The sequence below is a fragment of the Pinus tabuliformis genome, chromosome 7 (genome assembly GCF_031772625.1).
Source record: "Pinus tabuliformis cultivar Carrire ecotype Pingquan chromosome 7, CPIR1, whole genome shotgun sequence".
NCBI lineage: Eukaryota > Viridiplantae > Streptophyta > Pinopsida > Pinales > Pinaceae > Pinus > Pinus tabuliformis.
The window spans coordinates 1,667,577,665-1,667,866,022 of NC_142293.1; the positions used below are offsets into that span (position 1 = coordinate 1,667,577,665).

General features: G+C 39.8%; 1 protein-coding gene and 1 pseudogene across 5 annotated transcripts; both read left to right on the top strand.

Moving 5' to 3' along the window:
* The first annotated feature begins 14,938 nt into the window (after nt 1–14,938).
* On the top strand, nt 14,939–217,873 carry SRS (Seryl-tRNA synthetase). 5 transcript variants are annotated; one of them, XM_089460239.1, is made up of 10 exons: nt 14,941–15,326; nt 15,465–15,634; nt 56,357–56,450; nt 56,588–56,736; nt 56,816–56,908; nt 167,660–167,839; nt 168,052–168,218; nt 217,100–217,234; nt 217,330–217,423; nt 217,539–217,873. In XM_089460239.1, the coding sequence occupies exons 1-10, from the start codon at nt 15,047–15,049 to the stop codon at nt 217,818–217,820; spliced, it is 1,644 nt and encodes a 547-aa protein (XP_089316365.1). In that variant the 5' UTR covers nt 14,941–15,046; the 3' UTR covers nt 217,821–217,873. The 5 variants fall into 5 exon arrangements, with proteins under 5 accessions (XP_089316367.1, XP_089316365.1, XP_089316366.1 ...); XM_089460240.1 differs by having other exon boundaries at nt 15,477–15,634; XM_089460242.1 differs by lacking the exon at nt 14,941–15,326 and having other exon boundaries at nt 15,480–15,634; nt 56,344–56,450.
* Nucleotides 217,874–281,950: 64,077 nt separating this feature from the next.
* LOC149254855 (putative histone-arginine methyltransferase CARM1) overlaps nt 281,951–288,358 on the top strand; it is a 10,058-nt pseudogene continuing 3,650 nt past the window's right edge.

Here is a 288,358-nt window from a genome sequence, read left to right on the forward strand (position 1 = left end):
TTGATGATTAGGGTTATTGCAACTAAGATCTTGATGTTATATGTATCATGCTAAATTGGATTGGCCTATGCAGATGGTTAGGGTTATGACATTCAGGTATAAGTCGACTTATTTGTGACATTGTGTTGTACTAATCTAGACTGATCGTACATATGTGATTTTTAGGCATGAAAGACAAATGTTAACGAGCTTATGATGTGAACATGTTAGTTAGTTATTGTTATGGGTATCATGATCTTATTTGTGTTTGAGTTGATGTGTTGTGAAGTTATATTGTGCTAACTAGATTAATTGTGTAGACAAGATAGCCTCCCCTGAGATACATTAAGGTATGAGCTTGCTTATGTCATCTACTTTGTGCTTGACTGTTTGATTATGTTGTCTATTTTGTGTTTATGTGTTTGTGTCTATTATGTCGTCTATATGTTGTTGAATTTTTTATTAATCGCGTTGATATGAGTATGTGTCTATAATATTGCATCAAGAAATTATATTGTTTTAAGATGGTATTACTCACACCTATGTGTTGAGATAGATGACATGTACTTGAGTGTAATAGGTGACAATTGTAGCATTATGTCTAATGACTATGAGTTGACTATGGATTATGACATGATTGTTAGTCTTAGTAAAGGTTGATTTCAAATTGATAGATATGATTGTCTTGATATTTGGAACATGTGGTTGACATGTGTGAGCAGTTGCAGGGTAACATGCTTGGCATTAGTATGACAAGGTAAGGTAACTAGTATGTTGTTATGTTTGCTTATGCACTGTCAGTTATGTGTTTATGGCACTACGTTGCAGGGGATTGCATGGCAAAAGATATTTCCATGAAATATTAAAGAAGCCTCAAGTTGAGTTTTCACTTGCAGGCACTGGGAACCCATGGGGAATGGAGTGATGGTGTTTGTTTCCACTCTTGTATTTTTGGTATTTTGTGATTTGTTGAGCTTGATTTGCAGTTTTGTTTATGTTTGGTGCAAGGCCTTGCGATTTTGATGTGGTGTCGTGTTGTTATTGGTTTTCATGGTCTTCTTCTTATTTGTTTCTTGTGCTTTCCTTTTAAGTTTTGAGTCTTGGGAATTGGCTGGGAAAGGGGAAAGTTAATGGAGCTCGGGAGAAGCTGAATGAAACCCATCAAGTAATATGGGACTTAGATGAAGCTCAGTGCATGAGTAAAGGGCAATTGAAAGAAAGAATATGAAAATGAGTCGAATTGGTTTGGTCCATTGGGATAATGGACAGTGGCAGGACAGTCATGAGAAAGGTAACAAGAAAGGTAGAGTAAATGGGCTTAAGGTAACATATGCCTTGCCTATCTTGGGAATTGTTGTTCTCAATGTTGTGCATGTTGTGCATGAATGAAGGAAGTTATCTTAACCTTGACCTTGAGATTTAGTAATTACGTTGTGATCATGATTGCTTAATGCTAATATTCATACGTATGTATGTATGTTGTTGTCTGACAGGGTCATTAGGGATAATTCTTATGGAGGAATGATTGCTTATGCATGTGAATGGCATGAAGAGGTTCATGGTTTATGATGAATCAAGTGGGAAGAGTAATCCTGGAAAATCTACGAGGTCAATATCATTTGGATATGAATTGATATTGTATGCTTGTATTATGCCTATGTTTATGTTATGACAAGTAACATTGAAGGATACATCAGCGGAATGAAAACAATGTGCTTTGCGACATGCTAGGATAAGCATGGATGGTAGAGAGACACTGGAAGCAAGGTTGCTTGGTAGAGGTAGTATGGTTTTGGATGTGCAGTGCTATTGTTGTGTATATGTTGTGCATGTTGTATATTCAATGATTGTACCTATGGTGATGTGTAATGTTGTATATGTAGTATTGTGTACATATGATGTTGTATGCATGTTGTATATATGGCGTTGTGTGTATATTGCATATACAATGCTGGGTATAGATGGTGTTATGTACATGTTGGATATACGGTGTTGTGTACATATCATACTGTGTGCATGTTGGATATGTGGTGTTGTGTGCATACAGTGTTGTGCGCATGTTGGATAGGCGGTGTTGTGTACACGTTGTATATGCAATGTTATGTACATATGGTGTTGTGTGCATGTTGTACATATGGTAATATGTACATATGGTGTTGTGTGCGTGATTGTACATGTGGTTCTGTGTGCACGTGGTGCTATGTACATGTTGTACATGTGGTGTTGTGTTCAGATGGTGCTGTGTGCATGTCGTACATGTGGCGTTGTGTACATGTGGTGTCATGTACATGTTGTGCATGTGGTGTTGTGTACGTGTGGTATTGTGTACACATTGTACAGGTGGTATGATGTACATATGGCGTTGTGTACACGTGGTGTTATGTATATGTGATGTTGTGCACATATTGTGGAGGTGATGTGGTGTACAAGCGATATTGTGTACATGTTGCACATATGGTACTGGTGTACATGTGGTATTGTGTGCATGTCATACATGTTGTGTTGTGGGTGTGTGGTACTATGTATGTTCATTGTGTAGTCATAGTATCGTGACATGTGTATTCGTTGTGTTTTACTCTGTGTACATATATGTATTGTGTTGTACATCGGGTGTAGGTGTATTTATTGTGTTATGGTGTGCACCAGATGTAGGTGTATGTATTGTGTTGTGTTGTACACTGGGTAGGTGTATGTGTTGTATGTCAGGTGTAGGTGCATGTATTGCATGGCGTTGTATGTCGTATGTGGTTATATGTGTGTGATTTACACTATGTGTATGTGTACATGGTTGAAGAGAAGGAACTGGGTGTTTGTCGGGTGTGGAAACCAATATAGAGTGCGTATGAAATAAGGACAAAGGTAGAAGCTAAGGACTGATTAAAGGATAAGTATCAATATTTTATTTCAGTTTTATTATTCATGTGATTTATGATTCTGGTCTATGATGGTTTTATGTGATCTATGATTCTGGTTTATGATGATTGCATGTGATTCATGATTTTGATCTATGATGGTTGTGTTTTGAGCTAACCTGATGTGATATGTTTATACATGATGATTTGGTCATAGATGCTAGTTTGACTTCTTGTGACAAAAAGCAAACAAGATTGCAAGCTTACCTTATTAACGAGATATCGATGAGGTATGATGTTAATTTATTTCAATCTATTTTAAATCTAATGGAAGTTATGTGCTTGGTACAGGAAAGCATGGGAAATGCCCGGTTGGGTGGTCGAAATTGACGAAAATCATTAGCAACAACAATGAAAGAAATTGGAACATGTAGCAGTATGTTGGTAAAGCACTTCAGGAGCAGGGTCATTGTGGGACACTGGTGCCCAATAGTGTCCATTAATTAACATGAGCATGTTATGATTGTATGATGGTTTGAGGCAGGTATATGCCTTGGTTGTTTGACCTTACGATGCGAGGAAGCCTTGCCAAGGGATGGACCACCCAGGATAGGGGATTACGGGGAACTTGGAAGGTGAGTGACTGCACGGAAGGGGTGGCCATATTTCCCAAGGGACTGTGTAGCAGAGAAGGGAAGGCCGAGGATGGATTTGTTTTAGTCATTAACATTGCCAGATGGAATCATATTCACATTGGGAGTGTGCCATAGAAAAATGAGTCGATAACTGTTCATTGAGGAGACATGTAGTGCAGGATTGTAGCGCTAGACGTTGGATGCAACTTTGACTTTGACAGTGGATTTTGGACTTCCTGGGAAGGAGGTGAATCCTAGTACTACTTTTGAGGGTGGTGGTATGAGCCTTTGATTTCCCTTGTTGATTGATGCGGGCATCATATCCTTTTATTTGTTGGTTGAGAAAATGTGTATAAGTGTATATGTGGTTATTATTGTAAATACTGTAACAAGTTGTGTTATAAAGCTCTAGTAAATGGTATGATTTTCATGTTTCCAGTAGTGGTTATTGTAAATACTGCAATGAGTTGTGTTATAAAGCTCCATGGGCAGGATGTTTTTTGTTCATTGTTCCTATTGGTTATAAGTGTCATTAAACACCGAGGACGGTGTTCCCCCAAGGGGGAGGGTTTTGTAGCAACGCTGGTTAAAAATTCATGTAAAAAAATATAAGACCATGGTCATGGGACACATATTCCAAGCTGAATGGTGGGCAAAAACATCCTAGTGGGGTGTCACTTCGGTTTATTATGGCTAAAGGAAAATGTCAAAGGCAATGGCAAAGGATTTGAAAAGGCAAAAGGTATTTTTGGCACAATTATTTATGAAAATAAAGGAAAATAGGAGAAAAGGAAGGTGAAAGGTCACAGGTTGCATGTGAGGAGGAAATTAAAGGAAAATAATGGAAAATAAAGAAAATAGAGGCCTCATTGATAAAAAGGCTTCTGAGGATCAATTGGCAATCTTTTGCTCAACTTTGGAGCAAGGAAGGGAAGAGAAAGCAAAGGAAGGACAAGGAAAAGGAAGGAAAACAAAGATCAAGCAAGAAAGAGCAAGATCAAGCATCTTCAACAGGAATACTTGTAGGTAACATATTGCATGTGTGATTTCCTAGTTGGTTTTGACATGCAGGGCTTTTCATGTTGGTATATGGTTCTCTTGCTATCGGTGGCATGGTTTTGTCGAGTTATGACAATGGTTTTCAAACTTGCCTTGCCTTTTTCTGAATAGCCATGGTGTGATGGGATTGTTTTCTTGGTTTTGAGCTTTGGAATTTCTAGATGGTTTCGCAATCTGAGGTGGAGGTGGTCTCAGGAAAATTCCCAAAGGCTTGCGAATCCCTTGACCAGTTTTGGTGGGACACACAGTAAAGCTTGAGGGTGAAGTCTTGGTTTAGGGCTAGTGGTCCGATGTGGATTGCGGTAAAGCCTAAGAGACAAGGAGACAAAAAAATCCTCAAGGATAGTGATGGAGTCAGGAGGCATTCCAAGCTCGATTTGGTTTTATGATCTCAGTGACGATTTTGGTGAGATCACGACTTGGTGAGGGTGGAGGTGGTTTAACCTCTAGATTCCCTTGGTTGGTTTTGGATTGGTTTATCCATGAGATCCCACATTCATGCTTGGAATATGGCACGGGGGTGAATAGCTGAAAGAAAGATTTGGTTTAGCCATGTCTATGGTCGGGTGGTACATGGAAGTCTTGAACCTGGTTGGCTCTTACCTATGTTTAATAAAAGCTAAGTTCTCTTGCATCTTTTGTACTTGTTAATATGTGGTTTTAATGGTTGTTGTTTCATTGTTATTTACATGGTTTAATGTTGGTTATAAGCATGGTTATGTGACTCGTTATAGTCATGGTTATTTCATGTTACTTGTAACTGAAAGGATAATGGATGCAAGATCTAATTGATGTAAAAATAGTTAAGGGAAGAGGGAGGTGATCCTTCTTGTCAAGTCTCATATGAGTTATCAGTAATTTATGCTATGTCTTGTATTAATTTCCTGTAGATTGCATTGATGCTAAGTGTTTAATAGAATGTTAGTCCCGGTTGGGGATGGTCACACCTAGTCCTAGAGTCAGTTTTTGGTTTGTAATTCTTGTGGTAATGTAATTTATGGATTCTGAAAGCTACAAGGGTTTCTGGGCAATGACCTGGATTATGGGCTTGAAAAGTGGCACAAATCCCAGAGTTGCAGGCACAGGTATGAGGAGAAAAGTCCCCAGACGCATGCATACCCATGTTGTGTGTGTGTCTGGAGGTCTTCAAACGGACCCTTGTCCATATCAAGGGAGTGTTTGGGGTTTTAGTGGTCTCAAAGCTCAGTGGGACCCAGGGGCTGGTTAGGGTAACGACTGAGATGCATTATGGGAGCCTTATATCAGGTGCAAAAGGTTTGGTATGGTGTGTTTCCGTCGATTTCACTTCCTTAATTGACACATAGGGATTCAAATCATATCATAGTAACTTCTCGTCACATGTTTACCCTGGTTGGCCGGTTACTTGGGTAGATGTGGGAGGAGGGCGTTATAGAAGCTTTTCTCCCATCTGACTTATCCATCGCCCAAATCGTGTTATGAACTCTACATCCTTTTGCAAAGTTTTGGAAAAACTTTTTGTTTTCATCATTTCTCTTTAGCCGTATTGCTCTACTTTTTTGTTTTCACATCTCCTCCTTTTCTTCTATAATTCTTTGTTTTGTGGATTTGAGATGTATAATCCTTTTTTGGGAGTCCTCATTCAAGTATCCACCCCCCTCTGAGGCTTCCCATCTTTCCAACTCTTCTTCCACAGATTTTAGTTGAGCCTCCTCCTGCTACCTTTTTTAGTTAGATGATTGAATCGTGGCTTTCTTAACCCTTTTTTAGATTCTCGACAAAATGGATCGCAATAGGCGTCTCTTCAGTAGGATTGTAAGGAATCCATGTATTAGAGACAAGGTTCTGGAATGATGCATCTTTGAGCCACACCACATAAATTTGAAAGGGTTGTCAGGTTTGTTGGTATTCCTTCTCATCTCGAGAAAAATAGGGTGGTGATCATAATCACCCCTGACTTGATCCATTGCTTGAAAAGTGGTGTACTTTCCATCAATGCCTCAACCATCAGGAAACTATTAATTCTCCATGCCACCTTTGCATCCCCAATTCTTATGTTCCTCCAGTAGGCTCCGACTTAATTAAGTCCACATCACAGAGTTTATGATCCATCCACAAGTGGTTGAAATATTTAGAAAGAGAATGCATGTGTGCATGAGGACCCTAAATTTCAGAAACGCCAATGGATAAATTGAGATCACCTCCCACCACCAGGTTTTTTGCATCCATAAAAGATTTGTGAATTAGTAAGTCCCATAAAAACCTTCTGTCCTGACATGGGCCATAAATTTTAATAGCCTTGAGTTCCTTTCCCAACTCAACGGAGAAAATATCAACCCCCAAAGTCATCTTTGGTCCCCAAGAGCTAATGGGTTTAATGGATTTTGATTGAAACCAATGGCTAGGACCCCAAAGTGGCCTCTATCATTTGATGCCACAAAACTCCAACAGGGGAAAAGAGACTCCAACACACCAACTACCTTATCACCATCCCCCAAGGTTTCTTGAAGAAAAATAATGTCAACAAGGGAAAAAGAGACCAATCTCTTTAAAGCTAGTTTTTTAGACAAATTAGTTAAACCCTCGTCAATTAAAAGATAAGAAAATCATTTAGAAACTGTGCCAGGGGTTTTCACTGCTCTAAACATCCCAATAATGGATTTTCTTCTACCTATTGCCATGTTCGTACTAGACATCAATTTTGCATTTGAGATATGAGATTTTCCACCTCTCCCACAACCACCAAGGGTGCTAGGATACAAGGTCCAAGACCCCCATTATATGGCATGGAATCCCCCTTCTTACTGGAGGAATGAAGGTTATAACAAGGGTTAGGATTAGAGGACGAGTCTAAAGCCAAAGAAGGTATAGATAACCAAGAAGGACATCAAAAAGAGTAGGGGGAATATAGCAGGTAATCAAAGCCAACACAAAGGAATGAGAGATGCATCCATACCCTCATATAAAGAAAAAAAGGTTTTGATTAAGCATGATACAAGAATATAGGGAGAGAAATTGCTTGACATATAAGCGCTAGAGGAAGAGGGAACACCAATAGGAGGCTTGTGCATCTTTTGCGTTGTCGACAACTCACCTGTAGCTCCATAAACCCCATCCACTTGCAATGGCTCCCTAAGATTCTCCAACGTCTCTTATACATAGTTCTCTTCCCCTTGGCGACCATTAATCCCCCTCTAACCTCTCTCATGGCTTCTAGAGTGTGAAACCCTTCTCCATTTCTTAACAGTAAATGACAAAGAGCATTCCTTCACTATATGGCCATATGTGTGGCATCTATGACAACTAAAATGGATTCCTTCATAATTAAGGGCTAGGATATGGGCATAGCCTTAATAGTAGATGTTAAAATCAACAAACAAACCTTCACGCAGTCCAAATTAAGTGGGATCCTCGCCATATACATCTTCCCAAACTCCTAAAATGAAATATCAACGTCCAAAAAGGACCCAAGATTGTTCCTGATGGCTCTAAAAGTATCCTTCGTCGACAACTAAGTAGGTGATCCCAAGACCTGAACCCATACAGGGGAAAACTCCAATTTTTCCTGCTTTGCATCAAACAAAGGGTTTCAACGCTTCATCATCACTACAGAGGAATCAATAATCCAAGTTTTCAGGTACCCAACTAGTTGCTTAATTTGAATCAAATTTAAACATAAACCAACCCCTTGATAGTGTACTCACCTTTGGAAGATGATTTAACTCTCTTTTCCATTCCATCTCCACTCGATTCCTCAGGAGCTTCGTTGAAAAATCCCTCCCTCTGGCCCAACCTACTATCACTTTTTCTACCATCTCAATAACCTCTCATAGTTGTATATCTTCTCTCAATACCAAATTATGATCATCCTTCTTGGCATTGGCACACTTGCTAGTTTTCTTATTCTTCCATGGGTGTTGTAAACCCTTTGATACTTCTAGAAACTCTAGGGTTTCTGTGACTGATGAAATCCTTTGTTTGAACCCCCAGTTATACTTTTTCCCCATCTGAGGCTCGCTCTTTGTTGAGAAATTCCTTTACCACATCCTTCCCAGACCTGGAGGGGGGACTAAATCCCAAGTTCTAGTTCAATCCATGCTTCAGAAAGGCATTAAAACCTTCATTGAAAAACTAGACAGAAAACCTTCTGTTTGCGAACCGATTAAATCTTCCCAAAAAGTCTCAACCTATTGTTGCTTCCCTCCATAAAAAGTACCATTAGAAAGACCCCATGAATGAGAATTATGCTCTCCTTGCTGTGTTGTGCAAAGACTCTGTTCGCCGACACATTTTGTGACTCTGTTACTGATGGAGGGTTCCGACTTAGTTCACATGCAAACCTAGTGACGTGTCAAAAATCCTGAAGGACGTGTCTGTCTTCTGAGACTGCAAAGGAGGGAAATTATCTGAGCTCCCAAGGCAAACTATACTCCTACCTGCCAACTCACCCTCCTTAGGTGGCATCTCGATCCAGATAGGTCGAAAATCAGTTGAATCATACTCGAAGTCAACTAGGTCCGTCGTATTCTGTCTCCCATTATCCATGTTTGTTAACCTCCACCCTAGCCACCCTACAACCAAAAGAATAACCATGCCAAAACTTCGACCTTCTTCTGACAAGGCTTAGGGAAAAAGCAACAATATTCCCGTCTTGAGGTGAAATCCTTGCCTACATCTCCTTGGATAGCCCCTAGTTGTGAAACCATCATAATTAATAATTATATTTAAATAAAAAGATATAATAAAATAATAAATTTTTTAATAGATAAATGGATAAGATTTTTATCAAAATAAAAACTAATGTCTTTCTAAATATTTAAAAACTAATAAATAATGTAGAATAGTTTATGGAGATAACTGTGTTTTGAAGAGTTAAAACATCTGATTCAAGTGAACACTTCACCCATCACCCTCACCATCTATATTTTGGCTTCTAGTCCCGATGATGGGTGAAGTGTTTCAACTCTTCATAACACAATTATCTCCAAAAACTATTTTACCACAACTTTGAAAATCTACATTTAAAAAAATAATAATTAAAAATAACATTTACATAATAAATAAATAAATAAATATAATAAAATAATAAACCTTTTATCTCTCAAAATAAGATTTATTGAATGCAAGATAACTTAAATAAAGCACAAACTCCTTCAATGCTAATTGACACTTCACACATAAAACTAAAAAGGTTATGGGTCATGGCTTTGTGGGCTATCTTGGAACTCCCAACAAATAATTATTATCTTTAGTTTTATCAATTTTTTTTATTTTTACTTTCATCTTTTCAATAATATACTTAACTCTAGAAAATAATAATTATTTTTCTTTTGATTTTTTATATTTTCAATAATGATATACTTTATTAAAAAAACCAACAAAATCAAATAAATATCATAACTCTATTAATATTAAAAATAAATTAATAAATATGTTAATGTCATATAAAGTAAATTAATTAAAACGAAATTATTTGGAAACTTTTTTTAGTTGCAAATGTATTCCAATTAAATCAAAATTCAAGATAAGTATGTTCACATAAAAATAATGGAACGACAAAATTTATTAAATTTAATCAACACAATAATGGGGACACAAAAAAAATGGGGAGACAAAATTTACGAAGTTCATTCAATATTAATAAAAAATAACTTTTCCCTATCTTTATCATTATAAAAATAATATTTGTTATTGTAATGTGTTTAAAAATTAAAATTAAAATGTTTATGTTTTACTTTATAACAAAAATATGAAATTAGAAGTCCCACTTAAGCATATGGAAAGGAGAAATCAATCATGTACAAGAAGAGTAAGAAGGTTTATCACTTGGGGCCTTACCCCTTTGCATGTTTTGAGGCTGAGTGAAGACTTTAGGATGAATGCTTTCAAATGAAAATTCAATTCTCATTTCTGGCTATAAGAGCTTGATTATGTGGTACCAAGGACAATAATATGTTGCATCCTCATTTTTGTTCCTATCTAGATAAGTAGTAGGATTTCGAATAATACTATCATTTACAAAAAGACCATGAGAGTAGTCAAAGGTAAATCAATAGTGACAACAAATTTTAGGACTTTATTAAACGTAGTTGAATGAATCACATCTTGTGGGGTAATCCTATCTAGAGTAGTATTGTTAGTATGAGGAGGTGCAAGGAAAATATCAACAAAATGAGGAGAGATAACAACATCTTTAGGTCTAGGTATTGCAATATTTGGAATGTCAATTCTCAAGATTTCATCCCAACCAAGCATGCCTTGAAGATGAGAGTTAGGTAGGAGGGGCTCCCACCCATCATTACTTGCAATAGGGTAAGTAGGATGGTGTTCTTTCCAACCAAGGCTAACATTTTGCACTGTAATCTTCCTTAGTACTAGACATGAAAACAACATGTTTCCTCGCACTCCTCCAACTTTTGCTCCTCCAAACACGTAAAAACAAAGAAACTAGTACTTTTTTTTTTTTTTTTTAATCTTGACATTGCTTGCCAATTTACATCAACATGTCCATTTTGAAGCTTTTATTTGATTACATTTCTATCCTTATAACATAGCCCAAAATCCATGGCACCACATAGATATCTCATTGTTCTCTTTACATTAATCGAATGTTGTTTCCTATGATTAGCCATAAACCTACTCATCACTCCCACTACTTGTGTAATGTATGGTCGACTAGTGCATACCATGGTATACCTAAGTGATCCCCCTTCACTAGAAAATGGGTTCTTTTCCATCTCTTCCTCCTTTTTGGTTGTCTTAGAAAACATATATTTTGAAAACTTGTAATGTACTTAATTAATAAATATGATGATTATTGAGTAATTATTCAAGAAATATAAATTGTAGAAAAGTAAATAAGAGAGACATTGATATAGAACATACTAAATGTAACCCTTATATTAATAATCTAGAAAAGGGAGAATAATGTCCACAAACCTATTTGAGAGGGGAAACCTCCTTTGAGTAAAGCTTCAATACAATATCAACACTTGATAAAACACTTCATAACCTACTAGCTATATCAATAATTTATCTCTAGAAAAACCCTAACTATTTGTGCTCCCATTAGTAATGAGTACTAAACAATTAATGTGCCTTATTTAATAAATATGAGCCTTTTACATTGAGTAACTACCAGCTGATTACCTAATGGGCCCTATTCAAAGAATATGGCCTCGTACATTAATTACTAACTCCTAAGTAATCCAAATTAGGGAGGTTAGGCTAGGGCCATGTTGTGGCATCATCCAACTATGTATCCTTCTACTAGATTAGAACCTCTCAAATTGTGCAAGGACACAAGTAGTTGTCTTGTGGCCAATACTACCTTAGATTGTAACAAAATGGAACCCTCTTCATCAAGTTCTAGGTTGTTGGTTTGAACTTGACAATTTAACCCCACGACTTTGTTTAAACATGACACATGAAAGGTTGGGTTGAATCTTCGTGTGGGTTGGAAGAGTGAATCACTAGATAATTGGTCCAATTCATTGGAATGTTTGATAGAGTCCATAGAATTTCAGTCCTAGCTTATAGAGTCCTTGTCAATGAGAGAGGAATGCTTATCACACTAGAGATGAAGAAACATATAATCCTCTTCTTTTAAAGAACACTTGGAGTGATGTTGATCGACATATTGTTTCAATGAATTTCAAGCTAAAACGAGATTACCCTTAAGTGCACGGAGAGTGGTTCTTTTGGTGTTGAATGTGCAATTTACCATATATAAAATAAGCTAGCATATTTCCATCTAAATTCGATTTTTTTAAACAATTACTTGGAATATATATATTTAAAATAAATAAATATTAATATGGAATACAATGGCAATGATCATAAAATATAATAAGTATTCCATGATGAGTAGACTATAAAATTATAACTAAAAACATTTTAAAATGTAATTAGACTGGGGCCATGCTATGCCTTCCACCCTCAAGAGAAGCATTATCCTCAAGGCTAAAGGTTTGGAAAATGTTAAGAAATCATCACTAGTTCCCAGGTGGCATCATCCAACTATGTATCCTTCTAGTGGATTTGAACCTCTCAAATTATGTAAGGACACAAGTAGTTGTCTTGTGGCCAATACTACCTTTGATTGTAACAAAATGGAACCCTCTTCATCAAGTTCTAGGTTGTTAATTTGAACTTGACAATTTAGCCCCACGATTTTGTTTAAACATGACACATGAAAAGATGGGTGAATCTTGGTGTGGGTTGGAAGAGTGAATCACTAGATAATTGGTCCAATTCATTGGAATGTTTGCTAGAGTCCATAGAATTTTGGTCCTAGCTTATAGAGCCCTTGTCAATGAGAGAGGAATGCTTATCAAACTAGAGATGAAGAAACATATAATCCTCTTCTTTTAAAGAACACTTGGAGTGATGTTGATTGACATATTGTTTCAATGAATTTCACGCTAAAACGAGATTACCCTTAAGTGCATGCAGAGTGGTTCTTTTGGTGTTGAATGCGCAATTTACCATATATAAAATAAGCTAGCATAACTCCATCTTAATTCGATTTTTTTAAACAACTACTTGAAAAAATATATATTTAACATAAATAAATAAATATGAATATAATATTAATATGGAATACAATGACATTGATCATAAAATATAATCAATATTCCATCATGAGTAGAGTATAAAATTGTAATTAAAAACATTTTAAAATGTAATTAATAATTTTTTTTCGCAAGGAAAAAATCGTAATTTCCATTATATAGTATATTGAAAATTACATGCTGTAGCTATTGCATATGAAGCATATGTCAAAAAGGTGGTCATATCCACCCGAGAGTATAATGTCATAACATAAATGTTCATAAAGTAATTAATAATATATAATGAAAATATTCTTTTTTTATTATTATTGTAAGTTTGGCATTTGCGAGACTATATCATGGTCATGTCCAATGACCTAATATTTAGGAATGCCTTAACAATGCACCCATCACCATTTATCCAAGACCCTATGGATATATGATAAAAATGTTAAATTAATATTTTGTTTTATTTTTAATAATAAATTGATGTTTATATATAATTATGTCCATAAGCATGTCTATTTTAGACAGAGCTTTCAAATTTTTAATTTAATTATCAATAACCTCCATAAAATATTCTAAAATATTTTTAATGGTATACACAAATCAATGGCTAAGATTTATTTCCAAATTAATTATATCTTATTTACCTTTTTAATTAAATTCATTAATAAAAATAAATATCATATAAACAAATATCACATGAAATTGATTAGTTAATTTATAATAAAGAAAATAAATAACTATATTTATAATAACATTTAAAAAAAATCAATTAAATTTTTTAAAATATATATATTTTTATCATTCAATATAAATAAATTAATATACCTAACGTCAACTTAAATGAAAATTTTCTTTTAAGAAAAAACATGATATATTCATAAAAGAAGATTACATATTGCAAATGCAAGAAGCATTATGCAGAAATGTGGATCGAGCCACATACAAAAATACTCCAAAAGGAGTATCCAGAAAAGCCCTCAGACAAGGCAGCAGATAAAGGAATAAACCCCAGAAAATCTGCTTTAACAGATCCCAAATAAAGCCCCAAAAGGCCAATATTGCGCCCCAAAAACAAGGCATCCCATCGATAAGGTGTAGAGGTGGCACCAATGCACCAAGCAGACAAGCATCTGAAGATAGGAAAAGAGAGCAACCAGCGTTAGATCTGTCCGCCCAATACGAAAGGAGAGGCACGAAATGAGGAAGAGAGCAGCAAAAGTAGCCACTCCTTCCCTGCCCCCTCAAACTCTCCTCCCGAATCAGACGAGAAACATAGGAAGAAACACTGCCTCAATCATCCACATCTGCCTGCAGAAAAGGACCATCGAAATCATCCATAGAAGCGGCACGAAACATAGCAGAGCGCCGCTGTTCCCTCAACGCTCCAGAGGATATGCCGCGGCCAGAACAATCCAAACTGCCGCCGAGAAGGAGAAGACCCACCGGAGCAAAGGCTTCTTTTAATTCCTTTAATACTTAATAATTTTAGTATAGCCTATACTAATGTGTTTATTTACAATTTAACAACCTTAAACTAAATAATTTTAATCAATTTATCCAAAAAAATATAATAAAATAGCAATTAGAGCATTTACATAATTGTTGGAAAATTGACCGAGCTCATTATCAATTTGAACAAGAAAAAGATTATCAATTTAGGAAAAAAGAAAAATTGAATTGTAAAAGACTAAAAATAGGGAACTAATAGTCCAATAAACTATTTTTAGTGTTGTAAACGTTATTTTTAGTGTTGTAAACGTTAAAATATTTTGTACTATTTTGTAGTTTGCAAATCAGTAAAGATAAAGGAAAAAGGGTAAAAAATAAGGCTAGGCAAGACGGAGCCTAATTTGCTCCGCAACCTTTTAACGTACTTTCACGAAATGACTTACAAAGAAAAGGATGAGGTCCATGTTAAAACTGAAGGATATAGGAACTGTTGGTAGATTTACATAGACAGCCAGTGCAGTAGAGAAGCATTATGATAATGGCTTCCTCGGGAGGAGGAGCCCTTCAAGGAGCTATTCCTACTTCCACATCTTTTACACCTTTTACACAATTATTAGCCAGCAGGCCTCTTCCATTCTGTTCATCGTCTGTGTTAAATTGTAGGACTTGGGTTCCATGCAGAGGTTGGAATGGTACCACCCAATTGGTTAAAATTAGACATAGTTCGCCAAAGAGAAGGTTGTTCATTTCCCGTGCTGTAGCTTCTGTAGAAACCCAACAGGATCCAACTCCTGCCAAGGAAGAAATCAAAGGTATGTGTGTTTATGGTTGTATTGGGCTTGGGTTACCTGTGGAGAATATGCATTGTAGTTACATGGTTTTCAATGAAAAGTCAGATTGGTAGATGTTATAAGTTGTATTTTTGGAGGAATCAACTTATTGGGTCTAAGCCATTGTGACAGATATTGGTCAGAGTAGGCCTCTGTGGAAAGCAAGCATAGACTTTAAATGGATTCGTGATAACAAAGAAGCAGTTGCTTTGAATGCTCGGAACAGAAAGTCTGCTGCCAATGTGGAACTGGTAGTTGAGCTCTATGAGCGGTTATGCAATCTGCAAACTGTAAGACGAATCTCTTCCCTTTTTTTTGTAATGATTTTGTTCTTTTGTTTTTCTCTGTAGCTAAAGAGCAGGCAACGAAAAGAGACTGTAATTTCATAACTCTAAAATTCGGTTCCTAAGATTTGAAGCCTATTCTCATAACTGGTAATTTTGTCCTTTGGTATGGGGTGGGTATAGTGACGCAACCCCATGACCGTCATCTTGCAAGAATATTGCCAAAACCACTTGGACATCCTTATTTTGCCAAAGTGTTTTGACTTTTGTTTTTTTATTTTGAGGCGACCAAGCATGGGCTAAAATGTAACTTCATGCTTATTAGCCATCCATGTTCTCAAGCCTTTGTGGCTGGGGAGGTTTTGATTGGCCAGGTATAGTCATATTAATGTGGAACTGAATTCTTAGCCAGGGATATGCATTTTGAATTTTGGTAATTCTCCCAATCAATAAGGCATCGCAAAGACAACAATCATAAGAAAAGGGATCCACAAAGCACACCGATACCTCTAAGCGACACAACATTAGTACCAGAGTAAAGGAGGATGCTATCACTTCAATCGAGGGACTTGCAATCGAAAGCTAGATTCCAGTTTGGCAAAACTTTTGGTGTATGTAGTACTTCAAATCTCCAAATTTTAGTTATGATCTACTTCAGATTTCACTTATAGTGGTCTTGGTGATCTGGGGGCACTCTTTGAATCACCTTGCCTAAAAAAATTAGACAAAATCAATGTGTTTTGGGAGCATACAAAATCACCTAAGACTAGTAGACCAAGTCCATTTCATTTACTGTCTTAAAGATGAGAAATATAATAGTATTTACAGATGCCAGATGCCCACACAATAATTAGGACTTGGGGCATAGCTGAAGCATCTCAAGCCTAGAATCATAGAGAATTGTTCACACTCACTAGAAAAATGAAAAAGATGACATCAACCCTCCAAGGGGAAATTTTACCATGAAAAAGGCTAGATTTTGTGTTAAAAACGATTCCCAAGATAAAACATAGGTTTTTATACCACAAACACTCATCCAAAAATGCCCTTTGGCCCTAGAAAAAACCTTAGTGGCTTGCCTTAAAAGACATAGAAAAATAGAAAGGAAGAAAGATATTTAGTTTTTCAAGGTTTTTGAACAACACAATGCTTGCCAGTGCCTAATCCTACTGGGTGATGGAGATTTTAGGGCAATTTTAGGATATAAAAGACAAATGATGGAGATTTTAGGGCAATTTTAGGATATAAAAGACAAATGCTGGGAGTAAGGGTGGAAAAACTCTTGTTTCCACTTGAATAAACCCTAAATATCTTTTTTGTGAGGGGAGAAATAAAATAGGAGATGCACACTAGGAGTTCTCCTATGGATTTCAAGGAAGAAATGTTCAATATGCAAAAATTAACCAAGATTCCCCATAAATATATTGCATTTAGACATTGATCATAGAAAAACTTTAGCAATAATTCAATTACAAGCAAAACAATGAAAAATATGCAATAAACTTACAATTTTTCCATGAAAAGACCTTCTTTCAATCCCAAAAAGACACTTCCAAGACACGAGTCAATCTCCAATAGCAAAAAGTTCCAAAAAAAATCACATCTCCACAAGTAGTGAGTTACACAAAGGCTAAGTTGACCTCTAGAAAAGAGGTCAAAACTCAAGTGTGATGATAAAAAATGTCAAGTGAGTGATCTTCAATATATATGAGGTATATCACTCAATAATATTAGCTGAGAAGTTCTATAACAAGTTTAATTTTGAGTATGAATCAAGATAATGTATTATAAATTGTTAAATTTTATGGTATGTTCTATGCTTGCAACAATTACTTCAATGTCTTATTAGCCCAATAACAACTTTACTTCAAATTCCAATAGAAATCACATTAAAACTTCAGTAGCATTCACTTTAGATCATCATTGACAATAATTGTAGATAGAACATCAACAATAAGTACAAGAAGATATGAGATGATAAGTGAATTGTGTAAAATGAAAAGTTTCAAGTGAATTTTATACTCAAGATACCCAAGAGACATGTCTCTTTGTAAATTGGATCATGTATCTTTGTAAATTAAATTCTAGTAAGTTTGCACATTTACATTTTTACCCATATTTGTTAAAGTGTTGAAGAACTCATAAATAATGGTGGGCAGTAACTCCTAGTAAGTATATTTATTTACATCTTTTTCCTTATCCCATCTTTTACGCAAATACTTGCTTAAATTATGGTGGGTAGTAACTTATGGTAAATATGTTATTTACGTGAGTATGAGCTATTTTCAATGAATGGTCATGTCCTTAGAGACATGACTCTTCAACACTAATTATTAGTTAATTATTCATTATTTATGATTGTTATTATTTATAGTTATTTATATTATATATATATATTTTATTCATAAAAGGCTTCTAGGAAGGGGAATTAGCCCCTAGTTACACTCTTTAACACTCCCTCTCAACTAGGGAGGAATTCCACTTGTCAACATTCATCCATGGCTATGCTATCGTGTCCATCATGTGCCATCTCTGCAACTTGTCTCGTCTCTGCTGAAGATTGATATCATAGTCCAATAAGAAAGGATTGAAAGAGGGTGGGTCACAAGACCCTGCCACTCTTGCCAAAATGACAGAGGCAAGTCCTCATGTCCAGGGATAGAACCCCTACCAGGCTTGATCCTTAGTGATCAAGCTGTTGAACATCATGCATCCTAGTCATAGGGAATATAGTAGTACTTGACGTGTCCGTCGGTAGTACTAATTAATCCTAACCACTTTTCCATGTGAACAACAATTGGATATAAACTGGACTTCCTGCTGCTCACCCATGGACCCTACCCATCTTGGTCTCTGAAGCATCATGCTCCTCCTCCATCTGGAGGTATCGCTGCTATCAATGCGAATTCCTCCAATCTAGAGGTTAACTCATCTATCTTTGCCAAAGCTATTGTCTATTGCTGCCCCTTCTTGTCCTTCTTCCTCTTTGGACACTGGGTGACGTAGTGACCAAATTCACCACATCCGAAGCATTTGACCTTTGACAGGTCCTTTTTCTTCTTCTCACCTCCTTTTGAGTTTTGTCCTTGATTGGGACCCTTCTTCGCCTTCCCTTTACCTGCAAGGACAATGCTTTCTTTGTCCTCCTCAACTTTCGGTCCCTTGTTGCTGTTGCTTATAGTACCTTCAGTGAGATTGAGTCTCAACTCCTCCTGAGTGAAGTCACTCCACAAGCTTTCCCATCTCGGTAGCTGATCTTGTCCAGTGATCCCTTGAACAAAGGTCCGATATTCTTTGGTAAACCCATTTAGAGCTGTTCGCACCAGTTCACCATCTTCTAGTTTTTCTCCTACAACTGCAAGTTCATCTCAGAATCCTTGAATTTTGGTGAGATAGGAAGTCACGCTGTCACCTTTCTGCATCTTTGTTGTCCTCAACTTCTTCTTGAGAATCATTTTACGATTCTCAGACGGATCTTGGTATAGCTTCACAATGGAATCCCACATGTCCTTTGCCATATTCTTGTCTGCAATATGCGAGACAATGTGATTCCGAACCCCGTCCAGGACTATCCTCTTGGTCTTGGCCATCTATTTTTTTAAGGCTTCCAACTGTTGTGGATCTGTCGGCTCTGTGATGACATTTGTCACAAACTCCCTCAAGCCATGCTCATCCAGTAGGAATTGCATTTTGGCTTTCCAAATGCCAAAATTAAAGGCTTCGTCAAGTCTATCCTAAACTTTGAGTCCTGTTGTGGCCATCTATGCGAAACTCAAACTGGAGACTGGTGCTGGAAATCTCCTCCTTACTCAACCTTCCTTTTGCTACTTGCACTCCCTTCTGGTGTGCGCAGATCTGCTCTTACTTGCCTTCGGAAATCCTTCTCTTGTACTTGCACTGCTTGCTACTCCACTGGGCAACTCGCTCTACCTTCTAGAAGTCCTTCTTCAGAATATGGCAGACGTACTGCTGCTCTTGAAGCATGCACTAGTTGAACTGGCAAGTCTGCTACGACCTTCTGCTACTGAAAATGACATATCTCCTCCTGAACACTTGAAACTAGAAACCCTATGAGAAATTCCAGAAATCTCCTCTGTGTGCTTTTCTCTTCCTATCTTGCACAGATCTGCAACTGCAAACCTTGCTGCAAATCCTCTGTGCCTAGATCTACTTTGTGAATCAACTGATTTGCTCACCGAAACTGCTTCTCGGCGACTATCCTGCCTGCAAACTCTGCTTCTGAGGCAATTCACACTTTTCCTCCAAACTGGATTTGGAAATCGAATTTCCTACCTCTGCAATTCACACCCCTGGCTTGGCCTACGTAGATTTGAACCCTGTGCTTCAGATCTCCCTCTGAAAGTGAACGATCTCTCCATCTTCTCGCCTCTGAGCCTCCAATCTGATCAATGATGCTCTGATACCATGTGAAATTTCCTTAAATGCACCAATTGGAAATTATTCTCCTAACTGAATGCATTATTTGTTTACGACAAATAGTAAATAACTCGGTAATGCTTCACAAATAAAATACATTGTGGAAGTAAAATAAGGAACTTAGAAATAAATGCACACACATAAAATTTGACACAATTATTTTGGATTAAAAGTCCCCGAAAAAACCTGAAGGGGAAAATTAGTGCAGTAGATGAGTGTTTATTTTATTATTTTTCAGCAAAATTAGAGAGTACAATAATCTACTTTCCAAACATTGTTAAAGCTCTTGAATTTTTTCTCCACTACCCCAACTGGCAGATCGACCTGGAAACTCATTGTTTCCACTGCAAAACCCAACTCAACCTCCTCCATTAATTCACACTTTTCCTTCTACTCTGTGCATTGGCTATTGGAAATGCACACTGGCTATTTGGATCTTGAGCTGAGTAATCCTGCACTCCTTTGGTGATCCTGCACTTGCATTAGACAAGCTCGCTCTTCCTTCCGAAACTGATTCCTGGCAACTGGAAAATGATCTACTGCCCAGATCTGCGCACTGGAGAATTCGTACCAACTGGTACGACCTTCCTGTAGATGAATTCGACCCTCTCTCTGACTCTGGAAGTCTCTGTGGAAATCTCCCTTGGAAATCCTCTCTTCGTCTTTTGCTGAAACCCTTTCACTGATTCTTTCCTGGCTCAAACTCTACCCTCGCTGAATACTGTGCACTGGGTAATTTACACTGCCTTGCTCCCTTGCTTTCCCAACTGTGTCTATCTCCATCCCATCGACTTGCTCTTATAATCTTTCGCTGGAGCATCAATGACTGAGATCTAATCGTGATCAATGGCTAATATTAATTTGACTCCATCAATACACTTTCCACAAGTCTCTAGAGAAAAAGTCGATTTCCTTAATTAATACCTATTAATAAATCAATTTTCCTAAGTTAGACAAACTTTTTAATTATCGATCAATTAATTTAATTGAGGGGTTTCTAAGTGTCTTCTCTTGAAACTTTTTCTTGGTTTTGGAAATCTCATGTTCCTTAGCCTCTTTGACACCTTAGAGACTAGAACACTTGTCTGATGCTACCCCAAATCCATAAACGAACATAACTCGCACTCCACTTCTGCAAATAAAAACAATCTCCCTTTGCCACTGAGAAACTGGAAATCTCTGTGAAAAAAATCCTCCGACAATCACTGTCCACCATGCTATCACTGCGCTACTCTGATTCTCTTGCTACATGTTGTAGCTGAACCAATCTATGCTTCCACTGTGTTACACTGATCTCGCACTGCTGATGCCCCCACGCTGCTGCTATCACTGCAATAGTGAGTCTCGATCTCCCATTGAAAAATAACTGGGAATCACTTTTCCTTCTAGCAAATCAACTTTGCTTGCTCTTGACTACTCACACTCTTGCCTGCAACTCGCATTGGCTAATTGGACTACGCAACACTGCCCTAGAAAATTCTATCTGCCTCTAGAAACCCTTTTCGGCAGTCACTCTGCCTCCTGTTGCTCATTGAAGCTACTTGCTCTTCCTTCGGATCACCTTTTGGTATTGGCACATGATTTGTAGCCTCTACAACTCGCATTGGCTGACTGTCTAACTAGACTGCCTACTTCGACATCTTCTGCTGGAAATCTCGACCTCCCTTCCTGACACTGGAATACTGGAAACTTTGCTGACTAGCACTGCGCTTTGATCTTTGCAACTAACCAATTCACACTGCCTCCCTGCTACTTTAATACTTGGGCTCTTGTAGCAAAGGTAATAATCTAATTGAGGAATCAAACACACAACAATTGGATTTGATCTACTAATCAAGCCCCCCTTGGCTATGATCTAGATCTCTTTGCTGCTCCTTCCTTGGACCCTACTCGATCTAGCATACTAGAGTGTTATACTCCTCCTCCTTCTAAGTCTAGTGTCGCAATAAGTGCGAATTCATCCTCCAACTTGGAAGATAAATCCTTGATCTCAGCTGAAGTAACTGTCTGCTTCCCCTTCTTGTCCTTCTTCCTCTTAGGACATTGGTTGACATAGTGACCAAGTTCACCATAGCCAAAACACTTGACCTTCGATAGGTCCTTCTTCTTCTTTTCTCCTTTCGAGTCTTGTGCTTTACTGGGACCCTTCACTTTGCTTTTTACTACAAGAGTGACATTCTCTTGTTCCTCCCTCACCTTCTGTCCCTTGCCACTGCTACTGGTAGTGCCTTTGACCAAGTTGAGCTTCAACTCCTCCTGAGTGAAATCACTCTATAGGCGCTCCCATCCTGGAAGTGTGTCTTGCCCAAAGATCACCCGGACGAATGTATGCCATTCCGTGGTAAACTCGTTGAGTGCTATTTGCACTAGCTCGTCATCATCTGGCTTCTCTCCAACTGTTGCAAGTTCATCTTTGACAAACTGAATCCTGGTGAGATGGTTAAATCTTCGCCCTTGTTCATCTTGACGGTCCTCAACTTTTCTTTGAGGATCATTTTCGTGTTCCCTGATGGATCTTGGTACAGCTTGATGATGGGATCCCACATCTCCTTTGTTGTTCCCTTCTCTGCGATATGTGGAACTATGTGATCCCTGACTCCATCAAGGATCATCCTCTTGGCTTTGCTGTTATCCCTCCTGTACTCATGAAACTGGATGGGATCTGTTGGTACAACAATAACTACTATAGCAAACTCTTTTAGGCCATGCTCGTCCAATAGAAACAACACCCTGGTCTTCTAGATGCCAAAGTTGGAGGGTCCATCCAACCTGTCCTGATCTCTCAATCCTGCCGTGACCATCTCTGGAAAATTTGCGAACTCAAATACACTGGAGAAATTAATAAATTGGGTTATGAAACCCTCGTGCTTTCTCTTCTAGGGCCTGCGCTGATTTACTCTGCAAAACATTTTTGTTGCAAACCCTCTGTGCTAGATCTGCTCTACAAAATTCGATTTGCCTTCGGAAATCCTTTCTAGCAACCTCATTGCCTGCTACTGCTCACTGAGACAACTCGCACTTGCTCCAGATCACCTCCCTACACTGGAAATCAAACTGCTGCCTCTGAACCACGCACTGGCTGACTGCCCTGCGTAGATTAACTCTTTAGTGCACTAATCTCTCTCATCTACTCCAACCTTGCTTTAGATCTTATCCGAAATTATCCACTCTGATACCAGGTGAAGTTTCCACGAACTGTAGCAATGGAAATTATTCTCCTAACTTATGCAGTTTATTTGTCTTCTGTTAATTATTAATGACAAATATTGAATAACTCACACTACAATTCTTCACAAATAAATAATACATTGCGGAATATAAAATATTGGAACTGAGAAAATAATGCACTCACACAATAATTTTGATACTGTTATTTCTGGACAATCGTCCCTGGAAAACCCCCGAAGGGAAAAGCAGTGTAGCAGATGAGGGTTTTATTATTATTAATCTTCAACACGTTAGGAGTACAATGATCTACTTGCCTCTCACTGGCATAACTCCGACAAATATTGATCTCCATTGATAAAATAAACTGGAGATTCAAAATCTTCCACTGCAACTCGATTTGGCCTCTCCCAGCCAACTTGCACTCTCTTTGGCTACTCGCACTACCTATTAGAATGTGCACTGTCGGCTTCCAGAAATTCGCACAGCCTCTGGTACTCCTTCCCTACATGTCAAACTAGCTCCAGTAGCTGCTACACCCACTCGCTCTGCCTCCGGGAAATAGTTTTGGCACTGGCACACTGAAACAATGTCTCTCCTGCAACTCGCATTGGGTAAACTGGCTACTCGCACTAGCTGAATTGACCTCCTTCTCTGCAGATAAATCAACCTCCTTCCTGCGTCTAGAAATTGGAAATCAATGTAGAATTTTTCTATGGAAAATTTCCTCCCAAATCTCTGCTGAAACCCCGCTGCTCAGTGTCTCCCTAGCTTCAACAACACCCTTGCTGAATCACTGGAACTGGGTAGTCAAATTGTTCAACTCTCTTCGATGTCTTCTCCAAACCCCCTCGACTTGCTCTTATAATCTTCTGTTGGGAAACCAACGACCATGATCACATTTCAATCGATGGCTATATCATCTTGATTCCATCAACTTACTTTTTCTGAAAGTCTAGAGCAAAATCGATTTCCCTTAATTAATCTGATTTAATTATCCAATTTTCCTAAGTTAGACTTAGGGAAATATTTAATTATGGTCAATTAATCTAATTGAGGTGTTTCTAAGGCTTTTCTTGTGAAACCTTTTCTGGGTTTTGGAGATCTCGTGTTCCTTAGCCTCTTAGACACCATAGAGACTGGAACACATGTCTGTTGCTATAAAAAAACTAACTCATGGGATGCATATTGGTCTTGGCCTTGCTAGGAGTTTTGGGGAAAGGGAAAGGTTGTATGTCTTCTACATGTTTAGGATGTGGGTTCTTTATATAGAATGAATGGTTTCCCCTCCACGGTGGGTATGGAGACATATGATAAATCCCATCTACAACTGCCCACCTATAGATGCACGCCATTTCCTAGACAAGAGCATACCCCAAGCGTCTGGCACATCAATGACTCCAATATTCATCAACACCAAAATATCCTGATTAGTAGCCAATGACACTTTAACATCCTTCATCAGACCATGCACAGGGATAGACTTTGAGTCAAAGCCACATACATTCCTATATGGTCTAGTGGTTTGCATTTCCAATTGCTTCATGACTCTCATTTGTCGAGGCACTAGAGTCAAGCATACAATTGTGTAAGATTAGATTAGAGACAATAGGTTAGGTGCATTCTCTCCATTTCTCTGATCATTATACATGTTTTGAAGGATCATAGGGGGGGTTTTCAGACTCCTTTTCAAGGTTGAATGCCTTTTTAACTTGCCCTCTTTGGTGTTTAAGTTTAGCCAACTCTAAAAGAGGCACTTGCGCATTCATCTTTGCTAAAACACTTCCTAAGTCAACATTCAGGGACATGTTAGGACTAGGTGCATTCGGTTTCCAGGTGTTCTTAGGAGGTGGAGATGACCTAGCACTCTTTTGAGGGATACTATTGTTGCTAGTAATTGCTTGAGGGTGGTTTAGCTCATTATTTCTCCTAGAGTAATGTAGCCCTTTGAACCTTCCTCCCTCTTCAACACCCATGATTGGCTCATTACTATCATTGCTAGGTTCTTCAATGGTTTCTTCAAGTTGTTGCTAAGAAGAGAAGAAAGACTCACCAAGCGAAGTATTGAAAGGAGCATTGTCATTTATCATATTAAGATGCTTTGGGATTTCTTCTTCCTCCACTTGACTATATGCACACTCCTCTTGACTACGGAGTTCATTACATTTTTGACATGTAGAGGATCCTTCTTGGCTAACCACATTAAGTAGGGCAAGAGTATTAGGCACATTTTGTTGTGAGACATTATTTCCATTGTAAGGGTTTCTTTTGGGAGACCTTTCCTTATTAAATTGTGGTTTAGGACGATTTTTTTTGTTGAAAATTGTAGCGTGGAAGGTCTTCTTTGGCTTGTGCCTTAGCCAAAAAGACCACGAGTTGTTATTCTTTTAGCATGATGTGAATCATGAGTTAGACTTCAGTTCATGCGTAGTGTTGGAGGATCAGTTCGTGGAGCCTTATTCAGTTAACTACAGGATTGGGTGGTAGTTCGAGTTTAGATAGAATGACTTGGGACTTCAACCATTGATTGAAGAAAGGACAAGTTATGACTCCAGTGATGATCGGAGAGAGAACCAATTTGACTCAGCTAACTTGTCAATCACAACTCGAATTCTAAATTTGTACTTGCCTAATTTAGCATGGATCGAATCTATAGAAGAAGGACGAAGGCACATGTATTTTTCATCATTGTTGAGCGCACGAGTTTGTGTGAGACCTCTTTGCTTGTGGTGTGTGTGTCTTTGAGGAGCTAATGTGCATGTTTTTAGGAGGTTCTTTGTGCTAAATAATAGGGTAGAATTGTGCAAGGAAATATGAGACAATTCTGCACTGGGATTTAGGAGTTGCGTCCTAAAGAATAGGAGGCTCGATGCGCTAGGAAATAAGAGGCCTAATGTGCAAGGAAATAGGGCCAGGTAGAGCGCAAAGGATTAGGAACAAGAATCACAAGATTTGTAGGGTGAGTCCAAGCTAGTTCAACAAGAGAACAAGTGTGTTCTCTAGAAGACAAATTGCCTTGTAATCAATCTATTTGCTCAATCAATAAAATACCACAATAAAGAAGGTAGGTTTTCCCTTTCGGGTTTCCTGGGTGTGGTTGTGTTTTTATCTATGTTTATATTCCGCTGATTATCAGTTAAGAAACTCTGTATCTTGGTGAAAGTAAATATGGTTTTAGTATTGGTTGACTTGTTTTCAGTTATTCACTAAGTAGTTGCAAAGTTTCGTGAAAATTTAACATGCTATCAGAGCAGAGATCAACATTAAGATCAACACCAAGCTGATCAATTAGCGAAGAGCGCAAATCAGTCAGGAAGGCTAGCGCTAGAGTTTGAAGGGCAGTTCTTTGGATAAGCATTATGGCATTCTAAGGAATGAGGGCAGATCACTGTTTAGAGGGAGCCTCTAACTTTTTCTCTTGGAATGAGCGAATATCAGTGGTGTTGGAGGATAATAGTGCCACCTCAAGATCCCCAACAGTTGGCCCAATATAACAAGAATGGTACCAAGGCGACGAGGATCATTCTAGAAGGGGTGACAGACCATATTATCCCTCATCTCCATGGGAAGAAGACAACCGTTGAGATGTTTAAAGCCATCTTAGATTTGTATCAGGGTTCTAGTGATGTTAGGAAGCTAGTTCTCAAGGAGAAGCTAAGCAGTATCCGAATGAACAAAGGAGAGCCCATCGTCACATATCTTTCAAAGTTCACTCAAGTTCGAGACCAATCAGAAGGGTGAGAAGAAGATTTAGGATCTAAGTAAGATCAAGTGCTTCCATTGCCACGAGTTCGGGCACTATGCTACAAAGTGTCTTAATAGGAAGAAGGGGTCCAGTAAGGATCATGTGGTTGCGTCAACTGAGGTAGATGGGTTTGCTTCTCAGTGCGAGAAAGATTTCTCATTGATAGCTTGCATGACAAGCTCAGTAAGAAGCAACACGTGGTATATTGAGTTCGGAGCGTCCTTCCACATGACCGGGAAAAAGGATTATTTTAGCCAATTGGAGGAGAAGGACATGTAGGTTCATATTGAGCTAGGAGACAATGGAAAGTACACAACTAGGGGAGTTGGTACTGTCATCTTTGAGAGGGATTCTAAGAGATCTCTCCATTTCAGAGATGTCCTCTATGTTCCAGGCCTGAAGAAGAACCTTGTTTCTGTGGAAACCCTAGAGGACAAGGGTTATGATGTCATCTTCAACATAGGTAAGGCTTACCTCAAGCATCTAGGTTATGGATCAATGAAGCAGATATGTGTGAGGATGAAGAATCTCTTCAGGTTACAAGTTGAGGCATGCACAACAAGGCAACAAGTGGGCAGCGCAGAGATGTAGGAGAATTTTGGCACAGGCTCATGGGACACTTGCATCATGGGGTGCTGAAGATCCTACAACAGATAGCCACAGGGCTACCACAATATAGTCTTGACAAGAATGGAGTGTGCAAGGGGTGCACACTTGGCAAGTATGCCAAGTCATCTTTCCAAGGCTGAGATAGCAGAGCCAAAGGGATTTTGGAGCTAATGCATTCAGATGTATGCAGGCACTTCTTCTCCATCACTTATGAGACACATGTATTATGTTACTTCCATTGATGATTATTCCTGGAAGACATGGATTTTCTTCATGAGGAAGGATGAGGTCTTCTCCAAGTTCATGGAGTTTAAGGCCTTGTTACCCACCATTTTGTGGGTGATATCCCTAGGAGATTTTTTTTTCTCCAAGATGGTCCTCAGTTGATAGCCAACAGCCTCTTGCAACCACCAACTAACTCATTGTGCCATTTCTCTACCACTTGAGCTAGCCATGTGGTCTCTCGCCCATCTGCCATGATTGTATGTTTGCCTCCCAAACCTAAAGGTATGCCTTTTCATTTGGTAGTTGAGTATTGTAGTTTGCTTATCATGGACACTTATGGGCATGGATTAATGGGGGTATTCAGCGGAAAGAATGGGTTAGGTCCGTGCCCTTGTCCCTCAGACCCCTTTTGGATATTAACCTTGCATTCTAGTCTCGTTGGATCTCTTTTACTGACCATTTGGCTTTAGGGATGATATTTCATGGGAAACCTCGATTTTGGTTGTGTGGTCCTACTCTCTTATCCGCTTATATTACCCTCTTTCTGCTCATTTTTACCCCATTCATCATTTCTCCTACCTGGGTCCACATTCTCCCATTGGGTCCACATAGGGCTAGCTTGCCCCTTCCCCTTGCCCGCACCTTGGGTTAGGATTGGAATGATACCCCATAGGTTGATGAAGCTAAAAAGAAAGATAAAAGCATATTTGGCCACATTCAATAGGAAATGTACCGCAAAATGCAAAAGATGGCTGGGACAAACACATTTAGCACGTTGGCAAAAGCCAATACATGAGCTCTACCCCATGATCATGGCCATCATCCTGGTTCCTATAGGTTCTATGAGCCTCCTTCATCATATAGGAACCCATGATTGTCCCAACCCCTGGTGGGCAATGAATCGCCCTACCTTAAAAGGGGGTATTCACTGCTATATCTTATGCATCATGCTCTTACCCCTTAAGCCTCGAGTAGTTAATCGAAGAAAAACATAAAAAGACAAAATGCACGTAAAGAAGGGCGGAAAAATCAAGGCCAGGGCACCTCATGTACCACGATTGCTCCCTCTTATACATTATAAACCCAAGTGTGGCTTCCCTTTTATTAGCTACCCCTGTACCCCAAAATGTGGCCCAGGGCTGCCCCTTCTCATCCCTTACTTCATTCACCTATTTGTCACATGCCACCACCTTTTGAAGGGTGTACCTTGGACATATTATCCCCTTTAGAAGTAGAAACCATCTAATAGGATACTTAGTTAACCCCATTTGAAGTTTAGGAGAGATTGGCACATCTTGAGGCCCATTATGGAAGTGCAGGCCATTATGAAGTCCATGGTTGGTAAGCTCACTGATTCAATTTCCCTAATGACTTGTTGTACTGGAAGGCTAGGGGATGCATTGGATCTTATGCAGGATTGCAGATGGTCTCCATCTTGGGTTTGGTCTCCCTATACGGGGTCCTAATCCTCAAGAGGGCTACATTGGCACATGTAGGGTGTGTGTTGAGAGCCATGGGCCTCCACAACAGTAGAAAACACTCAATGGATCCCCGAGGATGATCAGAGATGCTCAAGATACTCCCATTGGACGAGGATGATGCACTTGGTTCACCTTTGCCCAGCCGGCCCCATAGATGTACCATGCGCTTGGCAGCTGATCGAGGACTTGTACGATGATGTGGCATCCCCTACACCATCATCAGAGCCCTTATAGCCGATCTGCAGGCGTCCTCGACTCATTTGGGGACCCATGATGTTATTATTGTGCCCCCATACCCATTGGGAGCACCATAGGTTTATTGTTTGGAGAACAAGGGGCCAACCCCTTGTCCATCACTTTTGAGTGTCCTACTTTTCACTATGGTACCCATGGACCTCATTAGGCCTCTTAGAGGGCCCTACGACATGGATAGATTATTATTTGACCTCTTGAGAGGCTTATTCTTTCATTTATGAGCTAGTTTGGTGGGCTTGTCACCAAAAGTTAGATTATTAAAACATTATTTTATTTTTGGGGCTTATGTAGGCCAAGGAGGCTAATTCGAACTCCTCATTAGTGTATAAATACAAGTGAGATGAGTTCATTATCTCATCATCACTTTGGATTGGATCTCTTCTCTCTCTTGAGAATTTCACACTTTTTCTTAGTGGATGAATTGGAGCTTTATGGATGAATTTTGATGTGTGGATTTGGTCTATCTTATCTTGGAGCTTCTCTCTTGTCAAATTGTGGATGGTTGGATATGCTCTATTACATGTAAGTATATGCTTTTAATGTTATTCTTGTTTTACTTTGTCATATACATTGGACTGGGATTTTCGCTATTCTTAGGGCTAATTGCTGCATGCATTTACTACTTTAAATTGTGGAATTTTGTCTCTATTATAGCATCTCTCAATGTATGGGCCATGTAATGTGAACGAAATCTCTTAGTGGTAATTCTATCAAAGAATTGACCTTGATAAGCCATCACCTCTTGCACATCAAAGTATAAAAGTGTAGGATTTGCCTCTCTTTGACTTAGAAGGCTAGCGAAGTGGTCTTGTGGCCTCCTTGACCAAGAACCAAAGATCTTCACTCATATTTATCATAGACTCCATTCTCCCAAGACTAAGGCATTGATCTACAAAGACGTGGTCACCTAAAATCATACCTTTTTCACCTTTTCCTAGGTTTAGCCAAGTTGGGTCACCTAGGGCGTCATTTTCCCGACAAACTATCCCTCCAAAAAGTTTGATCTCCTAGCCCCTCTTGCGTTGGTGTCTCCTCAATACCTCCTCCAAATTTGAGGCCATTCCGATGGTGGAGTTGTGAGAAAAGCCAAGCCCTAGCTCCGAGATCAAACTTTGCCCTAACATCCCCAAGGCTAGTGCCTCATAGGATCAATTCAACACCTTTAAGTGAAAATTTTTTCTCTGATCCTTTCCCCCACCTTGTTTAGGGTAAGAACGTCATTGGTTGCCATATTCTTTCCTCTTATCCTAGTCTGGGTCCGCTTGGTTCGTGTGGTTCTGTTCCTTTGAAAAGACAATTCTTCAAGAACCATCTGGGATACCAATTCCAATAAGGATTTTAGGGATTGGGAAACTTTTCACGAATCATATCCCTTAAACCTAACCCTTAAATCCTCTCATTCCTCTCCTAGAAGTCATTGTACCTTGCTTAAAAAGCAAGCAAGCTCTATCCTTCAACCTCTTCTGGAAAGGAATCATTTGGGTCACAACACATCCATTCATTGATTTATCTTTCATTGGTGACTCCATAACATACTGGGTCTCCTCCCATTGGAGAAAGTCCGTAAATAGTAGGGAGCCTTAGCTAAGGTGACAGTGGGCTAAGTCTCCATTTGTTGCCCTTGGTCTAGCATTTGCCCTTTAGGGATCCTCTCTAGGTCCCTTGCTAGTTTGAGTAGTAACAGGCCTTAGTAAAAAAGTAGATCGGGAAGAAGATTAATGCAGTGAGGAGTGACAATGGCAGGGAATATATCTCCAATATCTTGAAGGTCTTGTGTGCCAAGGAGGGCATTAGGAGAGAGCTGACAACACCCCATAACCCTTAGCAGAATGGGGTCGCTAAGAGGAAGAACTACGGTATAGTTGGAGTGGCTAAAGCCATGTTGCATGATCAGGCACTGCCTATTTTTTTATGGGTAGAGGCATGCAACAGTGCAAAACAGGAGTCCACACAGGGTGCTTGGACGAGTTACACAAGAGGAGGCTTTCATAGGCAAGAAGCCTAATGCTCGACACCTCCGTCTCTTTGGCACAAAAATTTACAACCATGTGTCCAAATATAGCAGGAAGAAGCTAGAGCCCACAATTGAAAAGGGTTTTTTCGTTGGTTATAGTGACAACTCAAGGTGTACAAGGTGTATATTCCATCACTTAAGAAGATAGTTATTAGGCGAGATATGAGGTTTGAGGAGGACAGAGCTCTGAGGGAGTCCTTAGAGCGAGAGCAGGTTGGAGTACCTTGGGAGGAGCTACTTGCTCCCAATGAGGAGCCTCAACTAGGATCAATTTGAGTCTCATCCAGGTGGCAAGAGGGCCGCACAACAGGATGACCAACAAGATGATGAGAAGGAGAGACCAAGACGAGTTTAGGCAACTACTTAGTTAGAGACTCCTAACACGGGGAGGAAGAGAGCCAAGTGGGCCGACAAGTTGATTCAGGAGGCCTAGGAGCATGTTGAAGATCCTAGCTCTATGTTCAGGTAGAGCAAACAACCACAGAGGTACACGGGGTATATGGCACTGATGACAGAGTTGTTGGACATAGAGCCTTCTTGTTATGAGGAGGCAACCTCTTAGTAGGTTTGGAAAGATGCCATGGAGGCAAGATTCCTCCATCATGAAGACTGATGTTTGGGAGATTATGCCACAACCAGACGAAAAATTAGTAGTAGGCTCGTGCTGGGTGTACAAGGTGAAGCATGGAACAGATGGGAGTGTGGAGAAGTACAAGGCCAGGTTTGTGGCCAAGGGCTTCTCACAGGTTGAGGGTATAGACTATGATGAGACATTTTCTCTCGTAGCACGATATTCATCTATCAGGACAATTCTGGCACTTACAACACAGATGGGGTGGAAGATCCACCAGATGGATGTGAATACAACATTCCTCAACGAAGTGGTTGAGGAGGAGAATTATATGAAGTAGCCAGATTTGTTTGAACAGTTTAGTAGAGACATACATGTGTGCGAGCTGAAGAGAGCTCTTTATGGGCTCAAGCAGGCTCCGAGAGCATGGTACACTCGTAGTGACAACTACCGTAGAGGATTGGGCTTCACTAAGAGTGAGGTGGATCCCAACTTGTACTACATTATTGTTGGAGGGCTTCCACTCATTCTAGTGCTCTATGTTGGCGATCTTATACTGACTGGAGTAGATAGCTTGATTTAAGATTGCAAGGCAGACCTTGCAAGGGAGTTTGAGATGAAGGATATAAGGCTTATGCACTATTTTCTTGGATTGGAGGTTTGGTAGGGTGATGTTGATGTTAGTTTTTGGATAATATGGTAGTATCAGACAATTGTTTTGGTCTTAATTTGTGTCTAAGAGGCTAAGGAACACAAGATCTCCAAAACCCAAAAAAGGTTTTGGGAGAAAACACCTAGAGACCACTCAATTAAATTAATTGATCAATAATTAAAAGTGCTTAAGTCTAACTTAGGAAAATTGATTAATTAATGGGAATTAATTGAGGAGATCGACTTATGCTCTAGAGACTTCCAAAAAATGACTTGGATCAAGTCTAAGATGATCTTAGCCATCGATCATGATTAGATCTTGGTCGTTGATGCTCCAACGAGAGATTATAAGAGTAAGTCGATGGGATGGAGAAAGACACAAGAGGGAGAGTGAGTTAGACAGACAGATCAAGCTACACGATTGCAGTGATTCAACAAGGGAGAAGTTCGAGCTAGAGAAGGAGAGAAACAAGGGTTTGCAACAAGAAGAATTTCCAGAGAAATTCTCTAGTGGTTTTCCAGTTTCTAGCGTCAGGGAAGGGAGGCCAAAATTTTGCAGTAGAGAGGTTAAGTTCTGCAGCGTGAGTTGCCTAGTTGCCAGAGTGAGTTGCCTAGAGAGGTTTGATTCAGTTGCTAGTGCCCGGATCTAGCACCGGGAGGCCTGTCGAATTGATTTTGGAGGCAGAAACAGGCAGGACGACTCACCTGGAGGGGTTTCCAGGGTATATCGATTTATTCCGTGGCAATAATTTGTACTCCCAATCTGGCTATGCGAATTGCCAGGGAAGTGCGAGTTGCCTAATGAGGGCTAGATTGAGTTGGAGAGGAAAAAATAGTTTTCCTAGTTGAGATATAATTTTTGGAGTTGGGCTAGGGAGGCCAGTAGTTGTAATTCTCTATTTTGCTGCATAATAAAATAAACCCTCATCTGCTGCAACGGTTTTCCCTTCGAGGTTTTTCTAGGGACTTTTTAGTCCAAAAATATTGGTGTCATTTTTATTGTGTGTGCATCTATTTCTCAATTCCTTATTTACTTCCACAACATATTTATTTTGTAAAGAATTACAGTGTGATTTATTTGTTAATTGCTGTAACAATTAAATTGCTAATCAGTTAGGAGAATAAATTCTAGTTACTGCAATTGCAAGGAAATTTCACATGGTATTAGAGCATTATTGATAAGATCCGAGGGTTAGAGGCGAAAGATGGATAAATTGTGCAGTTTTAGAGGGAGATCTGAAGCACAAGATTCATATCTACACGGGCCAAGTTAGGAGTTCGAATTGGTGGGCAAAAATCATTTCCAAATGTAGAGTACAGGAAAAGTTCGATTTGCTCAGAAGCAGAGTTTGCAGGCAGTGTAGTTGTCAGATAGAGGGTTTCAGAGAGCAGATCAGTTGATTCGTAGAGCAAATCTGGGCACAAAAGATTTGCAGCAAGGGTTGCAGTAGCAGATTTGCGCTAGGAGGAAGAGAAAAGCACATGAGGAGATTTCGATAATTTCTCACAGGTTTTCCAGTTTCCATTTTTCAGGAGGAGATCTGTGATTTCCAGAAACAGCAGGGCCGTAGCAAGTAAAGGAATTTCCCAGTGCGAGTTTGCTAGAAAAGCTAGTTTGAGTTGCAGAGATTGCAGTTTGTGTGCCTATTCCCAGAGAAGGACATCCAAAAGGTAGAGCGAGTAGTCTTAGGGAGTAGCTAAAGGCAGTACATTCGCCGGAGAAGGATTTTCGGAGGCAGATCTGCGTATTCTTGAAGGAGCGCGAGTAGTAGAAAAGAAGGCCAAGTACGGAAAAGGAGGAGATTTCCAGATCCGGTCTCTAGTTTATTTGAGTTTTGCGAGATGGCTTTAGCAGGATGTTAGTTTTTGGTATCATCGGAAGTGCTCTAGCCTTGAAAATTGGTGGAGAGGCTAAGGTACATGAGCTCTAAAGAACCCAAAAACTGTTTGGTGAAATTCCACCCGGATTGTATTCTATTGAAATAATTATTATTTTTAATGGAGTTCCTAAGTCTAAACTTAGGGAAATTAAAATATTAAAGGGTATTAATCAAAATATGGGTGAGAATGATCTAGAAGGCGGATCAAGTCATGTTTTAATCTTAGCCGTTGATTAGAGACTTAATCTCGACGGTTGAAGACTCAACATGAAAAGTATAAAATGGAGGCTTGGGGTTCATTTGGAAACACACACACACAAAGATTGAGGAAATCGATGTCGGGAACTGCTGAAACAGCCGGGAGAGCTGACACAAAGGGCAGAGAAGGTGACACAGGGCTGACGCAGAGCCAACGCAAAAATAGTCGGGGTTAGCCAGTCTTGTGCCGGATCAGCCGGAATTCTGCTGGGTGAAGTGAGGTAAAACTCACTCAGATTTTCCGCTAGTATTTTTCTCTGTAAAGGATTGCTAGATGAGCATCCTAGATTTGTATTCAGATATTTCTCCTGCATAATAATAAACCCTCAGAACTGCTGCACCGATTTTCCCGCATTGGGTTTTTCTGGGGACTATTGTGTCCAAAAATAAGTGTGTCCTATGTATCTTGTTATTTGCTCTGTTTTTTGTTTCATGAGATCAAATATTTAATTAGTGTGATCTGCAAAAGTAATTTGCTTCAGTATTCAGAAGAATAACTTGATGAATGTAATTTAAAAATCAAGTAGGTGAAGTAGATTCAGATTTGCTGCAGTAGGGGTTCCTTTGAGTCTAGGAATTTTCACATGGTATCAGAGCATTGATTTTGAAACAGGAAGAGTAGATCCAATGCTGAGCAGTGAGGCCGAAAGCTGCACTTGGCAGCAATTTGAATCCCCTTGAAGGGATTGCGCAGTCCTTGCCGGGAAGCAAATCCGAGGAAATCTCTCTCTAAGTGAGACGACAAAGAGGTATGATTTCCAGTTCGTGAGTTTGCAGAGGCAGAGGGAGTGACGCAGAGCCTCAACGCAGTGCTTGAAGGGAACAGTTTTTGTCGGGGCAGAAATCTACTGGAAAAGAACGAAGACACGTAGAAGTTGAATTTGAGATTATTGTTGATGAGCACATTTGGATGTATGAGATCTACCATGATATCTTGTATGAGAGGTCCATAGCATGATCGAGGTTGAACATGATGTTGCTAGCTTGGCTAGCCGTGAGGCAGGATGAAGAAGCTCCTTAGAGAGCTGTCTGAGCATGATCTAGATATGACATGGATACATTGTGACGTCATAAAGTGGGATCTGAATGGCAAAAAGTCCCATATTTATAGTTGGGATCGAGATACTCTCATATATTGAGACAGTGCAGCTGTTCGAAACAAGCTCAAGAAGTAGTTGGTGCCTCCTTGAGAGGGAGGATGATTATGGTATTCTTTTGTGATTTATATGATTATATATATGATCTAACATGTTATTTGATTTGATGTTTTGTATGAACAAGAAACAACTGCTATTGAGACAAGCAGATACCAGATTCAAGTATGATGAGAGCAGCGCTGATCGAGGACACTGAGCCAACTCTTCCCCCCTGTTTAAGTTCCCACGCTGAGGAATTGAGGGAGAAGGGCTCTTGGGGTTGAGGGAACTTTGGACAATAGAGCGTTACCCCTATCTGTTACCCATAGGGTTGGAGAATGTTGCTCCCCTATCTTCATAGGGTCGAAGAATGTTGCTCCCTGTTTGGTCTTTGCAGAGTATACCCCAGTTGGCATCATACCCACAAGCATGCCAACTTGTCGGGAATACCGCTCCTCGTTTGGCCAACGACTTGAGAGTGTACTTGGGGTGTACAACCCAAGTCGATTATGATGCAGGTGTTCTACCACATGACTATTCAGGGTCATCGATGGGAAGATCAGTAGGCAATGGGATGGGTTGAGATAACCTGATATGATTCCGGGTTGAAGGTAAGCTCCTTGATGAAATTCCAGGGTCGAGGGTGTACTGCCTTGTGTGATAAGTTATCCTATTGCTCGGTATGGGTGGAAGCTATTGCTCCCCGATGTGGTTCCAGGTTGGGATGTGCCCCTTGATGATATGTAATATTCCTAATTAGCCATGGCTAATTGGAATATTCGATTTTGCTCAATTTTGCCTTCTATAGCTATTTACAAATAAAAAGGTGAGGAAAGGGGGACATAACTCACTTTATGAATAAAGTCACTCCCTAGTAGCACAACGTTGTAACTTAAAAGGGGAGCCAAAGGGGGCCCAAGGACCACGTAGAGAAGGGGCCCATGTAGACACTTGGAGGGACTACGCAGATGGAGAAGGAACACGTGGCAGGAGAGAGGCTACATTGGAGGAGGTGGGCCTTAGGGTTTTGAGAGAGGCCAATGCTATAAAGGAGAGAGGAGCCTCCTCATTTTGATCATTCGATGATGTTGCATTTGAGCTAGTCACTTCGACTTAGAGTACGCTGGCTGTTTAGCCTGTTTGCAGCATTGTTTAGTGCATTGAGTGTCTCCGTTCGGAGATCTCACCCTTAGCCCTGGGGGACTTCGAGTGCCTGCTCGGGCAAGGTAGTTTCATCAGTATTTTGCAGGAGGAGCGATTTCTGGAGTTGAGGAGGAGCTGAGTATTTTGATGACTGCGTAGTCTTGAGAGGGGAGGACGCAGTTCTTTTGGTAGGAGCTCCGGATTGGGTTTTTGTGGAGGATTTGAGCTTGGAGATTGAGCAAGGGATCAACCCTTGCATATTGGAGGATTTTGGCAGAGTTTCGGGTAGAGTTTTGGAGTATTCTCTTCAAGAGCAGCGCAGAGCCTTGAGGGATAGCGTAGATCCTCAAGGGGGTGATTTTCGGGGGTTAGCTATTTTAGAAAAGCTTTCTGGGCTTTTCTGGGTTTATTGAGTAGAGGCTGATTCCAGAGTTTCAGCATTTTCTGAGGAGGGGAACAGCCCCAAATCCTCATTTGATTCTAGCAGTAGCAGCAGCACAACAATTCTTCGGCAGTTTGGACGCAGTTCAGAGAGAGGCCATTTCCTTACCATTCTGAGTGTATTTTTTCACCTGCCTTGGGCAAGTCGAGGTGCTATCTTTCTGATCACCTCTTGCACTCTTTCCATTACTCAATATAATAAAATGGCTTAGCATTTCTCGAGTTTCTGCTAATATTCCATGTATACATTATTTTATGTTGCATTACTGTTATTTCTCTGGTTGGAGTTTGCTTGTGTTTGAGGGATATCTTTGATAAGGGATATTACAGTGGTATCAGAGCATAGATCTGGCTCAGCCTGTGGAGCTAGCAGTCTATGACACCGAGGGAGAAGCCCTACATCTGTTACAGAGGTAGGAAATACAGAGATATTGAGCGTAGGTTGGAGAACACCTACGGAGAGGGAGACTGTGTTCGGGTGGTGGACACAGAACAGGAGGAGCCTGTGGTGAACACAGAACAGGAGGAGCCTGTGGTGGACGCAAAACAGGAGGATCAGATGGCAGATGAGGACAGGAAGAGATTTGCGGACATGCTCCTCAAATCAGTGCAAGATCTGTCGAGGCAGATAGAGGTGATGGGGTAGAGATTCACGGCGGTGGAGGCTAGACAGCATGAGAACCCATGGGTTTTCCAGGTTGGTGAGGGATCGGGTACATCCCACCATTTGCCAGAGCAGGGTGCCACTCAGCGTGATACTACTCAGCAGATGGCCTCACATGCCCCTACACGTTCTACCATGCCCACTTTCCTAGGAGCAGACACGGGGGCCGGAGCCCAGCAGGAGGTAGAGCCCGGTCATATGGGCGATTATTTTGCAGAGTACCAAGCCTATGGGCAGGAGTTCAGGGATGCTCTCTCATTCAGAGACTTTGTTCAGCTCCAACGGGATAGTAGACCCCGCGACCATCGTAGAGGGTACCGGCATTATCATGATGGAGACACCCACCGCATAGCTAGTAGATTCCACTTGCCTACGTTTGATGGCTCATCAAACAGTTCAGCAAAGTCTTGGGTGGAGAAGTTGGACATCTATTTCCAGCTTAACCAAATGTCGGAGACAGAGGCCATCAAAGTGGTGACATTACATTTGGATGGTGAGGCCCAGGATTGGTGGTTCCATGGGTTGGTTACACTCGGACACTCCACAGTGACGACATATGCCGAGTTCACTAGGAGACTGATAGAGAGGTTTGACCAGAGGGATCCGGAACAACACTTTGTTGAGCTGACGAGGCTCAAACAGATCGGGAACCCAGAGACCTACATTGCAAACTTCTTGAGGGTTTCAGTGATGGTGCCAGATCTATCCGCGGCATGGAGGATCTACATGTTTGTTGAGGGGTTAGTAGAGCCACTTCGGGGTCTAGTCAGATCCACTAGACCAGCCACACTCCAGGATGCTATTAGTAGGACCCGGGACTTACAGGATGCCTTACCCAGGACCCGAACACCTTACCCCTAGAGACAGGCTTTCCAGCCTAAGGGGAAGGATGTGAGGATTCCGCCTCCAAAGGGGAATCCAGGACGAGCACAGATTGATGATGATGCCAGGAGGGAGCTGAAGAAGAAGCAGTTGTGCTTTACCTGTCAGGAGCCGTGGGCACCGGGACATAGATGTGCTACTGGCAAAGCACATTTTATTGAGGTCTTCTTCGAGAGCAGCGGGGAAGAGGATGAGGAGGATGATGTGGAGGTAGGAGATAGTCATGCCGCGTAGGATCCTTTGCCACCTCCACCAGCAGCAGCAGGTGGTGCAGCTTTTGCACCTACCAGAGGGGCCCTTGCAGCATTGCGAGGAGTTCCCAAGTATTTGACGCTGCGCGTACGGGGGACAGTACGTGGCCAGCGAGTATCAGTTTTGGTTGACAGTGGGGCAACCCACAACTTCATTGATGCACAGATGGTTGAGCGGAGAGGTATACAGACAGAGAGCTTCGATGGCTTTTCAGTTTTGGTCCCAGGAGATCAGACCATGGTGTGTGCTCGTTATGTTCCAGAGTTGTCAATGACGATGGGCACTTATACACTGACTGACCACTTTTTTGTGGTCGATATTCCAGACACCAACATGATACTAGGTGGTCAGTGGCTTATCACTCTAGGGAAGGTCACGACAGATTGGAAAGCCCTAAAGATAGAGTGGGATGATGAGAAGACAAGGAGGCATGAGAAGATACAGGGACAGCACACATATCCGCCTCAGACTGTTTCGGCTCATCGGATGGAGGCAGTCTTCTGGAAGGGAGACGTAGAGTGGGCAGTGGAGCTGTGTGCATCAGAGGCAGGGACTACAAGGCAGACGGTGCACCCAGAGATACGGTCCATCCTTGACTAGTATGCCACAGTGTTTGGGGAGATTTTCCGAGACAGCCATCGGACCGAGGGTTTGAGCACACCATTGAGCTTGAGCAGGGCATACAGGCAGTGATTACTACCCCCTATAGGCATCCCAAGGCCTATCGGGATGAGATTGAGCGGGCCATTCAGGAGTTGCTGGCTCTTGGGCACATTCGGCCGAGCACAAGTCCTTTTGCTTCTTCCGTGGTGTTGGTGAAGAAGAAGGACGACACATTGAGGATGTGCATTGACTACAGGGCCCTGAACAAGAAGACCCTGAAGAACAGGTACCCCATACCCAAGATCGATGAGTTGATGGATGAGTTGAGAGGAGCATGGTTCTTCTCAAAGATTGATTTGAGATTTGGGTACCATCAGATTCGCATGAGGGAGCAGGACATTCCCAAGACTGCCTTTAGGTGTCACTATGGGCACTTTGAGTTTTTGGTGATGCCCTTCGGGCTAACCAACGCCCCAGCTACATTCCAGTCCTGCATGAATCACATCTTCCGCAGTCACTTAAGGAAGTTTGTGTTGGTGTTCTTTGATGATATTCTCATTTACAGCAGGACTTGGGAGGAGCATCTCCAGCACATTGAGACAGTGTTGCGCATCTTGGAGGAGCAACAGTTCTATGCCAAGCTCTCCAAGTGTGAGTTTGGGTTGACGGAGATGTTGTACTTGGGACACATCATAGGGGTGGACGGAGTGAGAGTCCACGAGGAGAAGATCAGGGCCATCAGAGATTGGCCGGAGCCGAGGAACGTGACAGAACTTCGGGGATTCATTGGCATTTGTACTTACTACCGGAAGTTTGTCAAGAGTTTCTCACAGCTTGCTGCACCCCTGACAGATCTGATGAGGAAGGGGGCATTCAGTTGGTCGGATACAGCACAACGAGCCTTTGACAGGCTCAAGGAGGTTATGAGCAGCTGCCCAGTGCTTGCATTGTCGGATTTTTCGCAGCCATTTGTTTTGGAGTGTGATGCGTCGGGAGAGGGGATCAGCGCAGTGTTGATGCAGGGAGGTCACCCTATAGCCTTTGAGAGCCGGAAGCTCCTTCCACATGAGAGGTTGTATTCTATATATGACAAGGAGATGCTGGCCATTATGCATGCATTGGCCAAATTCCGGCAGTATTTAGTGGGTAACAGGTTCAGGGTGAGGACTGATCACAACAGCCTCAGGTTCTTTTTGGAGCAGAAACAGCTACAGGAGAGGCAACAAAAGTGGATCAGTAAGATCCAAGCATATGACTTTGACATTGAGTATGTCAAGGGTAAGAACAACGTGGTAGCAGATGCCCTTTCACGTAGACCAGCCACGTTGTCTCTTATGAGCTTGGACACAGACTGGAGGGCTCGACTCTTAGTAGAGTACTCCAAGGACAGATTTGCATGTGAGGTTCTGGATGGGCGGGTGGCGGATAATATTACAGGTTAATCGATGAGATCATCTACTATAGGGACCGGATCTTCTTGACTGAGGGATCTCAGCTCAAGAAGAAGATACTTCAGGCATCACATGATTCACCATTGGTCGGCCATCAGGGGTTTACCAAAACCTACAGGGCCATTAGAGAGAGGTTCTCATGGAAGGGCCTCAAGGAGGACGTACTCCAGCATATCTGGGAGTGCGATATTTGCCAGAGGAACAAGGGGGAGATGAGCCATCCCGCAGGATTATTGCAGCCTCTTCCCATTCCGGAGGGGAAATGGGAGAGTATTTCGATGGACTTCATCACAGGGTTGCCCATGGTGCAAGGCAAGGATTGTATCTTTGTCGTCGTTGATCGATTGACAAAGTACGCACACTTTTTCGCCATATCCGCACACTACACAGCAGCGCAGGTGGCTGAGCTGTTCTTCAAAGAGGTCTTCAGGCTACATGGTCTTCCTAAGACCATCATCAGTGACAGGGACAGCCGTTTCATGGGCGGGTTTTGGCAGGAGCTTTTCCGGTTGGTGGGGACGGAGTTGACACCGAGTACCAGTTATCACCCACAGACGGACGGGCAGACAGAGATAGTTAACAAGTGGCTGGAGGGCTACTTGCGTAACTATGTCAGTGGGCAACAGCGAGCATGGCTGAAGTGGCTGCATCTGGGGGAGTACTGCTACAACACTACACATCACATGTCCATTGGTATGTCACCATTCTATGCTTTGTATGGATATCATCCTTTATCTTTTGCTAACGTGATGTTTGGTGCTAGCAAGGCTTCGAGAGCCAAGATTTGGATCCAAGAGAGTCAGGATATCCTCCGAGCTCTCAAGGATAATATGGCTACAGCGCAGAACCAGCAGAAGCTGTATGCTGACAGGGGTCAGGTGGAGAGATAGTTTGAGGTAGGGGACTTGGTCTACCTATGATTACAGCCATACCGACAGTCGTCACTGAAGCAGAAGGGAGTTGATAAGCTCAAGCCTGCTTTTATGGGCCATACAGGGTGATATGCAGGATTGGACAGGTTGCGTATGAATTGGAGCTGCCCCAAGGCAGCAAGATTCATAACGTTTTTCATGTATCATGCCTGAAGAAGGCATTGGGGCAGCAGGTGACAGTGACAGATGAGCTACCACCCACGGATGATGAGGGGCATTTGGTGTTGCAGCCAGAGGCTATTATTGATACCAGGGAGAGGCAGTGATGGAGTAGGACAGTCCGGGAATTCTTGGTGAGGTGGAAGAATTTACCGGATGAGGATGCCACTTGGGAGAGTGAGAAAATTTTGCAGCATCCATCACTTCAGTTGCTTGAGGACAAGCAACATTTTGCCGGGGGAGACTGTAATATTCCTAATTAGCCATGGCTAATTGGAATATTCGATCAATTTTGCCTTCTATAGTTATTTACAAATAAAAAGGTGAAGAAAGGGGGACATAACTCACTTTATGAATAAAGTCACTCCCTAGTAGCACAACGTTGTAACTTAAAAAGGGAGCCAAGGGGGCCCAAGGACCACGTAGAGAAGGGGCCCACGTAGACACTTGGAGGCACTGCACAGATGGAGAAGGAACACGTGGCAAGAGAGAGGCTACGTTGGAGGAGGTGGGCCTTAGGGTTTTGAGAGAGGCCAACGCTATAAAGGAGAGAGGAGCCTCCTCATTTTGATCATTCGATTATGTTGCATTTGAGCTAGTCACTTCGACTTAGAGCACGCTGGCTGTTTAGCCTATCTGCAACACTGTTTAGTGCATTGAGTGTCTCCGTTCGGAGATCTCACCCTTAGCCCCGGGGGACTTCGAGTGCCTGCTCGGGCAAGGTAGTTTCATCAGTATTTTGCAGGAGGAGCGATTTTTGGAGTTGAGGAGGAGCTGAGTATTTTGATGACTGCGCAGTCTTGAGAGGGGAGGACGCAGTTCTTTTGGTAGGAGCTCCAGATTGGGTTTTTGTGGAGGATTTGAGCTTGGAGATTGAGCAAGGGATTAGCCCTTGCATATTGGAGGATTTTGGCAGAGTTTCGGGTAGAGTTTTGGAGTATTCTCTTCAGGAGTAGCGCAGAGCCTTAAGGGATAACGTAGATCCTCAAGGGGGTGATTTTCGGGGGTCAGCGATTTTAGAAAAGCTTTCTGGGCTTTTCTGGGTTTATTGAGTAGAGGCTGATTCCAGAGTTTCAGCATTTTCTGAGGAGGGGAACAACCCCAAATCCTCATTTGATTCCAGCAGTAGCAACAACACAGCAGTTCTTCAGCAGTTTGGACGTAGTTCAGAGAGAGGCCATTTCCTTACCATTCTGAGTGTATTTCTTCACTTGCCTTGGGCAAGTCGAGGTGCTATCTTTCTGATCACCTCTTGTACTCTTTCCATTACTCAGTATAATAAAATGGCTTAGCATTTCTCTCTGCATTTCTCGAGTTTCTGCTTATATTCCATGTATACATTATTGTATGTTGCATTACTGTTATTTCTCTGGTTGGAGTTTGCTTGTGTTTGAGGGATATCTCTGATAAGGGATATTACATGATATGCTCTCCGATGACGATTGATGATGATATTTCGGGTAGTAGCCCGCTGACTGAGATTCCAGATAGCAGCCTGATGGATAAAGGGTGGTAGCTTAAGCTCCCCTTCAGTATCAAATTCTTCTTATCCTAGATCTGAGAATGTTCAACATACGAGCAGGTACAATCAAGAGATAGATCGAAATGTACAATGATGGTTTGCAATGATGAAACACTTGAAATGGACATGATATGATGACTACATGACAAATATTATCCGTGATGATACATGATGACACTTGAAGATTCCAGAATGGCATATTGATCGATGGACAACTATTGGTAGGCGAAATTCTCCCTAGTTGAGAGGGAATGTTAATTTTTCCAACTGTGGTCAAATTGCACCTTAGACAACTCAAATGACCAAGATGATGATTGCATTAGATTCCTCTTTTCGAGAGGACCAAAATCGACCTAAAGATCACCCAATTTGGTCAAGTGGAAGTTGAGCTATGAATTATTTTATTCATATATGTATTATGGAATGGGTAAGCCCTAACGACATGGGTAACTGCTTAACTTCAGTGGACCCTCATGAAAGCCTATAAAGAGAAGAGACCTCAAGTTCATTTGCACACATTAGATCAAGCCATCTTCTCTTCTTTTATTGTCTTGGTTCGCACAGGTTTGTCAGAGGAAAGTTTGCACAAGGGTCTGCAATCTCAAGGTCGAAGCTCGCACTGATCTAGGGCTTTCTAGCCCTGGATGCTGGCACAAAACTAGGAATTTTAGTCCCTGGACGCTAGCACACAAGCCTATGAGAGCGACCAGATACCCTTGGACGCTAGCACAAAGGCTTATGGGAGTGACTACGGCTTCAGAGGCAGATCTGGAAGTATCGGTCCCCGGTCGCTTGCATAGAGTGGTCCTGAGAGCGACCAGGCTGTCTCGGATGCACGCACAGTAACTTCAAGGGAGCGACCAAGGGTTTTTGTGTAGATCTGATGAGTTGGTCCCCAGACGCACACACAGAATAGTATGGGAGCATGTGGGCTGCCACAATGGCTGGCACACAGTTCTCAGAGAGCGTCCAGAGCTGCTATAGTCGCTCGCACAGTTTCACTTCCTTGTGTTCGAGACTCAAAGATGAGATTTTAGTATTCCGAAGTTTCCACTCAGTGACAACAGTGTTCAGCAATGTTCGGCACAGTGACAAGAGTATACAACAGTTGACATTAGATTGTGGCAGCACATTACAACCATCAGTATGAGGGTTTTGATTTCTAGCATGATTAGATCTGTTTCATAGGTATAATTATTGTTTTGCTGCATAGATAAAGTTATGGATTATTGTACTCTCTTTTGCTGCATCATTTGATGACGATCTAAGAAGAAGAAGATTTGCAAGGGTTTTCCCCATAGTGGGTTTTGCCTTGGTCTCAGACCAATCCCGATGTCTCTATATATGTGCATGCTTTCTTCTACTGTTCCTTTTATGTTCCGCTGCATTGATGATGATGATGATGTTGTTTCTTTCTGTATAATTGTATACGCTGATGTATAATGATGTAGATTTGAATAATGTAATGATAATATGGGGTGAACTTAATGTATTAATGGTGAAATGCAATTATCAAAGTAAAGAACAATGTTGCCCTAAGAAAAATAATAGTACAAAACATCTTCCTCTCTAAGAGGGAGTGTTAATTGAAGTTAGTGTTGCAGTTTCTAAGTCTACTGGTTAGAAACCCTCCATGCACTTTACTGATTTATTCCTACCTACTTGTTCTGTTACTTAACAAGTTATTTACCATGTAAATACTGAAAATAAACACTAGTGCATGCTCAACATATTACAAATCATCGAGTGAAGGAAACAGAAACAAGCACACAAAATGACACTGTTATTTTTGGACCAATGTCCCCGGAAAAACCCAATGCAGGAAAACCGGTGCAGCTATCTGAGGGTTTTCTTATTAAGCAGTTTCCGAATACAATCTGGGTGCCAAATCCGGCTTACCCAACAGAGAATGCCCTTGGTAGGCCGCAGTAGTACCTCTCAGTTTGAGACAGGTGTCTCGGTTGAAACCCCGGATAAACCCTCCGGCAGCTCCTCAGCTCCAATCTGCCCCAGAAACCCCAACATCTGCCTCTTTGGACTGCGTCAGCCTCTCTCTGTCCAGCGCTGGCTCTTCGTCACCCTGAATAGGCCTGCGTCAGCCTTAGTAGGCCCTGCGTCAGCCTTCTGGCCCTCTGTGTCAGCTACGTTGGCCTCTCTGAAGCACGGCGCAACTCCTGGCTGCCTCTGCGTGGCCCTGGCTGCTACTGCGTCACTCTCGCTGGCTCTTGCGCTGATCTCCTGACACTATCTTTGCCTCTCTATCTCTCTATACTCACTGCCCCTCAGCTGCAACTCCGATCACTGATTCTATCTCTCTTAGCAAACCTCACTCTAGAGAATAGAATTACTGGTCATCTGGTGTAATCTCCAAGTGACCCTCAAGCCCCCTCTTATACTTTTCTCGTTGACATATCAACGGCCGAGATTAAGTCCCTAATCAACGGCTAAGATTAGATCTGGCTCAATCCATGACTTTTGGACCATTCTAACATAGTTTTATATTAATTCACATTAATATTTTAATTTCCCTAAGTTTAGACTTAGGGACTCCATTAAAAATATTAATTATTTTAATATCTTTCAAACTGTTTAGAATCTGCCCAAATCCTTTCTGGGTATTGGAGATCTCATGTGCCCCAACCTCTCCACCAAATTTCGTGGCTAGAGCACATCCGATGCTACCCCAAATCAACAGTTAGAGATGGAAGGGTTTTAATAAATTTAGCAGTGCACTATATTTGGAAGAAGAACCCGCATGTGAAGCTAAGGCATAGTCTTACTTTCTCTTAGTGTTGACTTGCGAAAATTCTCTAATTTTCCTGTAGTAAAAGATAGTAAATCAAACTCAGCATGCATGGAGATTTTATCTTAGTTCGACTTCAATTCAGTGAGGCAATTTGACTCGAGTTCAGGAAACCAGTTCGCTTGAGTTCAAGATGTCAGTTAGACTTGAGTTCAGTGAGGTAGTTCGACTTGGGTTTAAGGAGCCAGTTCTCTTGAGTTGAAGAGTAGTTCAATTCTATATAGAGAAGGGTGTAGACTTGGTGAGACATGTGATTATGCACTAATGAGAATTTGTGTGCTTTTTAGCTCAGGAAAATAGTTCCAGATCAGCGCGTGAGGTCAAGGAGAGCCAAAACGCATCACTTGAGGAGGCCAAGATAGCTTGCGCAAGGAAGCAGTGAACACTGTACAATTGGTACAACTTGCAAAAGAGTGAGGCCGAATTTGTCTAGGGTGTGCAGGATATTTTGTTGAGGAACAAAGAGTTGAAAGAGAATTTTTCCAGTTGGGGTTTCCAGGGTATTTCTGGTGTTTTGTTAATTGTGTGCTTATGTTTTCATAAATTTACTTTCCGCTGCAATTTTGTTAGAACACTCAGTATACTTGATCAGTGAATTTCATAGTTCAGTGTCTAGTTCTTGCATCTTAGAATATTGTGCAAATTAGCTGCTGGGTATTAGAAAACTAACAAGAATGAGAAAGCTTAGAAACATAAACAAAATGGAAAAATGAAAATGTATTTTAAATAGTTGGGGAGTGGCGGATAAAAGGGAGACTAGTGCCTTCAATTGCTTAGGTGATGGGATCATGTGAGTGATCTTAGAGGAAGGTTCTAAAGGAATATTAGGTGGTAGCAACTTGCAAGCAATCACTTGATATGCACAACTACATGCTTAACTTGGTTGGATCTACAACTGTGATGGTGGAGAGGGTTGATAAAAGATCCACTTTTCAAAGCAAATTGCAAAGGTGGCCCCTATGAAAGAGTATCACAAACGCACCTAATCAAGTGATATAGAATGTGTAATGTTTTCATCTTAAAGGTAAAAGATAGAAAAGGGAGATAGGAGGGAGGAAACAATTACCCTAGCCATTTCCAAATGTAGCACATATGCCTCTCTATGGCCCTTGGTTTGCTTTTGTTATCCAAACACCTACAAACAAATTTTAGTTTTTCTCCTTTAATTGTTCAAGCAAGTTACAGTTTTCAAGCTAAATCTTTTAATAATTTGCTCCACTCAAGTTAGGGAATTCAAAGTGTTGAAATATTTTAACTTGAGTAATTGATGGTTGACTAAGGTTTAAATTTTCTTAATTTTTGAAGAGGGTCAGCCCATCAAGGGTGCCTGTAGTCATTCTATGGTCTTAATCTCATAATGTATTGGCAGTAAAACAAATCCAACAACTAACTCATGAGATCTAAGGGAAATATGATAAATCTTTGATGATATTGGATAAAAGTTTGAATGTGAATTGATGGTGACGCCTCATGTGAAATTTTATTTTTGCAATATTTGACCTCGTCTTGCTATTGAAACACACTTCAGTGAAATTAATGGTCTATATGGTGAAATAACTCGCGCAATTAGTGAAATCAAATCCTTCTTTTCCATGACATATTTTACTTAAAGTCTGGTTTGAATTTCAGTAATGTGGAAGTTCTGGTGTTTTTTTCCTAAAATTGGTTTTCTTGGAATACCGACAGATGCATTTGCTAAGGGTTAACTTATTACTGCCATTGCATTCTCTGTTTTACACTTGTTATTGGCAACACTTACAACTGAAATTTGTTCTTAAAATAGAGTTTCATGGTGCCTATGTGTGGGTAAATAATTTATCTTCACTGATCTAAATCTGAAGCGCAATTTTACAGTTAACTGAGTTTAATGATTTACTCTTATGAAACTTTGAGACCTGGCACCGTTTACAATCATTCCATTCAGATTTCATTGATAATAAAGGGAACATACAAATTAGTTGATACATTCAGCAGCACTTCATTATGGAACATACAAATCTGTTAATACATTAGGCAGCACTTCATTTACCTTTAACATGCTGTACGTCTTCTATTTCTGGATAACATAACATGGCATATGGGCTGATGGATAATCTTTTATGAGTTTACAAGTCACCATATTGAGGATTTGGTATATGGTTGTAATTTCATACTAAATTTGTGATATCTTGCAGCATCTTTTACATTATAGTACTGAAACAACATACTTAAGCTTCTGTCATCTCAATGGTTTCACGTTTTATTGGCCCTTCTATGTTATGGGTTACATGTGGTATCGATGTAAAATTTGGACACTAAACATATGTGTGAATTCCTATGGTTTCAATGCGTAGCTAGTTCTGTTGATCTAATGACTGAGTTGTTGAACAAACACTTTCAGGCTATGACATATGGTTCATGTGGTTAATCCTACTCACAAGTGTACTTTATTCCTTCTATGTCATAATCTGATCTTCACAGCAACAACTTTCAGGATTTCAGCATAAGCATATTCATTTCAAGCATTTCATGGTTTTCACATTTAACTTGACAAATGCTATGACATATGGTTCATTTGGTTAGTCCTATTCACAAGTGTACTTTCTTCTTTCTATGTCATAATCTGATCTTCACAGCGACAACTTTCAGTGTTTTGGCATAAGCATATTCATTGCAATCATTTCATGGTTTTCACCAATGTTGCACGACTCATATTCGTATAAGACTCATCACGCTATTGACTCGTCATCTCGTATAAGACTCGGAATGACCCTTATAAGACTCGTCCAAATACATAACAACGTTAAAATTGTTGAAATTTCGAAGTATTACCCGTTAGAAATTTTATCTGTATTCTCTGGTTTATTTCGCTTACTTGTTTAATTACTAACAAGTTATTTAACCATATAAACATTGAAATAAGTGCAATACTGTCTCAACCATCTACAGATCAACAACTGAAAGAAATAGACAAACACACAAGGGACACCGTTATTTTTGGGCAATCGTCTGCGAAAAAATCCAACTTGGGAAAACCGGTGCAACAGTTCTGAGGGTTTTATTATTAAGCAGCTTTTCTTGAGTACACTGGGTGCCAAATTGGCTCACTCGACAGAGATAAAAGATTCGACAGTAATACCTCCCTTCGGAGGCAGATATTCTGAAATTCTGCCCCACGAAACCCTCTCCAGCACAATTTGAAGCACTGCGTCAGCCCTCCTAGCCTCTGTGTCAGCTTGAAACCCTTTGCGTCAACCTTCTGAGGCTCTGCGCAGCCTCTTTGGCCCTCTGTGTCACTTCTGTAGCCTCTGCGTGGATGACGTAGGCCCTTCTGGCCTTTGCGTAGTCACTGCTGGCCTCTGCGTGGCTCCCTCTGGCTCTGTGTCTGCCTCTCTGCCTCTGCGCTGGTCTTCCAGCACTATCTCTGCCTCTCTGCCTCGTACTCACTGCCCCTCGCTGCAACTCTGATCACTGGTTCGATTTCTCTTAGCAAACCTCGCTCTAGAAAATCGAATTGACTAATCACTCTGGTGTATCTCCAACTGACCCTCAAGCCTCCTCTTATACTTTTTCTGTTGAGTCTTCAACGGCCGAGATTACATCTCTAATCAACGGCTGAGATTAGATTTGGCTTGATCCATCTCATTTAAAGCCTTCTAACCCAGTTTTCTATTAATACCCATTAATATTTTTATTTTCCTAAGTTTAGACTTAGGAATCCATTAAAAATATTAATTATTTTAATATCTCCTTCATCAGGCAGAATTTCCCCAAACCATTTCTGGGTCTTGGAGATCTCATGTGCTTTAGCCTCTCCACCAATTTTCATGGCTAGAGCACATTCGATGCTACTCCAAATCAACAAAAATATGGTAAATTTTAAGCAAAAAAAAGAAACTAATGACAATTCCAATTCTTATAAGTTATAAAAACCACAATATATGCAATAATTCATAACATCATCTCATATCTATAAAAGTACAACATAACATATTCAATTTGTAAGCAAAACATTTAGATACTGGATAAGAAAAGGACTCATGATTCCATAATTAAAATAAAAAATGATAGCAAGTTCAAAATTCAAATACATATGTCATAAATGGTAAATGATTGTCTCATAACAATCTTGAGTCTCATCACTCATGGACGACTACACCTACAATAAGCTCTCGTGGAGCTAGTGCTAACATCGGAACGCTGAAGCAACTGTGAGGCAGGTGTATTTGGAGTCTCCATTTGAGATGGCAAACTAGAGAGATCCTCAGTCTCTTCATCAAGCCAACTCAAATCAGGGGATTCCTCCTCCACAACCCAATCAAACTCTAAATCAATAGTATCCAATAAAATTGGATCTGTATCCTTTGGTTGCACTTGTTTTGTGAGCATTCGAAGGTTGTAGTAGATGAAAACCAACTTCTCCAACCTCTCATGCTCCAACCTGTTTCTCTTTTTGTTGTGGATGTGCTCAAACACTGACCAATTGCGCTCACAAGAAGAAGCACTGCAGGGTTGACTCAGAACTTTGATGGCGAATTCTTGTAATTGTGGTGCCTCAGTGCCACAATCTATCCACCAATGAGCTATAAAAAAATAACAACAAAGATTATCAGTTTGTAATGCCAAACATATAAAAGAGAACTAGCAAAATTACAAGCTAAGTTCGAACAATTTGCACTTACAAGGCATTTTCTTGTCCTTGAGACGTTGGCTTGAGCTGAATCTAAACATGCCAGATGCTTCTTTGTACATATCTCGTTGTATGTTGATTTTGTCTTGAATATTTTGATCTGGGAACATCTTTTCAATGCATATCATGACATCTCTCATCACCTCGGGATCTCTTTGAATGCTAGACCCCTCATTATAGAATAAGCTTGAATTGAGATATGCTCCTGCTGCATGCAATGGTGAATGTAGTTGCCTGTCCCACTTGGAATCAATAATTTGCCATATAGGGAGATATTTAGATTCATTTCCCTTATAGAAAGTCTTGATGGCTTCTTTGGCCCTGCCCATGACCTCATAAATATATCCCATTGCAGGTTTCTCTCCATCCATCAATCTCTACACTTTCACAAGGGGCTCAGTGAAGTTGACAATCTCAGTGAGTTTGTCCCTTTGTCCCACAAACCATCACCAAAGACAGATGCTTTCATAGACAATACTGTTGGTTTTGTGCTATCTTTCCAAAATACCCATTGTTGGCTACAAAACATTCTTCTCAAAGCTTGGTACTCATACAAAAGGCTTTGGAGGGAAAGAAAGTTTGTAGCAAACTGTGTGACAGTTGGGCGACTAAGCTCACCCTGTGTGAATTTCCTCATAAGGTTCAACACCCAAGCATGATTATAAATATACTTGGTAATTTGCTTGCATTCTTGCACAACATTTTGCTCCCACTCCAACTTCCCAATGCCCTCTAGTATCAAGTATTTGCAATGGGCAGCGCATGGAGTCCAAAAAATGGTGGGATATTCGACACAAAGCAACCTTCTAGCTGCCACATAATTTGCTGCATTGTCCGTGATTACTTGGACAACATTTGCAACCCCAACTTGCTCCACCACATCAGCCAACAATGTAAAAATTAAATGTGCATCTTTTACATTTGCAGATGCATCAATGGATTTTAGGAACATGGTTCCCTTAGGGCAAGCTACAACAAAATATATTATTGTTCTACCCCTCTGATCTGTCCACCCATTAGACATAATTGTACAACCTGTAAATTTCCATGAGCTTTTAATGCAATCCATTTGCTCCTTGACACACTCAAGCTCCTCATCTAGCTATTTCCCCCTAAGTGCATTATAAAATGGGGCTTTGTATCCAAGGCCAACACTTGCAATGGCATCCACCATGCGCTGATAAAAATAAGACTTTGCATGGTTGAATGAAAGATTGTTATGGTATCAAAACCTCCTCACTTCCATATTTGCTTCCTTCCTCTTCTTTTCATTAAAACTATCCAAGGTTGGTTGAGATCCTAGAGTTGTACGAGGACTGAAGAAAGAAGAGGTTATACTCCTGTTTGCCACAACATTTGAAGAGGAGTTACCAATACCTAGACTTTGAATCTGTGTTTCACTCTGAGATGAAGATCTACCCATCCCAACAATCTCATCTTTCCTTTTTTCCCTCTTAGAACTTTCATCTTTAATGGCTTCCAAAGTAGCTGCCATTTCAGTAGTGACTTCATCAGGGCAATTTTGACAACATCCCACACCATTTCCAGGAATTCTAGCTTGTTTATGCCTACATGCATTGTGGCATTGCAATAATTGCACTTGACATGGTGGTTATTACTGACAATGATTCGTTGACCATGTGCCCATGGCGGATCACGAGATTTTCTAGAACCCTTTGGTGGCATGGTGACAGAATTTGGAAGGAAACAAATAAATTTTAATTTTTTTTTGGTTTTGATTTTTTTTTAATTTGCAATTTTTTTTGGGCTTGTGGCTAAGTTTCTCAGCCACACAGCTGTGGATAAGGAGGCAGTTCTCCTCAGCCCATAGGTCAGCCACAGGGCCAAAAATTTGCAAACATAAAAAAAAATTGAAAACAAAAAAATAACTAAATTGAATACAAAAAATTTCAAAAAATTTACATGGAAAACATTCAAACAAGGTTCATGAAGCCTACCTGAAGCTGGGTCTGGACTCTGATCTGATGAAGCCTCCTTTAGCTCCATTAGCTTCCTCTAGGAGCTCCTTCACTGTGCAATGGAGTCACTCAATACTCATAGAAATTAGCCAAACACTAAAATGACAAGTGAATGACAAATGGAAGGGATAGAGGTGCCTATAAAGCATTTTCTTGCCTCCAATTTCCCTTTCCGTCCACCTCATTTCCAAAAAAGAAAAGAAAAATGAAAAAAAAATTGCCTTTTGAGGATCGACGGGTCTTATAAGGGTCCGATGCGGGTTTTATAGCATACCCGTGGGTCTTATACGGGTAGCTGAGTATAATAAAATACCTGCTGAGTCTGGGTCTTAAGCGCGGGTTCTATGCGAGTGACCCGGCTCGCCATAGAACCCACTAAGACCCGCTGGTACTCGTGGGTCTTATACGAGTGGTGCTTCTCTGGTTTTTAGATTTAACTTGACAAATTTCTCTTCTCTTTTGAATGGCACCTTGCAAACACTAATAAACTACTAAACACTAATAGAGGCGTGGAACACTGACAATTTCATCTAAAACATTAAGAGAAATAGCTTGAATGTAGATTGGGCAAATATATTGGTTTTATGTGCACTACTTGAGGTTTTTGTCCCATTATTGTGAGGTGGCAAAGAATGATACAACATGTGACTGGGGACAACAATCTAGGGGAGGCTAATTTGGAGGCTGAAGCCACAATTTTAGAACACATGGAGGTTAAACTTTTGGGCAATCATGCTGGTGATTATATTCATGTAGCAGAGATACCACCCATACCCTTCAGTAGGTTTCTAGATGCAGGACCTTTGTCTTTATCTTTAGAACATCCAATGTTTCGTGGGGGCCATACAGCCTCTAGTTTGTTCCATGACTGCTTCCACCTACTCTTACTCGTCTTTGTAGATCATGGGATAAAAAGCTAGAAGTTTCTCATGCAAAGAGAAAAGCTTAGTAGATACTAGATTTATTTGTCTTTTTCTTGTTTAGAATTTAGTCTCTTGGACTTAGTACTTTGTCTTTATTATGTCATATTTTGTAAACATTATATGAGAGTTTAAGTTTGAACTTTGAACCCACCTTTGAAATGTTCATTGCATCTTACAAATCTTTGGTAATGAATATGATGCTTTGTTTCATTTCATTGTTGATGTTATAACTTATCTGTTACAATTTGTTGATGACAAATGTTATATGTTGAAATTTGAAGATTGATGTTATGGTTGATCATTTGATGGCAATGTTATAAGATATCTTTGCTAGGTGATTAATGTTATGTGTACTAGATGGTTGAATGCTTGGATGATCATCGTTAACCTAGTTGTTAAATCTATATTTTCATTATTTTTGCAGCTAATTTGGCATTCTGTATATATTTTTTGAATATATATGCATCAAAATATATTAAAATATGTATTATATAAGAAATGCTCTAGAAACACTCTGCTCCCACAAGCTTTCTGAAAATTGCACTCCCTGCTGCTGTTCCTTGTTCTTGACAACCTTGGTAGAGCTACATGTCCATTTACTGGGGGCAGCTCTTGGCTTCAGTTTCTAGCCCATACAATGTTCTTACAGGTATTAGAGCCCATGGTTTTGGCTAGGGATTTCTGAGTACTAGGTTGAAATGACTGATGTGTCTCGGGAGGGGTGTTGGAGTGTCAATCCACATCTGAAGTTTGACTGCAGTGCTGCCTGTCATCATGAGTTCATGTAGCTTAGTGGTAGAACAGCCTACCGGTCAGGGTAGGTCCTTTAAATTGCAAGCCAACATTTTCACAATTTATGATGGAATTTCAGACCTAGCTCAATTATTTTTGATAAGATAAGATAATTGTATTAATGTCCAACAAATGACCACAAAAGTAGGTCAATGGAACTAGGAGGTACATTCCACGTGAATACAATGTGGGAGTGCAAAAGCAACTACTATGTCAATGCTGAAAGCAACAGAAAGCAAACAAAAGGAATCATAGCTAAGTGTCTAGCAAGCAGATAGAAAGATCATCTGCTTGCAGACAAATATAGAGGTCCACAATGATTAGGGAGGCCCATATGCCACAGGAAACCAAGCCTTTAGGAAGGGCAAAAGGAATCTGAGATTCCCAAAAGTGGCCTTAACTAGCAACTTGGCTCTCTCTAGAAGACTAGAGTTACATCTCTATTTGCCTTAGCATTATGTCAAATGTAGTGCTATTATGGGAACATATTCATAAATATTGCCATGTAAAATCCCATATATATTTTAAATTATTTGCAACAATATTATCTGGCTTTCATCAAGCAAAATGTATCCATACCATAAACAAACCCCAATTTGTTGACATCTGTAAAAATACATAGTAACACCACAAAATCAGTAGACCTATCATGTTTTATCAATTTATTATGAAAGCTTCGATCAATCCTACTCCCTTCATTCCACCAACAAATATTGACTAGTACAATATGAATAAACTACCAGGCAAGTTCTGCTTTGTTGATGTGTCTCTAATTTATTGGTTGTTAACCATGAACATTATGCCAATATTTTGTCCATGTATCTTTGAGCACTAGTGTTCCACTTGAGACGAATAGATTAACATGACTTTGTCATTGTGCTTTAAATATCTAGAACTTAGAACAGCTAGAGCTTAGCCCTGCTTTATCTGTGTGTTTTTAAGTGCACAAAGTGCTGTATTGGATTACCGAGTCAATATTGTTATAAGAGCATACAGTAGAGCATCTCTAAATGTCTTTAGGTATGCGATTATGTTTTTTCATGAAAGAGAAAACAACAATGCCTTATTGTCAGACACAGATGGCAGGAAGTAGAAAGTCTGCGAGCTGAAAGAAATGTGGTTGCAAATAGGATGAAACGCAAGCTTGATCCTTCAGAGCGGGAGAAATTAATAGCAGAAGGTCAGTGCATCTGTATTTTTATGTGAGTTACATAGATACTAAATTTCTTTCAAGTATTTGCCACAGTGTAATCCTATAGCAATTAAGCGTGAGATAGCTTTGCACTCTTGCTTGACTGAAAGAATGCTTACCTACAGGAAAGCACTTGAAGGACAACCTTGTGACACTAGAAGAAGACCTTACACAGCTTACAGATAAACTACAGCGAGAGGCACAATCCATACCAAATTCAACCCATCCAGATGTTCCAATTGGAGGAGAGGATGCTGCATCACTGAGAAAAATGGTGCAACTGCTTGTCTATATCCATTAATGTCATGAAAATATTTTTATACAATGTGCTAACTTGGTATGTTGTATTGCAGTTTGGGACCAAATGTGAATTTGACTTTCCTGTGAAAGATCACGTGGACTTAGGTCAAGAGCTTGATCTCTTTGATTTTGATGCAGCTGCAGAGGTACAATTTTATAAACTTTAGGTGCATTGTTTTACAACTCCCTATGCTGAACAATGCCAGTATTTTCTCAGTAGGCTTTCTTATCTATACTTAAGTTTGGTGCATGCTTTGGATCAGGTTCCCTCTGTTTGGTATGGAAATTTTCAGCTCCATGTCTATTAGTCAGAAATAGAATAGAGAGAGTGCATTTAAGTTTTAATCCCCCTCGGTTGGGATTTGGCATTATATATAAACCTTTTATGCTTTCCATCTTGTGCATTTGCTGGGTCACTGCCAATCTGCAAGATTGATGTTGTATGTGTGAACATATAGTATGTTAGGACTATACACTAGTGTAGACCCATATTAACTCTGGATCTATTCAGCACACTGAGGGATCAAAAAGAGATTGAGATGCAAATCTCCTGGTGCTTAGAAGATCTTGAGTTAAGATGAATATATGCTGGTATGTGTGAGTATGCATAGTAATTAATGCTTCATATTCTTTTCTTAAATTCCTTTTTCTATGTTATGTTTGTTTGTTTGTTTTTTTCATATATTTTAATTTATAAGCACAGATGTTACACCTCATGTATACTGAGCTGTTATTCTTTTTTAAATATTATATTGGGCCTGTTACCCACCAAAAGTGGGTAACTCCATAGGAGAAATTTCCTCCTAGATATCTCTTCAGTCAGCAGCTAACAACCCTTGATAGCCACCGATGTAGCCGATGTATTGTGCCATTTGATATCCGCTCCCTGAACTAGTCATATGTCCCCTCGCCCATTTGTCGAGAGTATATGTTTGAAGGTGGGAAATCCAATCCTAAAGGTATGTTTTTTATTGTGCAATCGAGTGCTTATGCTTGTTTTTCCTTGGGCATATTGCGCAAGGATTATTGGGTGACTTGGAAAGATGAAGGGATTTGACTATAGTTTTGTTCCCTTGCCTTAACTGGGGGATTAATCCTCAATCCTAGTGCCATGGGATCTCCCCTATTGGCCTATGGTTTCAGGAAGGGCACTACTTGGGAAACCTTGATTTTGGTAGCATGGTCCCGTTTTCCAGTTTCACATTTTTCATTCCCCTCCGCACATTACAAGCCTATTTCCTCATCTTCTCTCTCTGGGTCCACATGACCATCGGGTTCAAAAGGCATTGGTAGCCCCCTCCCCTTGTCCACATGCCTGAGACGGGCTTGGAACTGTTGCCTTGTAGGTTGATGTAGCTAAATGAACATTAAAGGCATATTGTGGCCACAAGAAAGGAACAAAAGAAAAGAATATCATAAAATGCAAAAGATGGTCGGGACATTTAATATAGCACATGGGCAAAAGCCAAACATGAGCTCCACCCCTTTATCATGGCCATCATCCTGGTTCATAGTGCCCTTGAGTGCCCACACATCATTAAGGAACCCATGCACGTGTGAAAATTTAGAAACTTGAATCCTATTGTAGCAACTGGAAATTATTCTCCTAATTGTTAATTAAATTTAACAATTTATTTACTGTTTCCTACAACAAATATTGAACAACTCACACTGCAACCTACACAAATAAAACTGCGGAAGAATAAACGCTGGAACAAATGCTAGAACACACACATAAATTTACACAGTTATTTTTGGACAAATGTCCCTGAAAGAACCCAACTTGGGAAAACCGGTGCAACAGTGAGGGTTGTATTTTATTATGCATCAGATAAATTTGAGTACATCTATGGATGCCCAACTGACAATCCAAACAACAAGAAAATTTGGCAGAGATATTCCCTAAGTAACCTCGGCACTCGTGCTTCCTACACTCGTGTTGCTTGCACCGCGCGTTCCTGCACTCGCGTTTCTACACTCGTGTTCCTACATTGGGAATAACTCAGCCTCTTGCTACTGCCTATCCAGATCTAGAAATCTTCCTCTGGATCACTGTCCCTGCCCCTCACTGACACTGCGTCCCTCTCTGGCTCAAACTCTACTGCTGCTAGCTCGATTTGCACAAGGAACTGTTGCTCAAGTATGTCCTCTCCTAGTGCCCGTTGACTTCTTCTTATAATCCTTTGTTGGCACTCCAACGACCAAGATTAAATCTTAATCAATGGCTAGGATTAACTAGAAGTCGATCTGTGTGAGTTTCTAGAACATTCACACCTTGACTTAATTAATTTTGATTAATTAACCACATTCCCTAAGTTTAGACTTAAGAAATATTAAAAAAACTGGTTAACAATCTAATTAAGTAATTTTTAGGCTGAAATTCGAGAAACAATTTATGGGTTTTGGAGATCTAATGTATTCTAGCCTCTCCATAAAATTTCAAGTCTAGAACACATCCGATGCTACAAAAATAACACTCCCTTTTAGCGAGGAATGTGTTCTGGTGCTCTACTGCACATCCTGTGACAACACCTTGTCTCTGCATCTTCTCCTGTCACGCTGCTGATGTATGACACTATTGCCCGCTAACCACTGCACAACTTTGATATATGCTGCATCTGTGCTGCTGCCTGCTGCTGACTCTGCTGAACTGTTGCCAACACAATATCTGCATTGCAACTCCCTCTCATGTGTTGTTGCTGCAACTGCAACATCTGCAAGTGAAAAACATCCTAAATATTGAATCATCTGTGATCAATATGATGCACCTGTCTCCCGAGTCACTGACTGCTGCTAGTATCTGCGCTGTCACTGAGGAATCTGCGCTGCTGTTGACTCTGCACTGTGCCCCCTGCACTGCTGCCAACTTTGCACTGCGCTCCTCAGCATCTCACTGCTACTAGATTCTGCAACTGTCACTCTGGCATCTGACTGCATCAACTGTCACTGATCCATCTTGCTACCGAATACCGTGGGCCCCTGTAGCGAGGTATTGATCCATGAGGTGGACTACTCAAGGATCTTGCCCATCAAGCACACTGGAGTGTCATACTCCTCCTCCTGGATCTGGTGCCCCACTATCTCCTATCGAGCCTAGTCCCTGGCTGGGACCCTTCCTTTCTTTGCAACTCGCACTAGACAACTCACACTTCCTTCGACGCTTGTCTCCGACAACTGGAAGTCGATCTGCTGCCCAGATCTGCTTTGTGGCTAATTCACATGGTCTCCTCTGGCAATCTCGAACGATCATCCCTACAGAGCTGCAAAAATATGGAGACTCAAAACTGGAGAAAATAAACCTTGAAAATCTCCCTCTTTCCCTCTACTCGGTTGCTGGAATTGCTATTCAAACTCCTCTCTGGAGTGAGAAGATCGACTCGCAACTACTGCTGATCTGCAAGGAAAAACGAACTTCTTGAGACTAGAAATTCCCTGAGGAAAATTTCCCTCTGTGTGTGCTCTTCTCTCTTCCACTTGATGCTAGCTCTGCTCTAGCAAATTGCTGCAAAAACTACTGCGTCTAGCTAGAGATCTGCTTTGCGAAAATACTGGGTTGCTCCCTCTGCCTTTGGAATCCCTCGATTTGGAGAGATCGATTTTTTTGTCCCTCTCTTAGAAAAATCGAATCTCCTCAAGAAATTCAGCCTCTTGGCAAAGTGACTGCGCTGCCCTCTGGGGTTTCGATCTGTTGCCCATACTGAACAATGAAACTCCTTTCTTCATTACTGAGCTCTTCGACTGATCATCTGCACTCTGATACCATGTGAAAATTCGGAAACCCGAATCCTATTGCAGCAACTGGAAATTATTCTCCTAATTGTTAATTAAATTTAACAATTTATTTACTGTTTCCTACAACAAATACTGAACAACTCACACTGCAACCTACACAAATAAAACTGCGGAAGAATAAACGCTGGAAGAAATGCTAGCACACACACATAAATTTACACAATTATTTTTGGACAAATGTCCCTGGAAAAACCCAACTTGGGAAAACCAGTGCAACAGTGAGGGTTTTCTTTTATTATGTGTTGGATTTTCTAAGTCTAACTGTTATTTCTTCCTACTTGTTTTGATTAATTAACAAGTTATTTACCATGTAAATACTGAAAATAAATACAAGTACATGCTCAACGCATTACAGATCATCAACTGAAGGAAACAAAACAAGCACACAAGTCTATCTGTGCGAGTTTTTGATTAATTAACCATATTCCTTAAGTTTAGACGTAGGAAATATTAAAAAAATTGGTTAGTAATCTAATTAAGTCATTTCTAGGCGGAATTTCCAGAAACAATTTCTGGGTTTTGGATATCTCATGTATTCTAGCCTCTCCACAAAATTTCAAGGCTAGAACACATCCACTGCTACAAAAATTAACAGCATGTCCCAACTCCTGGTGGGTGATGAGCTATCCCACCTTAAGGGGTTAATAGTTGCTGCATATCTCTCACAACGTGCGTTTATTTCCTAGAGTCTTGAATAGTAATACAAAGAAAAATCATAAAAAGGCAAAAGACAAATAATGAAGGGTGGAAAAACAAAGGCTGAGGTAACTCATGAATCCACGATTGCTTCCTCATACATCTATACACCCAAATATGTGGACATCCCTCATCATTACCAGCTTTGAACCCATGGCATATGGCTTTGAGACCCCCGTGTCCCCCATCAATCTCATCATTGTTAACATGACCCATATCAATTGAATGATGTACTTTGGACCTGTGTTTCCCCTTGGCGGCTAGGAACACCTAATAGGGTTGTTTATTAGCCACTCCTACCTAGGGAGGTAACACTATTACAAGCTTAAATCCCCAAGTTTGGAAGAGAAGCCCATTATGAAGTCTCAATGTGCCCTTGATTAACAAGCTTGGTTCACTTAGATGTACTAATGAATTATTGTACTTAATGGTGAGGAAGCACATTGGATTTTATATGTAATTGGTAGGTGGTTTCATCATGGGTTGGGCAACTTAACTTGGGCCCAAGACCACCAGACGATCATATTGACACTCTTAGGGCATGTGTTGAGAGCCATTGGACTCCATCATGTGTTAGAGCATCATTTCATGCCATCAACACTTTCAACACCCTCAGTAGTCTGTTCATTGCCCCACATTATTTGCAAGATGATGCACTTGGACCAGTGTGCCCTAATCAACTTAGCATATTATGGCAGCTGATCCAAGGCCCATAGGAGGTTTGTCTTACCCTTGAGGAATGGGAGGGTGGGCACCATCATCAGAGCCATCATTTGGAACATTATACAGGTTATTCTATCATTTGGAGACCCACGAGACCAACATTTGTGCCCCAAACACACTTTGGGGCCCCACATGATGACTTGCATGGAGACTGTTACCGCTCAAATTAGCAGGGGTCTTAGGAGGGGTTCCTATAGAGAAACTACTAGGTCAAGTGGCAACAATGGAGCAATAGCCCACTGTCACCTCAGCTAAAGCTCCCTGCTCTTTACGAAATTTCATCGATGGGAGGAGTCCCATTGTCAGGGAAATCAATATGAGAAGTATATCAATGGGTGAAGGTAGTGATTCCAAGAGCCTATTCAAAGGAGAGACTCTAATGATAGGGATTTCTTGCTTTAGAAGCAAGATGAATGGCTCTCCAAGAAGGGCTAAGAGGAGACCTAGACCTAGGGTTGAGGAGTATTTCTTGATAAGAAGTGCCCTAGACCAAGGAATCCTGAAAGAATAGGGTTTATAAGCAATCCTTGTGAAATTGGAGTGACAAGGTTGCGGGACCACAAAGAAGCACTGGTGGACCCAAATGAGGTCAAGGGTTTGGTTTGGAACTTCAAGCAAATGGACTTGACTGAGTGAGGGAGGAGAAAAGGATCAAAGAGATAGGATTTGGATTTTCAATGCAATGACACTTAATAAAGCCACTAACCAAAGGAAGCCAACGGAGAAACGGTTCTTGAGCTAGGGCTTGGGATAACTTGAGATTCCACCGTCGGAATAGCTTGAAAATAAGAGGACCTCTCAAGGACACACCGACGCAATTCTTGACTAAGTTTCATCAACTTTCGATGGCTACATTGGATTTAGCGTGATGCCCTAGGCAACCTACTAGGGTCAGGGCTTAGAAAAAGAAAAAGAGGTGAAAAAGATGTTTGGTTTGGTGATCACCTAGGACTAGACCAGTGCCTAGCCTATTGGGAGAATGGAGTCAATATGATCCAATGTTTAGAGATGCTTATACCCAATCAAGGAGTTCTCTAGCAACTTCGCATGGCCCTAGAAGCAACTACTAGGTTACTAGGGAAATTTATACTTATTTGATGTTGCAATTGATGACTTATCAAGGCAATTGTGAATAATCACATACCCCTAGGACCTTCATTCACTATACTTTGCATAAACATATGAAAAGGCCCTCACAAAGACAAGATCGAACAAATTCACATTTCATTAAGGTAGCTACACCAGCTTCATGAGCGAAAATTTTCCATACATTATACAAGTGCAAGACATGAAAAAGAAACCATGTAAAAGACACTTACAAGTATAGCGAAATTTTCCAATCACCAATAGAGATAAAAATCGAAGCTCCAAGATAAGAAACAAGTCTTTCCAAACATCGAAATGCATCAAGAATCCAATTCGTCCATCAATAAGGCTAGTGAAATTCTCAAGAAGAGATACAAGTCCAAATCCAAGTGATGATCGAATAAAATGATCATCACATCAATATTTATCATCCCTAAGGGGTTTGATTTACCTAATAAGGCCTAATAACGCCCCAACTAATAAAATAATTTACCAAAACAACATTCCTTGATGACAAGCCCTCTAAGATAGCTCCATAATACAAAAATAAGCCTCCCAAGAGGGAAAAATAATAGATACAATAGGTTGAAGGGCCATTGAAGAGGCCTAATGGAGTCTAATGTGTGCCAAGATGGATGAATGAGCTCCAAACATAGTGATAAAGGGGGTGGTCCCTTGATATCCAAGCAAATGACCTGTGGTGTCCCTAAGTGGCTGTGAGGGCACAAAAACATCCTCACGTGTCTCCAAGTGGATTGAACAAGCCTGTATCCCATTTGTAAGGACTAGAAGGATGATGCAAGCCTTCCCTTTGTCTCCCACGGTGAGACATATCCTCATCTAGGCCCTGGATTAGCTGCCAAGTGTGTGGTGCAAGAGTGTAGTTGGCTGGGCAAGGTGGTCCAGGCGTATCATCATCATCAAGTAAATGGAGCATGAGTAAGCAATGGGTAGAACTGAGGATCCCATGGAGTCGCAATATGCTCTCTTCTATGGTGGAGGCCCATGGCTCTCAATGCTCACCCTACAAACGCCAATATGACCTTCTGGCAGGCTTGGACACCGTATAGGGAGACCAAACTCAAGATGAAGACCCACCTGCAATCCTGCATAAGATCCAATGTGTCCCCTCACCTTCCAGTGCAACCAAACATTAGTACAATTGAGTAAATGAGCTTACAAATCATGGAACCAAGTGGACACTTCATGGTGGCATGTGTTGATTTTTGTAAAATCGGTTGTGTTCTAGCCATGAAATTTGGTGGGAGGCTAGAATACATGTATTCTCCAAAACCCATAAATCGTTTCTGGAAATTCCACCTAGAGACGACTTAATTAAAATAATTAATCTTTTTTTAATGATGCTTAAGTTTAAACTTAGGAAAATTGATTAATTAAAGGGTATTAATTAAGTCATGGTGAAATCTTCTAGAAGAAGACATGGATCGAGTTCTAGTTAATCTCAACCATCGATTATGTTTTAATATTGGCTATTGAAGCCTCAACGAGAGATTATAAGAAGAAATTTGATGGGGGTTGGAAAACACACTTGGAGCCAGCAGGAATTCGATATTGTTGGGAAATCGAACTCCAGAGTAACAACTGTGTGTTGCCGGAGGTGATTCAATAGTTTCGAAGTAGTGAGAGAGGGGTAGGGATAGTAAGGTAGGAATGAAGCTTTTCCAGTCCCGTGAGTGCATAGCAGAGAGACAGCGTACTCCACAGAGAGGCTGACGCAGTGCAGAGAGGCAACACAGAGCTTTAGAGGGAGATTTGTATTTTGCTGAGAAGTTGAGATTCAGTGGTAGGAGCCAGAGTGGGAGCTCGGAGGCTAGAAGATCGAGTTTCCAGGACAACCACTGATCAACAAAGAGAGAGATACTGGTCCAAGCAAGGCTGTCGCAAATCTGCGTAGTGTGACGCAGAGGCAACACAGAGGTAGCTGGGAGCAGCTCATCATGAGCTAAGGTCAGTTTTGGATCACCGGTGGAAGTGAGATTTTTCTCACTAGACGTTTGTCAGTCATTTTCTCTGTATGGAAAACTAGATTTGAGCTTCCATAGATTTGTACTTAGATTTACTACTGCATAATAATAAAACCCTCAGCTGCTGCACCGGTTTTCCCAAGTTGGGTTTTTCCGGAGACATTGGTCCAAAAATAACGATGTTTATTGTGTGTGTGCACCTATTCTTCTAGTGTTTTTATTTCTTCCGCAGTATTGTATTTGTGAAAGCTGTAGTGTATATGTTACGATATTTGCCGTACGAAACTACACGTAATTTGTTTGATAAATTTAACAAATAGAAGAAACATTATCAGTTGCTGCAGTAGGATTTGGGGTCATCGAATTTTCACAGCATGCCTTTGCATAGTGGGCTTTATAACGTACAAGTGTCTCCAAGTTCAAGAAGAAGGTTAATTAAAGACCCTATTAGGTGGTTTCAGCCTCTAAGGGGATGACATGTCATGGTACATCCATCAAGTGGCGGGTGGCACATGATATGATGATGGTATGGAGTGGGGCATCAGGGGAAGGCTCCAAGCCACATGCCACAATACAAGGGTAGCTATAATAAGGGAAGCCCACACTTGGGTATATGAATGTAGGAGGGAGCAATCGTGGTACATGAGTTACCTCGACCTTTGTTTTTCCACCCTTCTTCATATGCCTTTTGCCTTTTATTGGTTTTTCTTTTATAATTGCTCGGGGCTCCAGGGGATGAGAGCATGATGTGTAAGATATAACAGTGGATACCCCTTTAAGGTGGGGTAGTTCATTGCCCACCAGGGGTTGGGACAATCATGGGTTCCTTAATGATGAAAGGGGTCGATATGAGGGACCCTAGGAACCAGGGTGATGGCCATAATGATAGGGGTAAAGCTCATGTTTGGCTTTTGCCCACGTGCTAAATTTGTATGTCCCAACCATCTTTTGCATTTTATGGTACATTTCCTTTTGAGAGTTGCCAAATTATGCTTTTTATTTTATTTCTAGTTGCATCAACCTCTGGGGCATCGTTCTAGGCCTGACCCAAAGTGTGGACAAGGGGAGGGCAAGGTTAACTCTTTGTGGATTTAGTGGACAAATGTGGACTCCGTTATGAAACCAGCTCAAGAAAAGATAGAAAAGATAGATCAACGCCTTAGAATTCAGCCTCTTCGAGGGGGCAACCTCCTTTACATTACATAAATGAGCAATTCTTGGATGATACAAATGAAAAGACCTCCTTTCTATATATAGGAGTCTAAGGGGTCATATGATTTCAGCAGAATGACTTGGGTTTACTTCTTGAAGAACAAGTCAGAAGCATTTGATAAGTTTAAAATTTTTCGCCACCTTGTTGAAAATGAAGTCAAAGAAAAGATAGGTACTCTCAGGACGGATAATGGGGGAGAATTCACTTCAAATGAATTCAAAAATTATTGCAGTGAAAATGGCATAAAACGACATCTTACTAATGTTTACACTCCACAGCAAAATGGAGTAGTCGAAAGAATGAACCGCACTTTGTTAGGAATGGCGAGATCCATGTTAACCTTCAAGAGGTTAAGTCCAACATATTGGGCGGAAGCAATACATACAGCTGTCTACTTAAGAAATAGATCTCCAACTGCTTCTTTAGACGGAATCACACCTTATGAAGCTTGGTTTGGTTTCAAACCTCGAGTTAAACATCTTAGAGTTTTTGGGTCAGTATGTTATGCCTTAGTTCCGAAAGAAAAACGAACTAAGCTTGACTCAAGAAGTTTAAAATGCACAATGATTGGCTATTCTGATGAGAAGAAAGGGTATCGTTTTTTGACCAATGGAAAATTCATTGTGAGCAGGGATGTCATTTTTGATGAAACAGAGAGTAAGAGTGCTGAAGAAATTGAAAATCTTCTTCACAAATTAGAAACTAAGGGAAGTAAAAGAAATGGACAAATGCAAAGTCAACCAACTTCACCGAACATAAAGACCTCTTTGATACTCAGCCAGAATCAAAGAAGGTTGATCTACAGTTAAAATTGTTGCAACAAAAATTAACTGCAGATGGTGATATTCTAGAATATCTCTCCAGACTTAAGAATATTAGGCAGGAAATTATTAATGCTGGTTTTCCCGCAATTGATGATAGCTTTATGGTCACAATTGTAATTGCTGGGCTTCCTTCTTCCTATACGCATTTTTTAGAAACTTTACAAGTAACTGGGAAATTAGAAAAACTAAAGTTTGATGAACTTTGTGAAATGTTAAGTCAGCATGATAAAACTTTTGGGAAGAAGAAGAAAGTTGGTGAAGATGTTTTTCTCACAGAAGCCAGCACAAGTAAGTCTTCAGCAGATAGTTCTCGAGGAAGAGGCCGATGGAATCAGAATCAAGCAAATCGAGGTCGAAGCCAAAGTAGAGGCAACAATTTTAACAGAGGAGGAAGAAATAATTTTCAAGGTAGAGGAAACAACCAAGGAAGAGGCAATTTTCAAGCACAAGGATATAATAGTCAAGGTAGAGGACAATCTCCAAATAGAGGTCAAAGCAGAGGCAGAGGACAATCTTCAGGACGAGGAAGAGACTTAAGTCAAATTGTATGTCGAAGATGTAACAAAGTTGGCCATTATGCTGAAGATTGTCGAACTTCACTTAGTAGAATTCCCAAGTTTCAGCAGCATTCAGCACAATTTGCAAATGATCAAGATGAAGACAGCTCAGAATATGTTTTTACTTCCTCACCAGCATCTCAAATTTCATCTCATCTTAGAAGCGACTATGAAGATGCCTGGATCTTGGATTCCGGGGCAACTCAGCACATGACATGTCGACGTGATTTTTTCTGGAATTTTCAAGAATTCCAACTTAATTCAATTTTTCTTACTGATGATACAAAACATACTCCTTATGGAAAAGGAGTCGTAAAAGTTTTTCTCCCTGACATTGGAGAAAAATTGATTTCCAATGTATGGTATGTACCTAGTTTCAAGAAAAATTTTCTCTCTTTAGTCACGATTCGACAAGCAGGACATCAGGTGATTATGGAAGATGGTTTAGTGAAGATTAATTCAGTGAAACAGAACTTGAAAACAGTTATGACAGGTTATGAAGATGGAAAACTGTTACGGATGAAAGGGACAGTTATTCCAAGGCATTCTGATTTTGCAGGGGCAGTGACTACAGGTATTTCACCTATCAGACTATGGCATGTAAGATATGGACATTTGAATTTTGAGAGTCTTTCTCAATTACAGAAACAAGGAATGGTTAAAGGACTTCCCACATTCAAAAGGGAAAATGCAAAATGTGAGGCTTGCATTTATGGCAAACAAAATCGAGAAAGTTTTCCAACAAGTTCATGGCGTGCAAACAGGCGGCTACAACTAGTTCACAGTGATGTTTGTGGTCCACTACAAACTTCATTTGGTGGTTGCAAATATTTCTTACTATTCATTGATGATTTCAGCAGAATGACTTGGGTTTACTTCTTGAAGAACAAGTCAGAAGCATTTGATAAGTTTAAAATTTTTCGCCAACTTGTTGAAAATGAAGTCAAAGAAAAGATAGGTACTCTCAGGACGGATAATGGGGGAGAATTCACTTCAAATGAATTCAAAAATTATTGCAGTGAAAATGGCATAAGACGACATCTTACTAATGTTTACACTCCACAGCAAAATGGAGTAGTCGAAAGAATGAACCGCACTTTGTTAGGAATGGCGAGATCCATGTTAACCTTCAAGAGGTTAAGTCCAACATATTGGGCGGAAGCAATACATACAGCTGTCTACTTAAGAAACAGATCTCCAACTGCTTCTTTAGACGGAATCACACCTTATGAAGCTTGGTTTGGTTTCAAACCTCGAGTTAAACATCTTAGAGTTTTTGGGTCAGTATGTTATGCCTTAGTTCCGAAAGAAAAACGAACTAAGCTTGACTCAAGAAGTTTAAAATGCACAATGATTGGCTATTCTGATGAGAAGAAAGGGTATCGTCTTTTGACCAATGGAAAATTCATTGTGAGAAGGGATGTCATTTTTGATGAAACAGAGAGTAAGAGTGCTGAAGAAATTGAAAATCTTCTTCACAAATTAGAAACTAAGGGAAGTAAAAGAAATGGACAAATGCAAAGTCAACCAACTTCACCAAATTGGTATGAACTTGATTTTCCTTCCTCTGAAGATGAGTCATCCAGTCCATCTACATCAACAACATCATCCGGGTCTTCTAGCAGTTCATTCGCATCTCCAAGCAGCAGCAGTTCTTCAGACAGTGAGTCTCCACCTTCTTCACCTGAACGACGTACATCAATTTATATTAATCCTCTTTACAATGATGGGGACTTTACAGAAGCACAAACAAGTGAGCACCAACTTCCGAAATGGGCAGTTCAACTTTTGAAAGATGTAAAGCCTGATGAACAGAATAAAACTGGCACCCGAAGGGCACATAGAAGTGAAGGCAATTTTGCCTTGATAGCAAATGATTTTATTGAACCTTCCACATACAAAGAGGTAGTAAAATATAAAGAATGGCAACAGGCTATGGTTGAAGAATATCAAGCAGTAATTGATAACAACACTTGGAAACTTGTTGATTGTCCAACAAATGTTAAACCCATTGGATGTAAATGGGTTTACAGAATTAAGTATAATGAAAAGGGTGAACTTGACAAGTATAAAGCATGACTTGTCGCAAAAGGTTTTGCACAACAGGAAGGCATTGATTATGAAGAAACTTTTGCTCCAACAGCTAAATGGAACACTATCCGATTAACACTTGCATTGGCCGCTCAAAAAGGATGGAAAGTTCATCAAATGGATGTGAAAAGTGCTTTTCTCAACGGGGATTTACAGGAGGACGTGTATATGACCCAACCATCAGGTTTTGAAGTGGAAGGACAAGAACATAAAGTCTGCAAATTGATCAAGGCTTTATATGGGTTAAAACAAGCTCCCCGAGCCTGGTATGCAAAGATGGATGATTACCTTAAGAAAGTTGGTTTTCATCGCAGTGAATCTGATGATACTTTGTATGTGCGACAACAGGGAAAATATTTGGTAATTCTTGTTATGTATGTAGATGATTTGATCATCACTGGCAATCATGATGATCATATTGCACAGGTAAAAAAGGAGTTACATGCAGGTTTTAAGATGACAGATTTGGGATTACTTCACTACTATCTTGGAGTTGAAGTCTTCCAACGTCCACATCATATTTTCATTTCTCAGAGTAAGTATGCCGCAGAGGTTCTTCAGCGATTTGGCATGCAAGATTGCAAGCCCGTTCTCACCCCCATGGAGCAGAATTTGAAACTTTCAAAATTTGAAGGGGGGGAAAAGGTGGACAGTACAACTTACAGACAGTTGATTGGCAGCTTGATTTATTTGACAAATACTCGTCCTGATCTATCTTATGCAGTCAGTATTCTTTCACGTTTTATGCAGGAACCACGAGACAGCCACTGGAATGCAGCCAAAAGAGTTCTTCGATATATCCAAGGAACAACAGATTTTGGTCTTCTTTACACAAAGACTAAATTTTTTGTACTTGGTGGATATTCTGATGCCGACTTTGCTGGGAGTATTGATGATCGAGCATCAACATCAGGTTATTTAATGAATATGGGGTCAGCAGCAGTATCTTGGAGTTGTAACAAACAAGCTACAGTGGCCACTTCTTCAGCAGAAGCAGAGTACATTTCAGCATGGGAAGCAGCATGTGAAATTGTTTGGTTGCGCCGAATTTTGCAGGACTTGGGCATTTCTCAGGGAGAAGCTACATCATTGTTCATTGACAGCCAGTCAGCCATCAAACTTGCCAAGGACCCAGTTTTTCATTCAAAGACAAAGCATGTGGACACCAAGTATCATCATATCAGGTCTCTCATTGCCAAATATGTCCTCAAACCAGTTTATTGTCCTTCCGAAGATCAGATCTCCGACATTTTCACCAAACCGCTTGGCAGAATAAAATTTACTAAGTTCAGGGATGAACTTGCTATCTGTTGTAATGTATCTTTGGATCATAGGGGGGAATGTTAGATGATCCAAAAATACTTTATTATCATAGGTTATAAATTAAAATAAAATAATTAGTAATTTAAGAAATTAAATTAAATTAATAATTATTCTAGAATGATTAATTATTTTAGAGACAATTAGAATTAGTATATTGTTGTAACAAGATATGACTCTCCAAATGAGTCGTATCTTAGGCTCTATTATAGGAGATTAGTTAGCTAGTTGGTTTGAATAGCATTTATTGTAAATGGACACTTGTAAGTGATCCATAATTAGAGGTAGTTAGGACATGGAGCTTATAAATAGCTCATTGCAAGAGTGTTTGGTTGTTCGGGTGTAAGCTCTTGCAAATCAATTATGTAATTGTTTTTTTCTGATTAATAAAATTACGTGTCTGAGGACACTTCTGCCATTAATAATCAGAGCCGACATAACAATAATAATGTAAGGGCACAATAATAACAATAGTGGGCTTCTATGGGGCACAATAGTAACAATATGGGCACTACATGGGTACAACGATATAATAAGTGGGTTGTACTAAAACAATAAGGGGTTACACTAGTAGTATAGGGGCCTAACATGCCCCTCTTCTTCAAAAAGCGTTGTCCTCAACGCTTGAGTAGTTCTTGATGCTTCTGTATAAAATTCTTGTCCTCCCATGTGGAATCTTCAGCGGGTAAGTTCTTCCACTTGATGAAATACTCTGAAATTGGTCGATTTCGTAGCTGTCGGGTTCTTGTTTTTATGACTGCTCCAGGTTCCAGTATGATTTTTCCTTCCTCTTCAATTTCTAGCAATATTGTTTGAATTAGGATCTTTTGCAACTTTTGAATAAGTGACCATACTTCTTCGTCCTTCTTCCATTCATTCCTTGCTTCATTTATCCAATCTGGTTGGATAACAAGAATAGCACAAAACAATGCTTCCACATCCTCATCCTTAAAGAGTCTTCCCATTCGGTAAGGTCGCCATTTTTTAAGTGCATGTAGTGTTGCCAACATTTCCTTCTCATAAATAGCTTGCTTGAGATGTAGTAGTAAAAATACCCAATCACCTACATCAAAACATTTTTCACTGCGATGTTGATCTACCTGTTGTTTCATTTGATTTTGCACTGAAATGGCGTTATCCTTTAAAAGTTGGAGAACTTGTTGCTGATGCTCAATGTGATCTTTCACTGCTTGAATCTTTTTCTCCTTGATATGTCCTTCTATCTTTAGAGTTTGAGGAGTGGTAATTTCTTCCAATCCTTTACAAGATATGGTCGGATTCATTTCGTGATGCTCGATGTGATCTTTCACTTCTTGAACATTTTTCTTCTTGATATGTCCTTTTATCTTGATAGTTTGAGGGGTGGTAATTCCGACCAATGAATTACAAGATATGGTTGGATTCATTTCTTCTTTCTCGATGTGATCTTTCACTTCTTGCACCTTTTTATTCTTGATATGTCCTTCTATCTTGAGAGTTTGAGGAGTGGTAATTCTTGCCAATGCTTTACAAGATATGGCCTGGTTCATTTCTTCTTTCTCTAGGGTTGGGTCCTGGTGTATATCCTCTTCTTTTGACGTTTCTTGATCTTTTTCTTCCTCCTCTTCATACTCTATGTAAAATAATTTCTTCTAAGTACACTTATGACCTTTAGTGCATTTGCTATCACAATTGTAACAAAGCCCTTTTTCTCTTTTTTCTTCCAATTGTTGTGGTGTAACCCTTGTAGGTTGTGGAAGGCTAGGAGAAACAACACTTCCATCTTTATAGTTATGAGGGGTAGACTTCCTTGTTGCCATAATTTTACTTTCCATTATGTAACAAAACCCTTTTACTATTTCCAATTGTTGTGGTGTTGCTCTAAAGAAGGTGTTGCTCTTTGTATCCTCATAATGTGCTATCATTTCCTCCGTGAAAATTGACCACGTAACAAGTTGTTTACGAGAACAAAGCCCTTTATACCATAAAAATGTTCAAATTTGGTACCGGAGGACAGGTGGTTCCCTTAGGCTTTGATCTTTGGCCTAGGGAAAAGTGTCCAAAAGAATTTAATTTTTCTCGTAAAGTGACTTTATAATTTTATAAAGTTAAATCTAATTTAAAAGTGACTTTAAGTGATAAAGTTATTAAGTCTAATTTTAAAGTGACTTTTATAAAGTCAATGAAAAATTAGAAAGGAAAAGTGACTTTGGAAATAAATGACTAAGTGGGTCTTTATTAAAGTGGGGTGAATTAAAAAATAGAAAGTGAAATTTAAATGAGCATTTAATCTCAACCATTGATCTAAATCTATTTCAGCCATTGGATTTAGAGATCACCCAAAAATCACTTGGATCACCCAAAAGTCACTTGGAGTTATATTAAAGGAGGAAAAGGAGGAAAAGGTCTTTCATTTTTTCATGAGCAGATTGGGAGAAGGAGAGCAAGAGAGCAAGAGAGATTTTTGAGCAGGGAGGAGAAGGAGACAACAGCTTGGCACACATTCCAAGGCAGCAGTTGAGCAGATTTGTACAGCTGATTCAGCACATAGTGAAAGGCAGATTTTTGCACAAAAATCGAGGAGCAGTTTGCTGATTTTTCTGCACACAAAACGGAGGCCGTACAACATTTATTGCTGTCCTGTTTGCTGTAATTTCCAGATTGCTGTGAGGCATGGGAAAGGAGATAAGTTGTAAATTTGTTTGCTGATTTTTTGTTGAATAATTCTCACTGTAAAAAGGCAATTTTTAGAAATAAAGAAGAGCTCTCAAACTGGTTTTCCCCAAGAGTTGTAGGGGGTTTTTCCAGGGTCAAGTTGACCAAAAATATCAGTGTTTTAATGTGTTTTAATGGCTGTTTTTGATTGCTGATTTTTAATTCTGCAATTTCCAGCATTCTAAAAAATTTCCAGAATTTGTTTTTTTAGCAATATTTATTTTTTTCAGTCTGTTAAATGTATGGTTATGGGAATGGGCATTTAACTACATGGGAGAAATAAGGAATAACTGAAAACCGGGGTGGGAAAACAGAGATTTTTACAAAAAATTGATCAGGTTCTAAATATGAAGATGCAATACATACCTTTTGTAACAGTGGTACACCATGTAGATCAAAATATTGCTCCATCTGAAGTATCCAATTTACCGGATCCTTGCCATCAAACTTCCTCATCTTGCTTTTTCTTGATTTTAGGAGCTCGATCTTGAAACGACTGTAACTCTGTACTTTTGGATCTTTAAGTTTTGAAATTGTGACCTGCAGTAGCCCTCTGCATCCTCTTTCCAATGCCACAAGTCTGACCCAAATTGGATTCTCCAAGGAAGAGTTATGCCAAATCTCCCACAGTGACCTGATTATAGACTAGTTCAGTAGAGCGAACTTGTACGATGTGCCACGTGTCACTGTTTCGACCTTTGGCTCTGAAAAACATATACAAGAAACTATAGTCCGTCCTCTTTCTGTACCTTCTTACGAATTTTCAATCCAATGCCCAGAGACAAAGTTATGACGATTTTCCCCAGGTCACCTGTTTGGAATGTAATTCAGGAGTCTGCAAAAAGACCAAATTCCTCAGATCATATCTCCGCAAATATAGCGCGAAAAGATCTAAAATTCGGACCCGAGGTTCAGCGCGATTTCTTCTCAAATGGGTTTTTTTTGCAACTTCTGAAACATCACAGAAAAAAAGTTATAGAGAAAATTCCACGATGACTTGTTTGGAGCAGCGAAACCCTAGAATCCAAAGCTCTGATACCAAATGTTATGAAACCAGCTCAAGAAAAGATAGAAAAGATAGATCAACGCCTTAGAATTCAGCCTCTTCGAGGGGGCAACCTCCTTTACATTACATAAATGAACAATTCTTGGATGATACAAATGAAAAGACCTCCTTTCTATATATAGGAGTCTAAGGGGTCATAACATAATCAGAGCCGACATAACAATAATAATGTAAGGGCACAATAATAACAATAGTGGGCTTCTATGGGGCACAATAGTAACAATATGGGCACTACATGGGTACAACGATATAATAAGTGAGTTGTACTAATAACAATAAGGGGTTACACTAGTAGTATAGGGGCCTAACAGACTCAGATAGAAAATATGATGAATGGGGTTATAACGAGGGGAGGGGAGTAATGTATATGGTGTCGGGAAGTAGGACCACGCAACCAAAATCAGGGTTTCCCATATAATTCCACCCCTAAAGTTAGTAGCCAATAAAAGAGATCCCACGGGACTAGGATACAAGGTTAACCATCGAATTGGACAGAGGAGACAAGAGTACAAACCAAGTCCACTCTTTCTGTCGAATCCCCCCACTAATCCATGCCCAAAAGTGTCCATGATAAATAAACAAAAATACCCAACTACATAATGAAAAGCCATACCTTCGGGATTGGAAGGCCCACCTTCAAACATACGATCATAACAGATGGGCGAGGGAGCATAAGACTGGCTCAAGTGGCGGAGATGGTGGCTGCAAGGGATTGCTGGTTGAGGACCATCTGTTAGGATATTCCGACACATAGGAAATAGTTAAGTACAACTTGGTCGAGTATAGAGTTAGGTAAAGTGTGTTTCTTTATTATGTACATTTTGTAACTTACAATCCGACGGTCACGATATGTAGTGATCTGACGATTCATTCTCTCCTCGGTATTGCCGACACTTGATCCGTGGCTTAACACCCCATTGGTCCATGATCTCTATTTAAAGAGCATGGAGGGTCATTTGTAGGTTAACCATCCATGAGAGAAGCTTATGTAAACTTTAATTCTTTTATTAATAAATTGCCTGAAGTGGCCGCGTTGGCTCAGGGCGTGGACTGTTTCCCTCTTTGGGGGTTTTAACCACGTCAAAAGTACTGGTGTATTAATCTGTGATTTGTTTGTGAGCGGTGTCCTTTGGTGTTCTGTCTGAGGAACTTACCCTGTAAATTTCTACATGGTATCAGAGCTATTTGAGGGCCGCGTCCATTGGTGATCCAAATCTGAAGCCGGTAGAACTGCATCCGACTGCCGTTTCCTAGATCTACTGTTTCTGACTGCTTTCGGGCCGAGAGGACTGCTCTGTTGTGTTGGGAGCATCTGTTCCAGTGAGGAACCCCTTTCGTTTCATGCGAAAAGGTTTCCGGTAGCCCTAGCTGCGTCATTTTTAAGATCTGGAGGTATACAGTGTTTATTTGCAGTTTACAATTATTTTCTCTCTGTTTATTTCGGTTTCGGTTTATTTTGTTTTTTTTATTATCGGATCTATACCTTTCATTTCTGCGTATGCTCTTTGCCCCGCGACTCTGTGCGATCTGGGCAAATCAGAAACATAAATGAATGATTTTTCTCATGCGTATGCTCTTTTCCGCTGCGCCTTAGTGTGATATCGGAAAATCAGAAACATTGAGAAAAATATTTAGTTTCCGGCTAAAGCTAACTTCGAGTCGCAAGGTTCGTTTTTTTTGTATGTTCGTGTTGGGTTTTGTGTTTTTTGTTTTGTAGGGAAAAAGAGCTTTCTCAAAGCAAGCACGCAACCCAAAGCTTCAACCCCCCCCTCTCTCTTAAACTTTTTGTATAGCTCACTTGGTCCAAAGCTAATTTATGAGAGTAGAGGTCTTGAGTTCAAGTCTCCTTTTTGTGGGCGCAGATTTTTCATTTCCGCACATTCTCGCAGTTCGTCGGCGACTTCATCAAATTTTTTTCAAAAAGCCATAACTTCTTCATCCGGAAGCCGTTTTCAGAGCCGTTTTTTTTGAACCCAGTCTAATTTTTCGAGCTCTTCCCATTGGAACACTTAGTTTCAACATCTATAGCTTCAGTTTCTGTTAAAATGGAAAGTCCATGCCAAGTTATTCTTGACAGCACCAACTACTTCCAATGGTGGTCCTACATTGTGGATTTACTTAGAAGTAAAGGTCTCTACAGAATAGCCACAGGCCAAGAAACCAAACCGAAAGATGAAGATAAGGCAGCTAAATGGGAAAATAGGCAAGATCAAGCACGTGGGTTGATAGGGATGTCTATTTCTCCAGATCTTAGATTCCATATTTCAGAACTTGATGCTCCTGATGAAGCAATGAAACAGATTACTAAAGTCTTTGGAATTAAAAATGAACTTAGAGCCCATCAACTTGAAAATGAGTTGCTTACATTGGACCCCAATAATTTTTCTTGCATTGAAGATTTTTTGTCCAAGTTCAAGACACTTAGACTTCTCTTGGAAGGTGTTAAGGTTAAGAAAGAAGATAGTAACCTTATCTATTCCATTCTTACTAAGTTGGGACCAGCCTACTCTGTGTTTGTTTCCACCTTCCATTCTACAAGAGAAGCCTTCATTTTTCAAGGACAAGACTACAAGTCCCCTTCCTTTGATTCTTTTTGTGATTCTTTAATAAGAGAACAAGAAAAACTCTTACACCTTGGTCTTCTTAATCTTGGAAACTCTTCTAAGAAAGCGTTCGCTGCCCAGCAACAACCAAATCCAAAGAATCCTAAGAAGTTGTATCCTAAAAAGAATGGTCCTAAACCAAACAAGGGTCCTAAGCAATTTCAGCCTCAAAATGAAAAATCATTTCAACAAAATGATAAGACAAATAAAAACAAAGGGAAGAAGACTGATAGACATTGCAACTTTTGTAATCGAGATGGCCACTTAGAATCCAAATGCTTTAAGAAGATGGAAGCCTTGGAAGCAGCAATGAAGAAGCATAACATCCATTTGGAGCACTCTTCAACTTCAACTTCATCTTCAGGAATGGAACTTTCTGCATGTGGTTGTCAAGCATCTCGGTCTGGCTATGCACTAAATGTATCTTCTTCTTCTCATTCTCATGAGTGGCTCATTGATTCTGGAGCTTCTTATCACATGGCCAAAAACAAAGCCATGTTTTCTTCTTTAAATGATTGTAACACCAAAAATATATATGTTGGTGATGATAAATCTCTTAGTGTTGTAGGGACTGGAACTGTTCATATAGACAATGGTCAGTTTAATGATGTATTATGTGTTCCAACCTTATCCTGCAACCTTTTATCTGTATATCAGATAACTCATTCAGGTGAAGGTAAAATCGTTGAATTTTCACCTCACGATGTTGTAATTAAGGACCTAAGAGATCCTAGACAGATTTTAGCTACTGGCATTGCTGATGATTCTACAAGGTTGTATAAGTTTCACAACTTTGGGTCATCAAATCTTCCCTCAGTATTTGTTGCTCATAATGATGAAGTGAGCAAACTTTGGCATGAGCGATTTGGTCACTTAAACTATCACTCTCTTCAGAATCTATGTAAAGAAAATATGGTGACAGGTCTTCCAATGGTATCTTGCAGAGATGGTGTTTGTTCCGGATGTGTACTCGGAAAACATCATCGGGACAGTTTTAAAAAACGTGTCTCTTGGCACGCCTCAGCCCCTTTACAGCTTGTGCATAGTGATTTATGTGGTCCACTTCCAGTTGTTTCCTTCTCTGGCTACAAGTATTTCTTAACTTTCATTGATGATTTCTCCAGACGCACTTGGGTATACTTCTTAAACCTCAAGAGTGAAGTATTTAACATGTTCTTGGCCTTTAAGGCCTTTGTTGAAAAACAATCCGGACATCAAATTCTTAAGCTAAGATCTGATAATGGCGGAGAATATGTTAAAAACAACTTCATCAATTTTTGCACTGAGCATGGAATTCAAATGCAACATACTGTTCCATATACATACTCCACAACAAAATGGTGTAGCTGAAAGGAAGAATTGCACCTTAAAGGAAATGGTTAATTGTATGCTTCAATCTAAAGGACTTAGTCTTAATTATTGGGCAGAAGCAATTAACTGTGCAAATTACATAATAAATCGCACTCCTACTAAGGTTTTAAAGAATATCACTCCAGAAGAAGCATGGAGCTCAATTAAACCAGATGTAAGTCACTTTCGTGTTTTTGGAAGTGAAGCATGGGCCCATATTCCCGATGAGAAACATAAAGCTTTAGAACCTAAGAGTGAAAAATGTATTTTTGTTGGATATTCTGAAGACGTCAAAGGATATAGACTTATTCCACTTAAGTCCAAAAATGTTATCATTAGAAGAGATGTAAAGTTTGCTGAAAATATATCGGCCTACGAACCTAGTTCGGCAGATGTGCCACCTCTCCCTATCTCTTCTACTTTTGAAAATATTTCTTCTTCAAATGATGAAAGCGAGGATGAAAATCCTCTCCCACCTTCTCAGGATCCTCCTTCAGCTCCTTAGCTTCCAAAATGGGTTCGTGCTACTCGGGATGCAGCAGGTGATCTTGCCGGTGATCCTACAGATCAGCGACGTACACGTTCTCAGTTTGATAGAGCCTCTTCTTTACTGGCTCAAGCTTCAGTGAATTATGATCCTGACACCTTTGTAGAAGCTTCAGGCCATCCAGATTGGGAAGCAGCTATGAATGAAGAATATCATTCATTATTGGCAAATGATACATGGGATCTTGTTCCTCTACCAAAGGGACGAAAACTTGTTAGATGCAAATGGGTTTACAGAACCAAGTATGGACCAGATGGGAAAGTTGATAAACATAAAGCTCGTCTTGTTGCTAAGGGTTTTTCACAAGTTGAAGGCATTGACTACACTGAAACCTTCTCCCTTGTTGCCAAAATGAACTCTATCTGCCTTGTTCTTTCCCTTGTTGCCTCTTTCAAATGGGAAGTCCATCAGATGGATGTTAAATCCGCCTTCTTGCATGGGGACTTGCATGAAGAAATCTATATGGAACAACCTATTGGCTTTATACAAACAGATTCCAGCCTTGTATGTCGGCTTAAGAAATCCCTTTATGGTCTCAAGCAAGCTTCTCGAGCTTGGTATGCCAAAATGGATAACTTTCTTTTAGAAAATGGCTTTTCTAGGTGTCATTCTGACAATACTGTCTACACCAAGAAAGTGGGCAAGTCTCTTATCATTCTTGTTCTTTATGTTGATGATCTTATCCTCACTGGTAGTGATCCCAACCTTATCAACCATGTGAAGTCTAGCCTTAAAAAGAAGTTTGAAATGACAGACTTAGGACACTTACATTATTTCCTTGGTCTTCAAGTCTTGCAATCCAAGGAAGGTATTTCCCTTTCCCAATCCAAGCATGCCTGTGATATTCTACGCCATTTTCACATGGAAGACTGTAAGCCAGCCCCTTCTCCCTTTCAGTCTGGAGTCAAACTTTCAGTCACTTGTACTTCTCCTGAAGTTGATGCTACCTTATACCGTCAACTTGTAGGAAAACTTTTGTATCTAACCCATACTCGTCCTGACCTTTCCTTTGCTGTTGGCCTTGTTGCTCGGTTTATGCAAAACCCACGTGAAAGTCGTTGGAAAGCAGCTAAAAGAATACTTCGTTATGTTCGAGGTATAGTTTAGTTTGGGATTCATTACAGTGCCGAAGCATCTCCTCTATTGGTTGGTTTCACTGATTCCGATTGGGCTGGTGACCCTGATGATCGGAAGTCTACTGCAGGTTATGTGTTCACTCTTGGTTCAGGACCTATTACATGGGCTTGCAAGAAACAAGGTGCCATTTCTCTTTCTTCAGCAGAAGCAGAGTATCGTGGTGCCGTAGAAGCCAGTAAGGAAGCCTTGTGGTTTCGTCAGATCCTGTCAGAGTTTGGCTTTCAGCAGCAGCATCCGACTACACTTTGGTGTGATAATCAAAGTGCCATTCAACTATGCAAGGATCCAGTCCAACATCAGTGCAGCAAACACATTGAACTATACATGCACTTCATTAGAAAGCTCATTCACGACCATGTTCTTGAAGTGCAATATTGTTCAATAGATGATCAAGTTGCAGACATCTTTACAAAGGCTCTCACAGAGGCGAAGTTTACTAAACTTCGATTTATGGTTGGAGTTCAGGAAGTTGTCACTAAGGGGGGATAGGCTCTAGTGCCTCCTTCCTTCTCCTATTGTGTCATATTTGTAAATCCTTCAATCCTATCCCAAGTTGTTCTTAAGGGGGGATGTTAGGATATTCCGACACATAGGAAATAGTTAAGTACAACTTGGTCTAGTATAGAGTTAGGTAAAGTGTGTTTCTTTACTATGTACATTTTGTAACTTACAATCCGACGGTCACGATATGTAGTGATCTGACGGTTCATTCTCTCCTCGTTATTACCGACACTTGATCCGTGGCTTAACACCCGATTGGTCCATGATCTCTATTTAAAGAGCATGGAGGGTCATTTGTAGGTTAACCGTCCATGAGAGAAGCTTATGTAAATTTTCATTCTTTTATTAATAAATTGCCTGAAGTGGCCGCGTTGGCTCAGGCCGTGGACTGTTTCCCTCTTTGAGGGTTTTAACCACGTCAAAAGTACTGGTATATTGATCTGTGATCTGTTTGTGAGCGGTGTCCTTTGGTGTTCTGTCTGAGGAACTTACCCTGTAAATTTCTACACCATCTAGGAGAAAACATTCTCCTATGGGTGTCATTTTGATTTGGGGTAGCATTGGATGTGCTCTAGCCATGAAAAGTGGTGGAGAGGCTAAAGCACATGAGATCTCTAAGACCCAGAATGGTTTGGGGAAATTCTACCTGGTGAAGGAGATATTAAAATAATTAATATTTTTAATGGGTTCCTAAGTATAAACTTAGGAAAATAAAAATATTAATGGGTATTAATATAAAATTGGGTTATAAGGTTCTAAATGACACGGATCAAGCCAAATATAATCTTAGCCGTTGATTAGAGATGTAGTCTCGGCTGTTGAAGATTCAACAGAAAAAGTATAGGAAGAGGCTTGAGGGTCAGTTGGAGATACATTAGAGTGATCAGTTAGTTCGATTTTCTAGAACGAGGTTTGCTAAGAGAAATTGAACCAGTGATCAGAGTTGCAGCGAGGGGCAGTGAGTACGAGGCAGAGATAGTGCGGGAAGACCAACACAAAAGCATAGAGGCAGACGTAGAGCCAGAGGGAGCCACACTGAGGCCAATAGTGACTGCGCAGAGGCCAGAAGGGCCTGCTTCATCCACACAGAGGCTGCAGGAGTGACGCAGAGAGCCAGAGAGGCCGCATAGAGCCTCAGAGGGCTGATGCAAAGGCCAGGAGGGCTGACGCAGTGCTTTAGATTGTGCTGGAGAGGGTTTCGTGGGACAGATTTTCGGAATATCTGCTTCCGAAGAGAGGTATTACTGCCAAATTCTTATCTCTGTCAGGTGAGCCAGTTTGGCACCCAATGTACTCAAGAAAAGCTGCTTAACAATAAAACCCTCATAACTGTTGCATCAGTTTTCCCAAGTTGGGTTTTTTCGAGGACTATTGTCCAAAAATAACAATGTCCCTTGTTTGTTTGTCTATTTCTTTCCGCTGTTAATCTGTAGATGGTTGAGAGTGTATTGTGTTTATTTCAGTGTTTCTATGTTTAAATAACTTGTTAGTAATTAAACAAGTAGGCGAAATAAACCAGAGAATACATATAAAATTTCAAACGGGTAATACTTAGAAATTTCAACATGGTATCAGAGCATTGCAGATCACAAGAGAGCTGAAGGTGCTAGTTGAATAAGAGAATTTGCAGCAGAAACAACTGTCCCAAGTGACAGAAGCTGTTCCTAGGCAGAAAGCAGCAGAGAAGGGTTGATGTAGAGGGCCTGCGTCATCAGTTCGAGCCAGAGAGAGGCCAACGCAGAGGCAGAAGAAGGTAGAAGAGGCTCACGAAGAGCCATGCAGAGACCAGGAGGGTTGACGCAGTTGGCCAAGGGAGCAAATCAGCCTTCCCGGGATTGTGCAGAGCCTAGAGGCTCAGTTCTTCAGTTGTTGGGGCATAGGAAGTTGTGGGTAGATTGCAGAGAGTGAAGCTGGTGGCGCGCTGTTGCTGTTGAGGCAGAACAATACCTAACAAGACAAAACCAAGGTAGAGGGAGTTGCTACCTAGGTGGATTTCTAGCCAAGAAATCCAATTCAGTGTTGCAGGAGCATAGGAGATCAGAGAGGTGCGACTCGACGATTGGCAGGCGGATTTCTAGGAGGGAATTGAGACTGAAAGGGAGTCTAACAGAGAAATTCCAGGAGGGAAGTAGAGACTTAGAGGGAGTTGAAGAGAGAACTTCCAGGAGGGAAGTAGAGACTCAGAGGAGTCGAAAGGAAGAGCAGAGAGATGGCCATGAATGGACTGAGGGATTAGGACAGGCTGGACGGGGCGTCCAACTTTGTCATCTGGAAGGCCAGGATCCTGTCCGTTCTAGATAGACATCGCATCAAGGCCTTCACCTTGAGAACCGTGGCTATCCCAGTCGACCCAATTGATAACGAAAAGTATGAGGATGTGATGGCCAAGGCGAAATGCATAATCCTTGATGGGGTCAAGGATCATGTGGTCCAGCATATTGCCGAGAAGGAGACGACAAAGGAAATGTGGGATACCTTGAAGACATTGTATCAAGGCACTTCCGTGCAGAGGAAGATGCTACTGGAGAATCAACTGCGGTCGTACCAGATGCAGAAGGGGGAGCAGGTAGATCACTTCCTCAGCAGGTTGCAGGAGATTCGGGACCAATTGACTTCCATAGGGGCCACGCTGGATCAGGAGTTGATGGTGAGGACCGCCCTAAACGCAGTCTCCGAGGAGTGGGAGACATTTGTCCAGAGCATTTTGGGCAGAGCGAATCTTCCAGATTGGGAAGAATTGTGGGCAACTCTTCGCCAAGAAGAGATCAGATGGCTGACCAAGACGGGAAGTAGCAGCAAAGGAGCCCGGGTCAAGAAAGAGGAGGAAGAGGATGCAGCTCTGGCATTTGCGGGGGAGCAGGGGAAGAGGAAGAAAAAGGACCTCTCCAAGATAAAGTCTTTCAACTGTGGGGAGCTGGGCCATTATGCAAACCAATGTCCGAGGAAGAAGAGTAAGGGAGAGGCGTCTGACTCCAAGGCAGCGCTAACGAAAGCAGAAAAGGAGGTAGAGAATGATGACGATTGTGCCATGAGTGCTCATGTACCTCTAGGGAAGAGGTGGGGTAACATTGAGATGTAGTCAGGACTAATACAGGCAATGAGGGGCAGGATCCTTGAGGTACCCAAACTCTTGGATCATACCTGGCTACGGGAGCCCCGAAGTGAGAGTAACAGGATGGCGGATGTCGGTAGAAGCGGATGCGGATGAAGCGACAGAGAGTGCTAGAGTGTAGTAGTCCCAGGTAGCACAGAGAGGGTTGCAGCAGTGCGAGAGGCACAGAGGAGGTTATAGCAGTGCAAGATGGCACAAAGAGGTTTGCAGCGGTGCGAGAGGCACAAAGTTGTTGCAGCAGCGCAGAGGTAGCAGAGGATAGCGACAAAGAGAGCTTCAACATCAGGAGGGTTTCTAGCCTGACAAGGATGTCAGTAGTTGGGTGGATCAATTACTTACTTCTCAGTAACTGAGTTGCAGTGCAACAATAGCAGTGGTAGTGCTATGGGAAGCACGATGCAGCATGATGAGAGAGAATTGCAGTGCAGATGCAGTGTTGGGAGAAAGGACCAGCAACAGCATGGATGCAGAGGGAGTTGCCGTACAGATGTAGCAGTGGCAGTGGTAGGGCCATGGGCAGCAATACAGGATGCAACAGTGCAGAGGATGTTGGGCGAGAAGGCCTAGCATCAGCACAAGTACCGGTGCCGTATAATCAGGGTGATGCTCAGTGGTGGAGTATTACTAGAGCACATTCCTCGCTAAGAGGGAGTGTTGATTTGGGGTAGCATCAGATGTGCTCTAGCCATGAAAATTGGTGGAGAGGCTAAAGCACATGAGATCTCCAAGACCCAGAAATGGTTTGGGGAAATTCTACTTGGTGAAGGAGATATTAAAATAATTAATATTTTTAATGGGTTCCTAAGTCTAAACTTAGGAAAATAAAAATATTAATGGGTATTAATATAAAACTAGGTTAGAAGGTTCTAAATGACATGGATCAAGCCAAATCTAATCTTAGCCATTGATTAGAGATGTAATTTAGGCCGTTGAAGATTCAACAGAAAAAGTATAAGAGGAGGTTTGAGGGTCAGTTGGAGATACACCAGAGTGATCAGTCAGTTCGATTTCTAGGCCGGGTTTGCTAAGAGAAATCGAATTAGTGACCAGAGTTGCAGCGAGGGGCAGTGAGTACGAGGCAGAGAGGCAGAGATAGTGCCGGAAGATCAGCGCAGAAGCAGAGAGGCAGCCATAGAGCCAAAGGGAGCCATGCAAAGGCCAACAGTGATTGCATAGAGGCCAGAAGGGCCTACGTCATCCACACAGAGGCTGCGGGAGTGACACAGAGAGCGAGAGAGGCTGCGTAGAGCCTCAAAGGTCTGATGCAGAGGGTTTCAGGCTGACGCAGTGCTTCAGATTATGCTGGAGAGGGTTTCGTGGGGCAGACTTTCAGAATATCTGCTTCCGAACAGAGATATTACTGCCAGATGTTTATGTCTGTCGGGTGAGCCAATTTGGCACCCAATGTACTCAAGAAAAGCTGCTTAATAATAAAACCCTTAGAATTGCTGCACCGGTTTTCCCAAGTTGGGTTTTTTCGGGGATGATTGTCCAAGAATAACGGTGTCCCTTGTGTGTTTGTCTATTTCTTTCCGCTGTTGATCTGTAGATGGTTGAGACTGTATTGTGTTTATTCCAGTGTTTATATGGTTAAATAACTTGTTAGTAATTAAACAAGTAGGCGAAATAAACTAGAGAATACAGATAAAATTTCTAATGGGTAATACTTAGAAATTTCAACATGTCATCCACGGTTGGTTGGGTAACAGAGACCAAGGGTCATCCCCTTGTTCGAGATTTATAGAGCCCTCTCTCACATATTGGCACTTAGAGGACTCAATGTGGCCCTCCAATGGCACTACACTAGCATGAAGTCATCATCTCGGCTAGCAATTAGATGGCTAAATCAAAATTTCTGAAAGCTACTTGGTCGACTTGTGACCAAGACTTGTTTCTTGCTCATTATTTTAATATTTTTGGGGCTAATTAGGCTAATTCGATTTAGAGAGGCTCATATAAATAGAACTAAGCCTCATTTGTATTAGATCATTATCACTTGGATTCCTCTCTTGTAAAGAATTCACACTTTTTCTTTAGAGCTATTGGAGACTCTTTTGATACATTTTGATGTGGAAGATGATTCACTTTTCTTCTTTGGAGCTTCTTGAATGATGGATGGATATATTGCATGTTTCTTTGTAAGTGCTTCTTGTTGATGACATTTTTCTTTAAAAGGATTTAATGTATGGAATTGCTGCTCCAGAATATGCGAATTTGTGCCCTAATTATTGAAGATTAAATTTGGAAATCTTTTCTAGTAGAGTATGTGAAAATTTCTAACACGAAATTCTACTACAGTAACTGCTTTATTTCACCTACTTATTTATCACAATAAGTTATTTACAAAACCCTTCAGTAAACATTAAAATAAATTCTACTGCAGTTATCACATAATTACATAGAGAAAATAACAGTGATATACAAGCACAAGAATCAATCACATCAACACAGTTGTTTTTGGACAATTGTCCCCGGAAAAACCCAATGTGGGAAAACCGGTGCAATAGATGAGGGTTTTATTAATATTCAACAACAATCGCTTTACAAGGAATAATTCCACAGAAAAACCGAGACACTTTTGAGAGAAAACACCCAAGAAAAAGTTTCTCCTCCTCTTGGAGAAGTTTTGACACCCCGGAGACCCTTCACCCACTTCTGCGTCACTTTTGCGTTACTTTGCGTCAGTCTGCATCAGCCTGCGTCTCTAATGGTGCTGTCTCTGTGCTCTTCCCTCTGCGCTGTCTCTCGAATGCCCTGCGTCACCTCCCCCTCAATCATTGACTGTTGTTGATGCCCTTCTCTTCCTTCACCCTGCAACTCTCCCTCTGAAATCGAACTCCTTGAGAATCGATCTCCCTTGGGGTACTGAGTATTTCCCTAGTGTCTCTCCAAATGACTCTCAAGTCTTCTCTTATACTTTTCCTGTTGATGAATCAACGATCGAGATTAAGTTTCTAATCAACGACTAAGATTAAAACAGACTTGATCCTCGTCTCTTAGAAGCTTCTCACCCAAATCTTTATTAATACCCATTAATATTTTTATTTTCCTAAGTTTAGACCTAGGAACCCATTAAAAATATTAATTATTTTAATAACCCCTCTTTCGGGTGGAATTTCTCCAAACGATTTCTCGGTCTTGGAGATCTCATGTGTTCTAGCCCCTCCACAAAATTTCGTAGCTAGAGCACATCCGATGCTACCCAAAATCAACACTCCCTCTTAGCAAGGAATGTGCTCTAGCAATACTTCCCAACAGGAGCATCACATTGATCCACGACATCGGTCCTCTGCACTGTTGATGATCGGCCAATTGCCCCTCATCTAGTGCGCTGCTGCAACCTGTACTACTGCCCATGATTGTAACTGTCATTGCTACATCTATACCGCAGCTTCCTCTTAATATGCTGCATCATGTTGCCCATAGCACTGTCACTGCTAATTGCTGCACTGCAACTCCGTATACTATCCGCTTCTGCTACTGAAACGAACTCTTCACCATCCCCATGTTCACCTTGAAGTAAACAAACTTTGTTCTTCTTAGGGCCTTGGTGAGAATGTTTGCCACTTGTTCTCCTATTGGGGTGTACCTCAACTGTACTACCCCTCGTTGGACACAGTCTTTGACAAAGTGACACTTGATATCAATGTGCTTCGACCAATCATGAAAGATTGGATTCTCAAAGAGCTTGATGCAACTCTGATTATCACACAAATACTGGTCGCTTCCATCTTTCTCCTGAATAGATTCACAAGTAATTTCCTAATCCATATGGCTTCGCACGAAGCTATGCTAGCTACCATATATTCAGCTTCATCTGAGCTCAGAGCCACGGATTTCTGTTTCCTACTACACCAAGAGGTCATTCTTGATCCAATGCTGAAACAGTACCCAATGGTACTTTTCCGATCTACTGAACTTCCAGCCCAATTTGCATCAGTGAACCCACTCAACCTGATGTCATTGCCTTGGGTGTACATTAGTCCATGCTCGACTGTTCCTCGTATATATCTGAGAACATGCTTGGTTGTTGCCCAGTGCGCCCTCTTTGGTTCTACCATGAACTGACTGAGGGTGTTGACAGCGTAACAAATGTCCGGCATGGTATTGACCAGATACATCTGGGATCCTATGAGCTGCCTGTACAAGGTAGGATCGACTTCTTTATCTTCAGATGCATCAATCTTCTTCCAGTTGGTGATCATTGGAGTAGCCATAGGTCTACAGTCCTGCATTCTGAACCTTTTCAAAATCTCTGTAGCGTATCTCCCTTGCCCAAGGAAAATTTCACCCTTCTGCTGCCAAACTTCCAACCCCAAGAAATAATGCATCCGTCCCAAATTCTTCATGTCGAATTCTGTTGCTAGGTTCTTCTTGCAATATTTGATGAGCATGGATGATCCTGTTAGAAAGAGATCATCCACATATAAAACTAGGAGTAGAGGCTCATCCTCTACAACCAGATAGTAGAGGTTAGGATTCGCGTCACCCTTGACGAATCCCATCTTCTACAAGGAGCTATCAATTCGATCGTACCATGCTCTAGGTGCCTGTTTAAGCCCATACAAAGCTTTCTTCAATCTACATACATGAGATTCCTTCTCATGTGTCTCAAAACTCTCTAGTTGTTCAATGTATATGTCTTCTTCTGTCACCCCATTCAAGAATGTCGTCTTGACATCCATCTGGTGAATCTCCCAACCCATCTGAGCTGCTAGGGATATCATGGATCTAATAGAAGTATACCTGGCTACTGGGGTGAAGGTTTCTTCGTAGTCTATCCCTTCCTTTTGAGCAAACCCCTTAGCCACAAACCTGGCGTTGTATTTTTCTACATTGCCATCTACAACGTATTTGACTTTGTAGAGCCATCTTGACCCTACAACTGACCTATCCTAAGGCCTAGCTACCACTTCTGAGACATCGTTGAGCATTATGGAACTGCATGTTGATTTTGGGTAGCATCGGATGTGCATTAGCCTTGAAATTTAATGGAGAGGTTAAGGCACATGAGATCTCCAAGACCCAGAAATCATTTGGAGAAATTCCACCCAGATGAGGAGTTATTAAAATAATTAATATTTTTAATGGGTTCCTAAGTCTAAACATAGGAAAATAAAAATATTAATGGATATTAATAAAGATAAGGGTGAGAAGCTTCTAAGAAACGAGGATCAAGTCTGTTTTAATCTTAGCCGTTGATTAGAGACTTAATCTCGGCCGTTGATTCATCAACAGGAAAAGTATAAGAGAAGACTTGAGGATCATTTGGAGACACACCAACAGATACTCAGTATCCCAAGGAAAATCGATTCTCAAAGAGAAGGAGATCGATTTCAGAGGGAGAGTTGCAGGGTGGAGGAAGAGGAGGGCATTAGCAACAGTCAATGACTGAGGAGGAGGTGACGTAGGGGCATTGAGAGACAACGCAGAGGGAGACGCAACCCTCATGCAGGTTGACGTAGAACCACACAGAGTGACGCAGAAGTGACGCAGAAGTGGGAGAAGGGTCTCCAGGGTGTCAGAAAGTTTCCAGGGGAAAGTCTCAGGTGTTTTCTCTCAGTTTCTCTGTAAAATCATTCCTTGTAAAGTGATTGTTGCTGAAGATTAATAAAACCCTCATCTGCTGCACCGGTTTTCCCACATTGGGTTTTTCCGGGGACAATTGTCCAAAAAAACTGTGTTGATGTGATTGGTTCTTATGCATGTATATTGCTGTTATTTTCTCTGTGTAATTATGTGATAACTGCAGTAGAATTTATTTTAATGTTTGCTAAAGGGATTTCGTAAATAACTTATTGTGAAGAATAAGTAGGTGAAATAAATCAGTGGCTGCAGTAGAATTTCGGGTTAGAAATTTTCACATGGTATCAGAGCAGAGATCCGACAACAGGAGAGAAGAATCAACTATGGGTCAGGAGCATGATGCAGAGGCATCAACTCAAAGGGACTCACGCAGATTTCCAGAAGAAAGCACGAGGGACATGGATCACGATTATTCTATGTTAGCTTCCAAACTGGAAGAAGAAGTCGCTTGCCTAGCAAGCTCTGCCTCGTTTGAGGTTTGGTATATAGATAGTGGAGCTTCCTGGCATATGACAGGAATTCGAGAATGTTTTTCAAATTATCAGGAAGAAAGGATGAATTTTCAGATCACCATGGGAAATAAGGCAAAGTGTACCCCCGTAGGAAGAGGTACTGTAGTCTTTCAGACCAAAGCAGGAGAGCGGCTTCGAGCAACCAATGTGTTGCATGTGCCAGGATTGGGGATGAACTTACTCTCCATATCTCAACTTCAAAACAAGGGCTATGACGTTTTCTTCATTAAGGAGAAAGTATATGTCAAACACCCGAGTTGGAAAAGGAAGGCCCAGATCGGAATCAGAAGTAACAGGCTGTATAAATTACAGCTAGAATCTCCAATGGCACTGATAGGCAACAATGGAGATAAATATTTGAATGAACTATGGCACAGGAGGATGGGACACTTACACCATGGGGCTCTGAGAATTCTTAGGAAAGCAGTATCAGGAGTTCCAGAATTAAGTACCGAACGAGATGATGTATGCAGAGGGTCCGCTCTAGGTAAGTATCCCAAAGCAGTGTTTTCTAGAAGTAACTATAGAGCTCAGAATGTTCTAGGATTGATACACTTAGACCTCTGCAGACCTATGTCCACAAAAGCTCTTAGTGGTGCCGAATACTTCATCACCTTCATCGATGACCATTCTAGGAAGACTTGGATCTACTTTCTGAAAACCAAGGATGAGGTTTTTGGTCGATTCAAAGAGTTCAAGGCTCTAGTAGAGAATTTGATAGGAAAGAAGATAAAAGTGTTTCGCTCAGACAATGATGGAGAGTACATTGACAAGGACTTAACCGATTTTTGCGCTAGGGAAGACATCAGAAGAGAGTGGACAACTCCTTATAATCCGAAGCAGAATGGAGTAGCAAAAAGGAAAAACAGAACTATTTTGGAAGCAGCTAGGGCAATGTTGTATGATCAGGATATGCCCAAATTCCTGTCGGCAGAAGCATGCAACACGACAATTTATGTCCAGAACATGCCTCCACACAGGGCATTGGTCAAAATTACTCTGGAAAGGGTCTTCACCAGGAAGACACTTGAAGTCAGTCATTTCAAGATATTTGGGAGTTCGGCGTATTGCCGTACACCCGAAGAAAAGACAAAGAAATTAGATCAAATTGCTGAGAAAGGATATCTTGTGGGATATAGCGAGAATGCTAAGGCATATAAAGTGTATCTTCCAGGGAGTAGGAAGGTAGTAGTTTGGAGGGATGTAAAGTTCATGGAGGTCAAAGCTTTAAGGAAATCCCGAGAAATGCCTTCCGAGGAGCAGTCAAAAGACGATTCGTTGGTCCAACCACTTCGACCAACAAAGACTAGTACCAACAATTCCCCTAAAGGCAAAGCTTCAGAACAGGAGGAATCTCAGGAAGAGGAAGAGCTGATAGATGTACCCACTACCAGTGGAAGAACGAGCCGGGAACTCCGACAGATTCTATGGGATGCAAAGGACTTCATTGGTGCACCCAGGAATGATAAAAGGGAGCGAAGACAGCTAGACAGATACCAGGCCCTAGTAGCTCAGGTTGGGGAACCCTCTAGTTTTTAGGAGGCTGTTCAACATCAAGTATGGGTAGATGCTATGGTGGAGGAATACAGTTCTATAATGGTCAATGATGTTTGGGAAGTGGTACCTAGGCCTCAGGACAGGTCAGTGGTAGGTTCGAGATGGATCTACAAAGTCAAATATGCTGCAGACAATAGTGTGGAGAAATACAAAGCCAGGTTTGTGGCTAAGGGGTATGCTCAGAAGGAAGGGATAGACTACAAAGAAACCTTCGCCCCAGTAGCTAGGTATACTTCTATTAGAACCGTGATATCCCTTGCAGCACAGATGGGGTGGGAGATTCACCAGATGGATGTCAAGACAATGTTCTTGAACGGGGTGATAGAAGAAGAAGTATACATTGAATAGCCAGAGGGTTTTGAGACACATGAGAAGAAATCTCATGTATGTAGATTAAAGAAAGCCTTGTATGGGCTTAAACAGGCACCTAGAGCATGGTACAGTTGAATTGATGGCTACTTGCAGAAGATGGGGTTCGTCAAGAGTGACGCAGATCCTAATCTCTACTATCTTGTCGTAGAGAATGAGCCTCTAATCCTGGTGTTATATGTGGATGATCTTTTCTTGATAGGATCATCTAGGCTCATCAAAGACTGCAAGAAGAACCTAGCCACAAAATTCGACATGAAGGATTTGGGACAAATGCATTATTTCCTGGGGTTGGAAGTTTGGCAGCAGAAGGGTGAGATCTTCCTTGGACAAGGGAGATATGCTACAAAGATCTTGAAGAGATTCAGGATGCAGGACTGTAGACCTATGGCTACTCGAATGATCACCAACTCGAAGAAGATTGATGCATCAAAAGATAAAGACGTTGATCCCACCTTGTACAGGCAACTTATAGGGTCCCTGATGTATCTAGTCAATACCGGGCCAGACATTTGTTACGCTGTCAACACCCTCAGTCAGTTCATGGTGGAACCCAAGAGGGCGCACTAGGCAGTAGCCAAACATGTTCTTAGGTATATACAAGGAACAATCGAGCATGGACTATTGTACACCCAAGGCAATGACTTCAGGTTGAGTGGGTTCATTGACACAAATTGCGCTGGAAGTTCAGTAGATCGGAAAAGTACAACTGGGTGCTGTTTCAACATTGGATCAGGAATGACTTCCTGGTGTAGTAGAAAACATAAATCCGTGGCTTTGAGCTCAGCTGAAGCAGAATATATGGCAGCTAGCACAACTTCGTGCAAAGCCATATGGCTTAGGAAATTGCTTGTGAATGTATTTAGGAGAAGGCTGGAAGCGACCGGGATTTTGTGTGATAATCAAAGTTGCATCAAGCTCTCTAAGGATCCAGTATTTCATGATTGGTTGAAGCACATTGATATGAGGTGTGACTTTGTTAGAGACTGTGTCCAATGAGGGGTAGTGCAATTGAGGTACACTCCTACAGGAGAACAGGTGGCAGACATCCTCACCAAGGCTCTAGGGAGAACAAAGTTTGTTTATTTCAGGGAGAAGATGGGGATGGTGAAAAATCCATTTCAGTAGCAAAAATGGATAAGTATTGGGAGTTGCAGTGCAGCAGTTAGCAGTGGCAGTGCTATAGACAACATGATGCAGCGTGTTGAGAGGGAGCTGCAATATAGATGTTGCAGTGGCAGTGTCATGGGCAACAGTACAAGAAGCAACAATGCAGTGCATGTGGGGCAGCAATCCAAGCATCAACACCGAGGATTGATGCGGAGGATCAGTGTGATGCTTCTATGGTAAAGCAATGCTATATCACATTCCTCTCTAAGAGGGAGTGTTGATTTTGGGTAGCATCGGCTGTGCTCTAGCCTTGAAAATTGGTGGAGAGGTTAAGACACACAGATCTCTAAGACCCAGAAATCGTTTGGAGAAATTCCACCCGGATGAGGAGTTATTAAAATAATTAATATTTTTAACGAGTTCCTAAGTCTAAACTTAGGAAAATAAAAATATTAATGGATATTAATAAAGATAAGGGTGAGAAGCTTCTAAGAGACGAGGGTCAAGTCGGTTTTAATCTTAGCCGTTGATTAGAGACTTAATATCGGTCGTTGATTCATCAACAGGAAAAGTATAAGAGAAGACTTGAGGATCATTTGCAGTAGATACTCAGTATCCCAAGGAAAATCAATTCTCAAAGAGAAGGAGATCGATTTCAGAGGGAGAGTTGTAGGGTGGAGGAAGAGGAGGGCATCAACAATAGTCAGTGACTGAGGAGGAGGTGACGCAGGGGTATTGAGAGACAATGTAGAGGGAGATGCAGTCCAGGGGAGATGCAACCCTCACGTAGGCTGACGCAAAGGGACACAAAACTACGCAGAGTGACGCAAAAATGACGCAAAAGTGGGAGAAGGGTCTCTAGGGTGTCAGAAAGTTTCTAGGGGAAATTCTCAGGTGTTTTCTCTCAATTTCTATGTAAAATCGTTCCTTGTAAGGCGATTGTTGTTAAAGATTAATAAAACCCTCATCCGCTGCACCAGTTTTCCCATATTGGGTTTTTTCAGGGACAATTGTCCAAAAACAACTGTGTTGATGTGATTGGTTCTTGTGCATGTATATCACTGTTATTTTCTCTATGTAATTATGTGATAACTGCAGTAGAATTTATTTTAATGTTTGCTGAAGGGATTTCGTAAATAACTTATTGTGAAGAATAAGTAGGTGAAATAAATCAGTTGCTGCAGTAGAATTTCGGGTTAGAAATTTTCACATTGTATTCCTCCACCATAGCATATACCCATACTTGATGCTGAACAGCCTCCTGAAAACTGGAGGGTTCTCCAACTTGAGCTACCAAGGCTTGGTATTTGTCTGGCTGTCTACGCTCCCTTTTCTCGTTTCTGGGCGCCTCGACAAAATCCTCTGCATCTTGTAGTATTTGTCGAAGTTCCTGGCTCGTTCTACCACTGGTAGTGGGTATATCTATCTGCTCCTCCTCTTCCTGAGGCTCCACCTCTGGAGTTTTGTCTTTAGGAGAAATACTAGCGCTAGTTTTTGTTGGTCGAAGTGGTTGGACCAATGGATCATCCTTTGACTGCTCTTCGAAAGGCATTTCTTGGGATTTTTTGAAGGCTCTGTCCTCCATGAACTTTACATCCCGTCGAATTACGATCTTCCTATTCCCCGGAAGATAGACTCTATATGCCTTAGCATTCTCGCTATATCCTACAAGATATCCTTTCTCTGCAGTCTGATCCAATTTCTTCCTCTTCTCTTCAGGTACATGGCAGTATGCCAAACTCCCAAATATCTTGAAATGACTCACCTCAGGCTTCTTATCGGTAAAGACACTCTCCAGAGTAATCTTACCTAATGCCCTGTGAGGAGTCCTGTTCTGGATATACACTACTGTGTTGCATGCTTCTGCCCATAGAAACTTGGGCATATCCTGATCATACAACATTGCCCTAGCTGCTTCAACAATAGTCCTGTTCTTCCTTTCTGCTACTCCATTTTGCTCCGTATTATAGGGTGTTTTCCACTCTCTTCTGATGCCTTCCCTTGCGCAAAAATTAGTAAAGTCCTTGTCGATTTATTCTCCACCGTTGTCCGAGTGTAATATCTTTATCTTCTTTCCTGTCAGATTCTCAACTAGAACCTTGAACTCTTTGAATCGACCAAAAACCTCATCCCTGGTTTTTAGAAAGTAGATCCAAGTCTTTCTGGAACGGTCATTAATGAAGGTGACGAAATATTTGACACCACTAAGAGCTTTTGTGGACACGGGTCCATAGATATTTGAGTGTATCAATCCCAGAACACTCTTAGCCCTATTGTTGCTTCTGGAAAATGTTGCCTTGGTGTACTTGCCTAGTGCGCATCCTCTGCATACATCATCTCGTTTGGTACTTAATTCTGGAACTCTTGATACTATTTTCCCGAGAATTCTCAGAGCCCCATGGTGTAAGTGTCCCATCCTCCTGTGCCATAGTTCATTCAAATCTTTATCCCCACTGCTGCCTATCAGTGCCATTGGAGATTCTAGTTGTAATCTATACAACCTGTTACTTCTGATTCCAACATGGGCCTTCTTTTTCTAACTTGGTTGTTTGACATATACTTTCTCCTTAATGAAGAAAACGTCATAGCCCTTGTTTTGAAGCTGAGATACAGAGAGTAAGTTCATCCCCAATCCTGGCACATGCAACACATTGGTTGCTCAAAGCTGATCCCCTGCTTCTGTTTGAAAGACTACAATACCTCTTCCTACGGGGGTACACTCTGCCTTATTTCCCATGGTGATCTGAAAATTTATCCTTTCTTCCTGATAATTTGAAAAACATTCTCGTATTCATGTCATATGGCAGGAAGCTCCACTATTTATATACCAAACCTCAGAGGAGGCAGAATTTGCTAGGCAAGAGACTTCTTCTTCCAGTCTGGAAGCTAACATAGAATAATCATGATCCATGTTCTTCATGCTCTCTTCTTTCTCTGGAAATCTGCGTGAGTCCCTCTGAGTTGATGCCTTGACATCATGCTTCTGACCCATGGCAGATTCTTAATCCTGTTGCCCGATCTCTGCTCTGATACCATGTGAAAATCTCTAACACGAAATTCTACTGCAGTAACTGATTTATTTCACTTGCTTATTTCTCAAAATAAGTTATTTACGAAACCCTTCAGTAAACATTAAAATAAATCCTATTGCAGCTATCACATAAATACATAGAGAAAATAACAGTGATATACAAGCACAAGAATCAATCACATCAACACAGTTGTTTTTGGACAATTGTCGCGAGAAAAATCCAATGTGGGAAAACCTGTGCAACAGAGGAGGGTTTTATTAATCTTCAGCAACAATCGCTTTACAAGGAATAATTCCATAGAAAAACTGAGACACTTATGAGAGAAAACACCCGAGACAAAGTTTCTCCTCCTCTTGGAGAAGTTTTGACACGCTAGAGATGCTTCACCCACCTCTGCATCACTTCTGCGTCACTCTGCATCAGTTTGCGTAAGCCTGCGTGAGGACTGCATCTCTGATGGTGCTGTCTCCTTGCTCTTCCCTCTGTGTTGTCTCTTGAATGCCTTGCTTCACCTCCTCCTCAGTCACTGACTGATGCTGATGCCCTCCTCTTCCTTCATGCTGCAACTCTCCCTCTAAAATCGAACTCCTTCTCCTTGAGAATCGATTTCCCTCGGGGTACTAAGTATTTGCCTGATGTCTCTCCAAATGACTCTCACGTCTTCTCTTATACTTTTTCTGTTGATGAATCAACAACCGAGATTAAGTTTCTAATCAACGGCTAAGAAGAAAACAGACTTGATCCTCGTCTCTTAGAAGCTTCTCACCCATATCTTTATTAATACCCATTAATATTTTTATTTTCCTAAGTTTAGACTTAAGAACCCATTAAAAATATTAATTATTTTAATAACTCCTCATCCGGGTGGAATTTCTCCAAACGATTTTTGGGTCTTGGAGATCTCATGTGTTCTAGCCCCTCCACAAAATTTCGAAGCTAAAGCACATCAGATGCTACCCAAAATTAACAGAGTATTGCATATGTTATCCAATGCAAGGCATGTAATGAATGTTCCTAGTGAATGAATGCCTTTGATTCTTCATGAAACTCCATTATATCTTGAAGAGGGTAAATGTTTGAAATTGGTACCTAGGGCATCGATTTCGATCCTCCTTGGAAGATGTTTTATCTTATCTTAAGCATCTCAAGACTCCATTGCCCAAAGGACTAGGCACTAGTCCAAGGATTTTGGTGATCAAACTCCTCTTTCTCCATATTTTCTCCTCCTAAATTTCAGTCCCCTAAAGGTAGGGCGAAAATCTAGGGCTTGTAGTGAAATTTTAGGGAGGTGATTTTTCAGGAATCTGAGGGTCCAAACATCAAGCTCAGGGTCTAGGCTACCTATGCTCCAAGTTTGGTGGGCATCTGCCCGAGTTTCATCCATAAAATCTCTTGCCCTAGGTGCTACTCCAAGAGGGAAAACCTAGGTCTTTCTCTCTCACCTTGGGGACTTTCTTGAGGGTTGTATGAGCATAGTATTTGTTGGAATAAATCATAAGAAACCCTTTCTTCTTCCTTGCCTTGACCTTTTGAGTACCTTGGAAGTATTTCTTCCCACGATTATTCATAAAACCCTAGGTCTAGTGCAAGTCTTTCCTAGGTCTCTCAAAGGAAGTGAAGAACCCCTTGGAAGTGTTAAAACATCACATAGAGCTTCTTTGAGAGGTCCTATCCCATCACTTGGAGTCTTGATCTTAGGAATATTGCATCATAGTTTTAAAACCGGAACCGGTGACCAGAGCAGTCCACCTAATAAACCGGGTTTCAAACTGGAATTGGTCAAACCGGGATTGGTTAGATCTCAATGAACCAGTTAAAAAAAAAATACATTAAATAATTATTTTTTAATGAAAAAAATTATTTTTAAGATTTAAAACCATGATTCCAAGCCAACAAAGACAAAATATGCAAAGTTTTCTCATCTATATACCATGTAAAGGTGAATATATCAAAATGGCACCGAGTGCAATACATATCATCGACAAAATACATAAGCAATGAGGCTCTAAATGACCTCTAGAGTCTGAAAACAATGCTCTAAGCTATAGGGCCACTGATCTACTACAAGTCTACATATCAATGATCAACAACATGATCACTCATAATCATGATCAAACTAATCACCACTACTAGACAAGGGATCATCAACATGAGCTACATAAATAATATGGCTCAGAGTTTGAGGACTCCTAAAACTCCACTACAACTTTAGTAGTAGTAGTAGTAGTAAACAAAAATAGACCTCAAAACTACAAATCACTGATCAACATGGTCACTCATGAAACTCATCATTGATTCAACGCTACTAGAAATAGGATCATCAACAAGAGATACATAAACATCATCTAGCTCAAAGTCTTCAGACTTGGATTGCTCAACCTTATAACAGGATAGAAATTGAAAAAGTTTAACATGCCTAACCAATGATTTTGGTTTGAGTGAAGAGTTCATCTCCTCAACCTTATATTGTGGTAGAAAATGATTAGCATGCCTAACCAGTTGTTTTCCTTTGAGTGAAGGGTACACTCTTGTTAAGGCCATGGTAGTGGAGTTCAACAATCAATACCACTAACATCAACAAAGTTCAGCAATCAATGCCACCAACATCAAAGTTCTTAAAGGGCTTCATGCTCTTGATCAAATGCCAATCTCATACACACACACATGATATAATCAAATGGAAACATTGCAAACCCCCAAACCATGAAATCCTGAAAACCATTAAGTCAGTAGAATTTTGAGTGAAATCTAAAATTCTAGTTTCTCCATATGAAATCCAATGAGGTCGAAACCACTCTCAAACATCCTGAGTCATTTCATGGTAATGTTAAAAATTTAAGTAAAAGGATGAAAATGAAACATAAAGGAAATGCCACTTTCATTTCATTTTCATCCTTTTACTTTAAGAATTTAACATTACCATTAATTGCCAACATTGCTAGGGTTGAGATGTGTCAGGCAAATGAGAGGGTAGGCATGCTTTTCTTGGAGGGGTTGTTTTTGGAGGAAAACAACCCTAAATTTCCCTCAAAACAACTCCAAAACTCACAAAACTGCACTCTGTGGGGTCCATAGCTAGCTTGGCAATGAACTGACCGGTTTAGGACGGAACCGACTAGTTTGACCATAAACCGGCCGGTTCCATCCTAAATCGTCCAATTAGGATTGGTTTTTGTGAATTTTGGGCGAAATAGACCCTTCAACCGGTTTTTTGGTCCTGTTTGACCCGGTTGCCCAATGAGCTGGCCGGTTTGACCGATTTCCGATTCAAGCCGACCGGTTTTTAAAACTATGAATTGCATATCTCAAAACCCTAAGTCTTGAACTCCTTACTTTTAAGGCCTTTCTTGGAGAGCATTTTAGCTTCTTTGAAGCATTGAGCCATTGTTGTGTCTCTCCTTGAATGGGCTTTGTGGAATCACTTCACACCTAAATCATTGATTTATTCATTTTAGGTGATTCCCTTCACACTGGGAATCCTCCCATCAGTGAATGTCCATAAAGAGCAGGGGACTTTGACTGAGGTGACAGTGGGTCATTCTCCCATTGTTGTCACTTAGTCTAATGGTTGCCCCTTAGGTTTTCCCTTCCCTAAGGCCTGTTACTGCTCAAACTAGTAGGGGTCCTAGGAGGGGATCCTATAGAGCAACTACTAGGTCAAGTGGCAACAATGGAGCGATAGCCCACTGTCACCTCAACTAAAGCTCCTTGCTCTTTACAGACTTTCACCGATGGGAGGAGTCTCGATATGAGAGGAATCACGAGGATAGATAGATCAATGATAGGATGTGGAGTGATTCCTAAAGCCTATTCACAAGAGAGGCTCAAATAATTGGCTTGCTTTGGAAGCAAGGTGATTAGCTCTCTAAGAAGGGCTGAGGGGATACCTAGACCTAGGTTTGGAGAATATTCCTTAACAAGAGGTATCCTAGACCTAAGAATCCTAAAGGAGAAATGGTTTCTATGTAATCCTTGTGGAATTTGAGTCACAAAGTTGTGGGACCACAAAGAACCCAAGTGGACCCAAACTAGGTCAAGGGTGTGGAGTTGATCAACAATGGATGGACTTGACCAGGTTAGGGAGAAGAATAGGATCAAAGGAGAAATTTTCTCTTGGAATTTAAGTGCAGTGATCCAAATGAAGACACTAACCCAAAGGAACCTAGGGAGAAGAACGGTCTTTAAGCTAGGGCTTGCAATATCTTGGGATTCCATCAACAGATTGAGCTCAAAATTGGAGGACCTCTCCAGAAGACCCTAGCACAGTTCTAGATTGATTTTGAAGGGTTTTTGATGGCTTTAAATGATTTTGTGTGATGCCCTAGGAGGCCTTATAGGGTTAGGTCTAGAGTTAGAAGAGAGAAAGAAAAGAAGGGTTATTTTGACCACCAAAGGAATGCAAGGATCAATGCCTTGCTTCTTGGGCCTAATGGAGTCAAGATACACCTAGATCAAGAATTTTCATATGCTAAGGAGCCCTAGATGACTTTCGCTAGCCTTTCCAAGTGCAGCAACAAGGTCATTTAGGGATTTATACTTCGATTTGCAAAGGAGATGAAGTTTCAAGGCTTGTTAACCTTTTAGGGTACCTCTAGGAACATTCTCTCTCTCTCTCTCTCTGTGTATGCGCAATGCATGCAATATATCAATTATTCAAGACTTAAGAATAATTTCACATTATTTAGGGCCTATACAAGAACAATGATAAAATTCCATGCATTAGACAAGTAAGAAAGACAAAATAGTATTAAATTTCACTTACAAGAGAGACTAGAGTATATCCATTCATCATCTTCGCATAGAAAGAAGCTCCAGAGACAATGGTGAAAATCCAAACATAGTCCATCTAGAAACTCCAAAATTCATCCAGGAGAGCAAGTGCGAAAATCTTAGGAGATACTAATCCAATCCAAGTGATGATGAGAGGAATGAATGAGCCTCTCATCTATTTATAAAATCCATAAGGGGGTTTGAATAGCCTAAATGGCCTTATTAAGCCCCAAATAATAAAATAATGTACAATAATGACATGACTTGGTGACAAGCTCACCAACAAATATGAAGCCTCTCAAGAGGGAAAATGGTAGATACAATGAGTCATTAGGCCATTGAAGAGGCCTAGTGGAGTCCAAAGTGTAGCAATGTAAGAGAATAAGCTCTAGACGTAGTGATCAAGGGGGCGGCCCCTTGATATCCAAGCAAATCCAATGTGGTGTCCCCAAATGGATGTGGGGGCACCATGAAATCCTCATGGGTCTCCAAGTGAATCGATAATTCCTGTATACCATCTGTAAGGGCTAGAATGATGACATAAACCCTCCGTCTCCCATGGTGAGACACATCTGGGCCCTGGAATATCTGCCAAGTGTGTGGTGCAAGTGTGCAACTGACTGGGCATGGTGGTCCAGGTGTATCATCCTCATCCAAAAAGGTGGAACACAAGCAATCAATGAATGGTGCCGAGGGATCCATGAAGTGGCAATGTGTTTTCTGCTACGGTGGAGGTCCATGGCTCTTAATGCTCACCCTACAAGTGCCAATATGACCCTCTGGAGTGCTTGGATCCCGTATAGGGAGACCAAAACTCAATGGGGACCCACCTGCAGTCATGTATAAGATCCAATGCATCTCCTCGCCTTCCAGTACAACAAATCATTAGAGTAATTGAGTAAAAGAGCTTACAAATCATGGAAAACAAGTGGACACTTCATAGTGGCATGCCCTTCCATAGTGGGCTTTGACATGTACAGGTGTCTCCAAGCTTAATAAAAGGGTTAACCAAGGACTCTATTAGGTGGTTTCAACCTTTAAAGGGGGTGACATGTCCATGGTACATCCATCAAGTGGTAGGTGGCATGTGATATAATGATGGAATGGAGTGGGGATCAGGGGAAGGCTCCAAGCCATATGCCATAGTACAAGGGTAGCTATAATAAGGGAAGCCCACACTTGGGTATACGAATGTAGGAGGGAGCAATCATGGTGCATTAGTTACCCGACCTTTGTTTTTCCACCCTTATTCACATGCATTTTGCCTTTGATTGCTTTTTTTCATAACTGTGCGGGTTTCAGGGGATGAGAGCATGATGTGAAGGATATAACAGTGATTACCCCCTTAAGGTGGGTCAGCTCATCGCCTACTAGGGATTGGGACAATCATTGGTTCCTTAATGATGAAAGGGTCAATATGAGGGACCCAAGGAACCAGGGTGATGGCCATAATGATAGGGGTAGGGCTGATGTTTGGCTTTTGCCCACGTGCTAAATGTGTATGTCCCGACCACCTTTTGCATCTTGTGGTACATTTCCTGTTGAGAGTGGCCAAATTATTCTTTTTTCCTTTTCTTTTAGTTGTATCAACCTCCAGGGCATTGTTCCAAGGCCGACCCAAGGTGTGGACAAGGGGAGGGGGAGGCTAACTCTTTGTGGACCCAATGGATAAATGTGGACTCAGATGGGAAATATGGTGAATGGGATTATAATGAGTTGAGGGGGTGATGTATGGGCTATCGGGAAGCGGGACCATGCAACTAAAATCATGGTTTCCCATGTAATGCCACCTGTAAAGCTAATATCCAATAAAGGAGATCCCATTAGACTACGATACAAGGTTAACCATCAAATTAGGTCGAGGAGACAAGAGTACAAACCTAGCCCACTCTTTCCGTCGAATCCCCACACTAATCCACGCCCAAAAGTGTCCATGATAAATAAACAAAAATACCCAACTAGGCAATGAAAAGCCATACCTTCGGGGTTGGAGGGCCCACCTTCAAACATACGATCATAACAGATGGGCGAGGGACCACATGGCTGGCTCAAGTGGTGGAGATAATGGAACATCGAGCTTTCTGGTGACTGCAAGGGGTTGTTGGTTGCCGATTGAGGACCGTCTAGGAGAAATTTTCTCTTGTGGATACCACCCATGGATGGTGGGTAACATCTGGCTCCAGCTGGGACATGAGCTCTTAGAAGACTGCACGAACATACTCAAACGGGGAGGTCATGAGAACACCAGCAATCTCTTGGTATCACAAACCTGTTACCTGCACATATCAAAGACCAAGCACACGAGGCAACATGTTTTTGTGGTGTCTTATGATCACCCATGCTTAGTATTAGGCCATAAAATCAACAAGAAAATAAAATTTAATCTAAATGCAATTTTAATCTAAATGCAACTAATTTAGCATGATAATATTATATGATGTTAGTTCTAATTAGAAAGTCAACATGCAATGCATCCTACCCTAACATGCATATGATACAATGTCAAGTATAATCATAGATACAATGCAATGAACATGTGAATTGATCAATATGAGAACACATGCCTCTATGATTATTCACGCAACGGATCCAAAAACACAAATAGGAGGAAAAATATGAGGGTGAGAGGTGGGAAAATAAGAGACTCATATGCCATAGAAAGGAACCTTAGAAGAAGGGAAAGACACCAACTGAGAGGATTGAATTTGTTCTTCTAACCAAAAGATGGGATTGTCAATGATCAAGTACATGAACCTTTGATGAGGAACTATCTAAGGCTTATCATCCTTAGGGTAAGAAGGGGTCAATGATTCAGACACATTTAGGATGATATTATCTTTGCAAGAGGGGGAACCATCATTGTATCTGGGGAACAACCATGACTCTCCATTTTCCATAGGGGAAACCGACTCTTCATCAAAACTAGGGGAATGAACCTCATCACAAACATCCATTTGAAGGCTAGGAACACAACAAGGAGAGGATTGCTTAAACATGAAGAAAAACCCTTTATTGGTGGCATGGCTAAAGGAAGCATCTTCCTCAATCCCTTTCGCACAAAGGCTATTGGAATTATCCTTAATGGTAGAAAGATCTTCTTTGACCGAATTATCGTCATCTTGGAACATAAAGAAGAGACCTTTCCAATCATTAGGAAGGGCTTCACATGGACCAATATCGTGAATCAGAAGGGGTGGAGCACTTTCTTCTTCTTTGGGCTCATTCCTATGGATTTTAGATAATATGGGGCTTTCTTATTTACAATCATACCCAATTCCCCAATCAACAACCCAAAAATCACTCGTAGATTCTTCATCCATTTGATGATCATGATCCTCCTCAGAATCATCCCATTGTTCACTATGTTGACTAGGCTGCAAATCTTTTTCCTCCTTGTTAGGAAGGGGGGACTCTTCCTCTTTCTTCTTTTGAAAAATATTACTCAAAACACTTTTTACATGATTTTGGTAATATGCTTCTAGAAGGAGGGCATCAATAGGGTTCCTATCATACTCACATCTCATATTATAGAACCTTTTTGATGCCTCGTATAAGTGGGAGAAAATCTCCTCGGTGCTACACATTGCCATAAGTTACTTGCAAGACGCATCGAACTCCATCATCCTTTCTTGCAACACCTGAAGACTCTCAGGCTTAAACTCCACATTTTCATCCTTCGAGGAAACATTCCCAGGGACATCATTGTTATTTTTCAAATTTGCGATTAACAACTCCACATCCTCCTCAGAAGATATACTCACTAATTCATCATCCTCTTCTTCATCAATGTCCTTATTGATAACTTGCTCTTGAAGATTAGGATATTCTTCATCAAGTGAAAAACCATATTCAACAAGCTCCTCTTCCTAGATGGCCAAGTCCAAGTTTCGACATATTTCTTCACTAGTTTCGACATATTTGATGATCATGATCCTCCTCAGAGTCATCCCATTGTTCATTATGTTGACTAGGCCGCAAATCTTTTTCCTCCTTGTTAGGAAGGGGGCACTCTTCCTCTTTCTTCTTTTGAAAAATATTACTCAAAACACCTTTTACATGATTTTGGTAATATGCTTCTAGGAGGGCATCAATAGGGTTCCTATCATATTCACATCTCCTATTATAGAACCTTTTTGATGCCTCGTATAAGTGGGAGAAAATCTCCTTGCTGCTACACATTGCCATAAGTTGCTTGCAAGACTCATCGAACTCCATCATCCTTTCTTGCAACACCTGGAGACTCTCAGGATTAAAATCCACATCTTCATCCTTAGAGGAAACATTCCCAGGGACATCATTGTTATCTTTCAAATTTGCGATTAACAACTCCACATCCTCCTCAGAAGACATACTAATTCATCATCCTCTTCTTCATCAATGTCCTTATTGATAACTTGTTTTTGAAGATTAGGATATTCTTCATCAAGTGAAAAACCATATTCAACAAGCTCCTCTTCCTGGATGGCCAAGTCCAAGGTTCGACATATTTCTTCACTAGTTTGCAAAGTTGGTCCCTTATGACAAAGAAAGTGCACAACCAACATTGAGAAAGAAGAGATGCTTTTAGGTTCACATAATTCAAGCCAATCAGTATCTGGAGCAATGGATAGGACAAATAATTCCATTTGGTCACAAGGTTGAGTTATACTTTGCCTTGAAGCAAACCTCATGAATCTTACAATGTGACTAGCTGCAGAATGCAGATCCCCATCGAACATTGGCATATTCTTCATGGATTTCGATGTGGGATATCTCGAGGCCCTTGTCATATCTATGGTGGAAATATATGTGGTCAACATGTTGCTGGGCTTTTAATGACATGGGAGTCGCCAGGGTGAACGAAATTGCCTTGGCAAGTGCTTGCTTCACCCTGCAAGCATTGACTTTCAAGTTCAATGAAGAACTAGGGTTTCGTTCTTCCAATGGAGTCCCCAAGAATGATATATCAATATTGTCATATCAGGAACATGACACACGTCTCGTATCCCCAACAATGACGCCAAAAATGTCAACGCTCAAACTAGCAAGGGTCCTAGGAGGGGATCCTATAGAGCAACTACTAGGTCAAGTGACAACAATGGAGCGATAGCCCACTGTCACCTCAGCTAAAGCTCCTTGCTCTTTACGGACTTTCATCGATGGGTGGAGTCCCGATACGAGAGGAATCACCAGGATAGATAGATCAATGATAGGATGTGGAGTGATTCCTAAAGCCTATTATCAAGAGAGGCTTATATAATTGGCTTACTTGCTTTGGAAGCAAGGTGATTGGCTCTCTAAGAAGGGCTGAGGGGATACCTAGACCTAGGTTTGGAGAATATCCCTTAACAAGAGGTATCCTAGACCTAAGAATCCTAAAGGAGAAATGGTTTCTATGTAATCCTTGTGGAATTTGAGTCACAAAGTTGTAGGACCACAAAGAACCCAAGTGGACCCAAACTAGGTCAAGGGTGTGGAGTTGATCAACAATAGATGGACTTGACTAGGTTAGGGAGAAGAATAGGATCAAAGGAGAAATTTTCTCTTGGAATTTAAGTGCAGCGATCCACTGGAGAAGAATGGTCTTCAAGCTAGGGATTGCAATATCTTGGGATTCCACTGTTGGATTGAGCTCAAAATTGGAGGACCTCTCAAGAAGACCCCAACGCAGTTCTAGACTGATTTTCAAGGGTTTTTGATGGCTGCAAATAATTTCGTGTGATGCCCTAGGAGGCCTTCTAGGGTTAGGCCTAGAGTTAGAAGAGAGAAAGAAAAGAAGGGTTATTTTGACCACCAAAGGAATGCGAGGATCAATGCCTTGCTTCTTGGGCCTAATGGAGTCAAGATACACCTAGATCAAGAATTTTCATATGCTAAGGAGCCCTAGATGACTTTCGCTAGCCCTTCCAAGTGTAGCAACAAGGTCATTTAGGGATTTACACTTCAATTTGCAAAGGAGATGAAGTTTCAAGGCTTGTTAACCTTCTAGGGTGCCTCTAGGAACATTCACTCTCTCTCTCTCTCTATGAGCAACACATGCAATATATCAATTATTCAAGACTTAAGAAGAATTTCACATTATTTAGGGCCCATACAAGAACAATGATAAAATTCCATGCATTAGACAAGTAAGAAAGACAAAATAGCATTAAATTTCACTTACAAGAGAAGAGTATATCCATTCATCATCTTCACATAGAAAGAAGCTCCAAAGACAATAGCGAAAATCCAAACATCATAGTGTATTTAGAAACTAAAAAATTTCGTCCAAGAGAGCAAGTGTGAAAATCTTAGGAGATACTAATCCAATCCAAGTGATGATGGGAGGAATGAATAAGCCTCTCATCTATATATATAATCCATAAGGGGCTACGAATAGCCTAAATGGCTTCATTAAGCCCCAAATAATAAAATAATATACATTATTGACATGACTTGGTGACAAGCCCACCAACAAAGATAAAGCCTCTAAAGAGGGCAAAATAGTAGATACAATGAGTTGTTGGGCCATTGAAGAGGCCTAGTGGAGTCCAAAGTTACCAATGTGATAGAATAAGCTCCAAACATAGTGATCAAGTGGGTTGCCCCTTGATATCTAAAGCAAATCTAGTGTGGTGTCCCCAAATGGATGTGGGGCACCATGACATCCTCATGGATCTCCAAGTGAATTGATAATGTCTGTATACCATCTGTAAGGGCTAGAATGATGACATAAGCCCTCCCTCTGTCTCCCATGGTGAGACACATCCTCATCTGGGCCCTAGAACATTTGCTAAGTGTGTGGTGCAAGTGTGATGCCAACTGGGCATGGTGGTCCAGGTGCATCATCCCCATCCAAAAAGGTGCAACACGAGCAATCAATGAATGGTGCGGAGGAATCCATAAAGTGGCAATCTACTTTCTGCTGTAGTGGAGGCCCATGGCTCTGAACGCTCACCCTCCAAGTGCTAATATGACCCTTTGGAGGGCTTGAACCCCATATAGGGAGACCAAAACCAAATGGAGACCCACCTGCAATCCTGTATAAGATTCAATGCATCTCCTCGCCTTACAGTACAACAAATCATTAGAGTAATTGAGTAAAAGAGCTTACAAATCATGGAAAACAAGTGAACACTTCATAGTGGCATGCCTTTCCATAGTGGGATTTGGCATGTACAAGTGTCTCCAAGCTTAATAAAAGGGTTAACCAAGGACTCTATTAGGTGGTTTCAACCTTTAAAGGGGGTTACATGTCCATGGTACATCCATCAAGTGGTAGGTGGCATGTGATATAATGATGGAATGGAGTGGGGATCAGGGAAGGCTCGAAGCCACATGCCATAGTACAAGGGTAGCTATAATAGGGGAATCCCACTCTTGGGTATATGAATGTAGGAGGGAGCAATCGTGGTGCATAAGTTACCCACCTTTGTTTTTCCACACTTATTCACATGCCTTTTGCCTTTGATTGATTTTTCTTCATAACTGCTCGGGGCTCTATGGGATGAGAGCATGATGTGAAGGATATAGCAGTGATTACCCCCTTAATGTGGGGGCAGTTCATCGCCCACCAGGAGTTGGGACAATCATGGGTTCCTTAATGATGAAAGGGGTCAATATGAGGGACCCAAGGAACCAGTGTGATGGCCATAATGATAGGGGTAGAGATCATGTTTGGCTTTTGTCCATGTGCTAAATGTGTATGTCCTGATCGTACATTTCCGGCTGAGATTGGCCAAATTATGCTTTTTCCTTTTCTTTTAGCTACATCAACCTCCGGGGCATTGTTCCAAGCTTGACCCAAGGTGTGGACAAGGGGAGGGGGAGGCTAACTCCTTGTGGACCCAATGGAAAAATGTGGACCTGGATGGGAAATATGGTGAATGGGGTTATAATGAGTGGAGGGGGGTGATGTATGTGGTGTCGGGAAGTGGGACCACGCAACCAAAATCAGGGTTTCCCATGTAGTGCCACCCCTAAAGCTAATAACCAATAAAGGAGATCCCACGAGACTAGGATACAAGGTTAACCATCAAATTAGGTCGAGGAGACAAGAGTACAGACCTAGCCCACTCTTTCCGCCGAATCCCCCCACTAATCCATGCCCAAAAGTGTCCATGATAAGTAAACAAAAATACCCAACTACACAATGAAAAGCCATACCTTCGGGGTTGGAGGGCCCACTTTCAAACATATGATCATAACAGATGGGTGAGGGACCACATGGCTGCCTTAGGTGGTGGAGATAATGGCACATCGAGCTATTTGGGGGCTGTTGGTTGCCAATTGAGGACCATCTAGGAGAAATTTTTTCTCCTAATGATACCACCCATGGATGGTGGGTAACAGGTCCCTGCTAGATTTTGTGGTAATAGGGCCAACTTATTCCACATGTCGCTTTGTTTTTAGGCACAAACATTACACATCACCATTGTTGCCTCAAAATCTAGCAGGCCTTGTGTTAAAATTGGCAACTAGGGCCAAATTCCACCTTGGGACAACTCATATGATGAAGATGATTATTGCATTGGATTCCTCTTTTCGAGAGGTCCAAATTTGATATAAAGATCATCTCATTCGGACAAGCAAAAGTGGAATTTTGAATTTATTCTCTCTCATGCACAAATTGTTAAGGTCGGCCTCAGCTTAATGTAGGCTCAAGAAGCCCAATAGATGTGTCTTTTCACCCTCATCGAATTGTATAAATAGGAGTGACCTCTCCTCATTTGGACATCACTCACTCATCATTTCTTCTCTCTGCTAATCTGATTGGTTCGTACAGCTTGGTGATCATCTCTCTTTCTCTCACATGTGTGGATGGAGGATGGATTTTCTAGGTCAAATTGCAGGCTGAATTTCAGAGTTTCAGGACAACGTTGACCTAGTTTTCATTGACCAAGTTTAACAGCGTTTTCTGAGGCAAAATTTCGATGTCTTGAGGCCGCATTTATTGGCACAGAAATTGAGGTATTTGGGATAGCTTGACCAACGTTGACTTCTGTTTTGACCGTAGAAAATCACAACAGATTTTCTCTCTCCTTTGACCAGGTTTGACCGAGCTGTTTGGGCAGCGTTTGACCTCCTCTTCAGACTGAGTTTGACCAAGGAAGACCGAGCTGCTTTGGTGAAGTTTTTGTTGCTGTTTTGACCAGCATTGACTTTCTGGTTAGGGCTGAAATTGACTGCAGTTGACTGCAAAATTTGACAGGGCTAATTTGACTGTGTATTGGGCAAGTGAATTTGATTATTGTACTCTCTCTCTCTGCTGAACTATTGAATAATAATAAGAAGATTTGATCAAAGGGTTTTCCCCACATTGGGGTTTTTCCCTGGCATCCGCCAAATTTGGTGTCCTCTTGTCTTGGCTTGTTTTCTGCATATGTTTTTATGTTCTATCTGCATTTACTATCAATGTGATTAAGTTAATGTGATTGCTACTGGAAATAATTGGAAATTGTCATTGAGTTGCTAAAGGAACATTGAATTAAATTGTGCTAAGCATAGAACATACCATTGTTATCTAAAATTAACATGGTATCGGAGCTTAGGTGAAGACAAAGCCCAAGCAAGAGTGAGGAAAAGCAATCACTAAGGGAGGCCATTGGACAAGAACTTGAAACTAGTCCCAATGACGACTAAATCTTACTCCAAATCCGAGGACAAGCTTAAGGACAAATCTGACTGTCATGCATGGAAGATGTATTTGGATTTGACTTTGGAAGAAAATGATGCTATGGACTATGTCAAACGAAGAGTAGTGGAGCCTCCTTCAAATGCATCCGATGCCGCACAAACAAAGTACAAGAAAGGTGAGGTTAAAGCTAAGAAAATTATTACTGAACCTAGTGACAAGCCTTTGGTTGCCTATATTTCTGATTTGGAAACATCTAAGGAGATGTATGACAAGTTGGTTGGGATGTTCAAGGTAAATAATGCAAATCAAGTCCTCTTTCTCAAGAACAAGTTAAAAGACATCAATATGGATATAGGAGAATCCATTCAATCCTACTTCATGAGGATTACTGAAATCAAGAATGAACTCCTATCTATTGGAGAAGTTGTTGGTGACAGGGAGGTCACTCTTATTGCACTTGGAGGCTTTACAAGAGAATGGGATGTGTTTAATACTACCATCCTCAAAAATGACAGAATTCTGGGATTTGATGAATTATTGGCTAGATGCACTCAAGAAGAAATAAGGATGATGGAAAGAGACAAGCCCTCAAATGGAAACAATCCTACCGCCTTCTCTGCTCATGCTAAAAGGAAGAACAATGTTGGTCCAAGAAGACAAGGTCAAGGGTTCAAGCCGGGATTCAAAGAAGGAAGAAAAGGAAGATGCTTCAATTGTAATAGGTTTGGCCACTTTGCTAGAGAGTGTCCTCACAAGAAGGATACTCCAAGAGATGATGACAACAATAACAACAACTACAAAGGCAATGGCAATCAAAGGAACAACAGGTTCAACAACAAAGGAAAGAGGAATGCTCCTGCTGCTTGATATGAAAATGGTCGTCCTCCCAAGAAGTCTAGGAACTCTAGGTATGAAGAAGTTAATGTTTTAGAAAAGCAATAAGAATTTTATCTTATTAATGCCACTACCACTGCCTCTTCTCCGGATACATTGGATCATTGGTTGATTGATAGTGGTGCCTCAAGGCACTTCACTGGGTACAAGGAGGCCCTGTCAAACTTATTTGAAAAGAAGACAAATATGGATATTATTCTTGGGGATAATGCCACTTATCCCGTGAAAGGAATTGGGATTGTCACTCTTCACTTAAATGAAGGTCAAACCCTTCATTTACAAGAAGTGTTGTATGTACTTGATTTGAAAAAGAACCTAGTCTCTTTTTCTGCGATGAAAGATAAAGGTTTCAAGGTGACATTCGTTGATGGGAAGGTTCGTGTTTGGCAAAGGAACCTGAAATATGCATTCACTCTTGGATTTAGGGTTGAAGGTCTCTATCAGGTTGGAGGAAGTCCGTTGGGAGCAATGACTTGCGATACTTCTCTTCAATCCGAATTATGGCATCGAAGATTTGCTCACCTTCATTACAAAGCCTTACCTGATGTAAGGAAGATGGTCACATGTATGCTCGAATTCAACTTAGATCACGAAGGAGTTTGTTAGAGATGTGCAGCTGCAAAACATACAAGGGGACCATTCCCCTCAAGTGGAAGTCAAACTATTGATATTCTTCAATTGGTCCATTCTGATCTATTAGGTATGTTTCCCGTAACATCTTTGGGAGGATATTTGTACTATGCAATTTTTGTGGATGACTTCTCTCGCAAAACATGGATCTATTTCTTAAAGAAGAAGGATGAAGTGTTCAAATGGTTCTGCTCTTTCAAATCCTTGGTCAAGAATCAAACAGGGAAGAAGATCAAAATATTGAGGACCGATAATGGGACTGAATATGAGTCAAATGAATTCAATGACTATTGTAGAGAAGTTGGCATTAAGAGGGAGACCACTACTGCATATACTCTTGAACAAAATGGTGTTGCCAAAAGGAAGAATCGAACTATCATAGAAGCCACCTGTGCCATGCTTCATGACCAAGGTCTACTGAAGTTCTTATGGGGAGAAGCTGCCAACACCGCTGTGTATGTTCAAAATAGATGCTCGCATCAAGCATTGGACTTCAAGACACTCGAAGAAGTTTTCACTGGTAAGAAATCTGATGTTTCTCATTTTAGTATCTTTGGTTATCCTGTATATTTTCATGTGCCAAAAGAGAAAAGAAACAAGCTAGATGCATCTGGGAAGAAAGGAACGTTTGTGGGCTACAGTGAAACTTCATAGGCATATAGAATCTATCTGCCTGGTCAAAGAGAAGTGGAAATAAGTCATGATGTCACTTTCGATAAAGATTCTGCCCTTAGGAAAGTCCGAGACCTTCCTATCCATAGGAAGGACAATGGTGATGATGCAGGAAAGCATAATGAATCTCTGACGGATGATCCAATGCCCGATGTTGAAGGTCTCATGAATCCCATTGACCCACCTCCTTGTGAGCCCTCTACTTCAAAAAAAGACCTTTATGTGTCAAAGATATGCTTGAAGGCGCCGAGAGACATGTTGCACCAAGGGGAACATTTTGTGAGAGCAAGAAGCCGAATAGGTACCAAGGGTACTTAGCTGCCGTGAGTACCATTGTACAATCTGAGCCATGTTCATTTGAAGACGCCGTGAAACACCAAGTGTGGAAGGATGAGATGAACGAGGAAAATGAGTCAATCATGAAGAATGATGTCTGGGATGTGGTCCCTGTTACCCACCATTTTGTGGGTGATATCCCTAGGAGAATTTTCTTTTCTCCAAGATGTTCCTCAACCGGTAGACAACAACCCCTTGCAGCCACCAGCTAGCTCATTGTGCCATTTCTCCGTCACTTAAGCCAGCCATGTGGTCACTCAGTCATTTGCCATGATCGTATGTTTGAAGGTGGGCTTCCCGAACCTGAAGGTATGCCTTGTCATTTGGTAGTTGAGTATCGTAGTTTGCTTATCATGGACACTTCTGGGTATGGATTGATGGGGGGATTTGTCGGAAATAATGGGTTAGGTTTGTGCCCTTGTCCCCTCGCACCCCTTTTGGATATTAACCTTGCATCCTAGTGCTGTGGGATCTCTTTTACTGACCATTTGGCTTTAAGGATGGTATATTATCGGAGATCCTGAATTTGGTTATGTGGTCCCGTTCCCTTATCCACTTATATTACCCTCTTTCCACTCATTATCACCCCATTCATCATTTCTCCCACCTGGGTCCACATAGGGTTACCTTGCCCCCTTCCCCTTACCCACACCTTGGGTCATGGCCTGGAATGAAGCTCGGAGGTTGATGTAGATGGCTGGGACAAATACATTTAGCACGTGGGCAAAAGCCAATACATGGGCAAAAGCCAATACATGACCTCTACCCCATACTCATGGCCATCACCTTGGTTCCTATAGGTTCTATGAACCTCCTTCATCATATAAGAACCCATGATTGTCCCAATCCCTGGTGGGCAATGAACCGCCCTACCTTTAAAGGGGGTATTCACTGTTATATCTTATACATCATGCTCTTACCCCTTGAGCCCCGAGTAGTTAATTAAATAAAATCATAAAAAGGCAAAAGGAATATAAAGAAGGGTGGAAAAATCAAGGCCGGGGCACCTCATGTACCACGATTTCTCCCTCCTATACATTATAAACTAAGTGTGGGCTTCCCTCTTATTAGCTACCCTTGTACCTCAGCATGTGACCCAGGGCTGCCCCTTCTCATCCCTTACTTCATTCACTTATCTGTCACATGCCACCACCTTTTGAAGGATGTACCTTGAATATATTATCCCCTTTAAAAGTAGAAACCACCTAATAGGATTCTTGGTTAACCCCATTTGGAGTTTAGGAGACATTGGCACATCCTGAAGCCCATTATGGAAGAGCAGGCCATTATGAAGTCCCCACCCGTGGTCCATGATTGGTAAGCTCATTTACTTGATTTCTCTAACGACTTGTTGTACTGGAAGGCTAGGGGATGCATTGGATCTTAGACAGGATTGCAGATGGTCTCCATCTTGGGTTTGGTCTCCCTATACGAGGTCTTAATCCTCCAGAGGTCTACATTGGCACATGTAGGGTGTGCATTGAGAGCCATGGGCCTCCACCACAACAGACAACACCCCATGGATCCCCACAACCATTTAAAGATTGTGTCGATTTGGGGTAGCATTGGATGTGCTCTAGCCACGAAAATTGGTGGAGAGGCTAAAGCACATGAGATCTCCAAGACCCAAAAATGGTGTGAGTAGATTCTAACCAGTTTGGAAGATATTAAAATAATTAATATTTTTAATGGAGTCCCTAAGCCTAAACTTAGGGAAAATAAAATATTAATGTGAATTAATATAAAACTGAGTTAGAATAGTTCGAAAGTCATGGATCAAGCCAGATCTAATCTTAGCCATTGATTAGGGACTTAATCTCGGCCGTTGATGGACCAACAAGAAAAGTATAAGAAGAGGCTTGAGGGTCAGTTGGAGAACACACTGAGGGAGACCAGTCAGTTTGATTTCTGGAGCGGGGTTAGCTGAGAAATTCGAACTAGTGGTTTGGAGAGCAGCAGGAGGCAGCAAGTACGGAGCAGAGAGTCAGGATCAACAACAAAAGACTAGCGCAGAGGCAGGAGAGGCAGACACAGGGCCTTTTAGGTAGACGCTGAGGCAGCAGGAGACTGTGCAGTCACTAGAGGGCTTGCGTGGGTAACATAGAGGGGTCCAGCGCTGACGCAGAGTGTCTGGGAGCCATGCAGAGGTCAGCCAGGCTGACGCTGGGACTGGGAGAAGTGTTGGAGAATTTTTCTCTCTGTTGGGTAAGCCAGTTTGGCACCCGGTTGTACTGAAGAATTGTTGAATAATAAAATCCTCCCTTGTTGCATTGATTTTCCCACATTGGGTTTTTCCGGGGACTGTTGTCCAAAATATCTGTGTCGATGTGTTGATTCTTGTGCATGTGTTTGTTTCTGTATTATGGTGTGATATCTGCAGCATAATTTATTTTAATGTTTATTGAAGGAATTTCATAAATAACTTATTGAAAATAAGTAGGCAAAGTAAATCAGATGTTGCAGTGATAGAATTTTCACATGGTATCAGAGCGAGTAATCAGAGACAGGAAGGGAAAATCAGTTATGGGTCGAGACCATGATGCAAAGGCATCCACGTCAGGGGACTCGCACAAATTTTCAGAAAATTGCACAAGAGATTTCGATTTCTCCATGTTGGCTTCTAGGATGGAAGAAGAAGTGGCTTGTATGACTAGTTCTGCATCATCAGAAGTATGGTATATAGACAGTGGAGCCTCTTGGCATATGACGGGAATCAGGGAATGTTTCTCAGAGTATCGAGAAGAGAAGATGAACTTTCAGATCACCATGGGGAACAAGGCAAAGTGTACTCCAGTAGGGAAGGGTACCATAGTTTTTCAAACAGAATCGGGAGAATGGTTCCGCGCTACAAATGTGCTGCATGTACCAGGATTGGGGATGAACTTACTTTCCGTGTCGCAACTTCAAGGCAAGGGCTATGACGTCTACTTCATCAAGGAGAAGGTATATGTCAAACACCCGAGCTGGAAAAAGAAAGTGCAGATCGGGATCAAAAGTAACAGGTTGTATAGATTACAACTAGAATCACCAATGGCACTAATAGGCAGTCATGGAGACAAGGACTTGAACGAACTATGGCACAAAAGAATGGGACATTTGCACCATGGGGCTCTAAGAATTCTCAGGAGCACTGTAACAGGAGTTCCAGATCTTAGTACGGAACGAGATGATGTATGCAGAGGATGTGCTCTAGGAAAGTATGCCAAGGCAGCATTTCCTAGGAGTAAACACAGGGCCAAGAGTGTACTAGGATTGATACACTCAGATATCTGTGGACCTATGTCCACCAAAGCTCTTAGTGGTGCCGAGTATTTCCTTACCTTCATTGATGACCACTCAAGGAAAACTTGGATTTATTTTCTGAAAACCAAGGACGAGGTTTTCTGTCGATTCAAAGAGTTCAAGGCTCTAGTGGAGAATCTGATTGGGAAGAAAATAAAAGTTTTGCGCTCAGATAATGGAGGAGAGTATGTCGATAAGGACTTCATTGATTTTTGCGCTAAGGAGGGCATCAGAAGAGAGTGGACAACTCCGTACAATCCGGAGCAGAATGGAGTAGCAGAAAGGAAGAACATGACTATTGTAGATGCAACCAGGGCCATGATGTATGGTCAGGATATGCCAAAATTCTTATGGGCAGAAGCATGAATCACAGCAGTCTATGTTCAGAACAGGACTCCTCATCGGGCATTGGGCAAGATTACTCCAGATAAAGTTTTCACAGGGAAGACGACCCCAAGTCAGTCATTTCAGGATATTTGGGAGTTTAGCATATTGCTGCATACTAGAGGAAAAGAGGAAAAATCTGGATCAAACTGCGGAAAAGGGATATCTAGTGGGATATAGCGAGAACGCTAAGGCATACAGAATCTATCTTCCAGGGAGTAGGAAGGTAGTGGTTCGATGAGATGTAAAGTTCATGGAGGACAGGGCTTTCAGAAAATCTCGTGAGATGCCTTCCGAGGAGCAGTCAAAAGAAGAGCCATTGGTTAAACCTCTTCAACCAACAAAAGTAAAGAATTCTTCCTCGGATCAGGAAGATTCACAGGATGAGGAGGAGCTAACAGAGGCACTTGCTGGCAAAGGAAGAACTAGCAGGGAACTTCGTTAGATTCTGCAAGATGCAGAGGACTTCATTGGTGCGCCAAGAAACAATAAGAGGGAGCGAAAACAGCCAGATAGATATCAGGCATTAGTAGCTCAGGATGGGGAGCCTGCCAGTTTCCAGGAGGCAGCTCAACATTAGGTTTGGCTAGATGCGATGGTAGAGGAGTACAACTCCATAATGGTGAACGATTAGTAGTAGGTTCGAGATGGATCTACAAGATCAAATACGCTGCAGACGACAGTGTTGAGAAATACAAGGCCAGGTTTGTGGCTAAGGGGTATGCTCAAAAGGAAGGAATTGACTACGAGGAGACCTTCGCCCCGGTAGCCAGGTATACATCTATTAGGACCGTGATATCTCTTGCAACGAAGATGGGGTGGGAGATTCATCAGATGGATGTCAAAACAGCTTTTCTGAACGGGGTAATAGAAGAAGAGGTATACATTGAACAACCAGAGGGCTTTGAGACACATGAGAAGAAGTCTCATGTATGTAGATTGAAGAAAGCCTTGTATGGGCTGAAATAGGCACCTAGAGCATGGTATGGTCAAATCGATGGCTATTTGCAGAAGATGGGATTTGTCAAGAGTGACGCGGATCCGAATCTCTACTATCTGGTTATAGAGAATGAGCCGCTAATCTTAGTATTATATGTGGATAATCTCTTTCTAACAGGATTATCTAGGCTCATCCCAGGTCTAGCCAAGTTGGGTCACCTAGGGCATCATTTTACCGACAAACTACCCCTCCAAAAAGTTCGATCTCTTAGGGTCTCCAGCGCTGGTGTTTCCTCAAGACCTTTTCCAAATTTGAGGCCATTCCGAATATGGAGTTGTGAAAAAAGCCAAGCCCTAGCTTCGGGATCAAACTTTGCCCTAGCATCCCCAAAGGCTAGTACCTTATTGGATCAATTCAAACCTTTAAGTGGATATTCTTTCTTTGATCCATTTCCATACCTTGTCCAGGTTAGGGACAATCATTGGTTTCCATACTCTTCTCCCCTACCCTAGATTGGGTCCACTTGGTCCTGTGTGGTCTTGTTCCTTTGAAAAGACAATTCTTCAAGAACCATCCGAGATACCAATTTCAATAAGGATTTTAGGGATTGGGAAATTCCTTCACAAGTCATATCCCATAAACCTAACCCTCAAATCCTCCCTTCCTTTCCCTAGAAGACATTGTACCTTGCTTAGAAAGAAAGCAAGCTCTATCTTTCTAACTCTTCCGGGAAAGGGATTATTTGGGTCACTCCACATCCTTTCATTGACTTATCCTTCATTGGTGACTCCATAATATACCGGGTCTCCTCCCATCAGTGAAAGTCCGTAAATAGAAGGGAGCCTTAGTTGAGGTGACAGTGGTTAAGATTCCATTTGTTGCCCTTGGCCTAGCATTTGCCCTTTAGGGATCCCCCTTAGGTTCCCTGCTAGTTTGAGCGATAACATTTTAGTGCCGTTGTCGGGGACACAAAAAGTGTGTTTGGTTCCCCATACGACATATTGAAATAACATTATTGGCGACTCCATTGGAAGAACAAAGCCCTAGTTCTTCATTGAACTTCAAAGTCAATGCTTGTAGGGTGAAGCAAGCATTTGTTAAGGCAATTTGATTCACCCTGGCGACTCCCATGTCGTTAAGGACCCAACAACATGTTGACCACATATATTCCCTCCATAGATATGACAAGGACCCCGAGATATCCTACATTGAAATCCATGAAGAATATGCCAATGTTCAATGGGGATCCACATTCTGCAGCCAACCATGTGGTAAGGTTCATAAGGTACCTTTCAAAGCAAAATATAACTCAACCTTGTGACCAAATGGAATTGTTTGTCCTATCCATTGCCCCAAGTACCAATTGGCTTGAGTCATGTAAACCTAAAAGCATTCCTTCTCTTCCAATGTTGACTACGCACTTCTTGTTGCATGAAGGGCCAAGTTTCCAATCTCATGAAGACATATCCCAAATGTTAGATATGGCCCTTCGAGAGGAGGAAGTTATTGAATATGGTTTTATGCTTGAAGAAGAGCCTCTTATTGATGCATACTTTAATCATGATGTCGAGGGAGAGACTCATGAATTGGAAAGCATGTCCTCTAAGGATAATGAGGAAGATCTCAACCCTGAGAGCCCTCAAACATTGCAAGAATGGATGATGGAATATGAAAAGTCTTACAGGAAACTGATGGCCACATATAACTCCCAAGAGATTTTCTCCCACTATTTTGAGCAATCAAAAAGACTCCATAACACGAAGAGTGAATATAAAGAGAGTCCTACCGATGACCTTCTTCTTGAAACATTTTATCAAAATCATGTAGTAAATACGTTGGAGATCATTCTTCGGAAGTGGATGAAAGAGGAAAAGTCCTCCCTATCTAAATAAGAGAATGAATGGAATCCTAACCAACACCAAATATATAGTGAAAAATGGGAGGATTCTAAGGAAGAGCATGATAATCGAATAAATGAAGAATCGAGTGACTTTTGGGTTGTTGATTGGGGAATTGGGTATGATTATAGAAATGAAGACCCCATGGTTTCTCAAGTCCATAAGAATGAGCTCAGGGAAGAAGAAAATGTTTCACACCTTCTAAATAACAATGTTGGTCCTTATGAATCCCTTCCTAGTGATTGGAAAGGTCTCTTTTTTATGTTCCAAGATGATTCAATCAAAGAAGAGCCTTCCAAGATTGTGGGAAATTTTGATGACTCTAATATAGAAGAAATTGAGGAAGATGCTTCCTTAGGCCATGCCCCCGATAAAGGGTTTTTCTTCATGTTTGAGCGTTCCTCCCCTGCCTTGGAAATAGAGGTTTGTGATGATGTTCATTCCCCTAGTCTTGATGAAGAGCTGCTTTCCCCTATGAAGAAACAAGAATCATGGTTTTTCCCCAAATACAATGATGAGTCCATTTCCTGTTTTCCCAATGACCAAAATAATATCATCCTAAATACATTCGAGACATTCAATCCTTCTTACCTAGAGGGTGATAGGCCTGAGATAGCTCTTCATCAAAGATTCATGTACTTGATCATTGACATTTCTATCTCTTGGTTAGGAGACCAAATTCAATCTTCTCGGTTGATGTCTTTCTGTTCTTCTAGGGATCTTTTCTATATAGTATGGGTCCCTTGTTTTCCCACCTCACATAACTCCTCACATCATTATTCCCATTTATATTGTCGAGTCAATTGCAAAAATAATCATGGAAGCATGCATTCTTGTATTGATCAATTGACATGTTGGTTGCATTGGGTCTATGATTATACCTAGCACTTGACATTGTATCATATGCATGGTAGAGTAGGGTGCATCGCATGTTGATTTTGCATTAGAACTAACGTCATATGATATTTCTCATGATAGATAGATGCATATTTGCATATTTTATTTTCTGTTGATTTTATGGCCTAACATATAGCATGTGCGATCATGAGACGCCGCAAAAGCATGCTGCCTTGTGTTCTTCCATATATTATATGTGTAGGTGATAGGGCTACAGTAACCAAGATATTGCTGGAGTTATTATGACCTCCCGTTCGAGTAGTTTCGCCCACTTATTCGAGAGATCACGTCCCAGTTGGAGCCAGATGTTACCCACCATTTTTTCGGTGATATCCTTTGGAGATTTTTTTTCCCCCAAATGGTCCTCAGCTGGCAGCCAACAACCCCTTGCAGCCACCAACTAGCTTATTGTGCCATTTCTCCGCCACCTGAGTCAACCATGTGGTCCCTCGCCCATCAACCATGATCGTATGTTTGAAGGTGGGCCTCCCAAACACGAAGGCATGCCTTGTCATTTGGTAGTTGAGTATTGTAGTTTGCTTATCATGGACACTTCTGGGCATGGATTGATGGGGGGCTTCGGCAGAAAGAATGGGTTAGGCCTTTGCCCTTGCCCCCTAGCCCCCTTTTGGATATTAACCTTGCATCCTAGCCCCATGGGATCTCTTTTACCGACCATTTGGCTTTAGGGATGGTATTTCATGGGAAACCCCGATTTTGCTTGCATGGTGCCGCTCCCTTATCCGCCTATATTACCCGGGTCCATATAGGGTTAGCTTGCCCCTTCCCCTTGCCCACACCTGGATCATGGCCTGGAATGAAGCTCAAAGATTGATGTAACTAAAGAGAAAAATAAAAGCATATTTGGCCACATTCAATAGGAAAATGTACCACAAAATGCAAAAGATGGTTGGGACAAACACATTTAGCACGTGGGCAAAAGACAATACATTCTCATGGCCATCACCCTGGTTGCTACATGTTCTATGAACCTTTATCATATAGGAACCCATGATTGTCCCAACCCTTAGTGGGAAATGAACCGCCCTAACTTTAAATGGGGTATTCACTGCTATATCTTATACATCATGCTCTTACCCCTTGAGCCCCAAGCAGTTAATCAAAGAAAATCATAAAAAAACAAAAGGAATATAAAAAAGGGTGGAAAAATCAAGGCCGTGGTGCCTCATGTACCATGATTGCTCCCTCCTATACATTATAAATATTATCCAAGTGTGGGCTTTCCTCTTGTTAGCTACCTTTGTACCCCAACATGTGACCCAGGGCTACCCCTTCTCATCCCCTACTTCATTCACCTATCTGTCACATGCCACCACCTTTTGAAGGATGTACCTTGAATATATTATCCCCTTTAAAAGTGAAAACCACCTAATAGGATTCTTGGTTAACCCCATTTGGAGTTTAGGAGACAGGGGCACATCCCGAAGCCCATTATGGAAATGCAGACCTTTATGAAGTCCCCATACGTGGTCCATGATTGGTAAGCTCATTTACTCGATTTCTCTAATGACTTGTTGTACTGGAAGGTTGGGGGACGCATTGGATATTATGCAGGATTGTAGATGGTCGCCGTATTGAGTTTGGTCTCCCTATACGGGGTCTGTTGATTTGGGGTAGCATCGAATGTGCTCTAGCCATGAAAATTGGTGGAGAGGTTAAAGCACATGAGATCTCCAAGACCCAGAATGGTTTGGGCAGATTGTACCCGGTTTGGGAGATATTAGAATAAGTAATATTTTTAATGGAGTTCCTAAGTCTAAACTTAAGAAAAATAAAATATTAATGGGTATTAATATAAAACTGGGTTAGAACGTTCCAAAAGACATGGATCAAGTCAAATCTAATCTTAGCCGTTTATTAGAGATGTAATCTCGACCGTTGAAGGATCAACAGGAAAATTGTAAGAGGAGGCTTGAGGGTCAGTTGGAGAACACACTAGAGTGATCAGTCATTCGATTTACTAGAGCGGGGTTTGATAAGTAAAGTCGAATCAGTGATCAACAACGAGGGGCAGTGAGTACTGGACAGAGAGGCAGAGATAGTGCCAAGAGACTAGTGCAGAGGCAGAGAGGCAGAGGCAGAAGCCAGAGTAGGCCACACAGAGCCCAACAGAGACAACGCAGAGGCCAGAGGGCCTGCATCATCCATAGAGAGGGCAGTAGGAGTGACACAGAGTGTCCCAGAGGCTGCGCAGTGCCTCAGAGGGCTGATGCAGAGGCCAGGAGGGTTGACGCAGTGCTTCAGTGTTGCTGGAGAGAGTTTCATGGGGTAGGTTTTTTGAATACCTACTTTCGAATAGAGAGGTATTACTGTTGGTTGTTTTTCTCTGTCGGGTGAGCGAGTTTGGCACCTAGTTCTACTCAAGGATATACTGCATAATATTAAACCCTCAGAATTGCTACACCAATTTTCCCGCATTGGGTTTTTCCGGGGACGAGTTGTCCAAAAATAACGGTGTCACTTGTGTGTTTGTTTTCTTTCAGCTGTTGATCTGTAGATGGTTGAGACTATATTGTGTTTATTTCATTATTTATATGTTTTAAATAACTTGTTCGTAATTAACAAGTAGAAGAAATAAACTAGAAGAATACAGATTAAATTTCTAACAGATAGACTTAGAAATCTCAACAGGGTCCTAATCCTCCAGAGGGCTACATTGGCACATATAGGGTGTGTGTTGAGAGCCATGGGCCTCCACCACAACAGACAACACTCCATGGATCCCCACAACCATTCAGAGATTGCTCGTGGTTTACTTATTGGATGAGGAAGATGCACCTGATCCATCATGCCTAGCTGGCCCCATATTTGCACCATACACTTGGCAGATGATCTGGGACTTGCACGATGATGTGGCATCACCTACACCATCATTCTAGCCCTTGTAAGCAATCTATAGGCATCTTTTATTTGTTTGGAGACCCATGAGGACACTTGTGTGCCCCCACATGTCATTTGGAGCACCATAGGTTATTACAAGGGGCCAACCCCTTGTCCACTACTTTTGAGGGTCCTACTTTTCATTATGGCACCCATGGACTTCATTAGGCCTCTTAGAGGGCCCTACGACATGCATAGATTATTATTTGACCTCTTGAGAGGCTTATTCTTTCATTTATGAGCTAGTTTGGTGAGCTTGTCACCAAAAGTTGGATTATTAGAACATTATTTTATTTTTGGGGCTTATGTAGGCCAAGGAGGCTAATTTGAACTCCTCATTAGTGTATAAATACAAGTGAGATGAGTCTATTATCTCATCATCACTTTGGATTGGATCTCCTCTCTCTTGAGAATTTCACACTTTTTTTAGAGGATAATTTGGAGCTTTATGGATGAATTTTGATGTGTGGATATTGGTCTATCTTGTCTTGGAGCTTCTCTTTTGTCAATTGTGGATGGTTGGATATATTCAGTTAGATGTAAGTACATGCTTTTAATGTTATTCTTGTTTTATTTTGTCATATACATTGGACAGAGATTTTCACTATTTTTCGCTATTATAGTGCGACTTTAATAACATAACGTACATGGTACTAAAGAACCACATAAAGTGACTTTTAAGTTACATAACTTTAATAACTCATAAGGTCACTTACTAAAAATTTGTTTTAATGTGTTTTCCTAGGCAAAAAGGTTTAAACACTAGGAAACACCTCCTTGATACCTTTTCTCAACACTCCCTCTTTCTGAGGAAGGTGTTTCTCACCACTCCCAACTTGTCTCTGAAATATACATGCTTTCCCCTTGAGAATTACTTGGTGAGAATGTTTGCAACTTGCGCTTCAGTGGATATGTACGCAAGCCTCATTGCTTCTCTCTAGATCCAATCCCTAATGAAGTGCTACTTGATCTCTATGTGCTTTGACTGATCATGAAATACTGGATTCTCAGTGAGTTTAATGCAACTCTCATTATCACAGTTTATCATAGTTGGTCTCAGACTCTGACCAAATAAGCCACACATCATCTTGCGATGCCAAATATGCAACCTAGGCTGCTTGGAGAGTGGGGAATGATGATTTTTATAAGCTTCCGGGTCAGGAGCTAATCGAGAGCAAATTTTATATAATATATATTTTTATATATTTTGATGCATGTATGTCAACAAAAGGATGTAGAATGATGAATTAGTTATAAAAAAGCATAAAGACATGGATTAAACCTTATAAAATCAATCCTCTAGTATACATGGGATCATCAACATGGGATCCGACTACATGGGATCATCAACATGAGCTACATAAACATCATCTAGCTCAGAGTCTAAGGATTCCTCAGAGTCCTTTGCAACCTCAGTAATAGTAGTAGCAGTAGCAAAACTAGACATCAAAACTACAAATTGTTGATCAACATGATCACTCATGAAACTCATCATTTATTCAGCACTACTAGAAATGGGATCATCAACAAGAGCTACATAAACATCATCTAGCTCAAAGTCTTCAAACTTGGATTGCTCAACCTTATAATATGGTAGAAATTGAAATTTTTTAACATGGCTAACCAATGATTTTGGTTTTAGTGAAGGATTCATAGCTTCTACCTTATAATATGGTAGAAAAAGCTTAGCATGCCTAACCAATTATTTTCCTTAAGTGAAGGGTTCATTTTGGTTAAGGCCATGGTAGAGGAGTTCAACAAGCAATACCACCAACGTTAACGAAGTTCAACAATCAATGACACCAACATCAAGGTACTTAAAGGGCTTCATGCTCTTGATAAAATTCCAATTTCATACCCTCATGCATGACAAAATCAATTGGAAACATTGCAATCCCCTAAATCTTGAAATCTTGAAAACCATTAAGTTTGTTGGATTTTGAGTGATATCTAAAAATCTAGTTTCTCCATATGAAATCCAATGAGGTCGAAACCACTCTTAAACATCCCAAGTGATTTCATGGTAATGTTAAAAATTGAAGTAAAAGTATGAAAATGATAGATAAAGGAAATGTCACTTTTACTTCAAGAATTTAACATTACCATTGATTGCCAACATTGCTAGGGTTGAGAATCTTAACCACCCGAGAAAGCAATAAGGAGGGAGCGATCTTTTTTGGCGGGAGCGACCAGGGAGTGAATTTTTTTTAGTGGGAGCGAGCTCTCAGGGTCGCTCCCTTAGCATTTTTAAGTGGAGTGTGCTTCAGGAGCGGATTCAAGGGGGGGGTCACTCTCCGCAGCCTTGCTCACAACTGGCTTGACTAGCTGTAATATACTCAGCTTCCGCCGAGCTCAATGCCACTGATATTTGTTTCTTGCTGAACCACGACACCATTGTCGAACCCAACATGAAATAATATCCGGAAGTACTCTTCTGGTCACTAGCATGCCTGCCCAGTCTGGGTTTGTACAACCTATCAACCTGACTCCATCTCTTCGGATATAGTCCAGACAATAGTCCATTGTGCCCTATAGGTACCATAACACATGTTTCACAGCCACCGAGTGCACCCTCCTAGGCTCCCTCATAAACTGACTCAACATGTTGACTGCGAAACAGAAATCTGGCTTAACATTGACCAGATACATCGACGAACCGATCAACTGACGGTATGTTGTTGCCACCTAACAGACACACCTAAGTTAGGGAGGAAAATCCCTTAACCCCACAAGCTGTGGTTGGTGGCAAAACTAAGAGATGGAGTTGTCACCTATTCCTAACTCTCTCCGTTAAAACTCTTTCCTAGGTAAGCTAAGAGGGGTTGGTCCCTAATGGAAAGTTAGATGAAAAATGATATGAGGTTTCTAGGAGATACTAAGGTCAATTGGATTACTTCAAGATTATGAGCAAGTTCAACAAGTATGATGAGCAATACAAGATATGAAATGAAAGATGTTCTCAATAATCATCAACACATAATAAAAAGATAAGCATGTGCCTTCAATATTGCTTCAAAATAATAAACACTTGCTCAAAAGAAATAGACAAGTAATCCTGCAACACAAATAGATGTTAGATAAAATGATATCAATTTGCAAGATATATGAAAATGCTTTAATCAAAGCTACTATCATTCAAAGTTCCAAGCATGTATAACAATTCAAGTAACTTGCAAATTGAAATAAACCAAAGCTTTTACTTGCAAAAGATATTGTACTTGCCCAAATGGAATACTTCAACCATAGTAAGAGTGATGACTTCAATGCATGCTCATCATAACAAGTACATAAGATCAAATAGCAAGTAAAGTGCTCCAAAAGATAAAGTGAATTAGGATGAGATGCACCTAGCTAAAGTGAAATGCAATTATCTTGGTAAGTTTTAGACTAAATGCCTATTCTAGGTGAGAGACTCTCTTTTCAAACTCTTGCCAAAGAGTAAAGATTGGGGTGACCGTAAGGAAGAGGGGCTGAGGACTCACTAGTAGTCGTTAACAATACCCTTCCCCTAATCTTAACAAACCATGTGTGCCTTCGTTGCTACAACGGGACAATGCCACCTTCATAACTGCAGGGTCATACACTTTACATTACTCCGTACTAGTTGGAAGAACTTCCCAAGAAAATATTTGTCCTATGATGTCTATCAACCAAGCTTATGCTTGGAGGTGACTTTAATTAGAGATGCATGTTATGCTAATGTGCCTAAATGGATGCATGTGAATATTCCCCAAAAGAGAGATTGATTTGCAATACTTCAAAATAAGGAAAATGAAATAGTGCTCAACATAAGTTGCAAATATAACTTCAATTGGAGAAATGAAATTAGCTTGTAAGTGTTGCATGTACATCTTGGAATTGAAATGATACAAGTAAGTTGCTTGAATATGAATTGCTTCAAATAGAAAATGACAATATAATGCTCCAATACTCAAGATAACAATGAAGCATGTATTCAAGTGCTCATGAAACAATTTACCAAGCTAAATGGAAAGGAATCAAAGCTTGCTACGAATATGAAATGTTTGCATGTAAAAATAAATTTGCTCAACGTAAAGTGTAAGCTTGTGGCTCCAAGCAACAATGAAATAGAGAATGTGAAGCTCAAATGAAATTGTAGCAAACTTTAATTTAGAAAATGAAATGTGATAGTGAGGTTGTGTTAATTCCTGAATCCCAATTAAAGCATGCATGTAAGTTAAAACAAAACTAGCAAAAAGAGAATCAATCCACCCAACAAAGGTCCTCCCTCTAAATGGGGAGGAGAGATACCATGGGTAGAACCCCAAGCTCCCACAAGAAAATTGAAATTTTATCAGGTGTTACAAATAAGAGATGGGAACCTCTCTCTAGGCCTTGTCACTGCTCAAACTAGCAGGGGTCCTAAGAGTAGATTTTATAGAGCAACTACTAGGTCAAGGGAAACAATGGAGCGATAGCTCACTATCACCTCAGCTAAGGCTCCCTGCTCTTTAAAGACTTTCACTGATGGGAGGAGACTTGGTATAAGAGGAATCACAAGGAAGGATGAATCTAGGAAAGGATAAGAGGTGATTCCCAAGGCCTATTCACAAGACAGGCTCAATTAGATAGCTTGCTTGCTTCAAAAGCAAGGTGGTGGGCTCTCTAGGAGGGCCTATAAAGATTCTCAAGGCTAGGGTTTGGGATTATATTTGTTAAGATGATTCCTAGACCGGAGAATCCTTGTGGAGAATTGACCTTTATGTGATCTCTGTGAAATTAGAGTTATAAAGTTGCGGGACCACAAAGGACTAAGTGGACCCAAAATTAGGTCAAGGGTATGCAGTGGACAAACTAAGGAGGAGCTTGACCTAATTAGGGAAGAGAAGAGGATCAAAAGACAAATTTTCTTTTGAGATTTGGATGCAATGACTCTAATGAGGTCACTAACCCAAAATCAACCTTGGGCAAGAAATGGTCTTGTGGCTAGGGCTTGCTATATCTCGGGATTCCACTATTGGATTTGCTTGAAATTTGGAGGATCTCTTGAGCAAAATACAATGCAATAGTGGACCAATTTTCAAGGGTTTTGGATGGCTACAAATGATTTTGTGTGATTCCGTACGAGACCTTCTATGGATAGGCCTAGAATTGGAAGAAATGAAGAAAGAAATGTTATTTTGATCACCAAAGGGATACAAGGATCAATGCCTTATTGCTTGGTCTTAATGGAGTCAAGATACACATAGAGTAGGAAATTGCGTTAGCTAATTTGCTAGCCTTTCCAAGGGCAACACCTAGATTAATAGAAATTTATACTTCAAATTTGCGAAGGAGACAAAGTTTCAAGGTCTTTAACCTAAGAGGTGCCTCTAGGAACATTTGCCCAATCCCTCAAAGGTCAACGCATGCATTTAATCACTTATTCAAGGTCCTAGAAGAATTTCGCATTACATTTAACCCATACAAGAATAAAGATAACAACATACATGCAGTTAACCAGTAAGATAACAAGAATAACATCAAAATTTTGACTTACATGAGAGAGAGAGTATATCCATTTATCAACTTCACATTAGAGAAGCTCCAAAGACAATAACGAAATCCAAACATCATAGTGCATCAAGAAAAGCTCCAAAAATTCATCCCAGCAAAAAGTGCAAAAATCTCATAAGAGATACTAATCCAATCCAAGTGATGATGATCAAAATGAATCACCTCACTTCTATTTATACAATCACTTAGGGATTCAAATGGCCGAATTTGGACTAATAATGCCCCTAAAATAAAATAATGTGCATAATAACAATACTTTTGGTGACAAGCCCACCAAGTAGCTCAATAACATAATAAGAAGCCTCTCAAGCGGGTCGAATGATCAATAGAGTGAGTGGTTGGGCCTTTGAGGAGGCTTAATGAAGTCTTGAGTGTGCCATGATGAGAAAATGGACCTCAAACATAGTGGACAAGGGGTTGGCCCCTTGTTTTCCTAGCAAGTTGGTGCTCCCAATTGGGTGTGGGGGCACAAGGACATCCTTATGGTTTTCAAGTGGATCGAAAATGCTTGTAAACCATCTGTAAGGGCTAGGATGATGACATAAGCCCTCCCTTTGCAGCGGGAGACATCCTCTGCACGCTAGAACATTTGCCAAGTGTGGAGCTTGCTGGGCATGGTGAACCAGGTGCGTCATCCTCATCCAAAGGTGGAACACGAGCAATCAATGAGTGGTGTTGGGGATTCATGAAGTATTCTTTGCTATGGTGGAGGCCCATGGCTCTCAATGCTCACCCTACAAGTGGCAATGTGGCCCTCTGAAGGGCTAAGACCCCATATAGGGAGACCATGCCCCAAATGGAGACCCACCTGCAATCCTGCATAAGTTCAATGCGTTCCCTTGCCCTCCAATACAACAAATCATTAGAATAATCAAGTAAAAGAGCTTACAAGTCATGGAATCAATTGGGCACTTCATGGTGGGATGCCCTTCCATAGTGGGCTTTGGCATGTACAAGTGTCTCCAAGCTCAACAGGGGGGTTAATCAAGGACCCTGTTAGGTGGTTTCAACCTTTAAAGGGGGTGACATGTCCATGGTACATCCCTCAAGTGGTAGGTGGCAACTGATATAATAATGGAACAAAGTGGGAATTAGTGGAATGACCCAGACCACATGTCAAGGTGCAAGGGTAACTATAATAAGGGAAGCCCACACATGGGTATATGAGTGTAGGAGAGAGAAAATCATGGTACATGAGTTACCCCGATCTTTGTTTTTCCACCCTTCTTCATATGCCTTTTGCCTTTGATTGATTTTTCTTCATAACTGCTCGGGGCTCCAGGGGATGAGAGCATGTTGTGTAATATATAGCAGTGGATACCCCCTTAAGGTGGTGTAATTCATCGCCCACCAGGGATTGGGACAATCATGGGTTCCTTAATGATGGAGGGGGCTCATCTAGGACCCATATAAACTAGGGTGATGGCCATGGATAAGAGATAGAGCTCATGTTTGGCTTTTTCCCACGTGCTAAATTTGTATGTCCCGACGATCTTTTGCATTTTGTGATGCATTTTCTGTTGAGAGTGGCCAAATTATGCTTTTTCTTTTCTTTTCTTTTTAGCTGCATCAACCTCTGGGGCATCGTTCCAGGACTGACCCAAGGCGTGGATAAGGGGTTGGGGAGGCTAACCCTATATGAACCCAGTGGACACATGTGGACCCCAATGGGAAAAGAGATGAGTGGGGCTAAAATGAGTGGAAGGGAGTAATGTATATGGTGTTGGGAAGCAGGACCATGCAACCGAGTTGGGATTTCCCATGTAGTGCCAACCCTTAAGCTAATGGCTAGTAAAGGAGATCCTCCAGGACTAGGATACAAGGCTAACTACAAAATTGGGCAATCGAGACAAGAGTATGAACTTAGCCTACTCTTTCGGCCGAATCATCCCGCCAATCCATGCCCAAAAGTGCCCATGACAAGTAAGGAAAATTACTCAACTATACTAATGAAAAGCCATACCTTTGGGGTTGGGAGGCCCACCTTCAAACATACAATCATAACAAGTGGGCGAGGGATCACATGGTTGGCTCAAGTGATGGAGACAATGGCACATTGAGATATCTGGTGGTTGCAAAGGGTTGTTGGTTGTCGGTTGAGGACCATATAGGAGAAAATTTTTGTCCTATATACACTATCCACAAGTGGTGGGTAACAGGGCTCAAAGAGCCTCAAGGAAAACTTTACAGTATGATGCTTCAACTATGAATCTTCCTTGATTAAGGCTCACAAGTAATGAGGCCTAAGAAAGCCTTTTTTGAGAACCAACAAATCTCAGATTTAAGAGTTGAATTTTAGATATAAATTTCAGCAACTTAGATGGAGAGGAATTAGCATGAGAAAGAGAAAAGAAGTCTCTCCTAAGGCCCACGATCTAGAGAGGAAAATGGGCAACCTTCTAGTGAACTCGACTTAGCCAAAATAAGCCTCAAAAGGGCTCACGACCTCCTTGGAAATCAAACCCCCAACACTTGCCAAAGGTCCTACAAACACTTGTTAGATGTTGTGGGAGGTTGCTCTTCAAAATTTACCACACAAGAGTTAGCAAACAATCCAAACAATGGCTGCAAAATAAGTCAAGTATTAGTGGAAAAATCAGTACGATAAAATGTATATATGCAATTATAATTTACAAAGGACTAAACTAAAGAGTTTGAGTAAACTCTCCTCTTTGCTTAGCCACCTTCAAACTCTTGGATAGCAAATGAAAGTAATGAAGTACACTGTTTTAAAAGAGATTTAAATTTTGAAGTACTCGACTTGTGTACAAGCTATGTCCCAAAACCCCTGCAAAATCACTTTGTAAGATAAGACTATGAAGGCTCAAAGAACAAATGAGAGCTCATTTGAGAATGTATCAAGAGTGGGGTGGTTTCTCCAAAGACTTCCCCTCACGCTTGATTCTTTGATCCCAACAAGATGCTCCCTCAACAAAACTTCAATCAAGAATTAGTTCCATATAGATTTAACAATAAACAATGATAAGAAACTCTAGAGATTTATTTGAAACCAACTAGAGCATTCTATACCTAGAGCATACTTCTAAATCAAATGTCAATGCAAGATAGCTCTATATTAACAAATCCACAAGAACATATGGAAACAAATTGGATCAAAGCATGAGTAAAAGGAATCATACCAATGATCAACAATTCATCACACTCCAAAAGGAGGAACACCTCATGAATAAAACCTCGAAGTCTTTATTGATATTTCTGAAAGTAAGCAACAATGTTTCCGTAAGCACAATAGCTAGTAACAATCATTACATAGTGAGAGCCCATTGCTCGCTTAAATAGAAGTTTGGGAGCCAATTCCAAGGCAAATGGTGACAATCCCAAGACAAGTAGGTGACAATCCCAATGCTCCATGCAAATTCGAATTTCCCAAGTGGCAACTTGATTTCTCCCTCAAAGGCCCACACAATCCTTGAGTAGGAGAATTTGTTGAGATGAGGGGACATGTGGGAGAGTGAAGTGGAGTGGTAGGAGACCACTCTCCACCTCACTCAAGTGAACTCAACCAAATCCTCAATCAAATACTTGACTTGGAACTCAAGCTATCCTTCATAATTCGTGGGATTTGCCTTTTTGTCACATGTTTCTCCTTGATTCTTGGTCCATGGTGGAGTCCACATCATCTTCTAATTTGACTTTGACTCTTGTTGAATTTCCAGCTCATTTCTACATCATTTAGCATTTGTGGATATTTATTTTCTCCAATTTATTTAATTGCTGGGCTAATTTATTCCCAAATTTTCCTCCAAACTTAGGAAACTTGGGTTTTGAGGATCTAGAATTTATTTTTTACTTCTCAAAGTGTGTCATAGTAGAAAGTTGAGGGTGAGAGGTGTAATTTTGAGCACACATACCCCTTATAACTTCTCTAAACATCAATTATTACGTTTTACATTCTGATTCAAATTATATTCAAATTTCTGCCCTGCGGGAAATTTAAAAAATGTAAAATATGACTCCTAGACGTAATCAAATTCCACGAAATTTTACGAGTGATCTAGTATGGTAATATACAATGACTTAAGACACTAGGACTCACCCAAGGCCTCGCCATCAAGCCGCACTCTGGCTTTGGGGTTATGCTTGAAGGAGAAAAATCAATTAATTATTAAGTCTCCATAAGCACTTAATAATTAACCAAGTGAAAAAAACCTCCCAGAGTAAACTCTCTTGATGACAAAGTCTCAAGTTACCTAAGCCTGTTACATGACTCAACTCATCATACTAGTATCACTTTACATCATCCCCGTAGGGCTAGTGGAATTTGATTACAATAGAAGAAGATGAGAAGGAGAAATAGAGTTGAAAAACTCTGATGATATAGTGAACTTTGATGGTACATGAAGCCTCTGATACATCCTTGGGCATGGAGTCTTCAAAATTTTTTGGGTACACTTCAGTGGTCAACACGATACAAAGTAGGGTTCACCAAATAGGAATTTGAAGCATGCAACTTCTTCCAGTTGGTGATCATCGAAGTAACCATAGGTTTGCAATCCTCCATACGAAATCTCCTTAGTATGCCACTTGCATGTGAAAATTCCTATACTCAAGGAACCTCTATTGCAACAAAACTGAATTTACTTCTCCTACTTGATTTTAATATACGTTGTCATGTTATTTTTTGAAAAATACTGAAGTAAATTACTTCTGCAACCTACACCAATTTAATTTGATTACATGAAACAAGAAACTGAGCAAAGAACAAGATACATAGGACATTGTTATTTTTGGACAAAATAGTCCCCGGAAAAACCCAATGTAGGAAAACTAGTGCAGCAACTTTGAGGGTTTTATATTATTAAGCATTAGTTCTGAATACAATTCTGGATGCCCTCCCAATAGTCCAGTTACAGAGAAAAAGATACTGGCGGAAAAGTGAGTGAGATTACCTCACTTCACCCGAAAGATTCCAGCAGATCCGGCAACAGAACTGACTAACCCTGACTATCTCTGTGCTGGCCCTGCGTCAGTCTCAAAGGCTATGCGTCAGCCCTGTGCTGGCTCTGCGTAAGCCCTGCAGCCTCAAAGGCTATGCGTCAGCCCTGCGTTGCCTCTTCTGCCTCCTGGAGCTTCTGCGTCAACCTTCCCTAGCTATTTCGACAACTCCCCGACAAAATTCCGGATTTCTGCGTGAGGGCAGCTTCTCCTCTGCGCTGGCTCTCCCTGGTTCAGCGTCAAGCCTGCGTGGGCCCAGACTGGCCCAACGTCAGTCCCTCTAGGTGTTGCGCTGCCTCCACTGGTGGCTCTCCACCTCTCTGCCCAGTATTCCTGAACTATCCCTGCCCTTCTACTGTAGAATGATCACTTAGTTCGGATTTCTCAGCTTCCAAGCCCCAGAAATTCCAAACTCTACATCAATTTGTTCTCTTGGTGTCTTTCTGAATGAACCCCAAGCCTCCTTATACTTTTCTCGTTAAGACTTCAACGATCAAGATTAAGTTTCTAATTAATGGCTAAGATTAAAAACTTGACTTGATTTGCTTTCTAGAACATTTTCTCCCATATTTTGATTAATACCCATTAATACTTTAATTTTCCTAAGTTTAGACTTAGGAACCCCATTAAAAATATTACTTATTTTAATAAAATACAATACTGGTGGAATTTCATCAAACGGTTTTTGGGTTCTTTAGAACTCATGTGCCTTAGCCTCTCCACCAATTTTCATGGCTAGAGCACATCTGATACTGCCGAAAACTAACATTGAAAATTGACATTGTAAATTTAAAATTTGTAAGTTTTACAAAGTAACATAATGCATAGAAATATATTTGTGACAAATTCATCAATGATTCAATAGGAGAAAGATAAGAAACTGCAATTTTCTCATTAAGTCATCAAAATCAAAATGTGTTACATAGGTAGTAGCAATGCCAATGGAAAATAGAAATAGGCTAATAACAAATATAAAACAACTATAAGTACAAGGCAGTAGGTAGCTCATGAGTCATCAATCATCATCATCAAAATCAACATCACTGTCATGGTCACCGTTGCTCTCCTCTGCTGCATCCTCCTCTGTATCCAATGTCATCTCTGCATCTGTTGGTGTGGAGGATGACCCTCAACAATATCACTATCATCAAAAGTGATAGGCTCTAGCACTGGCTCATTAAGATCCAAGTTGGCCAATGCCAGCTCAACACTACTATCCAAACCCATATCATCAAGATAGACATCGCACATCTTTCTCTTTCCCTTCAACCACTCATCTCTCTACCTGTAAATAAAATGAAGGTTGGTGTGCACATACACCATTGTCTCTGCCCTAGACTGCTCAAGCTTGGTCTTCTTGACACTATACAAATTTCCATATGTGCTCCAATTCCTCTCGCAACAAGAGGATGAAGTCACCTGAGAGAGGAGCCTCATGGCTAATTGCTGTACAGGAGAGCTTGTTGCCCCATGTGTTTCCCACCAAGAATAGGGCTTCTTAACGCCCTTGTCTCTAATCACATCATATCCTACAAATCGATCAGTGCTAGTGGAAAACTTTGCAAAGGCATCCTTCACCTCATCAATGGATGCTCTATCCTGAAAAATCTGCCTCAATGCATCCTTCCTCCCCTGTGAAATTTCACCATCCATGTGAGGGAATCTGCGGGAAGGTCCACCATTCATCCACTCATCGCTATAGTATTTTGGGTTCAGTGAGTGAGCCAAACAATGCAAATGTGTGCAATTCTTGTCCCATCTACTGACAAGAATATCCTGTATGGTGGTGAAGAAGGCCTCTGATGATGTCTCATGCTTGGGTTACTCACTTTGTAAAATAATGGTCCTCACAGACTCAATCATGGAATCCCATCCCTCATAAATATCTCCTAGGATGGGTTGGTTTGTATCTGCAAATCGTAGCAAAGCAATGATAGGGTCCATAATCTTAATATGTAGATCTACCCTCTGCCACCGAGCATCATCTAACACTGTGTCCTTCACTCTTTTTGAGGCTGCTTGATTTGTCTTTCTCCAAAAAAGACCAAAACTCTGAAATAACCATGGCTCCAAGAGTGGTCTTGACTTCCCTCAACCTCTTCAACATGATGAATGAAGAAACAAACCGTGTATCTGCAATCTTCAACAATGATAGATTGGTGTACTCCTTGTAGATTGTGAGGGCATTTGTATGATTTTGTACAAAGTTGCAGATATGTCATGCATCCTCAATAATACTTCGAATCCAAATCACATTAGAAGCAATAGATTTAAGTGCTAAATTCAAGGAATGGACAATGCAAGGTGTCCAAAATACTTGTGGATATTTAGCTTCCACAATCATGCCAACAACCTTTCAAACAGGTGCATTATCTATAATGATTTGCATACAAGAATCAACACCTACATCTTTAATAACTTTAATGAACTACTCACGCATATATTGTGCAACCTTGTATTGTCCAAGTGCATCCATTGATTTCAAGAAAACTGATCCATTCAAGGAAGACACCATGAAGTTGATGAGTGGGTGGTGTTGTCGCATAGAATGTCCAGTCACTGCGACAACGATTCAGATCCGGGTCTGTCACATTGATCCCCAATCTCTCTGTTTAAGCTGTCTCCCTACAACAGACTAAGGGGGGTAGACGCTACATAAATGAAATTAAGGACCAATTGGGAACCAACCAATTCGGGAGACATAATTGAGTGACTAAATACTTGTTTAGATTTAACAAGACTTAAATGATTCAATTTAAACAATCGATACTAGTGCCTTATGGAGTCAACTATCTTGCTAAGAAATTTAGGACCAAGTACTGCTAAGGAAAATGTTATTATGATGAAAAGAGATGCAAGATGCGATTAGCAAAGGGATGAGTGAGTAGTCTTGAGGTAAGATCGTTTAAGGCTCAAGTACTTAGTATTGATTAATTTTGTGAAAAGAGTACTTAATGAAATAAAGAGAATCTTATACAAGACAAAGTGCCAAATATCTCAAGTGCCAATAAGATGCACACGATAAACAAGATGACCACAAGAGATATGCTCTTAAAAAAAGATCACTAATATGCCAAAAATTTATAATAACCACAAGCCAATAATGATATTAATGTCAAAAAAGAGAACTAGAGCATTTATCCAATTTATGCTTCAAAGACGATTCTTCAATAAAATTATCAACGCTCCCTTTAGACAATTAGGATTCTTCCAAGATAATGCCAATGACAATTAGATTCAAACCATTCAATTATCTTGAGATTGCTCAATATTATGCAAATGGAGTAAATCACATTCAATGCTACTTAGCTCAAAGAGAATTATATTTCAATGCAATTATCATTTACAAGTCAAGGCATGAGAAATGCTACTTAGCTCAAAGAGAATTATATTTCAATGCAATTATCATTTACAAGTCAAGGCATGAGAAATGCTTTAGAAAGATAAATATCGACTATTCCCAACTTAAATGTTCTTTAGGGAAGCAAGCTTATATATGTGATTTTGAAGTAGGAAATCAAAAGACAACAGACACTTAGACTCGAAATCCAAAATCCAAAAAACCACTAAAATTTGTTGATGTAATCTATGCAAACAACTGCCCTTACAAATGAAACAAAAACACTTATTTTCAGAGATGATATCTATGACAACAGTTATGTTTTCAGAGACAATAAGAGCACCAAAAAAGAAAAAGATTTATGACAGCAAAGAAATGCTTGCTGCAAACAAATATATCGGTCCTCTGAAAACTTGTGACAGTCACCTTCACAATGATGTTAGAGCACTTAATTTTCAGAAATTGTTTTTTAGGACAACTGTAAGAAAAACTTCAGGACAACAACAAACAAATGTTATGAAAGCAACAACATGACAATGAAAACAGTAAAACTATAAATGCTATCTTTATGACAAAAGTTTACCGAAAATTTTCCAAACAGGCCCACATGAATTATAAAAAATTTCAACTTGTTATGATGTGATTTCCAGAATTATATCAGATCTGATATACTTATTACAATCAGTAATTAAAATATGAAATAGGCTTAATGATGGATGCCCAACTCAAGAAATTAATTCCTTAATGTATTAGACAACTTAGGAATTGATTTTAGGCTAATCCACATGAAATTTTGCCACTGTTATATTTTAGACTTTGAGATAATAGGCACCCAAAAATGTAGATATAGGCCAAATTTTTGATACCCATCAAACATAAGTGACTTATTATTAATGTGTTTAGCAATTTTTTTATTTTATTTTATATTTTTAATTTTTTAATTTTAATTTTTTTTTTTCAGTTAATTTCAAACCACTTAAATGTGTTTTTCACCATTATAGAAAGATATATGACTGCTGTAGCAAACAGTGATGAAAAATAGGGTTTAGAGGTTTATCAAACCTTTAGGCCCCAACCCTTGAAGATCACTTGCCAAGTTGCCAAAAAAATTTCAATACATGAAACACAATTTTTTACCAATTTTTCTGCAAAAAACCATCAATGATCAACTTAAGAAAATTTAAATATTTAGATAAAAAATGGAGCAAGAGGAATCTAGGGCCAATGAGGGCTAGCATTAGGTCCAATAGGGCCAGCATTGGGCTAGGAGAAGGCAGATCTGGGCTTAGGAGCCCCAAAACTTGAAACCCTTGTTTTGAAAAAATTATTTTGCTTCAAATCTTTAGATTTGTTGCAAAACCTTCAATGGCTGGCCTTGCAAGAATTTTGGAAACTAGATATTTCTTTCCATGGCCTAGATCTATCTTAAAAGCCAAAACTTTCGTCAAATAATCTAAGATCTGAAGCCTTTAATGAGATATCTTATCGTTTCTTCCTTGCAAACAAAAGTTTGAGGCTAGATCTTACCCTCCAGGGTCTAGATTTAGCTCAGATTTGAAGATTTCCTTAAATGATTTCTCAGATCTCTTCCTGCAAACGATCTTTGAGCCCAGATCTTGCCCTCCAAGGTCTAAATCTGGCTAAGATCTGAAGATTTCCTTGGCTGATTTCTCAGATCTATTCCTGCACAAGTGAAAAGAGAAAAACACAATACTCAATATGTACAAAAATAGAGAAAATCCCCAAAATCTAAGTATTAAAATTCAAAATTATGCTACAAAATTTTAGATCTACACAAGTAAATAACAGATCTATACAAATAATTTACAGAGTTATACAAATAATTTATAGATCTATCAGATCTGAAGAGTATGAGTCCAACTCCGCTTCCAAATTTGTAGATCTATAAGGCTCTTTCTAGCCAGATCTAGTTATTTAGCACCGTTTTTTGAAGATAAATAATTTTTTAAATTTTAGGTACTAGCCCAGAAAATCCCGGTAAAATATATTTTGTTAGATAATTTTGGAGTTTTAATCTGGAAGGCTCTTAAGATCTCAAGTTTCGGGAGTCTGCTGGTCCAACCGAGGACTTCCCCAAATGCCCAAAATCTCTGAATAAAGATGACTTATGCACACTTAAAATATAAGCAGTCAAATTAATAGAGGTATAAAATAATGATTAAATCTTCAAATATTGGAGATACCTGCCAATCAAATAAAAATCTTAATGCTATCTTAAAACCCAACAATTTAAGCAAGATACCTGTGCAATAAATTGATCTACAAGAGCTATTAACCAACAACTTATAAATAAGATCAGCAAAAAATTAAACACACGTTACCATAAGATACCAGAGAGGAACACTGCCATCAAGTAAAACCCCAAAGACTTTGCGTTGTATTATTCCATAAAAGTTTACAAGAGCTTCAAGAGCTAGTACACGATCAAAAGATCGGATGATTTCAAATGACAAATGACCTCTAATTTATAGATTAATTCTCCAACGGCTAGTTGGCTTGATCCCCGTCAAAGTAATCTCGACTGTTAAAAAAGATTTAATTATCTTTTAATCTTCTCTGTCGAAATAATTTTATTTTTTGAGGAAATTCGAATCTTTCATTTAATTGAATTTTAATCAACTCAAAATTATTATTTGAGTTGATTTCCTCAAAAAATTGACTTTGACTTAACTACCAAGGTCCAAGGGTCCAAAATCTCTTGAAATTTTCAATATTCCTTTGGTCGCGTACCTCCAAAAATTAATCTCTGTGACCCACGAATTTTTTAATTTTTTAATTTGAAGAATTAATTTTTCCTAGGACACAAAATTAATTAAATTTCTGGTTTAGGATTTTAATTTATTTTTGCCAGGAAAATTTAATTAATTAACTTAAATTTGACTCTAATTAATTACATATCTGGCTTAGGGTTTTTTAATTTATTTTTGCCTGAAAATTTAATTAATTGACACATGAGAGGATTAATAATTTTTCCAACCCTCAAATAATTTAGCCATGGTATCTAAATATGAGGGACCATGCACTAAAATATTTTTTACATGAAGATTTTACATTTTAATACATGAAGGGGGAAAAGCTATTCATTATAGACCCTCAATGTTATCACTCCAAAATTTCTCTAGAGCTGTTGTGAAAGAAATTATAGAGGTAACTACAAACCCACTTTTGAGATCAGGATCTAACCTTCCTAATGCTCAGAGAGGGCTCTCTTTTTATGATTTAACATTGTTTAGTTAAATGATTTTAGGCTAGTTATTTAAGCTTTGATTGGCTTTTGATTTTGATTTAGTGGTGGGATCACTGACCTAGATGGATAGAGGGATGTCTTTTACCATTGGACTATGGGGTTAAGTGTCAAGAAAACGACTGGATCAAGTTCTAAGGACAATGTTTACAGGGCAAGGTAGCTGAGTAAATTCAGATCTTTTAGGCTGGATGGTGAAGTGGTTTTCAATCGGGGTCAAGGAGCAATTAAGGGTTCCTCAAATTGGATAATGAGGGAGATGATAGAGGTCAATCGAAACTAGGGAGCAATGAAGGATTCCCTACTCTAGATATCAGAAGAAAACATTAAAATGATTAACTGTTCAAGACAAAGTGTACTTAAACAAATTCTGTAATAAATTTCCAGTTATTTCATTCAATTTAGATAACATGCAAGTTTGTGAAACACTTAAGAAAATAACAATTTGACAAAAAGAAAATACTTCACTGAAGTGGCCCAACACATGAATCTTGTAATGCAATTTCTTTATTACTCAGTCCAGTCTGCTGACTTGAAAAATTGGTACAATGAACCCTCAGGTTACAGATCAATACAACTATAGAAATGTCTAGCAATCCACACTCTATACTTCGAATTATGAAGTATTTATACAAAAATTTATTACAAAATATCCCAAACTGTTTAGGGAATTATTCTAGGAAAAAGAAATATCTTCATGCAAGAAGATAGAGACAGATATTCAACTGCTGTAAGCTGTCCCTGTTTATTTGGCTATGCTGTCTTATGCTTTGATCTTTTGCTGTTTTTTCTCCTTTGCTATTGGTCTTACATGCTCACAGTCTTTTTACTTTGCCTTTTGATTGATACTCTTTCATCTGATACTCTTTGACTAGCTGACCTGTTGCTTTTCTTTTACTACTCTGTATTCACTTTTACTTTGCAATTTCACAGTAGATCATTTAACTTTTCCCAAGTCTCTGTGTCTAGTAATTTAATATTTACCATTCTTCTGTAGACTTCATCTGCTTCTGTGTATTTTGCAAAGGTGGGCTTATTTACAAAAAGGTGTTTTACCTCATGCTGGAGGTAAAATAGGTTCTCAAAAGTCTGGTACAAAACTTTTCCTGTAGGCATCCCTTTCGTAGAAGAATTATTGGCTTGATCTCTTATAGTCTTCATGTGGCATTAATCTGTCATTTATTACTAAGGGATTTGGCAGACCTTTCTGCCTTAAAGCATCAAATTTAACCATGAACCTGCCTATAGCCAGCTCCATGATTTGGCATTTGTCTTCAAGTTGCATCATTAAGTTTCTCTTGGTAAGCACTTTCTTGACCTCTAGTATAGTACCAGTCCTGTTAGCTATGGCCAGCTCCAACAATTCATATTTATTTTTAGACTTAAGGAATTGGATTATCCTTGAGGCTTCTTCTGGCATGTCTGTAAGTTCAGCCTTGACTCTCTGAATTGCTTTAGTAGCCTCTTTGACTAAATCGTTTTGTTCAAAGATGACTTGTATAGATGGCCCATAGTTGTTCTTTAGCTTGGGCAAGTGGCAACTTCAATGTTAACTCTTTCTCCAAATTCTTCATCCTCTCAGTCAACCTATTTGACTTCTGTACTTCATTTTTGTGCATAGTTTGAGCCAATTTCTTCTCATCCTGCAAACTTGTTATCTGTTCTTTGAGTTTATTTATTTCTCTGGTCTGAATGGACATGTCCTCCATGGCTTTGACCAGTTTACTGGCTTCATCACTTGGCTGAGCTGCTGCTGTTGTTGAACCTGTTGTTGATGTAGATGCTGTTGCAGCTGGAAGAGCTGTAGCTAGTGGAGCTGTGGGCCAATGAAGCTGCCAAAGTTGATGGAACTGCTGTAGTGACTGTAGGAATAGCAGTGGCAGTGGTTGTCTCAAGGCTGGCCTGTTTCAACTGTATTAAGCTGTCCAATTCCTTCTCCATTTCTTTCAATTGATCATTTAATTGAAGAATGAGATCCATCATTTCCTCTTGCTGGGTTTGGCTTTCTAGGACCTCCTTGGTCTATGGATGTTCTGAATGAGGCAGCTTCAGTTGCTTCTTCAAAGCAGCAATATCCTCATTTTTCTTTTTTATAAGTTTTTCTGCAGCCTTGACATCATTGGGATTATATCCAAGCTCAATCACCAAGTCTTCCAGTGACTTGATTCTGTTATCCTTGGCCTGTGAGGATGCCTTTTCCAGCTTAAGCTGTGCTGTGATGTTATCCAGTGAGCTTTGAAGTTTGTGCACAGTCATTGCTTTATTTGTCATGGTGGAATAAATCATTTCACCGGCCTGTTTATGGAACTCAATTTGGTCAATAGGGTGAACATCCCTAGCCAAAACTTCAAAATTTGTTTTCCTGTAGTCTGTTGATGATCTGGGTTGCTGGAATGTAGGCTGCATGAATGTCATTTGCATTTTACCTGTTTTAATGTCAAAGGCTGACATTAATCTATTTTGATTTGTAGGTGTTTGTTTGAAGTACTGGGCATAAGTTTCAGCCTTTAATGCCTCATTCCTCAACTTGATTTCCTTGTACTTCTCTTTTATATCTTTCTCTTTATCCACAGGCTTGTTGGATGAAGAGACTTCAATGCTAAGTTGTTTTTCAATAAGTTGAGTGTTTGAAGTAGAAGGCTGGTGAGTTTCCTCTGAAACTGCTGGGCCTTTACTCCTTCCAACCATTGTGTCAGTGTCAGTGATTTCCACTGTCTCAATGGTGTCTTCTTGCTCAGTTACAGGATTAAGCTTGGGCCTCTTCCTATAACTGATCTCAAACCTGTCATCTGTAGTGTCCATCCCAGAGCTAGAACCTTCTTCCCTAGTTCTTTTCACATTTCTGTCCTCATTAGCTGGAGTCTGTAGAATGGGAGTAATAGTCATCTGTTCTTGTAGGGCTGGAACCTGCAGAAAGGAACTAGTATCAATCTGCTTTTCCACATCTATTAAAGCATCCTCCACATCTATTAAAGTATTCTCCAACCATTCTGACTAGTTGGCATATCTTTCAATGTCTGGCCTGGGGTCATGTATGAAAGGACTTAGCTTGAATTTGAGCCTTAGTTTATTTATGACTCCATTAGGGTCATATTGCCACATGAAATTGCTTTTGAAGTTCATTTGTTGTAAGATTTTGTCTGCCTCTTGTCCAACTTCCCTATTATTACAAATAAAAGGGCCCAATTGGTTTTTGATTTTAAACTGGGTTTTCTTCCTAGCTGACAGGAAATTAACTTCATCAGAGTTTATGATTTGCCTGAAATACTCTAATGCAAATATCCTCATGGGGAGGTATTTGGGCAGCTTGTAGGGAGTGAGTTGGCATCCATATATTCTGATTTCTGTGTGGTCCTGGTATAGATACCAATCTCCCACTCTACTATTCTTAGCCAACTGTAAAACTCTCTTAATCTCCTCATTGATTCTGGGCTGATAGCTACTGGTTAGCATGTTTATAACTAGATGAACAAATGAATCAATGAACTCTTTATAACTAAAAACAATGGAATATCTTTGGATCAATGGTGTCCAATAGATGACAGATCTTGGATGGCCCTTGGTGTCTAACTTTTGGATGCTGACTGGAAATTTATCTGACTGAAAGTATAAGAACATGTGAAACAATACTGATGAGTATTTGAAGACTCTCTCATTTGGCAATTTGATAAACTGTTCATGGATTCTGTCTGCTATGAACTGAGCAAAATTGTAAACTATAGCCGAAGGCTTGCCTAGGCAAAAGATAGAAAGGAAAGCAAGAACAACCTCATCCACATGCTCATCAGTGGTGTATCCTAGAATGCAAGAGAGCATGGTTATAATTTGTCTGCCTCTCTCAGAGAAAATGGTGGTAGCATATGGAGGACTATTTGTTGGAGTATGAGACTCTTCAATGATGAAAGTCTAAAAGATTTAAGCTTTCTTGGGAAGGTCTAGCTTGGTGTAGAGTTCAAGTAAGCCTTCAATGGAAAGTGGGGTCTCATTTGGGCTTGGCTGGATCTGCAGCATTTGATTTATTGATTCTGTAGTAATGGTGAATAAAACTTGTTGGTTAGGGGTGACTATGGCTCTTTGACTGGGGACATAACAAGCTTGGCAGAAGTGGATGATTTCTAGGAATAGGTGTACCTGTGGGAACAAGTACTTGGGCAAATTTAACTCCCATAGGTGAATGTCATCATTCTGGTTCAAAAACTTGTCTTTACTCTAGCAGTGGAGTTTCAGTAGGTGGCTAGGGGAGCAGTGTCTTTGATTTGAAATTCTCTGTCGGCTAATGGGAGGTGGACCAGGTGGTCAATATCCAGGTGAGGGGTTTGCAGAGGTCTTACATCCAAAGAGCTTTGGGAAGCCATAATTTGGTTTATTCAACTAAATTACCTTTTCTTTGGTTTTAGGAGTAAGGTTAGGAGCTCTGGAACAGTGGGGAGGTTAATTACAGTGTGTAGAATAGGGTTTTTGGACGCACAGTAAGGCTTTCTTGAGTTTAACAAGTTTTTTCAATTAATTTAATTAATTAACCTTTTAATATTTACTGTGCATAGCTCAAATTTACAGGCCGTTCTGGTTCTTTCAAGAATACCTGGAGAATGACGATTTGGTGCGCAAACAGGGTTTTGTGGTAGCAATAGAGGTTACTAAGGCTTCAGTTGGCTATTCGTTGCTTCAATTTGGTGTCTGCAGCGTCTTCTGGTTGCAAAAGGTGGTTAAACTGGTTGCGCAGAGGTTCAAGGTTTGGGGATTGGTTAACAGAGGTTTGCAGCGAAAATGAGTGAAAAGAGCAAAATGGGGCTTTTTCGGACTTTTAACCAATAACGGTTACATTTTGGCGCAAGAATTGGTGAATGAACAGTAGGTAGTTTTCGTTTAGGCGGGGAGGCAGTTTTAGGCCATATCGCACCGCTTTTGGGTGGGGGTGGTATTTTTCACGAGCACACGATATAACCTGGTGTCACCACGTAGCAATACAGTGCCCGACCAAAACCCCGAATATCGCGTGCCTTTGGACCGTTAACCGTCCGATTGTGAATCTGCGCGATATTGATATGCGCCGTTGGATCTAGAGGTGGGAGATCGGAGGGATATCGCGCGACGAAGTTGCACGAACAGAGTTGGGATGTGTTTGGCAGGGCCCGGGGTTTAATTATAATGAATTGTAATTAATTAACAAATAATGACGGGATTTTTAATATAAGTGATGGGTTAATAAAGGTGGGGACCATGGGTTTATATAGCGGAGGGTTTTAACTATACACCAAAGTTTGGTGATTTAAAGGGTGCTGGGGAATCATAATGTGGGGAGTTATGAAGCGGGACTTTTAGGAAATAACTTAGGATAAAGGGTTTTAATGGGTTTTTAAGGGGAAAAAGGGAAATTAATAAGGGGGGAATGTATTATTTGTGATGGGAATAGGTTTCACACTAGGGAAAGGGGTTTTAGGAAGGGGAAATGATTTTTGAAGGGTAATGTCTAGGGAAATGTGTGAAACCAAGGGATAAAAGGTCAAAATGAGGGGAAAGGGTTTTTACAAGTAATGAATGGATAATGAGAGGAAATTAATAAACTAAGTATGTGGGGGGTCTAGTGAGATGAGGGAAAATTAGTAAATAAGCTTTAGTGAATGTCCTTTCTCTTTGACAATTCCTCCTGCACATGAAACATAGGATTAAGCATGATGAATGTGCTTTTGACTTAGCAACCTTGTGCACTTGCAAAACTTCTTCTACCTACCCTTTATTTACCGTAGCATTTTCTCTTCATTCATTGGGTGCATTTGAGCTTGCTGACCCTTCATTTCTTTTTCTTTGATAAGCAAACTATCTAATTCTAACCTTATAACTTCCAATGGCTCAGATTAAACTGATGAGCTCATTATTATTCTCTACCTAACCACTGATATGCCAGGATTAAACAGTTTGGCTAGATCTTTATTCTCTATCTAGCAACCTGAAATTTTAAAGCATGAATGAGTCAAGATTAAACTATTTGATCCATCATGGATTGTGGTATTCTTGACAAGCTGCACACAATCTTATTTTGCAAAGTAAAGTAAAAGGAGTGGCATTTGAATTTGCACACTTTCATGATCTATTCTTATCTCTTTTTTGGGGTTCATATTTTTTACTTTTTCTTTCTTTTTGTCTTTTGATAATTCTTTTAGGACATACCTCTTTACATTTTTTTAATTTTAATATGGGAAAACATTTTGCAGAAAGCAAAAGTATGTACAATATTACAAGACTAATCATAGCCAATTCAAAATTATGAATCCTATTATTATAGGACCCTAACACTCAACATTTACCAATTTTTGCGGCACAAAAAATATAATTTAGTAGACCAAGTGACTTGTAATAAAATAATTTAGCCAATTAGCTAAAATTATTCCCAAGTCACTTTTACAAAGATTCGATCTAAAATACCAGGACTCGCCTAAGATTTTGACGACAAAATCCACCCTAGCTTTGGGGTGAGGGTGGAGGGAAAAACTCTGCTGATTATTTGTGTCTAGAGACACAGATGAAATAGTGAAACAAAAAGCCTCTTAGAATGGAAATCGTCACCAAAATAATAGGTTTACCTAGGCTGTTACATACAGACGTGGTCATACTAGGATTATTTACATTATACATATGCAGAATGGGTTGACATCTTTACAAAATTGCCGATTGATGATGAAATCTGAAAGGCACGAACACTCAAACACGATAGAGCCCTTTTGCGAAAAGGGGGGTGTACTGCTATGGGGTCGTTGACACAGAGTGGTCGACAAGTGGCATGCTGGATCTGTCCATCCATCAGAAACAATACTAACTCCAGATATTGGCCATGCTGATTTAATAGGCTCATGCATTTTGTCCACCTCTTTCTTTGCCTTAGTCAACAATGTGGCTCTAAGCTTCTTTGATCCAGGAGGCACATACCCTGATGGAGCCCCTTGAGTTAGAACTCAGCACATCTCAATAAATAATGGTGAGCGTGCAACATTAAAGGATATGAAGTTTGTTGATAGAAAAATAATGCAATGGTGAGATCAAGCTCTTCTTGTTTCTCGTTCTGAAAAATATTAGCGATTGGACCAAGTGCCACTTCCTTTCTTTTTGCTGCTTGACCCACACTCCCACCAAAACTCTCAAATGGAAATTTGTTGCTGCTTTTCCTCAAAAATGGAAGGGGATCATCATTCTTGTTTTTTTAGATGATGCAACCACCTTTGCCACACCAACATTGGCCTCTTTTTCCATTTCTTTCCTCTTAGCTAAAGACATCTGTGTACATGCTCCAATTCCACAACTTGGTAAAGCCAACAAATGACTTTTCACATGGTAATAAGTGCTCTTGAAATGATTGTTGCAATAGTTGCATTTCCAAGCAACATTGCCTCCTCCCTTCAACTTGCTGCCTGACCCTTGATCTATTGTGACATACTTCCACAAGGAATATTTGTTTTCTTGAGCCTACTGTCTTTCTAAATTAATTCTTCCCTCAACATTTGAAGTTGCTGTTGCAGCCCCACTTCAAGTAGAGGGAACACTTACAGAGCTTGATGAAATACGAATAGGAGGGGCATCGCCAATGGGGATATTCTTCTCCTTCCTTTGGCCCTTCCCCATTTCCCTTGATTGAGCCATGAATGCTGTAAAAAAAAAAAATAAAAAATGCACAAACTTGTAAAATAAATGCATATGGAAACTGTTGTAATAAAAATGCAAAAAAAATAGAAACAAAATGCACTTACCTGTTGCTTGAATTGCCTCCAAAATGCTCCGAAACCCTTTGCTAGTCGCTCCCACACACCCACAGCAAGAGAGACACAAAATAATGAGGGAGAAATGAGCCAAAACTGAGCTTTATGGGCCGCATGACATGCATTTCCAAGGGACACGTGCCCTGAAATCGGGACACATTGGGCACTCTCGGATGATTTGCGTATCTGTTGAATCCCACTAGTCAGACACGCTCACACATGCTCGGAGGACACGTGTCCCAGCTAATCATGTCCGATTCGTGGGATTCAGGACACGACAGGGGTTTTGAGCAAATCTGGTTTCTTAGATAGCCACACAACCTCTCTGGTGGTTTGCTCGCCCTCACTGACCACTTGGGTCTCCCCATTGTCTCTTGTGCTTCCTTCAGGGTCTCATGAAGCCATCTTGGCATCCTCTTCCCTGAAGTAGCCTCTTGAATTGGTATGGGAAAATCCTGAAGTAGCCTCCTGAATTGGTATGGGAAAATCCTCCCTTGGAGCCTCTCCTCCTGATGAGGATGCCCCTCTTGTGGTCTGTGGTGAACTTGTACTCTGAGATCCTGTGCTCGGTGATCCTGAACTCTGTGATCTTGTCACCACAGAAGTAGGTGATCCTCCTGACCTTGGTGTACCACCTGAAGATCCTAATACCTGTGGTGTGGCCCCTTGTTGAGGAGCCTGCTACTCTACTCGATCATCCTCCCTTGACCTCCTCAAGGCCCTCTCTTCCTCAAATCTCACATCCCTCCTCAGGACAACTTTCCTCTGCGTAGGAATGTATATGCGGTAGGCCTTGGAAGTCTCACTGTAACCCACAAGAATACCCTTCTTTGCAGTGGGTTCCAACTTCGTCCTCTTCTCCCTAGGGATGCGTGAATATGTAAAGCACCCAAAAGTCTTGATATGCCCAATCTCAGGCTTCTTCCCAAAAAAAGCCTCCTTAGGAGTCTTACTCCCCAATACTTTGTGTGGACTCCTATTCTACAGATACATTGCAGTGTTACACGCCTCAGCCCATAAAAAGAAAGGTAGCCTCTAATCATGCAACATAGCTCTCGCTGCCCCCACTATGGCCCTGTTCTTCCTCTTCGCCACCCCATTCTGCTAGGGATTATAAGGCACTATGTACTCCCTTTTGATGCCCACACTCCTACAAAACTCCTTCATTTCCTTGGAGCTATACTGGTCACCATTGTTTGTCCTCAAGACCTTGATCTTCTTCCTCGCTTGGTTCTCCATAAGAGCCTTAAACTCTTGGAACCTCTTGAAGACTTGATCCTTGGTCTTCATAAAGAAAATCCAAGTCTTCCTGGAGTAGTCATCAATGAAAGTAACATAGTACTCACATTTGCTTAATGATACATGAGACATAAGACCACACACATCATAGTGTATCAAGTCTAAGATACTTGCTACCATGTTATCACTGCTTGGGAAAGGTGTCTTGGTGTGCTTTCCCAAAGCACACCCCCTGCATACATCATGATGCTCAGTGCTGAACTCAAGTAAACTAGTAATCGTCTCCCTCAGTATCTTGGATGCTCCATGGTGGAAGTGGGCCATCCTCCTCTGCCCTATCGAAAGCACACCCCTTGCATACATCATGATGCTCAGTGCTGAACTCAGGTAAACTAGTAACTGTCTCCCTCAGTATCCTGAATGCTCCATGGTGGAAGTGGGTCATCCTCCTTTGCAATATCTCACACAACTCACTACCGCTAGTTTGTGCCATTAAGGCTCTAGTAGGTTGAAACATAAACCTGTAAAGCCTCCCACTGCAGACTCCAATCACTCTAGCAAAAGTGATACTAGATCCCCTAAGATATATAAGCACCTTTCCTCCTCAGAACACCACTAAATACTGGAGACTGAAAGCAAGTTCTTCTTCAGTCTTGGAACATAAAGGACATTTGTCACTTTCATGATGACTCCTTCTGAAAGGATACTGTCCCCATTCTTGCTGCTCTGACCTTGGAGTTATCTCCAAGCACTACCTCCAAGTCAATGTCATCCTCTGTAAGACACGTGAAATTGTCTCTCACTCCAGTCATATGTCAAGAAGGTCCATTGTCTACAAACCAAACACCAGAGGATGTAACACTAGTGGCGAGGCTCACCACTAAAGAAAACTCGGTGTCAAACTTGGTGGAAACTCATCCACATTTGCTGAAGTTGCAATGCCCTTCTTCTTCCTCTTCTTGTTGGGGCACTGAAAGGCATAGTGACCCATTTTGTTACAACCAAAGCATCTCACTTTTCTCATGTCCTTCTCTTTGTCCATTTGCTTCCCCTTCTGCTACTTGGCCCCACTAGAAGACCCTTTTGGCCTTCTTCTTGCCCTTAGCTGCGAGGGAAACATTCTCCTCCTCATATACTCCACCACGCTGGCTGCCACTCTTGGCACTCCTCGTCTCATCCTGGATGAAATCATCCCACATCCTATTCCAATCAGGAAAATGCTCTTTGGCAACAATGCCATCTATGAATCCATCCCATTGCTTGGGAAAACCATCCAATGTCGTCCTGACCAATTGGTCCTCAGGGATAATCTCTCCCAATGTAGCCAACTCATCTCTCACCTGTGTGATCTTGGTTAGGTATGAGGTCATTGTGTCAGTCTTGGTCATTTTCGTGTTTCTTAACTTCTGACACAACACCATCTTCCTATTCTCATTGGAGCTTTGGTGAAGTGTGACTAGGGAATCCCACATCTCATGGGAAAACTTCTTCCCTGTCACATGAGGGAATAGATGGTCTTTAATAGCATTGAGAATGATTCTCCTTGCCTTCACATTTCGCTTGTTGAAGTCTGCCAACTGAACTGGATCAGTGGGAGGTTGTACTGCATTCTCTACAATATCCCACACCTCAACTTCCTCAAGCAGCAACATCATTCTCTCCTTCCACGGGCCAAAATTCTCAGCCCCACTCAGCCTATCTTCCACCCTCAAACCAGTCGCCATTTGACCTCCACAACCAACAAAAATTCTTCAATCATTGAAGACTTTCAAACTCCTCCCTCTCAACCACTGTTCTCTGGTATATAAGGCAGGTTTTAGTTTACTATTCACTGTTTTAGCATAATGTATGCATGCTGTAGGTTTTCTTTGTTGAGAAATCTAGGGGACAACACTTGTAGGTGATTTATCTTACTTTGATAACTGCTTGTGATGTATTTTTACTTTACTTGATTAACTTCTTCTTTTCTTATTATTATTAGTGTTCTTTATCATCAAACAACTACCAAATCATAAAGAACAATGAGACAATAGGACACAATATATAGGTGATTAGCCAGGGCCAGAAACTCTCAACTGAGAGGAAAACCCATCAAAATCCTTCTCTTATTATAGAACTTCAATTAATGAATTCCAAGACCTATGACCCTTGACCAAGACCCTCCAAGACCAAGTCATCCTTCCTTCTTGATGAGCTTTCCTTACACAACTTCCAACAACAAACTTCGACCTTCCAACAACTTCTCCAACAACTTTGACCCCAACAACAATTTCTGCAACTTCGACCTAGCAGCTTCAACAACTTCGACCTAGCAGCTTCAACAACTTCGACCTAGCAGCTTCACAGCTTCGACCTTGATGCAACTTTAACAGCTTCGACCTAACAACTTCACAACTTCAATCTAGAGGTAGCTTCACAACTTCGACCTTGCAGCTTCACAGCTTCGACCTTGCGTCTTGCAGCGTAATGCAACTCAAGCACTTTCGATTTCCCCTAACTTAGAAACCCTAACGAAGAGAGAGAGAGAGGCCCAAAAACTTGTTCTTGATCTTCTTCATCATCATAGAGGTCTTCGATCTTGAGTGAGTCGAACTGAGGTGATGAGTCCTGAGTATTGCTCTTGGGTTTCTAATTTATTGGGTAAGGATTGCTAGGGTACGTTCACTAGGCTTGAGACGATCGTGCCCATGTAGGCCGACTTGGAGGGTCATTTTGACGCTATTTTTCATTAAATTTCTTTTACAATATGTAATTTCAAAAATTCAATACATGACAATGTCCATTCATTCTAAACATTGACTTTATGAAAACCTAGAAGCACTCAATGGGTGCTTGACCTAAACCTATTTCCGTTTACCAATTAAACCCAAATTTATTCCTTTCTTGAATACAAATAATCATATATTATTTATTTATTATCTTTTCGGTAAAACATAAAATCTTGATTACATATATATCGAAGCTGTAGGACACATTTTAACATCATTTTCAGAAGCTGTTAAGTTCACTGTAAGAGCAATTTGTAGACAAATAAGTTTTTCTATAACCCTCCATTTTAGTTTCCTTGCACATTAATGTTCAATAAACAATGCTATGTACCGTTTGTATTTGAACTGAACAAATTTTGCGAAATCACTTTACCTTTCTCGGAACTTTTAAATTGGGAATTACACTGCATTCTATAAAATTGAGGACTTTAGTATTTGGACTTTCTTTTGACTTATAACAACAAGGAAACTAGATCTAAGGATTCTTTTCTTTTCTTAGGAAAATGTTTACAACATTACAAACACAACTAGGGTACTTCCCTGTGATCTCACCCTGTTCTAAATCAACCTTCTTGAATGAATAAGCCACTTTCCTTGAAACCGAGTCACTGTTCTAACCTATGCACTTCAATCAATGTGCCACTGCCAGATATCTGCTGCCTTGGATTTCATGCTCAAACATACTTTGCTCATAAAGTTGTGTTGATTTTTTGTAGCATCGAATGTGCTCTAGCCTTGAAATTTGGAAGAGAGGCTAAGGCACATGAGATCTCCAAGACCCACAAATCGTTTTCAGAAATTCCACTCGGATGAGGAGTTATTAAAATAATTAATATTTTTAATGGGTTTCTAAGTCTAAACTTAGGAAATAAAAAATATTAATGGGTATTAATATAGATAAGGTGAGAAGCTTCTAAGAGACGATGATCAAGTCTGTTTTAATCTTAGTCGTTGATTAGGGACTTAATCTCGGCTGTTAATTTGTCAACAGGGAAAGTATAAGAGAAGACTTGAGGATCATTTGGAGACACAATGGCAGATACTCAGTATCTCAAGGAAAATCGATTCTCAAGTATAGGAGATCGATTTCAGAGGGAGAGTTGCAGGGTCGAGGAAGAGGAGGGCATCAGCAGCAGGTAGTGACAGAGGAGGAGGTGATGCAGGGACAGTGGGAGACAACGCAGAGCTTACGCAGGCTGATGCAGGCTAACGCAGAGGGACGCAGAGCCACTCAGAGCCACACAAAGTGACGCAGAAGTGGGAGCAGGGTCTCCAAAGTGTCAAAAGGCCTCAAAGGGAAAATCTTAGGTGTTTTCTTTCAGTTTCTCTGTAAAATCATTCCTTATAAAAGCAATTGCTGCTAAAGATTAATAAAGCCCTTATCTGCTACACCTGTTTTCCCACATTGGGTTTTTCCAGGGACAATTGTCCAAAAATAACTGTGTTGATGTGATTGGTTCTTGTGCATGTATTTTTCTTTGGGTAATTGTGTGATAACTGTAGTAGAATTTATTTTAATATTTACTGAAGGGATTTTGTAAATAACTTATTGTGAATAATAAGTAGGTGAAATAAATCAGTTGCTGCAGTAGTAGAATTTCAGTTTAGAAATTTTCACATGGTATCAGAGCAGAGATCCAGCAACAGGAGAGGAAAATCGATTATGGGTCAAGAGCATGATGCAGAGGCATCCACTCAAGGGGACTCACGCAAATTTCTAGAAGAATGCACAAGGGACATAAATTATGATTATTCTATGTTAGCTTCCAGATTGGAAGAAGAAGTCGCTTGCTTAGCAAGCTCTGCCTCCTCGGAGGTTTGGTATATAGACAGTGGAGCTTCCTAGCATATGACAGGAATCCGAGAATGTTTTTCAGATTATCAGGAAGAAAGAATGAATTTTCAGATCACCATGGGAAATAAGGCAAAGTGTACTCCAGTAGGAAGAGGTACTATAGTTTTTCAAACCGAAGCAGGAGAGCGGCTTCGAGCAACCAATGTGCTGCATGTGCCAGGATTGGGGATGAACTTACTTTCCGTATCTCAACTTCAGAACAAGGGATATGATGTTTTCTTCATTAAGGAGAAAGTATATGTCAAACACCCGAGTTGGGAAAAAGAATGCCCAAATTGGAATCAAAAGTAACAGGTTGTACAGGTTGCACTAGAATCACCAATGGCATTGATAGGCAATGATGGAGACAAAGATTTGAATGAAATATGGCACATGAGAATAGGACACCTACACCATGGGGCTCTGAGAATTCTCAGGAAAACAGTATCAGGAGTTCCAGAACTAAGTACTAAACGAGATGATGTATGCAGAGGGTGCGCTCTGGGCAAGTATGCCAAAGCAGTGTTTTCCAGAAGTAACAATAGGGCTAAGAGTGTGCTAAGATTGATACACTCAGACATCTGCGGACCGATGTCCACAAAAGCTCTTAGTGGTGCCGAATACTTCGTCACCTTCATCGATGACCATTCTAGGAAGACTTGGATCTACTTTCTGAAAACCAAGGATGAAGTTTTTAGTCGATTCAAAGAGTTCAAGGCTTTAGTGGAGAATCTGACGGGAGAGAAGATAAAAGTGTTGCGCTCAGACAATGGTGGAGAGTATGTTGACAAGGACTTCATCGATTTTTGCGCTAAGGAAGGCATAAGAAGTGAGTGGACAACTCCCTACAGTCCGGAGCAGAAAGGAAAAACATGACTATTGTGGAAGCAGCTAGGGTAATGCTATATGATCAGGATATGCCTAAATTCCTGTGGGCAGAAGCTTGCAGCGCGACAGTTTATGTCCAGAACAGGACTCCTCACAGGGCATTGGGCAAAATCACTCTAGAGAAGGTCTTCACCAGGAAGACACCTGAAGTTAGTCATTTCAGGATATTTGGGAGTTTAGCGTATTGTCGTATACCTGAAGAGAAGAGAAAGAAATTAGATCAAACTTCTGAGAAAGGATATTTTGTGGGATATATCGAGAATGCTAAGGCATATAGAGTCTATCTTCCAGGGAGCAGGAAGGTAGTAGTTCGGTGGGATGCAAAGTTCATGGAGGATAGAGCTTTAAGGAAATCCCGAAAAATTCCTTCCAAGGAGCAGTTGAAAGACGAGTTGTTGGTCAAACCACTTCAACCAATGGAAACTAGTACCAGAAATTCTCCTAAAGACAAAGCTTCAGAACAAGAGGAATCTCAGGAAGAGGAAGAGCTGATAGATGTGCCTACTACCAGTGGAAGAACGAGCCGGGAACTCCGACAGATTCTACGGGATGCAGAAGACTTCATTGGTGCACCCAAGAATAGTAAAAGGGAGCGAAGACAGCCAGACAGATACTAGGCCTTAGTAGCTTAGGTTGGGGAACCTTCTAGTTTTCAGGAGGCCGTTCAACATCAAGTATGGGTGGATGCTATGGTGGAGGAATACAACTCTATAATGGTTAATGATGTCTGGGAAGTGGTACCTAGGCCTCAGGACAGATCAATGGTAGGTTCAAGATGGATCTACAAGGTCAAATACGCTGCAAACGACAGTGTGGAGAAATATAAAGCCAGGTTTGTGGCTAAGGGGTATGCTCAGAAGGAAGGGATAGACTACAAAGAAACCTTTGCCGCAGTAGTTAGGTATACTTTTATTAGAACCATGATATCTCTTGTAGCACAGATGGCGTGGGAGATTCATCAGATGGATGTCAAGACGACATTCTTGAACGGGGTAATAGAAGAGGAAGTATACATTAAACAACCAGAAGGTTTTGAGACACATGAGAAGAAATCTCATGTATGCAGATTAAAGAAAGCCTTCTATGGGCTTAAACAGGCACCTAGGGCATGGTACGGTCGAATTATGGCTACTTGCAGAAGATGGGGTTCATCAAGAGTGACACAGACCCTAATCTCTACTATCTGGTTGTAGAGAATGAGCCTCTAAACCTAGTGTTATATGTGGATGGTCCCTTCCTGACAGGATCATCTAGGCTCATCAAAGACTACAAGAAGAACCTAGCCACAAAATTCAAAATGAAGGATTTGGGACAGATGCATTATTTCTTGGGGTTGGAAGTTTGGCAACAGAAGGGTGAGATCTTCCTTGGACAAGGGAGATATGCTACAGAAATCTTGAAGAGATTCAGGATGCAGGACTGTAGACCTATGGCTACTCCAATGATCACCAACTGGAAGAAGATTGATGCATCAGAAGATAGAGATGTTGATCCCAGCGTGTGCAGATAGCTTATAAGGTCCCTAATGTATCTGGTCAATACCAGGCCAGACATTTGTTACGATGTCAACGCCCTCAGTCAGTTCATGGTGGAACCTAAGAGGGCGCACTGGGCAGCAACCAAACATGTTCTCAAGTATATACAAGGAACAGTCGAGCATGGATTATTGTACACCAGAGGCAATGACATCAGGCTGAGTGGGTTCACTGACGCAGATTGGGCTAGAAGTTCAGTAGATCGGAAAAGTACAACTGGGTATTGTTTCAACATTAGATCAGGAATGACCCCCTGGTGCAGTAGGAAACATAAATCCGTGGCTCTGAGCTTACCTGAAGCAGAATATATGGTAGCGAGTACAACTTTGTGTGAAGCCATATGGCTTAGGAAATTGCTTGTGAAACTATTCAGGAGAAGGATTGAAACGACCAGGATCATGTGTGATAATTAGAGTTGCATCAAGCTCTCTGAGAATCCAGTTTTTCATGATCGGTCGAATCACATTGATATCAGGTGTCACTTTGTCAGAGACTATGTCCAACGAGGGGCATTACAGTTGAGATACAGTCCTACAGGAGAATAGGTGGCAGACATCCTCACCAAGGCTCTAGAAAGAACAAAGTTTGTTTATTTTAGGGAAAAGATGGGGATGGTAAAGAATCCATTTCAGTAGCAGAAATGGATAAGTGTCAAGAGTTGCAGTGCAACAGTTAACAATGGCAGTGCTATGGGCAACATGATGCAGCATGTTGAGAGGGCACTGCAGTGCAGGTGCGGAAGTGGTAGTGGCAGTGTCATGGGCAATAGTACAGGAAGTAGCAGTGCAGGGGATGTGAGGCAATAGGCCAAGCATCAACACAGGTACCGATGCGGAAGATCAGTGTGATGTTTCTATAGTGAAACATTGCTAGAGCACATTCCTCGCTAAGAGGGAGTGTTGATTTTTGGTAGCATCAGATGTGCTCTAACCTTGAAATTTGGAGGAGAGGCTAAGGCACATGAGATCTCCAAGACCCAGAAATCGTTTTGAGAAATTCCACCCGGATGAGGAGTTATTAAAATAATTAATATGTTTAATTGGTTCCTAAGTCTAAACTTAGGAAACTAAAAATATTAATGGGTATTAATAAAGATAAGGGCAAGAAGCTTCTAAGAGATGAGGATCAATTCTGTTTTAATCTTAGCCATTGATTAGGGACTTAATCTCGGTTGTTGATTTGTCAACAGGAAAAGTATAAGAGAAGATTTGAGGATCATTTGGAGACACATCGATAGATACTCAGTATCTCAAGGAAAATCGATTCTCAAGTAGAGGAGATCGATTTCAGAGGGAGAGTTGTAGGGTGGAGGAAGAGGAGGGCATCAACAGCAGGCAGTGATAGAGGAGGAGGTGATGCAGGGTTAGTGGGAGACAACGTAGAGAGAGACTCAGTCCAGAGGAGAGACGCAGAGCCTACGCAGGCTCAGAGGGACGCAGAGCCACTCAAAGCCACGCAGAGTGACGCAGAATTGGGAGCAGGTCTCCAAAGTGTCAGAAGTTCTCAAAGGGAAAGTCTCAGGTGTTTTCTTTCAGTTTCTCTGTAAAATCATTTCTTATAAAAGCAATTGCTGTTGAAGATTAATAAAGCCCTCATCTGTTGCACCGGTTTTCCCACATTGGGTTTTTCCGGGGACAATTGTCCAAAAATAACTGTGTTGATGTGATTGGTTCTTGTGCATGTATTTTTCTCTGGGTAATTGTGTGATAACTACAGTAGAATTTATTTTAATATTTACTGAAGGGATTTCGTAAATAACTTATTGTGAATAATAAGTAGGTGAAATAAATCAGTTGTTGTAGTAGTAGAATTTCAGTTTAGAAATTTTCACAATTTGTGCTATAGGTCTGCAAATTTTTCCTCAAAATTTGCATTGACAGACTGCTAAAACCTCCACAAATTTTGGGCTGCTGCTGTAGGCGCTTCTCTACTATAAGTTCTCTTCTCCTTCAACTATTCTTCTTCTCTTCTCCTCTTCTCCCTGCTCTCCTCTCCAACTCTTCACAAGTAGAATGAGCCTCTCTATTGCCTTTTTCCCTTTTTAGTTCTCATTAAGATGAGAGAACCCTAACCCTTTTGATTAAGGGCTGTGATTAGATCTCATCCCTCTAGATCAATGGTGGAGTTCTTTTCCTCACTTGACCCCCTTTTTCTCGATGAAGTAACCTGAGAGAGAAATCTCACGACTAATTGTTGTAGAAGAGGTATGTTGCCCTGTTATTTGCCCACCAAGCATATGTATTCTTAGCTCCATTGTCTCTAATCACATCATAACTTACAAATCTCCCAAAGCTAGTGGAAAACCTTGCAAAGCCATCATCCACCTAATCAAGGGATGCTCTATCATGATATATCCGTTTAAATACATCCTTCCTCCCCTATGAAATCTCAACATCCTTGTGACAAGTGAATTTGCGTGTAGGCCCACCATTGAGCCATTCATTGTTGTAGTATTTGGGATTCAAGGAGTGAGCCAAGCAATGCAAAGGTGTGCAATTCTTGTCCCACCCATTGACAAAAATATCTTGTATGATGGTGAAAAGGGCCTTCATTGATGTCTCATACTCAGGGCACTCATTTTGAAAAATAATGGTCCTCAAACTCAATCATGGAATCCCACCCCTCGTAAACCTCTCCTAGGATGGGTTTGTTTGTGTTTGCAAATCGCAACAAGCGATGATAGGGTCCATGATCTTAATAGTAATATCTACCCTCTCCCACCAAACATCATCTAATATTGTATCCTTGACCTTTTTTGAGGTTGCTTGATCTGTCTTTCTCCGAACAAACCAAGACTGAAATAACGATGGCCCTAATAATGGCCTTGACCTCCTTCAACCTCTTAAGCATGATGAATGTGGAGGCAAACCACGTATTCACAATTTTCAACAATGATATATGTGTGTGCTCTTTGTAGATTGTGAGGGCATTGGTATGATTTTGTACAAAATTGTGGATATGGTGTGCAACCTCAATAAGATTTCTGATTTGTGCCACATCAGAGGCAATAGATTTTAGTGCTAAATTCAAAGAATGGACAGTGCAAGGTGTCCAAAATATTTGTGTATAATTAGCTTCCACAATCATGCCAAAAATCTTGCAAATAGGTGCATTGTTTGTAATGATTTGCACACAAGCATCAACCCTTACATCTTCAATAACTTTAATGAACAATTCACCCATATATTGTGCATCCTTGTATTTTCCAAGAGCATCCAATGCTTTCAAGAAGACTGGTCCATTCAAGGAAGACACTATGAAGTTGATTAGTAAACAACGTGCTGCATTTGCCCATCCATATGAAACATATTGACCCCAGATGATTGTCGTGCTGATTTAATAGGCTCTAGCATTTTATCCACCTCCTTTGCCTTAACCAACAATGTGGTTCTAAGCTTCTTTGAACTAGGACGCACAGACCCTACTGGAGCCCCTTGAGCTAGAGATCAACACATCTCAATAAATAAAGGTGACTATGCAACATTAAATGAGATGAAGTTGAGATAGGAAAAAAATTCCAATGGTAAGATCAATCTCTTCTTGCCTCTCTTGCTAAAATATCTTGTCCATTGGACCGATTTTCCTCCTTTTGTTGCTTGAACTGCACTCCCACTGGAACTCCCAAATGGATAATTGGCTTTCCTCAGGAGTGGAAGAGGATTCTTGTTAATGGTTTTATTATATGATGTGGCCACCATTGCCCACCAACATTGGCCTCTTTTTCTAGTTCTTTTATTTGGGTGCATTCACTCCTAGACATGCCCCATGTCCACAAGATGTGCCCAACAAATGCCCTTTCACTCAGAAGTAGGTGCTCTTGAATTGATGGTTGCAAAAACTGCATGTCCAAAGAACATTGCCTCCTCCCTTTAACTTGCTCCCTGGCCCTTGATGTCTTGTAACATACTTCCACAAGGGATATTTCTGTTCTTGAGCTTGCTGTCTTGCTAAAAGAATGTTTCTCTCAACATTTGAAGCTGTTGTTGCAACCTCACTTCCAACAGATGGATCACTTTCAGACCCTAATGAGATTGAAGGAGGGGGAACATTATTAGTGGAGGAATTCCTGTTGATTTGTGGTAGCATCGGATGTGGTCTAGCCACGCAATTTGGTGGAGAGGTTGAGGCACATGAGATCTCCAATACCCAGAAAGGGTTTGGGCAGATTCTAAACAATTTAGGAGATATTAAAATAATTAATATTTTTAATAGAGTCCCTAAGTCTAAACTTAGGGAAATTAAAATATTAATGTGGATTAATATAAAACTGTGTTAGAATGGTCCAAAAGACATGGATGCCAGGTCTAATCTTAGCCGTCGATTAGGGAATTAATCTCGGCTGTTGATATGTCAACAAGAAAAGTATAAGAGGAGGCTTGAGGGTCACTTAGAGAAGACACCAAATGACCAGTCATTCTATTCTCTAGAGTGGGGTTTGCTAAGAGAGATAGAATCAGTGATCGGAGTTTTAGCTGAGGGGAAATGAGTACAGAGAGACAGAGAGGCAGAGATAGTGCCGCGAGATCAATGCAGGAGCCAGAGAGAGTGACGCAGTAGCAGCGAGGGCTCACGCAGGGCCACACAGAGGCAACCAGGAGTTGCATAGTGCTTGAGAGAGGCCAGCGTTGCTAACGCAGAGGGCTAGAAGGCTGACATAGGGCCTCTTGAGGCTGATGCAGGCCCATTCAGGGTGACACAGGGCCAACACTGGGCAGAGAGAGGTTGACGTAGTCCAGAAAGGCAGATGCTGGGGTTTCTGGGGCAGATTGGAGTTGAGGAGCTACCGGAAGGTTTATTTGGGGTTTCAGTCGGGACATTTGTCTCAGACTGAGAGGTACTATTGCCAAGGAAATTCTCTGTTGGGTAAGACGGATTTGGCACCCAGATTGTACTTTGAAATTGCTTAATAAGAAAACCCTCAGATAGCTGCACTGGTTTTCCCGCATTGGGTTTTTTTTGGGACATTGGTCCAAAAATAACAGTGTCATTTTGTGTGCTTGTTTCTGTTTCCTTCAATTGATGATCTATAATATATTGAGCATGCACTAGTGTTTATTTTCAGTATTTACATTGTAAATAATTTGTTAAGTAACGAAACAAGTAGGTAGGAATAAATCAGTAAAGTGCATGGAGGGTTTCTAACTGGTAGACTTAGAAACTTCAACATGGTATCCGAGAGTGGTTGCAAATCACAGGGGAACTGAGCACATCAGCCGAGCGGAGCAATAGCGGCAGAAAACAGCTGTCCCGAGTGACAGAAGCTGTTTCTAGCAAAGCAGCAACGAGGGAAGGGTGATGCAGTGCCTGCGTCATCAAGGGTGAGCCAAGAAGAGGCAGCACAGAGGCTAAAGGAGGCAAAGGGAGACTCACGCAGAGCCATGCAGAAGCTAAGAGGGCTGACGTAGTTGTCTGAGGAGGCCGGGTTGCTGGTGTCGGGATTGCGCAGAGCCTAGGAGCTCTCACCTTTGGGTTGCTGGGGTTTAGGAGGCTGTGGGAAAGTTGCAGAGTGGATCTGGTGAGGTGTAGTCAGAAAAGTACCTGACAGGGCAAGGCTAAGAGGAGGGAGTTGCTATTGAGGGTTACTAGCCGAGAAATCCAGATCAGTGGTGCAGTTGCACAGACGATCAGAGTAGTGGGCATCTCGACATCGACAGAAGGATTTCCAGGAGGGAAATCGAGACTCAGAGGGAGTCACATCGAGAACTTCTTGGAGGTAAGTAGAAGAGCATCATGGCACTACACGGAGTAAGAGACCAGCACAGGCTGGACGGAGCGTCAAATTTCGCAGTCTAGAAGGCCAAAATCTTATTCGTACTTGATAGAAATTGTGTCAAGCACTTCGCCTTGAAGCCAGCAAGGGCAGAGAAGGAAGTGGATACAGACGATGACTGTGCCATGAGTGCACACACATCACTTGAGCGGAAGTGGGGAGACATCGAGCTGTAGTCAAGAGGACTACAGGCGGTGAGGGGGAGGATCCTCGAGGTACCCAACCTCTTGGATTAGACCTTGCTACGGGAGCCCCGAAGAGGAGTAGTAGGACTGGATGATGTGGATAGAGATGGATGTGGATGAAGCAACAAAGAGAGCTACAATGCAGGAGTCCCGAGACAACGCAAGGCTAGCAGGCTGCAACAGTGCGAGAGGCACGGGAGTGTTGCACTAGTGCAGGATGGCACAAAGAGGTGTGCAACAGTGCGAGATGCAGGGAGTTGTTGCAACAACGCAAAGGTCATAGAGGGAGCACTTGTCAGCGACAGAGGGAGCTTCAGCATTAGCGGGTGTCTCTAGCCCAACAGAGAGGTCAGAGTTGGGAGAGTAGCTACTTACTTCTCAGTAACTGAGTTGTAGTGCCGCAGTGGGAACACGATGCAACATGATGAGAGGAGATGTAGTGCAGATACAACAGTGGCAGTGGCAGAGCCATGGGCAGCAACACGGATGTAGAGGGAGTTGTCGTACAGATGCAGCAGTGGCAGTGGCAGAACCATGGGCAGCAGTACAGGATACAACAGTGCAGAGGATGTTGGCCAACAGGCCTAGCATCAGCACAGGGACCGATTCCGGATGATCAAAGTAATACTCAGTGAGGAGTATTGCTAGAGCACAGTCCTCGCTAAGAGGGAGTGTTGATTTGTGGTAGCATTGGATGTGCTTTAGCCACAAAATTTGGTGGAGAGGTTGGGGCACATGAGATCTCCAATACCCATAAAGGGTTTGGGCAGATTCTAAACAGTTTAGGAGATATTAAAATAATAAATATTTTTAATAGAGTCCCTAAGTCTAAACTTAGAGAAATTAAAATATTAATGTGGATTAATATAAAACTATGTTAGAATGGTCCAAAAGACATGGATCAAGCCAGATCTAATCTTAGCCGTCGATTAGGGACTTAATTTTGGCCGTTGATATGTCAACAAGAAAAGTATAAGAGGAGGCTTGAGGGTCACTTGGAGAACACACCAGATGATCAGTCATTCTATTCTCTAGAGCGGGGTTTGCTAAGAGAGATAGAATCAGTGATCAGAGTTGCAGCTGAGGGGTAGTGAGTACAGAGAGACAGAGAGGCAGAGGTAGTGTCGGGAGATTAGCACAGGAGCCAGATAGAGTGACGCAGTAGCAACCAGGGCTCACGCAGGGCCACACAGAGGCAGCCAAGAGTTGCGTAGTGCTTCAGAGAGGCCAGTGTTGCTGACGCAAAGGGCTAGAAGGCTGACGCGACCCATTCAGGGTGACGCAGGGCTAGAGTTGGGTAGAGAGAGGCTAATGCAGTCTAGAAAGGCAGACGTTGGGTTTCTGGGGCAGATTGCAGTTGAGGAGCTGCTGGAAGGTTTATCCGGGGTTTCGGCGACGACATTTGTCTCAGACTGAGAGGTACTATTGCCAAGGAAATTCTCTGTTGGGTAAGCCAGATTTGGTACCCAGATTGTTCTCTGAAATTGCTTAATAAGAAAACCCTCAGATAGCTGCACAGTTTTCTCGCATTGGGTTTTTCCGGGGACATTGGTCCAAAAATAACAGTGTCATTTTGTGTGCTTGTTTCTGTTTCCTTCAGTTGATGATCTGCAATATGTTGAGCATGCACTAGTGTTTATTTTCAGTATTTACATTGTAAATAACTTGTTAAGTAACGGAACAAGTAGGTAGGAATAAATCAGTAAAGTGCATGGAGGGTTTCTAACTGCTAGACTTAGAAACTTCTAAATTGAAGGAGGGGGAACATTATTAGTGGAGTCATTCCTCCCTTTCTTTTGCCCTTCTCTAGTTTCCCTTGATTGAGCCATGATTGCTATGATATGAAGAAAGATAAAATGCTGTAAGCAAAAACGGACTACTGTAGCAAAAATAAAATAAAAAAATTAGAAGGAAAATTGACTTACCTGCACTTTGAATCTCATCTAAAACTCATTTCTCCCCCTTGCTTGCCATCCAAACACTTCCACAGCTCCAAAACAATGAATGAATGAGTGAAAAATCAGCCCAAAAGCAATTTATCAACTGCATAGAGAGCTTTTTAGGGTGACACGTGTCACAAAATTGGGACATGAAATTGGCATGTGCCCAACACGAGTTTGACTCGTGTCTTGCACCCAAGACACAAGTCACGCGTGTTCTATGCCCAGGACACGAGTCAAACTTGTGTCGGGCACATGTCATAGTGGTGTCGTGTCTAACATGAAGGGTTCGTGACACCAAGGGAGAGGGGGTGGGGGAACATATAATGTTACTTAGTAAAGGGCATTGTAATCTTAAGAAACTTGTATTTTATAACACATTTTATTGTTTAATTTAGGAGTAAGTGTCACTAAGCGTTTTGCACATGTTTCAGCAATTTGCAATCTCATTGAGAACAATTTCATTTCTGATTCCAAGTCCAGAATATTGATCATTCATCATAAACTTAAGTCAGAATAATGAGCTAAGCTATATTACTCGCCACTCATTACAACAATTAAGCTTAGTTAATTATAGGGAAGCCCCTAGGTTAGGAACCTCCTTATTCCAAACTTAGACAGGTTAAGCCACTTAGGTGACAGTGGGGAATTGCCTAAGTTGCCTTTAGATTTTCACACTTGTGATTAAGAAATTTTCACTAGGTGAGAATTTGAACGGTAATACACTCCATGTTTTTGACTTCTTGGTGCTTTTACTATGGTCGTCAGCATCCAAGGACACTGCAACTATTGGGTCTTGACTTGCAGCTGAATTAAATCAAAACAGTCCTTAGCATTGATGGTGAGGAAGAAAATGTTATGAGAAGAAAGATGAATTGCAGAGGAGAAAGATGTTGTGAAGGAGAAAAATGCTTTTATCTCCATTTGAGGTAGTGGTTATTGCTAGTGGATGAGCAGCATGAGTGATTTTCAGCAGTTTGCAGAGACCGAGAAGTTGAAATTTAGCATCATGGACTTATTGAAGATCAGCATTTTTTGGAACGAACTCCTAGATACAAGGTGTGGTATTTAAAGCATGGCTGTACAGTGTGGACCATTACTCAAACGATAGGCAGTATGCATTTTTCCCTTTGAGAACCATGCTACTCAACTGATTGGCATACATACGTTCTACATAAATTCTCTATTACCAATTGATAAAGTTCTAACTCAGAAGAAAAGGACACCAAAGCTCTTCTGTCCTCTAGTGATCCATAGAAACCATTGGAGATAATGAACACTAATCATGCCTTGCATATAAGATCTAGCTATATCTCCTCCATTTGCATTAATTAAAGATGGGTATTTATAGGATTCGAAAGCAACGAGATAAATATGAAACTGACTTACCAACTGAGCAATTACAATTCAAGCCTTAAGGCTACAATCACATAGGAGTCAAATGGCAACCTGTCCTAATCATGGCTCCCACCAATCAAGTTCCACTGTGAAGGTATGGATATGCAAAAGATATTGTGGAAGAGTGGCAAAGTGTTTTGCCACTTTGCTTTGTGTTAGGGTTCAATCCTTGTCAAATTGGAATTTGGGACTTGCATAAATGTTTTTTCTAAGCTAAGTCACCTGACACGGGGATTCGGGACACGTAGGATTCGAGATTCGTGGTGTCGGATTCGGACACGTTGACCCCCCTGAACAGGACACACAGGATTCGTTATATATTATTTTATTAATATATATATATATTATTATATATTTAATATATATATATATATATATATATATATATATTAAAAATTAGATATTTCTTACACAAATTTTAATTAATGATACAAATTTATTGATTTCAAATATAGATCTTCATCTATAGCTATTAGCATGCATAGTACATACAAAATTCAAATACATGTCAATCTATTATCTATTTCTTATGCTTGGCCCTCTTGCCACCACGAGAAATGTCTAATTTTTTAGTTTTGTTGGAAAATCAGGATCTTTGTCATTAATATCACCCTCTAAGCATTAATATCCAGAGGTATTTTTGTCATTACCTCTGTATCTGTATAGGGATCTTTGTCATTAATATCACCCTTTAAGCATTAACATAAGATAGAACAAGCATAACATGTCAAGTCAAGATTCTGTTTGAGTGATGCGTACATTTTTAGGAGGTTCATGATACAGGAGTTTGACAACCAATGTCACTAACATCAAGGTACATAGAGGGATTGGTGCTCTTGATTAAATACGAGTTCCATACCCTAATACATGACAAAATTCAATGGAAACATTGCAATCCCCCAATCCTAAAATCCTGAAAAACTGATAAGTCTGCTGGATTTTGAATGAAATCTAAAATTCTACTTTCTCCATATAAAATCCAATGAGGCCAGAACCACTCTCAAACATCCTGAGTCATTTCATGGTAATGTTAAAAATTTAAGTAAAAGGATGAAAATGAATCATCCTTTTACTTTAAGAATTTAACATTACCATGAATAGCATATCAATACTAAGGCCTAGGCTTGATCATTAAGCTGCCAAAACGCTTGCCAAATGAAAATATGCGTGGCTGTAATGACCAAATGCAGCGTTTTCATACCCGTGCAGGTCACTTTTGCCGCCTAACGAGTCTTGGAAAACAGGACACGCTGCCAAAATTGTGACACGACCTTGGATTCAATGAGTTAGGAAAGGACACAACGTGTCATGGTTTTTGGACATGAATCAGGGCAGAATCGCGTCGGACACGCTAGATTCGGGATTCGTGGGGTCTATAGGACGAATCCGGTTATCTAGTTTCTAAGTAATATCATGAAGAAAATTTTATAGTGTATGGTCTCAAACTGTTTCTTTCATCTTGTTCTGATCTATCCTGGTACTACAGCTGTTCATTTTCTGCGGCATGTGTTCATATCTTATTCTTAAGAGACATTTTTTTGCTAGGGTTTCCTTTGGACCAGTTTGAATCCTAATGGCAATTGCACTAAGTATTTGTGACTTACATGATGAACCTTTTAGATTTCCTCTTTCCTTTTTAGTAGCTGTCTCGTATTGCTTCAATGCTGTTCGGAGATTTCTGTTATGGATTAATAATGCTGACACTGCCAAGACATGTTGTTTGTTTGAGCTTGGTCTCTTAGGAAGTTTTCAAAAATCTCTTAAAATGGTTAATATCAGAAAACTTGAACTTGTTTCAATATCCCAGGAAGAAAATTTAACAGCAGCTTCCATTCATGTGGTCATAATGCAGGTTAGTGGTACAAAGTTCTATTACCTAAAAAATGAGGTTGTTTTGTTGGAGATGGGGCTCATTAACTGGGCACTGTCAGAACTTGTAACAAGAGGATACACGCCTTTGAGCACCCCTGATATTGTACGGTCATCTGTTTTGGAAAAGTGTGGCTTTCAACCTCGGGCACTGAATACACAGGTTTATAGTCCTCTATGATTGAAATCTAATTGTGAAGAAAGTCTATGTCTACTACTTTTAAATTGACTCAATAAGGCTCTTGTTCTTGATTTGTTTCTTTGTAAGCTGCAGGCTATCGTTAGTTGAATGTATGAGAAGATAGGTCTGTTTGTTAACAATGAAGTCTTTTAAAAAAATTGAAGCATCATGGATTTTACATTTTTACTGAGCAGGTGTACTCTATAGAGGGAACATACCAGTGTTTAGCAGGTACAGCAGAGATTCCAGTGGGAGGAATGTACATGGATCAGATTATTGATGATTCCATTTTGCCATTGAAGTTTGTTGCGTTTTCACATTGCTTCCGCACAGAAGCTGGTGCTGCAGGCTATGCAACAAGGTCTAGTATTTCTGAAACAAAGATTGTTCTATTTTGAAATTATTGACAAACTGATGAAGAGTGATTTTACACTTGCTTTTTCACTGTTGGAACACAATTTTTATAAGAAAAAAACTTTTATTTAAACCGCTTTAACAAGTACATCCTGGGAAGAGCTATGCCTTTCCCTATGACCAAAGAGGCTCCATTGGCTACTAAGCCTTGTAGATGGTTGGCAATGAAAATATTTACATTACAAAATGATAAAATAATTTATAGCAGAAGTAGAGACCAAAACTGGAGAATTTGGTAAAATTCACTACATTACAAAGTATCCACTTGACCAGATTTCTTCAGTGCTTGGAAGGAAAGTGGTAATCTTTCTGAGTTCTATAGCCATAGAGGCTGCATATGCTACTCAGCTCTCATAGATGCTTTGGGATGAAAATGTTTACATTAAAAAATACTGCAAGAATTTGTAACAGTAGTAGAGACCGAAACTGCAGAATTTGGTAAGGCTTACTTGACTTTCCAGAGTATTCACTCATCTATATTTCTGTTGTATTTGGAAGGAATCTAGGAACTTGTCAAGCAGCTTCATAAAATCCTTCCTGATGACTCTCATTTCATGCCTGAGACTCCTGTAGGCTGCTATCCAGCACTTTGGATGTGTCATCAACCTTGTCAATTTTGGCTGCAATCCTGCTCATACATGCATGTCTATCCCTGATCACAGCCTTGTGATTTGCTATTATCAACCTATAATTGTGATGTTATTTGGGCAAGTCAGACCACTTAGCACTGGGCTCAACGATATTATGCAGAAACCAATTATTCAAGTCATGCAAGTCCTGCCCAAACCAACCAAAGCAGATATAACTTCATCATTAAGAAAAGTATGCTTCCTAGCTCTTGACTGGACAGGATATTCCCAACCATTTTTGGATTTACCAGAAGGTGATGCAACAGATTTTGCAATGGAGCTTCTCAAGCTGACCAGCTTTAACATCCAAACCCTCCTCATTAGTCATCTTCTATTATATAACTTCATTCTTTTAGATGCAGTGCAAGAGGTCATTATTACTTACAGAGCCTGACATACCTTGGGAAATTCTGGACTACAGAGGACGAATTCATGTACGACAAGCATAGTATACTCTGATTTTTAATGGATTCGCCACATCTTTGAAGTCCCATCTGCCTACTGTACTTTTTTCCTTTTCCGAAACATGCAAAATCTTCTATTACATGTAGTGAAAGGAAAAGATACTTCAAATGATACATAATAGTAGATATCAGTGAGCTAAGCAGCTACTATACAAAAAATGAAATAAAGTAAAATTTATATTAATGTCCACAGAAGCTCAAACAGGGCAAAGGGACTGGAAAGTGCAGGAAGCATTTATAGCCATAAGGGGAGGCGGGTTGCATGAAACATCCCATAAAAGGAGACAAAAATGAGTTAAAATTAGCAAACATGAAATGACATAAATCATTCAAATGGGTTAAACCAAGAAGATGAACTCTAAAATGGAAAGAAAAGCCAACAAAGAGACAGTCCTGAGAGAAAGTGCAGCGACCCCTAAGGAAGCAGGGGAGATGGGCCTACTGATCGTATAAAACAATAGTGCATGTGTCAACATCGAATGCTGCTTGAATAATATCCTCTTGTGAGTGCCCTCAACTGACAGGGTCCTGGGTAGCTATTAGTCAGTATTTTTGCAAACTCCTTAGGGTAAACCAACACTGTTTATTTGGTCAAGTTCATGAGTTCATAGTTGTTTGAAAGGTCCATGGATTTTTGTTGTTAAGACAGTCCCTTTGGTTCTACAAGTCTGAAATGCTTGCAATCAGATTTTCCAGGAGTTCAGATTGCTTGTTAAGTCCATGTCTCTTTCGACCTGATGTGTCAAGCCACAGGTCCCACATGGTCTTAGTGTGCTTAAATCTTAGAGGCCTAAGTCACCTTCCATTTCTACTTTTACATGGTAGGTTCTTGAGTTGGGAACTTGTGCACTGAATTTTATATAGGAGTCTGGACCTGCTTTTATTAGTTTCAAGTTCTTTATGCATCCCCAAACACCACTTCATGATGTGATGCCTGTGTATTGTCTATATGGATATAGGAGGCATTCTTTCCATCAATGTTCTTCCTATTTTTCCCTTCGTCCATATGGATGTGGTTCCTGTTACTGAGAAATTTAAGACTTTAATGCAAAGCCTCACTAAGCAACATAGATTAAGAACAACAATGGGAGAGTTACCATTGTCACCTCCGAATTGTGGTTGGATACAATCCTTGCAAGGGAGGCTTACCTAGTAGATCTTAGTGATCAAGGATTCCAAATAAACTTTTAGGCTAAATGCTCCCTAAGGGTGTAGTGTCCCAAATTATAACTTTGCTGAGTTTGCTTCAGAATTTTGCACTATTAATTTCACTAACAATTTATGCAAATTGAACCATAAACCAACAGCAAAAACTGGAAATATAAACTGCAACCCACAGATATGAACAAGATAAACATGCAAAAAGAACTCTCAGCCTTATTTTATTAAATATGGAATATGAAATAGCATGCTAATATAAAATGCTAAAGATGGCTGAGTGATGCCCCAAAAGATCAATAATACTGCTGCAATGGGCCTCCAAATATAAACTGATCTGCTGAAAACACCTGTGAATTCTGAATGAATTCACCAAGGGGAGAGATGGGTACTTGCCCACTCTCACTGAAATCACCGTAGGGTTTCCGCCTTGGGGCTACTATGGTAGAGAATTGAATTCTCCACTCCACACCAAAGGCAAATGCTCAAATCCAAGATGTCTCCAAATGACCTCCTCCTCGTCCTCTTTTACAGATCTGATGGATAGATCTCCAAGCCTCTAGAAGCATCCTATTTTATTATTTTATTATTATTTTAGAAACTCTTCTATTGACTTTATCTTAAGTGACTTTTTAATTTTATTTTATTTCACTTTAGTCATTTTTTGGCCTTTTCCTCCGATTGATTATTTTTCCTTAATCAAATGACTAGTTAAAGCCATTTTGAATCAAGGAAAATGGTAAATCTCCCACCATACTCTCTCTGGCCTAAGGTTACTTGGGAGCGGGAGCGACATTTTCAAAAGCTCCTGGTTCGGTAGTGAATTTTTATATGATATATATTTTTATATATTTTGATGCATATATATCAACAAAAGCGTGTAGAATGATGAATTAGAAATAAAAACCATAAAAACATGGATTGAACCATATAACATCAATCATCTAGAAGTTATAATCGACCATGTCCACAAGCTAGTAACATACAACAAATCCAGTCTCATGATTCATTAATCTTAAAGTTTCAAGCTTTCAAAATTCAATATATAACATTTGTCATCATTTATCACTAAAGTTGTACATGTAACCATTACCATTATGAAGTAATCAAACTATAACAAAGAATATCTAACATGAAATGAAATGTTTCAACTTTCAACTTTCACGAAGCATCATATTCATAATTCATTACCAATGAGTTATAAATGCCAACTTCAAACTTCAAACTTAAATTGTCATATATTGTTTACAAAAAATACCATAATAAATACGAAAGAGTCAATAGTTATAAAAAATACTAGAAACTAGAAAAGACAAGTAAATCTATTATCTACTGCTTGACCCTCTTGCCATGAGAAATTTCTAATTTCTTGTCTTGTGCTTTATTGGGAGTCTCCTCTTGCATAGTTGAATGACCTTGGTGCTCTTGATCATTGGGAGTCTCCCTGAAAAGAGGGCTTGGTGCTCTTGATTAAATACAAGTTCCATACCCTAGTACATGACAAAATCCAATGGAAACATTGCAATCCCCCACAATCCTGAAATCCTGAAAAAATGACAAGTCTGCTAGATTTTGAGTGAGATCTAAAATTCTACTTTCTCCATATGAAATCCAATGAGGTCGAAACCACTCTCAAACATCCTGAGTCATTTCACGGTAATGTTAAAAATTTAAGTAGAAGTTATCTTTCATTTTCATCCTTTTACTTTAAGAATTTAACATTACCATGAACTGCATATCAACACTAGGGTCATAGGATTGAACATTAGGCTACCATACTGTTAAATTTGGCAACTAGGGCCAAACTCCATGTGCGTCATCTTATTAATGGATGCTGATATTTTTCTTGGATCCCTCTCATCGAGAGGTGTAGGATTGATCTAAAGATCATCCGATTCTGATAAGTATTCATGGAGATATGAATTTATTTGTGTTATGGGACAATTCGTCAAGGTCGGCCAGCAAATACACCCCTCTTGTGCTCTACGTTTTACTATAAAAGGAGGAGGTCTTCAAGTCATTAATACACACTCTTCATGTGATCTCCTCCTCTCCACGTCTTTGGGTTTTGGTGGAGGAGAGACACTAAGAGTATACGCTGGCCTAAGTAAGGAAGTAAAGATGATGCCCTAGCGGCAGTAAGGATGATGCCCTAGCTTCAATGATGACGGTTCTATATGCAACTAGAGGAAACTTGTATCCGCAGCATTTAAGGGTGCCCTAGCCATAGCATTTAAAGGTGCCCTTGACCGCAGTCAATGATGATCTGATACAGCAAGGGGAGGCACTTATACATAGTCTAGAAGAGACTTAATTCCGTAGAGAAAGGAGGTTCTAAATACAGTGTTGGGTGCAACATGAGTACGAGCTGCAACACTATGATAGGTGAAACCGTCACCTTGGGGAATCAGTTGAAGCAGAATGTCTTCAACTGATCTCATGTATCATCATTCTAGGAGATGATCTATGCTCGTATCTAGATAAGTCAAAGTGTTGACTTCAGTTGTAAATGTACTATCTCTCTCTCTCTCTTCGCTGAACTATTGAAGAACATAAAAGAAGAATTGATCAAGGGTTTCCCCACATTGGGGTTTGTTCCTGGCTAGCGCCACATCTTGTGTCCTCTTGTCTTGGTTTGTCTTCTCTGATTTATATTTATGTTCTATCTGCGGTTTACTTTAATGCTGACGTGATTGCTAATCCGGAAAAGATATTGAGCTCACTGTGAAAATTGAAATAAATTGCTCTAGCATAGAACATACCTAAAATTAACATGGTATCAGAGCTGAGGTGAAGACAATGCCCAAGCAAGAGTGAAAGAGCAATCACCGAAGACAGTTGGGAAAGAACAAAAGGATCAAGTGGATTCCTCATCCCTCTTCAAATTCACTGAAGGTGAAGTCGAAGCAGAGAATATTATTAGAATGGTGCAGCGGAAGTTTCTGATGACCTACCTAAAGATCACTTCATTGGGAAGTTCGGATCTAAGGGTGGAAGGAAAGGCAGATGCTTTGGTTGCAATAAGTTCGACTATTATGTGAAGGAGTGTCCGAATGGCAGAGACACATCTCTTGATGAAGATAACAATCACTCTAGGGACATCTTCAATGATCAAAGGAATGACAGGTAATGCAGGTCATCAAGGAAATGGTCGACTCTTCAAAGAAAGCAAGGAACCCCAGGTATGAAGAATCAAATGTTGTTTCTAATAAAATAAAGAAGCATTATCTTGTATTGGCCCTCTCCTTCAGATTCTTTGGGAATCTGGCTTATTGATTGTAGTGCTTCAAGGCCCTTCATCGGATAGATGGGTGCACTCCCTAATTTGGTAGAGATGGAAACAAATATGGGATTATACTTGGAGCCGATGCCACCTACCCCGGAAAGGGTGTAGGGAATGTTATCCCTCAATTGAATGAGGGTAACTCAATTCATTTACAAAATCTCTTTTATGTACCTGATCGCAAGAAGAACCTGGTGTCCATTTCAGCAATGGAAGTCAAAGGTTTCAGGGTGGCACTCATCGATGGAAAGGTACGTGTTCGAAAATAGAATTTTCAAAGATGTTTTTGAGTTCAAGGTTGTATCAAGTTGCAGGAAGTCCACTGAGGACCATGTCCATTGACACATAGCATCGAAGGCCTGTGAGCCAGATGGTGACAGGGATGCCTGAATTCAAAAAGAGCATGAAAGTACATGTCTGAGATGTACTGAAGGAAAATCTTCCAAGGGGACCATTCCCCTCATGTAGCAGGTCCACAGGTGTGGAACAACTCGAGGGGTTTGAGATTGATGATCAGGAATCTCATGTATGCAGATGGAAGAAAGCCCTCTATGGCTTGAAGCAAAACTCCCTGGGCGTAGTATGAGAGGATTGATAGCTGTCAGATGAAGTTGAGATTCACTAGGAGTGAAACCGATCCAAACCATTATCCGAAGGTTGTGGATGATAGACCTCTCATACCGGCACCTTATGAGGACGACCTATTTCTGACAAGTGCAGACCGCAGAAGTAAGAGGGAGTTGGATTTCGAATGTGGAATGATAAACTGCAAGCCTGTGACTACCTCGAGGATCTTAACTTTCAAAAGTTATATGGTAGTGATGTTGGACCAGATTTGGGAAATGCCTCTGAGTTTCATAAACTCATCTGCGTTGATGTTCTTGGTGAACTTCTGTCCGGATATATGTTTTGCAGTTAGCATGGTGAGCTCATATTTGGTTGAGCCTCACTGGATTGGTGCCAAGAACCTTTTGAGATATCTTCAGGGCACAATCTCTCATGGATTGAGATACATTGCCGGAAATATGAAACTGCATTATTATTCGAATGCTGAGTGGGCAGGTAGTGTGGAGGATCATTAGAGCACTTCTCAGTGCTGGATTCTGCTTCGATATCATGGATGAGCAGGAAGTAGAAGTCGGTCGCTATAAGCACCGCCGAGATCGAATACACAGCTACGAGTATGATCTCGTGTGACGCTGCATGGTTGTAGAAGCTCTTAAGTGAGCTGTTTGTACACATGATGAATACCACTGTGATTCTTTGTGACTACCAGAGGTGGTATTCGATTATTGAGGAATCCCATATTCGATGATTGCTCCAGCAGATAGACATTAGATACTGCTTTATTTGGGATATGGTAAGTCGATAAGCGAGGAGGCTCCATCACATTAAGACTGATGTATAGGTCGTAGACATTTTGTCAAAGCCCCAGGGAAAGGTCAAATCTGTGACTTTCATGAATGACTTGGAGTCGTTGAGAGACCTTCTTATAACGGTCTTGCATGTTGCATGCATTGAGCTCTAGGAGCTTTGGGGGATTGGGGTACTTACTGGAGCAACATACGACCACAGGGCGACTCACCCTCCCTTGGTGGTGCGTTATGGACACGATGATTCGTTCTCCTGTGGGCTAGGATGATATGTTCTTTGTGGCGACTGTGGATCAAGATGATTCGTTCTCCTATGGGCCAGGATGATTCGTTCTCCATGGCGATTGTGGATCAGGATGATTCGTTCTCCTGTGGGCCAGGATGATTTGTTCTCCGTGGCGACTGTGGAACACAATGATTCATTATCTTGTGGGCCAGGATGATTCGTTCTCCGTGGCATCCACTGACAGGATGATTCGTTCTCCTGTCGAGGCATCCTACCCATGTAGTTTGGGACTCATGGGAAGTACCTCTCATATGATCAATGAGCAGGGAAATGAGGATAGGGACCATATTAGTACTATCGATTGACGCATCGCTGTATCTACCGTACTCCCTATGCTAGGATGACCTCCATTGATCTTGGGATCAATGTAACTGATTTAGGATCAGTATGAGTGGTTTGAGACACTCTCTTGTGATATTTATCTAGGATCAATAAAACTGACTTCGAGGCAGTAAGAGTGATGTGGCACATTCTCTTCAGATGAAACTGACTTCAGGTTAGTAGAGAATGGTATGAGACATTCTCGATCAATTCTTCTTCTTCATGGTTCAACAGAGCAGTGCAGGACACTGATGGCAGAGATAGTACAGTCGGACATATGGATCAGCGGATGGAGTTCTCCCTAGTTGATAGGGAGTGTTAAATTTGGCAACTAGGGCCAAACTCCATGTGGGTCATCTTATTAATGGAAGTTGATATTTTTCTTGGATCCCTCTCATCGAGAGGTGTAGGATTGATCTAAAGATCATCCGATTCCGATAAGTATTCATGGAGATATGAATTTATTTGTGTTATGGAACAATTCGTCAAGGTCGGCCAGCAACCAAATACACCCCTCTTGTGCTCTACGTTTTAATATAAAAGGAGGAGGTCTTCAAGTCATTGATACACACTCTTCATGTGATCTCCTCCTCTCCATGTCTTTGGGTTTTGGTGGAGGAGAGACACTAAGAGTATACGCTGGCCTAAGTAAAGATGATGCCCTAGCTGCAGTAAAGATGATGCCCTAGCCGCAGTAAGGATGATGCCCTAGCCGCAGTGATGAGGGTTCTATATGCAACTAGAGGAAACTTCTATCTGCAGCATTTAAGGGTGCCCTAGCCGTAGCATTTAAAGGTGCCCTTGACCGCAGTCAATGATGATCTGATGCAGCAAGGGGAGGCACTTATACGTAGTCTAGAAGAGACTTAATTCCGCAGAGAAAGGAGGTTCTAAATGCAGCTATAAGATGCCCTAAGTCACAGTTAAAGGGAGGCTCAATACACAGTCCATGAAGGTCCTTAATTACACAGTAATTAGATTCTCATACGTTGTTTAAAGAAAGCTACAATCCACTGTCTTAGAAGGCTCCTATACTCAGTCCTAGAGGAGAATAAGACGCAGTCATCTAAAGGTCACAAATCCGCTATAAAGAAGAAGATAACTACAGTTGAAGGAGAGCCCTATCAACGGTTAAATCTAGCTGCAATAGTAGGGAAATCTGACCGCATTCAAAGGAGGCCTAAACGCAGCAAAAAGAGGCCAGATCCATAGCCCAGAGGAGCTCCTATCTGCTGTCCGAAAGAGGCTCTGACCCACAGTCTATAGAGACCTAGTCACAGGAAAATGAAGACCTTTAATCTACAGCAAGAAGGAACCTAGACAACGTGAGATTTGACAGTATTTAATAAGGATGATCTATGGTCTAGTACAACCTCAAAGAGAAGGTCAAACAAATCTGTCTAAGATGATCTCTTAGGCTAAGATTGGAAGACACATTGCTGTTCAAGGGTCAAGATATTTGGGTGCTATGCTATGAAACCGGATTCGTCCAAAACCCTGGACGAATCGCGAATCGGACGAATCGGACACGATTCTGTCCTGACACGTGTCATGATGGCAGGACTCGTCGTGTCCTCTTGTGGCACGTCGTGTCCAGGGGCGTGTTCTAAATTCGAAAGCGTGTCACGATTTTCCTGTCGAGTCCTGGTTTGCGGATTCGTTTTCGGATCTGCTGCTAGGTTAAAACTTAAAAGGGGCGTGTCTCTCCCAGTTGACGGCAAAGGATTCAGTCAGACTTCAGTGTATTTGGCAAAGCCGCAAAGGATTGCATCATTGCTTTGTTGCAGCGAGGAGCGGACCGCCCAAGTCCACAGTCCACCCAACGTCTAGAACTTGAGGTAAGGCACGGTTTATTCAAAATCACGTGGTTTATATCGCATTCAATCAGCAGGGTTTCCTACAGGATATCGAAAGTTCGAAACTGATTTTCAATTTATCATTACGTTCAACTGTTATTTTAGACATTGCATGGTCGTTGACTCGTTACCTTACACGCCAATGCATAGAAATTATGATGCCATATATAACACTGTGATTGATGCTAACACAATCGCAGAGATACCATGCCAGATGCCAAGTTAATAATCTATTTACCTTTCTCTGTATATGAACCCTGAACATTTTTTTGACACCGCGTCCAGCCTCAAATGCTTGTATATGTAGCATTTAGACTTCGAATAATAGAAAACATTGTCTATAAACTGATGACAAATTACAATCGATTGCCATCAGATTTAATACAGAGGTTGAATGATTGCCGGACCTTCTAGGCACATCCCATCTCGAATAACCTGTAAGTTAGTTGAATGAAAACAAGCAAAATCATTCAAACGCACAACTCACTAAAAGCTTTTTTGGATACATTAGGTAATTTTAGTTACAAGGTCTTTTAGACAGCGTTCTTTTAACTTCAGACAACAGAAAGCTTTTTTGCACCTGCACCTAAGCAAACACATTTTATTGTACCAAATTAAGAAGAATTTAGTAGCAGAAAACAGTTTGTCTCAAGGGAGCAGAGAAGATATTTGACATTTGTCCATCCATTCTCTGCTCCGTTCAGGGATGGATAATCTGATTTTTATACAGCAACATAGAATACTAATTCAAATACGATGGGCAGTATGCTTGGAATCTACAATATTTGATATATCATATGAAGCAATATCAACATATAAATAGACGATATATCCGGTTTTATTGAAGAAAGATGCAATATTTTAAACATGTGAAAGCATTGCCTGTAGAGGAACTACATTGTCCAGACTCCAGAGCCTGCACTGGCATATAAAATCTCATCCTGGGCAGAATTATATTGCTTTTGGAACAACCGAACAAGTATTCTAATTAGTAAAAGTTGCAACATTTGTCAAATTAACTGGGCCACTGATATAGTATACTGTGTAAAATATTTAAGATATTAATAATTATGGATAGTGGCCAGTGGCCACTGATATAGTGATATTAATATATATATTAGTGTTGAACTTGATTCTTGTTCATTTCTTTTGCTGCTTGCATTTTTAAATTTTTACAGCAGTTTGATTGTTTGTTCATTTTTTTTACAGGTTGAGGTAACATGGCTCAATCAAAGGCAGCAAGGAAGGGCAAGAATGTCATGGGTAGAGATGCCCTTCCTCCCCCAATATCATCAGAGTCTGCTGCAAGTAATGTTGAGGGAAGAGGACTTAAAGACAATGATAAATATCCATTGTGGAAATATGTCACAAGAGAGGATGGGCCAAACAACAAGGGAAAGGGAGGAGGCAATGTGCAATGGAAATGCAACTTTTGTAACATTTCTTTCAAAAGCACATATTACCGTGTGAAATCACATTTGTTGGCTATACCTGGTTGTGGGATTGGCTCTTGTAAAGTTATTACTTCACAACAGAGAAAAGAATTGGAAAAGGAGGCCAATGTTGGTATCGAACATGTGGCACTGGCTTCAAAATCAAAAGCACCCAAGGGCAAGAATGAAGACCCCCTTCCATTTTTGAGGAAAGCCACCACCAAATTTCCATTTGAGAGTTCTACTTCTACTGGGGGACAAGCATTAAAAAGAAGATCACTTGGTCCAATGGACAGGATTTTCCAAAAAGAGAGACGGGAAGAGCTTGATCTCACCATTGCCTTCTTCTTCTATCAAAACTTCATATCATTTAATGTTGCACGTTCACCTTTATTTGTTGAGATGTGCCAAGCTCTAACTCAAGGGGCTCCAGCAGGGTATGTGCCTCCTGGGTCAGAGAAGCTGAGAACCACATTGTTGACGAAGGAAAAAAAAGAGGTGCAAAAAATGCTCGATCCTATTAAGGCATCATGGCCAACATCTGGGGTTAGCATTGTTTCTGATGGATGGACAGATCCAGCACGACACCCAATCATCAACTTCATGGTGTCTTCCTTGAATGGTCCAGTTTTCCTGAAAGCAGTGGATACATTTGGCGAATACAAGGATGCACAATTTATGGGTGAGTTATTTATTAGAGTTGTTGAAGAGGTAGGTGTTGATTCTTGTGTGCAAATCATTACAGATAATGCACCTGTTTGCAAGGCGGCTGGCATGATTGTGGAAGCTAAATATCCACAAGTGTTTTGGACACCTTGCATTGTCCATTCATTGAACTTAGCACTGAAATCCATTGCTTCTGATGTGCTTTGGATTGGAAGCATCATTGAGGATGCAAGACATATCCGTAACTTTGTGCAAAATCATACAAATGCCCTCACTATCTACAAGGAGTACAACAATCTATCATTGTTGAAGATTGCTGATACACGGTTTGCATCTTCATTCATGATGTTGAAGAGGTTGAGGGAGGTCAAGACTGCTCTTGGGTCCATGGTTATTTCTGAGTTTTGGTCTTTTTGGAGAAAGACAGATCAGGCAGCCTCTAAAAGAGTGAAGGACACGGTACTAGATGATGCTTGGTGGGAGAGGGTAGATCTAATTATTCGGATCATGGACCCTATCATCTCTTTGCTTCGAGTTGCAGATACAGACAAACCCATCCTAGGAGAGGTTTATGAGGGATGGGATTCCATGATTGAGTCTGTGAGGAGCATTATTCTACAGAGTGAGTGCCCCCAGTATGAGACATCACCAGAGGCCTTATGCGATACCATACATGATATTCTTGTCCGCAGATGGGACAAGAATTGTACACCTTTACATTGTTTGGCTTACTCATTGAACCCCAAATACTACAGCCATGAGTGGCTGAATGGTGGACCTTCCCGCAGATTCCCTCCTCACATGGATGGTGAAATCTCACAGGGGAAGAAAGAGGCATTGAGGCGGATTTATCAGGATAGTGCATTGCTTGCTGAGGTGGAGGATGCCTTTGCAGAGTTTTCCACTGGCACTGGTCGATTTGGAGGTTATGATGTGATTAGAGACAGGGGGCTAAAGAAGCCCTACTCTTGGTGGGCAAATCATGGGGCAACAAGCCCTCCTATTCAGCAGTTATCCATGAGGCTCCTCTCTCAGGTGACTTCATCCTCTTGTTGCGAGAGAAATTGGAGCACATATGGGAATTTGCATACTGTGAAGAAGAGCAGGCTTGAGCAGTCTAGGGCAGAGACAATGGTGTATGTGCACACCAACCTTCGTCTTATTTACAGGCAGAGGGAAGAGTGGTTGAGGGGAAAGACAAAGATGTGGGATGTCTTTCCTGAAGATATGGGTCTGGACACCACTGTTGAGTTGGCATTGGCCAACATGGATCTCGGTGATCCAGTGCTAGACCCTATTAGTTTTGATGACTTAGAGGGGTCAACCTCCATACCAGCAGATGCAGAGGCGACTATGGATACAGGGGAGGAGGAGGATGCAGAGGAGAGCAGTGGGGACCATGATGATGGGGACAGTGATGCTGATTGATGCCTTGAGGCTTGTATACCTATAGTTGTTTTATATTTTCTATTTCTATTTGCCATTGGCATTGCACCAACACTACCTATGTAACAGATTTTGATTTGATGACTTAATGAGAAAACTACAGTTGTCAGTGTGTTTATCTTACTATCTTGTAGTTGTAAGTTGTCTTTCAGTTATGAATTATGAATCATGATTTAAATTTTTAATAGATTTATCATTTATGTGACCAGTACCACTGACATTTATTTGAATTTTGTATGTACTGTTAGCGCTTGAAATTTCACCTCAGGCTGAGAAAGGCAAACTCCAAGACAACATCAGTCCACTTAGCCTCGTAGCTAGCCCTACGGGGCAGGAGAGGGCTCTCTCCGGTCTATCTCGGTAGGGATCTTCAACGGGCGAGATAACCAATGAGGAAACACTGATTTTAGGCTAGTAAACTGATAAAAGGTTTGATTTGGGATTTTTAGGGTTTTGGTGGAAAGTTGGGGAAAGACAATTTTGGGTGCGGGGATTGGACACAGTTTTTGCAGGGGGTTCTTTGGGGCAAGGTAGGAGACTGTACTGATGCCTTTGAATTAAGTGAATGGATAGGAATGACCGGTGAGGAGCTAAAGAGAGCAAGAAACCTTCAAGGGTTCTCTTTAGACAGATGAAAACATAAATATTAAGCAAACTTAAAAGCAGAGCATGGCAATCATGAATTCTACTTTAACACTTCATTTGCCTAATTTGCAGAAGGAAAAGTAAGAAGATGAATCACATAACAAACTTACAAGTACAAAGAGAAACACACCATCAATACATGTAACCACAGGAATCCCAAAAAGGACTGCAAAACCCTAGTCTTTCTTCCTTTGCCAAAATTGCAGAGATACAATGAGTAATACAATAGAAGCTTTCTCCCTCAAGAGTCCAACCATGAAAATGACCAAGAAAGTACATAATATAGGCAATCTAACATCTTTCCTTGCCTCTAGGGGTTGAGCTCACTATCCTAGGAGCTATTTCAACCAATTCTAAACTGAGCACTAAAAACTAAGCAGTCAAAACAACTTGCCTCTATAAACTAGGAAACCAATTCATTCATTAAATTTTTGCCTATCACATGAATGAATCTTCTAGAAGAGATAAATAAGTGTCAAAATATCATAAAGTTACATCATTTACAACAAGGAGGATCAAAATTCACTCAAAAAGTCAAATCCAGTCAAAACTGCGTTTTGCTGAGCTGTAGGTGGATTTCTGTGAAAAACTGCCCAACAGGTCGCGCTACTTTGGAGCTGCTTTTGAGGCACTTCCAGGTGTCCAAATGAGGCAAAGTGGGCTTGTTGGAAAGGTCTGGATGTCTACTTTCCAACCCAAGTGGAATTTCTGAATTTGGTGGCCATTTGCCCCTCCAAAATTGCAATCTCCCAAGACTGCTTCCTGTGTGTCAAAAAGGTGGCAGAAAGTCATTTTTTGCTTGTTTTTTGACCTTCTGGAGGCTCAAAACTTGATGAAATCTCTTGGTAATTGCTGAGCAGGTGTATCTTTGCATGACAAATCCAAAAATGCTGAGTTTTCCCGAAATGGAGTTGCCCATCGAATAGGTCGCGCGCGGCGCGCGACCTGTTGGGGAGGAAAACCTGTTTTTGGCACAAAAAATTCACAATTGACAAAATTTTCTCCAAATTTCTTGAAATTTGGGCTGGGAGTCCCCAATCAAGTACCATGCTCAGTCAAAGAGGCTTTGGCCAAAATTTAGAGTGGATCGGGCCTTTTCCGTCGTTTTAGTGCCTTGGCCAACCTCCTTGGATCTGGCGATTGTATTTTTGACATTTCTCTAAAACCATGACACCTGTGCAAAAAGTGAAGGAGGTTTTTCTTATTTGGCGTGTTGTGGACAAAAACCTCTTTCAGTTTTCCAAAATTCATCTTTGATTGCTCTGAAACAGCTTTTGAGTGAAACTTATCCCGATGTGTGGAACAAGGGATTTTGTCGAAATGAAGCGAAATGAAGGGGATAAGAGGCTTCTAAATTCTTGGGGAAATTTTTGGAAGTAGGGAGGGATGTTAGGAAGCAGGGGAAAGTGGAATCGCGGAGATCGAGTGAGGGGAAGGGGTCCAAAAGGGCAAAACACAGGCCCAACCTAGAAAATTGCCAGGTTGTAGCAAGAAACTAGGGTTTGTGGAAAAATGAGGAATTTGGGGGATCTTAGTGATGGGAAGCATTTGATAAGGTACTTTAAGGATAGGGGAAGGTGTATGAACATCAAGATACAAGTTTTGCCGATGATTTGACCGTCCAAGAGAAATTGGCTTCAAAACCCTAGGAGAGGAATATGACCTTACCTAGGCGCAACTGAAGCATGGACAAGGTGTAAAAAGACTCATTAGACATTGAGATGATAATGAAAACCCTATGAATGATGATAGACTCAGCTGAATAGTGACATAGATTGGCATTTGGGCAACTTTGAAAAGAGTGAGAGCAAACCCTAGACCTAATGCCTAGTGACCAAATTTTGCTTGAAGACTCACTGAAATGACAAAATTTGACCTTGACACTTCAAAATCACTTTGTAAGAGCACGTTTGATCACTGGAGGAAGGCTGGAAAGATTGACACTAACATGTACTATGCATGCTAATAGCTATAGATGAAGATCTATGTTTGAAATCAATAAATTTGTATCATTAATTAAAATTTGTGTAAGAAATATGCTAATAACTAATTTTTAATATATATATATATATATATATATATATTTTTTTTTTTTTTAAATAAATAAATATATATATATATATATATATATTTTTTAAATAAATATATATATATATATATATATTTTTTTTAATAAAATAATATATAACGTGTCCTAACGTGTCCTGTTCCGGGGGTCAGCGTGTCCCGAATCCCGTGTCAGGTGACTTAGGTGCTATGTATAAACCTATCTTGTTGCTGAGCTAGGCCGCAGGCCATAGCCAACAACATAGAACTTTAAGTGTTGCACTAATCATTGACAGTGCTGGAAACTCTCTTGGATCACTACAATCTTTGAGTTGTTGACTATATCAAGGACTAAAATGATGTAGGTGACATCAATGATGAATGAGAACAGCTCAGAGATATTTGGGTGCAGCACCGAGACAATGAAGTACAACATGATGGAGACAGCATGATGATGAATGATGCAACATGATGGGCATGATAGTAAAGTGCAGCATGATGATGAATAAGACAGCATGATGATGGGAGCAGCATAGTGATGGGAGTAGTTCAGTGACTAGGTGCAGCACAGTGTCGGGTGCAACATGAGTACGAGCTGCAACACTATGATAGGTGAAACCGTCACCTTGGGGAATCATTTGAAGCAGAATGTCTTCAACTGATCTCATGTATCATCGTTCTAGGAGATGATCTATGCTCGTATCTAGATAAGTCAAAGTGTTGACTTTAGTTGTAAATGTACTACCTCTCTCTCTCTTTGCTGAACTATTGAAGAACATAAAAGAAAAATTGATCAAGGGTTTCCCCACATTGGGGTTTGTCCCTGGCTAGCGCCACATCTTGTGTCCTCTTGTCTTGGCTTGTCTTCTGTGATTTATATTTATGTTCTATCTGCAGTTTACTTTAATGCTGTTGTGATTTTTAATCCGGAAAAGATATTGAGCTAACTGTGAAAATTGAAATAAGTTGCTCTAACATAGAACATACCTAAAATTAACACATACTCAAAATTTTTTGTAATAGCTCCCTCTATCACTCCTTAAAAGGTAGGGAGCGAATTATTTTTTAGGGAGCGCGCTCCCGAAATTTGCTCCCACAGGGAGCAAAATTCGGGACTGCGCTCTTGGGGTTGCTCTCGATGCGCTCCTGCTCGGAGCGTGCTCCAGGAGTAGATTCGACAGGGCGCGTTGCAACCCCGCAACCATGCTTTGGCCATTGGAAGTCACTTCTCAGCATCTCATCCTGTAGATCATCTCGTTCCGGTACCAACGAGCTATTACAATAAGGTGCTCCATCAAATAATCTTCCCATAACACCACCTTGAGCATAATTAATTTAGGCCCCATAATAATGCCATTTTTTGAAAGTTGTCGGAATGCAATAGAACGAAAGGCAAGTTGTGCGGATGATGGAATATGCCAAGCGAATGCCATCAGATCCCATAAAAACTCCTCAAAACTCCCTCGAGACCCTTGATGATGTAATCCTGCTCCTGTGGCCTGGCCATCACATACCCTAGAAACCCATCTTGGCTGTACTATAGAGGAAAATAAAAATGGGGACATGACAAATCATCCTACCCAAAGATTGCTTGCCCTTAATCAATCCACACCTGTCCATTGTAGAGGCATATGCAAACTGATACTAGGATCCCATATGAAACATTGGTCCACATTATGCCTCCAAGCAATCCAAACATGACTGGATCCCTTAATACCTAGATCCCAAGCCCATCTCTGAGTCATCCTGCTACTAGTAGATCCACCTGGATCCTAATGCCACCATGGCAATGTTGAGTTTCCACGACCCTAGTTTCTAGGATATAATCTTAAATCACTGACATTACCAAACCAAAAATCACAACAAAGCTACTTTGCACAGCAGAAAAATATACAACAGTAAATCTACTAGTGCACAAAATACACAACTTTTTACACAAGTATGTACAACAACCCAATCTTCGTTATATTAATCCAATTGAATAATACAATAGTCTAGGGCTCTCGTACCAGGGATAATGGCCATCAAATATCCACAAGTACAAGAATACAAATACAAGATAATCTGACAGTCTAGCTGATGTAGTGCACCTCACAGCTGCTTTGTCATACCCCGTAACCTGTTGGTCCTTCTACTCCTAATATGCTTCTTAGTCCATTATGGAACAACACATAGAGACACCAGGAGGGCTGCCACCTATCACTGCTGCAAGTCTCCTATGTTACAATGAACTTTGGCTAATCCAATTTGGTCCTCTAGGCTGGCCAATACCTGAGCACCAAACTGCCTCTCCTAATGGTCACTTTAGTCCATCAAAGTGCCACATAGGCCATCAACTCTTCACCTAACACACACCGATCAATGTCCTTCTTGTCCACCTATTCTAGGGATACTTTAGACACTTCCTTGTTGCTCTCCACCAACCACCAAGTGCCCAATACACCTATCAATCAATCACTATAGAAACTGTGAAAATTTCATCTATCACAACAATTATAAATTATTTTCCTAATTGTTAATTTATTTGACAATTTATTTGCAGTTTGCTACGACAAATACCAAATAATTCACATTGTGATTTTCACAAATAAAAATTGCGGAAGAAATAGCGTTGGAAACTAAGAAAATCTAGCACACACATAAAAATATGACACCATTATTTTTGGACAATTGTCCCTGGAAAAACCCAACTTGGGAAAACTGATGCAGCAGTTGAGGGTTTTTATTATTATGCAACGGTGAGCAATTTTGAGTACAATCTGGATACCAAATGCTGGCTATCCTATAGAGAAAATAGTGGCAAAAATATCTAGAGGGGAATTACACTCACTCCCAACAATTCCAACTCTCAACTGCTACTAAAAAGAAAGACGTCCAACTGGGCCTGTGCAGGCTCTACATCAAGCTGAAGCTACCTACTCTGTGTGTTGCCTGAACCGACTGCTAATCAAGCCGTCCTGCTTGCTGCTGTCTGGGAAAACGTCTCTCTGGCACTCTGGAACCTCTACCCGACCTCTAGAACTAAAGACATCTTCCTTCCCAGCAAATCGAATTGCCTTCTTGAGGCTCTTCGCTGCCTCTGCGCAACCTCCTGGAAAAATTTCAGCTTCTCTGCAAATGCGCTCGCTGGATCTGGAAAACTTCCTCTAGCCTCACTGCCTTTGCCCCTCACTGACTCTGCTTCGATCTCTGGCTCTTCAGCAACTACTACTTCTCTATGGAAATTGAACTGCTTAAGTGTATTCTCCAAGTGCCCATTGACTTCTTCTTATAATCCTCTGTTGGAGCGCTAACGACCAAGATTAAAACTTAATCAAAGGATATGATAATCTTGAAGTCGATCCGTGTGAGTTTCTAGACTATTCTCACCTTGACTTAATTAATTATGATTAATTAACCAGTTTTCCTAAGTTTAGACTTAGGAAACATTAAAAAAATAGGTTAATAATCTAATTAAGTCATCTCTAGGTGGAATTTCCAGAAACGATTTCTGGGTTTTGGAGATCTCATGCATTCTAGCCTCTCCACCAAATTTCGTGGCTAGAACACATCCGATGCTACAGAAACTAACACTCCCTCTTAGCGAGGACTGTGTTCTCTCTAGTGCTGCACATCCTGCGACAACACCCTGTCTCTGTATCACTTCCTGTCACACTGCTGATGTCTGGCCATTTTGCCTACCAACCACTGCGCAACTCTGATGCTACATCTGTGCTGCTACTGAAACTTCCAGACTACGACCAACTCTGCATCTGCACTGAAACTACCTCTCACCTGTTGATGCTGCAACTGCAACTACTGTAACTGAGAAGCATCCAAAATACTGAATCTGTGTTCAGTATGATGCATCTGTCTCTTGAGTCTCTAACTGCTACTAGCATATGCACTGTCACTGAAGACTCTGTGTTATTGCCAACTTTGCACTGAGCCACCTACTCTGCTGTTAACACTGCACTACGCTCCTCAACATCTTATTGTTGCTAGTCTGCAATTGTCACTTTGCTACTGACTACATCAACAACCACAGATCCATCCTACTTCTGAATATTGTGGCCCCCTGTAGCCATGTAATGATCCATGAGGTGGACTCCTCAAGGACCCTGCCCATCTCTGTAGTTCTCTGGGGCTACAACATCGAATCACCCCACCTCTCTTGGATTTATATTTGCGAACATCGCAAAATCTTCCTCCAACTTGGAGGACAACCTATATATTTCAGCATGTGGTGCTGCCTGGTCTCGCTTCTCCTTCTTCTTGAGAGGACACTGGGTACTCTAGTGGCCAAACTCGCCACACCTGAAGCACTTGAACTTATATAGGTCCTTCTTCTTCTTCTGCTCCCCCTACCCCTGACTGGGACCCATCGATGCAAGGGCCACATTCTCCTCCTCCTTCACACTCTTTGATCCATTGCTATTGCTGCCACTTATGTAGCTCTTTAACAAAGCCCGCCTCAACTCCTCTTGCTGCAAATCAACCCACATCCTATCCCATCTTGGCAAAGTGTCTTTGCCCAATATACTTTGGACAAACACTTGCCAATCCTCCGAGACACTGTTTAGTACCAATCACACTAGCTCTGATGGTTGAGGCATTGCCCCAATAGTTGCAAGCTGATCTCGGACCTCCTAAATCCTGGTGAGGAAGGGGATCTATGCATTCTCCCTTATGCATCTCAACTTTTCTTCCCGGAACATCTTTGGTTGCTCGGAAATACCTTGATATAGCATGGAGAGAGCTACCCACATCTCTCTGGCTATACCTTTATATGCCAGATGTGAGAATGTGGTCTCAGACTCCATCCAAGATCAACCGCTTCACTCTTGCCATTTGCTTCTTGTATTCTTTGAGTTGATCTGCATCCTGGGGAATTGGTACCACATTGTCTATGTAGGCTTTCATGCCATATTCATTTAGAAGGAAAGACATCCTAGCCTTCCAGACGACATAGTTGGAAGCTCCATCCAACCTATCTTGAGCCCTGCTGTGGCCATCTTTGAATTTGTCAAAATCTCCGTCTTTCCCTTTGCTTGGTTGCTGCTGCTCTGCTACTCGCACTTCCTCTTGGAATGCGCAAATTTGCTAGCTGCTATTTCCAATTTGCTTGGAAAAATCAAACTTCTGAGACTCGAAGTTCCCTAAGAGAAATTTTCCCTCCATTGCGCGTGCTTTTCTCTTCCACCCGACGCTGGTTCTGTTGCTGCAAAATCCTCTGCGTCCAACCAAGGAATCTGCTCAGCGAAAATCAAAAATCATAGCTACTGCTGCTCCCTCTGACTGTTGGAATCATTATCTCGGGCAACTTGACTTTTCTACAACCCTGCAACTGAAAATTGAATTCCTGTCCCAACAATTTAGCCTGCCTGTCAATGAACTGCGTAGCCTCTAGGAATTTCGGCCTACTGCTCCCTCTGAGCAGCGAAATTCTTTCCTTCGCTTCTGAGCTTCCTGGCTGATTGCTCACGCTTTTATACCATGTGAAAATTTCATCTATCACAACAATTGGAAATTATTTTCCTAATTATTAATTTATTTATCAATTTATTTGTAGTTTTATACGACAAATACTAAATAATTCACACTTTGATTTTCACAAATAAAAATTGTGGAAGAAATAGCGTCGGAAACTGAGAAAATCTAGCACACGTAAAAATATGACACCGTATAATAACAATAATTAATAATAATAGTAAAAGAGTACAAATACAAGATAATCTGATGCTGTAGGTGTTGTAGTGCACTTCACAACTGCTTTGTCATACCCCGTAACCTGCTAGTCCTTCTGCTCCTGATCTGCTCACTAGCTACTCTTTAGTCCATCAAGGAAGAACACATAGAGATTCCAGGAGGGATGCCACCTATCACTGCTGCAAGTCTCTTTTGCTACAATGAACTTTCGCTGATCCAATCTACTCCTCTAGGTTGGCCAATACCTAAGCACCAAACTGCCTCTTCTAGTGGTCACTGTAGTCCATCAAAGTGCCACATAGGTCATCAACTCTTCACCCAACCTGTTCTAGGGATACTTTGGACACTTCCTTGTTGCCCTCCACCAACCACCAAGTACCCAATACAACTGTCAATCAATCACTGTAGAAACTACCCACTGGTTAGGGCTTCTAATCGCCATGTCAACCCTACTTCTTTTGGCTACTATAGGCTACCAAGACATGCCATCCAATCTAGTCAATACTTGACCCAAAACTTTGAAACACATACCAAAATATGTACCTTTTGCTCACTATTTTAGGGTTTGCTTCACTACTATCATAGATGACCTAGTTAGGGCATGACCACAATCATTTCCAACCCTCTTTCACTGCCCAGAATTCGTCTCTACAACTGCGGGTTCCTTCCTTTAGGGAGTTGCTCCAATTCGCTAAGGTGTAGGGTTGTTTCTAGCCCACTGTTTAGGCTTACGACCCTCCTCCCTAAAATAAGGCTTGGACCCTCCTTACACCTGTACAAGACTGTGACTGCCTCTAATGAGGTCTGTCCACCCAAAACTGACCCAAAAGCCTCCTCCTCTCACACGACCCTGCTGCTAGACAAAATTGGCTCCCAAACAGTCATGAAAATGCCCATACAAGCCCTCTTCTTCTTCCCTGGTCTTGTCTCCTTTGTTTGTGGCCTAAACAAAGAGATCTTCTCCATATGCGAGCTTCTTACTTGCTTTGTGTTGCACACTTGGATGTGTAAAATGATCTCAACTCACCTTCTATTTATACACAATAGAAGGGCTCCAATGAATGCCTCTAATGTGAGTTTCCAACCTGTCATGTGGCTTGTCCAACTCAAGCCTACATGAACCTCATGCTACAAGCCCACACTCTACATTCAAAAATTCATATCTCCACATAGACAACTCAAAATTCGATGATTTTCATTGCGTTGGATTCTCCTCAATGTCCTCTATCATCTCCATCCATCACATGTCTAGTAGGCCTCATGGATTCACACCCACATGCTTGGGTGCAAATCCCACACCTTGGGTTCCAAGCCCACAATGCCCTATTGTGGTGCTCCAACCTCCAAACCCCGAACCCTAGGGCTTGGAGTACCTCCCAAGATATCAAAAAATCAACAGGCCAATCTTCGCCCAAATCCCATGGCCCTGACTGTGCTCTGTCTCTGGCCATAGAACCACTAGTAGAATACCAACTCATCACCTCTCTCCAGTCCAACCCTTGGCATAGACCAAGGTCAACCCCACTATGTTGATGTTGTGAAGGAATGTTGATGGACGACCAACCTATGCCCTACTGCCAACTGGGGCATGTAGTGTCCCCTATCTCTAAGGGCCCCTACTGTACCACGCTCCTGACTAAGAATGACACTCCATCAATAGGATACCAACTCATGATCTCCCGCCAATCTACCCCATGGAAAGAATCGAATGCATGGACACCTATGTAGGGAACAAATCTACTATGTTGTCGCTGGTCCATGCTCAACTCGTGTTGCTCTGTTTGGTCCATCAACAAGATTTTTCCAAGAAATCTTGCCCTCCTCCCTATAATGAGCCAAAGTTCACAAGTTGTGCTGCAAGCTCTCTATCTAGGTACCCTTGGAGAGGGTTGCTGCCTAAAAATGTTGTAGATTTGTTCGCTGCTATTGCATTTGTTTGCACCTCATCAATGGGTAGACCCAAAGATGGATGCACCACCATCTCCCTCATTTGACAGGGATCTCCATGCTCCTCCAATCTACCAACCTCCTGCAAAACTATCCTGTCAGACTCCAACACCCCTTGACGACAAGTGTCTGCAAGTACTACAACCCTGCTGACTGTTTGTGCATCTGTTTGCTCCTCATCAATGCCTGGTGCAAAAGATGGCTGCTCATCCTCCTCTATCATGGGCTCAACATGAACCTCCAACTGGCTCTCCACAAAAGGCTCATCATGCATACTGTGCATATCATCCTCCTTAGCTGACTCATGCTCCACCATATGCTGCTCATGCTGAACTGTTAAAACTTAATGGTGACTCATCATCTTGAATCTCTCCCATAGGGTCCACTGACTGTTCACTATACACTATACACACCAGAATATAAATTTGGCCTGGTGTCAACAACCCCACGTGATTGCTCATGCTCCCTGTTGGGCCTCGAATATGCCCATTTTTCCATCATACAAAACTGCCATTTATAACCTAAATTCCGACACCAAGTATTTTCATTTCATGTCATAATTCCATCATTTATAGCCAAATCACATCCTATGCCTCGTGGTTGATTATCATTAGTTTTATTAGCTTTTCTATGATTAAAGATGATTATGCCATGATTTACTAATGACGGTTTCACTAAGCTCATCTTTTCACAGGGTTCCATTGCTGAGTTTCTTTACAAGCCAATAGAGTACGAAAATGACCAATTTAGGGCTTTGACACTTTCGACATGCTTCTGGAGAAACTGAGAGAGGTTATTATCAAAAATAATGTTTTAATACCTTTCCACAACCTGGATTGCACCCAAGTCACTCATGTGGGTCTCTAGAAGGAAATTCACAACTTTGCCCAAATCTGCACTAAGTTTCAAACTGCCAACTTCCGCCTCGATTTCCGTGCAGGGGAAGGTGTTATGAAACCAGCTCAAGAAAAGATAGAAAAGATAGATCAACGCCTTAGAATTCAGCCTCTTCGAGGGGGCAACCTCCTTTACATTACATAAATGAACAATTCTTGGATGATACAAATGAAAAGACCTCCTTTCTATATATAGGAGTCTAAGGGGTCATAACATAATCAAAGCCGACATAACAATAATAATGTAAGGGCACAATAATAACAATAGTGGGCTTCCATGGGGCACAATAGTAACAATATGGGCACTACATGGGTACATCAATATAATAAGTGGGTTGTACAAATAACAATAAGGGGTTACACTAGTAGTATAGGGGCCTAACATGCCCCTCTCCTTCAAAAAGCGTTGTCCTCAACGCTTGAGTAGTTCTTAATGCTTCTGTATAACATTCTTGTCCTCCCATGTGGAATCTTCAACAGGTAAGTTCTTCCACTTGATGAGATACTCTGAAATTGATCGATTTCGTAGCTGTCGGGTTCTTGTTTCTGTGACTGCTCCAGGTTCCAATATGATTTTTTCTTCCTCTTCAATTTTTGGCAATATTGTTTGAATTGAGATCTTTTGCAACTTTTGAATAAGTGGCCATACTTCTTCGTCCTTCTTCCATTCATCCCTTGCTTCGTTTATCCAATCTGGTTGGATAATAGAAATAGCACAAAACAATGCTTTCACATCCTCATCCTTGAAGAGTCTTCCCATTCGGTAAGGTCGCCATTTTTTAAGTGCATGTAGTATTGCCAACATTTTCTTCTCAAAAATAGCTTGCTTTAGATGTATCAGTAAAAATACCCAATCGCCTACATCAAAACATTTTCACTATGATGTTGATCTACCTGTTGTTTCATTTGATTTTGCACCAAAGTGGTGTTATCCTTTAAAAGTTGGAGAACTTGTTGTTGATGCTCGATGTGATCTTTCACTGCTTGAACCTTTTTCTTCTTGATATGTCCTTCTATCTCTAGAGTTTGAGGAGTGGTAATTTCTTCCAATCCTTTACAAGATATGGTTGGATTCATTTCTTGATGCTCGATGTGATCTTTCACTTCTTGAACATTTTTCTTCTTTATATGTCCTTCTATCTTGATAGTTTGAGGAGTGGTAATTTCGAACAATGAATTACAAGATATGGTTGGATTCATTTCTTCTTTCTCGATATGATCTTTCACTTCTTGCACCTTTTTCTTCTTGATATGTCCTTCTATCTTGAGAGTTTGAGGAGTGGTAATTCTTGCCAATGCTTTACAAGATATGGTCTGATTCATTTCTTCTTTCTCTGGGGTGGGGTCCTGGCGTATATCTTCTTCTTTTGATGTTTCTTGATCCTTTTCTTCCTCCTCTTCATATTCTATGTAAAATAATTTCTTCTCAGCACACTTACGACCTTTAGTGCATTTGCTATCACAATTGTAACAAAGCTCTTTTTCTCTTTTTTCTTCCAATTGTTGTGGTGTAACCCTTGTAGGTTGTGGAAGGCTAGGAGAAACAACACTTCCATCTTTATAGTTATGAGGGGTACGCTTCCCGGTTTCCATAATTTTGCTTTCCACTATGTCACAAAGCCCTTTTACTCTTTCCAATTGTTGTGGCGTTGCTCTAAAGAAGGTGTTGCTCTTTGTATCCTCATAATGTGCTATCATTTCCTCCGTGAAAATTGACCACGTAACAAGTTGTTTACGAGAACAAAGCCCTTTGTACCATAAAAATTGATCTAGTTCTAAATATGAAGATGCAATACATACCTTTTGTAATAGTTGTACACCATGTAGATCAAAATATTGCTCCATCTGAAGTATCCAATTTACCGGATCCTTGCCATCAAACTTCCTCATCTTGCTTTTTCTTGATTTTAGGAGCTTGACCTTGAAACGACTATAACTCTGTACTTTCAGATCTTTAAGTTCTAAAATTGTGACCTACAGTAGCCCTCTGTGTCCTCTTTCCAATGCCACTAGTCTGATCCAAATTGGATTCTCTAAGGAAGAGTTATGCACAATCTCCCAAGATGACCTGATTATAGACCTTTCCAGAAGAGCGAACTTGTATGAAGTGCCACGTGTCACTGTTTCGACCTTTGGATCTGAAAAATGCATACAAGAAACTACAGTCCGTCCTCTTTTTGTACCTTCTTATGAAATTTCAATCCGATCCTCAGAGAGAAAGTTATGACGATTTTCCCGAGGTCACCTGTTTTGAATGTAATTCAGGAGTCTGCAAAAAGACCAACTTCCTCAGATCATATCTCCGAAAATATCGCGCGAAAAGCTCTGAAATTCGGACCCAAGGTTCAACGCGATTTCCTCTCAAATGGGTTTTTTTTTTGCGACTTTTGAAACGTCACAGAAAAAAAGTTATAGCGAAAATGCCACGATGACCTGTTTGGAGCAGCGAAACCCTAGAATCCAAAGCTCTGATACCAAATGTTATGAAACTAGCTCAAGAAAAGATAGAAAAGATAGATCAACGCCTTAGAATTCAGCCTCTTCGAGGGGGCAACCTCCTTTACATTACATAAATGAACAATTCTTGGATGATACAAATGAAAAGACCTCCTTTCTATATATAAGAGTCTAAGGGGTCATAACATAATCAAAGCCGACATAACAATAATAATGTAAGGGCACAATAATAACAATAGTGGGCTTCCATGGGGCACAATAGTAACAATATGGGCACTACATGGGTACATCAATATAATAAGTGGGTTGTACTAATAACAATAAGGGGTTACACTAGTAGTATAGGGGCCTAACAGAAGGCGACTGAAAAAAATCTGGCACATCGGTTTTGGTCCCAGTATAGCACATTGACTAAGCCTCAAACCGATTTATAAAATTCATCACAGTTTGGGAGATATGAAGAGGTCTTTGAGGCAGATTTGTATAAAAATCAGGTAAAACTCAGATTTGTAAAATATCCAAACAGCCAACTTTGGGCACGCTTTCTGAGGAGATGGAGTTGAATCAGAAGATTTCAAGACATGGGATTTGTCAACAATATGGCCAATTAGGTTCCATATGAACAGTTTACCAAAATACATTATGGTTGAGGAGATCAAGCCAACTCTTCATCACTAATTTGTGTAAAATCACAGCAAACCCAGATTTTTGGGATCTCTTCCAAAATTGCAAATTCGTTTGGGAATTCAGTTTAAATGGCTTTTGTATATATATCAGAGCTGAGGGAGGAGGCAGGAGGAAGGCGATGTAATGTTCTGTTATTGTTAAAACTCTGTTTCAGAAGATCTTAAACTATGTATGCGTGCATTTAAGCTTAGATTTAGATCAGTTTTGGCATATTTGACTGTGAGTTATGATGTTTAAGTTTTGATTTCCATTTCACTGCAGTAAACTAGCTCGCTCCAGGCGTGGGAGGGCCCACCACTTTTGGAACCGAGCCCAATAGCTAGTATAGATTAGGAATTGTGTGATTTTGAAGAGTTAGTTTCCATCGATTTAAATTTTGCAGAGTGTGTAATCTTGCAATTAAACTTTGGTTTGATTTGTAGGTGTTTAGTAATCGTTTGTATCAAAGGTTGACTGATCAGAGAGATTGTTTTCGCAGACTGTGGTACTATAGTTCACCATCATTAAATCCACGCTCGCATAATCATTTGAGAACCATACTCTGTTATCTCCATAGACAAGTGATCATGAATGCATTGAGATTACACAGTTAAGAGTGTCACTATTATGGAATGGATTTAAAGTTAAAACGATTTCTGAATATGCATGTGTTGTGTCCTGTAGATTAACCTCTGAGTGGAGTGTTTCTCATGCAGATTTGAAGCCTGAACAATTGTTTCATACCTGAGTTTTGTAGTAAGGCGTTTTAAGAATAATTGGAATGGTTTCGTTTTGATAAGGGCAGCATTTGATTTCGATTAGAAATAGCTTGCATTGATGCAGTATTTAAATTAAATTGATTTCGTTATTGTAATGCAATTTGATTAAATCATTTGCAACGTGACTTGATTTGGGTAATTCTGTCCTGAAATTGCAGTAGTATAAGAACATAGTAGTTGATTTCGTTTCAGAATGGTTATTGCAGTAGTTTTAAATTAGAATAAGCTTTGATCATTGAGTCTTTTAATTTGAGTGTGTTAATTTAGGCAACATAGAAATATTAATTTGAAAGGTTCCTTGCAGATGAAGCAAAGACCCTTCCTCCTCAGCGCATTCTCACTGCATGGTTGGTCACCACAAGTCCTCTGCAACTCCTCCTGGGTCAACTGTCTCCTGAACAACTCAATGTTCTGCTCAACCAACCTTTCGGCTAGTTCATAAGTAGTAGGTGAAACCAACTGTTCCTCCCTCCAAATGGCCAACAATCTAGACTATAACTCCCTGCAAATGGCATCATGTCCTCCCATGCATGAAGACAAAATGGACTGCATGTGTGTTATGACTGTGTCAGAATGATGTTTCTTAATGCTGAAGAAGCATTGAAACATCTGTAGGATCAAATCATCACGCTCTAGCTCAAACATGAGGTCATAAGATCTAACCAAGGTCGTGACTTCTAGAATCTCTAACCTCTTCCCAAATGTAGGGCCCTCACTATTATGCAAACCCTGAAAGGTCTCCATTATCAGTCTGGAAACTCTCCTCATAACATCATCATTGTAAGGGAGGTATAAGTGTGGTTAGTCTCATGATGTTATTGAGACAAGATGCAACTGGATGTTTGACCCCTTCATATGATTCCTCCAAGAATTTGTGTTGTATGAGAGCAAGCATAGCTGGTTTTAGAGCCCAAATCAATTTCTTCCCTTCTAACTGGTTCACTTCAGAAAGGAGTGCATCTAGTTCATCTAGTTTGAAAATGAATTTCCTTGTGACCCTCATGTGTTTTAAATTTGTCCCAAGTGCAAAGATTTTGTGTCCTATTTCCGACCCCTTTTGCACATCCTTGAGCTGCTCTTGCTGAAGAAGGGCATGAACCCCTCTTGAGAATGGTTTGTTGTTTTGCTTGGGTTTTTGGTCCAATGTTGCATCTTTTGTATTATTCAATCTTTTCAATTTATTCAGGAGTTCTGTGAACTTCTCCATAGCTTAATGATGACAAGTACATCAAGGAGTACACAATAGTGACTAGTTGACTCAATACATAGACCTCTCACATCAAGACATACTCATCCCTCGTAATGTTAGTTTTTGGTAGCATTGGAAGTGCTTTAGCCTTGAAAATTGGTGGAGAGGCTAAGGCACATGAGTTCTAAAGAACCCAGAAACCGTTTGGTGAAATTCCACCCGGATTGTATTTTATTAAAATAATTAATATTTTTAATGGGGTTCCTAAGTTTAAACTTAGGGAAATTAAAATATTAATGGGTATTAATCAAAATATGGGTGAGAATGATCTAGAAGGCGGATCAAGTCATGTTTTAATCTTAGCCGTTGATTAGAGACTTAATCTCGGCCGTTGAAGACTCAACGAGAAAAGTATAAAATGGAGGCTTGGGGTTCATTTGGAAACACACACAGAGAGAACGAATTGATCTAGAGTTCGATTTTTGGGGCTAGGAAGCTGAGAAATTCGAACTAAGTGATCATTCAGCAGCAGAGGGGTAGTGAGAATCCGGGAGAAGGACTTTCCAAAGAATATTGATAGAGAGACGGAGAGAGCTTGTAGATAGGCAACGCAGTAGCCGGGAGAGTTGATGCTGGGTCAGTCTGGACCCATGCAGCCCTGGTATTGTGTACACATTCTATAGGTGGTATGATGTACATGTGGTGTTGTGTACACATTTTGTAGGTGGTGCCGTGTAGATGTGATTTTGTGCAGACCCAGAAGGGCCAACGCAGAGCAAAAAAGCTCCTTGTCACGCAGAAGCTGGAACTGCCAGGAATTGTCGGAACCATCGGGATAGCTGACGCGGAGGGCAGAAGAGTTGACGCAAAGCCTAAAAGGCTGACGCAGGGCCAACGCAGAAATAGCCGGGGTTAGCCAGTCTTGTGCTGGATCAACCAGAATTTTGCCGGGTGAAGTGAGGTAAAACTCACTCAGATTTTCCGCCAGTATTTTTTCTCTGTAAAGGATTGCTAGATGAGCATCCTAGATATGTATTCAGATATTTCTCCTACATAATAATAAACCCTCAAAACTGCTGCACCGGTTTTCTCGCATTGGGTTTTTCTGGGGACTATTGTGTTAAAAAATAAGTGTGTCTTATGTATCTTGTTCTTTGCTTTGTTTTTTGTTTCATGAGATCAAATATTTAATTAGTGTAGGCTGCAGAAGTAATTTGATTCAGTATTCAGAAGAATAACTTGATGAATGTAATTTAAAAATCAAGTAGGTGAAGTAGATTCAAATTTGCTGTAGTAGGGGTTCCTTCGAGTCTAGGAATTTTCACATGGTATCATAGGATTGATTTTGAAACAGGAAGAGCAGATCCTGTGTTGAGCATTGAGACCGAAAGCTGCACTTGGCAGCAATTCAAATCCCCTTGAAGGGATTGCGCAGTCCTTGCCGAGAGGCAGATTCGAGGAAATCTCTCTCTGAATGAGACGACAGAGAGGTACAATTTCCAGTTCGTGAGTTTGCAGAGGCAAAGAGTGACGCAGAGCCTCAACGCAGTGCTTGAAGGGCGCAGTTTCTGCCGGGGCAGAAATCCGCCGGAAAAGAACGAATATGCATAGAAGGGGAATTTTCTCCTCAGAGAACTTTCCGCTAGAAAGTTCGAATTTCTCACTTGCTGAGCAATTGAGTAGTGCTAAGTAGTGACTAGAGGAGTCAGTTCGATAGTTGGGTGAGATGGCATTGCATGGGCTCAGAGATCAGGACAGGTTGGATGAAGTCTCCAACTATGTCATATGGAAGACTAGAATCTTAGATGTTCTGGAGGAATATGATCTCGATGCCTATGTCAAAAGTGTTGTAGTTGTTTCTGCTGACAACAATCAAAAGAAGAAGTACAAATCCGAGCAGGGGAAGGCAAAGAGGCTCATTCTCGATGGAGTTCAAGATCATGTGGTCTCACACTTGCAGGGCAAGGATATAGGCCGAGAGATGTGGGAAGCCTTGTCTTATTTGTATGAAGGCTCTTCCGAATAATGGAAGATATATTTGGAGCAGAAGTTGTAGTGTACTTTGATGCAGAAAGGAGAAGGGGTGAACCTCTATCTTCAGCGTCTTCAGGACACTAGAGACCAGCTTGTTGCAGTGGGGTCCACTCCTCAGCCAACCGTGATGGTGAGGATAGCCCTGAATGGAGTCTCGAATGAATGGCAAGTTTTTGTCCAAAGCATATTGGGCAGAGAGAAACTACCTTCATGAAGGATATGTGGGCGACTCTTCAATAGGAGTTAAGGAGGGACCTAGTGAAGGTCAACCTAAGTGGAAATGGCACAAAGATGGAGGAGGAAGAGAATGCAACTCTAGCGTCGAAGGGACAATAGAAACTGAAGCGAAAGAAGGAGATTTCGAAGGTGAAATGTTTCAGTTGTGGCGAGATGGGCCACTATGCATCCCAGTGTCCTTTGAAGAAAAATGACAATGATGAGAAACATGATCCTAAAGGCTGTTTCAACAAAGATTGATGAGGATGAGTTTGCCATGAGTGCCCACGCATCTTCAGGCGAGAGATGGGGCGATATTGAGCTGTAGTCGGAGGACTACATGTGGGCAGGATCCTTGAGGAGTCCACCTCTTGGATCAATTCCTTGCTACGAGAGCCCAAGATTCAACAGTAGCGAGATGAACCTAGTGTCGAATTATGCAATGGAGTGTTTGAAGGTTAGATGCAGTAGCTTGGGACCAGAGAATAATCAGCACAGAGCAAGGTTGGTAGCAGTGTAGGATTCAATAGCAGCGTAGAAGATTTAGAGGGTCAGAATCAACAGCAGTGAGATTCCAACATTCATTGTAGTACGCTGAACACAGTTAAGTTCAACTAATTTTGGATGTTTTTCAGTTGCTTCTCTCAGCAATTGAGTTGCAGTACGGATGCAGTGTTAGCAGTGGCAGTGCTAACAACATAGCACATGCAACGTTTGAGAGGGAGTTGTAGTACAGATGCATCAGTGGCAGTGTCATGGGCAGCAGTACAATAGCAACAACAAAACAATGTTGGTGGCAACAACAGTGTAGAAAGGAAGTGCTTTAGAGACAGAGCAACATGCAGGTGGACATTGTTGCTAGAGCACTTTCCTCGCTAAGAGAGAGTGTTAGTTTTTGGTAGCATCGTAAGTGCTCTAGCCTTGAAAATTGGTGGAGAGGCTAAGGCACATGAGTTCTAAAGAACCCAGAAACCGTTTGGTGAAATTCCACCTGGATTGTATTTTATTAAAATAATTAATATTTTTAATGGGGTTTCTAAGTCAAAACTTAAGGAAATTAAAATATTAATGGGTATTAATCAAAATATGGGTGAGAATGATCTAGAAGACGGATCAAGTCATGTTTTAGTCTTAACCGTTGATTATAAACTTAATCTCGGTCGTTGAAGACTCAACAGGAAAAGTATAAAATGGAGGCTTGGGGTTCATTTGGAAACACACATAGATAGAACGAATTGATCTAGAGTTCGATTTTTGGGGTTAGGAAGCTGAGAAATTCGAACTAAGTGATCATTCAGCAGCAAAGGGGCAGTGAGAATCTAGGAGAAGGAATTTTCGGAGAATACTGACAGAGAGGCGAAGAGAGCTTGTAGAGAGGCAGTGTAGTAGTCGAGAGAGCTGACGCTAGGCCAGTCTAGGCCCACGCAGTCCTGACGTAGAGCTAGAAGGGCCAGCGCAAAGCAGAAAAGCTGCGTGTCATGCATAAGCTGGAACTATCGGGAACAACCGGAACTGCCGGGAATTGCCAGAACAACCGAGATAGTTGATGTAGAGCCTAAAAGGCTGACGTAGAGCCTGAAAGGCTAATGCAGGGCCAACGTAGAAATAGTTGGGGTTAGCCAATCTTGTGCTGGATCAGCCGGAATTCTGTCGGGTGAAGTGACGTAAAACTCACTCAGATTTTCCGCCAATATTTTTTCTCTGTAAAGGATTGCTAGATGAGCATCCTAGATATGTATTCACATATTTCTCTTGCATAATAATAAACCCTCAGAATTGCTGCACCGGTTTTCCTGCATTGGGTTTTTCCGGGGATTATTGTGTCCAAAAATAAGTGTGTCCTATGTATCTTGTTCTTTTCTCTATTTTTTGTTTCATGAGATCAAATATTTAATTAGTGTAGGCTGCAGAAGTAATTTGCTTCAGCATTCAGAAGAATAACTTGATGATGTAATTTAAAAATCAAGTTGGTGAAGTAGATTCAGATTTGCTGCAATAGGGGTTCCTTCGAGTCTAGGAATTTTCACACATAAGCCACACTCAACAATTACATAGAGGTCTAAATATAATATGAACACCTCATGTAGACTCACCACTCTCACTAACTCAGTGAATATTAAAAACTTTCTTTGAGAAATTTTAACAAACAATTAGCAAATAGTATTTTTGTCAAACATTTTGCAGATAAAGTGGAAACACTTGCAACATAAATAAGTATGAGAGGAAAATGCTTGAGAGAATTATAATGCTCAAATGAATTTGATACCACACTGCATGCATGCAAAACCTAGGTGAAATGAAGTAGACCCAAGTGCTGGAAATGGCCCAAACAAGTAGCATGCATTGCCTAGAAAATATTGCTGCTGCTACTGAAGAAGAACTAAAGTTTCAGCCCTCAAATCTGCTCAGAAAATTCTGAAAATTTAACTTATAGCCCACAACAAAATCATAAAAACCTAGAAATGGTTTGGCTTAACTCCAAACTGAGATCAAGCCCACCAAGTGGTGTGAAACACTGTTAATTTTAGATAACAATGATATGTTCTATGCTTTAGAGCAATTTACTTCAATTTTTCTTATTAGCCCAATATCAATTTCCAGATTAGCAATCACATTAACATGATAGTAAATGCAGATAGAACATAAACAATAAGCAGAAGACAAGCCAAGACAAGATGACACAATATTTGGCGGATGCCAAGGAAAAACCCCAATGTGGGGAAAACCCTTTGATCAAATCTTCTTATTATTCTTCAAAAGTTCAGCAGAGAGAGAGAGAGTACATCATACAAAATTCACTTGCCCAAACATTGTCAAAACAGTCCAGCCAAACAACAGTCAACAAGATGCCCTAACTAGAAAGTTAATGCTGGTCAAATTAATAGAAATCCTCCTCCAAATCAGCTTGGTCAAACCTAGTAAACTCGGCCTTCAGGGATAGTCCAAATCAGCCCAAAACAATCTGGAAATTCTCGGTCAAAGATGGTCAACGCTGTGGTCAAACTTGCTGCAGTCAATGCTCGTCAAACAACCTCGAAAATGTCAGTTTCTATGCCAAGATATGCGGCCTACCCAAACAGAGATATTCCCACAGAAAACACAGTCAAACGAAGTCAAACTTTGCTTGGTCAACGCTGGTCAAAGTTGGCTGCAACTAGGTCAACACAGAGAACAAAAATCTCAGTCAAACCTTCGCACATGTGGAGAAGAATAGGCTGCCCTGTAATTTGTATAACCCAATCAAATGAAGAGATAGAAAGATGTGTGAGTGATGTGTCCAAATGAAGAAAAGGCCTCTCTATTTATACACAATGTTGAGGGTGAAGAGACATAACTGTTGGGCTTCATGAGCCTACATTTGACTAGCACTAACCTTGACAATTTGTCCATAGAAGAAATAAATTCATAATTCCATTTCTGCTTGTCAAAATGAGATGATCTTTAGATCAATCTTGCACCTCTCAGAAAGAGGAATCCAATAAAAATATCATCTCCATCATATGAGCTGTCCAAGGTGGAGTTTGGCCCTAGTTGCCAAATTTAACACTCCCTCTCAACTAGGGAGAAATCCACCTGCTAAACCATCTGACAATCTGTACCATCCCTGACATCCCCACTTTGTGGAACCAAGAAGAAATAATGAAGAAGAGATGATTGAGTGTATCATACCACTTTCCACTGACCCGTAGTTAGTCTCCATTGATCCCAGATCAATATCAAACATCCTAGCATAGGGAGTATGGTAGTAGACGATGCATCCATCAATAGTACTATGGTCCCTGTCTTCATTGGCCAGATGAGAGGTACTTCCCATGAGTCCCGGACTGCATATGTAGGATGTATCGACAGGAGAAGGTGAACCACTCATCCTGCTCATATGCCATAGGAGAAGGTGAATCACTCATCCTATGCATATATCAACATCAATATCAAACATCCTAGCATAGGGAGTACGGTAGTAGACGATGCGTCCATCAATAGTACTATGGTCCCTGTCTTCATTGGCCAGATGAGAGGTACTTCCCATGAGTCCCGGACTGCATAGGTAGGATGTATCGACAGGAGAAGGTGAACCACTCATCCTGCTCATATGCCATAGGAGAAGGTGAATCACTCATCCTATGCATATATCAACCATCATGGGGTATCACAGGGGAAGGTGAACCACTTACCCTGTACACAATGCACCACTAGGGGAAGGTGAACCACTCACGCTATGGTTGCTCATAGCTCCAAGAAGTACCCCAAACCCCTCGGATCCCCGGAGCTCAATATCTAACTCAAATGGGACCCTCATAAGGGGGTGTCTCTATGACTCCAAGTCGTTCATGGAAGGTTAAGAATTTGACCTTCCCAGGGGCTTCGTAAGAATATCTGCGACTTGTTTATCAATCCCAATGTGACGAAGCCTTATTGCTCCCCGTTGTAGCATATCCCGGATAAAGTGGTACTTGATATCAATATGCTTGGAGCAGTCATGAAACACGACATTCTTAGAAAGACAAATCCCACTTTGGTTGTCGCAGTAGATCACGGTGGTATCCAGCACATGCCAAAACAACTCATTAAAGAGCTTCCTCAACCACACTGCTTCACAGGAGACCACACTAGCAGCAACTGTTTCCCTGACACTCCTCGGCATCAAACGACAGTAGTCCATCCTGCTACCACAAAACTGGGCTCCCATAGCAAGTTATTGATCCAAGAGGTGGACTCCTCATGGATTCTGCTCATCTATAACTCTTTCTAACTACAACTCGAAATCAACCCACCTCCCTCCTGGAGGTATCTCTGCTGTCATGGCGAACTCTTCGATCTTCGCGGGCGCAACCTTCGAATCGTGTTTCTCATCCTTGTCCTTCTTCTTGAGGGGACACTGTGTAGCATAGTGACCCGTCTCACCACACTTGAAACAAATGATCTTCGAGACATCCTTCTTACGTCTCCGCTGCTCTTGCTGTCCGTTCGATGCAAGGGATGCATTATCCTCATCCTCCTTGGGCTTCGACCCACTGCTACTGCTGCTTCCGTCAAGTTTAACCTTGACTAAGTCTCTCCTCAACTCCTCTTTTTTTAAAGGTGTCCACATCTCATCCCAATTTGGCAATGCTGCTCTGCCGAGGATACTCTGGACAAAGATTTGCCACTCATCGGAGACGGAATTTAGAGCCAGTCTCACTAACTCCAAATCTTGAGGTGTATGCTCTGCAGCTGATAGTTCATCACGGGTCTCCTTCAGTTTCATGAGGAATGGATCCACACGTTCTCCCTTCTGCATCTGAGCAAATCTCAGCTTCTGCTCTAAGTACATCTTTCGCTGCTCGGAAGATCCCTGATACAATGTGGCCAAGGCATCCCACATCTTCTTGGCGGTCCCTTTGATCCTGGTGGATATTGGTGGCCACCCACCAAGTCCACTTGGACCCCCATCATTGTTTCTTTCAGCTTTTCAGTTTCCTTAATTGTAGCACAATTTACTATTTTTAGCAGTTTTTCGGGTCCTGAACTTCCGGAGCCGTTTTGAGGCCCTAAACGACGTTTTTTGGGAAAACTGGGAGCAACATGGGACCATGGACCGATGTTGCTCTTCCCAAAGTTGTAGTTCTCGGATAGATCTTTTTAACGAGATATTGTGCGCGTCAAACAAAGATCGTATGCCAAAGTTACGACCCTGGGAAGTTGATGTACCAATTTACCCAAACGGGGCCCACAGGTTGGCGTTTCATCTTCTAGGGTTAGTTTTTGGGTGTTTAGGGTTTTCCATTGTTTCTCAACAATAAATAGGCCTTCAAGCCTCATTGTAACAGTTCATAGGAATGTAGCCACCACATCTTTTCTCAGATATAAGCTACCATTGCCCTAGCTGGTTTATTTCCATTTCTGTTTGTAAGCATATTTCAGTATTTTACGTTAATGAAATGAAGTATTATTTCCGTTGCATCTTTGTGTTTATGGTTATCTCTGTAATCTGTTGCATTCCTGTTTAAATCCAGATCAGTGGTATCAGAGCGGTCTGCTTTTTCTATGTTTTTTCTTTGCACGTTCCCAACGAGGAAGGGATATAAGGAGTTAGGGTTTGAACTGGTCGAACCTTTGCAAGACTAGCCTCGCAAATCCCGACGGCCTCCCATGGCGGATGAAAAGAAAGATGAGGGGGCAAGAGATCCTATCAAAATCTTGCTCGAAGAGGCCCTCGAGCGACAAAGGAACGCGATGATGGACAACTTTGCCCAGATCCTTCAACGGCTACCCAGAGGCGACGCATCGGCTTCCAACAACTACTTTGGAAACGCTACACCCTTTAAGGTACAAGTTAATTTTGAAATCCCCATTTTCGAGGGTTAGATAGATGCAGATGCCGTAGATAAATGGTTAAATCTGCTAGATGGGTATTTTTCTGTTCATGATTTTTCCATTCAGGAAAAGATTATTTTCGCTCTTCTCAAAGCAGCCCCCCACGTCAAGGACTGGTGGGAAACCTACTGCGAGCAGAAGGATGAAAGTACGAGCTCACTATTTTCAGCCGCACCCACTTGGAATTCATTTCGGGATGCCATCAAGGAGCAGTACTACCCTGTCAAAAGCTATGAGGACAAATACATAAAGTGGACCACGCTGCGGCAGGGAAGGGACCAAGATGTAACAGAATTCACAAACATTTTTCATAGCCTTCACACACAGTTGGGTATCAAAGATTCTGAGTTGCATCTGGTACTCAAATACTGCGGCTGCCTACACAAGTACATCCAGGAAGAGATGGAGTTCCTGAACGTCTCCTCGCTCGACACGACGTACCGATACGCTGTCAAAATCGAGCAAAAGTTCAAACAAAAGAAGCGAGACTTTGGATCTGCGAACCCAAAGCAAGGGATAGGGTTCCCCAAATCGCAGAACCAAGGACAAAGCCAAGACGGGGCAACCCAGGACAACTCGTCGAAGCCACAAGAAAAGAACAACACCAGGAAGTCGAAGAAGGACACAGGAAAGTGGTGTGAGTTCCACAAGAGCCCCACCCACAACACAAGTGAGTGTCGGACCAAGCAGTCGCTGGTAGCCAAGTTGAAGGCTTCAGAATCAGATGCATGTTTCGACCTTGAGTCAGAACCCGACAAGGGGAATGACAAAGGGAAGCAAATCATTGATGTGGAGCCCAGCGCCACTGTTGCCACCGCCAAGGTCCAGAAGAATGAGCTCGAAGATCCAGAGGAGGGGGAGCGTCTTTTCCACTCACAGATGTGGGTGAAGGGTTCGTCGCTGCAATTCATTGTTGACAGTGGGAGCCAAAAGAATCTCATTTCAGCAGAGGTCGTGAAGCGGTTGGGCCTACTGACTACACCACACCCGTAGTCGTACAGTATCGGGTGGCTTCACCAAGGACGAGATCTCCGAGTCTGCCAGCAATGCCGCCTTCCCTACAACATAAAGCCTTTCCCAGATGAGGTATTGTGTGATGTTGCACCTCTTGATGTTTGTGATGTATTGTTAGGCCAACCATACTTGTGGAGGGGACATGCTGTGTATGAGTCAAGGCCTCACGTTGTTATTATTTCTTTGGGTAATTCACTATACAGGATACCAGAGGTAGCCCCACCTACCGACACCTCTTTGATCATTGCTAAGAAATGCAACAAGCTCATCTGCTAGACTAGGAAATTCATTTTCTCTCTGGTACGCTCCCAAAGTAAGGGGACGATCGTCGCCACATCCATGACCCCCGCGAAGGGTTCCTCCATGTAGCAACAACAGCAAAGGGATACGGTCATGACAGAACACATGAACTTCTCCTCACCCACAAGGGTACCCCACAACTTTCAAGTGGGCGACAAAGTCTGGTTGCATCTGCTGAAAGAACGCCTTACAAGAGCCCATCAGAAGCTCAGACCACTCCGACATGGTCCTTACACCATTACCAAGGCCGTGGGAGACAATGCATTTGAACTCAGCATTCCCCCATTCCTTGGCCTGCACCCAATGTTCAATGTGGACCGCCTTCGGCCATACTTTCCACCATTACTAGACACATCTGGCATTGCAGAACAACTCACACCCACAGAGTTAAATTCAGATTGCATGGAACAAGATGCAACTGATCGGATCATGGACACACAGATCAAGCACACTCGCCAGCAGAATATCCAACTGTATCGAGTTGTCAAAGTAGGCCAACTCATTCACCAGGGTAAGTGGCTCACCAGGGACCAAGTTTAGCAGAAGTTTTCTCATCTCATGGAGGAACTCAACGCAATGAGGACCATTGCTTCCTAAGGGGGGAGGAATGATCCAGGTAGATATTGGTGGCCACCCGCCAAGTCCACTTGGACCCCCATCATTGTTTCTTTCAACTTTTCAGTTTCCTTAATTGTAGCACAGTTTACTATTTTTAGTAGTTTTTTGGGTCCTAAACTACTAGAGCCGTTTTGATGCCCTAAACGACGTTTTTTGGGAAAACTGAGAGAAACATGGGTCCATGGACCGATGTTGCTCTTTCTTGAGTTGTAGTTCTCGGATAGATCTTTCTAATGAGATATTGTGTGCATCAAACGAAGATCGTATGCCAAAGTTACGACCTCGGGAAGTTGATGTACCAATTTACCCGAACGGGGAACACAATTCCAGAGTTGTAGTTCTCGGATAGATCTTTCTAACGAGATATTGTGTGCATCAAACGGAGATCGTATGCCAAAGTTACGACCCCGGGAAGTTGATGTACCAATTTACCCAAACGGGGAACACAATTTTGGCGTTTCATCTTCTAGGGTTAGGTTTTTGGATGTTTAGGGTTTTCCATTGTTTCTCAACAATAAATAGGCCTTCGAGCCTCATTGTAACACAGTTCAGAGGCATGTAACCGCCACATCTCTTCTTAGAGATAAGCTACCATTGCCCTAGCTGGTTTATTTCCATTTCTGTTTGTAAGCATATTTCAGTATTTTACATTAATGAAATGAAGTATTATTTCCGTTGCATCTTTGTGTTTATGGTTATCTCTGTAATTTGTTGCGTTCCTGTTTAAATCCGGATCACCCTTTGCTAGCAACGTGACACACCACGTGATCCTTGACTCCATCTAGGATCATCCTCTTGGCCTTCGCCATCTCAGCTATGTACTTATTCAGCGGATCTGCATCCGCAGGGACATCTACCACATTATCAACATATGTCTTGAGGGCATGCTCATCTAGAAGGAAAGTCATTCTAGCCTTCCAGATGGCATAGTTGGAAACCTCGTCTAACCTGTCCTGATCCCTCAAGCCACTAGTTGCCATATCCTCCGAAAAAAAAATGTTGAACAACTCCCTCTTTCTCCCTACTACGTAGCTCCTAAGCTGTCTTACGCACTCCCTGATGGAGCTCGTAAGTTGTGACTTCTCTGTTGCTCAGCAATTGAGAAATAGTGATTTCCTCAGCAAGAAATCACTGAGGAAGTATTCCGTCACTATGCGATCTGCTTCTTCCTTTTGACGACTTTTCTGCCCAGCATTCAGCTTGCTGAAAATCTGCCTCCACCAACTCTCTCACGTTGAGTCTTCAACGCTGCTCCCTCTGCCGTGGCAAAAATTCGAGCTGGAAGTCCTTCTCTCTGTCGACTCACTCGGAGAGAGACTGCCTTGAAAATTTGCTCTCCCGGCTTGGACTACTCAAACCCTTTGGGGTTTCGAACTGCTGCCACCTGCAGCTTTTTCAAAATCCCTCTTCTGCTCAACGTTGGATCTACAGGCTCTTCTCTTCTTGTTTCACCTGCAGCTCTGATACCATGTGAAAATTCCTAGATCTAACAATATCAGGAATCCTACTGCAACCAACTGAATTTACTTCACCTAGATTGTAATTTAGATTACACACTTATTTCAGATTTCTTCTTGAAACATTGAAGTAAATTATTGAAGAAGCCTACACCAATTAAATATGATTCTGAAACATAGAAACTGAGCAAAGGAAAATAGAAACACATAGGACATAGTTATTTTTGGACAATAGTCCCCGAAAAAACCCAATGCGGGAAAACCGATGCAGCAGCTCTGAGGGTTTATTATTATTAAGCAGTAGAAAATTTTGAATACATCACTGAATACCTCACCGGGTTATTCAGTTACAGAGAGAAATACTGACAGAAGCTTTGTGAGTTTTACCTCACACAATCACTGAGAAATCCTGGCTGATCCAGCCCCAAACTGATTGTCCCCTAACTTTTCTTGCTGCCTCTGCGTTAGCCCAATGTCAAGCTCTCTGGGTGTTGCGTCACTTCTCTGGCTGGTTGATCTGCTTCCCTAGAAATTCGATTTCTGCGTCTTGGTCTCACACCTCGGCTCCCGGCTTCTGAAAATTGAATTCCTCTGCAGATTTCAGACTCCTCTCTCTCCCTCTGCGTTGCTTCTGCGTGGCCCTTCTGGCCCTGCGTCAGCCTTCTGCGTCAAGGCTTCTAGATCAGTCACTGCCTCTCTTTGCTAACATATCTCCGGCTGAGAATCTCTCTCTCCGGAAGCTGTTATCCCTGTGCCTCAACTGCAAGAGATTTCCTCAATCAATTTTTCCTCCTAAGAACTTCTCATCTAAGAAAATTGATTTTCTTAATCTCTTTGTGTGTTTTCCAAATGACCCTCAAGCCCCTTCTTATATCTTCCTGTTGGACAACCAACGACCTAGATTAACCTAACCAAGGGCTCATATCATTTTGACTTGATCTTCGTCTTTATCTAGAAGATTCACCCACATTTAGATTAATACCCATTAATATTTTAATTTTCTTAAGTTTAGACTTAGGAACTCCATTAAAAATATTAATTATTTTAATATAATTGTCTCTAGGTGGAATTTTCCAAAACAGTTTCTGGGTTCTTTGGAATGCATGTGCCCAAACCTCCCTGCAAAATTTGAGGCTTAGAGCACATCCGATGCTACCCCAAATCAACACTCCCTCTTAGCGAGGAATGTGCTCTAGCAATATACTGCTGCTGCATATAACTCTGATTTTGAACCATCGTCCTCTGCGTTGCTGATGTCTGACATGTTGTCCACCAACTACTGTGCTGCTGTTGCAACTGTACTACTGCCTTTGACATTGCCACTGCCAATGCTACATCTGTACTACAACTCCCTCTCAATTGTTGCATCTGCTATGCTGTTAGCACTGCCACTGTTGACACTGCATCTGTACTGCAACTCAGTTGCTGAGACAAGCAACTGAAAAACATCCAAAATTACTGAACTAACTATGTTCAGTATGATACCATGTGAATGATGGAACTGACTACTGTTAGTCTCTGCGCTGACCCTCTGAATCTATTGCACTGCTGCTGACCTTTGCTCTGTGCCATCTGCATTGCTACCAACCCTGCTCTCCGCCGCTCACACTTTGCGCTCCTAGCCACTGCAATTGTTTCCCTGACACTCCTCGGCATCAACTGACACTAGTCCATCTTGCTACTACAAAGCTGGGCTCTTGTAGCAAGGTATTGATCCAAGAGGTGGACTCCTTAAGGATCCTGCCCATCTGTAGCTCTTTCAAACTACAACTCCAAATCAGCCCACCTCCCTCCTGGAGGTATCTCGGCTGTCATGGCGAACTCCTCCTCTTCGATCTTCGCGAGCACAACCTTCAGATTGTGTTTCTCATCCTTGTCCTTCTTCTTGAGAGGACACTGTGTAGCATAGTGACCCATCTCACCACACCTGAAACACTTGATCTTCGAGATGTCCTTCTTACGTTTCTGCTGCTCCTGCTATCCCTTCGATGCAAGGGCTGCATTTTCCTCCTCCTCCTTGGGTTTTGACCCATTGCTGTTGCTGCTTCCGTCAAGCTTGACCTTGACTAAGTCTCTCCTCAACTCCTCTTCTTTTAGGGCTGCCCACATCTCATCCCAATTTGGCAATGTTGCTCTGCCCAGGATACTCTGGACAAAGGTTTGCCACTCATCCGAGATGGAATTTAGAGCCAGTCTCACTAACTCCGAATCCTGAGGTGTATGCCCTGTGGCTGACAACTCATCACGGGTCTCCTTCAGTTTCGTGAGGAATGGATCCACACGTTCTCCCTTCTGCATCTGAGCAGATCTCAGCTTTTGCTCTAAGTACATCTTCCGCTGCTCGGAAGATCCCTAATACAATGTGGCCAAGGCATCCCACATCTCCTTAATGGTCCCTTTGCTAGCAACGTGGCACACCATGTGATCCTTGACTCCATTCAAGATCATCCTCTTGGCCTTTGCCATCTCAGCTTTGTATTTCTTCAGTGGATCTGCATCCGCAGGGACAACTACCACATTATCAACATACTTATTGAGGGCATGCTCATATAGAAGGAAAGTTATTCTAGCCTTCCAAATGGCATAGTCGGAAGCCTCGTCCAACCTATCATGTTCCCTCAAGCCACTGGTTGCCATATCCTCCAGAAAAAATGTCAAACAACTCCCTCTTTCTCCCTACTGTGTAGCTCCTAGGCTGTCTTACGCACTCCCTAATGGAGCTGGTAAGCTGCTGCTCCTCTGCTACTCAACAATTGAGAAATACTGATTTCCTCAGCAAGAAATCACTGAGGAAGTATTCCCTCACTATGCAATCTGCTTCTTCCTTCTGACGACTTTTCTGCCCAGCACTCGGCTTGAAGAAAATTTGTGTCCACCATCTCTCTCATGCCGAGGCTTCAGCGTTGCTTCCTTTGCCCTGGCAAAAATTCGAGCTGGAAGTCCTTCTCTCCGTCGACTCACTCGGAGAGACACTGCCTCGAAAATCTGCCCTCCCGGCTTGGACTGTGCAAACCCTCTGGGGTTTTGAATTGTTGCCTCCTGCAGCTTTTTTGAACTCCCTCTTCTGCTCAGCGCTAGATCTACCGACTCTACTCTTCTTGCTTCACCTGCAACTTTGATACCATATGAAAATTCCTAGATCTAACAATCTCAGGAATCCTACGGCAACCAATTGATTCTATTTCACCTAGTTTGTAATTTAAATTACAAACTTATTTCAAATTTCTTCTTGAAACATTGAAGTAAATTACTAAAGCAACCTACACCAATTAAATATGATTATGAAACATAGAAACTGAGGAAGGAAAATACAAACACATAGGACATAGTTATTTTTGGACAATAGTCCCCGAAAAAACCCAATGCGGGAAAAGCGGTGTAGCAACTCTGAGGGTTTATTATTATTAAGCAATAGCAAATTCTGGATACATCACTGAATACCTTACAGGGTTATTTAGTTACAAAGAGAAATACTAGCAGAAGCTTTGTGAGTTTTACCTCACACAATCACTGAGAAATCTTGGCTAATATAGCCTCAAATTGACTGCCCCCCGACTTTTCTGGCTGCCTCTACCCTGACTTTGCATCAATGCAACATCAAGCTCTCTGGGTGCTGCGTCACTTCTCTCGCTGGTTGATCTGCTGCCCAGGAAATTCCATTTTTGCCTCCCGGTCTCACACCCCGGCTCCCGACGTCTGAAAATCGAATTGCTCTGCAAATTTCAGACTCTTCTCTCTCCCTTTGTGCTACTTCTGCGTGGCCCCTTTTGGCCCTGCATCAAGGCTTCTGGATCACTTACTGCCTCTCTTCACTTACTGCCTCTCTTTGCTGATGTATCTCTGACTAAGAATCTCTCTCTCCAGAAGCTACTATCCCTGCCCCTCAACTGCATGAGATTTCCTCAATCGATTTTTCCTCCTGAGAACTTCTCACTTCAGAAAATTGATTTTCTTAATCTCTCTGTGTGTTTTCCAAATGACCCTCAAGCCCCTTCTTATATCTTCCTGTTGGTCAACCAACGGCCTAGATTAACTCCTAATCAAGGGCTCATATCGTTTTGACTTGATCTCCGTCTTTATCTAAAAGATTCACCCACAATTAGATTAATACCCATTAATATTTTAATTTTCCTAAGTTTAGACTTAGAAACTCCATTAAAAATATTAATTATTTTAATATAATCACCTCTGGGTGGAATTTCCCAAAACGGTTTCTGGGTTCTTTGGAATGCATGTGCCCAAGCCTCCTTGCAAAATTTGAGGCTTAGAGCACATTCGATGCTACCTGAAATCATCACTTTATGTCCTTCAACTTGTTCTTGAAAAAGAGGAATTGATTTGCATTGCTAGCTTTAAACATGCAAATCCATTTGTCATACATCTCCTGATGATCTTCTTGGCTTTGACCTCACCTTTCTTGTACTTTGTCTTAGTGGCAACCAGTGCATTTGAAGGAGGTTAAGCAATTTTTCCTTGCACATAGTCCATAGCATCATGCTCTTCCAAAGTCAAGTCAAGAGACATCTTCCATGCATGATAATCAGACTTATCATTGAGCTTGTCATCATATTTGAAGTAAGATGAGGAGGCCATTTGAATCTTGTCCTCGTCCAACATTTCTCAGTGATTGCTTTTCTCACTCTTGCTTGGGCTTTGCCTTCACCTCACCTCTGATGCCATGTTAATTTTAGATAACAATGGTATGTATGTTTTAGAGCAATTTACCTCAATTTTTCTTATTAGCCCAATATCAATTTACAGATTAACAATCACATTAACATGATAGTAAATGTAGATATAACATAAACAATAAGCAGAAGACAAGCCAAGACAAGAGGACACAATATTGGGCGGATGCCAGGGAAAAACCCCAATGTGGGGAAAACCCTTTGATCAAATCTTCTTATTATTCTTCAAAAGTTCAGCAGAGAGAGAGTACATCATACAAAATTCATTTGCCCAAACACTGTCAAAACAATCCAACCAAACAAGAGTCAACAGGATGCCCTAACCAGAAAGTCAATGTTGGTCAAACAAGCAGAAATCCTCCTCCAAATCAGCTTGGTCAAACCTAGTCAACCCGGTCTTCAGGAACAGCCCAAAACAGTCTTGAAATTATCGGTCAGAGATGGTCAACGCTGCGGTCAAACTTGCTGTAGTCAACGCTTGTCAACAAACCCATAAAATCTTGGTTTCTGTGCCAAGATATGCGGCCTGCCCAAACAGAGATATTCCCACAAAAAACGCAGTCAAATGAAGTCAAACATTGCTCGGTCAATGCTGGTCAAAGCTGGCTACAACTTTGTCAATGCAGGGAACAAAAATCTCAGTCAAATCTTCGCACGTGTGGAGAAGAATTAGGCTGCCCTGTAAGTTGTACAACCCAATCATATGAAGAGAGAGAAAGATGTGTGAGTGATGTGTCCAAATGAGGAAAAGGCCTATCCTATTTATACACAACGTTGAGGGTGAAGAGACACAACTGTTGGGCTTCATGAGCTTACGTTTCACTGGAGCCGACCTTGACAATTTGTCCATAGAAGAAACAAATTCATAATTCCATTTCTGCTTGTCAGAATGAGATGATATTTCGATCAATCTTGCACCTCTCAGAAAGAGGAATCCAATAAAAATATCATCTCCATCATATGAGCTGTCCAAGGTGGAGTTTGGCCGTAGTTTCCAAATTTAACATTTACCCACTTTACCAATAAAAAAAACTGTTGAAAGAATGCTGATTTACAGACCGAATACTGCCTGAAAAATTTTAAAATTTTAACCACGAACTCCTCTCATAAAACCTAGAAAAACTCAGAAAACTTTTGGGCAGATTTTGTGAAAATTTCACTATTGAAATCCTATTGCGGCAACTAGAAATTATTCTTCTAATTGTTAATTAATTTTACAATTTATTTGCTACAACAAATACTAAATAAATCACATTGCAACCTTCATAAGCGTTGGAAACTGTGAAATATTCTAGTGCACACACATAAAAATTTAACACAGTTATTTTTGGACAAATGTCCCCGGAAAAACCCAACCTGGGAAAATTGGTGCGATAGCTGAGGGTTTTGTATTATTATGCAGCAGTGAGAAATTATGAGTACAACTAGATGCTGAATCTGGCTATCCTATAGAGAAAAATACTAACAAAAATATAATGAGGAATTTTTCTCACCCCATAGGCAAATCCAGGTTCTCGCTGCAGCTCCAAGTGAGCTGTCCAAACTGCTTCTGCACAAGCCTGCATCACACTAACGCAGTCCCTTCCTTTTCTTGTTTTGGAATATTTTCCAATTTTTCTCTATGGGTCAGAGATTATGATGTACAGTTTGAGTGGGCCGATGGTTGAGAAAATGGGTTTCCTTCTAAGAGGTCACATGTTCAAATCTTGAAGGGGGTAGAACATTTACACCTCCATAGACTTTAGCAGTCAAATCACTGCACGGAGGGGGTTCCTTGTCCCACAAACAAAGGGGACTCATACATCAATTTGGTGTCTGGCTTGGCCGTGACCTTTAAATAAGATGATTTTTATTATGACTACTACTACTACTTCAACTTTGTATATATTTATGCGAGAACCCCACTCATAAAGAGTTCATGCAGTTTCTTCATTTAAATAAAGTGAGGTTGTGAACATTCATTTATGTTGTCAGCACTATTTTTTTGTTGAAAATCACATTTGCACTTAGTACTTGTTTATAGCTTACTCTTTTGTTTTTCTGCAATTTGAAAGTCTGATGGTCCAAGTGTCATTTTATAAAAGAATGCCAGAATGTTCAGTGAGAACCACTTCCTTTTCTCATGTTAGACCAATAAACATGCAACATCTGCAGTTTCCTGTTAGTCTTCTCTAAATTTATATATTGTGTTCTAGTTCAGTTGTCAGTTTATTAAAGAATGCAGAGATTTCACTGACAGCCACTTTGATCATGTGGTCAACCAGTGAACCTGCAACATTTGCAGTTTCCTGTTAATCATCTCTGAATTATATACCGTGTTTTAGAGTTGATATTTATATTATTCTGAGGTAAGTTGGTCACAAATAGAATCAAATTGAACAAAGAAAATGCAGATGGAAAAGAGATGCTAAAATTACATAAAACACCCTCTCTTTACAAGTCAAGGATCATATCTGTGTATGTAGGCCTGATATCTTCTGTCGTGAAAAAGGTTGGAACTTGAACCTATAGTCTCCATAAAGGAATTGAGTATTTCTTTCTGAACCTATAGTCTTTATAAAGGAACTGAGTATTTCTTCTTGAACCTTTACAGCTATAGATCCCTACCTCTCCATAATACTTTGGACACAGCAATGGAATCTAACTTAGGGGTAACATTCGAACATGCCTATGCTTTCTCTCCTCACATGTTTACAGTTTTGTCAGCAAGTGAGGCACAGAACTTGTGAGTAATTGTGACATTAAACCATTGTCACCAACTTGTGCTATGGCTGTATATTGCTCAATTGTGCAAACTGCTGGTAATGGTTTTGCAGTATAGACACCTTAACTCTTTCAACTTTCAAGTGGGTCTAAAAGTAAATCCATTTTGGACTTCTATTCTATGAAAATGACTTTATGACATGGTTTGCTAAGCAGGGGCCTGTACCGTGTTCATCAATTTAGCAAGGTTGAGATGTTCGTAATATGTCGTCCAGAGGATAGTGATTCGTTTCATGAGGAGCTCATTAGCATTGAAGAATCCCTCTTTTCTTCACTTGGACTACACTTCAAGTGAGACTGTTCTTTTGGGTTTACTTGATATGTTGTATCATAACTTCATCCTTTTCATGTCATATAAATGTTTGTTGTAATTCATGCCACTGCAGGACTCTAGACATGCCTTCTGAAGACCTAGGCGCACCTGCATATCGCAAGTATGATGTGGAGGCATGGATGCCAGGTTTAGGACGGTATGGTGAGGTAAGTCCTTTTCTTGAGTTGGTCAAAAATGGATGTAGCTTGTCGATTTTGACAAGAACTTCATATTACCATTTTAGTGTCTATATAATAATTATGTTGAATTTCTTTTATACAGATATCTAGCTCATCAAACTGTACTGATTACCAAAGTCGTCGACTCAATATTCGATACCGGCCTGCACTTGAAGAATCAAATCCTTCAACAGTTGACAAGCCTAAAAAACGAAAAGGACAACTAAAGTTTGTGCACACATTAAATGCAACAGCTTGTGCTGTGCCTAGAATGATCATATCCATACTTGAAAACTTTCAGCAGAAAGATGGATCAATAATTATTCCAGAAGTATTGCAACCATTTATGGGTGGTGTTAAGGTCATTTCTCCAAAGTCAAAATAATAAAACATGCATTTCACTAAATGGAAAATGTTCAGGGTTATTTTTGAGATTTTAAGGTTTCTTTGAATCTGTGTAACTGAAACTTCCGACTTGGGGTTCATTTTTATATTGGAAATATTTCTGGTATGGAAGCCTGTGGAAACTTTCAGGGAACTTCTGGGAAATGTTTCCTAGAAGTTTCCTACATGGAAATATTTGGAAAATATTTCCTAGACATTTCTTGGCAGATTCAAGTTTGAAAATGCCATTTCTGCTCTTAAGATCAGTCATTTAAAGAAAAATTAGATGTGTTGGCCCCATGGCATAGAAACTAAAAGGGAAGTAATAATCAATAAAACAATGAAGAGAGAGCAGTACAGAAAATGAAAAATTGAGTTCCTACCCATGCATCTATATGTACACTACATATATAAAGATTATCTCCCTACTCAGATATTCATATATAGATATGTTGTATCCCCCTTTTCAAGAAATTTTGAAAGTGCTGCTTTGGAAACCCCATATCGTTTCCAAAACTAATACTGCTTCCCTGCGCTAGGTGATGTAGGTTTGGATCAGTGTGCTAAAACATAACTATCAAATTAGTTAACTATGTGTACAAATATTGGTATGTCATATGACTATGATTGTCATAGGATCATCTTCCATTTTCCTATGTTCGAAACACCCTGCTGTTGTAGCTAGATAATGCATTCATGTTGTGATACATCGACTTGAGGTACTGTACATCTGACTTTGCATCTTTCAGTCCCTTAAAAAAGCCTGTACGGATGTTATAGGCTATAGCAGTATGGAGAAACTATTAAGAACAAGCTTGAAAACTAAAAGTATCAATCCAATTATGTAGCAGATTCTATTTGTCACGTGAAAAGGATTTCCCATATAAAGCGTATTGTTATATCAATATGCTGTCTCACAGACACTAGATTTATCCTTGGGGAATTTGGGGACAGATGTTACCTGAATTTGACCCAACAATCATTTTGATGTTTTTGTTGGGTGTGGCTTTTTTTCTTCTTTAATTTGCTATACCATTGTGAATCGGTAACTCGAAGTAATCTGGATAAGGCCCAAAATCAAACCTAGAGACTTGATCTGGATCTCTTAGCTACCAGAATTAACTAAGATCTTTTACTTCTGTGATGTTGGCATAATTGCATATGAAAGAGCATGAAAAACCATATGTGCATACTTCAAAGAAGAGGAAACATAATGACGACCATCAAATCAAATGACACACACACACACACACATTGATAACGGAGTTCACCCAGTGTGGGTTACATCTCCGGACCTGGTGTCAAGAATGGGGAGGCCGCTTCATTAAATGTTGCAAGATGATGATGAGTACATGGTATATTCCTTGTCATTACAAAGATAAATTCCCTCAACCAGAGTGGCATGTCTCTCCACGAGACGTTCTCCTATAGGAACTCTCACTCATATGGGCCCTCCTTTAGCATGACAAGATAATAAATTCTCACATGACGTGGCATACAAGTATCCTTCAACATAATGGTAACAAGGATCTCAACAACAAAATCATCATCTCAGCAAATCAAAAGAAAGACATGGCATCATTGCATCATATACCTCCACTTTCGGGGATGGCCTGAAATTGCAAAGATCTGCTACAGAAACGAACATCACTATTGAATTCGTGGCACAAAATTGTTTTGAATGACTATAAATCGACCCCTTTTTGACACTGTCAAAATCTGAACCCTTGGGAATCTCGAAGATTCCCCCAAAGATTCTTTCTTAGAGATGGGCAAAAAATTTGCTGCTCGGATGAAAATTCTGAGCACACCACTATGCTCCTTGCAAAATTCTAAGAAAAATGACTATAAAGTCGGCATCATTCTGGCTGTCAAAAATCAGCGTCCAAGGGAATCTTTTAGATTCTTCAAAATTCTGCAAAGATTCTTCACTACTTACTGCCTGAAATTTTGTTTCTCAGAGGGGAAATGGACCACACCATCACGTTCCCTGCGAAATTTTGGTTCGTTTGAGTATAAACTTGGCATGATTATGTCACTGTGAATTTTTGCCCTCTAGGGAATCTTTTAGATTCGTCACTGATTTTGCATGGAATATTCCCCTAGAATATACCTGTCTTGAAAAACTTGCCCCTCCTAGGTACAGTTCCACTCACGGTTTTGCGACTCCTGCTTCCCTCCCCCGACGAATGAAATATTGTGGTTGTTATATAAGAATCTAGGCAGAGCTTTCAACGTTGGGCCACTTGGCAGTTTAAGTGGCCAAGTTTGGCAGGGGAGGTTAGCGGTTCCAACCCTTGTCTGACCATAAATAAAATCCGTTTTAATTTTTTGCGTTAGTGGTTAATGTAATTTGGTTTAAGTGGGTTGATTGATGGAGTGGGGCGGGCCGACCAATCGCTGGGCAGGTTCGATCCCTGCTGGCCCCGGTTTGGTGGTCGGTTACAATTGGCTACCAGCCACAATACACATTGATATGTCGTGGATATGGTTGGTGGGGGTGACAACTCGCAAACCCACATTTTATTTAAATCATATGTTTGACCACGGGGATGGGCGGGTCCATCGGGCCCGACCCACCCCTTTATTAATTTATTTTTTATTTTTTTATATAACAAATTTGGTTAAAAATTTTTGATCGGATTTTAAGGTTCACCAACAAAATTAATGAGGCAACAAATTCGCCCGTTCCAATGGTCTGAATCCATGCGCTGGTGAATGTCAAATTGTTGCCTCGTTAGTCGCTACAATTGGGCCTAGTTTGACCAAAAATTTCACCGCAAATATCTTGAACATACGAACTCAGATTTGAGTGTCGTTCGCATTGTTGGAATCAGGGTGATGAACACTACGATTTGGTCCTAGTTTAGGTGAAATCTGAGAAATTTGTTTTTTGAGCCTTTTCTGAGCCACTTTTGAATTCTGAACATTTCTGGAGCCACCTGGATCACAGATGCTACTATAACACCAAGAGTATATCCAATAGCCCGTAAGCCAGATATACTAGGAATTTATTGTGAAAATTTTAAAACTAAAATTCTATTACTGCAACCACTGATTTATTTTACCTACTTATTATTCTCAATAAGTTATTTACGAAATTCCTTCAACAAATATTAAAATAAATTCTATTGCAGTTATCACACAATTACCCAGAGAAAAAATACATGCACAAGAATCAATTACATTGACACAATTATTTTTGGACAATTGTCCCCCGGGAAAACCGATGTAGCAGACGAGGGCTTTATTAATCTTCAACAGCAATTGCGGCCTGAGACTTTCCCTCTAAGACCATCTGACACTTTCGAGACCCTTCTCCCACTTTTGCGTCACCCCCGCGTCACTCTGATTGACCTAGTGTGGCTCTTACTGGCTCTACGTCCCTCTATGTCAGCCTGCATAGGCTCTGCGTCTCTCTTTCTGCGTTGTCTTCCATTGCCCCTGCATCACCTCCTCCTCGATCACTGCTTGCTGCTGAAGCCCTCCTCTTCCTCCATCGTGCAACTCCCTCTGAAATCGATTTCCTCTTCTTTGAGAATCGAATTTCCTTGAGACACTGAGTATCTGCTGCTGCATCTCCAAATGACCCTCAAGTCTTCTCTTATACTTTTCCTGTTGACGAATTAACGGCTGAGATTAAATCCCTAATCAATGGCTAAGATTAAAACAGACTTGATCCTCGTCTCTTAGAAGCTTCTCATCCTTATCTTCATTAATATCCATTAATATTTTTATTTTCCGAAGTTTAGAATTAGGAACCCATTAAAAATATTAATTATTTTAATAACTCCTCATCTGAATGGAATTTCCCAAAACAATTTCTGGGTCTTGGAGATCTCATGTGCCTTAGACTCTCCTCCAAATTTCAAGGCTAGAGCGCATTCGATGCTACCAAAAATCAACAATCCCTCTTAGCGAGGAATGTGCTCTAGTAACGTTTCACTATAAAAACATCACACTGATCTCCCACATCGGTACTTGTGATGATGCTTGGCTTGTTGCCTCACATCCCCTGCACTGTTGCGTCTTGTATTGCTGCCCATGACACTGCCATTGACACTGCTACTCCTATACTGCAGCTCATTCTCAACCTGCTGCATCATGCTACCCATAGCGCTGCCACTACTAATTATTGCACTGCAACTTCTGATACTTATTGATTATTGAAATGGATTCTTTACCATCCCCATCTTCTCCCTAAAATGAACAAACTTTGTTCTCCCTAGAGCCTTGGTGAGGATGTCTGCCACCTGTTCTCCTGAAGGAGTGTACCTCAACTGCACTGCCCCTCGTTGGACACAGTCTTTGACAAAGTGACACCTGATATCAATGTGTTTCAACCGATCATGAAATATTGGATTCTCAGAGAGCTTGATGCAACTCTGATTATCACACATGATCCTAGTCGCTTCCATCCTTCTCCCAAATAGATTCAAAAGCAATTTCCTAAGCCATATGGCTTCGCATGAAGCTGTGCTAGCTGCCATATATTCTGCTTCAGCTGAGCTCAGAGTCACGAATTTTTGTTTCCTACTGCACTAGGAGGTCATTCTTGATTCAATGTTGAAACAATACTCAGTTGTACTTTTCCGATCTACTGAATTTCCAGCCCAATCTGCGTCATTGAACCCACAAACCCTGATGTCATTGCCTCTGGTGTACAATAGTCCATGCTCAATTGTTCCTTGTATATACATGAGAACATGTTTGGTTGCCGCCCATTGCGCCCTCTTAGGTTCTACCATGAACTCACTGAGGGTGTTGACATCGTAAAAGATGTCTGGCTTGGTATTGACCAGATACATCAGGGACACTATACGTTGCTTGTACAAGGTGGGATCAAAATCTTTATCTTTTGATGCGTCAATCTACTTCTAGTTGGTGATCATTGGAGTAGCCATATGTCTACAGTCCTGCATCCTGAATCTCTTTAGGATTTCTGTAGCATATCTTCCTTGTCCCAGGAAGATCTCACCCTTTTGTTGCCAAACTTTCAACCCCAGAAAATAATGCATTTGTTCGAAGTCCTTCATGTCAAATTTTGTGGCTAGGTTCTTCTTGCAGTCTTTGATGAGCCTGGATGATCTTATCAGGAAGAGATCAACCACATATAAAACTAGGATTAAAGGCTCATTCTTTACGACCAGATAATAGATATTAAGCTCTGTATCACTCTTGACGAACCCCATCTTCTGCAAGTAGCCATCAATTCGATCGTACCATGCCCTAGGTGCCTATTTTAGCCCATACAAGGCTTTCTTTAATTTGCATACATGGAATTTCCTCTCATGTGTTTCAAAACCTTCGGTTGTTCGATGTATACTTCCTCTTCTATTACCCCATTCAAGAATGCCATCTTGACATCCATCTGATGAATTGCCCACCCCATTTGTGCTGCAAGAGATATCACAGTCCTAATAGAAGTATACTTAGCTACTGGGGCGAAGGTTTCTTCATAGTCTATTCCTTTCTTCTGAGCATACCCCTTAGCCATTGTTGTTTGCAGCGTATTTGACCTTGTAGATCCATCTCGAACCTACCATTGATCTGTGCTGAGGCCTAGGTACCACTTCCCAGACATCATTGACCATTATAGAGTTGTATTACTCCACTATAGCATCCACCCATACTTGATGCTGAACGACCTCTTGAAAACTAGAAGGTTCCCCAACCTGAGCTACTAAGGTTTGATATCTGTCTGGCTGTCTTCGCTCCCTTTTACTATTCTTGGGTGCACCAATGAAGTCTTCTACATCCCGTAGAATCTGTCGGAGTTCCCGACTCATTCTTTCACTGGTAGTAGGTACATCTGTCAACTCCTCTTCTTCTTGAGATTCCTCTTGTTCTGAAGCCTTGTCTTCAGGAGGATTTCTGGTATTAGTTTTCGTTGGTTGAAGTGGTTTGACCAACGGCTCGTTTTTCGATTGCTCCTCGAAAGGAATTTCTCGAGATTTTTTGAAAGCCCTATCCTCCATGAACTTTACATCATGCCGAACTACTACCTTCCTACTCCCTGGAAGATAGACTCTATATCCCTTAGCATTCTTGCTATATCCCACAAGATATCCTTTCTCAATAGTTTGATCTAATTTCTTTCTCTTCTCTTTGGGTATACGACAATATGCCAAACTCCCAAATATCCTAAAATGACTGACTTCAAGTGTCTTCCTAGTGAAGACCACCTCCAGAGTGATTTTTCCCAATGTCTAATGAGGAGTCCTATTCTCGACATAAACTGTCGTGCTGCATGCTTCTGCCCATAGGAATTTAGGCATATCTTGATCATACAACTTGCCCTAGTTGCTTCCACAATATGCCTATTTTCCTTTCTGCCACTCCATTATGCTCCAGATTGTAGGGAGCTGTCCACTCTCTTCTGATGCTTTCCTTAGCGCAAAAATTAGTGAAGTCCTTGTCAACATACTCTCTACCATTGTCTGAGCGCAACACTTTTATCTTCTTTCCTATCAGATTCTCCACTAGAGCCTTGAACTTTTTGAATCGACCAAAAACCTCATCCTTGGTTTTTAGAAAATAGATTCAAGTCTTCTTGAAATGGTCATCGATGAAGGTGACGAAGTATTTGACGCCACTAAGAGATTTTGTGGACATCAATCCGCAGATGTCTGACTATATCAATCCTAGCACACTCTTCGCCCTATTGTTACTTTTGGAAAACACAGCTTTGGCATACTTGCCCAGAGCGCACCCTCTGCATACATCATCCTGTCCAGTACTTAGTTCTGGAGCTCATGATATTGTTTTCCTGAGAATTCTCAGAGCCCCATGGTGTAACTGTCCCATCCTCATGTGCCATAGCTCATTCAAGTCTTTGTCTCCATTATTGCCTATTAGTGCCATTGGTGATTCTCGCTGTAATCTGTACAACCTGTTACTTTTGATTTCAATCTGAGCCTTCTTTTTCCAACTTGCGTGTTTGAAATATACTTTCTCCTTAATGAAGAAAACGTCATAGCCCTTGTTCTAAAGTTGATATACGAAAAGTAAGTTCATCCCTAATCTCGGTACATGCAGCACATTGGTTGCCCCAAGTCGCTTTCCTGCTTCGGTTTGAAAAACTATGGTACCTCTTCCTACTGGAGTACACTTTGCCTTATTACCCATGGTGATTTTAAAATTCATTCTTAGTACACTTTGCCTTATTCCCCATGGTGATTTTAAAATTCATTCTTTCTTCCTGATAATCTGAAAACATTCGCATTCCTGTGATATGCCAAGAAGCTTCACTGTCTATACCAAACCTCGAGGAGGCAGAGCTTGCAAGTCAAGTGACTTCTTTTTCCAATCTGGAAGCTAACATCGAATATTCGTCCCTTGTGCATTCTTTTGGAAGTATGCGTGAGTCCCCGTGAGTGGATGCCTCTGCATCATGCTCTTGATCCATAATCAATTTTCCTTTCCTGTTGTCGGATCTCTACTCTGATACCATGTGAAAATTTCTAAACTGAAATTCTATTACTGTAGCAACTGATTTATTTTACCTACTTATTATTCTCAATAAGTTATTTACGAAATTCCTTAAGTAAATATTAAAATAAATTCTACTGCAGTTATCACAACTACCTAGAGAAAAAATACATGCACAAGAATTAATCACATCGACACAGTGATTTTTGGACAATTGTCTCCGGAAAAACCCAATGTGGGAAAATCGATGCAGCAGATGAGGGCTTTATTAATCTTCAACATCAATTGCTTTTGCAAGGAATGATTTTATAGAGAAACTAAAAGAAAACACCCGAGACTTTCCCTTTGAGACCATCTGACACTTTGGAGACCCTGCTCCCACTTCTGCGTCACTCTGATTGACCCAACATGGCTCTGAGTGGGCGTCCCTCTACATCAGCCCGTGGAGGCTCTGCTTCTCTCCTCTGGATTGCGTCTCTCTTTCTGCAATGTATTCCACTGCCCCTATGTCACCTCCTCCTTGATCACTGCTCGCTGCTGAAGCCCTCTTGTTCCTCCACCTTGCAACTCCCTCTGAAATCGTTCTCCTCTTCCTTGAGAATCGAATTTCTTTGAGATACTGAGTATCTGCCAGTGCATCTCCAAGTGACCCTCAAGTTTAGACTTAGGAACCCATTAAAAATATTAATTATTTTAATAAAACCTCATCCGAGATGGAATTTCCCAAAATGATTTCTAGGTCTTGGAGATCTCATGTGCTTTGGCCTCTCCTCCAAATTTCAAGGCTAGAGCACATCCGATGCTACCAAAAATCAACATTTATGACTTAGTAATAGTTGAGACTCTACAAGGAGCCTACTCGTTGAGCCTTATCACAACGGGCCAAAGATGTTCCCCACAGGATTTGAAACTGGGTGGGGGGGATAACATCTAGTTGTGTCAACCACTTAATCGTCCCATGAGGAGACAGGTGTTATGGGCACCAATGAGTTGCAAGTTTATGTAGAAAATGGAGGATGCCTAAATTTAGTTGAAAACTATAACATTTACATCTATGTTTCACAGGGACGTGCAACCCCCAAAAAACCTAATTACTCATTGTTCTGGCGTTTCAGGGACCAAGAAATTCCCAGGGAACTTTATGAATTAATTGGGGATGGTTGGGCCATCCCTATTCCATTCCGGGTGTATCTTGGGATTTTTATGGTTTGGCCCAATATCCCTTGAAAATATTGGAGATGTCAGGTTGTCTCTCAAGCTAGGCAGTGATTACACCATATATATATATATATATATATATATATATATATATATATAAAGTCTAATCTCCTGCCAACACCTTCAATTGATTACATTTCTTTGACATTTGTCGTTTATCATGTATGGACAAAATGTTCAAGGCCAATATAAAGGAGATGAAAGCCCTTGTTGAGGTTTATGATGCTACTCAATGATGGACTACAATTTACAAAGCATGGATTCATTGACTAGGGTTTAGAAAGCATGCATGTGCAAAAATTTTGGCCACTGTGTTTACATGAAATTGCTAAATATTATATTACCTATTATTGGGCATTCTTTGTATGGCATCAAGTCATGCTCTTGTTCAAGTGAACAGAAGGTTAAATTTGGTTAGGCATAAGAAGCTAATAACTCTAGAATATATTTAATAAGATTTAAATTTTATGAATTTAGAGTTTACACTATTAAATTTGACTCATGAATCATGAACTATAAACCACCATGTTCTAATTTTGTAACTTGTAAGAGTTTAAAGTTTTGGACCTTGGGCATGCTTGTTGACTTTCATGATTGGATAATATTATATATGTAGCTATGCCTCATTATACTATGATATTTTTTTTTTTTTTTTTTTTTTTTTTTTTTTTTTTTTTTTTTGTAATTTCATATTTGAAATTTATGTAGTAAATAAGTTCTATTGCAATGTTTCGTCATCTATCTTTGGTAAATTATATATATAGTAAATAAGTTCTATTTCAATGTTTCGTCATCTATCTTTGGTAAATTATATATATATATATATATATATATATATATATATATATATATATATATATATATATATATATATATATATATATTCCATCCCTAATATGTTATCCTCGGAAAAAACCACTTTTTGGACACCCCTTATCCTTACCATCCCTTCATTTTGAAAACAAGTACAATATAGCTTTAAATACATTAGATAGAATTTACATTTTTTTCCTTCGAGATAATTTGGGGGAGCTAACTAGAGTCTAGGACATAGGATAAATATTTCCCTCAAGAATAACAATTATGTTATAATTAAAACATATTACCCTTATAGGATGCATATGTAATACATATTCTCTACCACAAGACATTCTTGCCATTGTGAATATGATTAAACTAATGGATTGGTGATTTAGATAATATTGATAAAACATGTTTTTCTCAATAATTGCATTCGTTTTAATGCCCACATAGTGCATGGTGTTGAGAAATGTCTCATGAGTAAAAACTTGCATAAGTTTTAGTGTGAATGTGCAGGAAGTAGCTTGAGACATTTTGGTGACAACCTTGGAAAGGTGATCACTAATTCTATTTTGTAATTTCATTTGAAAAATAAAAAAATAAAAGCAGAAGTTTTATATTTTGAAGTCAATTAGTTTTAAGAATATAATGAGATGTTTTAGAAGTTCTAAAACATAAGTGACTTAGACTATGATTTAGTAGTCTCACATCCTAAGATTGAGATAGGAGGCAACTAAGTTTGAGAAGATTAGTTACTATGATCGAGTAGATTATTTATTTTATCTCAAAGCATAAATGTGACAAGATAGGAGAGGTCAATCATATACATGAGAAGACAATAAGAGAGCTAGAAGAGGGCATGGCACATTCAAGAAGAAGAATATGAGTAGATTATTGAAGTGACCAACAAGTAGATTAGGTCATACATACCATACCACTGTTGTAATAGTCCTTTAATGTAAAATATCATATTATAATAATCAATTAGATATTAGACATAGACATTAATAATGTCATTTGGACTTTAGGTTATTTGATGTTTTTATGCTTTATTTTACTCTAAGGTGTTTTTTGGTCTACCCCACATTCATAAAGTGGATCGACTCAATTAGCTTGTAGCTCTTTAAAATACAATTTTTTCTTTCTCATTATCAATACAATAATGGTTCTCTTTATGTGTTTTTGTTATCATTATATGGTATCAGAGCCTAGCATTCTCAAAGTTTGTGTTCATCTAATCATTATATGGTATCAAGGCCTAACATTCTTGAAGTTGTATCAAGAGTTTTGGGTCTTTGAAAGACGAGGTTTTCGCTTTTGCAACTTCAATAGTTTTGAGATTGCATCAAGAGTCTTAGGCCTTTGAAATATAATGGTTTCACTCTTGTGATTTTAGTAGTTTCAAAACCATATCAAAAGTCTTGGGCCTTTGAAATACAAGGTTTCTACTCTTGTGACTTCAACAGTTTGGGTCCCATGAAGCCTGTGCGAGTGTGAATACCTAGGGATTGTTGTCGACAGAGACAAATTGAGGGATCACCAACATCACACATCAAAGAGCCAAAGGCTTTTGGCTCATTAGAAGTTAGGTTCAATTCAAGTATTTTCAAACAGATTCAGTGTGTTTTTTCCTATATTGATGCTTAGATTTGCATATTTGAAGAATTGGTTTCCAATCTATTGTTTTTCAATAAATCCAAGTAGAAGATTCAATTTCTCTAGAGTTGTATGAAAGCATTTTTGTACACGATCAATGTGCTTTTCAATTGTCTGAGAATAAATTTGTGGTTGATTCGGTTGCTTTTGAGTATATTTGAAAAAATATTTATATTTTTGAGTAGATTTAACATAAATTTATATTTGTTTCAATGATACTTGGTTGCGACAATAGTTTAGATCTAGTATCAGGGTGTTCTTACTCCAAGGTTGCATATGGAGGGAGGGAAGAACATGTATTTTTTGCTCTATTTGAATATATTATTTCTACATCTTTTATTTGTATCTATGGCCCTTTTACCCAACATCAAACTAGAATACAACTAGAGGTTCTTTAGCAAGAACTACAATTTGTGGAAGCAATGTATGTTGACCATTTTTTAGTACATGTGATATTGTCAGTAATGATACTAGACCAAAATTTTTCGGTAAAGACCATGACAAGTTTGATGAGTGAGAGAAACTAGTAACATTACTATTGTTATTATCCATAATGGATGAAATGTTTCTTGAGGTCTAAATAGGGAAAACTTTAGTAGGGTTTTGAAAGCATTTGAAGGAGTAACATGAGACTTTAGACAAGGTAAGATCCTTCTTATTTAAGAATTTGTTGTTTTTTTATCATAATTGGTGAGAGTGTATTATTATAGAAATATTTGCTCAAGATCTAGGATAACAGAGAACAATTTTCTGCCATCGGTCAGAGGATGGAAGAGGACATGATGTTCATCATGTTGAAAAACTTACCATGTGCTTATGAACACTTTAGTGAGACCTAGAGCATCATTGAACGCTGAGTTGAAATTTGATGAGCTATGCAATACACTTTATAATAAGACAGATAGAAGAAACAATTTAGCGGGAGTAGTGAAATAGTGGGTTTAGAACATGCCTTTACAAGCAATGTCCATGTTAAGGAAAAAGACAAATGGGCTAATATGAAAGGTCAAGGCAGCGATGAAGATGTAACCAAGGCCTTGAAGAATATCACTTGTCCTATTACGACAGAAGAGGTTGTTTGATTAGAAAACCAACCATAGAGGGCCTTAACATAAGGCTCATGTTGTAGAGCATATAAAGGAGTCAACCTACTTTGCATTCATGGCCCGCAAGGAGCAATTCAGGTCATCTGCTTGGTACATTGATTTAGGTGCATCACGACACTTCTCTAATAGACAAGACTTGTTCACATAGTATGTAGCTTGTTCCTCGAAGGATTCAATGATCTTTAGTAGTGAGGCTGAGTACCTGGTGGTTGGAAAAGAGTGTGTAAATTGCCTTTAGAGAGAAAATGCTAGTTTCTATCAACATGTATTATGTGCTAGGTATAGAGCTTAGTCTACTGTATGTGAGTCCGATTATGAGGTACCACCCCCATCTAGATGTCTACTTTAATAATCACAAGTGTTATATAGTGGACTATGTGACCAAAAAGGCCATTTCTCTTTGTGTGAAGGATCATGAATTGTTTAGATTGGTTGACATTGGATAGGTGAAGGAGCATGCATTTAAAACCAAGAGTGCATAAGACATTGCTACACTTTGACATTAGTGTTATATACACCTTGACATGATCAACCTCTCTTAGTTGGCTCGAGAGAATCTAGTAGATGGACTTCTTCATATTCAACAACAAATTTAAGTGTATGTGGAGCTTGTATGCAAGGAAGCAATACAAGGTACCATTTGATGAAGGACATTGAGCTTGGAGGTTGAGGAGACCCCTTCAGTTGGTTCATGTAAACATTTTTTGACCAATGAACATGACATTTATCACTAGTGCCATGAAAATCATTCTTTTTGTTGATAACTAAAATAGGAAGATGTGGGTACAATATTTTTTGAAACTGAAATTTGATGTGTTTAATGAGTTTCAAAAGTTCCAAGCCTTAATAGAAAAATTGTTTGGTGGTTATATTACCACTCTTAGGTTTAACAATGGTAGGGAATTTTGTTCCAAAGTATTCAATAACTTTTGTGCTAAACATGAGATTAAAAGAAAATTCACTACACTCTACACCTTGTAGCAAAATGGAGTGGTTGAAAGGGGGAACCACACAATCACAAAGATGGTTAGGTGTATGTTGCAAAATGTGTGTTCCAAATAGGTTTTGGGCTAAAGTAGTGCTCATAGTGTTACACCCACTAAATAGGATTCCAATGATGGCAACAAAGTAGAAGCCTCTAGAGAAAGCATGGTCTAGAAGGAAGCCCAACATTAGTCATGTTGAGGTCTTGGTTCTACTATCTATGCTAAGATTCTAGATGCGAAGAGAACTAAGATAGACTTGGAGAGTAAGAAATTGACGATCATAAGGTACATTGGTAGTCATAAAGCCTACATATTAGTTGATGTTAAGACCAATTAGATGAGCTCTAGCAGAGGTGTTGTACTTGATAAAGAAACTAGACCTTTCTAGACTGCTTTAGAGATCAAAATCCTAGAATAGTAGCTTGTTGCATCCAAAGATCCAAGTATTATGCTTTAGGAAACTCCATTTTAAAGTGGGGATGATTCTGAGCATGAAGTGATTATGGTGATAACTTCGATAGGGAAGATCCCAATAAAAGACCAAAGTTGTGGCACAACATTATCTGATTAGTTCTACCCATGTAGTACAATTTAGTTGGAAGGTCCATTAGATGTATGTGAAGAGTTCCTTTACCAATAGATATTTGGAAGAAGAGGCCTACACTTATCAACCATAGGGTTTCCAAGGAAGGATAATCTTGTTTGCATACTTAAGAAGGCTCTATATGGCTTGAAGTGGGCACCTTAGACATGTTACATTAAGATTGAAAAATACTTGGATGAACTTGGGTTTCAACAGAGTCCTTTAGACTCCATTATATCTTTAGGAAAATAAGGTATTTCCATACATGACAAACACCTTTAATAATCACTCACATAAACATATCATATATTATAACACTAGTATTTTTACATGGTTAAATCCCTCTATGACGAAAACTATGCAGGACTCCAACCAACATGGCCACTTGAGGAAATTTTATTAATGCAAAAGAGAATTTGTAGAAGAAAGGGCTTTCACAATCGATCATTGGCAATGACCCCCCATGCTCATTAAATAGAGATCATGGGCCAATAAGGTGTTAATCCATGGATCAATAGCCATTAGTATCGAGGAGCATGTGAGCTGTTGGATCACTCTGTGTATACAACATATCGTGACTGTCAGATTACAATGCAACTAATGCATACTAAAGAAATACTCTTTTGCCTAATAGAGACATTAGACCAAGTCAAAGATTTGTGGATCAATAGGCAATAACATCAATTTCAAGAAATCATGTACTATGTTTCCTTCATTGATGATTTATCTCACAAAACTTAGATCTACTTCTTAAAGGCTAACGATGAGGCCTTTAGCAAGTTTTAACAATTCAAAGCTCTAAGTAAAAGCTAGACAGTGAAGAAGGTCAAAGTTTGGAGATTGGGAAATGAGGGTGAGTGTATCACCAAGGAGTTTGAGGGTTTCTACAAGGAGGTAATACTAAAGAGGGATTTGACTATTATGTACAACTTATAGTAGAATAGAGTTGTAGAATGAAAGAATTGATCCACCATAGGGGCATGCAACATAAAAGTATACATCCAAAATTGGTGTCCTCACAAGATCTTGGAGGACAAGACGCCAGAGGAGGTATTCACTAGTATGAAGCTAGAGGTGAGTCAATTCCACATCTTTTGCCATCCAATTTATATTCATGAACTTGTAGAAAGAACAATGTAAACTTTGAAATGTGAACTATAAACTCAAAACGGGAACTCTGGCCAAAAAACCCCGAAAAAACATCAAAAACAGTGCTAAAAACGAAAAGTGTGTATATTGGAATGATGTTTATTTATTTATTTAAATTTTTTTAATTTTTAATTTTTAATATATATATATCTATATATATATATATATATATATATATATATATATATATATATTTTTTTTTTTTTTTCTAGGGTCAATTTTGAACATGTTTTAAAAATGGTAGTGAAAACAAGATTTTCGTGCAAAAATTGTGCAAAAAACACCTTGAAAACGAAAAGTGTTGATACTGAGATGACGATTTTTTTTTTAGGGTCAATTTTCAACATTTTTAAAAAATGCCAGTAAAACCGAATTTTTATGTGCAAAAAAAAACTGTTTATGAAGAAAAAACACGGTGATATTTTTGGTAGAATAACAATTTTCTTTTCTAACTATAAATTCAACATGTTTTAGTAATGACCATAAAGATAAAATAATGAGATCTGAAATACATTAAAATTCTATTAGTTTTCATCCATGTTGTTAAAGATATAATAACATCACACTAAAGATTGCTAAAATTCTAATTGTTTTCAACCATAACATTAAAGATACAAAAAAATTTGAAATTTTTTCAGCCATAAAATTAAAAAACCATGACATTATGAACAAATTACATGACTAAATTAATCAAAATGTCATTATTTGTATATTGAATGAAACATACATTATATCTCTAATTTATTGTTTCATTGTAGATATTATAAACGATAAAAATCATCATAATTAAGACATATAATCCAATAACATAAAAATGATTCAACTTCCGATTTAACACCATATGGAAATAAAAATATTTATTTCAAGATACGATGCAAACATTAGTTATATAAACTGTCTTAGACAATTATTCAAAATCACACATCAGAATTCACATCTTCAGATGAATGACCGGATGCAGACAAAGATGTTCCATATTCTTCTCTTTCATCAACTAGTGCCCCATTTGAGTCCACATGCATGCCCACCATTTTAGGTTTGAAAATTCTTCTAGATCTACGACTGGTTTCAGTAGACTCCCATCTCAACATTATTCCTTTTGGTAACAACCTTTTTAGAATCTCTATCGTCTTGAAGCGAAGAGTTCCTCTCTTTGTTAAATGAAGTCATAAACAAGTATGTCAACATCCTCCAATTTTAAGAGGTCTATGCGGTGGCGATTTATATTTGTACCTTTTCTTTTTCTCTTTCCGCCATTTTTTTTGTCAACTACCATTTTTGGCTTATACACACCATTGAATGGGTGTGTATTTGTGGCAAACCAATGTACTTCAGCACCTGTAACATCCTCATTTTTTGTAAAGACCTCTATAACCATAGCAACCTAGAATTGATAACCATTGGGATCTCCATCTGCTAGCATTGCGATAATTTATCCCTCCTTAATATCACGTACTGAACCCTTGTAAAGGTCTTCCATGGGTTCACGTTGTGCACAAGATCTTCTGGAACCAATATACATCTATCTTTTCTTTGCCTGTGAAGAATTAATAATACCTTGAGATTGTTGCTGTTCAACAATGTTTATTTCCTCATGTTCATTTGACACATTTTGTGGCCAAATAAATGGATTTTTCCAATGTATATCTTCATTTGTTGTCATTGAAATGATATCACTTTGATTATTGAAAAATGACTCCTACCAAACTAGACTCCCACCAAACTAAATCAACAATGTCAAAGTATTCTTATGTATATCTAATACATTTTTTAATTTCTTCTAGGCAATCAAAATAATTTATATCTCTATTCTGTCTGCGTGCATTATGAACTTCACCAACTGATTGTAATAACAATATTTTTGATGCAAATATTGGATGATCTAAAATGAACTTCAAAAATTCCAAACCCGATGGCGGTGCCCATTCTGTAGTAGTTGAATACTTCTTGCTCCATATTAGCGTTTTCCCATTAATTTTTTTGATACGAAATTGATGTTGGAAGCTAATGTCATTAAGTTGTTAAATGCATTTCTCGTCACCATGCGATCCTAGAATAAACCTTCTCATGTCAACAATTTCTTCCAACACATCAAAAGTAGGTTTTAGGATGCATGATTTCTTAATACATTCAATTAATGATGACAAGCTCCCAACTTCCTTCCTCCTCAATGTGACTGAAAAATAACTGAACATCTGATCAATATGGTCATAAGTGTGCCCAACAAGAAGGAAACCAACTTTACCTTCTGAAAAATTCTCAATTCAACAAACATGTGTAGATATCTAAAAACAGCCTGATTTTTGTTTTCACGGCAAGTTTTGTCCAATTGTAGATACAAAACTTTAGGAAGATTACCAGACCAATGAGAAAGCACATCATGAATTATGGTTATTGTCATATTTGCATCATTATGAATATTTGGAGCTGTGAAGTACAACCTTGGCAACATTTTCCCATTGAAGACCATACAACCGACCAAGTGATATTGAATAAAATTTTCCTCTTGTAAATTTTTGGGTGTGCGAACAAAATGTGGTACAAGTGTTTTCTTTTGGTCCATGCCATCAATTATCAAACCCAAATATTTATTCGGATTATCATAACACTTCTTTTGATGCTTGCACAACTTTTTCCTTTCACTTGTTTGTTGTTCGTGATGCTCCTGAAGTTCTTTGACAATTGAATCTACACAACATAAAAGAAAGCCATTAAGAAATATGTTTTCATAGTTGATGACTATACAATTTTAAAAGTTAAAGTTATGAATTCTTACCTCTTTCTGACCCTTCACATTTGTCCCTTTTTTATTTAAGAGAAGCACATGTACTACAAATCCCCATCCTTGTCTTCTTAGGAATACGGACATTATTGAATTATTTCTTCCATACCTTCACAAAATATTGATATGTAATAAACCGACCATGTCCCTCAGAACCTTCTGCATATTCTTTGTATAAGTTGTAGATTTCTCGTCTTGAAAAATTATCTGGAATATGTATTGTCTCTCTATTTGGCATACACTCTCTATGCTTTGAAAAGAAATCTTTCATCCATGACATTGTAGTATTTGATAATGGCTCAAACTATCATTTATCACGTACTTCTAACTAAAATGTGGGATCCTTTTCCAAATTTTCTTAGATTCTCGAGAAACGAAAATTACCCATTGAATGAAACATTTTGAAAGCCTTTCTACAGATAAATAAAGACCCAATATGATAATCATAACCTGACAATGTAGATTGCATGCACCCAACTAAATATGAATTTTGCATGCTTTTATTCATTGACAAATACCTCTTTCTTTTCTCTAATGCAAATTTGAAATCCATATGTTTCAAGCAATCTTTTTGACAACATTCACTTGAAATGAGAGCACTGATAGAACTTCTTCTCGTAAGACATTCTACTCTACCCCTTGTACAACTAGAACATCTTGGATTGATACGAAAAGGTTTGCTTCTACTCCTCGATACAATATTTCTTGGCGACATCTCCATCATTGGATCATCATTTGTATAAGCATTTTCATCATTATTCTGAGGAATGTTATCCACACTATGATCAACTGTGCTTTTCAAACACTGACTTGGAGGATATTTTTCATCTTCCCCTTATTCAGTGCTACTGTCATAGTCCTTAGAATTGGGACTAAATGGAAAATTTGACTCTATGTTTATTGGATATTCTTCCTCATGTGCGTTGTCTGTGCTGCTCTCATAGTCCATAGAATTAGGACTACATCGAAAATGTGACTGTTTACTTACTGAAAATGCTACATCCTGTCCTTTGTCACTGCTACTCTCATAGTCCTTACGATTAGGACTAAGTGCTTCATCTTGTCCTTCGTCACCATTTCTCTCATAGTCCATAGGATTAGGACTAAGAGGACACCATGACACTCCATTCTTTTGAAATTTTTCATCATGCTCTTCATCACTGTTTCTTTCATAGTCCATAGGATTAGGACTAAGTGGACACCGTGGCACTCCATTCTTTTGAAATTCGTCATCATGCTCTTCATTACTTATGCTCTCATAGTCCATAGGATTAGGGCTAAGAGGACACCGTGACACTCCATTCTTTTGAAATTTTTCATCACGCTCTTCATCACTACTGCTCTCATAGTCCATAGGATTAGGACTAAGTGGACAATGTGACACTTCATTCTTTTGAAATTCTTCATCATGTTCTTCATCACTGTTGATTTCATAGTCCATAGGATTAGGACTAAGTGGACACTGCGACACTCTATTTAGTTGAAATTCTTCATCACTACTGCTATCATAGTCCATAGAATTAGGACTAAGAGGACACTATGACACTCCATTTTTTTGAAATTTTTCATCATGCTCTTCATTACTGCTACTTTCATAGTCCATAGGATTAGGATGAAGTGGACACTGTGACACTCCATTCTTTTGAAATTCGTCATCATGCTCTTCATCACTGCTGCTCTCATAGTCCATAGGATTAGGACTAAGAGGACACCGTGATACTCCATTCTTATGAAATTTTTCACCATGCTCTTCATCACTATTGCTCCCATACTCCATAGGATTAGGACTAAGTGGACACTGTGACACTCCATTCTTTTGAAATTCGCCATCATGCTCTTCATCACTGCTACTCTCATAGTCCATAGGATTAGGACTAAGTGGACACCGTGACACTCTATTCTTTTGAAATTCTTCATCATGCTTCTCATCATTGTTGCTCTCATAATCCTTAGTATTAGGACTAAGTGGAAACCGTGACTCTTTATTTATTTGAAATTCTTCATCTCGTCTTTCATTAGTGCTGCTCTCATACTCCTTAGGATTATGATTAAGTGGAAGAATTGACTCTCTATTCATAGTGGAATAATTTCCGTTATATTCATCAATATGAAGAGAGTTGTTACGCGGCGAAGATGTTGATGCTTCACAAAGTGAAACTTCACTATTAGAAGAATCCATCCATTTCAAATAGAAGAGGTTGAATGATACAAATGCAAACTCTCTTAATGATATTATATAACTTAAAGAATGAAATTTTCCCTCCAAAAATTTTGTTTCATGTATTTCCCTCCATTATTTTCTTCAACAATTTATTTAAAAATTTTAACTAATTTTTAATTTTTTTGTTTAATTTTTTTATTTTATTATGAAATAAATCTTTAAATTTAAAATTGTAAACTAAATCTTTTACCTAAATTAATTTAATAGTTAACTATATAATATTTACTAGAAAATTGTATGTTTTTTTATAATTTTTACAATACCTTCTAAAACAAATTAATCCCACATTCACCGTGCTATAAAACAATTCCATAATATTCACTTTATCATAGTTTCCTATATCGCCATAACAAAATTAACATGTTAAATTTTATAAAAACAAATTAATCCCACATTAACCGTACGGTAAAACATTTTCGTAATTTCACTTTTCTAATAAATTTCATTATCAGTATTACTCACATCACATCAAGATTTTCTGAGGTTTGTTAAAAGACTTGGAATGAATTTTTGGAGTAGTTACATTGCTATCAACAACATATTCTTGCATTTGAAAGGTTAGTTAATTTTTCTGCTTTGCAAATTTTAAAATTAAATAAGTTTAATGAAGTTTTTTTTTGGTTTTTTTAATTAAAATTTTTTGTGGGCCAAATTTAACCACTACGTCAGCAACCTCGTTCTGCTGTGGGTTATGGGGAGCTATGAGCTCTCTTCGAATCCCTTCTGCACTGCAGAAATCCTTGAACTCGCCAGAGATGTATTCACCACCATTGTCACTCCTAAGAGCCCACCTTCTTCCCCGACTCCTTCTCGACCAGTGCTTTGAACTCACAGAACTTTGAGTATGTCTCGCTCTTCTTCTGCATGAAGAAGATCGAGCACTTACGAGAGAAATCATCAACAAATATCACATAATACCTGTGTTTTGCTGTCGAAGCTACTGAGAAAGGTCCACACACGTCTGTGTGAATTCTCTCAAGGATCATCGTGGCGCGACTATCCTTCTCGTGAAAGGTGGCTTTCACAAAATTTCCCAAAGTACACCCCTTGCACTAATCTGACTGCGCAAGAGTGCCTTTAGGAAGCCCTGTAGTGATATGCTACAATATCTTCAAGGCTCCATGGTGAAGGTGACCCAATCTCCTGTGCCACAGCTTGCCATCATCCCGGCTCACCAATCCTTCTCCCTTGCATGCCATTGCTACGCATCCATCTACATGCAACTGACAAAGGTTCCTCATTCGAACCCCTATCTTCCGGGTTTCTCCAGCTGTCTTGCTGCGCAAGAAAGCCTTTCCCTCGTTGAAAACAACATCATATCCCTTGTCTTCTAACATCGCCACAGAGATAAGATTCTTCTTCAATCCTGGAACATGCATCACTTCCTTCAATACAAAGGGTTTACTAGACTCCCTCTCAAAGGAAATGGTACCGATACCGGTCGCACTGTATCTACCATCATCGCCCATCTCGATGTGCACTCCAAGATCTTTGTCTTCCAGATCAGAAAACAAATCTCGATCTCCTGTCATGTGAAAAGACGCACCACTGTCCAAGAACCACACCGATCCCATCGCACTTGAAACCAAGCATGCGATCAATGAAAAATCAAGCTCAAACTGCGAGGCTAGAGCCTCTCTTGCTGTAGATCCAGCAGCTTGTTTGTTCTTCTTCTTCTACGGACAATTTGTGGCATAGTGTCTGTGCTGGTGACAGTTAAAGCACTTCACCTTGGACATGTCCTGCTTCTTGCCTTTCGCACCAAACTGAGAAGCTTTCTTGCTCTTCCCCTTCTTTGCTTTGGCAGCCAAAGTGCAATTTTCTTCATCAGTTCCCTTTGATGAAGATCTGTCCCTGGTATTCCGCCTGATCTCCTCCTGCACAAGATCTGACCAAAGTCTCTCCCATCCTGGAAATTTCTCCCAACATTGACAAAGTCCTGATAGGAATGCCAACTCTTCGGAAGACCAAGGAGAGCAAAGCTCACCAAGTCCTCATCATCGACAATCACCCCCACACTTCCCAGCTCATCCCTGCACTGAGTGAACTTCGTGAGATACTTGGGCATACTGTCTCCCTTCTCGCATTTGATGTTTCTGAGTTTATCTTTGAGCGCCAACTTCCTCTCATCGCTCTTGCTTTGGAATAGATCTGTTAATGCTTTCCACATCAAGTATGGAGAAGCCTTTCCATGCAGGCTGGACACAATGTGATCCTTCACGCCCTCCAACAGAATCCTTCAACACTTTGCTGTCTTCTTTTGCCAAACCTCAGCTTCGGCAGCATCAGTAGGCTTTGGGACCTCAGCCTCTATGAACTCCTTTAGCCCATTATCATCTAACACCACCTCCATCCTGTCCTTCCATGCAATATAGTTCGAGCTGCCCTCAAGAGCATACTCCAATCGCAATCCGTTGAAAGACATTGCAACGTTGACACCAAGAAAACACTGCTGCAAATTCGAATTCCACCAGCTCCAAACTCAACCGCCTTCGATCTAGAATTCGTGAGAACAAAGTATTTCTCGTACAGAGATTGACTGTATGGGCTTTTACCGGATATCTCACCTTCCAAAGGAAGGATGAATCCAGAGGCTACCTGGCCCGATTACAGACTCTGCCTGAAGAAATAAGATGTAAACACTTTCTGAATAATAGATATGATGATCAACAACTCTGATACCATGTAGAAATTTTGAATAATATGACACTTATTCACAGAGATTATCCCGATTATACACTATTGCGGAATACATGCATAATACATAACCTCCTCTACGTTGATCATCAATTTAGCAACATCAAAAAACAATGAAACATCAATCACATGCACACATTAACACAATATGTAACCCGGGGAAAGCTTACAGCTGAAAACCCCACACTATTTGTATATTAATGATTGAGAACATGTAACAATACATAGTACAATACTCCTCTCAAGTATCCAGCACTATCTCCACCTGTTACACACAAAACTAGCTCAGATCCAAACAAGTCACAGGTTCAAATCTTCTCCGCTGCTTTGCCTGCCTCTATTGCACAATACCAAGTGAAAATCACGTGAGCACAAGCTATTTCACTGGGCATATACTGCGCAATCCTCATGGGCATACTCAATCCATTGATTGTGCAAGATCTCATGCACAACTATAGTCACAACTGATAGCAATCTCAACCTCTAACACCTGTCTCCACTGAACTGTACATGCACTGAGTTAACTGATGTATTATTCAGTTTCATTATGAGTTAATAATTAGTGAATTAATTTAATCAATTAATTCACATCACTCATCACTAGTCTATTTGCAGTTAGACTAATTACAACTAGTTTAACCAAGTCAAACTGAACACAACTCCATCAACTCCACAATCAACTCCACCAAACTCAACCACATGAGTTCTAACTGAAGTCTTGCATGCAATAGCTCAACTGACCCACAAGAAAAGCGTATTTCCTTCTGACAGCTGCATGTGCCACATCTGTAGCTCAAACTGAAGTGCTCCAAGAGGATAAGATAATGTTTATAGTCTAAATATTATTACGAGACAATAATATTTGACTTGTCTATTTTTAGCCTGGTAGTCTAAAAATAGACTTTGATCACTCCGTTGTGAACCAGAAATAGAAGTCCATCTATTTTTCCCAACATGACCAATCATCCATAAACAATATCCTGCAATTCATAGACCATGATCCATATGTCTAAAAATAGACATAGTCTAAAAATAGACTTTGCGCCAAAAATACCCTGTGGGCCCACTTAGTGAAGGCGACTTCTTTCCACTAAGATCCATCATCTTGTTGCATTCTCAACAAAGTTTATGTTGAGGTTCATAGGAACATTTTTAAAGAGAAAACCTCTGAGAAAGTTTCTAGACTACATGTATTTTGTGAGTGATGTCATAGAGTTTTGAACCTTCTAGATTTCATTAGGCAATAGATCAACAAGTATGATAGGATTCCATGGTGGAGACACCTCTATCCTAAAGAATGATGTTTGGGCATAGTGCCAACATTAGAGGGGAAGTCAATAGCGAGTTCCAAATGGCTTTACAAAATCAAGCATGCAATCAATGACAACATTGAGAAGTTCAAGGTTAGGTTTGTGGCAAGGGGGTTCTTATAGAAAAAGGAAGTGGACAATGTAGCGACATTTTATCTAGTTGCTAAGTACACTCCCATTAGAGAAATTATTAGTTTCATTAATGGGATGGAAGATACATCAAATAGATATGAAGATATTTATCCTTAATTAGATCATTGTCGAAGATGTGTACATAGTGCATTCTTAAGGCTTTGAGGTAAATGGAAAAGAATCCCATGCTTGCAAGCTTAATAAAGCCTTATATGAAGTCAAATATGCATTAATAACATGGTACTCCATGATATATGGATATTTGTAGAGTATGGGTTTTATCAAAAGCAAAGTAGATATTTTTTTTTTCCTATGTGGTTCATGGTCCCTAAAGATCGATGATCACTACATGGAATATTTGTACTAGGCAAATCCATTCAATGGGATCAATTCTTGTCGTCTCAACCACATATCCTTATAGAAATAACTCAAAATTTGTAGCTGCTAGTGAAATGAAACTAAGATCAATAGACAAAAAATCCTTCTACTCAATCTGTGTAAATGAAAACATAGAATAGAAACATATACAATCATTCAATCACAATGAACACAATGTTTTTATTGGAGAACCCAACTGGGAAAAAAATGTCCTCTATTTGTATTATATTAGATGAGAAAATTGATCTATTACAATGACAACTGCAATCTTTAAAGCTCAACCTGCACTGCAATACTAATCTCTTCCTCCTGAGTTTTCTCTGGCAAATACTTAGCCAAATCTAGGTCTCTTGCTCCTCATATTTCCTAATGCAATTCCTGAGGAAATTAGCTCCTAAAGAATAGGGAAATATCCTATTTTCTTGTGCAATTCCCAAGAGAAAAGCCTCACCTGCTACATGAAAACACTGTACACTCACTAGTATACAATAATGATTACATTGATTCCTTTTTTCTTCAGTCAACTAGGAAATTCGAATTCCATGCATGACTAGGGATATTTTTAGTAAATTAACTAGTTAACTGAGATATCAGTGAGTTAACAATAGCTACAACTACTCAACTAAACTCCTACTGACTCTATTCATGACTAGAGCTCAGATAACTGAGTTTCACTAACTATAACTCCACTAGATTGCTAGATCTTAGCAATCAACTCATGCACAACTTTACTTCTTTCCCACAAACTTGAATTGACTGACTTAACTAAGTGATTTGGCCATGTCACTCCTGCTAACTGCAACTCAAGTCATCCCGATGATGTGGAAATTCAAATTTCTCCATTTGACTAAAGCACAATTCAAATGAAGCATTTTCTTGCTACAATTTAACACTCCCTCTTAACAAGAAAAGGGTTCTGAACCACCCCTATCCCACTCATGTGGAACTCAAACTTTCCTCTTGACAAAGCCTTTGTCAAAATGTCTACATCTTGCTCCTCTGTGGGAATGTACTGCAACATGATGGTCCTCCTCTGTAGACAATCTCCCATATGATGGTACCTAATGTCTATATACTTGGAACTATCATGAAACATTGGATTTTCGGAGAGTTTTATACAACTATGATTGTCACATTGGATTAATGTAGGCTCTATCATCTGACTAAAGAGACCAACCATGAGCTTTCTCATCCAAATAGCCTCACATGTTTCTTGACTAGCAGCCATATACTCGGCCTCTTCTGAGCTGAGTGCTACAAATATTTGTTTCCTGTTGTACTAGGAAACTATTACTGACCCAAAATTGAAGACTACTCCCAATGTGCTCTTCCTATTTGAGGGACCCCTAGCCCAATCTGCATCTTTGAAGCCTTGGAGCTTCACTCCATTAACCTGCATGTACCATAAACCAAAATATGTTGTTCCTCTAAGGTATCTAAGAACGTGTTTTGCTGCTTTCCAGTGAAGCTTGGAAGGCTCCACCATGAACTGACTAAGCTGATTAACTACAAAATAAATATCGGGCTTTGTGTTCACCAAGTACATCAAGGACCCCACCAACTGTCTGTAGATAGTGGCATCTACTGCCTCTCCTATAGAAGCATCCTCTTTCCTCCAATTAGTACCTAGAGGAGTATCCATGGGTTTATAATCCTGCATGTGGAATCTCTGAAGGATTTTAAAGGTGTACTTCCCCTATCCAACAAATATCTCTCCATCTCCCTGCCACACCTCCAAGCCAAGGAAGTAGTGCATCAAACCCATATCCTTCATCTCAAACTCTCTTGCAAGGTCCTCCTTGCAAGACTGGATCAACATATCATCTCTTGTCAATATCAAATAATCCACATAGAGAACTAAGATTAACAAACTGCCATCTACCATATGTTGGAAATAATACTGAGAGGGGGTAGGGGGGGGGGGGGTGTGAATCAGTATTATTAAATCAATAACTTTTTCATTTCCATAATTATATTCATATACGCTACTTCAATTAAGGGAACTCACATGTACACGCAACTGTGTTTAATGCAACTAGCGTATATCCAACAAACTTATGATTCAATTAATTCATCATATGTTAATCTTTAATCAATGCATGAGAACTTCATTAACCATATAAAAAGTAACCAGGTGCAGTAAATATAGAACAAATCATCACATATAAAAAAAACACATGAACACCAAGATATAAGATGGAAACCCAATGCGGGATAAAAACCACCTACTGTTGTCTTCCTTTCAATATAAGAAAAACCTGTTTACAATCTTGTACTGGCGCAGACTCATACTGGTATGCAGGCACCCACCTGCAGAAGGCTACAACCTTCTCTCATTATCTAGATACTACTGGAAGGGAGCTACAACCTCCTGGCTCTTGTACTAGCCGATATATTTACTAGTACGTAGGCACCGGCCTATAGAAGGCTACAACCTTCTTTCGTTTTCCATCTTCCACTGGAAGGGAGCTCCAACCCCCTGGCTCTTGCATTGGCCGATATATTAACCAGTACGTAGGCACCGGCCTATTGAAGGCTCCAACCTTCACTGTTCCTCCAGGGACCACATTTAATAAATTTTCAGACTGGATACTACTGGAACACAACACCATAAAATGAAGGCCACGTTTCATCCAATTTTCATATTGGACCTATCAACAACATTGAAGCTCAAAATAGATCACCACTACAATACAACCATTGTATTAACCATTCATTGAATACTCAATCAACAATCTCTGAATCACCCAACCACTGAATCACTGAACATAGAGCAGAACCCAGAACTCTGCAACGACCACTAGAACCAACTGCAAATTCAGATATCATATTTCATAATGTATACGCTACTTTGATGAACCGAACCAGTGTGTATACGCGATTTTACCAAAGCAAACCCGCGTACAGATCTGAAAATACTAATTTATAAACTTCACAGCTATTTCAATATTCAATCATACCCAGATCATAACATTTGTAGAATAAAACATGCGTCAGTATTCAGATCTAGTCTATCCATGATCAAACCACATAATGATAATACATTCCAAGCCTTAAGATCCCGATCCATCATCCATCATCATCCACATAGGTGCATCCTTGGTTCAGATCAAGCAAAGCATCACAAACCCATAACCTGCATACTGGATCTCACACTTCATCAGATATTCAATGCTTGCACCCTTGGCCTAATTATCTTCTCCTCCTTTTATATTTTTAGGCCTTTCTCAATACCATGGACCAAAACCACTTAGGATCAATACCTTGGACCAAATACGCGGGGTCAATACCTCGAACCAGATACCTTGGATCAATACCATGGATCAAAATACCATGGACCAAATACCTTGGACCAAAACTTAGTTTTCCAAGACATATGCGCTTTTCCTTCTATGAAAATGCGTGTGTACGTTATACGCTCCTTTTGGTCTATTAACCCGCATGTATACGCTCCTTTGTCAAGGTGAACCCACGTATATCTCTCTCGGATCATTAAATCTTTGCTATTGACCTGCTGCACTATAATCTGTCATCTGAGTGAGTTTCCATCAAGGACAACACCTGTATCATAATGCCAACAATCTCCCCCTTTGGACTTGATGGAAACAACAACACCAAGTCACTCTCCCCCTTTGACATCAAGGGCAAAGGGCAGACCAAGATATTCTCCCCTTTTGATATACATTATGTTGTCCATACTCCCCCTGAGTACATGCTGAAATCTTTGATTGAGCTCCCCCTTGTACATGCTGAGATGCACTAAATCCGTCCATGCTCCCCCTAAGCACATGTTGAATTCTCTGATCGAACTTCCCCCTTTGTACATGCTAAGATGTACTAAACCATCCTTGCTTCCCCTGAGCACATGCAGAGTCTGCAAAAATATTTTCAAAAGAATAACATGACTCTACAACTCAACTAAGTGAGTATGACCTTCCTATCACCAATGACTCATACATACATCAATCTCCCAACCAAGTGGGGATATACCAAATGTTTATACATGACTGAAATAGAAATTATTACATCATCCTTCCCATGCATAGTGGGGGTACAAATTACATCATATGACTCATGGGTCTTTAAAAGATATACATGACATTTATACCAAAGACCTAAACAAGACCATGATAGTCATCAACAACTATCATACACCATATATGATATGCACCATAAGCATTTGTCAACAACATCCAGACCTGTAACCTGCAATACCATTCTCTTGACCAACCAACAATAAGTATCATCTGAGATAGCAAGATGTATCATTTAGCCACATAAGCATCATCACCAAAGACTTCTAACCATAATGCCAACAATGCATTATTCGAAGCATATGCTCCCCCTGAACCTGTTCCATCTGTTCACTGTTAGATCTGATCATGCATATATCAGCAAGAAGTATCAAGGCATCATCATCAATCAGATATACATCAAGTTAATTTGTGAGGATCAAAAGCACTTCTAAATAACATCTTATGAGTACCAACACATTTCCACACATCATCAACAGATTGTAACCATCATCAAACAGAGCAGATAATTGACTGAACCATATCAGACCCCTTTTCTTGAGTCTGTCCCACTGCTTTTCCTCAAACTAACATATACACGACTGTGCAGCTTCGAACTTGCGTATATACGCGACTTGTCTTCATGAAACTTGCGTATGAGATTTAGAACACTGAAGTTTCACACTTTCAGCTCCCTCTAAGTCTGTCATGTCTGTATACTCTGCTATGCCACATCTTTTTTACTGTACTTCCTTCTTCTTCCATATCTTCGAGTGTGATGATGTTTTCTCCTTTTGGTATGGTGCCCGTACTTTGTTCCTGCATTCCTTTACTATATGTCCAAACTTGTTACATGCATAACATCTTACATGTTTCATATTCCTTCTGTAGCAGTCAATGGATTTGTGACCAAACATATTGCAAGAAAAACAATATCCCTTAAAGTACCTGGAACGTGATGATCTTTCTGTGTGATGGTCTTGAACCATTCTACTTCTGCATTTGGCTGCAACATGTCCAAAATTATGACATATGAAACATTCAACATTATTCATCGGAGGAAATAACCGTCTATCACTTCCATAGTTAGGAGTAAAATATTTTCTTTGAAGAATTTCTTTCCTTGGTTGTTGATGGGGTTGACCTCTTATCTCCTTGTTGAGCATTTCAGGTTTTGCATTAGAGTTCCTTGCCTCACCTTGTGAGCTAGATTCACCTTCAACAGATTCATAAAAACCAAGACCAGTTTTAATAGCAAGAGACCTTTGACTACTAAGAATATTATCCAAAATCTTAGTACTATCTTGAAATTGTAACAGTTTATCTTTTTCTTCTAATTTACCTTTTAAGATATTTACCTCAACTTGATATTGCTCTTCCTTTTCCAGATGCTGCTTCTTCAAGATTTCTTCAGCCTTTCTTCCTTCTTCCACTTGTTGCCTTAATTTGAGAATCTCATTCTCTTGTTCTTTATCTGCTTGAGGTAGTTCTTAATTCTTCTTATTTTTTAATGATATCACTTGATCCTGCAACATTTGACGTACTTTGAAGGCACACTCCAGTTGAGCTTTTAATCTGGTAACTTTTTCTTTGAGGGCACACTCCCTTTTGTTAAATAGATCTTGTTGATCTATGATTTTATCTGATGCTTCATTTTCTTGTTCATCTTGAGGTGATTTGGAATCTGAATCCTTGCTTCCATCTAACGGCCAATTGTCTCTCCTGCTGTCACTGTTCCTTTGAGCTGTGTTCTTCTTCTGAGGTGCTTTCTTCTTTAGCTTCTTTCCCATTGTTTCTATGGATCTCCTTCAAGCGATCAAGCTTCTACCAAAGGACCTGCTCTGATACCAATTGTTGGAAATAATACTGAGAGGGGGGGGGGTGGGTGAATCAGTATTATTAAATCAATAACTTTTTCATTTCCATAATCAGATTCATATATGCTACTTCAGTTAAGGGAACTCGCGTGTACACGCAACTGTGTTTAATGCAACTAGTGTATATCCAGCAAACTTATGATTCAATTAATTCATCATATGTTGATCTTTAATCAGTGCATCAGAACTTCATTAACCATATAAACAGTAACCAGGTGCAGTAAAAAAATAACAGATCATTGCACATGAGAAACACACATGAACACCAAGATATAAGGTGGAAACCCAATGCGGGACAAAAACCACCTGTTGTTGTCTTCCTTTCAATATAAGAAAAGCTTGTTTACAATCTTGTACTTGCGCAGACTCATACCAGTATGCAGGCACACACCTACAGAAGGCTACAACCTTCTCTCATTCTCCAGCTACGACTGGAAGGGAGCTACAACCCCTTGGCTCTTGTACTAGCCGATATATTTACTAGTATGTAAGCGCCGGTCTACAAAAGGCTACAACCTTCTCTCGTTTTCCAACTTCCACTGGAAGGGAGCTCCAACCCCCTGGCTCTTGTACTAGCCAATATATTTACCAGTACGTAGGCGCCAGCCTATTGAAGGCTCCAACCTTCACTCTTCCTCGAGGGACCATGTTTCATAAATTTTCAGATTGGATACTCCTGGAACACAACACCATAATATGAACGCCACGTTTCATCCAATTTTCATACTGGACCCACAACAACATTGAAGCTCAAAATCGATCATCACTATAATACAACCATTGTATTAACCATTCATTGAATACTCAATCATCAATCTTTGAATCACTGAAGTCCTGTCATCAAAACACAATCACAAGAACACAGAGCAGAACCCAGAACTCTGCAACAACCACTATAACCAACTGCAAATTCAAATATCATATTTCATAATGTATATGCTACTCTGATGAACCGAACCAGTGTGTATATGTGCTTTTACCAAAGCGAACCCATGTACAGATCTGTAAATACTAATTTATAAACTTCACAACTATTTCAGTATTCAGTCATACCCAGATCATAACATTTGCATAATAAAACATGTGTCAGTATTCAGATCTAGTCTATCCATGATCAAACCACATAATGATAATACATTCCAAGCCTTAAGATCCTGATCCATCACCCATCATTATCCACATAGGTGCATCCTTGGTTCAGATCAAGCAAAGCATCACAAACCCATAACCTGCATACTAGATCTCACACTTCATCAGATGTTCAATGCTTGTACCCTTGGTCTAATGATCTTCTCCTCTTTTTATAGTTTTAGGCCTTTCTCAATACCATGGACCAAAACCACTTAGGACCAATACCTTGGACCAAATACCTGGGGTCAATACCTTGGATCAATACCATGGATCAAAATACCATGGACCAAATACCTTGGACCAAAAATTAGTTTTCCAAGACATACACGCTTTTCCTTTTGTGAAAGTGCATGGGTACGTTATACACTCCTTTTGGTCTGTTAACCCACGTGTATACGCTCCTTTGTCAAGGTGAACCTGCGTATACCTCTCTCTGATCATTAAATCTTTGATATTGACCTACTGCACTATGATCTGTCATCTGAGTGAGTTGCCATCAAGGACAACACCTGTATCATAATGCCAACACCATAATGTAGTAGATATTGGCATCCGCTCCACTCTTAGTGAAGCCAAATCTATTGAAATAAGAATATATCTGTGTACCAAGCACGAGGGCATGCTTGAGACCATAGAGGGATCTCTTGAGCCTACACACATGTGTCTTTCTGGTAAAGGTATTGAATCCCTCAAGCTACTAAATGTATATATCTTTCTCAACCACTCCATTAAGTAAGGTAGTCTTAACATCCATTTGGAGGATCCTCCCCCCATCTGTGCTACCAATGCAAGTATGGTCCTAATAGATGAGTATCTTACCACTGGGGTAAATGTATCCTCATTATCAATCCCCTCCACCTGTGAGAATCCTTTGGCCACAAATATGGCCTTGTACTTCTCAACGTTATCATCAACTAGATGTTTCACCTTATACACCCACCTTGAACCAATAACATATTTGTCCTCAAGTCTAGGCACAACCTCCCAAGCATCATTCTTCATGATGGAGTCATACTCCTCCACAATGGCATATACCCAAAACTGTGCGGAAACTACCTCTTCAAAAGAAGATGGCTCAGAATCAATTAACTCTGACATGAGTGCCATATTTCTAGTATATTTGTCTGGTGATCTCCTTTGTCTGCGCAAGGAGCTAGGAGCTCCAACATGCTCCTGAGCTTCCTACACCAATATGTCTTCCTTGGTTCTCTTCCTCCCTTCTCTGAAAGGCTCTGTGTGAGTGGGTGCCTCCACTCAGCTTGCTCTCTACTCCTCCACATGTGGTTTCTCCATAACATCTTGTGAATATGACTGAGGCTCCTCCTTTACAGCTAGTAGCTCCTCCTCTGGTGGTATGCTTAGCTCTCTCTCTAGAGAACTTCTCATGGATTTATCCTCATCAAATCTCACATTCCTCCTCATCATAGTCATCCTGAGTGAGGGCATGTACACCCGGTAAATATGAGGTGTCTTTGTGTATCCTACAAAGATACCCCTCTCTACTCATGGCTTTTTTCTGCTATCTTTGGAGACATGACAATAGACTATGGATCCAAAAATCTGAAAGTGGTAGACATCTAGCTTCCTCCTAGTGAAGGCCTCCTCAGGTGTGATCATTCCAAGAATTTTGTGAGGGATCTTATTCTACAAATAAACAACTATATTGCATGCTTCTACCCATAGGTATAGTGGCAGTTCTTGATCATGCAACATTGCTCTTGCAACCCCTACAATGCTTCTATTTTTCCTCTCTACCACCCCATTTTGCTGTGGGTTGTGAGGTGCAATCAACTCCCTTCTAATACCCTCCTTAGCACATAATTCTTTGAAGGCATTAGACACATACTCTCCTCCATTATCACTTCTCAGGGATTTAATTTTATGTCCAGTTTCATTTTCAACTAAGAATTTAAATTCAACAAACTTTGAATAAACCTCATCTTTCTTCTTCATAAAATTGATCCAACATTTTCAGGAAAAAACATCTACAAAGATCACATAATACCTGTGATTTGCACGTGAGACTAAAGAAACATCTACAAAGATCACATAATACCTGTGCTTTGCACGTGAGACTGAAGAAAAAGGTCCACACACATCTGAGTGAACTTGCTCCAAGATGGCTCTAGCCCCACTATCTAGGCCCTAGAAGGAGGATTTAATATATCTTCCAAGAGTGTATCCCTTGCAAACATCATGTAGATCAAGGATGCATTTTGGAAGTCCAATGGTGATCTATTACATTATTTTCAAAGCTCGATGGTGTAGGTGTCCCATGCACCTATGCTAGAGCTCTCCAACATCTTGACCCTAAAAATTTTCTGCCTTGCTACTTAATGTAGTGCATACATCCACCTCTAGCTTGTAGATATTTTCAACTCTAACACCAATTTGTTTCACTTGTCTAGTAGCAACATGTTTAAGAAAAGCCTTCCCTTTACTGAACACCACATCATATCCTCTATCTTCTAGCACAACTAAAAATAATAATGTTTTCTTCAAACCAGGCACATACATTACATTCTTTAGGCGAAGATGGGAGCCTGAATCCCTCTTAAAGGTGATAGTTCCAATCCCTTTGGTACTATACCTTCCATCATCTTCAAGCTCTATTTGTAATTGTAGGTCCTTCTCCTCTAAGCTGTTGAAGACCTCCTTACTTCCTGTCATATGAAATGAAGCACTAGAGTCTAAGCACCATACACTGCCTCGTACAATACTTGTCATGCATGCAATGTGGGTGAAATCCAACTTGAATTGTGATGTGAGAGCATATCCTTGTTGAGAAATCCAAAGAGTTTTAGATAAATGATTTCTCTTATTATGACATTATCTTGTGATGTTTTATTATTATTATTCTTTCTTTCGATTTATCTTTTCTTATCATCAAGACTAATTCCAAGCAACAAATAGAAGAGGACACAATATGTAGGCACATAGCCAGGGAAAACCCCCACTCTAGGGGAAAACCCAGTCAAAATTCTTTCTTCAGTAGATTCAAAACAAGATGAGACGACCAAGACCCTTACAACTTAGACCCAAAACTACCTCCTTCCATCAAGTCAACCTTGTCATGTCATACTTCAATTCTATGGTATTCTATCATTGGCTCCTGTAGTATTCAACCTTCTTCACACTTTGGTCCTTGCAATGACACCGATCTTGTATCTCTACAATAGCACCGATCATTGAAATTCTTCACCGTGACAACACCGAACCACCTTTACTATGTTAACACCAAATTTACTCATTGTGATAGCTCTAAAATTTATTCACTTTAGTAACATTGAAATGTAGTCACTCTGATAAAACAAAAATGTATTCACTGAACTTGTGATAGCTCCGAATTTTGTCCACTATGAAAACACCAAAGTTTGTCCACTGTGAAAGAACCAAAGTTGATCCACTATGATAGCACCAAGGCTGTAATTAGAGTGAGGTTAAGACTGTGGTTACACCGATTCTCCTTTTCTGAGTTTTTTTGGTCCGAACTTCGTTACTGTAATAATACTGAAACTTGTCTCTGAAATTATTATCCGAACTTTTTCTTTTCCTTTGAGCGAGGATGTATACTCATGTATATAGTTGTTTCCATATTGAAATGAGCCGACATGAGTATATGAAGATATGTGTTGCTATATTAGGTCACAATGTGTTCTTTTGAGGGAAGCTGACTTCATGAGGATTCTTTTTGAAGCTGACACGTGTTCTTTTGAGGGAAGCCGAATTCATGAGGATTCTTTTTGAGGCCAACAAAAAGGAGACTTTCATGGAGGAGGAGTTTAACATAACAAGATAGACTTTTACTTAAATGAACAATCCTAAAGCCTACAATGGAGGCTTGACCTATGACAATTGACCCAAGCATGAAACCCATGCTTTAGCAAGTCAATTCAATAATAATAAAAATTCTTTTTTCTTTTCTTTTGACAAATATATTACATTTTGACTCAAGTACAATTTATGAAGACTGAACCTAGTTACATTCTTCAACACTCCCTCTTAACTAGGGAGGTATTCATATTTACATATAACCATAGAGGTACATGGAAGATCTCAAAACACATAATATACGAAGAAGTTTAGGCACTACAATGCCACATACTAGATTCATGACCAAGGCTATCTATCCGAGTGGGATTGATATGGAATCAAGCTTTCAGCCTCTCTAGGTACCATCAGGCTTACTTGCTAACCACCAACCTAGAGATCTAGGTGTGTATCCGAGGTCAAAGCTCTATGACCAACACCACCCTCCCAACTTTGGGACCTAGACATCAACACAAAGTACCAGCCATATGTCCTCCCAGGAAATGATTCACTCACAAAACCTCAACAATCCTTGATCCAACAGATCAAGGACAAAAAATCTCTCCCGATCAAACTGATCTCACTCTAAAGTCATAACAAGGGTTTTTATTATAGGCCCAATCAAACCCTAAATATCTAAGGTTTCATAACATAGCAAAGCAACCCTATTATACCAACACTTCAAAGGTCTGGGATTTCATACGACACCATTCAACCATAACAACTTAGGGTTTTCATGATCAATCCAAAACCCTAATCATGACATCATCATTAAAACTTCAAATAACATTTCCCAATAACCCTAAGCAGGTTAGGGTTTAAAACATCATCATTAGCATACCCTTAAGTTAGGGTTTTCCAGAGAACCTGTCTAGGGTTCTATAAGAACAATCAAGGATGTAAGGAGGGTAGATTTATCAAATGATGAATCACCCTAAACAAGAATATTTATGATTAAAGAGAACTAGACATAACGATGTTAGTAATGTTATGCACATTACAAAAATAAGATGAACATACTTTTAAGAGAACTTTATAAGGTGTATAGTCTAAGACATACCAGGAGATGTTCCTTAACAAGTGTTCTCCTTGTATTCATCCATGATCTTTTATACCTGTAATACATACTTTCAAGAAAAACACGTGATACCAAGAACATGATTTAATTTCTCAAGTTAGATCTCATACGTAACCATGGAGGATGGAATCAAGTTATTCATTCTTTCAATCAACATTAGGAATTTTACTCGACATCCTAGATTAGTTGTAAACCATAGAAGATAAGGATTAAGGTTCTAATATGTATGATTACAACTTTTACCCTAGACAACTATAATCAAGGTTTGTATGAACCATTTAAGATTAGATACATTGAACATATAAAATATGTACCTTGTGTTTACGTACCTTTGATTTGATAGCTGTTGCAAGAGAATGCTATTAAGTACTTGATTTCCTTGAGTTGGTACCTTGTACTCAAAGAGTGTTTTTTTTGGACATACTTCAGATAGTCTTTAAATGAATATTTTTGCTTTATCAAATTCTCCATACGTTGCCAAAATTTATCACTGTAATATTGTTAAACCTCGCACTTTGTTACTTACTGAAATTTCATGAGTTCATCCCTCTGAAGTTGATCTGAATAATTCACTGTAAAATATCGAAACCTTGTTACTTAAGTACACCGAAAGTCTTCTCTGAAGTTTGTGCGAGATTTTACATCCTCATTTTCTGAAAATGATCCGAACATGTCTCCTTAAGGTATACCGAAATCCTCCTTCTACTTCAAGGAGTCTTTAATATGGTGAATAAAGACTGAACTAGCTCACTGTAATTTGCTACCCAGCCTTTCAAGATACCTCAGAATCTTAATTCCATTAGCCCAAAAATGTCCTTGGGATATTGATCTAACTGACTTGATCTTTAATGCAAACATAACCTTTCACTGAGAATACTTCAAAGATGTATAAGTGATCTTCAAACTGCCTTTGATTAAGACCTTATCTCTGATACCATGTTGAGAAATCCAAAGATTAGCAGTTAAATGATTTCTCTTATTATGACATTATCTTGTGATGTTTTATTATTGTTATTCTTTCTTTCGATTTGTCTTTTCTTATCATCAGATTAATGCCAAGCAACAAATAGAAGATGACACAAGATGTAGGCACACAGCCAGGGCAAAAACCCCACTCTAGGGGAAAACCCGGTCAAAATTCTTCCTTCAATAGATTCAAAACAAGACGAAACGACCAAGACCCTTACAACTTAGACCCAAAAATGCCTCCTTCCATCAAGTCAACCTTGTCATGTCATACTTTAGTTCCATGGTAGTCTGTCCTTTGCTCCTGTAGTTTTCAACCTTCTTCACACTTTGGTCCTTGCAATGACACCGATCTTGTATCTTTGCAATAGCATCGATCATTGAACTTCTTCATTGTGAGAACACCATACCACCTTTACTGTGTTAACATCGAATTTACTCATTATGATAGCTCTGAAATTTATTCATTGTAGTAGCACTGAAATGTAGTCACTGTGATAACACCTAAATGTATTCACCGAACTTGTGATAGCTCTGAAGTCTATCCACTGTGAAAACACCAAAGTTTTTCCATTGTGAAAGCACCAAAGAATAACATTGAGACTATAATTAGAGCGAGGTTAAGACTATGGTTACACCGATTCTCCTTTTCTGAGTTTTTTTTTGGTCGAAATTCATTACTATAATAATACGGAAACTTGTCTCTAAAACTATTATTCGAACGTTTTCTTCTCTTCCTTTTTGCAAGGACCTATACTCATATATATAGTTATTTCCATATTGAAATGTGTTGACATGAGTATATGAAGAGATGTGTCACTGTATTAGGCCGACATGTGTTCTTTTAAGGGAAGTCGACTTCATGAGGATTATTTTTTAGGCTGACAGCAAGTAGACCTTGATGGAGGAGGAGTTTAACATAACAAGATAGACTTTGACTTAAATGAATAATCCTAAAGCCTGCAATGGAGGCTTGGCCTATGACAATTGACCCAAGAATGAAACCCATGCTTTTACAAGTCAATTCAATAATAATAAAAATTCCTTTTTCTTTTCTTTTGACAAATATATTACATTTTGACTCAAGTACAATTTATGAAGACTAAACCTAGTTACATTCTTCAATAATCCTCCTATTGTTCTTGTAGGCTTCTTACTAGATTTCTTGTGTGGACACTTGGTTGCATAGTGTTCATACTCATGGCAGTGAAAACATTTAATTTTACCAAAATCTTTCTTCTTGCCATGGTTTTGGCTGGATTATTCCTTTCCTTGGGCCTTCTTGCCTTTGAATTTCTTTCCTTTGCTTTCTAGAGCAAATTTTTCTTCCTCCTCAATTTTGAATGTGACACCATCTTTGGTGTTTCTTCTAATCTCCTCCTGCACCAACTTAGACCAAAGTCTCCCCCAATCTAGGAGCTTGTCTCTTCGATTAACTAAATCCTGATAGTTATGCCAGGATTTCAGGAGACCAAGGAGTGCTATCTCACAAGTTCAAATGATGGCACATTATCTCCTACTCCTCCAAGCTCATCTCTCACTTGAGTGAATATGGATAGGTATTGAACAGTGGTTTCATTTTTCTACATACGAATGTTCCTGTGATTATCTTTCAGTGCCAATTTCTTGGCACCACTTCTGGTTTGGAATATATTTGTGAGTGTTTTCCACATTGCAAATGGAGTCTCATTTCTATGAAAATTCGAAACCACATGACCTATGACTCCCTCTAGGATAATACTCCTGGCTTTTGTTGTGTCTTTCTTCCACTGGGCCAACTGTTGTGCATCTGATGTTGTTGGTTTTGGGATATTATTTTGTGTGTAATCCAATACTCCATTGTCATCCATCACAACTTCCATCATGTCTTTCCAAGCACAAAAATTTGAGGCGCCCTCCAATGCATACTCAAGCTTCAATCCATTGAAATACATTGTTCCTACACTGAAGAATACCTACACCACAAATATGCTATTCAAAATTTCTTGAGAGATTGATCTGGAACTTGGATTCTATGTAGTTTTCAATACCTCTGATACCATGTAGAAATAACTTGAATTTTTCAGCTGCTAGTGAAATAAGACTGATATCAATAGACATGGATTCCTTCTACTCAATCTGTGAAAATAAAAACATACAATAGAAACACATACAATCTTTCAATCACAAAGAACATAATATTTTTACTGGGGAACCCATTTGGGAAAAACCACTCTTATGTTTGTATTATATTAGATGATAAAATTGATCTATTATAATGACAACTTCAATCCTTGATACTCAACCTGCACTGCAATATTGATCTCTTCCTCCTGAGTCTTCTCTGGAAAATACTTAGCCAAATGTAGGCCTCTTGCTCCTCCTATTTCCTTGCACAATTCATGAGGAAATTAGATCGTAAAGAATAGGGAAATCTCCTATTTTCTTATGCAATTCCCAAGAGAAAAGCATCACCTGCTACACGAAAACACTGCACACTCACTAGTATACAATAATGATTACATTGATGCATTTTCCTCCACTCAACTAGGCAATTCGAATTCCATACATGACTAGGGCTATTTTTAGTAAATTGACTAGTTAATTGAGAGATCAATGAGTTAACAAAAATTACAACTACTCAATTGAACTACTACTGACTCTATTCAAGTAATATTACTTTTTAAGCTCCATGCACACTACATTTATTGTTTGGTTTCAATAAGAATGGACGTACTAACTATTGATTTTTTGTTCCTATGGTTGGTCTTCATAATTATTATTTTAGTCATTGATGTATTTGTAATGCATGTTCTTCATGATATTGTCAAAAGAGAAAAAAAAAATTGACATGTTCTTCATGTCGGTTTTTAAAAGAAGAAAATTTGAAATTTTGGCTCTAAAGAATCCAAGTCTACGCTCCTTCTAGGAAAGTTGGCCCGTTAAAAGTGGAACCCATTTGGATAGGAAGAAGAGGATATAAAGGCATTCATCCTCCATCATTTGGAGAAGCAAGCAAGTACAAATAATCTGAGGAAGAGAGAAATTCATATCTGAGGCATACGACAAATCTAAAGGCAAGAGATAGGAAAAATTTAAGGCAAGTGTTGGATGAACTAATCTAAGGCAAGATGAACTTTATCTGAGGCAGATTGAAGTGATTCTGAGGTAGACTGAGTTGAAGTAGACCAATATCATTGTATCTATTGTAGAACCGAAATCTCTAAGGCAAGACTGTAGGACCGAAATCTCTAAGGCAACGTGCAGGACTGAATTTATGAGGCCAAGTTGCAGGAACGATTTCTTAAGATGGTACAAATCAAAACCTATGAGGAAAAGAAACATATCAAATCAAGATTGTTGGGTAGATGACTTGACTAGGAGGCAATGGAACATGTTTTACCAAGCATTCTTAATGACTAGATGATATAGGTGTCTCTCTTGTTGAACTGAAGAATTTCTTTGAGGAAAAGGTTGTTGGGTTTCCCCCATGTGGGTTTTCCCAGGGTAAATGTCTATGTTTTTGTGTGGCTATCTCTTTATGATCCTACTGTCATTTTATTCTATTATTGATATCCTTTGTGTAATCTCTTTATGATGAATGAGAATGCATGAAAGAACTATCCTAAGAAAAAAGCATAAGAAGTAATTATCAATTGAGAGGATACTTCAAAAAATCAACATGGAACTAGACCTTTGGTGAAAGAGAAACCTCAAAAAGAAGCCTATATATTCCCTACTGTCCATGATTTTAACGTGAAAAGAAGCTTTAATCTCAGATGGACTGGGCTTCATCTATAATACCCCAGCTCATGAAGCCAAGATTCATATTGATAGAAGGCAGAAGCCCTAGCTTAAAATTCTAAAAAGGATGAAAGGCCTCAATCGCAATTTCAAGTAGCCTGAAGGGCCTTAGTCCCAATTTCAAGTAGGAAGAAATGCCTAAGTCCCAATTTCAAGTAGGCCGAAAGGCCCCAGTCCCAATTTCAAGTCGGCCAAAAGGGCCTGAAAAAATAGTTGTAGGGGGGTGAAAGTCTCATAAAGCCTAATCAAGGACCGAAGCCCTAATATAAGAATGAATTCCATCAAACTACCTCAATAAGGATGAAAAAAATCTGTAAGGAAGAGAATGAGGGCCTGTGAAGGCTAAAAAAGATAGGCCGAGGGTCTATACTATGCCAAAAAGGCGAATAAGGCTTTGCAGAAGGAGACCTTAACTCTACGAACCTTGAATGAAATTTTAAAGATCATTAAAGTCACTTATACAGAACATTAGATGCATTTTGACATCATTATGTTATGCCCATTGGAGTAATCTCAAAGATGAAAAGTCTCCACTATGTTATGTTTTGAGGTCAAAGATGAAAACCTAAATTTTGAAGATCTCAGAGCTAGAGAGACTAATCTATTATTTTCAAACAAGTATAGATAGAAGTTGTTAATGACCATTGCAAAGAAATATTACTTCTCAGAAGTTAGGGTTATTTGGTTTGCTACAAGGCCGAGAATAATTTAGAGGAAAGGTACCAAGACCGAGGAATATCATAAGGTAATTCAAAGTAGTATGAAATTGCCTCATTCAATGTCAAAGTCAACAAAGGTGTCTTTCAAGAAATCTACTAAAGTTTGCTTGCATTGCAAGGTATCTGTTATTTCTCTCATAATTTTGTTTGAATATCAAAGTTCTTTTGAGGTTGAAATTAAAAGTGTATCTCCCTCAACCTCAAATACAAGCAAGGAAATTATGCCACAAGTAAAGAATTTTTTGAAAGACACTATTCATAAGAAAAGGGTTGATGCTTTAGTATCTAGGGCAAGGTTGACATGTTTCTCATGATTGGCTATATCTAAATAATTATTCTAGAACTGGCATCGTGTCATTAGAATCTATAAAAGGGACCAAGAAAATTATAAGAAGACTATTTGATGACTGGAATATAAATCAGAATTATAAGTCTATGGGAAAGACCTGATCTATTGCCTTACAACTGTTATCCTTGGAAAAATATAGTGAAGGAGTTTTGGTAGTATGAAAGTAATCTTGTAATGAGAACATCTTAGTTTGGATTGTGGCCCCAAGCAAGATAGTGTTAACCAAGAGAAATATGTGATTTATATACATGTTTGAAGTATGACATAGAAAACTTGTGGTTGAAGCTAATGTATTATATGTTAAGAAGTAGGACGTTGTCTTGAAGTTACAAGATTGATGTTAGATGCTAAATCATCTTTCAAGAATCATGACATACCATATCTTGCTTATTGGAGGCATAGAGGATTTTGTAAAGCTCTCTGAATGATCATGTGTACAATGCTCAAGGTCTTCAATCTGTATATAGTTCTAGATATCTTACAAAAAAATTAATTTCATATATTATAAAAAGAGGCCATGAACAATATAATAATCTAGGAAGTACATGTTTCTAGTATCAACCTCCTGTTGAGGAGGCTTTGACAAAGTTTATTTGATTTTAGTACTCACTTTGTAAGTATACATGAAGCCTTGTAGAATGTCAAGCATGAGATCTACATTGCAAAAATGAAACATGGACGCTGAGTCCTAGAGACTATTCCTTACACTCCAAAGGAATAAAAAACTTGAAAAAGGATCTCAGTCATATAAAACGTCCGTTTGGAGTAAGTCTGATTTTGACATGACAAACTTAAATTTGAAGAAAAATGAGTGATATGCAGAATTTGGTATGTCCTCATTATTACTACTGCTATTATGATAATCTCCCGAATTGGAAAAAGTAAAAAACTAATGTTTAGCTAGAAATATTGTGGATCTGTCATGAAGTCATCTCATTGGAAGATCCATGTTCTTGTCTGGAATATTCTTAATTGTTTGCTAAAGCATGGGGATTGTATGGATTTTGGAATATGACAAAATATGTTGAACTTGTGAGAGGTGCAAAATGGATCTTTTAAAAGTCGAGATTTAGAAGATTGAAAGTCTTGGATACGAAAATTTCTAGGGTTTTCGACATTTGGATATCTATGGTTTGCAAACCCTAGTAGAAAAAAAGTGCTTGAATATGAAATCTCTAGGGTTTGTGGACAAAACCCTAGGATTAGATATCAATCAAGGTTTTCGTCGAATATAGAAACCCTAGCTCATGTAAGGAAGGAATGTCATCATGATGACAATATGGATAAGGTTGATAAAGTTGCAAAAGGGATGCAAGAAGGCTAAGATCAAGAGGGAGCTGGCATTTTCTCAAAAGATAAATAACCTATATCTCTCTTGTCTTATTATTATTGTTGTTGTTTTTCACTATTAGTTAGTCTCTTTTCTTTGTATCATTTTCTTGGTTGTAATTGTTCTTCCATGGTCTTCCAGTGAGGATTGCAGGTACATAGCAAAGGCCGCCTAGACTCTAGCAACAAATGGAAGTAATGGAAGAACGAAGCAAAGGGTGTAACAAGAGAAATTTCCCAGAATCAATGATGTGTATTGTACTAGATGATATCTGATCTTGGAGGGAGAAAACAAATAAACAAGATTGAAGTCTGTCTTTATCTATTCTGAAAAGAAGTTAGTGGTGATTTCCAAATAAAGTGTGCAATAGATGACAACTTAAGAGAAGTACAAAGCGAAGGATTGCCTTAGTTAGAGGTATAAGACTACGAAGGGACATCTTTTCAGGTACACTTATGTTAAAATTTATTATCTCTACAATTTTGTTGAAAATTACATCATATGGATGTTGAGATCATCTTCCTCAATGAAAGAAGTGTACATAAGAGCTACCTCAAGTTTGTGTGGTACATGAAGAAGTCTTACACTTGCAAATAGAAGAAGGATTTGTACAAACTCCTTAGACTTGATACACTTGGATTGATGGATCAAGGTTGATACTATATGGTTTTATTTCTAACGAAAGCAGAAGAGCTCATGTGTCAGAGGGAGTAGAATTGGCGGAAATATTTGCTTTGGAGGGAACAATCAAGGATTCCTTAGGATTCCTTGTTCTATCTTCAGAGGGAGTTGACCTCTGAGTTTAAGATGACATACTATTAGGCTAAGGGAGTAGCCATAATTACCATAGCAAGATATGTGTAATGTCCCCTAATAATAATAACAATAATAAATAATAAATAATATAATATAATATTAAAATATAAGAAAATAAATGATAAACAATAAAGAAAAGATAATAATAGTAAATAAATAATAAATAACAAGAGCTCTAAATAAATATAAATAAAAATAAACTGTAAAAATAGTAAAAATAAGTAAAGTTAACAAAGAGTAAAAAGGAATAAAATAAGAAAGAATTATATTAGGAGAATTACTAAATTAAGTTAAACTTAAAATAAAGAAATAAAAGTTGCATGTTGACACATGGAGTGTGTGCATGCGGTTCCGTTTCCAATGTTTGGTCTATTTAATAGACGACGAGGAAGATGAGAGATCATTCCATCATCCATTCTCTTGGGAGAAAAGTGTTGTGAGACAAAGGATTCCCTGACAGTAGTACATTGATTGAGGGCAAGGGGGTGGTCAGTTGTAGCAAGATTTTGTGCAACTGAGCCTACGGTTGGGTGGAGAGTCGTCCCCAAAACTTTGTTGCGATTAGAAAGATTTAAATAGCGTTCAAATCCGAAATTACAAGTAAGGAATATCATCGCTGCAGGTAAGTTGCCTTTGCTCCTAATTCTAAAAATATCTATGTTAATTAGTTGAATAGAGGTGTGTTGATTGTAAATCGCACAATTGATCTAATTAGTTGCATGTTTTAATTTTGGGGTTGTTACAATATGTTTTAGTGTGAGAGGGAGCACCCATTAAGAGTAACAAGAAAGTGGTTATGGTGATGAATTCGATAAAGGAAGCACATCAGTTTATGGTTGATTCAAGGCATGTTTCTCAACATGTGTTGAAGTACCAACATGGTATTTTTGGTCATTATTAGAGAAATTTTGTGGTCTAAAATGGGCCTCTTAAGGAATATTATAAAATAATAGTGGAAATAATAAAATATGATTAGATTACATCATCAAATTTTAGAAGGAAAAAAGAAAAAAACTATTTTTTCAAATTTCAACTTATCTCCCTACGATTTTACTCAAATTTCTAATGGGAGAACTTGTTGGATGTATAATTTAATTCCTCATACAAGGAGTACCCATGTTGTAAACTTTCGATGGACCCTGCTACATAGAAAATGAGAAATACATAAAAAAGAGCGTGATTGCAATCACATTTTTCATGTATTTCTCATTTTTCGTGTAGCAAGATACATCAAAAGTATGTAGCATCGGTACTCCTTAGACGAAGAATTAAATTACACATCCAACGAGTGTCCCTGCTCGAAATTTTAGTAAAACCGTAGGGAGATAAGTTGAAAATACGAGTTGAAAAAGTACTTTTTTTTTTTTAATATTTTTACCTTTTTACTCCAAAAATGGTGAATCATCTCCCATGGTTGATATCTTCATCTTGAATCCTATTGGTTCTTATAAAGTTGATTTTGGTTTTACATTTTTGTTTTGAGGACCATTTTTTACCTCAAAATTTCTCTAATGGGTACAATCAGTTATGGTTTGAGATATGTCTCAAACAATGAAGTACAACTCTAGATTCAGATTGGGTAGAGAGTGTCGAGATAGAAAGAGTTGATCAACATATTACTTCAGTTTGGGCTCTGTTATGGTTTCTTGGATGAGCATGAAACAAACATATGCCACACTCAGTATTGCAAAGGCCGAGTATATTGTCATTGGATTGGTAAGTTGAGAAGCAGTATGGCTTCAGAGGCTACTTGCAGGATTGTTTTGATCAGGTGTAGGTGACGACCATGATGTCAAGTCGAAGTACAATGAGATCTAGTACTAAGACATGGTATAGAAGGAAGCAATATGACTTCAATATTATTCTATAGTCAAGTAGATTGATGGCAAAACCTCTTTTCCAGGGAAACATTTGTATACTTCAGGAATATGCTTGGACTTGTTGAAAATGCCTCTCTTAGTGAGATGGAGTGCTAATGAAACAAAATCATGGATTGACATTCTCCCTGTGTCATGTATATTGACCCAAATTAGGGAAAATGGTCTGGAAGTGGACTGACATTCACCATGTGTCAAGTATATTGACCTAAATTAGGTAGAATGGTCTAACAAAGGACAATCATTCTTCCTATGTCTATTATGTTGACCCGAATGAAGAAGAATGGCCTTGGAGCATCAAGTTCATTTAGCATCAGACCCCGAATTACTCAGATAACATGTGGCCTTTGGAGACCCATCATGTGTCAAATATATTGACACAAATGATGGTGAAACAAGACTAGTTTGGATACCATGTGTCAGATACTGACCCGAATTATGGTGACATGTTGATGTTAAATGATGTACCATGTATTTGAAGTATTAACCTAGATTATGGTGAGGATATACCATAGGTATGAAGCGCTGACCCAAATTATGGTAACTTGTTGATGTTGTTGACTTACCATGTGTCAAAATTATTTGACCAGATTATGGTAATTGGTTGACACTATCGATTTACAATGTGTCACAGTTGTTGACCATATTATGGTAACTTGTGCTACTATGTGTCATTGTTGACCCGATTATGGTACTTGGATTTGTTATAACCTTTTCTTAGATAAATTTGTCAACACAGGAGCATCTAGATAGTTATTATGAATACCTCCCTAGCTAAGAGTGAGTGTTGAATTTTTGTAGCTATGGTCGGTCTTCATAATTATTATTTTATTCATTGATGTATTTGTAAAGAATGTTCTTCATGCCATTGTCGAAAGAGAAAAATATTTGACATGTTTTTCATGTCGATTTTTAAAAGAAGAAAATTTGAATTTTTTGTTCCAAAGAATCCAAGTCGGTCCTCCTAGTCAAGTCGGCCCAGTCAAAAGTGGAACCCATTTGGCCAAGAAGAAGAGTATATAAAGGAATTCATCCTCCATCATTTGGATGAGCAAGCAAGTTCGAATCATCTGAGGAAGAGAGCAATACAGATCCGAGGCAAAAGACAAATCTAAAGGCAGGAGATAAGAAAAATTTAAGGAAAGTGTTGGATGAACTGATCTAAGGTGCATTGATCTTTATTTGAGGCAGATTAAACTGATTCCAAGGAAGACTAACACTAGAAGAAATTTTAGCCTAAAAGTGACATCCTAAGGAAAAATTATAAAATATTAATCAAAAAAATAAAATAAGATTTATGAAGTAATAACCTAGGTGACCTGGATCGCGTGCGCAACAGCCCAGCCTAAGCCTGCGCTAACCTAGCTGCCAATGACCCTGCAAATCCCTCTCTCGACAACCTCCTGTTGTTGAGGCCAACTAGACCATGCAACCCTCTGAGGAGGGAGATCCTCACCCTTCCTCATAGCCAGGGAATGAAGAAAACGCAGAAGCCTTTGCATCTCTAATTGCAGAGAATGGAGCTCCAAGGAACAAGCCATCAATCAATAAATTTGTAAAGAAACTTGAAAGTATCCCAGAGATTTCTCTCCCTCCATCACTTCCAAGAAGAGCAACCATCTCTCTGGTAGAACGCAGACTTGTTGGACAGTTGACTGGGCTATGGCCTTCACCCAAATCAGTGCAAAAATGGGTGGAAAGAAACTGGAATGCAAGCACACAGGGGAAGATATAAATACGATTATGTGGAAGGGGTTTCTCCACCTTTCTCTTTGAAACAAAGGAGGACAGAGACCTGATATTTAGAAACAGACCTTACTTCATGGACTCCAGAGGTTTATACCTGAACAGGTGGACGCCAGACTTTGATCCGAAGATGGATGTATCAAATGTAGTGCCTGTGTGGGTCAGGCTCCCACATGTTCCTCTTCACTGCTGGGGAGACAAATCTGTAAAGGTTATAGGAAACATAGTGGGCAAATATATTGATAGATGTGAGCCAAAAGACAACATGCACACGTGCGCAAGAATATGTGTGGAAGTAGATCTTAGAAAAGGCCTCCCAGAGGCAATAAAGATCAAGGTCGACCTATGGACTCACATTCAGCAGCTGGACTACGACCAAATACCATTTAAATGCAAGGTATGTCACGAGTATGGTCATTTTACAAATACGCGTCTTAAAAAAATAGAGCATGAAAATGTAGAGAGCAAGAACCTACATGGGAACAAGTGAAAAGGAAAAAACCTACCAATAAGCAGACCGCATCAAATATCTATCAGTCCCAAGAAGCAAATGAAACAACCTCTCAGCCTCTAGCAAAGGTTACTCCTCCTGATCACACAACTCCGAATCCTTTTGAGCCATTAGAAGACTCCTTTGATCTACACTCTCCCAGATCCCCACCTTCAAACCCCATCTCTTTAGCTCTCATATCCTCCCCCAACCCTATATCCTCTCCACCCCCTCCCTCAATGGACCGCATTCTAACTAGAGACAAAGCCAAAGAAATCCCCCAAGCTTGGGACCAACAAAAAAAAGTGGGAAGGAAATCCAATAAAGAAATCAGAGATGAGGCAACAGCTAAAGAGATGGCCCTAGGAACGCAACAACCAATGCACTCATTCATTGGGAAACAAACAAGAAGTCATGAAAAAACTCAACAAAGAGGAAAGGGAGGACCACACCAACACAACAATAAATAATGATAGTGGTCTCTTGGAATTGTTGTGGCCTTGGTACCTCCTTTAAAGTCAATGCAACTCGAGACATTTTAGCCAAGGAACAACCAGAAATATATATGATCCAAGAGACCAAACTAAACAAGCAAGAAAATAAAAAACTGATTCAAAAACTAAAAAATTATGAAGGAGTAGCGTTAGAAGCCACAAGAGCATCAGGAGGAATCAACACCATTTGGGATAAAAGAAAATAGGAATTAATGACCCAAAATATCAACAGACACTAGATTCAAACAGAGTTGAGAAATCGTAATACAAAAGAACAATATAGCATTATAAATGTGTACTCCCCAAATCACTATAGAGAGAAAGAACAATGTTGGAAATCAGTTAAAGAAGAAATTGCAGAGAGACAAAGTGGGAACTTAATCCTAGGAGGAGACTTAAATCTGATAAGGAATATAGAAGAAAAATTTGGCAGAATATTCCAAAACGATCCGTCAAGAGAAGCTCTTAAAGGAATAACAGAAGAGCACAAATTAATAGACATTCCGCCAAGCAATGGAAAATACACTTGGAACAACAAAAGAATAAGGAAAAAAAACATAAAAGAAAGGTTGGACAAAATTCTTATTCATGAAAGCATAGCAGCTGCTTATATTCTTGTGAAAAGTAAAATTGTTCACAAATCAGCTTTAGATCACAAGCCAGTGGTGCTAACCTTGGGAAAGCTGGAAAATCAAGGACCCCTTCCCTTCAGATATAATTCAATTTGCGACAGCAAGGAAGATTTTGGCAAACAAATAAAGGATAGCTGGGAAAAAAGTGTCATAGGATCTCCCCAATATGTTTGGGAAACTAAGCTAAAGAACCTAAGGATGCACTTAAAAAATTGGGAAAGAGAAAATGATCTCCGGGACAAAGCTAGGAAAATCGAATTGCAAAAAAAAATGGATAATATTTGCAAGGAAAAAGAGAATGAGGAATAAAATAAGCAATATCATATTCAAGAAAAGGAAATATATAAGCAAAATAGGCAAGAAGAAGAGGAAAGCAGACTGAAATCAAGATGCCTCTGGCTAAAATCCGGTGACAAAAATACAACCTTCTTTCACAATACAATGAAAATAAGGAGGTCAAAAAACCAGATTGAACAAATTCAAGTAAATGGTCAAGAAATAAAAGGAGTTGAAGCAATAAAAAATGCAGCCCATAAACACTTTAAAGAACTCCTCTCAACAAGTGACCAACAGGCAACCAATGAAGAAATTTTGCAGCATATAAAAAAAATAAGTGACCAACAAAACAGGGAATTAGACAAAGAAATTACTGAGGAAGAAGTCAGAGAAGCTATGTGGAATCTCCACCCTGATAAGGCACCAGGTCTAGATGGGTTTACAATGGCCTTTTACAGACAACATAGGGAAATTAAAAAAAAAAGATCTAATGAGAATGCTCAAAAATTCTTTCCAAAAAAAAAGATTGGAGGAAATACAAAATCCTCCTTCCTAGCCCTCATTCCCAAAGAACCCAATCCTACAACTTTTCACAGATATAGGCCAATCTCCCTTTGCAACTCGTCTTATAAGATTCTCACCAAAATTTTAGCAAACAGAATGAAAAAATTACTTCCGGAAATAATTTCAGAAAACCAAGGAGGATTTGTCCCCAAGAGGCAAATCACTGACAATGTGATAATTTTCCAGGAGGCTATTCACAGCAGTATCCAAATAAAGGAGAGAGGAATGATTGTTAAGTTAGATATGGCTAATGCCTTTGATAGAGTTAACCATAACTTTCTTGCAGCAGCTCTCAAAAAGTTTTCCTTTTCAATAAATTTCATAGAGATTATCCAAGAATGTATATCAAATCCTTGGATCGCTCCATTAATTAATGGACGACCCAGTAAATTTTTCCAAAGCACACAAGGGCTGAGGCAAGGCTGTCCGCTTTCTCCATTCTTTTACATCATCCTGGCTGAATCACTAAGCGCTATGCTGGAAAATTAGAGAAAAGAGAAAAAATAGCAAGGATCCAAATATCGAGATGAGTCAAAGATATAAACCACTCTCTCTTTGCAGATGATACCCTTCTTATAGGTGGGGCATCCTGCATTATAGCAAGATGATTCAAAAAAGTCTTGGATGAATTTCTCCTAGCTTCAAGAGGAATTTTAAACAACTCCAAATGAAGAATTTATTGCTGGAATACCTCAACAAAAACAATGCATCATATCTCACAAATAATGGAAATACCTTTACAAATAAATTGGAGCCACTTCACTTATCTTTGGCTACCCTTAGCAAAGGTAGTGGTAAAATTAGAAGTCTAGAACAAGCAAGTGGAGAGAATGAGGGAAAAAATTCAGGATTGGGGAGTGATGTGGCTCAACCTGGCAGGAAGAGTGACATTGATTAAAGCACTTTTCTCGGCCTTGCCTATATATCAGTATGCAATCATTATGGCTCTGGAAAGTTCCCACAAGCAAATGGAACTGATAATAAGAAGCTTCCTCTGGCAAGGAGGAAAACAAGATAATAAAAAATTCAGCCTTATTAGATGGGAGCAAGTTACGCTTCCCTATGAAAAAGGAGGTATATAAATTCGCCTGCCAGGACTAATGAACATTGCCCTAGGGACAAAAATTACCTGGAGAATGATAAATGGGAACGGTCACTAGTGGGAAAAATTTCTAACAATGAAATACTTAAATTTTCATAGAACAAATTGCTCACTGATACTATTCCAGACAGGCCATGCACCCAAATCTGGAAATTGGTTAAAAGGATAATTCCTTTTATTAGAGATCAAATATCCAAAAATCCGGGGAATGGAAAAATAATTTCTATCTGGGAGGAAAGAATAACGGGGAAAACCCCCTTAAATCAACAACAAAATTTAAGAGGACTCCAAAGATGGATGGAAGAGCAAAGTTTTAACACTCTTTATTCTGTTTTGGATAGGGATCAGAATAATTGGGTAAGATGGGAAAAGCTAGCTACTCCACCGAGACTAAAAAGTAAGTGGGAAATTTTAAAAGTTCATCTGGCAGGGGCCACGCCCATCAACAAAGAAGAGCAGGATGAATTTTTTTGGCACCCAAATGGAGGGGATTACGTAGTGAAATTGGGGTACAACCTACTCCAAAAACTTCACAATCAAAATGATTGGAGTCTATGGAAGGCAACTTGGAAATCAGAGAGTTTGCCCAAAATTAAAGTCTTCACTTGGACCCTTCTCAAAGGAAAAATTCTTACCTCTGAAAATTAAAAAAAAAGGAATACAAGGGCCCTCAAAATGTGTCATGTGTCAAAAGGAGGAAGAAACAAACCAACATCTCTTCATAAACTGTATGGCGGCGAGAGTGTGCTGGAATCAGGCAACAAGTCCTTTGGAAATAAACATAAATCCAACAATTCAGTTGACAACTCTTCATAAAAACTAGGATAAAAGCTACCCATATACAAAGAAAAAAAGGCAACAATAAATATGATATGGAAATGTCTCCCTTCAATCCTGTGTTGGCAAATTTGGTTAGCCTGAAACAAATGCATTTTCAAATAACAAAAGCCAAATGTAGGCAAGATTCTAGCAAAAACTTGGAGTCAAGTTGTAGAGATAATAAGTACAAATGGAATCTCAAAAATGGACCAGAACAATTTATAGCAAGAAGAGAAAGACTAGTACAACAAAGCAATGTTAGAAAACAAAGCAAAAGCGGAAGCTATAGCAAAAAATAAAGAATTTCACACAAAGAAGAAATGGAAATTAAGATTGGAGGATAAAGAATTTGCAGAATGGATAAAAGAACAGAAGAGACACATTTTTTTTTACGGAGCTGCAAAAAATAACCCAAGTAAAGCAGGGGCGGGTGGAGTTATTTTAGATCCAAATGGAAACAAAATAATAACCTATGAATGGAGCCTAGGAGAAATGACAAACAACAGGGCTGAAGCATACAACCTTCTCCTAGGCACAAGGATTTAAAAAAAAAATGCAATCAATGACCCTATAATAATAAGGGACTCAGCTATCATAATATCCGCTCTGGATGCCAAAAGGGACTTCAAAAGCATAGCCATCAACAAAATCTATCAAAGGATCAGAACAAGTTTTGAAAGTCTGGGAAATATAACCTTAAAGCACGTCCTGAGAAACCAAAATAAGGACGTTGATAGCCATGCCAACAAAGCAATTGACAGACCAGTTGGGATTGTCAAAGAGAATAATGAAGTTTATGAAGAAAGTATCCCTTGACCCCCTCACCCAGTATGAGGATCGAGAAAGTATACCATGATCCACATGCACCTGCGCAGGCTCCCAGGTGACCCGAGACAGTTTGGCAATCAACAACAGCAGGTCTCTCCTCAACAGAGACCAATAAATCAGGACCAGAAACCACAAAACAATGAAGAAATGCCGCAAAGTAAGAGTGAGGAGACAGATGAAGAATCATCGCACAGGTACCGTTGGATCTCAGAGATCAACGATCGAGGATTGACTTTAGTTGCAGCAGAAGAGGATCTTGGAAATGCCGTCGCAGCCGTTGATGGTGGCAGATCTACGGCCATCGGGCGCTATCTTGCTCGAGAGTTAGTCAAAGAGAAAAGGCGGGATTTTAAACAGGAATGGTATTTTGGGCAGAGCTTAAGCGGTAAGCGGTTTCAGGAGGGAACCACCTGATTCCACTCACTGATGGACACATAGCAAGAAGGTGGAGTGAGAATACCACTTTATCGGGTGGGTATTCTCCGCGCGATTTGCCCACCCGAAATCCATGCCAGCCATTGGATCTATCACGAGTGGATCGACGGTGGTGGAGTGACGTGCAAGTTGTTTGATCGGTCAGATCTGACGGAGGATTTTCTACGGTGGAGATCGAGCCTAATAAAGGTAAGCATTGAAATTCACGCCAAGGCTTCAGAAAAGCGGAAATCGTTATTTCCCGTGTGTTTGTGTATATTCCAACTTTTCGAGGATAATGGTTTTTGGTTATTTCCGCCTTTTCCAAAGTTAAGTGCGGGTTTGGTCTCCGCGCGAGGCTTAAGGAGTTCAAGTCTTTTTTTGGAAAGTCATCCCACAGCTCAGAACCACAACACCAACACTTTAGTTTTGAAGTTTATGGATTCAGGGCGGCAAAAGTAGTTGTGGGGACTGCACTCCCATTTGCGCACTACTTTTGAACCTGCCCTCCTCTGATTGTACAAGGAACTAGCTTCCTTTCCCTTTCTTTTTCTTTTTTGCAATATATAAAAAGTAATCGGCTGTGTTAAAAAAAATAAATAAATAAGATTTATGAATTTTGGAGGGAAAATAAGAAGACTACTTTTTTATTATATTTTTAGCTTATATCCTTATAGATTTACTCAAATTTCAAGTGTAGACACTCGTTGGATAAGGAATTAAATTCCACATCCAACGAGTATCCATTATGCATACTTCTGTGAAGACCCATATTGATAAGAATTGATGATACATTAAAAACCATGTTGAACACATTTTTCTAATGTATCTTCAATTTTTATTAATGTGGGTCTTCTTAGAAGTAAGCATAATGCGCACTCGTTAGATGTGGAATTTAATTCCACATCCAATGAGTGTATACACTTGAAATTTGTGTAAATATATAAGGAGATAAGCCATATATATATATATATATATATATAGTTTTCTTGTTTTCCCTCCAAAATATTATGTATGTCTTTTAAAATTTAAAGGATTTTGATTGGTTTACATATTATGACATGGAAATTACATGAAAATTTCATGGGCACTTTTAGGCTGAAATTTCCTCTAATGGATGAAGCAGACTAAGATCATTGTCTCTATTACAAAACCGAATTCTTTAAGGCAAGACTACAGGGCAAAAATCTCTATGGTGAACTACAAGCCCGAAATTTCCATGGGAAGGTGAAGGACCAAATTTCTGAGGCCAAGTTGTAGGACTGATTTCTGAATATGGTACAAAACCGAACCTCTAAGGAAACACAATAGATCAAATCAAGATTTTTGGACAGATGACTTGACTAGGAGGCATTGGACCAAGTTTTACCAAGAATTCTTAATGATTAGATGATCTAGGTGTGTCTCTTGTTGAACTAAATAAGTTCTCTAAGGAAAAGGTTGTTGGGTTTCCCCCCCATACTTGTGTGGTTGTCTCTTTATGATCCTACTAGAATTTTATTCTAATGTTGATATCCTATATGTAATTTCTTTATGATGAATAAGAATGCGTTACATAAATAACCTAAGAAGAAAACATGAAGTAATTATCACTTTAGAGGATACTTCAAAAAAGCTTAGGATTCCCTCTCCCCTTGGCTCAAGGATTGGTTATTTAGTGTTGTGTATTTTTATCGTATGTTTGGAGGGATTATTTTATCATGGAGTCCAGCTTTTAAGCTTGTATTCTCTTGCTTTATCCCCTTTATAATTCTATTGAAGTTGGAAGATCATAATTTAGCTAGCGACCTCTTTCTAGTGCATTAATATGAATGGTCGCTACTATGGCAGGAGCATAATTTCATCTAGAGTCCTATATACATCTAATATAATTTTGGGAGGTGATATTAATTTCATTGTTTGTATTTGAGAGTATGGGGGCTTGTACCCATTGAGATTCTTTGCATGATTTTTTTATCATTTAAGTGAAGATTGAAATCTAGTGGATGTAGAACCTCCCAAACTAGTTCCCGCCTGGAGGAACAATTGTAAAGGATCGCACAATATTGCAAAGAGGCTGGACCATTTTATTGTATCCAAAGCACTTTTGTATGACCCTTGATTTATCAAGTCTTGGGTATCTTGAGAAGGGATCTTTGATCATTTCCCTATTATTTTCAAGTTTGATAAAAGAGAGTTGAATACCCCAACCCCTTTGAAATTTGATCTATCTTGGTTCTCAGAAGAGAATTATAGAGTACTTATTTCATCCTCTAAGAATCATTTGTGTCCATTGTCTTGAGTCTCATACATGCAATAGTAAATGAATAATATAGAAAAGGTTAAGTAAGTTTCTCTTCCATGGACCACTTATTTCAATCAAAAGTCTCAAGTGAAATTATTGGATACTAGAGAAAAGATCAATTACATTTTGGTGGAAAACCAACCCCTTCTATTTTTGTTTGAGAATGAAGCTTATTTGAAGTCCCTCTTGGATCTTAAACATGATCTTCTAGCCAAAGAAGAATCTATTTGGTATGTCAAAAGTGTTAAAAGTTCTAGGGAAATATCCTTATTTTTGAACACCAATAATTACCTGTGATTATATATAGAATACTTTTAACCATTACTACTTTTTCATAAAGAAAATATACTTTATAATATCAATCATATCAGAGTAAGAAAGAATAGATCACAATGCACCATATCAACACAATGATTACAATGGGAAAACCCACTTGGGGTAAAAACACAACAAATTCTTTCCTTAGAGAACCAATTCAACAAGAGATATCAAAGTCAAATATTATGGTCAAACTAACCATCAATATTCACCAAGTGTCCAAGTCAACCCTCCTCAAATTGAAAATAGAATATCTACCTCAGAAATGTTCGGCCCTTTATCACAAATATCAACCACAGGTTCATACCTCTATCACAAATAACATCCATAGGTTTGGACCTCTATCAAAAATGGCATGCACAGGTTTGAACCTTTGTCCCAAATGTCAACCAAAGGTTCAACCTTCTTGCACAGGTAATATATCACAAAATTCATACCTCTACCATAGAAATGAACCACAAAATTATATGCGACATAATTTAGATCTCATGCACAACTTACAAGTTAGAAAGTTTCATCCTTCTAGAGTAGATATAGAGTACAGATAAAATTTCGTTATTCCAATAGAATTATTCACCTTCAATTTTCTTCTAAACTTGATTTGTATGCCCAATACTATCTTGTGCATGCTCAAACGAGTTGTTACTTGAGGAGGATCAAGAAGTCTTATTTCTAGCCACTCATGAGGTTGAAAGGGTGTCCATGATAGTTGAGCTTACTTGTAGGAGAGGGAGGGACGACTTGAACACTTGGGAGGCAAAACCAATTTCAATTTTTATTTTTATTTTTTTTGATAAAACACAAAATTTATTTTCTTATGAGCATGAAGTACAAGCTTTACATGAACCAATACATCAATATATTAATATGAAGACCGGCCATAGCTACAAAATTCAACACTCCCTCTTAGCTAGGGAGGTATTCATAATGACTATCAAGATAATCTCAAGTTTAAAAATTATCTAAGAAAAGATCAAGATTAAGATAAGCATAATCACCAGTGTTAGCAAAATCATGTTTCACCATCAAACAACTATAGATAGTCTAGGTGAAACATTATAGACCTTATCAAAGATAAGAAAGTTATTTCTAGTAAGAGATTAGAGCATGATGTCGGAGGACTACAACCTATGGGACCATTCTCCCTAATACATGTCAAAGTGACAGAGGGAAAAAATCTCTAATCATGTCACTATACAATGATACTGAGAGAATGGATGCTCTCCACCTGACCATTTTCCTATGCAGGTCAAAATGACACAAGGGCTACAACCTTAATTAGGTCACTATACAATGACATAGGATATTGTGTTTTTCCATCAGACCATTCTTCCTAACTTAGGTCAAAGTGATAGAGGGCCCACAACCCTAATCATGTCAGTATACAATGACACATGAAGAATGTTAGTTCACCAAACCCTTCTTCCTAATAAAGCATATGTACTTGACACAGGGATACCCATACTGGGTACTCCCTCTCAGACTGAGACATATCCTTCTATGGTGGTTTAGGTTGCTTCCTTTGCCACTATGTCTTTTAGCATACTAGTTATCAATGAGCTATCCTACTCACTAGTTTGAGATAAATCTTATGTAAACTTATTCCTCTTCAATTATTGAGGAAAGTCGTCTTTGCATCAACCTAGTGCAATCTTCAAAACAATGATAATAAAAGTGTACCTCACAACAGGGACAAATTTCTTTTCATGATCCTCTACCTCTTACTGGAAGAACCTTCCATTACTAGACCTTGTAGATGCCATGATCAAATCATACTTCAAACTTGTTGATTTAATTGCTCCTTCTGAGTTCAGATCTCAGAACCCATAATTCTAGGAATATCTCTTGGTTTTCTTCGTTCTTCCACTTCTTCCAATCAAAGCCTTGGAAACTTCTATTATGTACCTACAATCCTCATAGGGGGCTATGGAAGAACAATTACAATCAAGCAAAGAACAAGAGACTGACTAATAGTAAAAATGACAATAATAGTAATAATCAAACAAGAAAGATATAAAATACTTATATTTTGAGAGGAGAGTCAGCTCCCTCTTGATCTTTAGACTTCTTGCATCCATTTTCAACTTTTTCCACTCCATCATTCAAATTTCATTCCTTCCTTTGAAGAGCTAGGGTTTTATCTTTCAACAAAAATATTGAACTAGATCTAAATTCTAGGGTTTTATCCATAAACCCTAGTGATTTCTTATCAATAATTCCAAATTTATAGGGAATACAGTTTTAAGAAGGGTTCTGAATAACTTCTAATTTAATGTGAGGGACCCCTTCAACTCCCTCTTTCTCCTAGACTACTTACATTAATCCTAGTAATCTAAGTCTTTAACATTAGATGCTAAAGCCTTTGAAGAATTATTCTTGGATTTCTTCTCATGAGGATGCTCATCATCATCATTTCCCTTCCTCTTCTTATTGTTCTATGCTTTAGGACAATTATTTTTATAATTTCCAAATTTGTGACATCTGTAACATTAGATTTTAGGCAAGTCTTTCTTTCCTTGGATATTGGGTCCTTTACCTGCATCCTCATTTTGAAAATCAAACTTCTTCCTTCCATAATTCCTTCTATATTTTCCAACAAAGGCTTGAGATTCTTCTTTATCTTGCCTTTGGATCTTCCCTTTAGCAATAACCCTAGATTCCTCTAGAGTGCAAGAGGTCCATAATTCTTCAAAGCTTGGAGTATTAATTCCCATAAATGAATCCCATAAATCTGGTAGGCCATTGAGAGCAGTAGTGATTAATTCGGATTCAAAATGACTTCTTCCGTAGTTTGTGGTTGATTTCTTATGTGAGAAATTCTCATGAAGTAGGATTCCATAGGTTCATCTATTGACATTTTTGCATCACAAAGTTGATTTGTCAAAGACATCATTTGACCAACGTTGTTAATTGAGAAATTTTTTTTCTCATTATAAGACGGTACAAATTATCCATTAATAAAAAACAGATTTACATTGAGGACATGCTTATCAAAATGGACTAATCTGGGAGTGAAAATATCTAACAAGATATCTCAAAATGTTGCCAGAAACTAGAAAACACTAAATTAGATCATCATTATTGTTTTACAAAACATTACCTAGGAAGTAATAGATATGTTCCCAAACCAAGAAGTGGCAAGATTCTGGGTACAAAATTCCAAAACTAAAAAGGAAATTTCATCCAATGCACAAAATCCCAATGAAGGTTGACCATCAGTTTGTCGAGTTGATGTCATGTTATCCATCAAAGCCACTAGTACACAATCGATGTTGTGGAGAAAAGCCAAAATTGAAATTTGAAAACAATATACTATCCTTAGTCTGAGATTACCACCAGAGAAAGGGGATCTCCATTAGTTGTTCGATCAACGTTGGGAGGTGGAACTATGTTAATCAGTTGGACATTGATTACTGTAGGAGTGTTGGCGAGGTCTTCAAAGTGGGAATCTGAATTTGGCACTACATGCTTTTCCACCCATTTCAAACGTATGAGTATGTCATCCAAACAATAATGAACACTCCTTAGAAGTCATTTGATGTCCTCCTAACTTGCAATTTTTTTATAATTATCCACCTCTTTATAATGGAACACCAAACAAAATAAGGTGTCCACCTGCTAATGACCTGCAATAGAGTGAAAGAAATGGAGTCTTCTTCTTTGAAATTTTCTAGGATCAAGAATCCATTTGAAATCTTGGTTACTCACCGTTGAATCAGAGAAATAGGCCTTCTCACCAAATTCTTGGGATTTAAGGTGTAAAATTTCCTTTCTGATCTCTTGAGGAACCAAATCAAACAAGGTTGCCACTGAATTCCATCCAAATATATGTCTGGGCTAAGAAATGGAGCTGTTACTGGCATCTCCCTGGTGAATTTCTATTCTATGACGAGGTGGCATAGTGACATAAAGATGCTTTAGACTTGCACTTTGTTGACTAACCCCAAGACTGACCCCAATATTTAGAAACGAACACACAAAGTGATAAGTTGGAGGGCTCCCAAACAATAATATATCATCCCTAAAACCCACTTAGCACAAAACTAGAGAAAACCCAAAATAGTTGAATCCCTTGCAATACACAAACTGAAACAAGATGAAAATTTTCACCAAGCAAGAAGAGAAATAAACTCTGAATTGCAGTGACCATTGATAGTTTCCAATTGCTTGTGATAGGAAGGCGATGCGGGGAATGATTATGGTTTTAAAAATGTACAACCTAAGAATCTTGGAGAGCCAATGTTCTTTAACCCCATAGAGACAATTTGAAACAACAAGAGCACTCACCCAGTGCCATAACTAAGAATCCTTACCTACATACCAAATTTTGTTACCAGACTAAACAAAAGGAAATTGGGGGCAATAATTTAACACAAACGAATGACCCACATAATACAAAGGCAAAGAATTATACACTACAGACCCAAATTTGCTATTAGACACCAAAATTAAACAATGTGACCCAAATTTAAGCACATGAAGCCATAAAATTCCCCATTGTAACATCAGAAAGGCATGGTAAAGGATACTGTTAAAACCAGATTGAAAAATTCCCCAGATACCAAACCCCACATACCTAAACCGAGCAATTAAAAGAGATACGTAGAAAGTCTAGTCCTTGGAGCATCGATGAAGGAGGTATGACCACTAACTCGAAGACGAGCCTTGAGGCTGCATTATGTAGGAAAAGGATGAAAAAATTGACCTACTCCAAAATTTCAAAATCCTTTGAAATAGGAAAAACTTGAAACCCCCATTTCCTCCTTTAGGTAAGTGTATTTCAGTCCACCAAGATATGGATTCCAAAGCACCTAGCACCCAGTGCCAAACATCACATGATAAACTAAAGCACAAAAACCATAAAGCCTTTCTACCTCTCTTGTTGAATGGATCACTCACATGTTGGTGAGCATACGTTGGATTCTTGAGAGAGGTATAAAGGCTTTATGGTTTTTGTGCTTTGGAAGCCATCTCTTGGTAGACTGAAATACACTTACCCAAGGGAGGAAATTGGGGTTTCAAGTTTTTCTTGTTTCAAAGGCCTTCAAATTTTTGAAGGAGGTTAATGTTTTTCATACTCTTCCTACATAACACAACCTCAAGGCCCGTCTTTGAGTTGGTGGTCATGCTTCCTTCATCAGCGCTCTAAGGCCTAGACTTTCCAAGTATTTCTTTTAATTTCCTTGTTTTGGTATGTGGGGTTTGGTATCCGGGGAATTTTTCAATCTAGTTTTAACAATATCCTTTACCATGGATTTATCATGTTGCAATGGGGAATTTTATGGCTTCATGTGCTTAATTTTGGGCCACATTGTTTAATGTTGATGTTTGGTAGAAAATTTTGGTATGTAGTCGATAATTCTCTACGTTTGTATCATGTACGTCATTTGTTTGTGTCAAATTGTTGACGCTAATTTCCTCTTCTTTTTTTTTCAGTCGAGTTCAAATAAAATTATTTAAGCCTTGACTTCACCCTTTCTAAACATTTCTTTCACATTGTCATCATCATAATCATCTGGTTTAGGTACTTTGCCTTGAACATATTGCAAAACTTCATGTTCTTCTAGGACAAGGTCAATCCTTTTCTTCCATGCTTTGAAGTTAGAGGCTCCATCAAGTTTGTTTCCCTCCTTGCATGTGGGAGCCATTTGCTCAGAAATCTTGGACATAGAGATGAGATATTATAACAAGAGAGAGATACATTCAATAAGAGGTGATATTCAAATTTCTTCCTTCACCAAAGCTCTGATCCCATGTTAAAATTTTTAGGGCAATATCCTGATTTTTGAACACTTATAATTACTTGTGATTATATGCAGAATATTTTTAACAATGACTAATTTTTCATCAAACGACTATACTTTAGAAGATCAATCATACAAGAGTAAGAAAGCAAAGATCACAGTGCACAATACTAACACAATGATTAACTTGGGAAAACCCACTTGGGTAAAACCCAACAAATTATTTCCTTAGAGAACCAATTCAATAAGAGAGATCAAATTCAAAGATTATGGTCAAACTAACTAGCATTCACCGAGTGTTCAATTCATCCCTCCTCAAACTCAACATATAATATGTACCTCAGAAACGTTTGGTCCTCTATCACAAGTATCAACCACAGCTTCAGACCTCTATCACAAATAACATCCACAGGTTCAAACCTCTATCACAAATGGCATCCAGAGGTTCGAATCTATGTCCCAAATGTCAACCAAAGGTCAGACCTTCTTGCATAGGTAATATATCACATAATTCAAACATCTCCCATTGAAAAAAACCACATAATTATATGCCACATAATTCAGATCTCATGCATAGGGTACAAGTCACAAAAGTTTCGTCCTTCTAGAGTAGATATAGACAACAAAGAAAATTTTTCTATTTTAAGAGACTTCTTCGCCTTTGATTTTCTTCTAAACTTGATTCGTATGCCCAGAACTACCTTTTTCATGCTAAGACAAGTTGTTCCTTGAGGAGGATGAAAAAATATTATTTATAGCCATTCATGAGGTCGAATGGGTGTCAATACTAGTTGAGCTGATTTGTAGGAGAGGGAGGGATGACTTGAACACTTGGGAGCCAAAACCAATTTCAAAAATTTAAATTCTTGTTCTTTTGATAAAATACAAAATTTTATTTTCTTGTGAGCATGAATACCATACTTTACATGAACAAATACATCAATATATCAATATGAATACTGACCATAGCTACAAACTTCAACAAAAATCTGGGATATTTGGCTAGGAGAAAGTGATAACAATACAATATTATTCCATAAACATTGCAACCACAAAAATATGAACATCACTTGGAAAATTTCTAATGCAGATGATATTATGTTCATGTTTTTTGAAGAGAAGGCTGAGGTAGGGAGGGTGTGACTTTTTATGGAGCTAGAAGGATGTCCTACTGCTAAAATCCTTAAAGTGATCGGTCTCTTTCCTTGTGTCCTCTAGAATGAGATGAATGCCATGTTAAAATCAAAGGTGACAAAGAATGAAATCATATCAACTTTATCCTCTATGCGAAAAGGGAAGAGGTTAGGTCCTGGTGGCTTTTTAGCTAAATTTTAGTTGGGGTTTTATGATATTCTCAAAGAGGATCCTCTAAAGGTGATTCTTGAATCTCAAAATTCTAGCAAAGTCTTGGGTCCTTCAATGTGACCTTCTTGGCCCTCATATGGAAGACGCAGGATGCCTCTTCATTCAAATAATTCATACCAATTTCTTATTTCAATGTGGTACACATGATTGTCTCAAACATCATTAAAAATTGTCTTAAGCGTCTTTTCAATGATGTTATCTCTACTAAACAATTCAAGTTTCTTTATAGTAGGAAAATTCATGATGTGGTGGATTTAACCCAAGTGTCCATTCGCTTCATTAAAACCAAGAAGATTCCCTCAATAGTGATAAACTTGGATCTATCCTTGGTCTATAACACTGTCAATTAGACTTATCTTCGTTTTGTCTTACTTCAAATGGTATTGCATCTTTCTCTAGTTAACTAGATAATGGGTTGTATCAATTTTCCTATTTTTTGGGTTCTTACCAATGGCTCATCACATATATATATATATATATATATATATATCCCTCTAGAGGTCTAAGATAGGGCTAACCCTTGTCCCCTTTCCTTTTTCTATTGATGGTAGAAGGTCTTAGAAAGTTGATGAGCAATGTTAGAGATTGTGAGGAGCTCAAAGGTGTTAATGTTTCCTCTTTTGCGACCGTTTCTCACTTATTATTCATTGATGGCGTGTTATTATTCAACCTCCAAACCCTGAACCCTAGGGCTTGGACTACCTCCCAAGCTACCAAATTTAAATAGAAATATGGCATAATAGACACACATGAAGAGGGAGATTCTTTAAGGAATAAGTCAATCAATTCTATAGACTCTTCAAGGACATTTTTAGTTAAATGGTTGAAAGAGAAAGCAAAGGATAATAATTTAGAAATGTGCTTTGTGATTTTAGAGGAGGAAGCAAAGATTCATAAGGTATTTTCATTTTAAAAGATGAAGTGGAAATAATAGAGGTATATTTTCACTGTATACATGTTGTATACTCATTGATAGATGGGTTCTGAATGTATCTATCTTATCTAAGCTTCCACAAAAAATATTGAAGAGTAGACATTATCTTGGTGGTTTTGAGGATTTTATTTCGAGCAAGGGCTTGGAAAGAGTGCTAAGAAACTCTCATAGTTGTGTTTCTTCAAATTCAAGGCTCACCATGGGTCCAGTGTTCTTGGATGAGGAGGGTTATAGTTAGTTATTTATAAATGGAAGCAATGATGCTTTTGTTGGCCAAGAGAAACATGCAAGCATTCTTGGAAACTTAGACAAAAGGTTAAGACTAGTTAAGGGGCATGCTTTAACAATGACAACATAGAGAGGCATACAATATTATGCCACTATCATAGAAAACCATATAGGTTTTCATGTTCACATTATGATTGATGTAGGGCGGGGGGGTGCGGTGGGATAGAAGTGGAATTATTTCATTGTTTACTTCACAGGCCGATGCAAAGCATGTCTATGCTATGAAAGAATTAGAAATTGTAAATTATGCGTGCAATTTGTTGCCAGAAATGCATCTTTGTGTTAGCATATAACCATGGGGAGGTTGAGTTTCCAGAGAAAGAAGAGAATCTAATATTAGAATCCATGGGAACATTATTACTCAATGGAAGGAGGCCAAAGAAGTATGTAATTGTGAGGGATAGGTTCCTTAGTCCTACTGTAAAATTTTCTCCACTATGGGCAAGATACACATGGCCCTTTTTAGTGATGAGTATCTATATGTTGCAATTGCAAATAAGACTTCATTTCAACAACAAAAAAATTACTGTGGTGTTGACTTGAAAACCATTACATGGCTCAATGTTTCGGTGCTATTTCTCCAAGCCTATTGTAGATGTTTTTAACTCGAGATTGCTTGTGGCCCCTCCTATCTCTTGCACAATTGAGTTACAAAGGTCAAAGGAAAATAGTTGTAAGAAATTAACATTCTGTTGAACTTTACTATATATGTGGGCACTCAAGTTCATGTCCTAACATGTTATTACAAGTTGGCTCCATATTGCTGCCCATAGTGCCCAAAACTATACTATGTATCTCACCATGTTAGCTAAGATGTGGAGTTCTGGTGCTGGTCAAGGATCAATCTACTTAGAATATGAGGCCTTCAAAGACAACAGGAAAAGTTATGTTATGAATTATAATCTATTTAGTGAGGGGCTTGTCGAGAAGCTTGGAGCATTTATTTTGAAGCTTCACAGAAAAAGGCTATCTTTAGCCTCGTGGATGTTAAAATAATTTCTTTCTTTCTTTCTTTCTTTCTATATATAAATTATCTATATCTTATAAAAAAATAAATACTATTTTAAATGGTTTTTTTTAATATGATTATATAAAATTGTACTCAAGTCATGTGCGGAAAAAAACCTATAATTTCTTATTTTTCTGAAGAAAAAAAATAAAATAATATATATATATATATATATTTCAAATCATCTATATATATTATTTATATCTTATAAAAAAGAAATAATGGGTTTTTTTAATATGATTTTATAAAATTGTATTCAAGTCATGTGTGAAAAAAACTTATGATTTTCCTAATAATTTTTAAAAACTAAAATTTTCAATTAATAAAATAACATAGAAATTTTGAAATTTTGAAAATTTTGAACTCTATATAAAATGTATTGAAAATAGTTATATTTAAAAAAAATATCTCAAATTACACATTTTTTGGACATACATCTCGACATAACCTGCCAAACATGTAAATAGCCCAAATAGTCAATGTGGAGTTCCAGTACACCTTATTAGGTGTCATCAACAGGGTTGGTGGGGATTGGGTTGTGTCAACCCTTCAACCCAGCATAACTAGGGGATAACTAGGGGATTTGGCTGTGTCAACCTTTCAACCCAACGTAGCTTATTTCACACTAGTTTTTGATTGGAAGTTACTTCCAATCAAAAATTGGTTTGAAATAGTTAAGCTGGATTAAAGGGTTGAAACAACAGAATCCCCACCAGCCCCGTTATACCATTGATAACGTTAAGGTTCATTTTTCTTTGGTCACCTCACTTAACATTCTAAATAACATGTTAAAGTAATTAACAGATTAAACTTTGAACTTCCAGAGTTCATGTTTTTCTCATACATGCCATAAATAAGTTAAACTAATTTCAACACTAACCTTTCAACTTCCAAAAAGGTGGGCGCTCTTTTCATTGCAACACAAACAAGAGTTTCAGAAAGCAAGTCACTCATATATCAAAATTAAAAACTACATATCAAACTATATATTAGATGGATCTGGGCTATAATGCATACATCGACTACACATGAAAGTTTGACAACAGTGTAATATTCCAAATGTGCTCAATTTTTTCATTCAAAATGATTTTTAAACTTCCCCAAAAAAACTTGGTAAACTGCAGCTCTTCTATTAACAGAAAAATATCTTTTTATTTCATTATCAAAGTGTGTGATGCAAATTGCCATAAAATACTTGAAATTGAGAATGTAATGAAAAACTAAAGCTTGATTAGAGAAAATTCCTGCTTTGAACTCTAATCTCCACTACGGCTTCAATTGTTTCCATTTAACACTCGCAGTGGAAGGAGATCTCTTCTGGATGTAGTTAGCACAATTAAGTGCTTCAACCCATAGCTTATGAGGCAGTGACTTAGCATGCAAGATGCAAGAAGCCATCTCTTTGAGAGATCGGTTCTTTCTCTCAGCAATTTCGTTCTGCTGAGGAGTATATGGAACTGTGTACTGCAACTGTATGCCAGAGTCAAGGCAAAGGTTCTGAAGTGCTGTGTTAACATATTCCCCTCCATTGTCTGTACGAAGGGCTTTGATCTTTCTCTTTAACTGTGTCTCAACTAGTGCTTTGAAATCTTCAATGTGCGCAAAAACTTCATATTTGTCTTTGAGAAGATACACCTAAGTATACTGTGAGAAATCATCAATAAATGTAAGCACATAACTACTACTATCTTTTCCAAACAAAAACCTTTGGATGGAAGCCTATGGAAAACTTTTTATTAATCTTCATCTATAGAAGATGACATTACTACTATATTACTATTCTAGCCTGAGAAACCTCCCCAAAGAACGTCGGACAGTCTGACATGGCCGAAAAGAATTGCCACCGATTGTGCCCACAGTTTTTCCCGTGGATTTTCAGGTCGTGAAAACTATATGTCACTCCGTGAATATAATTAAAAAACACACGGTTGACGTGGATTGATGGGTGAAGTGGATTGATTAGTTTATAAATAATAGGCAGGCAGGTAGATGGTTCTTCTGTCTAAAATTGGGCGGTAATATTTTATTAGATTCGTATGTATATAATTTTGTTTTTGATTATGTATTAGTTTGTTTTGACTAAAAATTTATGTCATGAGAATTTATTTTTTGTTTTTTTAATTATTATTTAAATTTATTTATCTTTAAAGTGATTGGTTAAAGTTTTATTATGGGATGTTTAGTAACTTCCATTTTTATTAGTTACTAATTTTTTGTTTTAAAAATCATATAATTACATAAATCAATATTAAATAAATAAAAATGAAATGATATTTTAACATCCACGCGACTAAAAATAGTCTTTGGGACTATTACTTCCCTATTTTTTAGGTTTTGCAATTCAATCATTTTCTTGTTCAAATTGATGATGAGCTTGTCCAACCTTCCAACAATCCCCTCGCTGAAAAGACAATGCCAAGAAACTAATGCTAACATATTCTCATAACTTTCTCTAATGTATTTGAAAGTTTCACATTCCAAAATGAAATGTTTTTCCAATTCCACTGCGCAAAATGTACACACCCATTCTTCCCAAGCTTCTTTAGGCCTTTTCCACCCTGTTTGACACCGAAGTTGATACATGTTGCGTTTTAATTGAGCAATAAGAACTTTTTCCCTCCGCGGAAAGCTAGCTCCAATGAACTTTTTTTTGTTGTAGATCACAGGTAGGGTTGAATTCCTCAATGTAGTACTTCTTCTTTCTACCCAACTCTTTTCCCCATACCCATTTACGAAACTTATCCATAACAAAGTTCTTTAGCTCCTTGCTATTTGTGGGATAAGCATGGAGGTAAATATTCCATTTTTGCATCCATGTGTAGTTTTGTTTCATCCATGTTTTCCTTCTTTCACTCATGTCTTCTTGAAGATAACTTTAGGCCATCTACCTACTCCCATTTGCTCAATTCTTTTTAGATATCTTATGATCCGCACCATAGAAATTGCTTCGATGGGAGTTGCTCCTATTTCACTGAACATTATCTCATAAGATACCAAACTTTTTATTTTGAACTTGCTCATGATCAAACGTTTTTGGATTTTCTCAATTTGTTTCCATTTTGAGACGGGTGCGCTGCTAGCCTACAATTCACACCCATACAACATCACTGGACAAACTAGGATTACAAAAAATGCTTTAGTCGTTTTTAAATCCCATAACTTTGCCTTTCTACATCTGTTTTGAAGAGCATATAATGCTTTCCACCCTCCTAAAATTCTCTTCTTTCTGTAATCATCCCAATTAAGTTTGTTGTTGAAATCAATCCCGTGATACTTGTACTCATTTACTTCTTCAAGAATGTTGCCTTCAAAGAAGAATGTATGCTAACTTTGCTTCCTTTTATTAGAGAAAATCATTATTTTGGTCTTGCTAGTATTGACTTGCATCCCCACTGCTCTACAAAAATGCTCAAGGGCATATAGGTGCATTTGCAATCCATGGACCGATTTAGAAATAAATACAAGGTCATTAGAATATAAAAGAAGATTTATCACAAACTCCCCCAACCGAACACCATCTCCACCTTGCAGAGGTAACCACTCTTCCAGTTTATCAATATATAAACCAAAAAGAGTATGGGATAGAGCGCAACCTTGCTTGACTCCAATGTCACTTCTAAATCTTTCTGAAACACCTGCTGAGGTTCTAATTTTGACTTTCACCTCTTCATAAATTTTATGGACATCAGCTCTATAATCCAAAGGAATTTCAAGTTCTTCCATTCTACGCCACAACTTATCTCTAAGGACCATGTCAAATGCCTTTTTTGTAGTCAACAAAGTAACAGGATACTTTTTCTTTGCCTTCGCAAACCTTTTCAACAATGTGTTTCAACATGATACCATGATCCACTGTAAAATGTTTTAGCCTAAAACCCGCTTGTCCTCTTGCCCTCTTTTCTTTTACTTCTACCCACTTGCTGATTCTATTTTCTATCATGATGTCAAAAGGCTTTGCAAACAAAGGATTGATTATAATGGTTCTATAGTTGGAAGGATTATTAATGTCTCCACTTTTAAAAAGGGGTATTGCTAGGCTAGTTGCCAGTCTCTTGGGAATCCTTGCTGAATGTTGTTGTTGAATATTTCCATGATGTACGGTGCAAGAGTGTTCATTGTCCATTTTAAATACTCTGCTTGAAGCTCAACCAAGTCCTTTTCCTTTCCTGTTTTAGCTTCTTAATTCCAATCTCCACCTCCTATAACGTGAAGAGCTTTGTAGTTGTGTTGATCTTGGAGGGAGGTTCTTCCTCTGATTCTTTCTCATAGAGTTGTTTCTCATAATCAAACCATTTATTGGCTATAATATTATTTTCAATTTGCTTCTTCCTTGGTTGAAGTTCTACCATAAAAGCTTTGGGTTATTCTTGCTTAGATATATTAACTCTTCTCGCCTTGTTTGCATGAACTCATCTTTTTTCCTTTGTAGTATCTTCTTATATAATTTTATATTCATCTTCTCCTTGCCTGTCTTTTTTAAGGTTCTCCTTACCATTTTGCATTCCTCATCAAACCAAACATTTATAGGAAAACAATTTGAGTATGATTTCCTATTTCTTTCTCTTTTGCACTTCTCAAGTGCACTTTGAATTTATATTTGTTAACTCATGGCTGTTGAAGCTTTTGAAACCAATTTTCTCCTTATAAATTAATCTCTTTAACATTGTCTTGAAGATAATACAATTTTCTTATGTTAGAATAATTTTTCCACTTGATAGTGATTGCCAAGAGCATTAGATTTTTCTCCCATGTTGTCTTTCTTCTAACCATGATAAATTTATATAAATTGGACTATGGTCTGATTTTAAATCCCAGATATGCTTTCCAATCTTAACTTCATTTGTCTTTTCTATCAAGCTTTGTGAACACATCACATAGTCAACGACACTTGCCCCATTATATGTGTTGCAAGTGAAGTTCCCAGACCTTTTCCATCCATCTAGACCATTGCAAATAATTAAGTTGAAAGCTCTACACAATGTAAGCAACTCCTCTCCAAAATGATTGTTAACATTGTCATGTTCTGAACACCT

Bases quoted from the DNA above. Each gene is read 5' to 3' on its own strand.
- SRS (XM_089460239.1), top strand. From the start codon at position 15,047: ATGATAATGGCTTCCTCGGGAGGAGGAGCCCTTCAAGGAGCTATTCCT. The intron at 15,327-15,464 runs GTATGTGTGTTT...ATTGGGTCTAAG, and splicing joins TGCCAAGGAAGAAATCAAAG to CCATTGTGACAGATATTGGT. The intron at 56,451-56,587 runs GTCAGTGCATCT...GCTTACCTACAG, and splicing joins GGAGAAATTAATAGCAGAAG to GAAAGCACTTGAAGGACAAC.